Here is a 288,358-nt window from a genome sequence, read left to right as displayed (position 1 = left end):
GAATTTCCTTGAACTATTGACACTGATATTGTGAGAGGAATGAAGGAAGTGGGAGAGAGAGAAAATTGGTGTGAAGTTCTTTTGCATTTACTGAAAAGTTGAGCAGACATATAATTTCTACTAGTTATAGTTTGCCTTGCAAATAGCAAGTGAACGTTTATTGATTTGAATTCACCTGGAGTTGGTATCGTTCCTCATGCTTCAAAGTACTTTGTAATAAATAATGAACTAATCAAATAACTGTTATTGGTGGGTTTTTTGTTGTTGTTGTCGATTGCCATATAAAAAGCAAAATGGTAGCTCAAGTTTGTCAATGTGAAGAACTTTATATTGTACGTTCCGCTGAAAGAGGTGTAAGAGGATTTGTTCACTGTAGTTGGGCTTCCCAGGTGGCACTAGTGGTAAGAAACCTGCCTGCCAGTGCAGGAAACATGAGAGACACAGGTTCAGTCCCTGGGTTGGGAAGATCCCTGGAGGAGGGCATGACAATCCACTCCAGTATTCTTGCCTGAAGAATCCCATGCACAGAGGAGCCTGGCGGGCTATGGTCCATAGAATAGCAAAGAGTCAGACACCACTGAAGTGACTTAGCATGCACGCACAGACATGCACTCAGAGCCTAGAATATTTTCTGGAACATGGGCTACCTTCAATAAATGTTAAATGATATAAAAGCCCAATCATCACCTCTTCAAAGTAATGCTATATTAATTAGATATAAATTATACATAAATTTTCATTAATGGAGAAGATTAGAGCAAATCTTTCTTTTAAATCCACTAATTCCAGGATGGGACAACAAGTATTGTAATGTAAAAATTTAACCTAGTGCTTTCCTCTCCCAATGGACATGAATTGGGCAAACTCCGGGAGATAGGGAAAAGGAAGCCTGGCATGCTGCAGTCCATGGGGTTGCAAAGGGTCGGGCATGACTTAGCGACTGAACAACAACAATTCCTTCCCTATGACCCTTTAGCTTAATATTTGCAGAGTTTGCAGTTAGTAATAGTATACAATTTTGTGGCAGAGGGAAGAGAACATTACTAATAGAAAGAGTGTATTGTATTATAGATAAGGCATGTGGAGTAATAATGCCAGGCATTCTGACTTGGCTTTAATTAAGAATGTTTCATAGCAGCCATGGCTCTTGGCTTTAAAATGCCCCTTTCCCACATATAATTAAATTACCTCCTTGTAGCTTTCATTATTTTCATTTCTTTACATTAGGGTACAACCCATGAAGTTGAGTAAGCAGAAAAAAGTAGAGCACAGTCCTGGTTCTTCCATATTCTTTTTTTTTTGTCTTCCTTTTTTTTCTTCCATATCCTTAAACTTAAGTTTCTTCATTTCTGCAGGTTTTGATTTTAGGCTCTAGAGTAGGGGTTGGCAAACTATGGATCACAAGCCAAATTGAACCTATCACCTTATTTTTTTTAAGGCTTACGTAGCACTATTTTTTTTTTCTTTTGAACTTTTATTTTGCACTGGGGTATGGCCGATTAACAATGCTGTGAGAGGTTCAGGTGACCAGCCAAGGGACTCAGTCATTCATATACACGTATCCATTCTCCGTCAAACCCCCCTCCCACCCAGGCTGCCACATAACACTGAGCAGAGGTCTGTGCTATACAGTAGGTCCTGTTGGTTATCCATTTTAAATTATCACCTTATTTTTATGCAGCCCGTGAGCTAAGAGTAGTTTCTTTATGTTCTTTTTTAAAATTAATTAATTTATTTTAATTGGAGGCTAATTACTTTACAATATTGTGGTGGGTTTTGCCATACATCAACATGAATCAGCCACAGATGTGCATGTGTCCCCCCTGTCCTGAACCCCACTACCAGCTCCCTCCCCATCCCATCCCTCTGGGTTGATCCAGTGCACTGGCTTTGAGTGCCCTGTTCCATGCATTGAACTCGGACTGATCATCTGTTTCACATATGGTAATATACATGTTTTAATGCTATTCTCTCAAAGCATCCCACCCTCGCCTTCTCCCACAGAGTCCAAAAGTCTGTTCTTTACATCTGTGTCTCTTTTGCTGTCTTACATATAGGGTCATCATTACCATCTTTCTAAATTCCATACATATGTGTTCATATACTGTATTGGTGTTTTTCTTTCTGACTTACTTCCCTCTGCATAATAGGCTCCAGTTTCATCCACCTCTTTAGAACTGACTCAAATGTGTTCTTCTTAATAGCTGAGTAATATTCCATTGTGTATATGTACCACAACTTTCTTATCCATTTGTCTGCCGATGGACATCTAAATTGCTTCCATGTCCTGGCTATTGTAAACAGAGATGCAATGAACATTGGGGTACAAGTGTCTCTTTCAATTCTGATTTCCTTGTTGTGTATGCCCAGCAGTGGGATTACTGGGTCGTATGGCAGTTCTATTTCCAGTTTTTTAAGGAATCTCCACACTGTTCTCCATAGTGGCTGTACTAGTTTGCATTCCCACCAACAGTGTAAGAGGGTTCCCTTTTCTCCACACCCTCTCCAGCATTTATTATTTGTAAACTTTTTGATGGCAGCCATTCTGACCTGCATGAGATGGTACCTCATTGTGATTTTGATTTGCATTTCTCTGATAATGAGTGGTATTGAGTAGTTTTTATATTTACAAATGGTTGGAAAAAAATCAAAAGAATATTTCATGGTGTACAAAATTTTAAAATTCACATTTCAGAGTCCATAAATGCAGTGTTACTGGCACATAGCCAGGCTAATTTGTTTATGTATTTTCTCTAGCTGTTTTAACACCAACAATGGCAGAATTGAGTAGCTGTGACAGAGCTCTCAAAATCTACAACATGTAGTAACTGGCCTTTACAGAAGAGGTTTGCTAACCTCTCTTTAGGCTGTTTAATGGATAAAAGAACTTGATTAAACTATATGAAATTAAAATATATGCAGGCTTTTAAGTAAATTAAAAACAGTTTTAGATGTTTCCCACGGATTGAGGGACAATCTTTAAAATGAATTTGGTTAAGATAAAAGAATATTCTTAATGAAAAGCTAAGCCTGATTTTGCATCAAAAATGTCCTGGCTGCTTCCTTCAAGTACTTTCAGTTCATTTATGTGTGTGTGTATGTATGTATGTATTTTTCTTTCTTTCAGTTTAAACTGATGCTCTGATATGTTCTAATATTCTAGTTTTCTTAGAGCTTTAACCCCAAAATCAAGGAAAGTTGAGTCAGAGTCAGTTCCGCCTGATGGAATTCTTAAGTTGATAAGATCAGGTTTCAGTTTTGGTTCCACCACTTGTTACCCAGGAAATACTGTATTTAACATCTTGCCATCTCAGTTTTCCCATCTGTTTAAGTGACAGTAACCACATTTACCTCTAAGGCCAGACCAGGCATGAGGGCACCACACATATTAATTTAGTGCAGTGCCTTTCCTTCAAACCATATTCTTATTTACTAATCGTTAGTGGGAGTAAAGAGAAATTGATTTTCTATTGACAATAATAAGTTGCCCTATTTTTTATGTTCAAAATAAGGAATTTCATACACTAACCTATTTGCAATCACATTTCGCTTTGCAGCTGTTTTGTCACTGACAACTGTGTCTATTACTCTCAGCCACCAGGTATTAAGCTAATTTATGTGGATATATTTATTAAGTATCATTCAAAATACATTTTAAAAGTCTCTTTTTTTTTTCTGTCTTGCAAAATGTCTCCCAGCTTTTCTCCATTTGTGTATCTGTGTAGTCACACGTGTGAATTGTGTATATAATTTTTTAAAGCAGGCCATTTCTTGAGGAACATATTAAAAGTTTTATAACTTATATGATAAAGGACCAAGTGATCTTTCTCAGTAAGGAACCAATTTACATTACTTATGATTAAGGATTTGAAGCTATGGGATGGAGGTTCATGACATTGTACAGGTGGTGGTGACCAAAACCATCCCAAAGAAAAATAAATGCAAGAAGTCAAAGTGGTTGTCTGAGAAGGCCTTACAAATAGTGAGAGAAGAAGAGAAGTGAAAGGCAAAAGATAAAAGGAAAGACACACACAACTGAATGCAGAGTTTCAGAGAATAGCCAACATCCACTGGATCAGAGAAAAAGCAGGGGAATTCCCAAAAAACATCTGCTTAATTGACAATGCTAAGACTTTGACTGTGTGGATCACAACAAACTGGAAAATTCTTACAGAGTTGGGAATACCAGACCACCTTACTTGCCTCCTGAGAAACCTGTATGCAGGTCAAGAAGCAACAGTTAGAACCAGATCTTCACTACCTCTCAGAGTTTTCTCAGACTCACATCCATTGAGTCATTAAAGCCATCCAATTATCTCATCCTCTATTACTCTCTTCTCCTCCTGCCCTCAATTAGGGTCTTTTCCAATGAATTGGCTCTTTGTACCATGTGGCCAAAGTATTGGAGCTTCAGCTTCAGCCACAGTCCTTCCAATGAATATTCAGGGTTTATTTCCTTTAGGATTGATTGCTTTGATCTTCTTGCTGTCCAAGGGACTTTCAAGAGTTTTCTCCAGCACCACAATTCAAAAGCACCTATTCTTTGGTGCTCAGCCTTCTTTATGGTCCAATTCTCATAGCCATACATGACTACTGGAAAAATTTCAGCTTTGACTATATGAACCTTTGTTGGCAAAGTGATGTCTCTACTTTTTAATACCTAGTCTAGGTTTGTCATAGCTTTCCTTCCAAGAGTAAGAATCTTTTAATTTCATGGCTGCAGTCACTGTCCACAGTGATTCTGGAGCCCAAGAAAATAAAATCTGTCTCTGTTTCCACTTTTTCCCCATCTATTTGCCATGAAGATATATGGGACCAAATGCCATGATCTTAGTTTTAAGCCAGTTTTTCACTCTCCTCTTTTACCCTCATCAAGAGACTCTTTAGTTCCTCTTTGCTTTCTGCCATCAGGGTAGTATCATCTGCATATCTGAGGCCAGTAATATTTCTCCTGGCAATCTTGATTCCAGTTTGTGACTCATCCAGCCCAGCATTTCACATGATGTATGCTGCATATAAGTTAAGTAAGCAAGATGACAATATACTGCCTTGATGTACTCCTTTCCCAATTTTGAACCAGTCCATTGTTCCTTGTTGACAAGGAAGCCCAACATGCTGCAATACGTGGGGTCACAAAGAGTTAGACACAACTTAGCGACTGAACAACAGCAACAACAACAACAAGGATTTAAATATGGAAACCTGGGTTAATGGGCATCAACTTTCCAATGTATTACAGTGATATTATAAAATAGCCTCCTCGAGCTGGCTCATGGTTTTATCCTAATTAGCAATAAATAAGATTATATATCAGTTCAGTTCGTGGCTCAGTCATGTCCGACTCTTTGCGACCCCATGAATTGCAGCATGCCAGGCCTCCCTGTCCATCACCAACTCCCGGAGTTCATACATATATAATAAACACACACATACATACATATATGTATGTATAGACACATACACACACATATATATATATATATATATATATACACCACTCTACTACCACACTGCTTGGGAAAAAGTAGGCACTGAAAGTAAAGCAATAGATATATTAATAATTGTTGCCACTCTGCTACAGGTACTTCTTAGAAAGAGAAGCTATATCAAAACACTATGGAGCAAATTCCCTGGCCATCCAGTGGTTAGGATTCTGTCTTTCACTGCTTTGAGCTTAAATTCAATCCCTGGTCAGGGAACTAAGACCCCACAAGACCCACAGTGCAGCAAAAAAAAAAAAAAAAATGGATATGGGAAAGGTGGGCTCTAGAACAATGTTGTCCAGTAGAACTTTCTGTAATGATAAAAAATGTCCATTATAGTATCTGGGCTATCCAATATCATAGCCACTAACCACATGTGAACCTGGAATGGATTTTTTTTTTAATTTTAAATAACTTAAAATTTAAAGTCAAATTAAACAGCATGACTCCAGAATTTTTAAATGTATCAACAACAGCTCAGACAAAATAATATAGCATTGGTAACAAAGAAGATTGAATTCCTATTAAGATACAAAAATGGGATAATCCATAATAGATAAAGAGCTACATCATATTTGTGATAAACAACCTTTATTTGACAAGATTGTAATTGATCATGCTGCAATGATGAGGGAAGGTGAATTTGAATTATAACATCTAAGAAAGGCATTCCAAAGGGTAATCATATAATTTATTAATATCACATATATTTATTCCAAAATATATTCTGTGCTGTGCTCAGTCATGTCTGACTCTTTGTAACTCTAAGGACTGTAGCCCTTCAGGCTCCTCTGTCCATGGGATTTTTTTTTTTTCATACAAGAATACTGGAGCAGTTTGTATTTCCTACTCCAGGGGATCTTCCTGACCCAGGGATTGAACTCACATCTCTAGTGTCTTCTGCTTGGCAGGCGGATTCCCTACCACTGCACCACCTGGGAAGTCCCAAAATATTCACAGAATTTTAAATAATACTGAATGGAATTTCAGGTTGGTGAAATCTGAGCTTTCTTCCAAAATAGAAATAACTCCAAATAGTCAATTCACTGATGACTTCATTTTATGTACCACATTCAACTGATAAATTATCTAATTCAACAAATCCCTGGAGCCTTTGGACTTAAGGAATGCAAGGAAGAACCAGACATTTCAGGAAGTAGAAATGACCTGGGAGAAGGCCTTGTACTACAACGAACTGAAATAAAAGCAATGTGGCTGGAGGAAAGATACAGATGGAGGGGAGTAGTAAGAGCAAGGTGGACGAGGGCTAAATCTTACAGAACCTTTTTGGCCAGAGGATGGAATTTGAACTTTCACCTAAGAGCAAGTGGAAATCATTTGAAAGTTTTTAAGTTGGGGAATGAAAGGGGTTGATGACAAGATCAGACTATTTCTAAAAATCTGGTGATTGGAAATAAAACAAATGGATGGAAACCTGTCTAGGAAGAAGCCTAGGAACCAGTCTGGGAAATATGAGGGCACATACACAAAATCTTTCAAGAATAAAGTAGATTTTTATTGCATTTCATGACACAACCCCAAAATGTTTTCTAACACCGGAGCCAGACAGATACTTTAAAAAGTCAGATCCTGTCACTTCCCTGCTCAAAACCCTCCAATGGGCCCCCATCTTACTCAAGCCTAACACTGGCCTATAGGGCCCTGTGTGATCTGTGCCCCACAATCTGTTCAACCTCATGCCACACCAACACCACTGTTGGCATCCCCTAGCTGTTCCTCAACCATGCCAAGCTCTCTCCATAGCACAGTCTTTGTACTTGCTGTCCCTTCTGCCTGGAATTGTCTTCCCCAGATATCCCCATGGCTTCTCGTTTTCTTGAGTCTCTGTTTAATTGTCATTATCAGTGGGCAATACCTTATTAGCCCTAAACAACATACATAAGATAGTACCTCGCACCTCCCAAGAATCCTTTTTCCTCTTATCCTGTTCTCCATAGCACTTATTGGGGCTTCCCAGGGGGCACAGTGGTAACCAATCTGCCTTCTAAGCAGAATCTTACAAGAGAAGTGTAGGAAAGAAATGGCAACCCCCTCCAGTATTTCTTGCCTGGAAAATTCAATGGACAGAAGAGCCTGGTGGGCTACAGGCCATGGGGTCACAAAGAGTTAGACACAACTGAATGGCTGAGCACACATGCACAGCACTTATAACGAGCAGATATGCTATTTATTTATTTGCTTGCTATTTCTCCCCAGCTAAAATGTAAGCTCCATGAGGGCAGGGACTTTGTTTCCTGCCGTATCCTCGGCATTGTGCATACACGGGTGCTCAGTTTTGTCTGACTCTTTGCCACCCCATGGACTGTAGCCCGCCAGGCTTCTCTGTCCCTGGGATTCTCCAAGCAAGAATACTAGAGTGGGTTGCCATTTCCTCCTCCAAGGGATCTCTTCCTGACCCAGGTTTGAACTCACGTTTCCTGTGACTTCTGCATTGCAGGCGGATTCTTTACCACTTGAGCTATTGGGAAAGCCCCAGCACTGTAGGTGTTCAATAATTATTTGTTGAATGAATGAGGAATGGACTTGATGAACTCTGCAATTCTTCCCCAGCTCACTGACCATAGCTTAGAGAGCCATGACCAGCATGTCACATTCTGCTCCTTTGTGGGGAAGCTTCCTGCCACCACCCCCTACCCTTTGGGGGAAGGTCTAAAAATTGTGGCCAATCTCTCCCATCTTCTACTTCTTTCCCCAGCTCAGTTATCTATGAGGAACTGTGCCAACCCTTCACCCAGTACCAACTCTTGCCAGTGCCAACTACCATCTCCCTGACTCCTGCACTTTACCAGAGGATGAGGGAGCAGTTCAGAATGGCTGAACTGGGGGGGGACATTTGATGGCGTGGCCCAATTGCAGAGCTTTGGATCCCTCCAAGGACACACACAGGGCGGCTGCTGCTATACTATAAACTTGTTTCCCATACACCACATAGAACCCTTCCTGGCGGTACAATACCTAGACACCAGTCCTGTGGAGGAGAGACTCCATGTTGTGGACGTTCCACGTGTGTTGAACTTACCTGGTGAGCTCTTTATTGTCTTTAGATTTTACAGGAGGAACCAAACAAATGGGATTTTTAGTCTGTCTCAAAAGCACCAGTAATTTTTATTTTATAGGAGCATAAAGTAGAGAAAACAAGGTGGATGAAGCTTCAGAAGATCTGGGTTTGAATCCCAACTTGTGTCTTGGTTTGTGCTGTAGCCTTGGATGATATGATATGATAGTTGCTTAGTTGTGTCCGACTGTTTGTAACCCCACAGACTGTAGCCCTCCAGGCTCCTCTATCCATGGAATTCTCCAGGCGAGAATAGTGGAGTGGGTTGCCATTCCCTTTTCCAGGGGAATCTTCCTAACCCGAGGATTGAACTAGGGTCTCCTGCCTTGAAGACAGATTCTTTACCATCTGAGCTATAATACTTGTCTATGATCCTGTAACTAAACCTCTCCTGGCTACAGTTCCCATCTGTCAATAGGAATAACTATACCTACTCTACCCAACCTCTCAGGGATGTTGTGGGGATCGTGAGATTATAGTTGGGTGTATATTAGGTGAACTGTACAATATTCTTCATACACAGAGATTCTCATGAACAGAAATATAATGGTAGCCTCGCTCAATTGCCCAATAAAGAGAATGATCATTCTTCATCCAGTAATGAGTGGAAAGATTCCCCAGAAGGAGTCTTGATGCATTTTGGGCTTTGCATTTCCATGGAACCATCAGCACACTACCTATTGTCTCTAGAGAGATAATAAATCGTACATGTGTCTTTATGGCATAGACAAATGGACTACCTTTAGTTTTTTAAGTTCTCTTAACCAAAAAAAGATGGTTTTGCAGAGTCATGATGACTAGTTGAAATTACGGCTCTCAGAAAGAATTTACTTCTTTAAAAATAGTTGCTTTGACTGTGTGTGTGTGTGTGTGTGTGTGTGTGCGCTTAGTTTAAATAAGTCTGCATGCAGAAGTGCTTTTAAAATATACTCCACATAATTTTAACCTAAGCACAATACATTAATTAAGATTGACAGGCAAAGTACAATGTTATGAAAGAATATGTCATCATCTTTGTTAAGAGCATGAAAGCGGCTTTAACATAGTATTTACCTGTCATTTGCCAGCGTGAGGTTACTGTGTTAATCTAGAGAAGTGGCCAGACTGGTCTACTGTTTCTGGGAAAAAAAGAGTAGGTGGGCACAGGTGAAATCACAAATGAAAACTCTATAGCAAGTAGAACTAAGTGATCTATATGTCTCTTACCACACACCAGAGAAGACTTGAGACATATCAAAGAGAAAAATCTAAAATTGCCTTGGGTGGTTGATTCTGAGAATGAGGCAAGCCTCCTGTTCTGTGTAAACCTAACATGAGGTCCCAATGTTCAGTTTCCCAAGGGTCATCACCCCATAAGGGACGGGTCATGGCCCCAGCATCTATCCACAGGCATTTCCTGACTCAGTAATTTCTCTGCAGGATGAGGATGGGGAAGAGGGCATACTCCTGCCTGCAATGTAGACCTTGGTCACAGCTGTGCCATGGTGACAAGAAGAGTAAAACTAAACTGCCGAGAGAAGGGCTTGAGTTTATCTGTGAGTTTCAAGTGTCTGTGGAACTTGAACGTGTCTCTCATCTCCTGAAGCTGGCACATTTGCAAGGCTTCTGAGCAATGAGATGCACTATAGGTTTCCCCATTTTGCTGGGTAATGTTTGCTCTGGTTGGGAGGGGATTGGTGCGTATCTGGTGGTTCAGCCTGTGTTACTTGAGGTCATTCTGTCCCCTGTTGAGCTGAAAACCCCACTCTTCAAACCTTCCCCTTGATTCCAGGTTTTTCATATGTTTACAAGCCTACTGATCCCTTTGTCTTCCATGCATGTCTTAATCATGCAGTACATGAAGCTTGTGAAATGAAATATCCATATTATATAAATTGCAATAATCAGCTCTTGACAGATTTCTACAAAAATCTATGTCGGTAACTTCCTTCGTGTCCTGAGACATTTTACAAAGAATCACTGTCAGTGTTTCAGAGAGAAAGAAAAAATGAGATACTTATCTATACTATTTCTTCATTCTAGTATTGCATGTGCCTGGAAGCCAACCAGATTTCTAACAGGGTTTAAAATATCAGCCAGAATGTACTAAATATATAGTAGAGGCTAAGATTAAATTTCCTTTGGTTTACTTAGATAAACTGGGCTTGGGGTTAGTTTAGGGGGAGGGAAGGGATCACTGGTCTAATAATACTAATATAATTTATTGCCCTTTAATAAATCTTCTCTTGCTTTCCCCTTCAATTAGTGCCTTTCAATGATTTTTATCATATCCAGAGAGTTAGGCAGTATTCAAGTCAATTAAAAGTCATCTTGTTTGAAAATGTCTAAAAAAATTATCATGATAAAAAATTAGTCATCAAATCACACACATTTCTCTATACCATGAGAAAATATAAATGAAGCAGTTCAAACTATTCCCCTACATTCTCCCTAAATTGAATAAATATATGGGGTTTCCCAATGAAAATGAATTTACTTTTATCAGTCCCAAACAGCATTACTTTGTCTGAAAATCAAGTAGATGAGGATGTTTTCTGTTTGATGAAAACCAATTTCTGCTCTTAAGTTTCAAATAAATCTGCCAAGTTCCCATGTCACTCCTGGACCCATTTGAGTATTCCAGGAAGTGCTCCAGATTCAGCCCAGCGTAGCAAGAAGCACAGGCTTCTGGGACATTTCTTGGGCCTCATCTATGGCTGAAAGAGCTCTTTAGAGCTCTCTGCACCTGTCTCCCTGCTGACATTGTCAGAAGCAGAGCCATTATTGCTGAGGTGCTACAACTCTTTTTTAAAAAAAAATTACTTATTTTTAAATGAAACAAAGATGAATATTTTTTAATAATAAAAGGTACAATTCACCAAAAAGACACCTAACAACAAAGAAACAAAGATACATAAAGCAAAAATCAAAAGAAATATAAAGGAAAAGAAAAAAATATATAACCATAGTGAGACAGATTAACATATTTCTGAGAACATTTTATCAAGTGCAGAAAAAATAAGAATAGGAGCATCTTAAATGAGTTCATTAATAATTTAAATATAATAAATTTACGCATATTAATCTTATATCCTATACATGCTCAGTCATGTCCAACTCTTTGCAATCCAATGGACCATATCCCTCCAATCTCCTCTGTCCGTGGGATTCTCCAGGCAAGAATACTGGAGTGGGTTGCCATGCCCTTCTCATATCCTACACAAATATATTTGAAATTTTGTATCTCATAATGTTGTTATTAGATTTCCATAGGATATTTTAAAAAACTAGCAAAAAGGTAAACATTACTAAACTTCAAAAAGTAGAATTATTTTCTTTTTGTGATTCAGTTATACATATACACACATATTATCTTTGAAATTATTTTCCATTATAAGTTATTACAAGATATTGACTACAGTTCCCTGTGCTCTACAGTAAACCTTTGTTGCTTGTTGCATACCTATTTTTTTTAAATTAGAAATCTAGCATTCTATTCATACTAAATCAAATAAGTGGAATCAAAATGTCACAAAATTTTTAGTAGGGCAAAAATTCATAAGTTTTCTAAAATATATATTATATTCTACAACTCTTAAAAAAAAAAATAAGGCTGCTGGCAATATCCAAGCTCCTTCTCTTCTGCCACATTCCTTCTCTTTCTTTCCTAGCCTCTGCCTAGACTCCAGGATTGAAGTCCTGCCATCAAGGAGTTCATGTTTCCTTGGATCAGGGTAGAGAATCACCGTGATCCCATGCTTTAACTCCATGAATTCCAACTACCTTCTTATATACATGGCTTAATTATAGGGACGAATTTTATATGTGATTGAGGTGCCATGACTTCACCATCATACTTTGAACCTAGACGATTATAGTTTACTATTTAATTCATGAGAATAAAACTATGTAAGTTTTCCTGATTATAGACATATGGACCTGGGTGGGGTACTCAGAGTAAGTCCCCTTGCCTCAAACCAGAAATGGACATTAACTGTCTTTCAAAGATGATGTTTGTTTGTCTTGACCTCAAAAATATAAAATATAAACAAACAAAAAGCTGGACACATTTCTAAAGAAGATTGACTGTCTTATCCTTATCCCATTACTTCTCCTTGGGAAAAAGAGGAGGCCGTGACATAAATCTTATCAGCATTCCTTCTCTTGGTGGGAGACTTCCCTTAAAGATAATTTAGTCTGATTCCTCTATCCAACAGAGGAAGAAGGAAAGCCCAGAAAGTTTCAAGGAATTCTAGGTGTCTGATAAGGAACTGCGCTGGGACCTCAGACTCCCGATGTCTAATAGCACTTTCAGCATTGTGTCGCCGTGTCTCTGGGTCATTAAACCACCTTGGGAACATGGGCAACATTTTAGATGCCACGTTTTCAGCTACTCCATACAGGCCTCTGGAGTGCTGTCCTTGGGCTAAAATAACATCTGTGTTTTCTACTCTTTGCACAAGGCCAGTATGTGTAGATAGGCCACACTCCCCTAAGGCTGCAGAATATCTCTGTACTTTGAGGAAGGCTGTGGCCAGGAGAGAGGTGGGGTAGCACAATGGTTTTCAAGTCGTTTAGCCATATTAAGAAATACATTTTATATTGTGATCCAAATCCCAGGTAACTTGACTATGAAGATGCAAGTGTATGTATACAATGTAACTGAAATAAATCCCATAGAAAAACACTCACCTTTATTATTTCAATGAATTTAGCTCTATTTTATATACACACACACACACATAGTTTGTGACCCACTGAATTGATTTTATGTCCCTTTAATGAAAGGAATATCAGCCTGAGGCTTTACTCAGTGGGAATGTGTCTGGCTTTCCTCATCATGCTATTCCTGTCCCAAATACAACCAAGCATATTTATTTCTTAATGTGGATCCAGCCATACCCTATAAAACATTTCACTGGGAGCCATTTTGGTTGGTACTCAGCACAATCAAAGGGCTTTCCTGTGGGCATGGGTGTGTCCTAGGAGAGCAGATGCTCTTTGAGGACTGGGCTTGTAGCTCCTCTTTCAAGCTGCTGAACTGTCTTTTGGGTCTCCTCTCCATCTCCCTTACCAAATAGGAGTAATCAATAAATGGTTGCAGACCAACCTATTCTACTGTATGCTGTGACCTTGAGCAAGTCATTTAAACTCTTTGATCCTCAGTCCCCTGATCTATAAAATGAAAACTCTCATTCCACCTCACAAAGCTGTTATGAGAGGCAAAAAAAAAAATGTTAAATGAGAAACTGCCTTCTCAACTTTAAAGTAAATGTTACATGTAATTATAATTTTACCTATAACACTGTAGGGCATGACACATTAAATGTACAATGACAAAGAGAACTGAAGCTCTGAGAGGGTTCCTAATGCTTCTGCAGTTCTCTGGCATTTAATAAACTCACAATACATTAATATATTCTAAAAGCAGATTATTAAATCTATCAGTGTCTACATAAAGTTATAAGTTGCTGCCCTACAAACTGCCTTAAAGCGTAATGATTTAAATTCATAGAGAAGAAAGTAAAACAGTGGTTACCAGGGGCTGGAAAGAAGGAAGAGTGAGGAGTTAGTGTTTAATGGGAATAGAGTTTCAGTTTGAGATGATAAAAAAAAGTTCTAGAGAGGTACCATGGTGATGGGTGCATAATGTGAATGCCACAGAGCTCTGTACACTTAGAAAATGGTTAAAATGGTGAATTTTGTTATGCATGTTTCATAATAGAAAAGAAACACTTAATGACTTAAAACCACCACCCTTTTAGAGTCAGGATTAGGGGCAATGCTCAGCAGGTGTGGGTCACCTTTGCCCTATGTGATGTCTCAGTGGACAGTTCAGATGGCTTCACTGACCACTATGAGGCTGGCCCTTAGCTGAGGTGCCTCTGTTTTCCATGTGGCTCTCAACCTCCAAAGCTTCTCATTACCTGTGGCCTCTCTCTACAGCTGGATAGCCTGGACTTCTTTACAAGGCAGTTGGATTCTGAGAGAAAAAGCAGAAGCTCCAGATCTCTCAGGGCTTCCCAGGTGGCACTCGTGGTAAAGAACCCACCTACCAAGGCAGGAAACCTAAGAGATGCAGGTTTGATCCTTGTCAGAAAGGTCCCCCTGAAGGAGGGCATGGCAACCCACTTCAGTACTCTTGCCTGGAGAATCCCATGGACAGAGGAGCCTGCCGGGCTACAGTCCATGGGGTGGCAAAGAGTCGGACACAACTGAAGTGACTTAGTGTGCACATGTCAGATCTCTCATGGGCTTGAAGTCCCAGAAAGTTGCTTCCATCCTATGCTGTCCGCCAAGCAAGCCATTATGCTGGCACAGATTCAGTGTGGAAGGGGACTGCACAGGGCATGAATTTGGGGAAGCATGGTTCATGGAGGGCATTTTCTAACAATGTACCACAACCTCCACGCCACTTTGGTAGCATCTCTTCCCTGCTCTGCTTATCTTGAATTCTGTTCTAGTGCAGTTTCTACAGATGAGCAGGGTAGGGTGGCAGGTAAGAGGGCAGGCTTTTGCAGGAGGCTTCAAATGTTGGCTCTGCCATTTGTTGGTTGTGTGACCTTTGGCAAGTTACTCACCATCTCTGGGTCTCAGATTTTTTTGTTTGTTTTTTATCTGTAAACTGGAGATGGCAATAGTGTTTATCGCATTGTGCTGTTCTGAGTACTGAAGGAATGAATCTGAGTAGAAAACAATAACAGTGCCTGGTACAAAGGAAGAACTATATGAGCATTTGCTATTGTTGTTATTGTTGTCCTTTTTTGTTACAAAACAAATAAGGGTGATATGGTGGGAAAGGGAATATTTAGGGCGAACTAAGGCAGAAGTCTGGAAACTTACTTAAGTACACAGGACCTCCCTGCCTCAGATTTCTCACTTACATCTAAATCCCCTGCTGACATTTAAGCCTCTTCCCTTTTGTTCTGCCCACAGGAGACATGGAGAACAACTGATCAACATCTCCTCATAATAATCCCCTGAACACCTGAAGACAGCTGTGAGAGCTTAAAGATTTGCTGAGGCTAATCTGAACACAGGTAATTGATGATATGTTCAAAGGTGCATAAACCTGTATTCGGCACATGTGTTGTGTATTAATGGGCACGTCACACTTCTCTTTACCACTTAGAATCTGGAGCGCTGGGTCTTGTCTGCACACAGGGAGTGAGTCTCTTTTTTCTGAGCAGAAAGCTGAGGAGAAGGACAATACAGACAGAGCCTGAGAGACGCCATGTGCATGGCAGCCTGCTGGTTCACACAAAGAGCTAAACTCAGGAAGTGATAATGTGAGCAGTTAATTAGCACCTACTGTTTATTCCAGCAAGTTCTTGCCAAGCTCAACAGTGGCCCTCACTCCTAATCCAATTGACACTTTTCAATCCTCAGCTTCCTAGAGGGCCCTGTCACATTTGTAACCCTCTCCTGTTTTGGAGTGAGGCAGGACAGTGTGGTTTTTTGCAAGTATTGGAGCCAGAATGCCTGGATTAGAATCCTGGCTCTGCCACTTACCAACTGCATGACCTGCTGCAAGTTACCTGGCTGGTGAGTTTCATCTTCATCTATAAAACGGATTTGATAATAGTGCTAAATTATTGGGTTGCTTGCAATATTTAAAAAAAATTTTTTTTTTCTTAGCACAATGGGGAGACATAGTAAGAATTCAAAATATTTTTAAATTCTTCTCCACTGACTTTTGGGACAGTGGCTCTTCTTCTGCCTGTTAGACTACGCCTTCTGTACCTCTTTTGTCAACCCTTTCCTTTCACCCATCCATGAAAAATCAGCAGTTCCCCCCAGGTTCTACCTCAGATCCTCTACTCTTCTCATTTTGTGTTACCTCCTATATGATTTGTGTTCGCAGTCTCAATTACTATCTATACACTGATGTTTTGCAAACCTTTGTCTCTAGGCTACCTTTCCATTGTAGAATATCCCTATCTGGATAGTCCAAAGTTCCTTAAATTCAAAAGGTCTAAAATTAGGATATCTACCCTTGACTATGATGAAGTAGAAACTAGTACCAGATGAGCCATCCCACCACTTAAAAAAAAAAAATCACTAAACTGAGCAAAATATTTGAGTCAACTGTTTCAGACAGTACAAGTCTGTGGTCCCTAAGAGAAACTGAAGAGGTGAGGCCCAGAATCACTCTGGCTTTTTATATGGGGAATATATCCCAACTAAGAAATAGTGAACTGAGGAACTGGCTGAGCTGAGCAGGCAGAGATTGGAGTTTGGGGCAACTGAGCAATTAAAATTTGCAAGGTGGGGCATTGAGAGAAGGGAGCTTTGCAGAGGGAAGTCTCTAAAAATCCCATGTGAATCCCCTGTTGGTGCCTAATTAAAAGCTGGTTTGACATGTGTAAGGTGAGACTATCCTAGGATTACCAAATACCAGCTTCTGTGGGGTTGAAAGCCGAGCAGGGTTATTAGAATTCAAGCAGTGATAAGGTCATAGAAGTTTGGGTGCAGCTTAAGTGGAGAGCCCCATTAACACTATATTAATAACACCTCAGGCATCCAGCTGCGATGCCAGATGGAACACATTTTAAAAGTAAGGATCGTGGGAGCTCCCCTTGTGGTTCAGTGGTAAAGAATATGCTTGTAGTGCAGGAGACATAGGTTCAATCCCTGATCTCGGAAGATCCCACATGCCATGGAGCATCTAAGCCCATGCTCCACAACTGTTGAACCTGTGCTCTAGAGCCTGAAAACTGCAACTACTGAAGCCCACAAGGCCTAGAGCCTGTTCTCTGAGGAAAAAAAAAGAAAATAAGGATCATGTTCTAAAGCGGTATTTCTCAGTTGGTCATTCCCAACTTGAAGCATTAGCATCAAGTTCATAGGCTTGAAGCATTAGCATCACCTGGAAATTTGTTAGACATACAGTTGGAAATACTAATTCTAGAGTCCCACCTCAGATCTACTCAATCAGACTCAAGGGAAAAAGCCTAGAGATCTGTTTTTAACAAACACTTCAGATGATTCTGATACATGCTAAAGTTCGAGAACTGCCCTAAAGGAAGGCCTATGACTAGAACCGCCCTAACAACAAGCTTGGAGAAGGCAATGGCACCCCTTTCCAGAACTCTCGCCTGGAAAATCCCATGGACGGAGGAGCCTGGTGGGCTGCAGTCCATGGGGTCACTAAGAGTCGGACACGACTGAGCGACTTCACTTTCACTTTCATGCATTGGAGAAGGAAATGGCAACCACTCCATTGTTCCTGCCTGGAGAGTCCCAGGGACGGGGGAGCCTGGTGGGCTGCCGTCTATGGGGCCGCACACTACTGAAGTGACTTAGCAGCAGCAGCAACAACAAACTTGACGAGATCACAGGGGAAACTGTGAAGGCTGAGCACACTGTCAGAGGGCTTGGGAAGACAGATTGGACTTCCCAAAGTCTACTCTAAAAAAACAAAAGAAAAAAAACTCCAAAATCAAAAACTAAACAAATGCCTACACAAATTCAAAGTGGTCAAACAATAATTGAACTACCTACTAGAACAAAAATCAAAACTTTTCAGAGAAAAATAACAGACTACAGAATCCACAATTTCTACAGTGCATCATCTGTAGCCTTGAATATGACAATAAAAAATTACTACACAGACACAGGAAAACATAGAAAATAGAAATTGACCTTAAGATTACTCAGATATTTTACTTAGTAGACAGACATTAAGATAGCTATTATAAAAATATTCAAAGAATTAAAGGCAAAAATGTTCAAAATAAAGAAAAATATGATCTGGATGAGTAAATAAGTAGGAAATAGGGAATCTTGATGATGGAAACTATGAAAAAGAAGCAGTGTAAGCTCTAGAACTTTTTTAAAGTGAAATAAGTACACAGTTCAGTTCAGTCGCTCAGTCGTGTCTGACTCTGTGACCCCATGGACTGCGGCACACCAGGCCTCCCTGTCCATCACCAACTCCCAGAGTCCATTCAAACCCATGTCCATCGAGTCAGTGATGTTCATTAGCGGCTTAACAGCAGGTAGAAGATGAGTCAGTAAACCTCAAGATTAACCAATAGAAATTATCTGATTTGAAGAACAGGAAAAAAAATTGGAGAAAAATGAGTAGCTCCTCTAGACCTTTGGGACAATATCAGACATATGTATAATTGGTGTCTCAAAAAGAGACAGTGAAATTGGGACAGAAATATAATTGAAAGAAAAATTTTCCCAAAGTTGTTGAAACAGGCAACTTAAACCCCCATAGCTCAGCAAACTCCAGGCAATATAATTAGAAAGAAAAACTATACCTAGATACATCATTGTCAGATTGCCAAAAAACACAAAAATAAAAATTTGAAAGCTGCCAGAGAAGAATAATGCATTACATATAGAACAACAAGCACATGGAGAGGGCCAGCTTCTTGTCAGAAACTGAGAAAACAGAAGACAATGAATGACGGTTTCAAAGTGCTGAAAGAGTCCTTCACCAAGTTCATTATCTTCCCCACCCTTCGATTTGCTCATCATTCTCAAATCTCTATTTGAATTCCTGGTCACTGTTCATTTGACTTTCCAAGTCAGAAAACTGGGAATCATTCTAGATACCTGTTTGTCCTCTATCCTTACATAATTGCCCAGCAGATCTTTTGATCCTGCTTTTAAAATGTCACTAAACTAGTCCCACCTGTTCATCCCAATTTCCATTGCTTTAGGTCAGGCTCTTCCTACCTAATCTTCAGAAGTCAGATTGCCTGAGTTTGAATTTTGCCTTATTAGGTGTAACTTTGGGAATATTCTTAGACTTTTCTGAGTCTCAGTTTTCAGATCTATAAAATGGGTATTAATTATCATCATCATCACTATCATCATAAACCTATCTGTGATTTTAAGATTGCTCAGAAATTTTCTGTCTCCTCCATAACAATCCAGGTGAACTGGGTTATGCTACAACTACAAATATTCTTCAAATCTCAATGACTTAAAACTGTGACTAACTCCACATGCCTGCTGGAAGTCAATGGGAGCTCTGCTATCAGTTTTCACTCTGGAACTGGGGCTAAAGGAGAAGCCACTATGTGGAACATTGCCAGATGCCATGGCAGAGAGAAAGCAAGAGCCAAACAAATTTTGTTCCAGTTCTTAGTTCTTAAAGGCTCCTAGTTCTCAAAGTTTCCTCTATTTCTTTGACTGAACTGGGTTACACAGCCAGCCACATCCAACTTCAGAAAGCAGGTCAGAAAGTAGTTTTATTCTATGCTCTGAACAGGATGTGGTAGTAATTAGTGCTGGTGTCTAAGTATTTCTGGTTCTCCTTTTGGGCTCATGGTAGGGTTGTACTTCCCTGCCTTCCTGGAGTTGGTTGTGGCCATGTGAAACTGGGGCAGAAGCTTTGAGAGTCTATAGGCAATGAACCACACTCCTAGCCTACTACTGGGATGGTGACACCCACCCCCCGCCTCCCTCCTGTGAGGTATACATTGAGATGAAGTCTCCATTATTCCAGGATTCTATGTGACTATGAGAAGAATTGCTCCCTGGCCAACCTGCATGTGACATGCAGAATTATTTTGGTTGTTTTATGCCACAGAGATTTTGAGGTTATTTCTTGTCACAGCATAACCTAACCTGTCCTGACTAGTATAGTAGCTTAAAGAATAATTGTGAGGATTAAATGAGATAATTTTTGTCAAAGGCTTGGCACATGATTAGCACTCAGTGTCTGTTCATAATTACCATTCTTGCTTAAACTCTTGTACTAACCTCCTAACCACTGATGTCTGACCCTGTCCAATTTTCTCCATCCACTCCATTGTCTCCAGAGACATCTTCCTAAAACGCTAAACTAGTCGTTTACTTCCTTCAGATGAAATTGAAATCTTCAGTTTTCTCCTGACTTCGATAAACCTTAAATTCCCTTGTAGGGATCAAGACCTTCCATGGCCTGCACTCTGCCTGCCTCTCCAGTCTCATTTCTCACGCGCCCTTCAATTCCCCTGGGATCAGCCACATCGGGCAGCCAGTTCTTGTTACGCTTTTCTTATATTCATATCATTGCAAATGCTGTTCCTTCTGCCTGGAATGCTCTTCCTTCATTCCAAGGGAACTTTCCCTCAAGGCAAACCACTTATCATTCTTCAAGACAGCTCAAGGATCACCTCCTCTATGTATTTACTCTGATACACTTGGTAGGAGTTAGCTATAGTCCTCTATTATGCCCTAATTGTTTGCTTGTCTATGTTCATTATACTGTGGCCCTCAATGGCAAAGATCCTGCCCACTTCATTTCTGTACCCCCAGTGCCTAGTACTACGCCTTCCATGAGCCAAATATGTGCTTGTGTGTGAGTTGCTCAGCTGTGTCTGACTCTGACTCCATGGACTGTATGTAGCCCGCCAGGCTTCTTCTCTGTCCATGAGATTTCCCAGGCAAGACTGGATGGGGTAGCCATTTCCTTCTCCAGGGGATCTTCCTGACCCAGGGATTGAACCCACATCTCCCACATTGGCAGGCGAGTTCTTTACCACTGACCCACAAGGGAAGCCCTAAATTGAAAGAGTGAATAAATGAATATTTATTGAAATACTGTTTCTAATACAAGTCATTAATTAGGGCACGCCACTGTGGGCAAAGTTTCCAACTTTTCTTCTTAGACATGACAGAACCTAAAAATAGAAAATATTTTCAAAATAAGAGCAAAGCAAACTAAGGTAATTTGTAATTACATTTTTTTTTATTCTGAAGAGTCCAGTACTCCTCTCCAAATTCAATACCATGCTGGTCACATAAGTGGCAGGGTAATGTAATAGGTAGAGGTGGTAACTGTTACATATAATGCTTATTTTTTGACATTTTTGGCTACCTGAGATACTTTATATGATAATATTTTTGACATAGTGAAAAAACAAACCATCAATAGATAAAGCATCTCAGGAATATGTGTCTAATTAGTATTCTATGGGTGCATTTTCTTTTCAAATTGTGGTTTTAATAGCCTTGAACATCTGCAGTCACTTTTCTGGTAGGATTGCTACCCTTTCAATAGCAGATATTTACTTTGCTTTAATCTGCAACTTCCTTGAGAGTTCTTTCTTGTCTCTCTTGTTAAGAATGGTAGCCTTTTTCTGTCAAGGTTTCAGAACTTTTAAAAAATAATTTATTAACTTATGGCTGTGCTGAGTCTTCACTGCTGCTCAGGTTTTTTCTCCAGTTGAATCTAGTGGAGTCTACTCTCAAATTGCAGCGCTCAGGCTTCTCGCTATGGTGGCTTCTCTTGTGGAGCACAGGCTCTAGGAGCTCCAGCTTCAGTCGCTGCAGCATGTGGGCTCAGGAGTTGTGGCTCCTGAGCCCTATAGCCCAGGCTCAGGAGTTGTGGCTCACGGGCTTAGTTGCTCTGAGGCATATGAGATCTTCTCGGCCTAGGAATTGAACCCATGTCTCCTGCATTGGCAGGCAACTACTTTACCACTGAGCCACCAGGGAAACCCTGAGTTTCCAGAACTTTTTACCTCCACTTTCACCATAAAATTCATAACCATTACAAAGGGCATTATCTGAGATTTTTCCAACAAAACTTTCTGTTCATTGAGTCCATGACTTGATTTCTATGGACCATAATAAGCTCCAGAATGCTTATATTGCTTCCCTGGCAGCTCAGTCGGTAAAGAATCTGCCAGCAGCGCAGGAGACCCGGATTCGATCCCTGGGTTGGGAAGATGCCCTGGAGAAGGAAATGGCAAATCACTCCAGTATCCTTGTCTGGAAAATCCCATGGACAGGAGAGCCTGGTGGGCTGCAGTCCATGGGGTCACAAAGGGCTGGGCATAATGAGTGACTGACAGTTTCACTTTCCATATTGCCCATTACTATCAAATTATCTTGGTTTTGCAAGACTGAGGGAGACCAATAGCAAAATTCTTAAATAAGAGAACTCTAAAAAACCTAAGAAATATATCTCAAAGATTTATAAAGATCAGATGGAGCAGAAGTTGAGGTGAGGATGGCATGCGATAATCAGTAAGAAAAGGAATCTTGAAACCTGAGTATAAATCAACCTATGTGTGGGACTTCCCTGGTGACCCAGTGGTTAAGATTTCGAGCTTCTAATGCAGGGGACACAGGTTTAATACCTGGTCGGGAAACTAAGATCCCACATGCTGCACGGTACAGCCAAAAAATAAAATCATTAAAAAAAAAAAGAAATTATGATAGGTAAACTCTGCAGAGGAACAGGGATGCCCAGGAGAAGGGGAGGAGCAAGGATGGCCAGGAGAGGGGGCTGGGTGAGCACTGAGAGGGTGGGGACTCCTGGACAAGGAGCAATCTCAACAAATTAAGCAGCGGATTTAAATGGCAAAAGACCCTGATGCTGGGAAAGATTGAAGGCATGAGGAGAAGGGGGCAACAGAGGATGCGATGGTTGGTTGGCATCACTGACTCAATGGACATGAGTTTGAGCAAAGTCTGGGAGCTAGTGAAGGACAGGAAAGCCTGGTGTGCTGTAGTCTATGGGGTTGAAAAGAGTCGAACACGACTGAGCAACTGAACAACAGCAACAAAATCAGCCAGTGTGTGGTACAGTACAGGGACCCAGGGTGACTTGGAGAAGGTATTCATATAGGAAATTGCCTCTGCAGGTTAGATCTTCAGAGAAAAGAAAACATGGTTAATGATGAGATAAGTATAGCTCCCAGTTAAGAAAAGGCATGTTAAAAGAACTTTAACACTTCTGAGAAAAAATCGTGGTGCCACCCACATGGGCTTGTCTTTAGATTTGGAAGCTGGGGTAACTGCGCTTAGGAGAGAGGAGGAAAGAGAAGAGTAGAAACACAGTTCTGGGGCGAGAAAGGGACACCTCCAAAAATACTCATCTCTTCTCGTACACCGAGGACAGAGGTGTTTTGACCTGCCAAAGACAAAAATGACTTCAGCCGTAGTCAGTGATTTCAAAAGTAAATTCCATGAAAAGAAAGAGGAGGAGCAATGGCACAGCCATGTCAGCATTGGTGGAGAAACGTGTTATGTCATGTGACTGCACTGACGTTTTAGGTTCCGATAATCTATGGAATTATCAAAGGGACCCATCCAGCATTTAGCATATTGTGTCTGCAATAAAACATGTTCTTGATTGAAAACAAGACTGGAGTATAGGCTATTTTTCATGTGTGGCACCTTGTATCCAAGTAGCCACTTCTTTCAAGTGTATAACATCTTTAACAGAATATGACGAGTCACACAGTACAGAGGAACTGGCAAATTACACATTTAATGGTCACTGAATGGAAATATCTATTTTTATTTGTATAAAGAAACTAACTGCCTAGATATAAGGAACAATGAAAGGAACGTAGTTATGAAGTCAGTTCGTTCTTGGACTGGCTCTGAAACACTTTGAACATATGAATTGTTTATTGTTACTAATGAAATGTGTTTAGAGAGAGGTCATGTCAGATCACAAAGCAAAATTAAATCTAATTAGCCAGGAGTTCCCAACATTGATCAATCCAGATTGTGATACTGTAGGTTTTAGACTTCTATTTCCTAAACTTGCTTCAGGTATAGTTCAGTAGGGAATCTGATCATTTTTGTTATTTCAGATAAAAATCAATACATAAAAGTAGAAGTGATGGGTTCTGTGAAATTATTTGCTGGTATTAAATCAGAGTTCCAAGGATAGGAACATGTCTACTCCCTGTGTGGGGCATCTGTTGGCTCTGTGGTAGCTTGGATGGCAATTCAAATATTACTCTGATCAAGACATATATTTCCCCAAGTGAAAAGAATGTCTGAAACACCAAAGCTGGAGCCACTGAATTAGCTTGGGATTCAGGATTTACTGTGACAGAAAATTAGGCCAAGTTGAAAATTTTTTTGCAAGAAGACCAGAGATTAAGGAAGTCCATTTTCAAAATACACTTGAGAAGCCTTAAGAGCATGCCGTTGTAAGAAGTCAGCAAATTGGTGAGATTGAGGATTAACAGCTATGCATGATGATTGTTTGTAATGCCCCTAAACTCAGAGGGTGTTTACTTCTCTGACTCATGTGGGTCAACAAGAGTGCAGTGTAGGAGTGGTGGGGGAAGGGGTGATGGCATGTAGTTGATACTACCATACTCCAAAATTATTATTGATTTTATATAATTTTAATGACTGTGCATAATTTATCTTAAAATTTCAAGTAATCTTAAAGCAGGAGATGTAATCTTTATATTGATTAAATAAATATGTTGATTAGATGTACCACATGTTGCATGAGGACCACTGAGGGCCCCCTCATTAGACTCCTTTTTGCAAAGAGTTCATGGTAGATCTTTCAAATAGATCGGCCATGATTCACAATACTTATAATCATTTAAACTATAGTCTCCAGAGCAACAATAAAGTCAATATCTTTCTATCTAACCACTAGTGTCTCAAGTTTTACTCTGCAAGGATTTCTGCCCTTTCTTCAAAGTATCTATCTTTATTAAGGGTGAAAGGGACATAGCCAATGTCCCAGTGGTCCTTTTCCACAGGAAGGTGAAGTCTATCTGCTTTCAAAGTACCAGCTGCCTCCACCCACCACACACAGTATCTATGTTCAAAAGGAAGAGCATACTAGGAGCAAGCTTCCAGAATACACAGTGCCTCATAAAACATGTTCAGCTGGAGCACAGACCCTTTCAAGTACATTGCCTAACCCCACAATGACTTATCTGAATGCTCCCTCAGAGCTCTTTCTGAAGGACAGGGTCAGATTGAGGCTGTGAAGTGGTACAAGTGTGCTTCTAGGCATCTTCATCCAGAACTTCCACTGAGCCAGGCAGTCGGTCTGGTTAGATCACTAGTCTTTGGGTGGGTATCATGACTTCCTGCTCTAAATGCAAGCCCATCAACCTTCTAGGTTTCACTGCCATTACCTCACAAAAGAAGCCAGAAAACTCTAGATCAGAGGTTTCCAACCTGCTTCTTTATCAGAATCTCCTTATTAGCATCACCACATTGCTATTTTATTTGGACTTTTTTATTGAGTGAGAAAACTCCATAACTGCAAAAACAAAAAACAAACAAACAAACAAACAAAAAAAACAGTTACTATCAGCCTGAGATTGAGATTAGCTTGTTAATCAACTTCCATAGGTATTTTTAAAAATAATGGTTATATATGAAACATAGTCAATCTCCAGACGTGACTTGAAGACCCATTTTACTTAAGGTTCTTTTGGTTGCAAATAACAGAAACAAACTCTGGCCAGAATAGATTAAAAGGCTCCAAGGAAGAGATGCACACCAAGCCTTGGGAAGGGTCATGGTTGGTGGCAGTTCATGGCTTCTTTCTATTTGTCTAGTTGACAGCAAGAGTCAGCTCATTCCAAAGAGTTACATCCTTCCACATGGGAAAGATCTTCAAAAACTCACTCAAATTCTATAGTTTTATTTTTTTTCCCCTTGAAAATCACACAGAATTAGTTGGCTAGGGATGCCATAACAAAATCACACAATCTGGGTTGCTTAACAGAATTCTGGAAGATGGAAATCCAGGATCAAGGTGCCAGCAGGATTGGTTGCCCCAGCTGGCAGATCATCACCTTCTCACTGTGTCTCCACATGGCATTCTCTCTGTGGGCATAGCCCTGTGTCTCTCTCCCTTTTCATAAGAACAGTAGCCATATTAGTTTGGGGTCACCCTTATAATCTCATTTAACCTTAATTAATTCTTTAAAGGTCCAATCTCCAAATACTGTCACACTAGGGAGTAAGGCTCCAACATATGAACCTTGAAGGGACACAATTTAGTCTGTAATAGATATTGTATCTGTCTTTTTCTCTGTAGACTCTATAAACTGCTATTGGCCGAAAGCACAAGAATCCCATCAAGCTGAGCACCTTCTAAAGCAGGTATGATTATATAATTTTGATAATTCAGAATTGAAAGCCAAGTAAGCATTGACCCCGGGCTGTCACACTTTACAGGAACATCTCCTGGCAGATTTAAGTATTACTACTTCACTAGCTGCTCATTTTGAAGTCCCAGTCAGCAAGGAATTCCATGAGTTTCAAGACGTCTGTATGGAAAATTTTTTTTAATATCTGTGAATTCTTATAAAATATGTTGTTGTCCAGTTGTTAAGTCATGGCCTACTCTTTGCAACCCTGTAAATTGCAGTACACTAGGCGTCCCTGTCCTACATTATTTCCCAGAATTTGCTCAAACTCATGTCCATTGAGTCAGTGATGTCATCCAACCATCTTATTCTGTCGCCCCCTTCTCCCTTGCCCTCAACCTTTCCCAATATCAGGGTCTTTTCCAATGAGTCAGCTCTTTCATCAGGTGGCCAAAGTATTGAAGCTTCAGCTTCAGCATTAGTACTTACCAATTAATATTCAGGACTGAATCCCTTTAGGATTGAGAAGTTTGATCTCCATGCTGTCCAAGGGACTCTCAAGTCTTCTCCAGAACCACAATTTAAAAGCATCAATTGGCATCAATAGCATATAAAATATATTCAAGACCAAGTGGAGATAGTTCATTCATCTGTTTTTTGACTTACAAATTAGGGAAAAGCAAGGGAACACTACATGCATGGCTGGTTTCAACTAAACTCTCTCTTTAAATGACATAATATCAGTCCTTATAGGTTTGGATGCCACTGTCATGGGGAAAAGATGAGGGAGGTAGGGAAAAGTTATATGTTATTTAGTGAAAACTGAACAAAATCTTATCTAGGAAAGAAAGAAAAAACATTGAGACTTAGAATTTTACCAAACTTCTAACCAACTTGGACTAAGATTTTTAAAAAATACAGTTTACCTATAAATAACTCATGGATTAGGAGTGTCAAACTTCCGTTCAGGTGAAAAATGTGTGTGTAATTGGCCCTCCAGATCCCTGGTTCCTGGTTTCTCCCTATATGTCGTTCCTCCACATGTGTGATCTGGTATCTGCGGATTCAGCCAACCTCATAGTTGTGTGTGAGTGTATTACCATCATATTTACTATTGAACAAAATCTGTAAGTGGACTGCACAGTTCACCACTGTGTTGTTCAAGGGTCTGCTGTATATGAACTCCCAAGTCAAAGACAAATATTCAAAAACTGAAAAGGCTTTACCAAACGAGGCTATAAGGTATAAGAGAATCTAAACTACAGCTATATGTAATTCCAATATATAGTATCTATAATTCAAACCTTACTACTTTAGAAAGGTATAGATTTTTATCTGGTCTTACAGCTTCTGTCCACGCTAGGTATGAAAATAAAGTTTTTCACATTTTGGTACATAAAATCATTTTTAGGGTATTGCCTGCTGTTAATTACCACATGAATAATATCATAAAGTATAATATTACCAGAAATGAGTAGTTTTAAGTATTAGCTCAAAGAAGGAAACTTCTTTCACTCGCTAAATACCTTGGCACGCACTGGCTCCTCCCAGGCACAGGGACTGCTGCTTCTCAGCAAGAAATAGTCCCAGATACACCATATTGATGAATGCAAATAAAAATCGACTGCAGCATTTTCCTGATTGACTTTTCCTTGTTAATTGGCTTGAAGTTTAATGTTTTTGCTGCACTGGTTTCTGAATTCAAAGAGCTCTATCGTACCTATTGAAAGCCCATTTTCAGAATAAAACAGCCCAAAGTCCGTGTTCCAGATTAGCAAGTGCTGTGCCATTTATATGTCCCCATGGTATATAAACCTTAGGGGATCTACATTAAACAAAGTGGAATATATCTTATTTGCTTATGGAATATTGTTTTGGTTTTAGAGAAATCTCTGTCCTCATCAAGTCTTTGCAGTCTTTTTTTTTTTTTTAATTTTAAAAAATTTTATTGAGATATAGTTGATTTACAGTGTTGTATGCCAAAGTGATTCAGATATATTATATATATATGAATATATAATATATCTGAAGATATATTTATCTTCTCTTTAAAAAATATTTATTTGGCTGCACTGAATCTTAGTTGCAGCACAGGGAATCTTCGATCTTCATTGTGGCATGCGGGATGCAGGATCTTTAGTTGCGGCATGCAACTGTTAGCTGCAGCATTTGGTTCACTGAAAGGAGTTACCTGACCAGGGATCAAACTTGGGCCCCCAGCATTAAGAGCACAGTGTCTTAGACACTGGACCACCAGGGAAGTCCCTATTTATCTTCTCTTTTAGATTCTTTTTCCATTATAGGTTATTGTAGGTCCTTCTTGTTTATATGTGAGTCTTCACACTCTTGCATTGACAGTTTTCCTATATAGAATGAGATAGAAGCCACATTTAGCTAACCATGCCTTAGAGGATCCTGATTTCCAGAGGTCAATTTGTCTGCACAATCATGACTAAGAGCATTCCTATTTATTTCCACTGTCACTCTTGCTAGTATGAATGACCATATTGATATCAGAAGGTTGAAGTCAGACTTACAGCAAAGATAAAAACTTTGAAATAATCAATAATTTTGGTGAAGGGGTGGGAAAATAGGCACTATTACTTTGCCAACAAAGGTCCGTCTAGTCAAGGCTATGGTTTTTCCAGTGGTCACGTATGGATGTGAGAGTTGGACTGTGAAGAAAGCTGAGCGCCAAAGAATTGATGCTTTTGAACTGTGGTGTTGGAGAAGACTCTTGAGAGTCCCTTGGACTGCAAGGAGATCCAACCAGTCCATTCTAAAGGAGATCAGTCCTGGGTGTTCTTTGGAAGGAATGATACTAAAGCTGAAACTCCAGTACTTTGGCCACCTCATGTTAAGAGTTGATTCTTTGGAAAAGACTCTGATGCTGGGAGGGATTGGGGGCAGGAGGAGAAGGGGACGACAGAGGATGAGATGGCTGGATGGTATCACTGACTTGATAGACATTAGTTTAAGTGAACTCCGGGAGTTGGTGATGGACAGGGAGGCCTGGCGTGCTGCAATTCATGGGGTTGCAAAGAGTTGGATACGACTGAGCGACTGAACTGACTGAACTGATATGGTAGAGAGAGTGTGAATTGATACAACCTCCTTGTAAGACAACTTAGTAATAGGTGTCAATACTATACATAGTTTTTGGCTAAGCAATTCCACTTCTAGAAATTCCTGCAGATATACTCACAGACATGGAAAAGAATACATGTTCAAGGGTAATCATATTATTGATTGTAATAGAAAAACTTGAAAACTAAATATGTATCAGTAATAAATATGATAGACACATTCAGTGGAATACTCCATCGCCGTCAAAAAGAATGAGGCAGTTCTCAATGTGCTAATGCGAAAGGATCTCCAATAAACAGCAAGGTAGAGAACAGAATACCATGGCCTCATCTGTGTTAAAAACATATCTGTGAAAATGGTTTACATGATATATTATCACAGCAATATCCATGCTATTGTCTATGTACAGTCAGTCTTAGGGAGATGTACAAGAGTAATCAGTGATTACTTCTGGAAGACCAGTGTGTGGATGCCTTGGGTGGGAGAAAAGCTTAGTTTTTATTGGTCATCTTTTTGTTCCCTTTTAAATGTTGTAGGATGTTAAGTTTTGGAAAAATCCACGCCACTGTCTAATAAGAGGGTAGACTGGGCTGGGGAAGGAGAGAAGCCTTAAGTGACTCACTTTTGCTACTTCTAGTTGACTCATTCGAAAAGACTCTGATGCTAGGAGGGATTGGGGGCAGGAGGAGAAGGGGACGACAGAGGATGAGATGGCTGGATGGCATCACTGACTCGATGGATGTGATTCTGAGTGAACTTTGGGAGTTGGTGGTGGACAGGGAGGCCTGGCATGCTGCGGTTCATGGGGTCGCAAAGAGTCGGACACGACTCAGCGACTGAACTGAACTGAACTGAGCAGCTCTGCTGATAGTTGATGAAGGAAATATATTTAACAAGCACTTGTATAGTACTTCTCAATGCCAGGCCCTATTATAAACATTTTATAAATATTTGATTCAATCCTCACAACAATTCTATGAAAGAGATGCTCTACAAATGAGAAAACTAAGCACAGAGGTTAAATAACTACTTGCCCAAGACCACATTGAAAGAAAGTGGCAGGGGCAAGACTTGAACCCTAGCAGCGAGTCTAGAGTTTATGTTCTTATGGATGCTATGTTGTGTATCATGATGTCATGACATGAAAACTGCATGATCTCATGAATGTGGAAACTATGGCCTTGATCATGTTTAACACAGTCAATCCCAGTATCCTGAAATTAACTCAGAACCCTGGTTGGGGAACTAAGATCCTACAAGCTGTGCGACCAAAAAATAAAAACGTCTAGTGAGTGTGGTGAGAACAGGATTTGGCTTAGGCCTGACTTCCCAGTCAGCTCACCTTTCTCCCTCACTGCCACACCGCCCACAGTGAGGGAGCAGACAGACCTGTCCACCCACTGCTGAGTAACCTTAACCAAGCCGGAGCCAAGGGGGTAAAAGGAATAAAGTTCTCTCTCTGACTGAAAGGATGACTCAGGTTCTTATTTTTAGAAACCAACATGAAACTATCGGCTGAACAATAGCTAGGTTTTCTACTGAGACCTTGGGCTGTAGGGGTGGCCCTATCTGCTTTGTGGAAATGTATTGGTCTCCTTTTTTAGCTCCAAGCGCTAGATGACTGATTTCCAAACCAGTGGAGCTGAAAGGATTTAAACAGATTAACATTCTAACAACAAGAAATGGAAGAAAAGCGAATCCTGTGGCGTTTGTTAACATATTGAAACACATTCAATAAAACGCCCCTCCCCAAGGCCTAGCTTTGCAAATATTTGCTTTATAAAGACGTGTCAGTTTAAAAGGGAAGAGCAGTTGCCACCAGGATCTGGTCCCATGTCCCTGTGTGACCTTTCTTCCTCCTTCCGGCTTCCTCCTCTCCAACTACAGGGCCCCTGGGCATTCCCCAGAACAAGCCAAGCCCTATGCTGCCTCAGGGCCCTTGCGCTTCTGTTCCCCTTGGCCTGGGACATTCTTCCTCTAGTGTCTGCCCTGAATTCACTCAGATCACTGCTCAAGTGGCATCTTGCTGAAGTGTCTTGCCCCAACCATCTTATTTAAAGCAGCTGTGCTCCTCATCTGTCACTCTCTCCTTATTCTGCTTTATTTTTCTTGATAGCACTTTGATCACTTTGTTATCTTCTGTGGCCCACACAAAAATGTAAGCTCTAGGAGGGCAGAGGATTTCTTTGTTTTATTCTTTACTATCTATCCAGTATGCAGAACAATTCATGGTAAATAGCAGAGACTCAGATAATTGTTGAATGAATTAATAAATCAGGAACAAAAGCCTTGCAACTGTTTAAAGGCTTCCCTGGGGGCTCAGTAGTAAAGAATCCACCTGCCAATGCAGGAGATGCAGGTTTGATCCCTGGCCTGGGAAGATGCCCTGGAGAAGGAAATGGCAACCCACTCCAGTATTCTTGCCTGGGAAGTCCCACAGACAAAGAAGCCTGGAGGGCTACAGTCCATAGGGTTGCAAAAGACTCAGACATGACTTAGCAACTAAAAACACACAAAAAAACCAACTTGTCACTCCTGAGGTATCTTTGCATCCACTTTGTTTTCTCTGTTTTAAAGCATTTGTTGACCTACTCAATGCGGAAAAGATACTTGATCATGTGATTGTACAAAGTCCAGAATTAAAAAAGATATAAAACCAGAAACCAACTAAGAATGAAGTTTTTCCTTGCCTTTCAATAGCTGTATGACCTTAGAAAAGTCATTTATTTTTCTTGGCTCCAGATGTCGTATCTTTTAAATAGAGATTAGAGTCTTTTTTCATTTTTTTTTAATTGAAATATAGTTGATTACAGTTATTACTTAAGTTACAAGGTACAGCATAGTGATTCACAACTTTTAAAGGTTATATTCCAAACTAACACAACACTGTAAAGCAACTATACGCCAATAAAAATTAATTAAATAAAGGTTATATTCCATTTATTGTTACTACAGAATACTGGCTATATTCCTTGTGTTATAGCTTGCAAACTATAGAGTCTTCTTTGAAAGATCAAAGCAAATGGGATCTAGAGGTTTCTTCCTACACTGAGATCCTTTGAAATTTAAATTCATGCAGGAAATATTGGTTTTACCTTTCCCAATGTTAAATGCAAACTGAGTATGTAACCCCGGGCGAGTCCTTTAACCTCTCTAGGCCTTCAGAGAAACCAACATTTTTTTCGAGGTTCTTATGAGGTCAGGTCGTTGTCACCAGTAGGGGTGGGAATGGTGGGGAGCTAGGTCACCAAGATCTTCTGCTGTTTGTAAGACCTTGATCTCTGTCTCTACAGGGCACGGGTCCCGTTGTTGGGTTGGGGTGAGGCTCAAGACTAACATGCGGGTTCAATAAATATTTTCTGAGCACTTGCCATATGCCGTGTGCTGGAGGATACCACAGGGAACACTGCCAACAAGGTTCCTGCCCTCTTACATTCTAATGGTAGGAAATGGACGATAAATAGGTAAAATGATAAATGAATCAAGACAAATAAGTTCTAGGAAGGAAGCAAAAGAATGCTATAATAGACAATAGCAGATACGACCTGTTGAGGTAACCTGAATCAGGGAAGGCCTTTCTGGAGCTTTCAAGGATGAGAAAAATCCAGCTACAGGAAGAGCATTCCAGATCAAGGGGATCGGTTCAGTTCAGTCACTCAGTTGTGTCCGACTCTTTGCAACCCCATGAATCGCAGCACGCCAGGCCTCCCTGTCCATCACCAACTCCCAGAGTTCACTGAGACTCACGTCCATCGAGTCAGTGATGCCATCCAGCCACCTCATCCTCTGTCATCCCCTTCTCCTCTTGCCCCCAATCCCTCCCAGCATCAGTTTTTTCCAATGAGTCAACTCTTCGCATGAGGTGGCCAAAGTACTGGACTTTCAGCTTCAGCATCATTCCTTCCAAAGAAATCCCAGGGCTGACCTCCTTCAGAATGGACTGGTTGGATCTCCTTGCAGTCCAAGGGACTCTCAAGAGTCTTCTCCAACACCACAGTTCAAAAGCATCAATTCTTCGGCGCTCAGCCTTGGAAGAAGGGCCTAATTATCTAGGCCTTGAGAATGGAAAGTGACATTCTAGGACCTGACGAAGGCCAGTGTGCAAAGGGTATAGTGACTGAGGGGACAGCGCATGAGATGAGGCCCTGAGGCCGGGAGGAGCCACTCCACGTGCTTAATGTGATCAGTCACCTCTATTGTCCAGAACTGGGGAGTTTTTGAGAATGTGAGACTTTCAGTGCTTAGATCAGGAAAGTCCTGGGTAAGACGAGGGACGAGTTGGTAGAGGGTTGTACTTTATCCTGTCTGCAATAGGCAGTCATTGAACGGTTTTAAGTAGGAAAATGATATGTTTTGATCTCTCTTTTTCAAAGGTCACTCTTGGCTTTTGTGTGGCAAATGCACTGGAAAGGAGCAAAAGATGGAAAAAGAGGAGGCCAACTGGCCAATTATTGCAATGTTCCATGCAAGAGAGGATAGTGGGTTGAAGTAGATTGGTGGCATTGAAGATGGAGAGATGTGGATGGATATAAGATACATTTTGGAGGTAGAATGAATAGGACTCAGGAATGTATGTTCGTGAAGGGCAAGGAGTTAAAAATGACTTTAACTCTTGGACTTCTGATTTTAATAGCTAGGTAATTTTTTTTCAACAGAGGGAAATCTGAGAATGACTAGGGGAGCATTTGGGGTAGGAGGGGAATGGAGGTATCTAGAGTTCCATTGGGAGGATAATGTAATACTTGGAGTGAAGACACTCTTATTGTTAATGTTCAAAGTATTTTGTAAGCAGAAACTAATTAGTTCTCATAACAGTTGTTCTGGGTTGTTAATTACCCGAACCCCATTTTACAGGCTCTGGAGAAGAGCAAATGTCAGTAACGTGCCTAAGGCTAGAGTAAATTAAAGAAATAACAGCAGCATCAATTAATTCCTGGTAGTCTTATGCTCTGCCAGTCTTTTAAAAGAGCAAGTCTTTGGGGTAGGATGAGTAAATCAAATGGTATTTTGGAAGAATAGGGCATGGATTTTGAGGTTAATAGACCTGGAGTTGTCTTTTGGCTTTGCTCTTTGTTACTGATGTGATATGGACGCATATGTAATAATAATATACTGGAGCCTTCAGGTTCCTATGAAATAATACTTATAGAGTCAAATACTAGACATGTTCTTATTTTTGCTGTATCCCCTGCCTAGAAACATATTTTTCCCCAGAAAACCAACTGTCACCCTATTATAGAGAACTTCTCTGATCACCCTATAATAAATTAACAGCCCCTCACCCCCATTCAACAGCATTCTCTACCCACTTTAGTTTGGTTTGATTTTGCTATAGCATTTATTACCACATGGTCTGTTATATATCCACTTCCATAAGATCAGGGATTTTTCTCTGTTTTGTTCCCTGTTGTGTCTAGAATGATGCCTGGCACAAGAGAGGGCTCAGTCGTTGTTGAAGTGAGTGAATAAACTAAACAAAATTTTACATATAGTAAAACTCTTTGCTTGATATCTGCCATGGTAGGAACTCAATAATAGTTATCAGAATAAAAATTGAGAAACACACTCAAGTTTATATATTCCTTGTCTAAGGAATTGTTTTAGCAGTATTTTTTGTATATTATAAAAAGATAAATATTTAGATTATACTTGAAAACATATCTACCAATTTTGTGCTTCATTTGATTAATGTACAGAAAGACAGTCTTTGCTGTTCTGTGGTAATTCTCATTGTCATTTTGTGGTTTACAGTTACGTGGTCATAAGAACAACCCACTTCATGCACAGACTCACAAACAGTATAGGCATGAACAAACAAAGCTGAAGGTTCGAAAGTATGCTACCACCACCACTTTGGGGTGGAAATTGAAATGAAAATTAAGTTATAGATGCTTTGTCATCTCCCAGACCTCCCAGGGAAGAATGGGAAAGCTACAAGTTACTTTTCCTCTATAAAAGTACTCAACTACTCAGTAGTAATTTTCTTATATAACATTCACTCTTAACTTCTCTATTCTGGTAATATAGGTCTTTCTATTCTTATTGTTTTCTTTCTTTTAACCTCATCTCCTTTAAATAATTGCTCAAATGCCACACTTTAGGTAAAATCTATTCTGACCACACCCCCTCCAGCCCCGACCCCTCCTAGTCTCCCTTACACTGCTCTACAACTTTTGCCACCTTAATGCTATTATATAATTATTTATTACGTTTATTGTCTGTATCCCTCCAATTAAAACATAAGCTTCATGAGGATAGAAATTTTTATCTATTTTGTTCACTTCTATCTTCCTAAGGCCCAGAGAATAGTTTATCCCATCATAGTGAATGAAACTGAAACTCCAAGATTAAACAAAATCTAAGTTTGTTGGAGTTTAGGGAGACAGGATGGAAACTGCAATCTGTGGTCTCCAGTCACACTAGATGGATGTAGTAGCATAATCTCTGCATGAGGCCAGTGTGACTTCCAACCAAGACATCAGCCAAGGCAGTCACTGTCTTTTCTGCCTCTCCCCTGCACTCCCAGCATTCATCTCTACTTGGTCACTAACTCTCAGCTCAGTTATTTTTCTGGCCACTTCCATGTTATTAACTGTCTCTTTCTGCATATTTCTGATTTTTTTTTTATCTTCACTCCTTCATCAAAAAGCCACCAGGGTTTCCCTGGTGGCTCAGTGGTAAACAGTCCACCTGCCAAAGCAGAGACACAGGTTTGATCCCTGGTCTGAGAAGATCCCACATGCTGTGGAGCAACTAAGCTCAGGCACAACTATTGAGCCTGTGCTCTGGAGCCGAAGACCCACAGTGCTGCAACCGAGCCCATGTGCTGCAACTATTGAAGCTTGCACACCCTAGGGCCCGTGCTCTGCAACAAGTGAAGCCATCACAATGAGAAGCCTGAGCACTGCAACTAGAGAGAAGCCTCTACTCTCCACAAGTAGAGAAAAGCCAGAGCAGCAACCAAGACCCAGCATAGCCAAAAAAAAAAAAACAAAAAAAAACCAAACTAAACAAATGAAGCATCAATCAATGAATCAGTCAACAAGCATTTATTGAGTATCTGCCATGTATTTAGCACCAGCCAGCATGTAGCATATCCTAACGGTCGAGTCAGCAATTTGGGTGTTGAACATACTTTGGTTGAAATCTTGGATTTGCCCTTCACTAGCTGGCTGACTCAGAGAAGGCAATGGCAACCCACTCCAGCACTCTTGCCTGGAAAATCCCATGGGCGGAGGAGCCTGGTAGGCTGCCATCCATGGGGTTGTGAAGAGTCAGACACGACTGAGCGACTTCACTTTCACTTTTCACTTTCATGCATTGGAGAAGGAAATGGCAACCCACTCCAGTGTTCTTGCCTGGAGAATCCCAGGGACGGAGGAGCCTGGTGGGCTGCCGTCTGTGGGGTCACACAGAGTCGGACACGACTGAAGTGACTTAGCAGCAGCAGCAGCAGCAACAGCTGGCTGACTAGGGATAATCCCTTAACTTTAGTTTCCCCACATGTGAAATGAGGGTAATGATGACATGTGCCTCAGAGGCAGTTCTGAGGAATGAGAGTATGACTATGACAAACTTAGACTATTGCCAGACACACACGAGGTGGTCCATAAACGTGAGCTCTCACGATCACTCTGTCCTAGTGTCCAGTGAGGAATGGGCTGTACATCCAGGACTTGATCCTTGTCTCCATAGAACTTCCCAACTCATAAGCCAGTTAGAAAACAATCCAGGCCTGGATATATGGTGGAGGACTCATTTCTGTGGTTTAGAGTGTATAGAGATGCAGCGGTGTTGAAAGGAGTAAAAAGGGAAAAAATGCAAATGCCAGAAATATTGATTTGTCACATATTGAAGAGGCAGAATATATATATATATTTTTTTCAATTTGTGGTATATTAAAAATTTTATATACAGTATATTTAAAATATATAACTAGCTATGACCAACCTAGACAGCATATTAAAAAGCAGAGACATTAGTTTACCAACAAAAGTCCATCTAGTCAAAAGCTATGGTTTTTCCAGTAGTCATGTATGGATGTGAGAGTTGGACCATAAAGAAGCTGAACGCTGAAGAATTGATGCTTTTGAACTGTGGCGTTGGAGAAGACTCTTGAGAGTCCCTTGGACTGCAAGGAGATCAAACCAGCCAATCCTATAGGAAATCAGTCCTGAATATTCATTGGAAGGACTGATGTTGAAGCTGAAGCTCCAATACTTTGGCCACCTGATGTGAAGAACTGACTCATTTGAAAAGACCCTGATGCTGGGAAAGACTGAAGGCAAGAGAAGGGGTTGACAGAAGAAGAGATGGTTGGATGGCATCACTGACTTGATGGACATGAGTTTGAGCAAGCTCCAGAAATGGGTGATGGACAGGGAAGCCTGGTGTGCTACAGTCCATGGGGTTGCAAAGAGTTGGACATAACTGAGTGACTGAACTGAACTGATATTTTAAACACATATACTGGACTGAACTGATATTTTAAACACATATAATACTATATCATAGTATTAGAAGAAGAAAATTGTATGAATCTCAAAGGTTATTAGCCTTTTGAGGTACCATGCTTTGTGGCAGACAAGAACTTCAGTATCCTAGAGCAACCTTGCAGGTTCAAATCCCAATTTGACACTTAACTAGCTGTGTGATGTTGTTCAAGGTATCTAGGCTCTCTGTACTTGTTTCTTCATGTGTAAAGTGGAGGTGATGATTATGGTAAACATACTATAGAATTGTTATGAAAATTAGATTAATTAACACTTGCAGTTAGTGAATGTGCCTAGCATATGGCAAGCACCCAAGTGTTAGCTAGTATCACCCCACATTTATTCTTTCTTTCTCTCCTAAGTCTTCACTAGAGAACAATAGCTTAAAATACCATAATTCGATTTTTTTCATTATTTACTCCTAATATAAAATACGTGCTTACCTTAAGCTACATATAATCTGTTGGTAGAAAACAAAGCAAAGGTAATACAATTCTCCTTAAAAGTAACCTCCTGGTGGCTCAGATGGTAAAGAGTTTGTCTGCAATTCAGGAGACCCGGGTTCCATCCCTAGATTGGGAAGATCTCCTGGAGAAGGGAATGGCAACCTACTCCAGTATTATTGCCTGGGAAATCTCATGGATAGAGGAGCCTGGCAGGCTACAGTTCATGGGGTCTCATAGAGTTGGACACGACCAAGTGACTAACATTTTCACTTTCTAATGCAATGATGTCAGGTTAGCCTGCTGATGTCTTCTGAGAGGACTAGCTCTTGAATTCTGAAAATGAACTATACTGTGTGTGAAGATGATATGGGCTTGATTATGTATATTATGTTATATATTGCCACATATGCCCAGAATAGCAAGCTCTGATATTTTGCATTTACAGTATTATCATTCCTCCATATGGATTTCCAGCCTCTTTCACTGGCTTAATTTTTTTCCACCCAAAGACTTACTTACATTTAATGACTATACGTGGCACATACCTAATACATAGGCCTCACTGTTTGGTTTTTTTTTTCCCCTTTGTCTCGTGTGTTCATTACAGTGCAAAATTTCCTTTATACATGTTAAGTTTACAATATTGTTCCATTGGTCTGTTATTCCATGATAAAGCTTTTAGACCCAGTTCAAATGAGCATTGCATAGAAGTAACCAAAATGATTTTTCATTTGAGCTGTTACTCAAATTATAAGGTAGTTCTGTCTCTTTTACTTCAAATAATAAAGCACATTGAAATATTGGGTAATATGTATAAAATCTTTCATACAGCAGGATGCAAATATAAAGTTTGTTACAGAAGCTCTGGCATGCCAAAAAATTTTTTTTCCTTTATTCTAAGGTTGCTAACAATATCTTCTATTCTAGAAAACAGTGTATAACTTTGCAGTGAAGAAACCTTAACCAAGTAATCAGAGTTAATATCACCATTAATAAAGACATATTAACCTCCTCTTCCCCCTAGATGATACGGCAGTGAAAGTGAAAGTCGCTCAGTCGTGTCTGACTTTTTGCGACCCTATGAACTATATATACACTCCATGGAATTCTCCAGGCCAGAATACTGGAGTGGGTAACCATTCCTTCCTCCAGGGGATCTTCCCAACCCAGGGATCAAACCCAGGTCTCCCACATTATATGCGGCTTCTTTACCAGCTGAGCCACAAGGGAAGCCCAAGAATACTGGAGTGGGCAGCCTATCCTTTCTCCAGTGGATCTTCCTGACCCAGGAATCAAACCGGGGTTTCCTGCATTGCGGGCGGATTCTTTACCAACTGAGCTATCTGGGAAAGCCTCTACAACAAGGACACATCATTTCTGTGGGCCTTCCACCAAAAGGGCAAGCTTCAATCTAATCACAAGTAACTATCCAATGAACCCAAACTCTGATACATTATATAAAATACTTTTAGCCGATACTCATCTATAGTGTCAAGGTCAGGATAGAAATGCAAAGTCTGAGCAACTGCTATGGACTGGAGAATACTAAGAAGATACAACAATTAAATGCAATGTAAAATCTTGTGTTGGATCCTGGGCTTTGATGGAAAACTGCTGAAATTTGAATAAGATTTATAGTTTAGAGACTTCCCTGGCAGTTCAGTGGTTAAGACTCCACACTTCCACTGCAGGGGGCATGGGTTCAATCCTTGACTGTGAAACTAGGTTTTCTCTGTGCCCTCCCAAAAAGATTTACTTAATTATGTTCAATTGGTTCACAGTGCTTTTCAGATATACTATCCTTCTATTTTCTGTCCATTCTATTAATATTTGAGAGCTTGATATTCAAACTCCAACTAAAAAATCTTAATTCATCTACTTATAAAAGTAACTATGATATATAGTGGAACTATATGTAACTATGTTCTGTATTTTCCAAGTCTCCTGTAAATGTGTTATCGTACTTTCATAATTTAAAAAATAAAAAAACAAAAGAAGAGAAAAAGATTTATAATCTAGTTAACAGACTTGTTTCTACATTTGTTAACTGGCTTTAATAATTGTACTATAGTTATGAAAGATGTTAACACCAGGGTAAGCTGGATAAAGGGTAGTTGTGAATCCTATATTTTTGCAACTTTTCTGTAAGTCCACAATTATTTAAAAATAAAAAGTGAACAAAAAGCCAAAAGAATTCTCTGTGTCTGACTTTAAAGCCCTGACTCCTAACCACCAGAATGTCCTTTGAATTCCAGGCCCAGGCTACGTAAGGACCGGTTGATGATTTGCTTCTGAAACTGCACTGCAAGGCACCTGCCTAGTGTCCCAGAGTGAAATCATATGTTTAAGGTATCTGGAAGTAAATAAGAAAAAGAATAAGGAAAAATTTGCCTTCAATTAACCTATTAACAAATTTTCAATCCAAAAACGATTAGAAAGCATGTCAGTGTTCTAGTTATAACTAGCATTTATATGGCACTTACTATGTACTAAGCCCTTCTCTAAGCATGTTACAAATTTTAAGGTATTTAATCTTCACACCAACCCTATGAGGGTAGTTATTATTAATTATTCCTTTTTTACAGATGATGAAACTGAGACACAGATTTTAAGTGACTGGCCCCAGGTCACAAAACTGATAAATGGGAAAGCTGTAATTCAGACCCAAGCAGTCTGGCTCTAGTCATGGATATGTGCTTATCCAAAATTCTACATTGCCCTCCACTGTTATTGAAACACTTATTTTGAATCAGCCGTAGCTGATATAGTTTAGGGAGCACCAGTGTTGGTCAACATTTAGGGTCTTGACGCCTATACATTTTAGGCCCTAAAATAAGTTCAGGCATGGCCTGGTATGCAGCTCAAACCCATCCTGCAATGTTCTGGGTCCACAGAAAAGGAAGCACTGAAACCTCCAACAGGTCGACTCACTGATCGAATTTTGCCCCAGAAACCTGGAGAGAAAAGATTCCCTTTCTGAGCCCAGGTCTCAGTTCTCTATCTTGGGAGTGGGTTTTCTCTACACAAAAACAAAATCAAATTTATGCTATGTAATCAGTGAGTTTGCAAAGTAAGGATTTCATTTCTCAGTGACAGTATCAGAACTGAACATGTGAACCAACAGGCTTCTACAACTATCGATGAGTCAATTCAACTAGAGAAACAGAAAATATGCTAACTGGCTTGGCTGCGCCGGAGTGGGCGGAGGAAGGCTACATTTCTATTCACAAAGTCTGATTCATTTAGGAAAAGAAAAAGTCACATGCCATCAGATTGGGATTTGTGTTCACTGCACTGAGGAGAAGTACAGGGCCTTCATACTCTCAGGGGTGACTAAGCCATTATTTCACTTGGAACACAAAGCACTGTTGCTTTGCACACCCCTCACTGTAATTAGCTCTTGTAAGCAAGGGATGAAGAATCGAACACGAGAGCTCCTTGGCTGTGAGCCAGACACTCCGAATGATTTATTTTACTTTAGAGGAGAAGAGGGCCACATCTAATAGTCTGTGTCTTCATGTGTCCTGGAGTTACATGCAGTCAGATGGCAACTATGCTCTTCTGTCTGAGAGCAAAAGTTGGTCCTTTCAAGAGAGTCCAAATGTGTATGTTGGTTCAAGCCAGGGGTGCACTGGTAAATGTTTAACAACCAGCCTTGGGAGAGGTTGAAGACTGATTTGTTGTGTTTGTGGATATCTACAGTGTTACATACTCCTACCTTGACAGATTTCAGGCTACTCACCTGACATCACTGAACGAGGACTTGGGAAAAGATGAATGCACAGTAGCACAGCTGTTATTTACCCTTTCTACCATTCAAATGCAGTTGATGTACATAACTTAAAAAACAGAGATAATGGCCAAAGTAAAGAAATCATTAGGAAATGATGTGTTGAGTATTTGTCACTTCATTTTAAATGGAATTTATTGAATTGTAAGTTCACGTCATGCAATTTCCCTGGTGGCTTCCCTGTTGGCTCAGATGGGAAAGAATCCGCCTGCAGTGCAGGAGACCCAGGTTCAATCCTTGGGTCAGGAAGGTCCCTTGGAGGGGGAAATGGCCACCCACGCCAGTCTTCTTGCCTGGAGAATTCCATGGACAGAGGAGCTTGGCAGGCTACAGTCCATGGAGTCACAAAGAGTCAGACATGGCTGAGAACTGCCATAGCATACATAGCGGCCATGTAATTTTAATAGTGGCTGTTAAACAACTTGTTGTTGTTGTCTAGTCACTAAGTCGTGTCCAACTCTTTGCAACCTCATGGACAGTAGCCCACCAGGCTCCTCTGTTCATGGGATTTCCCAGGCAAGAATACTGGACTGGGTTCCCATTTCCTTCTCCAGGGGCTCTTCCTGACCCAGGGATCGAACTCATGGCTCCTGCCACATATCCTGCATCGCAGGCAGATTCTTTACCACTGAGCCACCAGGGAAGCCCTTGAAAGTTTAACAACTGGCTCAGCAGTTGTGAGAGCCAGGACAAGCCAACTCCAGCACCACTGATTATGTGGCCCCAGGCACAGAAGAACTCATAAGCCTGTTATTTCAAAACGAAGCCCACACATTGTCGCCCAGGCTTCTACTTTCTCATTCTGTGAGAACAGTCATTCTAGAATGTCCTGCCTTGCTTTACTCACCTACAGAACAGAGAAAGACCATCCCTATTCCTGTTATAGTCTGCAGATTATCTAATTCAAGCCTCTGGTTTACCTGGCTTCCCAGGTGGCTCAGTGGTAGAGAATCTGCCTGCAATGTAAGACATGAAGGTTCAGTCCCTGGGCTGGGAAGATCCCTTGGAAAAGGAAATGGTGACTCACTCCAGTATTCTTGCCTGGGAAATCCCATGGACAGAGGAGCCTGGTGGGCTACTGTCCGTGGGGTCGCATAAAGTCAGAAAAAACTTAGCAACTAAACAACAGTTTTACCAAAGAGGAAAATAAGTCTCAGAAGAGTCAAATAATAGTTAAAATAATAGCTGACATTGATTAAACTCCTACTATAGGCCAGCTGCTGGGGCTGTGTTAAGAATGTCATGGTTCAACAAAAAGCAGCTCCTTTTTTTTTTTTTTTTTTTTTTTTGTCCTTGCTATGCAGTTTGTGGATCTTAGTTCCCCAACCAGGGATTGAACCTGGGCCCTTGGCGTGAGAACACAGAGTCTTAACCCCACTGGATCGCTAAGGAATTCCCAGCTCCTTCTCTTGACTTTGTGTTTTCATTAACCAAGCTGCCTCCCAGTTATTCTTTGAGAATGAAAACTATGGCTTTATTATTTTTATATACCCTGATATAACTTGCATAGAACCTTAGATGTAACAGGTGACAATAAATGTTTACTGAGTTATAATAAGATGCTTAGGTTCCAGACCCAAATATGCTCCTTGTAGTCTTGGAAAACACTGCCCCAGTATTCTCTGTCACTGCCAAAAGGCCTTTAGAACCTTTTTTGGGGGTAAAATATATATATTATAAAATGTACCATTTTAACCATTATAAAATGTACCATTTTAACCATTTTAAAATGTACAATTCAGTGGCATCAGGTTGGGTTTTGGTTTAGTCACTCAGTCGTGTTTGACTCTTATGACTCCATGGACTGTAGCCTGCCAAGTTCCTTTGTTCATGGAATTTTCTAGGCAAGAATACTAGAGTGGGTTGCCATTTCCTTCTCCAGGGGATCTTCCCAGCCCAGGGATCGAACCCTGGTCTCCTGCATTGCGGGCGGATTCTTTATCAACTGACCTACCAGGGAAGCCATTTCCAATACTGTGCAACCATTCAGTTCAGTTCAGTAGCTCAGTCGTATAAGACTTTTTGCATGGACTGCAGCACGCCAGGCCTCCTTGTCCATCACCAACTCCCAGAGCTTGCTCAAACTCGTGTCTGTGTAGGGATAATAGTAGTAGCTACCTCCAGGGTTATTGTAAGGATTAATGCATTCATATGTATAAAGTGCATAAAGGAAGTACTGTCCACTTCCTGTGAATAACACTCTGGGATTATTATCTTCCTGGAGACCTTAGTGCCTACCTGAGTGATATTTGAGTGTGTACGTGTCGCAGGCAGTGTGGGAGCACTGAAGGATGAGGGATGGCTGAGGCAGCAGCAGATACTGGGAAAACACCGTCTGGAAAGCTGAAGATCGGTGATCTTCCGGTATTGCTGACATGCTTTGGGGCCTTCAGGTGTTACCTCTCTGAGCCTTTGTTTTCTCACCTGTGAAATGAGAATATTTGACCAGATGAAATCTAAGGTCTGCTTCACATTTAACATTCTATATCTGTCTCTAACAGGTTTGAAAGGTGCCAGGATTTTTAAAGGGAACTGAAGAAATCAAATTAGCAGGTAGGGAGGAGGGTTCCTCAGACAGACATTGACACTTGAGTGGAAACGAGACTCTTAGGTCAACCGTGCCACCTGCTTGAGTCATCTGGTTTCCCACATCCTCTTTTAAAGGAGCTATGCACTGTTCCTCTGCACTAAGGTTCAATTTCAAGCTCACATGGTCCAGTTCTAAAAGGCCAGAGAGAGTCTTTGTTGGCCTAGATGACTCATAGGGACAGTTTGCCACCTATTTTACTGATGACAGTCCGGGATTACAGCACTGATAGATAGTACTGAGTCTTTTGCTTGTTTTTTTTTAAAGGTAAAATTTACCAGCTGGTGATCTCTGGTTATTTTCTGATCTGCTTGGCCAGATGGCACTTTCAGTGATAAAACTGCACAACACAAAGAGGTTTCACTTTGCTCTGTATCTTCTCTGCTCCATTTCTCAAATAACATGTCTACTCTGCAGATTTTTTTCTGAAGCTTAGGCATTCAGTGATGAAACCTGATGAGGGAAGCTCTTAGAGTTTGATTAACTTGGAGACATCATCTAGTTGCTGTTTAATTAGACATTCAAATAAAATCATACGCATTCCTATTGGATACTCACTTTGATTACGAACATTTAAAAATTCACTGATATTATTGTTCTTACTATTGCATTATCATTGTTGTATTGATAATGAATATTGTGTAGAATACTTCTACATGACTGACTCATTGGAAAAGATACTGATGCTGGGAAAGATTGAGGGCCAGAGGAAAAGAGGGTGACAGAGGATGAGACGGTTGGATGGCATCATTGACTCAGTGGACATAAGTTTGAGCAAACTCTGAGAGAGAGTGAAGGACAGGGAAGCCTGGCATGCTGCAGTCCATTGGGGTCACAAAGAGTTGGACAGGACTGAGTGACTGACAACAACAAGAATACTTCCACATTTCCATTCACAAAGTATCTTTTAAAATAGTAATTTATTTGATATATGTTATTGTCCTTCGGGGAAGTGTAGGACTGTAGATAAGAGAATAAGCTTCAGAGTTTTACTAAATTGGGTCAGAATCCCAGCTTTGCCCTTAGATTCGGTTAGTCTTGATGTCCTTATCTATAAAATGGTGATAATAATACCCAATTTATACAGTTGTGGGTGGATTTGGAGACATAATACAAAGAGCCTAGTTCAGTACTTGATACATAAAATATTCAATAAATAGTGGCTATTACTACTATTGTTATCATTATTCTCCTTTTCTACATGAGGAAATTGAGGCTCAAAGAAATAAGAGATTTACTCAGGGTTGTTTAAGCCATAGTGATAAAGCTATGATTCAAATGTAGGGCTTTGGATTCAAAACTTGTCTGTGTTCTTTCCACAGAGTGACATTGCCAGTCCAAGAACTGCTTTAGTCTACTAAAAGTGCCTAGCTTCACTATTCAACTCGTTAAAAATGTACTTGTTGTTTTTTATTTGTTATTTTACTTTTTTCCTCTTTACCTCTTTTTTTTTCCCCCCTTGTTTTTGGCCATGGGGCTTCTGGGATCTTAGTTCCCCAACCAGGGATTGAACCCTGGCCCTCAGCAGTTAAAACACAAAGTCCTAAACACTGGGTTGCTAGGAACTCCTCCCTTTACCTCTTCATAGTTCTCCTACCCTTCTCTCTCCCCTCTATTTCTCTGTCTCTCCCTCCCTCCTTCTCTGTCTGTCTCATTTAGTAGAACCCAAATTAGGGAATTTGAAGTAAAGAGCAATAAAAATAGTCCCTGGATTTGTTTCTGACTCATAGCCAAATAGCTCAAAATTACACTCAGATGCCTACCATCTTTCAACATCTCCAAATGTTCCCTTAGATCTTTGGAGCTAGAAGCTCTCTTCCACGTCATCTAGCACAGCTCTTTGATGAAAGCAGAGAAAAGTCAGTTAGCACAGGAAGTTCAAACCAGAGAAGGAGCCAGAGCTAGAACCCACAGGTCAGGATCCCAGTCCTGGTTTCTTTCTTCTTCTCTTTGCTCTTCAATGAGTATTATCTCTCCTCTACTCTTTTACTAAAACTAATGTACATTATCTTCATAATCCTATGTACTTGGTTTGATGATCATTTAAAATATCAGCTAGTTACACAATTGTGACACTCGAGACATCACAGTCATAAGATCAGCACAGCTTTTTTGGAAATCATGCTGTCAGGACGGGAGTCTCCTCCCCGCACTTTTGTTCTGGTCTTAGGGTGGTAACAAGAGGCTTTCTCGTGACTTACCTAAGCCTTCCTGCTTTGGGCAGAATTGAAAGTAGGGCAGTACTTGCCAATCCCGTGGTATTTCAGTGTGTCCCTATGGTCATAACCAACATTAGGAAGTATGAAAATTTAAATGCTATGCTTGCAGCCTCTCTCTCTCTTTCTCCCTCCCTCCCTCCCTCCCTCCCCTCCTTTCTCCCCTCCTTCCTACCCAAGCCAAATATATTGCTAAACCCAAATTTGGAGATGTTCCAGAAGTGAGGCCTCTTTAAACTTGATCCTCTAAAGATCCTTTCCTCCTCCTTTCTCCCACAGTCAGTGCCTACCTCACAGGGCACCCAAAGGCAGTGAATGAATACATGCACAGAGGAGGAAAAAACATATGCCCAGTTTTGAATTTTGAGTCCTGAGCATATCACCTAAAGAGTGATGGTCATCTTGTGTTTTGAACTTGGTTTGAATTCTTTTCAAACTCATCTTGTCACTTGAACCTAAATTTCATCCCTTACCCCTTGGGTGAATCATTTGACCTCTCTGGAATTCTATTTTTTCCATTTGTTCATGGCTCTAAGGGCCAGTAGAAGAAATAAATAAGTGCTACTTGTCTGGCTTCCCTGGTTGCTCAGCAGTAAGGAATCCACCTGCAATGTGGGAGACTCGAGTTTGATCCCTGGGTTGGAAAGATCCCCTGGAGAAGGAAATGGCAACTCACTACAGTATTCTTGCCTAGGAAATCCCATAGACAGAGGAGCCTGGCAGGCTGCAGTCGATGGGGCCACAAATAGTCGGACACGACTGAGCTACTGAAAAGCAAACAAAACTTGCCTGGCACATTACAGCCCTTAAATAATACTCATATTCTTTCTTCCCTTGCCTCCTCAGGGCCTTACTGCCCCTCTTCAAATCCTCCTTGTTTCGCTCCTGAGTTCCACTAGCAACATGGTAGAGCTTGGGGTCATTTTCCTGTGCCAACTCCCATTTCTTACACTGCAAGCTGCTTAGTTCATTTCCATTTCTACTCAGCAGGGAAGACCAACTTTCCTTCTCATGGATCTGGAATTTGTGTTCCTCTTTGTTTGTTTGAAGTTGAACACTGTGGGGTATCAGCCCACACCTTCAATCTAATCCCTGCTAGTCCAGAGGGACAGGTCTTCCTTGGCAGTGAGATTTTAAAATAACACCGCAGGCCAAGGATTGCTGAAATTCAACTGAAACCAGCCTTCCCTAAAGACCAGCTGCCTGCTCAATCAAAAGTCTTGGATTCCTCTGCAAGATTACATCTTCTTCTGGGCTATTTACTCAGCCCACAGCTTACTACAAAGCTGGTTTTCACCCTGTGGTAAAAATTACAAAGATAGCCCGCTTGCTTAAAGATGGATGGCATCTTTGAGTTACCTCAGGCTTATCTGCAGCCATTTTCCTATGGCCATTCCACCAGCCCTCAGGTCTCTGCTCACTGGTTTTTCACACTTTTGGAATTTATTCCTTGGATTCCTAACGACTGGGTAAGTCTGCTTGGCGACTTGCCCTGAAGTGAAAGACTCTATTATTATTATTACTATTATTTTTGCAATAAGATCACAATCAGAGTCAGTCCCACAAGAAGGGCAAGGAAAGGTTTCCTAACCACCTCTCAAGATGTGGAAGAACTCCTCTTGGTCCAGAAGTACAGGTCAGGAACATGGCTTCCAGCTTCTTCCTGTGTACCCGGGAATTATAGCCAGGAAACCACAGCAGAAGGCTCACGTATTCTTCCATCAAATATGTATTGGGCATCTAGTCCATACCAGGCACTCTGCTAGGGCCTGAGTTGACAAGATGAGTGAGTCATAGTCCCTAGTGGGCAAAGGCAGATACACCTAAACGTAGTTACCACCATGTCGTGGCACATTGTAGTAGAAGTCTGTATAAAGGGCCAAGGACCTCAGGGAAGGAGGCCCTCACGCTGGATGGTGGGGTGTGGTAGATGAAAAGGGCATCACAGAGGTGACTGTCTGACAGAACTTCAAGAATGAGGAGCTCAACCAACTGGAGACATGTGGCATAAGGGCCAAAGTGGAAAAGAAAGGAGAGATTGTTTGGTTTGGATCCCTGCAGAAATAGGTTCCGAGACAGTGACTTGAATGCAATAGTTTGGGACATGACCCCAGGAAACAGCTGTAGAAGAATGGGGGATGCAGCCGGAATGGAAGGAGGGTGTGTTGTCGAGACAGTTACCATTGTGGGTAACTGGAGTTCAACTCCTTTGGACAGCCCTGGGAGTCAGTGTAACACAACGTGTGGCTCAGAATTATCTCAACTAAAGAGCAAAGAAGCTGGAGTAGGAGGAGCTGCTTCCAGGGACACTTCTACTTCTGGCTTGCCCTGCCTAGGGTGCTCCCACAGCCAAAGAAGAGCCACAGAACTAGAGGTACAGGTGTTTGCAGCAATTTTCAGTGTGGACAGGTACATGTACCCTGAGACATGAAAGGCATTGAGACATGAAAAGTCTCAGTGGTCCATGAATTATGGACCATTAGGACAGAGGCAAGAGGTAGAGTTGAAAAAGAAAGTGGGAGTCAGGACTTCTGTGCACCCTAGGGCCCACGCTCCACAAGAGAAGCCACCGCAACGGGAAGCCCTGCACTACAATGAGAGTGTAGCCCCCGGTCACTGTAACTGGAGAAAAGCCCATGCAGTGTCGAAGAGCCTATGCACCACAGTGGAGACCAAGAGCAAGCAAAAAGAAAGATAGAAGAAAAGAAAGAATGCCTTGCTAAGGGGTTGGATCTTTACTCAACTGGGGATGGGAGTCACTGAGGGATTTGGGGAGCCGAGTGCTATGGTCAGATGAGCCAAGTGCCACAGAAGCAGGAGAGGTTGTGAGATGGGAAGGCAAAGCAGCACCCAGATCCTGGACCTGCCATCAGACCGGATGGACAAGTCAGCAGCACTTACAGGGTCGAATTCATTGCTCTTGTTCCTTCTGAACTAAGGCAAGGCAGGGCCCTTGTGCTATTATAATAATTGTGCATGCTTACTTAACCAGACCATGTGTCTGTGGTCTCTGATTTCATGCACCATGCTGAGGCCAATACCTAGTGCAGGGTCTGGCACATAGCAGGTACTCAGGAAGTGTTTGATGGATGGAGGGTAGGTTGGTTTATACTCATAGCTCTACCCAGAGCTGTTAACTGCACTTACAGCCGGATTATCCTTGATTCCAAAGGGCACTAGATTATTATGTGTATGCATGTTGAACCTGGACTGCAAAGGTGGTGCTGGCAGGACACTGAAGTATTTGGGGTCTCCTCTAAAAGCCCAGAGAAGGTCCCAGATGCCCCCTCCCCCTGGGGCCTGCTCTAGCAAGGCCTTGGTGGAACTTTGCTTAATCGTCACTTGCATGGAGACATTTGCCACACTCTCTATGTCATCACCAGAGGCTGGACTTTCCCTCTGGCCTTGGCCAACTAAGTGTCCTAACCCTTTCTTTCTGCCTAAATCAGACAGCGGTTGCTTCTGGTTGCCAACCAGAGAAAGAGGCTATCATTGTCATTCAACAAGAGGATGGTTTTCTGAGGTGGCTGTGTGACCTTTTTAGAAAATCCCCATGGAAAGGGGAAATATTCTGATGGTAAACAAGAGGAAAATAGAAACAATTCAGTAGCTAAATTGTTTCTGGAAGGGGCTCCACACCCAGTAATTCTGACCCAGATCTCAAAGGAGAGGAGAGTTAATAGGATCCCACCACCCAGAATCCAAGGAGAACTCTAGAGGTTATGCAATCCATGGCTCTGCCGAGGGCGCAACCAAACTGAACCCATTAGACAGTGATACTTCAAACATTTTAGGAAGGAGATTCTTTATCCTTTTCCATTAGAGATCAAGAAATTTTATGGTTAAGAAGCCCTTCAAGGAAATAACAAAACTTATGACCTGGAAACTCATTTCATAGCTGAGGAAACTGAAGCCAAGCTTCAGTTCAAGCCAGTATTAAAACAGTGTCCCTTGACCTCCTGTTTAGAAACTTCCTTCCATCTCTCATCAAGCATTCCTTGAGTGCCCACCATGTGGACCTCTAGCTGGAATAGGGGAAAAACACAGCTCAACAAGATAGTTTCTGCACTCGCAGGAGGGGCTCATAAGCCAGTTGAACAGAGATATTTGCATTTAATTAACTATAACCAAATGTCACCAATGCTACAATAAAGGCATATTCAAATGTGTCTTGAAATCTTACCAAGAGTCTTTTTTGTTTTTTAAAAAAATAGGTGCTAATATTTACAACAGATTGCAAACATTTCTACTTCTACCTCCTCCAGTCCTCATGTCCATTAACACATGTACACATTTCATTAGGTACACACTTAATGACAATTTTGTAAATACCAGAATTTTATTATAAAATCAGAAAGCACATGCTCCCATCTCAAGTTGCAGTGTCAGGTTATTATTTGTCCAAAGAGTTAAGGAAGCTGAACTGAGGTTTGTTTACCTTCCTACTGCCCACAACCTTAGGAACATGGTCACTGTGCTGATAATAAATGGAATCAGATGCTAAAAAAAAAAGTAAATAAGAATAAAGAAAAAGGAACACTTACTACTTGTCCATGTTTACTATAACCTCCACAATGAAACACAATATATTTTTTTCATATTTTTTCACACTTTAAACCTTTTATTTTGTGTTGGGATATAGCCAATTAACAATGTTGTGGTGGTTTCAGGTGAACAGCAAAGGGACTCAGCCATACATATATGTGTATCCATTCTCTTCCTAAACCCCTATCTAATCCAGGCTGACATAAAACATTGAGTAGAGTTCCATGTGTTATACAGTAAGTGCTTGTTGGTCATCTGTTTTGTGAAACACTATTTTTGAGAGGAGGAGTCATATGACGAGTCACTAGCCCACAGACAGGTTGTCATCACGAAAGCAATAGGCTGAAGTTAAAATGTCATTTTATTTGAGCAACACTGTGTCACTTAGGGCCTGAAAGAAACATGCTGCTAGACTAGCATCTTATTCTAAGAAGGAAAAAAAACGCACTATTGTAACCAAAGTTAAAAAAAAGGAGATACTACCAGAATTATAGCTTTCTGAATAGTAAGATATGAGGGGGGAAATGTCCCTAGGAACAGACAGGTAAGTGTGTATAAATTTCACTAACTCTGCCATTGTTCGGAGAAGGCAATGGCACCCCACTCCAGTACTCTTGCCTGGAAAGCCCCATGGACTGAGGAGCCTGGTAGGCTGCCATCTATGGGGCCGCACAGAGTCGGACACGACTGAAGCGACTTAGCAGCAGCAGCAGCTGCCATTGTTATTTCATTTGACTCTTCCATTCAATAATTGAACTGGAAAGTGTAAGTCAATGATGCATCACAATAAAAACTTACTTTCTGGAACCAAATCTCCTTCTGCTCCCCTATTAGTCAGTAATGACCTAGCTTCAATTGCCTGCCCCACAGCTAGATGCTGCAGAGAACTGGTTCCTGACAACTCATGAGATGCCCCACTCTCCTATCCACAACTCTCCAGTTCTCTCTGTGAATCCCTATTTTGATGGATGGCCACAAGAAGCTAGAAACCTTGGAAGCAGTTGCCTCCTCTCTTTTTCTCACTACCACCCCCATCCTTCTTCCTTTCTGCATTCAGTTGACATCAAATTCTCTCGGTTCTATTTACTCAACAAAGCAGGGAGTGTTCAACTGCAGTAAATAGAAATCATTCTTGGCTGGTAGCCATTCCCTTCTCCAGGGTATCTTCCTGACCTAGGGATGGAACCTGGATCTCCTGCGTTGCAGGCAGATTTTCACTGTCTAAGCCACCAGGGAAGCCCTTTAATATATGCACAAGTCCTTATACAGTGATTGGAAGAGCAGGCATCCCACTGGACCTGGAGGTCAGCCTTCCACAGTAATACTGCCAGAACCAGCCTGTCAGGGGAGCTGCTGCATTGCCACAATCAGGAAGGTGAGGAGTCAGAAAACCACCATTGGAACCACTGAGTTCTGGGACACACCACTTTCTGGGATCAGAAAGCTGCTCCGCCATGTTCGCAACAAAGGCATGTTATGTCTGCTAGATCCACACCAGCAAAAAAGAGTGCCTGTGCCTGTGCCCTGTGCTCTGCCCACAAGGCTAGCAGCCCATGGGGTGATGCCGCAGGAACATGTGTTTATGACTCTGCTGGCTGGAAGAAACAGCAGAAGCAGCCAGAAACCTGCCCCTTCCTCAGTTTTAACAAATCTTCCACAAAATGGATGTTTGTCAGAACTCACATTGCATTTGGAACTTGAACTGCAAGGGGTCTGGGAAATGAGGGTTTTAGCTTTTCAGCCTTTCAAGAAGGTACACTGGAAGGAGAGTGGAATGAGATAACTCACGGTATTTACTGCATGCATCATCTCTTAAACTGCCACTGCCCTATGGACCTTGTTGTCTCTTACCTGAACGATTGCAATATCTTCACACCCCGTTTCTTTGATCCCAAATTCTTCCCTCTTCAATCCATCCTCTGTGTTGTGCTTAAAACACACCTGTAATCATGTCATTTTCCTGCTCAATATCTTGTCACCCATAAGCATAAGGACCATTTTTCCATTTAAGTCTCTGAACCATCTGGCCCCAACTCACCTCACCATCTGCAGATTTTGCTACTTCACCACCCTCTAGGCTTTGGTCACATGGGGGGTTAAATGCTTTCACCACCTCTTCCCATCTTGCTGTTGTTTGTGACCTTCTCCTGACTAGAATGCCTACTACCCTTCATTTTTTAATTTTTAATTCCACCTCTGAGAAGTTTCCTTCACTTTCCCCCTCTTTCCACACAGGCAGAATTAATGGGTTTCTCCTGGCGTTTTGCATCTCTCTCTATTGCCTTCCTCACTTTGTACTGTATATAGTTATATATGTATCTGTCTTGCCAGTGAGGAAATGGACTGTGTGTTCTATTCATCTGTGTATATCCCGTGCTTAACTCCTGGCGTGCTGCAGTCCATGGGGTCGCAAAGAGTCAGACACAACTGAGAAACTGAACAACAACAAGTCCTCAATAAATATTTGTTGAGCAAATGAATGAATGAATGACTTGTCCTGTGTGTCTAGGATACCCAGTCCCATGTGACTAGTTTTTTTCTTCAGCTTATAGATATTCTGAGGCCTTTCTCCTCTCAAAAAGCAAGTTTTCCTTTGATCCTCTGGCTATTATCCTATCCCTGTTCTTCATTTCAAGACCAGTTATCTGAGAGGGTGATCCACACCTGCTATCTACACTCCTTCACCACCCAGCTTTACCACTCCACTGAAAGCACCCTTGTCAAGATCACCAGTTATCTCCTGGTTGCCAAACAAATGATAGTTTTCCATCATTATTTCATTTAACCCTTGCCTCACTTGACTTCATGAACACGCCTTCTTTCTTGAATCTCATTTTTTCCTGGGCAAACCCTTTCTCCTTGGCCTTCTCCATGGACTCTTCTCCCTCGGTTGGGACAGAGATCCTGTCTCTTGTCCTCTCAACACTCTGGGAGGTCTCGTGGCCCCATTATACTCCTAACTCATTTCCTGTCATTTCCTCCTTCCATCTCTCCATTCCAGCTGTACCAGCCCTCCAGATGTTCTCAAATTGATCCCCATTCTGGCTCAGTTGGTAAAGAATCCGTCTGCAATGCAGGAGACCCAGGTTTGATCCTCGGGTAGGAAGATCCCCCGGAGAAGGAAACGACAACCCACTCAGTATTCTAGCCTGGAAAATCCCATGGTCAGAGGAGCCTGGAAGGCTACAGTCCAGGGGGTCACAAAGAGTTGGAGGTGTCTGAGTGACTAAACCACCACCACTGGCTCTCGCTCCGCCTGGAGTACACTGCCTCTGGGCATTTCAGTTGCTCTGTCTTCACCATCTTCATCCCTCTCAAAGTCACCTTTTCAGAGGCCTTCTCTGACCACCTTTGAAATATTGCAACCTACCTCAGCTTTATATTCCTTTCTTGCTTTACTCTTCTATTCCTTTCCCTGCTTTCGTGCTTTATTTTTCCTCGTAGCACTTACCATCATTAAACCTGCTGTATATTTTTATTTACTTTCATATTTATTTTTGTCTGTCTCTCCCGGTGAGAATGTAAACTCCATGAGGACAATATTTGGTTGTGCCTGTTTGGTTCACTGCTGCTTTCCCAAGTTCTAGAACAGTGTTTGGCACATGGTAGATGTTCAACAAATGTTTCTGGAATGAGTGAGTGTCTCTACTCCAAACCTTTTTGTGTCTCCTATTTCATCCTCACTATCTGATCAGTCACTAAGCCCCATGACTCTTACCTTCTAAATATATCCTTAATCCCCTCTTCTCCATCTACCTTGCCTCTACTATGGCCTCTCACAGGTTTGCCAATCTGATCTCTGCACCCCCTATTCAAAGCCCTTCTGGAACTCCTTAGCATATCAGATGATTCTCATGAACTGCTCTGTCTCTCAATTTCATCTTACACTACTGCCATCTAACCCTCTAGCTATAGACAGCTCCTTGTCTCACATCCCTGAATCCACCATCTCTCTTGTTCTGGGGAAACAGAAATATACCTCTCCGCCTTCTTTACCTGGCCAGCTCCTAAGCAAACTTCAGACTTCTCAGTGCTGACATCATCTCTCCTAGGTGGACTCTTTAAGGTAAAGTTAAACTGCCATGAACTTCTTGGGCTCATATACTGTAAGGCCATTGGTCTTACAGTCTCTTACCTGTTGCCATAGAACCCAAATTCCTTGAAAATAGGGACTGTATCTCATTTATTTTTCTATATTTAGCATGATGTACAGAAACTGACACATGGTAGATGCTCGATAAATATTGGTTCAGTTTAGTTCCGTTTGGTTGCTCAGTCATGTCCAACTCTTTGTGACCCCATGGATTGCAGCACACCAGGCCTCCCTGTCCATCAGCAACTCCCAGAGATTACGCAAACTAATGTCCACTGAGACTGTGATGCCATCCAACCATCTCATCCTCTGTCGACACCTCCTCCCACCTTCAGTCTTTCCCAGTATCAGGGTCTTTTCAAATGAGTCAGTTCTTCGCATCAGGTGGCCAAAGTATTGGAGCTTCAGCTTCAGCATCAGTCCTTCCAATGAATATTCAGGACTGATTTCTTTAGGATGGACTGGCTGGATCTCCTTGCAGTCCAAGGGACTCTCAAGAGTCTTTTCCAACGCCACAGTTCAAAAGCATCAATTCTTTGGTGCTCAGCTTTCTTTATAGTCCAACTCTCACATCCATACATGACTACTGGAAAAACCAGAGCTTTGACTAGATGGAGCTTTGTTGGTAAACTAATGTCTCTGCTTTTTAATATGCTGTCTAGGTTGGTCATTGCTTATTTTACAAAGAGCAAGTGTCTTTTAATTTCATGACTGCAGTCACCATCTGCAGTGATTTTGGAGCCTCCCAAAATAAAGTCAGCCACTGTTTCCACTGTTTCCCCATCTATTTGCCATACAGTGATGGGACAGGATGTCATGATCTTAGTTTTCTGAACGTTGAGTGTTAAGCCAACTTTTTTACTCCTCTTTCACTTTCATCAAGAGGCTCTTTGGTTCTTCTTTGCTTTCTGCCATAAGGGTGGTGTCATCTGCATATCTGAGGTTATTGATATTTCTCCCAGCAATCTTAATTCCAGCTTGTGCTTCATCCAGCCCGGCATTTTACATGATGTACTCATGATAAGTTAAATAAGCAGGGTGACAATATACAGCCTTGATGTACTCCTTTCCTGATTTTGAACCAGTCTGTTGTTCCATGTCCAGTTCTAACTGTTGCTTTCTGACCTGCATACGGATTTCTCAAGAGGCAGGTCAGGTGGTCTGGTATTCACATCTCTCTCAGAATTTTCCAGTTGTTGTGATCCACACAGTCAAAGTCTTTGGCATAGTCAATAAAGCAAAAATAGATGTTTTTCTGGAACTCTCTTGCTTTTTCAATGATCCAGCAGATGTTGGCAATTTGATCTCTGGTTCCTCATTGCCTTTCTTTGGGATTAGAATGAAAACTGACCTTTTCCAGTCCTGTGGCCACTGCTGCGTTTTCCAGATTTGCTGTCATATTGACTGCAGCACTTTCACAGAATCATCTTTTAGGATTTGAAATAGCTCAACTGGAATTCCATCACCTCCACTAGCTTTATTTGTAGTGATGCTTCCTAAGGCCCACTTGACTTAGCATTCCAGAACGTCTGACTCTAGGTGAGTGATCACACCATTGTGGTTATCTGGATCATGAAGATCTTTTTTATATAGTTCTTCTGTGTATTCTTGCCACCTCTTCTTAATATCTTCTGCTTCTGTTAGGTCCATACCATTTCTGTCTATTGTGCTCATCTTTGTATAAAATGTTCCCTTGGTATCTCTAATTTTCTTGAAGAGATCTCTAGTCTTTCTCATTCTATTGTTTTCCTCTATTTCTCTGCATTGATCACTGAGGAAGGCTCTCTTATCTGTCCTTGCTATTCTTTGGAACTCTGCATTCAAATGGGTATATCTATCTTTTCTTTTCTTTTCTTTTTTGCCTTTAGCTTCTCTTCTTTTCTCAGCTGTTTGTGAGGCCTCCTCAGACAACCATTTTGTCTTTTTGCATTTCTTTTTATTAAGGATGGTCTTGATCACTGCCTCCTGTACAATGTCATGAACCTCTGTCCATAGATCTTCAGGAACTTTATCAGATCTAATCCCTTGAATCTATTTTTCTCTTCTACTGTATAATCATAAGGGATTTGATTTAGGTCATACCTGAATGGTCTAGTGGTTTTCTCTACTTTCTTCAATGTAAGTCTGAATTTGGCAATAAGGAGTTCATGATCTGAGCCACAGTCAACTACCTGTCTTGTTTTTGCTGACTGTATAGAGCTTCTCCATCTTTGGCTGCAAAGAATATGATCAATCTGATTTTGGTGTTGGCCATCTGGTGACATCCATGTGTAGAGTTGTCTCTTGTGTTGTCAGAAGAGGGTGTTTGCTATGACCAGTGCGGTCTTTTGGCAAAACTCTGTTAGCCTTTGACTTACTTTATTTTGTACTCCAAGGCCAAATTTGCCTGTTACTCCAGGTATCTCTTGACTTTCTACTTTTGCATTGCAGTCCCCTGTAATGAAGAGGACATCTTTTTTGGGTGTTAATTCTAGAAGGTCTTATAGGTCTTCATAGAACCATTCAACTTCAGCTTCTTCAGCATTACTGGTCAGGGCATAGATTTGGATTACTGTGATATTGAATGATTTGCCTTGGAAACGAACAGATATCATTCTGTCATTTTTGAGACTGCATCTAAGCACTGCATTTTTAAAACAAAAAGTAGACAGTTGGATGATGAATCCTAACAGGAAATACCTACATTGGGCTTATAATGTTCTGGTGGTCTTCCCAGGACCCTATTTGTAGTAGCACATGGAAAATTCCCAATAATCCTAATGCTGAGGGTACTGGTAAGATGCCTAAAGGCCCTAGATGGTTATTTGGCCACAGTTACACAGTTGGTAAGCAGGAGAGACAAGATTCAGACTTAGGTATCTGGCTCCACATATTTGTAACTACTATGCTTAAATCAGTGTTGGATGGATAGAAGGTGTATACAAGGATATTCTAAGTAGAGAAACAATAGAGGGAAAGCACATATTATTTTATGTGCTTTTTATGATCAGTAAATTTGACTAAACCTGAAATGAATTCTGTCCTGTAAAATATTCATCTTGTACAATGTGTCAAATTAAAACCTTATTTTGTGTTCAATCTCCAATGTGACTCTAAGCTCAGATTCTCACTGAGCTAAACCCTATCTTCCTTGACATCCACTTCTACAAACTGATATCACAATATTCAAATGTATATCCACATTCACTTATTCATTTAACAAACATTTTCTGAGTGCCTACTGTATGCCGGGCCCTGTCTTTACACTGGTACTACTGCTACTAGATATATACACTTACATATAATGTAATTGTAGACAATACAGAATCTTTTTTGAGGCCGTAGAGTATAGTGGTTAGGATCACAGGCTCAGGAGCCAGACTGCCTGGGTTAAAAATCAGTTCTGGTGCCTTCTAGTTGTGGGACCTCAGCATTGTCACCTGTCCAGTGCACTGGTCTCTTCAGCTATAAAATGGGTATAACAACATTCTATCCTATCTCCTGGGGTTGTTGTGAGGATTAAATAGTTAATATGTGTGACGTGCTTAACACAGCTTCTAGCAAAAACTCTGGGAAGCACTTAATAAATGTTAGTAATTTTATGTTAACAATCATTTTTAATTAGTTATTGCTGAACAATTGAGCTTCTTATGTGAGGCTGTTTTCCACTATAAAATAAAAATAAATCTGGAGACCTTCTCTGGTGGGGCATAAGCCTTAAAGGGATATAAAGGAATTAACAGCATTTGTTGCTCTAACAAAACCATGTTTTGGTCTCGAGTGGGCCTTTAAGGGCCTGTAATTTCCATCAGGGCTCCTTCCATCCCAGCAGGCGGGTGAGTCGGGGAAAGCCTGCAGTCTAAGCAGGCGGGCTTTGGCAGAGCTATTTGTGCAGGAAGTACGGAGGTCAAGGGACTCCTTGTATTGAAGGCCTTTCTCAAAATGAAGGATTTGGCTTTTGAGATTAATGTTCGAAGTGAACCCCTGCTATACTTAATTCCCTTTTCTGTGAACTCAGTGCATTTTTAAAATTCAGTTAGGGGCCCTCCTATGGTGTGGCATGGAAACCACAAACCCAGACGCCCTTTTGACGGAGTTCACACTGCCCTCCCTCATCCCTTGACCCAATGGACTGCTGACTGCATTCTAGGATTAATCACTGTGCTGAATTCTTTGGGTTAAAGTGTGCCCAGAAATAACATGTCTTAAATTTGCACACATTAGGTCCAGTGGGGATTTAATATAAACATTTAAAAATAAAAGATTCATTAAAAAAGGCTTCTCTGAGTAGCTAGGGCTTCCCTGGTGGCTCAGACGGTAAAGAATCCGCCTGTAATGCAAGAGACCTGGGTTTGATCCCTGGGTTGGAAAGATCCCCTGGAGAAGGGCATGGCAACCCACTCCAGTATTCTTGCCTGGAGAATCCCCATGGACAGAGGAGCCTGGCAGGCTGCAATCCCAGGGGTCACAAAGAGTTGGACACAACTGAGTAGCTAGTGGCCATCATATGAGGAAATGAGAAACTGGAAATGGGGGGTGAGAGGTCTCTCTGGGTTGAGTTGCATGTTCTAAGTTACCAGGGGGTTGATAATTTAGAACCCTCCTGCATTGCAGGCAGATTCTTTACCAACTGATCTATGAGGGAAGCCACATCAGAGGGTTACTTTTTAAAATAATTTCTGTTGGGCAAAATATCCAATCAAGCTCAACAGTAAGTTTGATTGGTGATTTTATCCCATCTACTAATACATTTTCTGTTTCAGGTAAAATTAAGTGGAACAAGGGAAACTGGTAGAAAGTAAGTCCATTGAGAAGATATTTGCCTTTTTCACTTTATGATCTCAGCTCCCATAAGAAATAAACATTAGAGGCTCCCTCCCCATAAAAGTCAACTGCTTGAGGACTTCTCTGGTGGTCCAGTGACTGAGACTCCAATCTCTGTTTGGGGAACTAGATTCCACATGCCTCAGCTAAGACCTGGTGCAACAGAAAAAAAAAAAAAAAATATATATATATATATATATAGAGAGAGAGAGAGAGAGAGAGAGTCAACTGCTTATCATATAACCACTGTTACAAAGAGTTGTTATATAGGGAAATAATTATAACAGTAATAAGAGCAAACAGTTATATAGCAATTATTGGGCTATAATCTTCTGGGCATCGTTCTAAGCTCTTTGCATTTATTACATGCCTAATTTAGGCCTAACATGTGCCATTTTAGTGCATGGTCTTTGGTCTTTAAAAAAAACAACTTATGTGTTGAAAACTTTGACTGTGTCCAGCACTATGCTTTTTTTTTTTTTTTTTTTTTTAATTTTTGGACACACTTCATGGCATGTGGGATCTTAGTCCCTGACCAGGAATCGAGCCTGCACCCTCTTCAGTGGAATTTCGGAGTTATAACCCTGGACTGCTAGGGAAGTCCCGAGCACTGTGTTTATGTGTATTGCCTCTCTTAATCCTCATGATGACTCCACAGTTAGGTGTTGCCATCAACCATAAACTGAGGCTCAGAGGGTTAGGTAATTTGCTCCCCACAATTGCCAAGATGCAAAGTTTGGTCTTATTGACATCAAGCCCGAGCTCTTTATCTTGCTGCTCTTCTATCTGTCATAGAATTGGAAGCTATTGCATAGACTCAGCGTGCCTCACTCTCACAGGGGTCTTTGATGGGGTTCTTTGTGGGTTTCCATGCCTCCAAGGTGAGAAGTGTCCCGAAACTCTGGCTAGAATTTCCTGGATTTCTCCCCACAAGTGGGAGATAAAATAATTGTTTGGAACTCCTTGATCTTGTTCCTTAACTGGATATAGAAATAGAGTAATCATAGTTCTAGCTATAGGAAATAGTGAAAAGAAGTTTTAAAAAGAAACCCAAAGCAAAAAACCTTGACTCTGCTACTTACTAGCACCTGGAACAACTCTTGATAACCTCAGTTTCCTAATCTGAGCAATGGAGTGATGCAAATTATTTGTGCTTTACTTGGCACTCCACTCCAGTACTCTTGCCTGGAAAATCCCATGGATGGAGGAGCCTGGTAGGCTGCAGTCCATGGGGTCGCTAAGAGTCAGGAATGACTGAGCGACTTCACTTTCACTTTCCACTTTCACGCATTGGAGAAGGAAATGGCAACCCACTCCAGTGTTCTTGCCTGGAGAATCCCAGGGACGGGGGAGCCTGGTGGGCTGCTGTCTACGCGGTTGCACAGAGTCGGACACGACTGAAGCGACTTAGCAGCAGCAGCAGCAGCATACATACCTTATACAGTTTTCATGACCAAAGATGACATCACTGTTGGAAAGTGTATGTTAGATGCATTGTTACTATTATACTGTGATTTAAAAAAAAAAATTATTTATTTATTTTTGGTTGTGCTGGGTCTTCCTTGCTGTTTGGGCTTTCTCTAATTGCAGCTAGCAGAGGCTACTCTTTGTTGTGAGAAGGTGAGGCTACTCAGGCTTCTCATTGCAGTGGCCATCGTTGCAGAGCAAAAGCTCTAGGCATATGGGCTTCAGTAGTTGCAGCTTACAGGTTTAGTTGCTCCAAGGCAAATGGAATCTTCCTGGACCACGGATGAAACCTGTGTCCACTACACTGGCAGGTGGATTCCTATCCACTGTACCACCAGGGAAGTCCTATACTGTGGTTCTTTACAAATGTAGGAGGATTGCTCCTATTAATGAGGGTGACTTGGGAATAGTGTTATTTTATCTTAAACATATGAAAGACAATTCTTTGTGAGCCATGGAGTAGGTTTTTTCCAGGTACCAAAGGCAATACCACTTCTGGGAATATCTACTATGTGCCAGTAATCATAATGAGACTTCACCTTTCATTTAACTCTTATACAAATCCAGAGAGGGAGGTGTTATTATTTTATAAATGAAGTAACTGAAGCTCTCTCCATGGGGTTGCAGAGTCAGACATGACTTAGTGACTAAATAACCACCACAAACTGAAGCTCAAGAGCAACTAAGCAATTTACCCAGCAGCACATAACTAAGAGGTAAAATTGAGATTCAAACTTAGAACTATGGGGAAACAATTTCCATGCTATTGGCATTCATTCTAGCCCTCTGCCTTTTAGGCAGAAGGGAAAGGAGAAAACAGAAAGCAAAAGGCGAGGGTCTACAGAACTCAAATGCCCCAAGATCATGGGATTTGCCTGAGAATTAAAATAATGATGATGATAATGATAATAATAGTAAAGATAAGGAACAGACATCAAGGTCAACCACAAAGAAGTAGTAACAAACATTCATACTTCTTTTGCCATAGACTGTCACTTAAAATGTTTTATTTTCTCTATGTTCCTAGGGACAGCAGTGGGAAGTAGTTAGGAATAGGAATAATATCCACTTAATAGGTGGCAGTGTACAAAACTGAGAAAGAAGGAGCAGTGCCAGGCTTCATTTGAGAGAAAGTGAACCACTGAAGACTGTCATAAGGACTTGCTTCCAGGGAGCTGGGCTTCCTCAAGGGCCATCTTCCCTGATTCCAGCTCCAGTTCACCTGCAGTCACTGACCTCCACACTTTCAAACTTGATTTTTCCTAGCCATTATTCCCCTGGTTTGGCCCATTGCTTCCTATGGAAAAGCCTGGAAAAAGAGGTGGGAAAATCTGTGAGCCTGAGAATGTCCCCTCTTGAATTCTTTAACTCAGAAGGTCCCTGACACTGTGAGGCTCTCAAGGTAACAATCCTCGTACTTATGGAAAAGAAAAATCTGAGCTATGTGGAGTCAGAGTTTTTAAGTTGTCTTGAGGTTGTGGAACACTTGTCTGTACCTGGCATCTTAGATATGGTGAGGGAACCTTGAAGGGGTCACAGTGCCGGATCTTCATATAGTAACAAGGAATGAATCTAAAACTCAGAAAACATTTAATTGATCTGTTAAGTCTTGCACCATAGGGAAGATAAAAAATCAAAGAGATTTAAAATGTTTCAGAATTCTTGGCTGGTTGAAGGAATCATTTTTCCAAAAGGTGGCAAACTACGCTTTTAGATTTAACTGGAGCTGAGAACTATCTCGGCCTCACCACGCAGGGAAAATGTGCTCTAGCTGACTTCAGTGCTTTCAATCTGCAAAACAGGAATGAAGTGCTCCATAGGATGGTGCTGTAGGGCAAAACGAGGTTGGTTAAGGGGCACCGCAAAGTACTAAAGGCCTCATTCGGGTAAACGGGCCATGATTTCTTTAAGAGTGAAGTGGAGAAAAAAGGGCATTAGCACTGCACATCCTAACTGTCAATAATTACTTTCAAATATTCATGAAGAGCTTAAAAATTATTTCCCCCAGTTTCACACTGATATTCAAATGGTAATGACCATTATTTGTCCAGCATTGGATAGGATAAGTAACTCTCCCGGCGTCAGACAGCAAATTAGGTGCCTAAATCCGAATTCGAATGAAGCACACATTCGTGGTAGATGGCTAGATCCTGAGTTTCCTCGCTGTCAGAGAACTTCATGGAGTGTACAGGTCAACTTATTTTCATGTATCTTGTCCATCTGGCAACTTTTAAGTGAGATGGAGATCACTTAAACACTATTTTTACAGGACCTTTATTTTCATTATATTCAATGAATGTAAACTGCAGAAATTTCACTGTTAGAATCTTCCGGATAGGGACCCTGGGAGAGGTTTAAAAAAAAAAAAGAAAGAAAGAAACTGGCTCATGGCTTTACAACTCAAAAGCCCACCTCTCTGATCACGACCCCACCTCTTCAGGAAAAAAGCTATAGTACAAATAATAATAATTTAAAAAAATAGTGGCATTAGTGGCAACTAACACAGTGTACCAAGCACTGTTCTAACCTTTTTGTATGTATTAACTCATTTAACCCGCAAATAAAAAAAAAGATTTTAACTACCCCTTCACTAAAGCAGCCCAATGAGAAGCAGCACTTTTTTTTCCTCCCCTCAGTTGAATGACACTGCAACCCGAAATCACAACTCCGTTTTAGGTTCCTGGTGGTGCCTGCTTCCTCTTCTAGTTTGTTTAGTCACAGAATTCGATTCCTGTCGGCCGATTACGCGCCTACAAACAGGCTTAGCGCTCTATTGAAATGCGTGAGGCTCCTTAACTCTTGTATAAACAGGTAATGCGAAGGGGTGGGGCACAGATTGCGGATTTCTTGGGGATGGGGCTGGGATGGGGGTTAGAACCGGCTCCCCAGAGGATCGGGCCGAGGTTAAGGGAGGGGTTGGCTGCTGTTTTAAAATGCAGTGTTTTTTTTGTACCCTTTCTAGAAACCAGCTGTAACTTTAGGTCAGAGCGTATTAAAATGAGCCACTTCTGAACCAGCAGCGCCCAGGCCCCAGGCCCTGCTGTGAAGGCCCCGGCAAAGGTCAGGGCTTGGTCCGCGTGACGCTCCTTCCCGTGCCCGTCCGAGCTGCTCTGCCTCAGGTAAGGACACTCTCGGGAGGTCCCCCCCCCTTCCTCCAGGCCCGCCGCCGAGCTCGCTGTGATCCTACCTGGTTACACGACTTCTTTACTGGGCGGGGGGTGGGGTGGGGGGAGGACGGGGGTGGGGTGTACCGACCGGCTCGTGATTCAACAGCTGGTTCCTTATTCCTCAAACGTGGTTCTGCTTGGTTTCCCTCAACCGCCCAAAGCGGGGGGCCAGACGTCTGATTTCGGGCAGATGTCCTCAGGTGGAGCAGGTGCCACTGCTGGGGCTATTTCTTGGCTGTCTAAAATGGATGTGACTTTTTGAGCGGGGAGCGACAAGTCTGTGTGGTGAAGTCCCCACGTCTCTTCCCCATCAAGGCAGATTTGTTTTTTTCCCCCAACCTTCAGCAAAGGTATCTGCGCTCCTAAAACAACAGGAATGTTGCACTGGCCTTCAGCCAGCGGAGGCTCAGCGAGCAGGATAAAATTTCAGAGCAGATTTACGGGAAGTTGCCGGTGTTGGGAGTAAAAATCTGGTTTGGTGAGTTTAAGGGAAGGGAGTAGACGAGAGACAACCTTGCTACTGTGAGGCGAACGGCCTCGGATGGGGGAGGGCAGAAGCGGGAGGAGGGAACAGGGAAGAGCCGGAGCCGAGGCTCGAGCGCTCCCCGCGCGCAGCGCCGGACGCACGCAGGGCTCCCGGGGCCGCCGGTCTCCCCCGGGTGCGGGTCCGGCGCCGCTCTGCCAGGGGAACTCGCCGCGCTTTCGAATTCTCGCTCCCGCCAGGAATTTAGCCCCGAGAGAACTGCCTTCTGGTTATCGCGCCGGCTTCTCACTTTGGAATGTGCAGTTTGGGACAGTGAGAAGTTGGGGCTCGGGGAGTTGTCCTCGGAGAGAGTTTCTCTCCTGCGGGTTTCCAAGGTTAAGAGATTCTGACAAACTGGAATTCCCAGAGCCTGGGAGTGAAGCCTGAAACGATCTGTGGCTTTAAGCGGCGCGGTAGGGAGTCGCTGGACACTCCTTATTTTGGTTTTACATTAAAAAGAGGGAGGCCGAGAAGATGTTGTAGGTTACTTCCTAGCTGTGTCAGTCGCTACCGCGCTCTGAATGGTGTTAATTTCAGAAGTGGGCGACTGCAAATACATCACAAAGGTAAGGTCGTTTTTGGCAATCTTTCTAACTACTGTCCCTTAATCTTACCTGTGGGTCCAGATTTTGAAATTTTGTTTTCCTCTCTTTCGACCTTATCTCCCCTTATTCTACCGTCCCCCTTCCGACTCTGGCATATTTAATGGGAAAGAAATAGTTTATAATAAGATTTTAAAAGCGCCAGCTTCTGGAAAAGCAGAAAATTATATACAGTCAGCCCCATCGTTTCCTCTGGTGATGAAACCTTTTCCATACAATAAACAATTTTCTCCCCCGCTCTTGAAAGCATCTGACTGGGCTGTCCAGAGGCACAGGTGACTTTTTAGACTCAGATTATTAAAGTGAGATTGAGAAAACTTTTATGACAGGCATCTCACAGTGAGTGGTAAGGAGGGGAGGGTTACTGGGGGATGTGTGTTGGGGGAGGATATGAGGGGAATATCTTCTTGGAGTCATTTACCTCCCAAGGTAACACTGAGCACAGGCTTAGTTGTTTAAAGTTAAAAATTCAATCTGTATAAAAGTCTAGGGCTGATGAACTATGACAGCTGACAAATCCGCCACTGGATATTTAAGAAATCAGATAAAATAAATGAAGTGGAATTTTTCAAATAGTGATTCATTTTTTATTAAGGTAAAAGTTCATCTACTCTTGGGTACTGTCCCAAACCATTTGGGGATGTGTCTTCTTTCTTGCGGCTTATCTGAGATTGTGTCCTCGAGGTACTTTACTCATAGGCCATGCTGATTTTTGCCATACTGATTTGTACTGTTACTGATGTAGCACATTCTAATGGCTCACCCAGTGTTCTTTAGTATGAACATAGATTAGAAATCTTGTTCTTTAAAACTTGTTATGGTAGAGTCACAAGAATTTTTTAGGGCAGAGAAAAGCATAAATGTGAAGAGGTTGCCACAGATTTAAGCACAGTTGCAATTTAGATCAAGTGCATTTGAGAGTTGTAGGTGCCTATTCTAAAAGGTAAAAGGTTTTCAACAGCGTAAAACACAATCTCTAGACAAAGCCAAGTACCCAATCAAGGCGATGAGATAGCGTTTTGCAGGATTTTGTATTGCTGTTCAACATGGCTCAGATGGTAGAGTCTGTCTGCAGTGCAGGAGACCCAGGTTCAATTCCTGGGTCAGAAAGATCCCCTAGAGAAGAGAATGGCTACCCACTCCAATACTCTTGCCTGGAGAATTCAGTGGTCAGAGGAGCCTGGTGGACTATTAAACAATAATCCTTGTCAGATTGATGATCTGAAATCTTGGAGGGAAACAGAACTAACCCAGTCCAAAATGGAAACAGGAGGAAGGAAAGAAAGGAATTTGGGTTTTCATATCCTTTCTTGTCTACCTTACTCTTCACCTTGTTCTGATAAACCATTTTGGCCTCTTTGACTTAATTACTGCACAGAGGGAGAATGAGAAATCTGCCCAGTGTTCTTATTTCAATATTTGTTAAAGGAAGAAATAAACTGACAAAAACCAGGCTCCTAGTCTGACTCTGTCACGCTTCTTTACCTGACAAGGCTACACTTAAATTCATCTGCTCAAGAGTGTTTTGTGAACAGATGCCAAAAATGAATCAAGTTTTGAAGATTCTTTATCTTTTTCTTGGTTTTTGAGTTTTCAGAAGCTTATAAGATTGAAAATTTGGCATCATCACTTTACTCCAATCTCTATAGTCTTAATTGTCAGCATATTTTTGATTCCCACCTGTGCTGCTGTACACTAAATTTTGTCCAAAACAGCTGGTGACACTGAGGATGAAATCAAGATAGAAAGCAAGGAAACTATGTGCTTCAGGACATGTGTCCTCACACTTGCTCTGACTGGTGTTTAGGATGACTCTCATTTTTTTTTTTTCCCCTCACATGATAAGAGCATTCAGATTAGACTGTTCTCTGATTTACTAGTAACAGAACCTGTTCTCAGTAATTTAAACAAGGATTAGAAGACTGAAGCCGATAAAATAATTTTCTTACAAAATGAACTTGCTTTCCAAATTCTACTCTTGATCTGACGATTAAAAAATCTTATCACGTCCCAATTGATTGAGCTTTGACTGCTAGAGGGAAGTATTTGCCTATTTCAGACAGGTTTCCACCTCTACATTGCAAGTCCCTTCTGATTTTTTAGCACTGGATACAGGAGTGCAAGTGGGGGGAGGGCGATCTCCTCAAAGTTGGCCTGAGGTTCAAGTGAAACTCTGATTTGGTTTTCCCAGAGGATGCATAATCCTAGAAAAAAACTTGCTCTGAAGAGGGCTTAAGTGTGGGATTCATACGACTTAGCTAAAGGATAGATTTTGTAAGAACCTAGGGTTTGTGTGCCAAACGTTTGTGAAGTTACATTGAATACATAAATACAGTTTAAAAAAATGTTTGTCAGAATGATTCCAAGTTAAAGGTTATATTAGAATGCTTCAGCTATTGGCCCAATCAAAAGATGTATTTTTCCTCTTGGGAGCAGTCTCTGTGTCTTATGATGATGTTGATTTTCTGATTTAATATTGTGAGACGTGTGTGTTAGTCCAGACAGCCACTTGCCAGGGTCATTGCCTTAAAGAACAACTAGAAAAGGATTGTCAATAATGGCAATGCAGGGATGACTTGGGTTATGAGATAGAAGGCTTTTAGAAACTCTCGAGAAGAATAGCATAGCAATGATAATATGCAATTGTTCAACTGCCACCTCAAGCTGTTAGAAACCTCTCATACTGGGATTTAGGGGGAAATGGCACCCTGCCACTTGTGTGTGGTCCTGAATCATCTTGTCAGTAAAAGACTCCTGGAATGGTCTGAGCTTGCGTTCTGATGGTTTCTGCCTCTTTATAGCTGCATCCCCTTTTGCTCTGTCAGCATCTGTATGGGGAGAGGACTCAGAGGGAAAGGGTGTCTTTCCCTTCAAGTCAGTGTACCCCCCTCTTTCCAGAACCTCTCTTTTTGCCCTGAGAAGTGGGTGAGGAAGGAATTTTCCAGCGGAAGTAGAAGGGTACAGAGTGTCTGGAGGAATAAATGGCCAAGACACAAGTGAGCTCCAAACCCCTAAAATAATGTGGGATTTAATGCCCTCCAACTATCGCAGGTGAACTGGCATCTGGAGGAATCTGAGGCTCACCCCCACCCCCACTTTTGTAATTCAAATGCCCCTAGTGCACTGCGCTAGATGGCTCATTTGAATGAGTTCAAGATGTTGTCTCTAGGTACAGCCCAAAGTAAACTGATTACAAAAGACACAGGCCCTTCAACCACACTCCATTCTGGCTTTCATCTACTTTCTGCAGTGGTTTAAAGGACACCTGAAAAGAAAAAACAAAAACCCACAGCTTAGTTTATGTAACTTAGGTATATAATATGAGCATTCTTTTTCACTGTGAATGTGGAGATTTTGTCATCTTAGGCAGTTAGTTTATGCCAAAGTGATTTGTTGGGAGTGTTTAGATATAAACAGTTTATACATCTGTAAAATACAAAACAACAAAACTGAGACTATAGTAGAAATGCTTGACTGTAGTTTATAGTTTCTCTTTTTGGTAAACCCTACCAGGTTTTAAAGAGTGGGATCGTTTTAGAAATCAAAAGAACAATCTCTACCTTTCTGAAGGCCGCTTAAGAGAGATGACACCGGAAGACAAAGCGCTGGCATAGCCCTGGAAACGCTTTGTGATTTTGAGGAGATATCAGTCCTTTGGTCTCAGCAGATTCCCGGCAGTGCAAAAATGTATGCTTATATATTATAGCCATTTACATTAGTCAAGAAAACAATCGCTGGCCTCAAATCATGATATTTGTCTTTGGGAATATTATATGTTTGTAGCTCTTGAGAATATAACGTCCCAGTGCCAAGACCATAGTTGGTGGGTGTATGTTGATGAAAGGGGATTTGCTGACAGTATTTGCTTCCTGGTTGTGCTTTGCTTTGGCTAATAGTCAATTTTGGTCATATTCCTTGAGTTTCCATACTGGGGAAAAAAACCAACCGGATTGTAGAAGCAATGGATAATCCACACGTGGATGAGCAAGGGTTAATTATACATACCAACGGGCAATGGGTGGATGTACAATGAATGTGGGGCATTGTGTAGCTGAAACAGAAACAAGACACCTCTACCTGACCAAGGAAATGCCAACCTATACAAATTATAATAAAAAGTATTCACCTTTCAGAGCACTGAGTCTTCACTCAATCATTTTTGTAAAGCATTACATATCATGCCAAAAGAAAACAAAAGAAGTACTTAGGAAAGTGAGGAAGATTTTTTTTCAGGTGTTAATTTCTTAGATCAGTTTGATTGCCATTCTGAAAATGTGTATTTGGGCCTTTTGAGGTCAGGTAAAATATTCATGTGTCCGAAAGTGGGGTTCCATGTCCATGATGATGATAGCACTGTGCCTTTTGAAAAAACGGCTTAAATAATATTTCTCTTTGTTTGCTGTCATTTATTTTCAAAAATAATAACATGGTTCTCGGTACACCAAGCCCTTGCCAAGATTAGGCCCATCTTCTTAGTAGCTATCTCAAGACAAAGTTGCCTTTGTGTAACTACAACTAGGAGAATTTGGTGACATGGAAAACTCAGTAGGGCACTGCAGCTTATTATTAACAGAAAATTCAATGGCCTGATGGGTTTTTTGTTGTTATTGTTGTTTTTATTCTTCCAGCTAATAATCATGATATATTTCTATGTGCAGATGATCTTACTATTTTCCCAGGGAAGAATGCAGCAGTTGAGAATTTACCTTGGAATTTAGTTAGATTATAAAAGGCAAAAGCTGCAGCATGATGATGCAGAGAAGATCTCAGCTCCGTGGGCTAGTTTGTTCTCAGGGTGTGTGCTCAGTTGCTCAGTCGTGTCTGACTCTTTGTGACCCTATGGACCGTAGCCCACCAGGATCCTTTGTCCATGGGATTCTCCAGGCAAGAATACTGTAGTGAGTTGCCATGCCCTCCTCCAGGGGATATTCCTGACCCAGGGATCCAACTCAGATCTCCCTCATTGCAGGCAGATTCTTTACCATCTGAACCAAATTTGGTCATGTGTGGAGAGAAAGAAGGAGTGGTTAGCCCACATGAAAATGACAATCTGTGGGGAAAGGATGACCATTCACATTAAATTCAAACTCCATGGAGAAGTGGCTAAGAATACAGGCTACCTTGGTTCAAATCCTAGCTTGGCCACTTACGGACTACCTGATCTCTCCATGACTCAGTTTCCTCAGCTGTAAAATGCCTATCTCACAGAGTTGTTACAAGGATTAAATAAATCAATCTGTTTTATAAAGAGGGCTCAGAACAGTACTTGGCATGCAGTCAGTCTGATATGGTACATTGTTCACTTGTTATATATCACTTTAGGATTTCTTTCTGTGTTTGAATTCTTCTCATCTCACTACTCACTCCTTTTTTGACTTATTCTGGTGATGGTAATCTAGGATTCTCTTCTTAAGATCACTGCTTTTGACCAAATGCCATTGCCATTATAGGCAGGCACTATTTTTTGCAAGTTTCTTTTGGTCTTTGTAACTTAGTTGTAGAAAGAAGCTAACTTAGAATCATTAACATGCCTTTTTCTTTCCTCTTTATATATGATCATCAACTGTATGATGTTTTATCAGAAGCAAAAAGAATGATGCTATCATATCTGTTAAGTGAGAGACTGCCAGATGTTCTGCTGAAAACAGTATAGATCTGGAAATGGCTAATGCAAAGTAGAAATACTCTATGTGAAAGACCTTAATACAGCAAACTTAAGTAGTTCCTATTATGACTTCTGCTGGTTAGTGTTCACGGGTCATATTCATAATCAGAGTATGAGACTTTCTCAGAACTGCCAGTGTCTTATCTGTGCACTTCTCATGGCATTTTATATCATTTGATACTTTTTGTACATATACTGTTTTCCCCTGCCAAACAGACATTAAGTTCCTTGGAGGCAGGATTTGTGTCTAAATAATATTTGCATCCCTCAATGTCCCTAGTTATAGTTAAGTGCTCAATGAATAAGAATTTCTTTGCCCAAATTCATTACCATCTAAAATGACAGCTTTTTTTTTTTTTTTCATTTCATGGGCATGTATTATGAATCATATTTATTTGGATGACCTCTATTTTTCCATAAGTGTTTTAGCAAAAATTGTTGGATAGAGAAAATATGATGGAGAAGTAGTGAATTCAGAAAGCAACCAGGATGGAAGCTATACCCACAGCCAAGCTTCTGAAAGCATGTCTGGATGGGGAAGGAAGGGGCTGAATTGTTGCACAGCTTAGGTGCCCATCACACTGGCAAACACTTAAATGTTTGTACTTTTTTTTTTTCTGCTCTTTAACAGCCTTTAGAAGGCCCAGACTTGTTACTAGGTAACAATGAGAAGGGGAAAATGTATTTTCTCAAATTACAAGGAATTTATTAGATAATTATCAGGAAAAAGTGCATTTTCTCAAAATTAGGGAGAGTGAACAGAGATCCACCGAGGAAGAACAATATCGAGGGAGTGCACAGCTCTGTGAGCCCCGGTGGTTGGTGTTTCTGGTATGGCTGTTGGTGTACTCTGAGCTAAGCGGAAGGAGGGCAAGTGGTGAAGACTTGTGTTCAGAGAATTGCCTCCAGTGAAATCCTATTTGTAGGGCAAAGGGAGTCCAATAACAAGCTAGCTGGTGCAAACAATAGTTTGTCCCAGGTACCTCCTTTGCTCTTTGCCCTATCTTGTGGGTTCCAGGATCCACCTCAAGTTATTTGTAGATTCGCCAGTGAGTAAGCAGAAACTGCTTACTACTAAGGAGCCCTGGAATTTGTGCCTTGTATCTGCAGTGGCTCCATATTCACAGTCACTCCCAGTGGCTGAGACCAACCCTGGGAAGGCAGGAGTCTTCCCAGAGTGGGACCTAGGAGTCACTCCCCCAGTGGGAAGCGTATGAGCCACACAGACCCTGAATCGAATGGTGACACCTGCGTTCTCACACATCCTGCTAAGGTGTGAAGGGTCTTGTCCTTTCCCCATTGGCTAAAGTAATCAATGAAATTGTCAGTGGAACGGCAGAACCTGCTTTTCTCTTCTCCCTGCTTCCACCTTTGCCCTGATGCCATATGCTTCGTATTTGACACAGTATCCAGAGTGACTCATAAAACAGTCAGATCATGTTATTTCCCTACTAAAAACTTTACAGAGCTTCTCCATCTCCCTCAAAAGCCAACGAGGCACTGTATTTCTAGTCCCATTACCTTTTTTTCTTTGGCCACACTGCAGAGAATGTGGGATCTTCTTTCCCTGACCAGGGACTGAACCTGTGCCTCTTGCATTGGAAGCATGGAGTCTTAACCACTGGAATGTCAGGAAAGTCTGCATTACCTCTTAAATCTCATCTCCTATCAGTCACCCCATTATCACTTTGCTTTAGCCACAGTTTCATGCTTCCATGGCCTTTGCACTCACTACTCTCTCTCCCTGAACTGTCTTCCCCAAATACGTTCAAGCTCTACTTTTCCACCTCCTCCACGTCTTTACTCTTCCTCCCTTTGTGGAAGGGCAGCAATTCCTCCTTCCTGTTGGCACTCTCTCTCCCTACCCTGCTCTATTTTTAATACTGTACTTTTTAGCATATTTTATGATTGTGTGGCTTACAGTTTGTCTGTTCTCTAGTAGAACATCTGTATCATTTATTGATGTTTGTCAAGCATCTTAGAGCAGAGTCTGCCACAGACTGTGTGCGTGCTCAGTTACACCCGACTCTTTGCAACCGCATGGACTGTAGCCCGTCAAGTTCCTCTGGCCATGGGAGTATCCAGGCAAGAATACTAGAGTGGGTTGCCATTTCCTCCTCCAGGAGATCTTCCTGACCCAGGGATTGAACCTTTGTCTCCTGCATCTCCTGCATTGGCAGGTAGATTCTTTGCCACTGAGCCACCTGGGAAGCCCCTGCCACAGAGTAGGTAATCCATAAATATTTGTCAAATAAGTGAATAAAGCACAGACTCTTACACAGCACAAGTACAATGGAAAGTGTAGTACTTACTCGTGTGTTCTACTCAAAATATAACTACAAGCACGTCTTTCTACATAAGCATGATTTTTTCCCCCAGACCTCTCCTATTAAGCTACCATATCTTCTCTGGTTTCTCTGGTTTCATTATTTTCTGTGCCACCATGAGTCCTTGATGGAGGCAGTGACTAAGTAACAAGCAAGGCAGAGCTAAGTGTGGGAATGGCGCAATCATTTCAGCACTTCTGTTTCCAAATCAAAGCCTAGTCTTTGGCAATCTTTTTGTGATTTCCAGCTAAATCATACAGCTCTGTTTTGAACCAGTCTTGTGAATTGCTTGCCCTACAGATAATTACACTTAACTAACTCATGTTACTATATTGGTTATCACGTTTTCTATTGTCATTTAATTATAATTAATGATTGCTCTGAAAGTAACTGTCAAGACAACTTGCACTTTTTTTTTTTAGCTGTCTCTTCAGACCTTTGAGATTTTGCCAAATGTCAACTGTGCCTACAGGATTCGTCTCTATTCTTTTCTCAATTGCAGGGCTCAGTTAAGTATTTCCCCTTGACCTGGCATGAAATGAGTGCTGGTGTCATTGTCTGAGTTGTTAATATCTCTCCAGAACCTTTTACAAAATTCTGGTCTTGCGTTTACTGAGTGGCACAACACTCTCCGATCTGTCATACTGGTTTGCTAGTCCCTGCCTTATTCCCTCCCTCTGCACGATTTTCCTTGGTTAAATAAAACTGCATTTCTTGGTGCTTGGAGGTGCGACTTCCTCTGTGTGTCCTCCTGTTAGTTTTAGATCTATAACTCAGTAAAGAACTTCCCCGATGGCTGGTGGGATCCTGTGGCTACTGGGCTTGGGGACCCTAGGGTTTTTGTTGTTGTTGTTGTGCCACGTGGCATGTGGGAGCTTAGTTTCTTGATCAGGGATTGAACCCATGTCCCCTGAATTGGAAAGTCTTATCTGCTGGATCACCAGGTTAGGTGCCTAGAAGTGGTCTTGAAGGTGAGTGTAGACTCCTGGAAGGTTCTTTGCAGTTAAAAAACAGGAATTCCTTGGTGGTCTAGTGGTTAGGGTCCCAGTGCTTCCACTGCAGGGGGCCTGGATTCCATCCCTAATCAGGGAACTAAGATCCCACAAGCGGCATGGCACAGCCAAAAACAAACAAACAAAAAAATAGTATGTAAATTCTGCTGAAGGTGCGTGAAGATCGTGGATTTAGGTATTTTTGACTGTTGTTGATCATGGCTTGTGGCTGATTTACAATTATCCGGATATTTTTCATTTCTAAGTTGATTTGGAAACTGTCATCATAATTGATAGTAAAAAGGACAATGCAAGAAATTTTTAAAAACCCTGAGTATACCTAATAATCAGCTAATATTTCTAGTACTTTCTGCAAATCATTGTATTACTTATCATATGTACTGAATGGGACATTAAGAATGTAAATGTTCAGTTAGATCTGTGTTTAAGAATATACTGGGCCTCTGTGGTGGCTCACATGGTAAAGAATCTGCCTGCAATGCAGGAGACCTGGGTTTGATCCCTGAATTGGGAAGATCCCCTGGAGAAGGGAATGGCTACTCTCTCCAGTATTCTTGCTTGGAGAAATCCATGGACAGAGGAACCTAGCGGGTTACAGTCCATGGGGTCACAAAGAGTTGGACACGACTGAGCAACTTTTTTTTTTTTAAACAATATATTACGTATACAGGTGGAAGTGAAGTGAAGTGAAGTCGCTCAGTCATGCCCGACTCTTTGCAACCCCATGGACAGTAGCCTGCACCAAGCTCCTCCATCCATGGGATTTTGTAGGTGGAGCTAGTGGTAATTCTTTATGAATTAGAAAAATTTATCAAAATATAGACCTAGTTAATAGGTATACTTGAAAAAAAAAAGATGAATATGGAATACTTGGCAGGCAGATTCTTTACCACTGAGCCATCAGGGAAGCTGAATGTGGATTAAATGGGTTTAAAGCAGACTTTGAAAAAACCTATTTTCCTTATGTAGACACAGACTCAGCTGTTATTTATTGAGTAGCTGCTATGTGCCAGATGCCGGGTGCTAGGTGTGCAGCGGAGAGCAAAAGTTCTCTGTCCTCTTGGGGCTTTCTTTAGGGGTGGAGATGGGATTCAGTGCTCTGAAGGAACTGAGGGGTACTGGACAACAGAAGATGGGACTCTTAGCCGGAGTGGCCTGGGATGTGATGCCCCTGGGATGTGATGTGGTGCTGAAGGTATAGCATTCATGCAGTTCCTAAGGCTGGAGGAAGCTGGGCATGCTGAAGGACTTAAAAGGGGCCAATGTTGCCCCCGTGCTGGGGGCATGGAGCAGGGAGGCACAGGTAAGGTTGTGGGACTAACTGAGTCCTAGAGCATGTAGGCCCTTCAACCTCAGAAGAGTTTGTCACCCCCATTTCAATGGAAAGCCATGAAGAAAGGACTTACTTGTTAAATAATAACTCTTAGGTAAAGACTGAATTGGAGGGAGGCTGTCACGGCAGACAGATACGATTCCTTTTTGGAAGGGGCAGTGGAAGTGGAGTCAGGCTGGTCAGCCGGGCGCCATTTCTTCTGTGTGCTCTCCTACCTGTTTTTACAGCCTCAGTTCAGCTGCAGTAGGGGTTTCGCCAGTGATTTGAAGAAATAGCAAGACTTAACTGATGGCCTGGATGTAGGGGTGAGGAAAAGAATGAGGATTCTAGCTAAAGTTATTGGGTTCGATGTGAGGGACTGAAGGAAAACAGGTTCGAGGGGAGCTGGGGAAACCAGAAGCTCAATTTGGGGAATGTTTACTGAGATGCCTGTTATAAACACCCCAAGGAGATGTTTCCCTTTTGTATCCAGCACTTCTAGCAAGAGTGAAAGGCATTTATTTTAGACAACTATTTTGGATTTCATTATTTCTTTTTATCACTGTGTCCAAATTAGCAAATACAGATAAAGTATGTAACCTTTATATCACACATGACTAAACAGTATTCTAACAATAAATGAGCCATCCACAGTGTATAAGACACTGTAATGTGGGCATGGGTTTAGGGTGGGTTAATGTTGAAAATTTTTAAGTATAGTTTCAGCCATTAAGAATTGTCTAATTCAAATTAATCCTATATATATTTAATATTTCAGTATTATATGTTTGATATTTGCATTATATATTAACATATTGATATGCTATTGCTGCTGCTACTGCTAAGTCATTTCAGTCTTGTCCAACTCTGTGCAACCCTATGGACAGCAGCCCACCAGGCTCCTCTGTCCACGGGACAAGAATTCTCTAGGCAAGAATACTGGAGTGGGTTGCCATTTCCTCCTCCAGTTGATATGCTGCTGCTGCTGCTAGGTCGCTTCAGTCGTGTCGGACTCTGTGCGACCCCATGGACTGCAGACTACCAGGCTCCTCTGTCCATGGGATTTTCCAGGCAAGAGTACTGGAGTGGGGTGCCATTGCCTTCTCCGATTGATATGCTACTATATTATAAATATGAATATGCTAAGAATTAAATATTATATTTAATATATTTAGTGTAGAAGATATATTTAATATATATTGAATTTATATTAAATAGCACATTTAATATTGAAAAGTAAGTGTACATCATGCATGAACAAAGACTCATTCCATGTTATAAAAGATGAAAATATTACAACATGAAGTACAGTGGATTTCCTTGTGAGGTACAACCTCTTAGAGGCATGCAAATTCGTGCTGTAAATATTGGCACATACAAATGGATCCATTTAGGACATGCAAATGTATTTCTTGTCTCTTCCTTACCTAACCTGACGAGGGGTCTGTAGCACTTCTGCCTAGTAAATGAGTGAAAACTGGAAGCCAACATGGATACACTTTAAACTACATTGTGAAAGGCTGATTTGCATCTCTAGCAAATCCATTTTTTGAGCTTCTCGAGCAAGCGCTTGGGAATCCAATGACAAATAAGACATGAGGCTTTGGAGCTCGGAGGGCTGGAAGCTATATCTGTACCACCACAGCAAGCCCTCCTCCCCTACCAGTGGTTCTTCTAAAAATAAGAAGATTGAGCTTATATTTCCAAATTTGTAGAAATAAAACTATATTGTCTGAAGCAATAGAAAACTAGTCCAAAAAAGTAATGTTTTAGAAAGTCATAAACCATTACATTTGGGTGGAGGTAGGAGAGGAGGTTACAATGGATAATGTTTTGCAATCACGGCTATAGAAACTGTCAACGGCTGCAGCTTTTCATTCTGGTTTGTCAACGCCAGTGGTGCCCATGAGGTGTAATAAAATTTATTGTTGCTTAATTGGGACAAATGGTGTGGTTTTTGGTTTTGCATAAGATGGGTCACTGCTCAAAAGGATATGTAGTATCTGAAGATTTCACATTTATTTCAGTTTTGTTTTTAATAAGGAAAATACTTCGATGACAAATTATATATGTGTGTACCTACAGTAATCAATGATAGAAAAGGAGAGTCTTGTACTTGAGTAATTGCTTAACAGCTATCTGTAACTAAATATTTGAAGTTGAAAGTTAAAAACAGAAAATAATAATGGCTAACAATAATAGCTGACATTAAGGAGCGCCTACTGTAATGCCAGGCTTGACTTTATTTAATCAACAGAATCAACTGTAAGAATTAGGTCCTACTATTATCCTCATCTGGGCTTCCCTGGTGGCTCAGATGGTAAAGAATCTACCTGCAGTGTGGGAGATCTGGGTTCAATCCCTGGGTTGGGAAGATTCCCTGGAGGAGGGCATGGCAACCCACTCCAGTATTCTTGCCTGGAGACTCCCATGGACAGAGGAGCCTGGTAAGCTACAGTCCACAGGGTCACAAAGAGTTGGATATGACTGCATGACTAAGCACACATACATTATCCTCATCTAGCAGATATGGAAATGAAGGACTAACAGATAAAGCAGTGTGCTCAAGGTAAATAGTGGTCAGGATGTAGATTCTCATAAGGCTTCCTGAAGGAGGTTGGGTTTGGGAAAAATCCCTAGACCAGGACCGGTCTTCTTACCAAGATCAGCCCTTGGTTAACAGACTAGGGACTTTGGACATGGCATCTTATTTTATTGGCTTTCAACTTCCTTGCCTTTAAAATTGGATAGAAGGCAGGGGAGATTTGAGACATGTTTTGCACAGCCCCAAATTTCTCTTAAGTTTTTTTACTTTCATGGTTCAAATCTATAAAAGATCGCTATTCATAGGATTTCTAAAGAGAAGATCAAGATGGTGGGAGTAAATGAGGATGAGGGGTAGCGATGGTTTAGAAGGGCAGTCACCCTGACATTAAGTCACAGAAAGAAAACAGCTAGGTTATATGGCCTGTACAACAAATCTTACAAAGTTCTTAGAGGCTTGATTCTTCATTTCTGAATCCCATTTGAGGAATTGAATATTACTGATTTATATTCCCTGGTAGCTCAGCTGGTAAAGAATCCACCTGCAATGCAGGAGATTCCAGTTTGATTCCTGGGTCAGGAAGATCCTCTGGAGAAGGGATAGGCTACCTACTCCAGTATTCTTGGGCTCCTGGTGGTTCAGATGGTAAAGAATCCGCTTGTAATGCGGGAGACCTGGGTCCAGTCCCTGGTTTGGGAAGATCCTCTGGAGGAGGGCATGGCAACCCACTCCAGCATTCTTGCCTGGAGAATCTCCATGGACAGAGGAGCCTGGTGGTCTACAGTTCATAGGGTCACAAAGAGTCGGACACAAGTGAGCAACTAAGTGGGCAAGGTGGTTCTAGACCAGTGGTTCTCCACTGCAGGAGATTGTTGTCCAGGGGACATTTGGCAAATGTCTGGAGACATTATTGGTTGTCACAGTCTGGGAGGGGCGGAACACTACTGGCATCTCTGGAAGAGGCCAAAGATGCGTCTAAACATCCTGAAGCACACAGGAGAGCCCCTTACAATAAAAAATTATCTGACCCAAAATAGTGCCAAGATTTGGAAACCCTGTTCTAGGTGAGTCTTTACTCTCCACAACCATTACAGTCTGTACAACAAATAATGTTCTTGCCTTTATTATTATTTTTAAAAATTTTTATTTATTTATATTTATGGCTATGCTGGGTCTATGTTGCTGTGCAAGGGCTTTCTCGAGTTATGGCTTTCTCTAGTTACTCTAGTTGCAGCGTGCTGGGTTCTCCATGCAGTGGCTTCTCTTGTTGCAGAGCACAGGCTCTAGGCTCCCAGGCTTCAGTAGCTGCGGCTCTCAGGCTCTAGAGCTTGGTGCCAGTGTTTGCGGTGCAAGAGTCGCCCTGAGGCACGTGGGATTCTCTCAGACCAGGGATCGAACCCGTGTCCCCTGTATTGGCAGGCGGATTCTTTCCCTGGACCACCAGGGAAGTTCCTCATGTATTTTGCTGACATTTTCCTCTGAAGAAACTTTTTGGTTAGTATGTGATGTCCTATAGATTTAGGGGAAAAGGATAAATGCATTTAGGTTTACAGTTGTTCCTGGCCGAAGGAAGCTTAGTTTTTAACTAGTTTCCATAAGAAATTAATTACAATCAAAGAACACCTTTTTGTGTTATGCTAGGTCAGGTCATTTAAGGTCCCAAAAGCTCTACAAATACCCTGTTAGATCAGGGCCTTTGTTCCTGCCTCTAGCAGACTTCGTAGGATATATTTTGTATAGTGTAATTCGTGAATTTCTAATTACACTCTTTGAATGTCAGATTCAAACCCTAGATACCATTATCCAACACTCCACATATTATGGATTCATCATCAATGAATTCTTTCAAATTCCGGGACCTTATCTCCATTTCCCTCCTTTTACCCTTAAGATCAACTGGCTCAACCATTCCCTTCTCCAGGGGATCTTCCTGACCCAGGGATCAAACCTAGGTCTCCTGTATTGCAGGCAGATTCTTTACCATCTGAGCCACCAGGGAAGCCCCTACAATTTACTATGTCTTGTTAAAGAAGTACTTACTTTTCTTCCCTGTAAAGCTAACTTTCAGGCTTCTCAAGGTAGCGGATTTACCTGCACATGGCTCTCTTGACCCTTCATGCTTTTGACATGCGTCCTTTTCTTTCTCGGTCTTAATCTTTCTGTTCTGAAGAGGCTTGTGTCCTATCAGTTCAGTTCAGTTCAGTCTCTCAGTCGTATCCGACTCTTTGTGACCCCATGGACTGCAGCACGCCAGGCCTCCCTGTCCATCACCAACTCCCGGAGTTTACTCAAACTCATTCCATTGAGTCGGTGATGCCATCCAGCCATCTCATCCTCTGTCATCCCCTTCTACCACCTTCAATCTTTCCCAGCATCAGGGTCCTTTCAAATGAGTCAGTTCTTCACATCAGGTGGCCAGAGTATTGGAGTTTCAGCTTCAGCATCAATCCTTCCAATGAATATTCAGAACTGATTTCCTTTAGGATAGACTGGTTGGATCTCCTTGCAGTCCAAGGGACTCTCAAGAGTCTTTTCCAACACCACAGTTCAGAAGCATCAATTCTTCGGCGCTCAGCTTTCTTTGTAGTCCGACTCTCACATCCATACATGACTACTGGAAAAACCAGAGCTTTGACTAGACAGACCTTTGTTGGTACAGTAATGCTTCTTAATATGCTGTCTAGGTTGGTCATAACTTTTCTTCCAAGGAACAAGCATCTTTTAATTTCATGGCTGTAGTCAATCTGCAGCGATTTTGGAGCCCCCCAAAATAAAGTATCTCACTGTTTCCATTGTTTTGCCATCTATTTGCCATGAAGTGATGTGACTGGATGCCATGATCTTAGTTTTCTGAATGCTTGATTATTTTCATTGTTCCTCTCATGGCACTGGAAATGTAGATATATACATCTATGATATTTTTGTTATGATGAAAAGTTGTCCCGATTAACCTAAGATGATCTGTGGTTTTGCCCAAAAATCAACGCTTTCAAGTTTGCTTCCAAAACTCTTCTTCAAAATTCTATGTGATTTGCTGGCCTTTCTAGTAGTAATAACTTCAGCCATTTATTCATGGAGTAAAAGGTTCTATGTCAGGCATTGGAGATACAAAATGGATAAGAAATACTCTCAGTACTCTCAGTTCTTTTATTGTTGCTCATTTGGTTGTGCCGGATCTTAGTTGTTGCATTTGGGATCTTTCAGTCTTCACTGTGGTGTGCAGGATCTTTCAGCTGCAGCATGTGGGATCTAGTTCCCTGACCAGGGATCGAATCTGGTTCCCCCACTTTTGTGATAGAGGTATTTATTTATTCGTCCAGTGATTCACTGAAAACCATTTGTTTTGTGTACATTTATTGTGTCTATTACATTTGTGTCAAATACATTTATCTTCTAGAAATAAAAACAGATATGATTTAAAGGAGCTTATAGGCTAGTACAGACAGACTGACAACATTAAAAATGAGTGCCGTGAAATCTTCTAGATGCTGTTAGGGATCAGTAGCATCTGTTTAACCTGAGGAGGCGTATGCAGGGAAGAGGGAACCTTAGGAAACTCCTCATAAAGGTGAGACCTTTAATATACTTAACATTTACATAGCATGTGTTAAGTGCCTGCTCCTATCTTAAGCACTTTACAAAGATGAACTCATTTAATTCACATAAAAACACTATGAGGTACATACAATTATTATCTCCATTTTACACACTGGAAGACTGAGCTTCAGAGAGATCCAGTAACGTGGCTAGGGTTACATTGCTTGGTAAGGGCAGAACCAGATTTCAAAGCCAAGCAGTTTGGCTCTGGAATTAGCTGTGACTCCTTTGTTTTGTTTTGTTTTGTTTTAGTTTATTTATTTTTAATCGAAGAATAATTGCTTTACAATTTTGTGTTGGTATATACCATACTTCAACATGAATCAGCCACAGGTATACATATGTCCCCTCCCTCTTGAACCTTCCTCCCACTTCCCACCTCATTCCACCCCTCTAGGTAGATATGATTCTTGAGTCTTGAAAGAGACTCAGAGATATGAAAAACAGGTAGTTGCCAGTTAGAGGGAGAATCCCTAACCCCAGAAAGAGATGAAGCTGGAAGAAACTTTAGAAATAGAACTATATCTCATAGGCAAAACATGTAATTTATAGAAAATAAATAAAAATGGAAACTGAAAAAGAAGGAAAAATCACCTGGGTTCCTACTTGTTAAACTTTTTGTACCTTTGAATAGTGTGCTTGTGCTTTTTCACATAGTTGTCCTTGAACCATAAATGAAAGTCTGTATTACTTTCCTTCATGTTAGCTCACTTAATCCTTGCAGTGTCCCTGTAGTATTCGGGGTCTCCATTTTACAGAGGTGGACACTGAGGCTCACATGGGACAGTTCACATGGAACCCACAGTCTAACTCAGGCCTTCTAAATTGATGTTCTGATTTTTTTTTTTTCCTATTTCACACTTACCTTCTGAAACAAAGGTGGGTATAAGAAGAGGTGTGGAAATGTATCCAAACACTGCAGATAATTCACATTTTTCATGTCATCTTGTTTTTTCAACTCAGCGATGACAGTGGGATTAGCAGACTAACTCTAAGGAATGTTCATGTAAGACACTCGACTTCATCACTGCTGTCCTGCCTGCAGGGTTTCTGCTACTTGTGTTTACTTCATAACATGGATTCACCCAGAGTGTGGCTTCCTTGCCAGGATCTTAGAATTGTACCTGCCTTTACTAACAGCGGCTTTGGCAGGTCAATGGTTATCAGAGCAGAGATTGTCATTGCTCCAACAATCTCTAAGTTCAGGATTTGCATGTTTGCTGGGCACAAACAAGCCTAGTTGACAGGAGAGAAAAAGAATCCAAGTCTAAGCTAGTTTCAATCTCGATGGCAAAAGAAAGGGCTTTTTATGCTGTTTTGTACACAGTCTTAATACTCAACAGGGGTTGGGTCCCCGTGTTGGGGCATAAGATCTTTGGTCACTGGGTTGGTACTTTAGAGCCTGGACACTTGGGGACATTAAGTATTCTCCGAGTCTGCTCTTCCCGCAAATGGTAAGGTTCTACTTACTCTATCAGCAGGCATGGACTGGAGCAACTAGTGGGTACTGGTCATTCTGATAAATTCTGAGGAGTTGTAGATGAATCACCTACCCTCCCTGCCTTTCAGGCTGCTTACACTCCAGTGGGGACAGCTGATGTCTTCCAGTTCAGTTCAGTCACTCAGTTGTGTCCGACTCTTTGCAACCCCATGGACTGCAGCATGCTAGGCCTCCCTGTCCATCACCAGCTCCCACAGCTTGCTCAAACTCATGTCCATTGAGTCGGTGATGCCATCCAATCATCTCATCCTCTGTGGTCCCCTTCTCCTCCTGCCTTCAGTCTTTCCCAGCATCAGGGTCTTTTCCACGACCTCTCCCAACTTACTATAATATAACAGGGCACACGGTCTGGACAAGAGCTCCAGAGGAGGGGGTGCTCAGAAAGGAACAGGGTCTTTTACCTGAATTTTTAAAAAAATATTTTCTTTTTATTTATTTATTTGGCTGCACTGGGCCTTAGCTGCAGCAGGCAGGATCTTTAGTTGTGGCATGCAAACTCCCAGTTGTGGCATATGAGATCTAGTTCCCCAATCATGGATGGAACCCAGGCCCCATTGGGAATCTTAGTCTGTGGACCACCAGGTAGATACCTTAGCTAAATTTTGTAGTTGTTTTTGGAGATGTGATTCACATATCATAAATGTCACCATTTTTTTTTTTAAAGATATTTTTAACGCAGACCATTTTAAAAGTCTTTTGAATTTGTCACAACATTGCTTTTTTTATATATATTGGTTTTTTGGCCATGAAGCATGTAAAATCTTAGCTCCCTGCCCAGGATCAAACCTATACCCCCTGTACTGGAACGCAAAGTCTCTACCACTGGACCGCCAGGGAAGTCCCTAAATGTCACCATTTTTAAAGTGTTAAATTCAGTGGTTTTTAGTGTATTTCACAAAGTTGTGCAATCTAATCCCACCATCTAATTCCAGAACATTCTCATTATCCAAAAAAGAAATCCTGTGCCTCTCAAGTAGTCATTCCTTGTTTCCCTTCCCCCCCCCCCGCCCCCCCACTGTCAACCACTAATCTACCTTCTGTCTCCACGTATTTACCTGTTCTGGACATTTTATATAAACAGAATTATATAATATGTGACCTTTGTGTCTGGCTTGTTTCACTTAGCCTGTATGTTTTCAAGGTTCATCTATGTTATAGCATATATCAATGTTTCATTCCTTTTTATAACTGTAAATATTCCCTTGTATTAACATATTTTGTTTATCCATTCATCAGTTGATGGACATTTGGTTTCAGCTGAAGTTTGAATAAATGGACAAGGGTTTGCATGGCATAGAAAGGAGGGTGTATTTTATGGCAGATAAAACCCATCATATAAATTAACACATAAGTATGTGCTGTAGTACCTGTTGAGTGCCAGGCGCATTTCACATCCTCATTACAACCCAGTGAGGTGGCAAATAAAGCAGAAAGACAGTTTGCCCAGGTTACCAGCCTGCTGTCAGTCAGGTTACCAGATAGAGAGCTGGGGACCAAATCCAGGCAGCCAGGCTTTGGAGTTCACTGTTCAACCACCTAGATATGCTGTGAAGCTAGGGTCGTGGGACAAGACAAGCCTGTTCTGAAGAACTGTCTATGGCAAGAGGGATGCAGGAGAGTGAGATAAATGAGGCCAGAGACTGAGTATCCTGTACTCAACAATTGTCTTTGTGAAAGACACATCTGTCTGCATCATTCCCCTATTTTAAAACTGCCTCTAGTTCTATGTTAGTTTCCCAATGCCAGTCATTGCTTACTGCCTTTATAATTTTCCCCCTATATTTTACCCGAATAAGTGTTTAATTTTTTCTTTAAATCAGCTCACTTTTGTTTTTGCTTAGGTACATTTATTTAAAGTGGAACTTTATCTCCCTACATTAACCGGAAAACTAGTATTTTTCTAATGCACATTTAAATTCGCCAAACCATTAGATTGAAGTGCCTCCACTTATTAGCACCTAAAAGCAGCTTGCACACCAGTAGGATGTGTCATATTTATTGAGAAATTGAGGCTTGCAGGGTGAGGTTTGGACACTGTATGGGCCCTTCAGAACCCTGCTCCAGTCCACGCTCCAGCCGCGTGTGTGGCTTGTCACCACAGTGCCCCGTGGAGCTGTCACATCAAACATGCTTCCCCTCTTCTTGAACTCATGCTTTTTCATTACAATTTGTTGTTCTTTTGACTGTCCTTCCTTTTCTCTCTCCATTCTTTCTTATCACCAGCTCATAAAATTCCTCCCTTCTTAAGTCTTCCCATATCCTCCAGTTCTCCAGAACTTGGCTCTAAGATGTCTTACTTTGCTGTTACTTTTTTAGTGTGTCCCTGTCAGATTTGAGGTGCTTCAAGGCTGGGAACTTTACTTGTTAAATGAGTCAATGATTGATGAAGGCCAAAGAGGAAAGACCTTGATTGTGACGGTGTTATGAATGACATTTCCAAATCACAGAATGTTTTGAAACAAACATGATCGATTCTGTTTTTAACAAAACTAAGTGGGGTTTGTTGTATGAGATCAAATGAAAGAGTAAGATCCTGGAAGCAGGGAGAGGAGATATAAAATAAGCACTGATTAAAATGCCAGGTGCCTAAAAGAGGACCCACTAAACCTGAAAGTATCTATGCTTTATGAGCCAGCAGTTTCACTCCCAGGTATGTTCCCAGCAGAAATCTGTTACATATGTTCACCAGAAGGCAAGTTTCACAATGCCCTTAGAAGCATCATTAAAAATATCCCCAAACTGGAAGCAACCGAGATATCCATCAATAGTGGAATGAATTTTAAAAAATAGAATACTATATACAGTGAGAATGAGCAGCTATTACTGCATGTAAAAATGTGTTCACAGTTCACAAACCTGATTTTTAGTGAAAGAACCCTGGCTTAATAAAATATATGAGTCCCTTTTACCTTAAGTTCAAAAAGAGACATGTCTATGGAATTAGAAGTCAGGATAGCTGTCAACCTTGGCTGAATGATGACTAGAAGGGGACGTAAGAGGGACCTCTAGGGTTCTGGTGACATGTGTTCGGTTTGTGAAATTCATTGAGAAATACTCTTTTAATCTGTGCATTTTCTGTACATATGAAATGCTTCAATAAAGTTTATATTTTAAAACATACGAAGAAAATAAAAGCAATTAACAAAGGATTTTTAATTTTTTTAATAATTTTATTTTTGGCTGTGCTGGGTTTTCGTTGATGCACGGGCTTTTCTCTAGAGGCGAAGAGTGGGGACGACTCTTCATTGCAGTGTGCGGGCTTATTGCAGTAGCTTCTCTTGTCGCAGAGCACAAGCTCTACCATGTGGGTTTTGGTAGCTGTGGCTTGTGGCCTCAGTGGTTGTGGATCCTGGGCTCTAGAACGCAGGCTCAGTAGTTGTGGTGCACAGGCTTAGTTGCTCTGAGGGATGTGGGATCTTCCTAGACCAGGGATCGAACTCGTGTCTCCTGCATTGGCAGGTTGATTCTTTATCACTGAGCCACCGAGGAAGCCCCCAAAAAGAATTTTTTAAATTAAAACGTCTTGTTCCAGAAAGAAATAAACAGCAAACTATGAAAACTAAGTAGAGAAACTAATAATGGTGAATCTAAGATCCTGAGCTGCTTCTCTTCGTTTTCATTTGGCTTCATTGTCTTGGAATTTATTACCTGCCATGATTTTGCTGTAAAAGTAATAACTACTAAGAAAAAGGCATTTTGTTTTACAACATATGAACCATATGGAGTCATTATTCTATTTCATCTTTAGAACATCTCTGTGAGGGTTCATTATTATCCCTATTCTCCAGATGAGGAAGCTGAGGCCCAGAGAGATTTCTTAATGTGCCCCAAGTCACAGGACTAGTAAGTGCCTGAACTGAAACTATTCCTCTAAGTCCTGTCTGACTCAGGGCCATCTGGGAATGGCACTTGTACTTGAACTTTGGGTCTCCAGGAAGAGAGAGGAACAGAGGAAGTTGGCACTAAGGGAGGGAGAATGGTGCGCCATCTACATGATAAATCCACCATGGAGCTTTGTAACTCTTTGTGTCAAGTCAACCAACAAGTAAAGCAAAACTTTTTTGACACGTGAGTTAAATTAATTGTTCTTTTCTGCCTAAATAATTAAGGGCTTATGTACAAATTAAATGACCTCAAGTTAATAGAGAATGCCATTGACTTGATTGAGTTGTAATTGAAAATGTTTTTGGCTGCTTCCAGTTAGCTTTCAGTAAGCAAAATTGTCCATGGGTGGACATCTAGCATTTTTCAGCTGGACAGGACCACAGGGGCTTTCTGGTTCGACATTCCATCCAATGTAGGAATGCTTTTGCAGCATTAGTGATAATCATGCTCTGATAACATGTGCACTGAGAGCATGCAAGGGACCAGGTGCTCATTACAGCTGCCAGAGTTGCTATTGTTAATATTCCTATTTTACCGATGAGCAAGTAGACTTTGAGAGGTTAAGCAGCTTTCTCTAGAACACAGAGGTGATTATAGCCAAACAGATCCAGACACAGGTCTTTCTGACTCCAAACTTGCAGGGTTTTGTTGCTGTGCTTCCTGTTTCTGTCTTGGCCTTGAATTCTTACAGTGGTGGGTGCATCGTCATGATACCTCATCCATGAGACACTTCAGGCTAAGAATGGAGAGCCCTACTAGGAAGCCCTTATATCTAGCTAGAATCTTCCTTCTCTATGCAGGAATGGAAAACTGAAAATGATGTAATAGGATAAAAGAATAAATTAGCCTATTTATAAAAACTTTCATCTATATAGGGCCTAGTTTTGCTCTCAAGAGTAATACTGCTTAAGATTCCTTGTTTTGGGTGAAAGTCACCTCTCCAGAATTTTTTTTTTTTTTAAGTTAATCAATTAAGTAATTTTTGCCACACTGTGCAGCTAGTGGAATCTTAGTTCCCTGACCAGTGATCAAACCTGAGCCCTAGGCAGTGAAAGTGCAGAGTCCTAACCACTGGACCACCAGAGAATTTGGTCTCCAGAAATTTTAAGTGAGGGGTTACATTAGTCTGTAATTTTCAGAATGATGCAAGGGCTTCAATTATCTCTTTTTTTTTTTAATTAAAAAAATTTATTGAAGGATAATTATAATATCGTGTTGATTTCTGCCATACATCAACATGGATCAGCCGTAGGTTCAGTTGTCTCTTGGTGTACATTAAACTATTCTGATTTCCTAGTAGATCAAGCAACCACCAATGAATACCTGTCATCTCTTGTGATTCGGGCATTGCTCAGCAGGGAGATTCTTCATGTGGATATATACATCAAAAGGGACTTGTTGGTGTTGATCAATTTGTGGCTTGTCTGGTCCAAGAATCCAAGACGGCTTCTCTCACATGTCTGGCACCTTGGCAGGGATAATCTCAAACCTCTTCATAAGGTCTCTCCTACAGGGTAGTTGAACTTCTTCATGTCAGCCAGGCACTCCAAGGGTGAGTGTGCCCAGAGAGGACATTAGAGCTGCCAGCCTCTGCAGACCTGGGCCTGGAACCTCGCACAGGGTCACTTTCAGGTCAAAGCAGGCACAGAGCCTACCCAAATTCAAATGGAGGAAAACACACTCCTCCATTCAGTGGGAGGAGTGTAACAAAGGCTCTGTGGTAATTTTTAATCTTCTGTACTAAGGATCAGCCTAACTTAATCCCCATTTTCCTGGGTTGGAGGTGGTACTTGCTGTTTGGGTTCTGAAGTTCTCCTGCTGAATTTATTGCTTTCTCTTTTAGGGGGTATCAGAACTTTAGGAATATCTTTTTCTAATAATTATTTTAGTTATAGAGCACAATCTTTGTCAGTTCTAATTATTTGCTGAAGTTAAAGATGATGAACTTATTGGTATCAGAGCCCTATAAGGATAGATTCTCCTTCTGACTGACAGACAGAAGACATGCTGATATAATACATTTGCAGGTAAAGCACAGAACAGAAGTATGCTGGAGAGTGGGTAGAAAAAGAATATAGAAACCCTAAGTCAAAAGGTTTTTATAAATAGTTTAATTTATTGCCTTATCCTATTACATAATTTTCAGCTTTTCATTCCTGCAGAGCATTTGTGATGTTTTGATTCTTTAAAACAGCATTTTAAAAGTTCTGTAGTTTTGGTCAATGATGCTTGTTTTCCAGTATAAACTGAGGCAAAATTCAATGGTTATTCCGCTACTTATATTAGTAGAAGGAGTTAATTGAAATTATTTCTAATCTTTTGATCCCTGTCACACTACTCTGCTATGCAATAATACACAAAAGAATTTTCAGAAAGCAACTGTTGGGGACCTAGCATAGCTCCCTGCCTTAAAAATGTGCCATTTTGTGAAGTTGTATTAGCAATTTGTATACTAAATTGACCACAAGGTGCTGTTTTAGAAAACAGAAAGTGCTTTAGGCAGAAATAAAATCAAGATGTTTTGGATAAGAGATGTGAATACATTGTTGCCAGGTACCTAGTTCTTTGTGCTTGAGATCCTGAGGGAAACTCATGTAGCAGTTCAAAAGTTGAGAAAAGCTTTTCATGGGTAAATGTTGTTTGTTTATTTGTTACTGATATAGTCATTAGTGCAAACAGAAATGAACTGGAGCACACTCATTTTATATGCCTTCTCTTTTACTTCTATTGAAATATTTCAGACCTACTGAAAAGTACAAGGAATGGTACTTTTCCAAATACCCCTGTGTCCACGGGCCAACATAAGGAATAAAACATGAGAGAACTGAAGCCCTTTGCAAACTGCACCCAATCCCAATCCCCTTCCTCCCTTCACAGGAGGGGTCTCACCCAAAATGTAGGGATTATCACTCCCTGGCATGGCTTCTTGCCTTTACTATAATACATATGGTATAAACCCATATATAACCTATTGGCTTACTTAATGGTTAGGGAAAAAAATCAAAAGAAGAATAATCTTTTGTGACACCTGAAAGTCATATGAAGTTCAAATATCAGTTCCATAAATAAAGTTTTATTGGCATACAGTGTAAAAACATACTGTCCCTGGTTGCTTTTGTGTGACTTGGCAGCTCTGAGTGGCTGGAATGGAAACTGTATGGCCTGCAATGCCTAAAATATTTACTATTTGATCCTTGCAAAAAAATATTTGCCGACCCCTTGTCCGGCGCGCGCACACACACAATAAACACAGAGTACATAATTTGGCTAGAGAAAGATTGATGTGGAGGTCTGTGTGCCTTGGCTGGGAGCAGGCCCAAGTGGACAAAAAGCTTTTTTTTTTTTTTTTAAATATTTATTTGGCTGCACTAGGCTTTAGTTGCAGCTTGTGGAATCCAGGTCCCTGACTAGGGCACCCTCCTTAGCCCCTGGATCACCAGGGAATTCCCTCTCTGGTTTCTTGACAACAGCAGTGATGGACCATTCCCCTCCCATCCCCCCTCCCCCAGATGATTACATTTTGTTCCTCTGCTCTAAGCTTCTTTTCCTCTTACACTTGCTTTCCCCACCCCCATGCCTACAAAACCAGCAAATTCTGTTTGTCCTGTGACAGAAAGAACAGCTCCAAGGATCACCTCCTCCCTCCAGAAAGTTCTCGGCTTAGCAGTGTGCTAACTGTCTCTTCATTTGGCACATTGAGTTCCCTTGGACTTGCCTTGTCTTCTTTCTCCTAGAGTTCTGGCTTATTGTATCCTAAGAGATTATGTCCACACCAGCTGCAGACACAGGCAGAGGTCAGCAAAGAGTAATTGAACAAATGCCCTTTTAAACATAAATTTATAAAAAGTTGATGAGGAATTTCAGTTCCTTTTGCAAAAATAATGATACCTCTTGCTTGTTTTTTTAACAATGGATCTTTTCCTTTCCTAAGCCAGAATTAAACAGATATTTGTTCCAACTTGATGATTTCCTCTTCTAATAATAGATGAATAATGGATGGTGCTGTGCACTCCAGGGGTGTCCCATGGCAAGCTTCATGGACACTGAAGCCAGGTAGCCTGTCTGTTATTGGGGAGACTCTAGAGATCCCTTGGGATAGAAGAGGGGAATAGCAATCTGGGGTGTCTGCCACAAAAGTTAGAATACAGAGAGCAATGATACAGTCTTCGTTCTGAAGGAGCTTTTAAGTAAGTGAAATAAAAACTGAACAATAGAAAATGATAAATACTACAGGGTAAATACAAAGTAGAATGTGATAAAGACTGTAAGAGAGGTACAGAAAAGTTACTGGATTGGAAGGGATAGAGAGATGATTTCCTTCTGGGGACAATCCGAAGGACTTCCTGAAGGAGGTGGCAGGGGAAAACAACAAGGGTTTGGATCAATTTAATTTAGAGCAAGAATTTTCTCGGCCATGGGGACAGCATGAAGAAAGGCACTGAGGCAGAGATACTCAGATCAGATCAGATCAGATCAGTCGCTCAGTCGTGTCCTACTCTTTGTGACCCCATGAATCACAGCATGGGGTCGCAAAGATATTAGGTGGCAAATAGATAACAGATCAGTCTGACCTTCTGTGAAGGGAAATAGAGAGATGAGCAGGGGAATGAAGCAGACTGTCTGGTGAGGCAAGGCCTTGAATGCCAGGCAGAGGAGTTTGGTAGCCATGACCGTTTATCTACTCCTGCTTGAAATAGAAGTGCCTGTAGAATGATTAGAGTCTGAGCTCTGGCTTCTGTTCTAGAAGACTGCTGTGCCACAAGACCTTGACTTTTCCTGTCTGGGTCCATTGTCACTCCACGCAGATTTGCTGTCTCAGTACGGAAGATGTTAAAGACGCTGGAATGCGCTGTTTCACAGAATGCCTCCAAAAGAGCCAATCTGAGCAGATTGTGTAAGGGCCCCCATCGCTCCATTATCATTTCAAATCAGGAGAAATATCCCTGACTATAGCGGAATTTGCTGTCCTTTGTGTTCCTCACTTTTCCACAGTTCTGGTCAGAAAAGAGGCCAGAGTGGAAATTTTCATGTTTAAAGTGGGTGGAAGAGGGGAGGAGAGAAAAATAAGAGATTTTTCTAAACTATTTCCTTGGATTGGTAGGGACATGCATTTATGAGGGTTTCAGATACCTCTGAAGTGGTCTTCCAGGGGCTTCTTTTAGTAAGTAGTCAGGTATAAGTCAAGGTTTCCATCTATGAAGGTGATTTATTGAATACAAAAATTAAATAGTGTTTTTATAATAATGTGTATCCTAAATAGTTTCCATTGATACTAAATGGGATGGGGAGGTTAGTAAACTGAATTAAGGTTCAAAATGTCATTTCAGTGAGGAGAGGAAGGGGCAATGATTCTCAGGTATGTACAGCTTGAGTCCTGGGTCAGACTCACTCTGGGTCCAAAAGCCTGGGAATCTGCATTTTGATATCTACCTGAAATGAAAGAGTTTTTAAAATGTTTTTATTATGGTAAAATATAATAATATAAAATTTATTATTTTAACCATCTACCCTGGAAATTTTTCATCTCCCCAAACTGAAACTTATTAAACAATCATTTCCCATTTTTCCCTTCCCCAACCCCTAGCAACCACAATTTCACTTTACTCTGAATTTGACTAGTCAGATAACTCAAAAGTAGAATCACGTGATATTTGTCTTTTTGTGACTGGCGTATTTCACCTGGTGGAGTGTCCTCAAGGTTCATTTGTAACATGTCAGAATTTCATTCCTTTTTAAGACTGAATAATATTTAATCTATGTGTAGTCCCGCATTTTGTTTATCCACTCATCTTGATGAATCTTTTTATCACTCTTTTGGCTGTTGTGAATAATGCTACTATGAATACTGATGTGCAAGTACCTCTCTGAGTCCCTGCTTTCAATTCCTTTGAGACTATACCTAGGAGTAGAATTGCTGGCTCATGTAATAATTCTGTTTGATTTTCTGAGGAATCACCATGCTATTTTTAACAGTGACAATGTAATGTAACCATCATTTCTATCTACTTCCAAAACACATTTTCATCACCTCCAAAGGAGACACTATAACCATTTAAGAAATCACTGTTCACCTCACTTTCCCGTACCCACTGTGTGTGTGTTGGTCGCTCAGTCAGGGGGTCTTCCCTAACAAGGGACTGAACCTGGGTCTCCTGCACTGCAGGCAGATGCTTTACCATCTGAGCTACTAGGGAAGCCCCTACTCCTTCAGTTCAGTTCAGTTCAGTTGCACAGTCGTGTCTGACTCTTTGCGACCCCATGAATCACAGCACGCCAGGCCTCCTTATCCATCACCAACTCCCAGAGTTCACTCAAACTCATGTGCATCGAGTCGGTGATGCCATCCAGCCATCTCATCCTCTGTCGTCCCCTTCTCCTCCTGTCCCCAATCCCTCCCAGCATCAGAGACTTTTCCAATGAGTCAACTCTTCGCATGAGGTGGCCCAAGTACTGGAGTTTCAGCTTCAGCATCAGTCCTTCCAATGAACACCGAGGACTGATCTCCTACCCCTTAGTGACAACTTATCTGCTTTCTGTCTCTATGGATTTATTTATTCTGGATATTTCATATTAATGGAATCATACAGTATGTGGCCTTTTGTGTCTGGCTTTTTTCACTTAACATCATGTATTTGAGGTCCATCTATGTTCTAACATATATCAAGACTTCCTTCCTTTTCAGGTTTGGATAGTATTCTATTGCATGGCTAGACCACAGTTTGTTTGCTCATCTGTCGATGGCCATCTTAGTCATTTCCACCCTTGGGTGTTGCTTTTTAAGATAGTGCAGCCAGGTGGTGTGCATCAAGTGAGAGGCAGTGTGTCCTCAGCTTGGACACAGGGGCCGTTGCTCCAGGAGGAGGGACCTCTACCAGGACAAAGCAGTCACCCTACATAAGAGGTGGCAGATGGGCGGTTCACAGGAAAATGAAGCTCCCACGGTGTGTTGTGTTTGTGTTTGTTCTTCCATGCACTGTTGTCCTGCCCAATCTTTAAACGTTGAGTCAGTTGCACACATTTAAACTTGGAGAGAATTTTTTCTCTGTCTCTATCCCTTCCTCCCCACTCAGTGCACCTGGGTTTCTGTCTTGTTACAAAAACGATACAAAACAAAGCTTCATCAGTACCTGGCGTAGCAACTACCACCTAGTACCACCTAGCAACTACCAGCTGGAGTTGGGCATGGGCTTCCACCTTCTGCCCACTACCCCCTCCAGGTAGTCACAGCCCTCACCCCTCCTTAGTAAGGCCAAAGATTAGACCATTTGAGTTGCTGTGTTTTCTAATTAATGGAATTAGAGGAAAGTGAAAGATGGGCTCATGTCTCTATCAAAAGTAGAAAAAAAGAAATGAAACTAGCTGCTTCCTTCGAGGCCTTGCATGTCCCCACAGGCACTGAGGATTCTGTCCTCTGTTTTAGTGTTCATCGCTTTCCTAAATACTAGAAATAAGGGGAAAAAAAAGTTTTATTGAGATATGATTCATACTTTGTACACTTCAGCCATTTAGTGTACAATTCAGTGGATATTGATATACTCACTGATTGTAGCCATCCCCACAGTCAGTTTAGAACATTTACATCACCTTGAAGAGAAACCTTTAGTTATCACCTCTATCCCCCTTACTCTCTCTCAGACCTAAGTAATCTCCCATCAAATATCAGAATTTTTTTTTTGGTGTGAGGTGGGGGCGGGGCTGCACCTCGAAGCTTATGGGATCACAGACCCATGCCCTCAACAGTGACAGTGTGGAGTCCTAACCACTGGACCGCTAGGGAATTGGTAAATACCAGAATTTTTAATGGCACTGCAGAAGGGGTTGAAAGGGAAGCAATGCTAGGGACTTGCCTGTGGTCCATGGGTTGCAGAGTCGGTCACTGCTGAGCGGCTAACACTTTCACTTTCAAGCAGTTCATCACTAGAGTACTGTGGCCTCAGTCAGAAGGGGTGAGGAAGGAGATGATGGAAGCCAAAATAAATCTCCTTGACCAAAGTGTAGCTACCGCCACACCTGGGAGGCTTGTAGGTTCTCATCCCAGCCAGTACATTTCTATGTGAATTTCAGAAACAAAACCATTTGTCTCAGGAAGAGTTATAGATTTCTTCCTTCCTTTGTGCACTTTGTGTGCTTTCTTTGTATGCTTTGTCCTGTCCAACTTCTGTGACCCCACGGACGGTAACCCCCCAGGCTCCTCTGTCCATGGGATTCTCCAGGCAAGACTCCTGGAGTGGGTTGCCATTCTCTTCTCCAGTGGATCTTCTTGACCCAGGGATTGAACCCAGGTCTCCCCTATTGCAGGCAGATTCTTTACCATCTGAGCCACCAGGGAAGCCCCAATGTAACACTACTTAGCCATAAAAAAGAATGAAATTTTGCCATTTACAATAGCAGGGATGGACGTGGATGGTCTTATGATAAATGACATAAGTCAGACAGAGAAAGACAAATACTTATATGTTATTACTTATATGTGGAATCTAAAAAGTACAACAGCTAGTGAATATAACAAAAAAAGACTTATTGATGTAGAGAACAAACTAAAGGTTACCAGAGGGGAGAGAGAAAAGGGTAGGGGAAACACAGGGGTAGAGATTAAGAGGTACAAGCTGAGGTATAAAATAAGCTACCAGGATATATTGGAATATTGTACAATACGGAGAATATAGCCAGTTGTTTTATAATAACTATGAGTGGAGTATAATCTTTCAAAATTGTGAATCACTATATTGAACGCCCGTAACTGATAATATTGTCCATTAACTATACTTCAATTTAGAAAACAAAAAGACATGGTTGGTCGTCTGGGGAGGGAAAGTTCAGTTGAAAGTAGACATATGTAAAGACCTTCCATGTGTTGTCATGACTCTCGCTGAGGGTTCAGTTGTGACATTTTGAATCCCGAAAGAGAAACCACCCCGGAAATAATTACCTTATGGGAGAACCATTGAATTTTAAATGAGGAAGCCTCAGGGATCCTGGAATGTTCCCCCTCAAAACCTGCCAGACTCACCTTGCAGGCTGTCTTATGTTCCTGTTGGCTTCAGGTTGCCTTGTTTAGCAAGTGAAGATTATTGATTGTTTATCTGAAATTCAAATGTCACTGGATGTTCCGTTTTATCTGGCAGCCTTCTTTGTCCACAGCCCGATATATCTCATGGCTCCACGTCTGCTCTGTATCACTGGGCCTTTGAGTTGCAGGGTCTGGGAGGGCTCTGCATACTTCTCAAAGAAGTGCAAATTCAGTGGGGCAGGCACTAGGCTAGGGTCCCCTTATCCAGTTGACACGGCCAGACCCCTTGAACTGGCCAGGCAAAAGAGTGATTTAAAAAAAATAGATGCCAGTCAAGGTGCTGTCTGGCAGCAGCCCAAATTTTGGGCCTGGCTTCATCACTTTGACCAGAGGCAAGTCACTATAATTCCTTGGAACAGGATTTTCATCTTTTTACTTCCTTGAATTGAAAACAGTAGAAATGCCAGTAACCAGCATTTGTTTAGGGCACTACCATTTACTTGTCTAGTGTAATTAGCAACCCTAATTAGTGTGGCACTCATTCCCCTCCCTGCCCTGGGCAGCTCATTTAATTCTTACAATTAATTATCTTTGAAGAGTGTCATTATACCCCTTACGTAGACAAACCTGTGAAGGGTTAAGGAAAGAAAGCCACTCAACTCTCTCCAAGATTTTATTTAGTGAAATCAAATGAAAGTAAACCCCAAAACATGCCCAAAAGGGGAAAGAATTCATAAAAGTGGAAGGAAAAAGCAGCCCACTTATTGTTTTCATTCTTAGTGTCTGTGTTCTCCCTGCCCCCAGCATCTGGTGCCTGGCACACAGTTTTAATATAAGTTTACTGAATGGGTAAATGTTTGGAGGGCCTCTCGGGTAGCTCAGTGGTAAAGAATCCTTATGTGATGCAGGAGGCACAGGTTGGATCCCTGGGTCAGGAAGATTCTCTGCAGAAGGAAATGGCAACCCACACCAATATTCTTGCCTGGGAAATCCCATGGACGGAGGAGCCTGGCGGGCTATAGTCGATGGGGTTCCAAAAGAGTCAGACACGATTTAGCAACTAAACTCACTCAAATGTTTGGAACCACAGGGAAGTTTGAGCAGTCGGGGCCTCTGTCTCTTCCTTAGCGTGACTCCCTACTTCGCCCGCCAGCTCCTCATTCAGTCCTGCTTAAGGTCCCTGCATCTGGTCCCAACCCGTTAGTACTTCCAATCCTCAAGGATTCCCCATCTAAGGCTCTGAGTCTATTTGAGCTGTTCTTCCATTTGTCCCTTTCCCTCTGCTTGTCTCCCTAGATCACTAAATCCTCTTTATCCTCCATCCCATTGCAAGTCCTGGCTCCTCCACCAGGACCTTTCCAACTATCCCAGCACACTAGAATTCTCCATTCGTGACTCTTCAGGCAGTTAGTGTGTATCACGCATTTTAGCTCACAGCAGAGCAGGAAGTTCCCTTTGGTAATATTTGGTCCAGACTCCTCATTTTATGGATGAGGATACTGAAGACCTGGGAAGTCATGTGATATGCCCAAGGCCACACTGGGTATCTAAAATTTGTTTCATTGCTTGTGCACAGCTGTTCTGAATCTCTCCCCAACCCCCATTCACCCCATCGTGGTGCCATCTTGCACTTACCTGCTGTGTGTATATATGCACTGTCTACGACAAGGAAAACCCAGAAAACACCCTTAAAAAGGAACCCACCACTGCGCGACGAGAGTTTTTTTTTTTTTTTAACTGCAAACTTCAACAGGGTGAACCAATCGGATCACAACACAGTTATCTTCACATTCAGCATGTTCTGCAGAGAAGTGGGAGGCGGGGAGCTGGCCTTTATGGCATCTCCCTAACACATTAATTCTCTGATGAGTACCCTCTGTTCTCTTATGGATTCCTGTCCTATGTCTTTTAGCTGTAGGTGCTGAGCATTTAGTGAATCTTGGTTGAATTGAGTGGATCTGACCCATCGAGTGTACTTTAGGGAGGAAGCTTAGGGTAGGGGAAAGAGGGAGGGTGGTGTGGGAAGAGAAGAATACCACTCTGCTCACCACCTTCCAGACTGCCAAAGAATGCCCACTCCACTTTTGTTCCTGAATATATTCATTCATTCATTCAACAAATATTTCTAGAGTGCCTTCCACCTGCCAATTGTATGTGGTGCTGGGCATCAAAATGAATAAAAAATAGCCTCTGTGCCTGCCCTAAAGAGCTATGTTCTCTGTATGGCGCTTGATGGATGACCCGTTGTGACCTCATTAGTACCCGAAGGAGCCTGGTTAATAAACCATGCTCCATCATGTGCTGAGACACCTTCATCTTCTGGAGATGCCTGGGTTTACTTTGATTTGTTGTGAAGCATGAATGCTAAGATGAGTTTTGCCCTGAGAAGCCCCAGCAATGTGGTTACTCCGGTTAACCAGCACGGCCAGTGTGAGGCAAGAAAATAATAGGTGGTTATGTAATGGATGTGCTTTTCTTTACACGAGACCTTTAAAGGTCAGTTTATTAGAGCCTAATGAAACAGTTAGGGATATATATGGGGTGATTTAGTTGCTTCCTTACTTCTACAATAAATGTCATAGTTTTGGATGACTATAAACTAGTTCTGGTGCTCTGAAATGAAAAAGATACTAAGAATGAGGCTCAAAGGAGCTTGATTTATTTTCCCCTTTTCATTTTTTATTTGGCACATGAGCAACATTTCATACCAATTTTTTCCCCTGTGCATAGTAAAGTTTTAAAATAAACAGCAGCAACTCGGTTTTCCTAGTTTAACTAACATGGAAACATCTAATCCTCTTAGTTTTTTTGATTTTGCAAACAAGGATTTGTTGGGATAAAATCTTTAAGCAGTCCAGCCACATGAACTAGGTATTCATTTAATGGCTGCAAGTACAACCTGTTGGAAAAGCAAAGTAATGAATTAATAATATTCCTCACAGTCGTTTTCTCTGCCTTATTTTTCAATTACAGGATGTGCAACGTTAATGGAAGTAGTGAACGCAAAGTTAATTCACCCTGTAAATTGAGAATAGTTGCTTCACATTATTAGCCAGCATTACTTTCAGCTTTTTGACCTTTCATTCTGAGCATGTGGGGAAAAAAGCCATAATCTACAGCCGTGCTTTCCAATAGAATGGCCACCAGCTACTTGTGGCCACTGAAATGTGTGTGGCTAGTGTGACTGAGCTGAATTTAAAATTTTTAATTAAATGTAAAAATGGAAGCAGTGTATTTTGTTTGTTAAACACAACTTTATTGGGAAGCTTATGTTTGGAGCAACCCGGATGTGTGAGTCTACGTTTTCAACTGTAAATTTTATGCAATACTGATTATTTCCAATGAGAATGTAGCATCCAAATTGCAATGTGCTATCAGTGTAAAATGCACACTAGATTTTGAAGATTTCATTTAAAAAAATGTAAAATATTTCATTTAGTAGTTACTAATTTTTATATTGATTACATGTTGAAATTATGTTTTGGATATATTGGGTTAAAGAAAATATATTAAAATGAACGTCACCTGGTTTTGTACTTTTAAAAAAGTGACCACCATAAAACTTAAAATCACATAAATGTCTTGCATGAATTAATATAGAACAGCACTCCTCTGTTGGATTGGAACGAAAGGTTCCATGTCATGGTCCACAGGGTTCTCACTAGTTTACTTTGTGAGAATATCACAATGAGCTCAGTTAAAACACAAACAGGGAATTCTGTGTCATAGCAAATCATAACATATATTTAATCATTCTGTTTTTTTATTTTTTAAGCTTGTCAAACCCAGGTGATCTTGGGATATTTTTGATTCCAAACCTGCATCACATATTTAATCCCATTTATTTTAGGAGAATCTCAATCTAAACTTGGGAACTTTAAATAACCTTTAATTGGTTAAAAGAGCCAATCAACAGTATGGCTTAATGAATCTAATTATAGATAATTTATAAAGCACTTAAATAGTGTTTTATCCTGTAATCACCATAGAAATTGTGATTGGGACTTCCCTGGTGGCCCAGTAGTTAGGACTCTGCACTCCCACTGCAGGGCGCACGGGTGCCATCCCTGGTCGGGAAGGTTTCGCAGGCCTCGCCGTGTGGCCAGAAAGAAAAGAAAAAAATACCACGCACACACAAAATGAAATTGTGGTTAAAAACTCAAATTTTGGAGTCAGGCAGACCTGGGCTTGAATTACTGATCTGCCATTTTCTAGTTGTGTGACCTCAGACTAGTATTTGAAACTTGTTAAGCCTTGATTTCCTCATCCATAAAATGGGACAATAATAGACCCTATCTGATGGCATTCTTATAAAGATTAAAACAGGTAACCCATATAAAGTGCCTGGCATATGAGAAGCACTCAGTTTGTTCATAATTATTGATTATGAGGTTATTATTGTTATTGTTATTATTAAGGGCTTTATAAAGTATCCAACATTGTCTTTGGGGACCCAGTCTGCCACGTTGCTGTAGTTATCTGCAAGGCTTGGTCAGAGCTTCATTTATTTGCAAGTTGTGTTTAATGTTAAAATTACTTGTTCTCTTTGTGTCTTATTCTTGACTTTTCTTTCTTCTTCTTTTCTCCCTCCTTGTTCTTTGCCCCATTCTGCAATTAGCCTTTGGTCCTGAAGTTTCTCTTCTCTTACTCTGTACTCGGCACACTCCATAACTCTCCTAATGTTTCATTTAGGAGTATGTATTGAGCACTGCCTATGTGCCAGGCTCTTGGATAGGTGCTCGGAATACAAAGGTGAATATTATAACAAGGCTCCTGCCTTCGAGGTGCTCACTAACCAGTTAGTCCAGGGGGAGAGTTATGTCTGATTACATCCCTCAATACCAATTAGTTAGCAAAGCATACCAAGTCCTCTGGGATGGGTTCCCCGTCCCCTCTCTGTCTGATGTCTCCTCCAAACGCCACCTTGCTGAACTATGACCCAATTATTCCTTACAAACTACTGACATTTCCTGAACACATTGTTCTGGCTCCAGGCTGTGTCGTGTGTCTACACCAGACCCCCTAAGTGTTTCTTCTCCAATTTTAAGTCCTACTCTCAATACCTATTCGTTTATCAAAACAATTCAACTGTCACTTCCTCTGAGAAGTTGGTCTAATCACCACCCTAGTAGAATCCATTTTCTCATTACTGCCCCTGCCCACACTGAACTCTCCTCCACCTTAGGGACATTTAATTGTCTTTTTTAAGCTCTCCCACCACCACCATCACCATCACCACGACCTCCACCATCACAACCATCACCACAACCACCAACCCTCTTCAAACAATCACATACGTTGAATGCTCTCTAGGTTATCTTTCAAAGCGTTTTCTGTTAGTGGGTTATGTGCTTTCTTCTTCTGAAGTGCTAATTCAACCCCACTCCCCACCCCACCCCTTCTCATCCTTTCAGAAACAGATTGTACCAGGAAGAAGTCTTCCGATAGGAAAGCAAACAAACCATCTCTGTGGGATGCTTTCCAATTCTCTGTCTTCCCAAATGGTGCCCTGCAAAGCTCAGCACTCTTCAGTGACATCTCCTTGTATTTAGAATAAAACTCAAACTCCTCACCGGGGCTTCTTCATCACAGGACCTCTGGCCACTTCCCCAGCCTCAGCTCTTTCACCTCTGCCTCCATCTCCAGATTTCTGTTCCTGAATTAAAAGCAACACGAGCAAACAAACACTTCCTGGCAGATATTTGCACAGGACATTTGTACTTGTCTGTGCCTAGATTGTCCTTTCCTCAGATCTCCACTCGTGCCCCTCCGCTTCTTCCAGTTCTCAGCATGAGTGTCTCAGAGCCTTCTCCATTCTCCGTTAAGTCTCCATCCTATTGCTTCGCTTTTACTGCTGGGCAGAGCTTACTGTTGCCTGAATTTTTTCAGTTTGTATACCTGGTCCTCCCCGCTAGCAGGTAAGCTCAAGGTTCCCCCCATTTCCGGCACCTAGCACAGTGCTGACATCATAGCAAGCAGTCATTAGATTTTGGTTCTAGGAGCTTGAAATCTTGGTGAAACATCCTCAAATTAAGGTGTTCCCTGCCCCGCCCCACCAGCCGTTTCTGCTTTGTTTTGAAACAAACTAGCTCCTGGAGTGACTATCTTTTGGAGTGAGTTGGGAGCAGCTACATCAGTCAGATTTGCCCCCATAGGAGACAGATATACACTCACCAGGGTAATTGAGGAGAGATTCATAAAGGGATTATCAGGGTTTAGGGAAGCCAGCAAGGATTATGAAGTACTGCCAAGAACCCAGAGAAAACAGAGACCCTGCCAGGAGCCTTTGGTAAAGGGCCGCAGCCACCCTTCTGTCACCCAGAAGGGAGGTAACCTCGAGAATACATGCCCTGACCTTTCTCTACTGCCAGCCTCTCAGTGTAACCCTCCATAACAGCATTTCAGCAGTACCCCAGTGCTTGACACACAAGGATGATATATGGTTATTTTTGTGTTGTCAGGTTGCTTGTTTTAGTGTATCACTTATAGCCACAGTCAGAAAACTCCCATTTGCTTCCTAAATTAGAAAATATTCTCTGTAGGGAAGTGAACCCTTGATGAATCTTCCAGGGCACTTTCTGTATCTGGGCTGACTCCAGTCTGAGGTTGATAATATTATTAGAGGGTTAGTGATGCAGCATTGTCCTGTCAAGTAATATATTTTAGGAGAAGAAAAAAGTGATTAAATTTGATGGTAAAATAAAAGTTGTTCTAACATAATCTATTTTTTTTTTTTACTGTTTGTTGAAAGCTCTTGAGGTAGACCATGAGTCCCAGTGTAACAAAAATAATAGCTGACTCTTTTGTGCCTCTACTGTATACTAGCCCTGGAGTCCTTGCCATGACATCTAACGAGCTCATGGAGTTGTTATTATTGTCACAGTTTTATATATGAGATGGTCTTAAAGTTATCAGCAAGAAAGGGTGATTCAGGATTCAGAATCACATCTGTCTGAAAGCGAGGGCCAGGTTCTTGCCACATGCATAGACGCCCTTAAGCAGGACTACTGGAGTCCATGTTGGAAACCTGCGGTGGGGCAAGGGTGGGACTGTGAGCTGGTCAACTAGGAGGATGGGACCTGGGACATGTGTGACTCACTCTGGCTCTGCCACGCCATGGGAGGTCAGCACTGCAGAGAAGAATGGGGTGCGGCCGGGACCAGGGGACAGGCGACCGACGCCATTGGTGACCGCCTGTGAACCAGCCCCCAGCGGCTTGAGTCACTGGCAGGTGCTGTCAACCATAATCTCAAGCCTGTTCTCCCTTCAACGTGTAGATCAACTGTGCTCTGGTCACAGAGCCTCTGCCACACGTGGGAGGTTCCTCATCGCTTGTCCACAAGGCCCTCCTGTAATGGTCTGAGGAATTCCTGGAGCCCTGAAACCAGGAAGAGGATCTAGAGTTTTAGGTTTCAAATGAGGAACCCAGACTCATTTGTTGTGCAGTTTGATTATCTTTCACAACTGAGAGAAGGCACTATAAAGTTGGAGGAGGAGAATGAGGAAGAGGAAAGGAATTAAGCAGACAGGTAAGTCACTTGGATTCTAGTTGTGGTTTTTTTTTTTTTTTTAAGTAGAAGTAAACAAATTTAGAAAATGTCCATGAGGTGGAATTATTTGACTTTGCTAACTAAGCAAAGTTTAGTTAGAAAAAGATTTCCTAGTGGAGAGAAGCCCATGGTATTTGGCATGCTGGAGTTTAGACAGAACTAGAATTTAGGAGCACTCTAAAAAGCATTTTTGGGCTCAAAAAATTATTAGATATTGCTTAAAATTTTCTCTATCGTAATGATCAGTTTGGGAGAAGATGCTTTTTATTTCTGCTGATCAGTAACTACCCTAACATCCATTTTCTCAACATAGTAACTCCAAAATCTTTGGAGAGAAAGATCCACAGAAGAAAATGCTTCAGAAAATTTCCCCAGAGCTTGTTGTTCATGTGGATTTACCCATGTATGTGGCAGAGTTGATTTGATTTGAACGACCTCCATAAAGTGGGTCCAGTGAATTATCTAATTCTTCCTGAAGTCAGATCTTATTTTTTGTAATTACTCTAAAATGTTATCAATGCCATTTTACCTACATAGACAGTCAGAACTAGTAGATTCAGTTTAATTGAGGGCTTTTGTTCACTGACTGTAGCTATTATGTTTTGAGCACCTACTATGCACCAGGCATTCTGCCAGGCATTTTATGAGCATTGTCTTCGTCAGTCCTAAGGCATTTGAGACATTGTCCTCTCCATATCCTAAGTCATATAGTCACTTGAGAGTTTAAGGTGAAAGAAAAAAAAAATATATATATACATTTATATGTATGTATATATAAAGTTAAGAAAACTAAAAATGAATGAAAGTAGAAAATGGAGTCTGAGGGAGACCATTTAATCAACAAGTAAGTGCTAGGGAGGAAAAAAGATGATACTTGTGTATTTGTTGGTTTCTTGACCAGGGAATAACACAATGGTACTATATCTATCTAATCTCAGGATTTGTGCTGAAGTAGGAGAAAACCCGAGAGTTTGAAAGTGCTTGTTGATAAGGCAGAGATCTGGGGCTTTTGGTTTCTGATTTGACTGCGTTCCTGTCTCTCTGTAACTATAAAGTTATTCCGGACATTTTTTTTTAAAGCATGAAACACCCAAAGAGAGGATCAGGGAAGGGAACACAGGATTTTTTAAACACTGGGACAGAGGAGGTGAGAATAAATGGCAAAGAGGAACATCTTTCTTTTTTCATAAAATCTGACAGGTACCTATTATACTATCTGCACTTGTCTGGATTGTCAGACATGTGAGCTGTTTCCAGAACTGTCTTCATGTAACTGTTAACTCCCTGGTCTTTCTGAGGTTGCCTGTAAGGTGTCTAGTCTGCTAATAGGGTGTTTGTCAAGGACCCTCGTGAGCAGGCATTTCCACGTTTGAAGAAGTTCCCGTGCCCTGTGTTGGACTGGGGTCACCAGCTCAGAGAGTGGGAGTGTGGAGGCAGTTATTGGCTAGATGGGGTTTAGCCTCTTCCCAGAACTGAAACTGGTCCCCATCTGTTTGTTGGCTCAGCACTTGAAAAGGGCTGTTTCAGGAAGCAAACCCACAAGGAACTAAGAGCACAGTCATGTGTTCATGAGTGACGCACTCAGGGTGTCTGCTCCAGCACGTGGCCCCCAAGCAGCCAACTGCATGGTGTGGGCTCAAAGTTCATGATGCATTAGGGTGGGAGGGCATTTTCTCTAAGCCACTTTTCTTTCTCCTGAAATGGCTTGAGTGATAGGTAGTAGCATCCAGCATGAACTTCAGAGCCAGCCTGCCTGAATCTAATCTCCCATTACCACCAGCTCTGCGACCCTGGCAAAGTTATTTAATATTATTCTACCTCAGTGTTTTCATCTGTAAAATGGGCATCATCATAATAATACTTGATAGGATTTTTGTTAATATTATATGAGATAACACACACACAGTGTTTATAACAGTGCCTCTGTGTATGTGTGTTAGTTGCTCAGTCGTGTCTGACTCTGCGGCCCCATGGACCTAACTTGCCAGGTTCCTCTGTCCTTGGAATTCTCCAGGCAAGAATACTGGAGTGGGTTGCCATTCCCTTTTCCAGGGGATCTTCCCAACCGAGGGATCAAACCCAGGTTTTCCACATTGCAGGCAGATTCTTTATCATCTGAGCCACCAGAGAAGCCCCATAACAGTGCCTACCATATGCTAATTGTAAGTGTTTAGCAAGAAAGAGAAATAACTGTCCATTGCTAACCTCAGACAAATGATTTCTCATTGAGAGATTAGTATGCTACATTTATTTTCTATTTTCCGATTTGCGAATTGCTTTCTTATGACATTTCATGATGTCCTTTGATCAGAGGACAGACAGTAGTTAGAATGTTTCATATTTATAAGAAATAGGAGAGAGTTATAATGTAGGACTTCTCTGGTGGCTTAGAGGGTAAAGCATCTGCCTGCAATGCAAGAGACCTGGGTTCGATCCCTGGGTTGGAAAGATCCCCTGGAGAAGGAAATGGCAACCCACTCCAGTACTCTTGCCTGGAAAATCCCATGGATTGAGGAGCCTACATCCTCCTGTAGGCTACAGTCCATGGGGCCGCAAAAAGTCGGACACGACTGAGCAACTTCTCTTTCACTATAATGTAGGAAAGATAAGGGGAAAGGTTTCTACTCTCAGAAAATGCGTTCCATTGCCTGGAGTTCTTCCCCAGGGGGAGTTTAAGAAAGGTAAACCAGGAGGGTATGCTGATTACATACCCTCCCTCTTAGCAAGGTATGTGGTCCTCCAGGGCAGCAGTGTTTCCAGGGCACCTATCCAAAGAGGATTCTGGACCCCGGGCCTGGGTAGGGGTAGAACAATGAACTGTTGACAAGCCAGAGACCCAGGAGGCTCCATCCTTCCCACTAAGACTGATGCCAAGATAGTCTTCAGATACAGAGAGCATCTGAAGGATCAAACCCTGTCTTTCCCTCCTGGTGCCAGATCTTTAGGAGCTTGTTACATATGAGAAAAGGATCAGAGAAATCCATGAAGGAACCAGATTTTTTCTCTTGTGACCAAACGACACTGTGCTCTGGGTCAACAGAGTGGCTTTACTTCTCTCAGTACTAAAACCAGGACTGCTGCTGCTGCGCTGGGCTCAGTTGTGTCTGACTGTTTGCAACCCTATGGACTGTAGCCTGCCAGTATCCTGTCCATGGGGCTGTAGCCAGCCAGGTCCTCTGTCCATGGGATTTTCCTGGCAAGAATACTGTAGTAGGTTGCCATTTCCTACTCCAGGGGATCTTCCTGACCCTTGTCTCCTGCGTCTCCTGCATTGCAGGCGAATTCTTAATGGCTGAGCCATTGGGGAAGTACTGGGCAAATCCACGGGAGTTGGTTACCCTGGCACACAGCAGGCCCTGATCAAAGTGGCCTAAAGGGAGGCTGAAGACAAAGCTGTAACTCAAATTTCAGGGCCAGACACCTTGACGATGTTTTTTTTAGATACCTACTTCCTTATAGGTAGCTTTGGTAATAATACTTCATTTGTGAATTGTAATATTGGTTGAGTATTTCTGTGTGGTCAATTCACACCCTGCCCCCAACTCGCTCACCCCCTCCACCGAGGCTGGGATGTCTTAACCTTGCCTGGCAAAATTGATGTTTTGGATTGTTGTGGGATGTTGTCCAGTGCGTTGTAGAATGCTTAACGGTATCAGTAGCCCCCACCCACTAGATGCTGCTTGCACCCACCACCAAAAATGTCTTATGTGCTGTGCTATGCTGTGCTTAGTCGCTCAGTCATGTCTGACTCTTTGCAACCCTACGGGCTGTAGCCCGCCAGGCTCTTCTGTCCATGTGGATTCTCCAGGCAAGAATACTGGAGTGGGTTGTCATGCCTCCTCCAGAGGACCTTCGCAACACAGGGATCAAACCAGGTCTCCCGCATTGCAGGCGGATTCTTTACTGTCTGAGCTACCAGGTCTTTGGCCATTGCCTAGTAACTTCTGGGTTGGGGGGGCGAAAGGGCCACAGTTGAGGACCATTGCTCTGAGGTCGATAACAGTGCCTACATTTTAGAAAACTGACCTCCTGATCATCTTTGTAATCTGTATGAGTTTCTCTTAATTTATTTGTTCATTCTCTACAATTTTGCTCCTCTTCTTCGCTCCTCCTCCTATCATCTATGATCACATGGTTACTTACAAAATTCTAAAACATACCTGCAGAACACAAGTTTGCCTAACAGACTGAAAGGGTCATTGAGTTTTCTCAAATCTGTGGAAATTCTTTCTGGTCTTAACTTCTTTTGTTTCAGTAGAGTGTCCTCTGAGGTTTACTGGAATTGAGTATATAAAAGTCTTTTAAGTTTTTTTAGAAAAACCATAATTAATTTTGATCTTACTAAGAAGCTTGTTTCTTCTCATGGTGCTATTTTTGTCTGGGCCACTTCTGAAACCATAAAACTGTAATCTCTGTAAAAACTTTTGGAGGAACTTAGATTCTTGGAGAAGATTTGAAATAATCTGTAACGCCTACAGAGAGGCTTCAGAACTGAAAACTATTTGTGCAATCTAGATTTTTCTACCTATTCAGTCAGCCTCATTCTTTCTAATTATTTAACTGAAAAAGTATCCTAAACACCACTCTTCAGTTACTGTGACAGCGTTGTGACAAAAGATCATCTGATCCACCTTTTAGCATTTAACAAACGAATATTTAAATCCAAGATGTCTAATACTATTTTTATAAAGTTTTGCAGACATAGAAATTCCAAATATCTTTATTAAACTGTTCCAGTTTTTAATTACCCTCTAAATCAACATTTCTTCCTTTTCTTAAATGCTGAAGACAGTGTTTATAATATTTACTTTATTAGAATAAATTTTAATCCAGTTATAAAAATAATGCAGGCCAATAAAGAAGCTGAGAACACAAAGGAGAAAATAAAAATCATCTTAAGCCCACACCCAGAGATAATGCAGATAATGGTTTTGAAGTTATACATCTTTTAAAGATGCATATGATATATGCTTATCAGATTAAGTCTTCTGTTCCATTCTCACTTTCACAGTTTTGTGGCTAATTTTAATATATTGTACCTTTTGTTGTTCAGTGACTAAGTCATGTCTGATTCTTTTCGACCCCAGGGATAGCCGTAAGCCTGGCTACCCCGTCCTCTGCTTTTAAATGAATAAATAAAGTGTTTCACAGGAAAATTAAGTTGACAGAATGCATAATGAGGAAGACAGTACTTTTTTCATTATTAAGTTGATTGTTTTGTTCTAATAAACTAGATGGGGTATCAGTTGTCTTAATTTCTTTATCCATCCTTTGGAAATTTCTTTATGCTATACATGTACGTATAGCAGCTACTCCCCTCTCCTCTTTTCCTCAAAAGGCAGACTATTAGGTGAATTGTTTTGTAACTTGTTTTTCTTCACTTAGCAATACATTTTGGAGTTTTCAATTTCAGTACATTGAGATTTTCCACATTGACTATTATATTTATTTTTATTATTTTGGTTTCACCAGCTCTTAGTTGTGGCATCTTTCATCTTCATTGCTGCATGTGGGATCTAGTTCCCTGACCAGGGATCAAACCCAGGCCCCCTGCATTGAGAGCCCAAGTCTTAGCCACTGGACCACCAGAGAAGTCCCTCATATTGACTTAAAAAAAAAAACCAGAGATATAGTATTTCATTGTATGAATATACTGTGATATTTAACTAGAATCCTATTTGATTGGTTTCTAGTCTTTTGCTGTTAAGAACAGTGCTGAAAGAAATTGTCTGTACACGTCATTTTGCAAGTGTAAAATATATCTTTTGTAGGATAAATTCTCCAAAGTACAATTGCTAGGTTAAAAAATATATGCAATAATAATTATAATAGAGATATAATATGATAGATAAATGTCTTTCACAGGGGTAACAATATATACTCCCATGAGAAATGTATGAGACATCCAGTTTCCTCATAGCCTTGGCAACATAACATGTTAATATGTTACAGTAATATATGGAATTTAGAAAGATGGTAATGATAACCCTGTATGCGAGACAGCTAAAGAGACACAGATGTATAGAACAGTCTTTTGGACTCTGGGGGAGAGGGAGAGGGTGGGATGATTTGGGAGAATGGCATTGAAACATGTATAATACCATATATGAAACAAATCGCCAGTCCAGATTCGATGCAGGATACAGGATGCTTGGGGCTAGTGCACTGGGATGACCTAGAGGGATGGTATGGGGAGGGAGGTGGGAGGGGGGTTCAGGTTGGGGAACACATGTACACCCGTGGCGGATTCATGTTGATGTATGGCAAAACCAATACAATATTGTAAAGTAATTAGCCTCCAATTAAAATAAATAAATTTATATTAAAAAATATGTTACAGTAAATTTGTAACATATTTTTGGGGTTTTGCCAATCTGATACATGAGCAATGATATCTCAGTGTATTTTCAATTTGCATATTTTTATAAAGGTTAAAGTCATCTGTACTTGGTCAGCGCTGTCTCCTGTGCCCATTTTTTTATTGGTTTATTGATCATTTTCTCATTGCTTTGTATAAGCATTTTAGGTATTACAGAAATGAGCTCTTGGTGATACGAACTGTGAATATTTTTCCGTTGATTATTCATCTTTTGTTTTTGTTTTGTGGTTTAAATAAATTTTGTATCTAGTTGAATTTATCAGTCTTTTATTATGGCTTTGGCTTATGAGTCACAATAGAAAGGCCTTTCTCATTTCAAGGTTTTAAAAGAATTCTCCCATGTTTTCTTGCAGAACTTATAGTTGATCCATTTGGAATTTATCCTGATATGAGATATAAATCCAACTTTTCTAGATGAAATTCCAGATGTCCCAACACCTAGACTATTTGTTGAATAGTCCCTCTCTTCATTGGTGTGAGATGCACCTTTCGTTGTCTAATAAATTTCCATATAGACTTGGATATACTTCTGGATTTTCTATTCTGTTTCAGTCATTGCTGTAACTGCTTATGTGCCAGAACTTGATTTTTGTGTATAGGTGTGTATATTTTATCATTCCATTTTCCCCTCTATTAGTTTGGAATTCTGTTTTTAGTGTTCACTTTGTATGTTACGAGACAGTTTTTATTTACTTTTTTATGGCTGTGCTGAGTCTTGGTGGCTTCCCGGGCTTTTTCCTAGTTGTGCCGAGCTGGAACGACTCTTTAGTTGTGGAGTGTGCTTTCTAGGGCACATGGGCTTCAGTAGTTGCGAGCACAGGCTCAGTAGTTGTGGTGCAGGGGCTTAGTTGCTCTGTATCATTGTGGGATCTTCCCTGCCCAGGGATTGAACCCATGCCTCCTACATTGGCAGGTAAATTCCTTACCCCTGAGACACCTAGGAAACCACTAGACAGCCTTTAAATTCATTTCCCCACCTACTGACTTAGGTGCCTCTCTTGTCATGTGTTTTAATTCTCTTTATAGTATTTTTAATTTATGAAATATTTGTTTATTTGTAAAACTTAGTAAGACATGATCATGATTGTTTTATGTAGTCAGTGTTTATTTAAATTTAGCATTTTTATTGTTCCTCATTATATCCTGTATTCTCTGACTTTCCATCTTGGACCATTTTCCTGCTCTTCTAGAGCATCCTTTAGTGGCAGTCTACTTGTGACAAACTCATTATTCATTTTACAGAATATGCCATTATTTTGAGCTTCATTTTTGAAAGGTATTTTCGATAAGAATAGCATCATAAGGTTGATTTGCAGCACGCTGAAGATATTATCCTACTGTTTTCTGGCTTCCATTGTTGGTGCTGAGAAGGCCATTGTCTAACTATTAAGCTTTTTGATGATAATACTGCATTTTGCATGATAATCATAATTGTTTATAGTCTAATAATTTCAAAATTATGAATTCTAGAGTCAAATTTCAAAATAATTATTTCTAGAGTTGCATGGGTTTCGTTTTATTTCCTGTATTTCTGATGATTCTCACACATGTTGTGTTGCACCTGGTTCACTTTGACTGGATGCTGGATCCTGTATTTGAAAAAGTTTTGTAGAAATTACTTGAGGTTTAGCATTACCTTATGTTCTTCCTGGGTCAAACTATTTCTTTATTAAAGCTTTCTCCTGTGTTTCGGTGTTTGATAGTAGTGGCCCTTCTATCAGGATTCTCCTGGTTATGAAGTTTAGGATTCACTTAACTAGTTCAAAACCGCCCCTCCCTTAAAAAAAAATTCCACTGTTATCTCTTTGGAGGTGGACATGTTAAATTTATACATTAATGCAAAATAACATCTGATGTTGAGTTTTTCCATTCAAAAATATGGCAGAGACAACATTTTTAAAAAAGGAATGTTGTTGGGATTCTCAGGTGTTTTATTCATTTTGGGACTTTAGAAACATTCAACTGAGGTCATAATAGATGTCAGGGTATGGTTTAATATATACATAGTCATTTTAGATTGTCTTATTTATAAAGCATAATGACTTTATCAAGGCTATTATGATATTAGACTCATGTCCTCTTGATTCTCCAGCATTAGCTTTTATTTGTATACCTCTCTCTCTCCTGAGTCCTGCCCCACCCTGAGTCATGTCAGACAACTGAAAGCTCTTTTATCTTGATTCTATTAGGCTCGCCCTAGTAGAATTTTAGGGACGCTGGGTTGCAATCCTTTCTTCAGACGCATTTGCTGTGCCACGGCATTGTTCATGATACGCCGCAAGCATGCTTGCGCTGCTTTCACAGAATCTCAGGTCAGAGACAGCAGAGCACAGTGCTTCAGAGGGCAGGATCTGGTGTCTCACCAGACTGGCTTTGAAGTGGTGGCTGGACTTCTTCCAGCTTTGTAACTTTGGTTAGATAGTTCACCTTTTGAAGATCAAGTTTCCTCCCCTGGAAAATGGATGTAATAAGGGAATCTTCATTAAAGTATTGCGAACATTAAATGAGAGAACCACATATTAAGTGGTCGATAAATGTTAGCTATAATGTGCTTCCCTCATTTTATAGACACTTGTGCTCAGGTTCTGTCATTTACATAACTTTCCTAAAATCCCTGGGATTTGAGGAAGTGGCAGAGCTTTTCGTCTCTGAGTCCAGTGCTCTTTTTTTTCACAGCGCCACCAATGAATAGTATAAATAAAGAATAGCTATCAGCTAGGCTATCAAAACAGCTATCAGGTAGGGCCTCCCTGTTGGCTCAAACGGTAAAGAATCTGTGTGCAATGCAGGAGACCTGGGTTCAATCCCTCTGTTGGGAAGATCCCCTGGAGAAGGAATTGGCAACCTACTCCGGTATTCTTGCCTGGAGAATTCCATGGACAGAGGAGCCTGGCGGGCTACAGTACATGGGATCACAGAGTCGGACGCGACTGAGCAACTAACTTTTTTTCAGGCTATCTGGTCGGCACCGTTCTTAGTACTTTACCTGTAGCTCAGTTTATGCTTATTAACCAGAAGGTAGATGCTAAAATTATCTCTGTTGTACAAATGGAGAAACTGAGATATGGAGACATTAAATCAGGTACACACAGCTAATAATGACAAAGCAGGATTTGAATCAAGACAATCGAACTCTAACACAAAGGTCTAATTGGCCTGGGAGTCCCTTCCACTGGCAGCAGTTCTTCTCAACCCCCTCCAGGTTCCTCTTTGCTGCCTTTTTTTCCTCCCATCTCTCCCTCTGTCCTCTTATCCTTTTCATTATGTATCCTTATCATTTATCCTCTGTCATTTATCCTTGTGCCTTGAGCTTGCCCTGAAGATGGTATAACTTGAGGAGGTTTTAAGGAAACTAGCTTTTACTAAGCATCTACTAAAATCACACACTGTATTAGTTGCTTTCATATCTATGTTTTCATCTTCATTTTGCAGATGAGCAAACTCAAGCTCAGAGAATATAAGTAATAAGTTACCCACATTCACTCAGTTGGATGGTAACAAAACTGAGATTGGAGCCTAGGTATATTTCCAAAGCTTGTACTTTTCACCAGGGCTAGTAAACAGCTGTATGCACTTGATTCGGCCATGCTGGTTGTTAAAATAATGCAATATCTCTGAACCTCTTGATGGATAGCTGCCGTTCCAAGTCTCCCTTGTGACTCTACCACCACCCGCCTGGCCTGCCCAGCCCCCTCCCCAGGACATCTAGACCTTCCCATAAGCCAACAAGTAAAAGTTGACATCCAGTCCAGCAGGGGCATCAAAGACCTTGTTCCAGCCCCGAGGCTGGCTGGCAGATTTGTGTCAGTGTCTTTGCAGTCCTCTTTATCACAAGGCTATGTAGTGTCAAGTATCATGCTGAGTACTGCTTAACATCACTAGGGTAGCTCAGGATGAATGAGAAAATAACTTCACAGCTCATTACTGAAACTGCCATTTGGGATCAAATCAGAAACACTGCGGAAGCTTAGTTGAATTCATTGCTTCCCTTGATGAAGTACAAGATGAGGAATGTTGCATCTGAACAAATGAATTTTGTATTCTTACCAAGACTAAGGTTGCTAAAGAGCAAGTGTTTCTCAGCCCCTACCCAGTCTTCACTCTCACTATCCAGCCTGGCCAAGCCACCTATGCCAGAGCCCTCCTTCTATACCTCAGTCTTTGGTTAGAAGCTCTTCTGCCCCTATCCACACCCCTTTCACCCACTGAGGATTTTCAGGCCTCCGAGGCCCACAAGATGGGTATTACCTTTAGAATCATTTCTATTGCACTTGGGTGAAAAAAGCTTTTTGTAGGGCCTGGGGCTCTGAACATCATTTCTAACATTCTTTCTTTGAAAAAGGCATTTTGTGTTTCAAAAAGCTACTTACAAAGGAACGGTTCTAAAATCGAGATAGGGTTTTTTTCAAGACTTCCCTGGTGGTCCAGTGGCTGAGACTTTACGCTCCCAATGCAGGGTGCCCAGGTTTGATCCCTGAGCTGGGAACTAGATCCCATATCCGCAACTAAAGATCCCACATGCTGCAATGAAGATCAGAGATCCCATGTGTGCAACTAAGACCCAGTGCAGCCAAATAGATAAATAAAAGATTTTTGAAAGAAGATAGGGATTTTTCTTGTGTTCTGGGAAGAAACTAAGTTAGTCTGGTATGTTTTACTCTTCCGCAAGTCCCATTGATTGCTTCCTGTTGTTTTGTGGTTGATAATAAACCAACAAATCTGTTACCTGGGCTGTTTATTTTTCCTACTTTAAAGCCGTGGTTTTCCCAGTCTTTAGAGATTCCTTGTGTTTTTGTCAGGATAAGCTAAGTAGCAGTAACGTAGAGACCCCAAGATGTCAGCGGGTTGCCTGATAGAAATATAGTTCCTGAAGTCCTGGTGTGTGTGCAGGCTTGCAGAGTATCACCTCCATGAACTCATTAGGAGATTTGGACTGAAAACGTGCTGTGCTTAGTTGCTCAGTCGTGTCTGACTCTTTGCCACGCTATGGACTGCCGCCCACCAGGCTCCTCTGGCCATGGGGATTCTCCAGGCAAGAATACAGGTTGCCATGGCTTCCTCCAGGGGAATCTTCCCAACCCAGGGATTAAATCCAGGTTTCCTGCATTGCAGGTGGATTCTTTGCCATCTGAACCACCAGGGAAGCTTAAGAATACTGGAGTGGGTAGCCTGCCCGTTCTCTAGCGGATCTTCCCGACTCAGGAACTGAACCAGGGTCTCCTGCATTGCTGGCAGATTTTTTAGCCACTGAGCTATCAAGGAAGTCCTTGAATAAGACTGATAATAGCTTTGCCTTTTCCAGCATGTGATGTCCAGAGTTGCTTAGGCATTGCTTTCCCAGTCATCCAGACAAGGAAAAAACCCAAGGGAATAGATTTTTAGGGCCAGGTCCACATCAGGTCATCATGGCACACATCATTTTCTTTCTGTCCATTGGCCAGAGCTAAGTCAAATAGTCACACCCCATAGCAATGTGGGAACTGTGTTCTTACTCTGGTCTATAGAAAGGAATGACCTCTATACCTTGTATTTTTTGTAACTTTTAAATATACCAGGAAGAGTCCACCCAGGTCCTGCCTACTGGACATTACCATCTCTGAGGACCATCCCATCCCGCATGCCCTGGGAGAGTCCCCGGTTCTGGGTGGCCATGTAACCTTGGGCAAGTTACCTATCTGAATCTCAGTTTTCTTATCTAAATCAACCAGTAAATATCTAAGGTATTTAAATGTTTTAAGATGGCATGGTTCAGAAGAATTTGACTTCTGGGGATCCCGTAGGGTAATCACAACACAGCCACAAAGTTCAGAGAACATTTTACAGCTTTTAAAGCCATTTAATCATGAGAGAGAGAGAAACAAAAATTAAAAAAAGAACCACAGATCATCAAAGTGTTCATTGTTTAAATGCTGTTCATGAAGCAAAAAGGATTTATTTGGAGCCAGTCTTAGGTGAGTGGTGAAAAGTTTAGAGGTCCGAGATCATACTAAAATGTACTTTAGAATGCCAATATAATGTAGCACATGGATTCATTCACTTTGATTTTAAACTGCCAGTTTATCACTGGATTTGACCCTCTTTGAGATATTTCATTTGGAACTTCACACCCACCAACATGACTCTATCCTTGGAGTGAATTCCTCAGTGATGTCTCTTCTAAGAATAGTGTTACTTCTGAGCATCCTTGTGTATTGAACCAACACTACTTAGTATGGGAAAAATATATTATCAGTGAAACAAGTTTTTCTTTCTAGGGAGTACCATAGATAGAAAGGAAGCATCGTGTGGACAAATTATGTTGCCCATTGCAAGGAGCAGTGCACTGCGCACATGAATTCTTCCATAGGCTTTGGCAGGCTGGTGACCAAGTATTGAGTGCTCACGTGCTCAAAGCATTGGGTAAGGGCTATGTTAATTCACAGTATCACCATCAGTGTGGGCTACCTAACATTTGCTGGTCTTCTGAATATTACGTCATCTGAGATCTCAATGAGGTAGGATCCGAGTTTCTGAGACTTCGTTTGGCAGAATTTGGGCAAAGGAATGAGGAGAAAAGAGCCCTGGTTTGATCATAGAAGCTGTTATACTATTATTTCTCAAAGAATTGAAAGTTGCTCAGTCATGTCTGACTATTTGCGACCCCATGTACTATACACTCCATGGAATTCTCCAGGCCAGAATACTGGAGTGGGTAGCCTTTCCCTTCTCCAGGGGATCTTCCCAACCCAGGGATCAAACCCAGGTCTCCCACATTACATGTGGATTCTTTACCAGCTGAGCCACAAGGGAAGCCCAAGAATACTGGAGTGGGTAGCCTATCCCTTCTGCAGCAGATCTTCCCAACCCAGGAATCGAACCTGGATCTCCTGAATTGTAGGCGGATTCCTTAACAACTGAGCTATCAGGAAAGCTCATATTTCTCAAAGCAGCTTTAAATACTCTGACTCCTCAGACTTTTTTTTTTTTTTTTTAATGTGAACTATTTTTAAAAGTCTTTATTGAATATTGCTTCTGTCTTTTGTTTTGGTTTTTTGGCCGAGAGTCATGTGGGATCTTAGCTCTCCAACCAGGAATGGAGCCTGAACCTCCAGGATTGGAAGGCAAAGCCTTAACCATTGGACTACAGGGAAGTCCATCCCCAGTGTATCACATTGCATTAAATATACTGCCTCTGAGCCCACACCCACAATAGGTTAAATGAATCACTAAAGGACTGTAGTTAAAAAAGTTCCTTAATGAATAGAATTACTAGGACAGTAATTCTGAGACTGTTTAAGATGAGAGATTTCCAGACCTTTGCTTTGGTGTTGCTGATGCAGAAAGTCCAAGGCAAAATCAGGAGTCTGATTTTTAACAAGCTCTCCAGGTAATTGGATCAGCTTGAGAAACTGCTCCAGAGCAGTGGTCCTCCACCTTTCAGAAGATGGTTGCTCTATGGGGTGCCATGGGATGAGAATGCTCCTGCTCCAAGGCAGGGCAGGTCTAGAGGGACACCCAGCACGGTGATGGCTTGCAGCATGCCCCCCATAAATATTTGTTGACTATTGGAAATAAGGTTACTTTGAGGAAATGAGCACATTCTGTCTCAACCTTGAGTGGATAGGGAGAAGCAAATTATTTTGGAAGACTACTGGATGAGCATGCAACTAGAGCTGAGGAGAAGAGGGACCTAAAATCTCACTGCACCCTCTTCCTTGGCCCAGTGCAACCCCAGCCTGTTTCACAGTAGGGTGAGCTTGTTGTCTTGGCAGCCGAAAACCTTCTGATGTCCAGTGACTTCGGAAGTTCCAGTGGGCACCGTCGATTTTTTTCTGTCCAGCTTTTCCTGGGCTTCCCAGTGGGGCCCACCTCTTCTTTTGATAGTTACTAATACATTTTTTTTTCTTTATTCATTTTTATCTTATAGTCTTGGAGCCCAGTAGACCAATAGTCTATTTCTGTTGTTTTTGCATATCTTTAACTCTAGTGGATCTGGAAGATTTTCTCTTAAGGGGCTTGTTCCCTGATTTGTAATCTGACTGTACAGATTGTAAAACATGTAATTGACTTAAGTGATAGCTTAAAGATACAGATTGGTTATTTGGGAGATGTTAAAACGTAAAACATGGTGTATTGTTTCTAGTTACTGAGCATACTGTGCGCTGTGGACCTCTGATGACTGTTACTGACAAGAGATTTCTGATCTCCTAGCGGAAGAATCTATTATTTTAAGATAAGGAATAATATTAATACCAGAAAGACCAAAGTTTAAGCCTCAGCCTACTTCTTTTATTCCCCCCAGTCTACTTCATAGAAGCCTTTTCTTTTTTTAAAACGAGACACTCTCCAAGCCTCAGTTTCCTTCACTGAAAGTAGGCTTACCAGTTCCCACCTGGCTTGGTTGTTGGAGAATTAAAACCAGACACATGGTCTGTTTTAATGCAGTTTCTGGCACACAGCCAGTGTTAAAAACATGCCACTGCCCACCCCCCCACCCCCCCGCCAAAAAAAAAGAATGAAAGAAAAGAGAACAACATCAGCTTTAAAAAATCAGTAATTAATTTGGCTGTGCTGGGACTTAGTTGTGGCACTCAGGTCTTCGATCTTTGTTGCAGCACGTGGGATCTTTAGCTGTGGTGTGTGAACCCTTAGATGCAGCATGTCGGATCTAGTTCCCTGACCAGGGATCAAACCGAGGCGCGCTGCACTGGGAGCTCGGAGTCTCAGCCACAGGATTACCAGGGAAGTCCCAACAGCATCAACTTTGGACTTGTTATGGTGGTCAGCCATCAAAAAGGACATAGATCAACACAATGTAGAGAATATGTTGGAAATTGAAATGCAGGAGGATGCAGGGAAGGGGTAGGCAGGGCCACCTTCTGGCTGCTCGGCCTTTAAGTGACACATGGGCCGCACCGGGAGGAACAGGGCGAGCCATGTCACCTGTCATCCCCCCCAGGGAACTGGTTATATTGTGAGCTCTGATTAGATTTTTTAAAATGGAACCTGGCAAAAATGCTTTGAGTTCTGTGGGTCACCTGAAGGTGGGAAGGAAATGTCGGGCCATGCAGACTCTCAGTTCTAAAGCACCTGCGCCTCGGGAAAGTAGAGATAAGCATAACTCAGAAATGTATGCCCTTATATTTTAAAGGCTGACCTTAGTGAGTACTTAAAGCACTTGGGGGATTTTCTGCAATTTTCACTAAGTGGATTCAGATTCTGCAGGTGATGTTGGTGAAACCATTAACTGTCAGTGACCCTAGCCATGTTAGGAAATGCCCCCAAATTGTGAACATTCTGAGTGGTTTGGCTGTGTTTTGACAACCGCATTTTAGCTGAAGAGTTTGTTTTTTCACTGTTTTGCTTCTGTGAGGGTCGGAGCAGAAAATGAGAACAGGGTAATGCTTGAAATTGAGTGCTTGGCTAGAGATGAGTGATTCACGGGCCTGTTTGTTAATCCAGCTAACATCTATCATAAGTAATTAGACTAAAAAAAATAACCATTTAAAACTGCTTGAAATATAGATTTGAAGGCACACAGAGTTATCTATTTCATTTGTGGTTTGTTGTGCTTGAGAGTCAGGGCTAGGACATATTTTGTGCTGCCAGCAGAAATGAGGAATTGAGAAATAGGGAACAAGTGTTCTTTCTACCCTATAAAAAAGGGCCTGACTTAGCAAAATAACAAAAAAATCCTGCTTTTGCACGACTGAGAGTTTTCCTGAGCTGGGTGGGACCTAAAGGATGGTGGAAGGGATATTTCATGAAACTAAAAAGAATTCTGCTGAATTAAGATGTTCTCTGCCCTTGTGCGAGTCCCTCACATAAGCAAAGTTAGAACCATGTTTTGTATTTAAACAACACTCAAGTCTTCCTGGGCTCTCCTGATTTATTTAAAAACATTTTTTAAGACACTCTTCTGACCTTGGGGGCTTCAATATTAAGTAGTATTAGCTGCAAAAATACCTGTTTTGAGCACCAAATAAAGCAACCATTTAGAAAGAGCGCCAGTGAGGGAGCTTTGAGGACTTCAAGGCAGTATAGCTTACACTTGATGTGCTTCTAAATCTAGTTGTGAAGATAAGATCTAAACAGGCTAAAAGTTAAATAAGAGTAATAACCTAAAACTGTAGCGATAACACGTCACTGGGCGATGAATTGCCAAATAGAATTGCACAGGCAATAAGGCTTTCACAATTCAGAGGTGGGAGCAGACTTTGTGTGTGTCTGCTGGTGAAGTGCTGGCCACCTCCTGCGTGTCTGTCGTGACATTCAGGACTCCTTCAATCCTTCAGCAAATATGTATTGGTGTCAGGTGCTGGACTGCGCACGGGGCATACAGTAAGCCGAGTAAGGGTCCTGCCCTCATGGAGGTTACAGTTTGGGGTGGACAACCAGGCAGTGAGCAAACAGTAGTTCATCACACATCATGATGAGTGCTACAAGGGAAAGCTCACACCAAGATGCGAAACAATCTGGGCTGCTGAAGGGGAGAGCTACCCCGAAGAAGTAACATTGGAACTGAGAACTGAAGAATTTACCTCAAGTACTTCGTGAAGTAAGAACACTGCTGGACCCAATTAAGTAGCTTCTTTTATTTCCACAGAGAATTCGTTTGGAGGATAGTGCTTTCCTTAGTTGCTCAGTCGTGTCCGACTCTTTGCGACCCCATGGACAGGAACCCACCAGGCTCCTCTGCCCATGGAATTTTCCAGGCAAGAATACTGGAGTGGGGTGCCATTTCCTACTCCAGGGGCCAAACCCACGTCTCTTGTGTCTCCTGCATTGGTGGGCAGATTCTGTACCGCAAGTGAAAAGGCGAAACAATTTATAATTGTTGAAGTTTTTGCAATGAGCGTATGCTTCCATGCATGTACACACACACTCACACCCTTTCTTCTTACACATTGTCTTGCTCACACCCCACTGACAGCTTTCCTACCCAGCTCGGTAGAGTAATTTTGCAAACGAATGTGTAAAAGATCATTCCAGATTCCTAGCAGATCTGTCTCAATGTTTCCCAGAAGCTCTTGTGGATGCCTTCAGGGAGGTGAAATTTTGATTGCCAAAAGCTTTGTGTACCATCTTCCCAGATGGCGCTAGTGGTAAAGAATCCTCCTGCCAGTGCAGGAGATGTAAGAGACAACGGGTTCAATCTCTGGATCGGGAAGATCCCCTGGAGGAGGACATAACAATCCACTCCAGTGTTCTTGCCTGGAGAATCCCCATGGACAGAAGAGCCTGGTGGGCTGGAGTCTAGGGGGTCACAAAGAGTCAGACATGACCGAGCACCCACATACACGGACTGAGAGTAAGCTGAATCTGCAGTGTTATTTCCGTGTCTTCTTCCTCGCAACAAATAGGTTTTGATTATGTGCCAGGCACACTGCTAGGAGCTAAAGAAAACAAATATGGACCATACAGGGCTCCTGCCTTGCATTACTGCCACAGCACCCATGGTCGGAGACACTGCTAGCTTTTTGATCCCCCTCCTCTGCCCACCCACCTCCTTTTTTTTTTTTTTTCCTTTCCTATTCCACTTTTCCTAGGTATTTTCCATGCTAGACAATGTTAATTCTGTTAGAATCAGATCAGCCCCCAGATAGACAATTGTGGTGTCTGGTATGTTGTCATACATATGTACAGAGGACAGGAAATGATGATGCATGACACAAGTGACTGGAAACGGTTCTCAGATGGGAAGTTATAGGTGGGACAGTGATGAGAGGAAGTCAGTTCAGTTGAATGAGCACTTAAGAGTAGAAGTGGGGACGCTTGTTCCTTGGGCACACTTCTTGGTGGCAGGCGGCGTGTTGGCTGTTGGGACTATAGGAATGAATAAGGTGAGCACTCTGCGCCCTTGATGTGATGTGGTGTTTGCTGATAGTCACTGTTTCTGGGTGAGCCTAGAGAAACCAGTCAACCTCTCTGAGCCTGTGTCCTTATCATCAAAACTGGAGTCAGTTGTAACTAAAGGTTCCATTTCACCTTCAAAAGTCTGTGGTCCTGAAGAATTATTTAACAGCTTGCTGGTCAACCCCTGTCCATCACTCTAGGATTCAAATAAAGGATAGTGGGGGCTTTTAAATACACATATATATGTGTAGTGTATTTATTTATTTGACTTTCTTAGTTGCAGCGCTCGGGGTCTTCGATCTTTGTTGTGTGGCATGTGGGATATTTTCCTTGTAGCAAGTGGGATCTAGTTCCCTGACCAGGGATCGAACCCTGGGTCCCTGCATTGGGAGTGTAGAGTCTTAACCACTGGACCACCAGGGAAGTTCAGAATATTTGCTTTTGTTGCAGTAAGAGAGACTTGAGATAGGTCTGAGGAAGAACTTGTTGGTGATAGAGTGTTGAAACAGCGCATTAGGGTTTATTATCTTGGACTGACAAGTGTCAGGCTCTGTTTCAGGAGAGAAAGCCCCTTCTCTCAGGGAGCTCACATTTCATTGGGGCAGAGAGATAACAAAAAGTGATAAAAATGAATACACAATGTAATTCCAGATAATAAAAAGTGCATCAAAGAAAAATAAAGAACTTCCTAGAGAGATGGAAATTCCTGTATCTTGGGAAGAAGAGAGAGAGAGTACAGGGCTGGTGATTGAAGGGCTGTCTTCACAGAGTGATCTGGGAAGACTGCTTGGAGGAGGTGAGTCCAGCTGCGGGGAGAGCCAGACAAGGAAGGCTGGGAAAGGAAATTCCAGGTGGGGTCTGAGGCAGGGAACTGAGAAAGCTAGCACATTGGAGTGAGGAAGTGGTAGAGAGGCCGGGAAGGAAGTAGAGAGTAAAGAAGGCTCGAGAAAGCTTGCTGTACTAGAATATGGATTTAGCAGTCACTCTTCAGGAGTGACTGTAACCCTGGTGTAGGTTAACTTAGTCCAGCCTGATATTGCTGGATCTGGACTAGGTGCATTTTGAACATCTCAACAGTTGAAATACAGCATCTATTTCCATCTCTATCTTTGTCTTTTCTTTATGTATTTCTTTGACAAAAGGTCTTGTATTAAGATGTGTTGCTTTCTAAAGAGAAAATATCTTTTGAATTAATGCTTATGCCGTCTTTTCTTTTTTTAGTGTAACTTTTGAAAAACTATGCTACTTGTTCCTCCCTCTCTTCCTTATTTTTTTAAACAAACATTTAGTATTTCATAAGACACTTAGATTCCCTGCCTGCCTGCCTGCTAAGTTGCTTCAGTCTCGTCCAACTCTTTGTGACCCTATCGACTAACCCGCCAGGCTCCTCTGTCCTGGGATTCTCCAGGCAAGAATATTGGAGTGGGTTGCTGTGCCCTCCCCGAGGGGAATCTTCCCGACCCAGGGATCCTACCAGCATCTCTTATGTCTCTTGGATTGGCAGGCAGGTTCTTTACCACTAGCGCCACCTGGGATGCACACTAGTGTTAATAAAAACCAGTGTTTGGGTGGTATTTCCTGGCTTATTGTTATTTTCTTTCTTCGTGCAAACTTTATCTTGGGAATACTGAAAAGTATTCACAGATGGTGGAAATGAAACTTTCAGTTCTGTTTTCTTTGCACTCACCTTGAGACAGATGTTTGCTTCTGATATGCTGATAACCATATTACGAAAATGAAATTTAAATTCAGTTAAAATGTCTCTTGAATTTATTAGCCTCAAAAATATGTATTTTGTGGCAACCCTATTTTCTTAGTTATTTAAAAGTCAGCTGTGACACAAGCCCAGGATGGCCCGTGTACCTCGTGTATTCAAGCAGCCAGCATACCCACTCCCAGTCATAGAAGAGTATTTATTTACAGCCAGGCTGGGCTTGCTACCCCAATAACTTAGTAACTGCCTACTTTTGTGCTTGGGAAATATTTATCAGAGCCACAAGAGGGCAGCTTGTCCAGTGAATCTAGGGGTAAAAAGTTCTGTTCTTTAGACAGAGGATAAAGTGCTGAATTTCTCAAAATGTTTCTTGAATAAGGAAGAGTTTTTACATTCTTAGCCAGCTTCATCCATTCTAAGAGACAGTGTTTTTGGAAATTAAATGTTTTAAGGCAAGTTCTTTCACTCATATCTATTTTCCCTTTTCTTTGAAATATGAGTATCCATTTCCCCTTGAGTCCCCAGTTCCCCCGTCTTCCAGCCCTTTTATCCTTATGCAGTTTTTATTGAACTATAATTTGCATATAATAACATTCACACAGGTTTTAGTGACATGTGGGATGCATGCAGGTGTGGAACCACTGCCCCAATCAAGATATAGGAACTTTCATCTCTCTAGAAAGTTCTCTAGTGCCTCTTTGCAGTTGGTTTCCCTTTGCAGGTCCCACATCCCCTTGGATCATTAATCTTATGTATAATATATATATATACCTGAGACAAAGCATTTTATAAATTGAAGTTAATGATCATGCACTTTAGGGTCCTTTCTGAAAGGCTGTGTGAGAGCTCTGGAGAGATTAAGGAAATCGGAGGCAGCTCCTTTTCAAGGCAGTTATATACGTTTTTACTCTTTGTGGTTGTAGGGGTGGTTTTAATCTGCCTTGTATTCACTGAGTTGGGAGGATTATCCTTAACTGCACAGTCAATAATTATCCATTTGTCCTTTAAAGTTTATTTCTGCTCTCATTATAGTTGATTTAATAATAATGCGTTTCTGGCACTTTACTTACATGTATTAATGAGCTCAAGGAATCTGAAGGAGGTACCATTATTATCCATATTTAGATGAGGACACTGAGGTACAGTCACATGTAACCTTGACAGATAAAAAGGAGTAGAGTTAGTTTCTTGGTGTGAAATGTAAGATAAATGAAAATAAAAGCTTCCTAGGAAATGTATGTTCTCATCAATCAAAGTAGTACCCTTAAAAAATTAGCGCTTCTCTTGATGCACGTAATGCTCTTGGACAGTGTCACCTGTGGCCACAGTTGAACGCCATGACAGTTTCAGTTCCGCATCCCTGACCTTGACTGCCCAGATTCCCTATGTCTGTTTCCCTGGTTCCTGCCTTCATCTTCTCCTTTTGGGTCACCCTGCCTTTAGTTCCCTGCATTGTGGTCAGGGTGATCTTTCCAACAAGCAGTCCTGGTCATGCCACCTTCCTGATTAAAATTCTCCAGTGGTTCACCATGCAGTAAAATGTCAGCTCCTCGTCTTGTTCAGCCGTGAATCCTGCTGCTCCCTCCACTGCCCACCCTCAGTCCAGCTGGTCTTCATTCTCCAAAAAGCCTGTGCTTTCTCTTGCCCCACACACAGGAGCTGACTATTCCTTCTGTCTGGAAAATGTGCTCTCTTCATCTGTCATCCTGTCTGACAGTTCAGTTCAGTTCAGTCGCTCAGTCGTGTCCAACTATTTGCGACCCCATGAAATGCAGCATGCCAGGCCTCCCTGTCTATCACCAACTCCCAGAGTTTACTCAGACTCATGTCCATTGAGTCGGTGATGCCATCCAATCATCTCATCCTCTGTCGTCCCCTTCTCCTCCCACCTTCAATCTTTCCCAGCATCAGGGTCTTTTCCAGTGAGTCAGTTCTTTGCATCAGGTGGCCAAAGTATTGGAGTTTCAGCTTCAACATCAGTCCTTCCAGTGAATATTCAGGACTGATTTCCTTTAGGATGGACTGGTTGGATCTCTTTGCAGTCCAAGGGACTCTCAAGAGTCTTCTCCAGCACCACAGTTCATAAGCATCAATTCTTCGGTGCTCAGTTTTCTTTATAATCCAACTCTCACATCCATCCATGACTACTGGAAAAACCATAGCCTGTGAACAATTCTAAACGACATGGGAATACCAGACCACCTGACCTGCCTCTTGAGAAATCTGTATGCAGGCCAGGAAGCAACAGTTAGAACTGGACATGGGACAACAGACTGGTTCCAAATAGGAAAAGGAGTACGTCAAGGTTGTATAGTGTCACTCTGCTTATTTAACTTATATGCAGAGTACTTCATGAGAAACGCTGGGCTGGAGGAAGCACAAGCTGGAATCAAGATTGCCAGGAGAAATATCAATAACCTCAGATATGCAGATGACACCACCCTTATGGCAAAAAGTGAAGAAGAACAAAAAGCCTCTTGATGAAAGTGAAAGAGGAGAGTGAAAAAGTTGGCTTAAAGCTCAACATTCAGAAAACTAAGATCATGGAATCTGGTCCCATCACTTCATGGCAAATAGATGGGAAAACAGTGGAAACAGTGGCTGACTTTATTTTCTTGGGCTCCAAAATCACTGCAGATGGTGACTGCAGCCATAAAATTAAAAGACGCTTATTCCTTGGAAGGAAAGTCATGACCAACCTAGAGAGCATATTAAAAAGCAGAGACATTATTTTGCCAACAAAGGTCCGTCTCGTCAAGGCTATGGTTTTTCCAGTAGTCATGGATGGATGTGAGAGTTGGACTATAAAGAAAGGTGAGTGCCAAAGAATTGATGCTTTTGAACTGTGGTGCTGGAGAAGACTCTTGAGAGTCCCTTGCAAGGAGATCCAACCAATCCATCCTAAAGGAGATCAGTCCTGAGTGTTCATTGGGAGGACTGTTGTTGAAGCTGAAACTCCCAATACCTTGGCCACCTGATGCAAAGAGCTGACTCATTTGAAAAGACTCTGATGCTGGGAAACATTGAAGGCAGGAGGAGAAGGGGACGACAGAGGATGAGATGGTTGGATGGCATCACCGACTCAATGGACATGAGTTTGAGTAGACATGAGTTTGAGTTGGTGATGAACAGGGAGGACTGGCGTGCTGTGGTCCATGGGGTCGCAAAGAGTCGGACACAACTGAGCGATTGAACTGAACTGACTAGATGGACCTTTGTTGGCAAAATAATGTCTCTGCTTTTTAATATGCTGTCTAGGTTGGTCATAACTTTCCTTCCAAGGAGTAAGCGTCTTTTAATATCATGGCTGCAGTCACCATCTGCAGTGATTTTGGAGCCCAAGAAAATAAAGTCAGCCACTGTTTTCACTGTTTCTCCATCTATTTGCCATGAAGTGATGGGACCAGATTCCATGATCTTAGTTTTCTGAATGTTGAGCTTTAAGCCAACTTTTTCACTCTCCTCTTTCACTTTCATCAAGAGGCTTTTTGTTCTTCTTCACTTTTTGCCATAAGGGTGGTGTCATCTGCATATCTGAGGTTATTGATATTTCTCCTGGCAATCTTGATTCCAGCTTGTGCTTCCTCCAGCCCAGTGTTTCTCATGAAGTACTCTGCATATAAGTTAAATAAGCAGGGTGACAATATACAGCCTTGACGTACTCCTTTTCCTATTTGGAACCAGTCTGTTGTCCCATGTCCAGTTCTAACTGTTGCTTCCTGGCCTGCATACAGATTTCTCAAGAGGCAGGTCAGGTGGTCTAGTATACCCATCTCTTTCAGAATTTTCCACAGTTTATTGTGATCCACACAGTCAAAGGCTTTGGCATAGTTGATAAAGCAGAAATAGATGTTTTTCTGGAACTCTTTTGCTTCTTCAATGATCCAACACATGTTGGCAATATGATCTCTGGTTCCTCTGCCTTTTCTAAATCCAATTTGAACATCTGGAAATTCATGGTTCACAAACTGCTGAAGCCTGGCTTGGAGAATTTTGAGCATTATTTTACTAGCATGTGAGATGAGTGCAATTGTGCAGTTGTTTGAGCATTCTTTGGCATTGCCTTTCTTTGGGATTGGAATGAAGACTTACCTCTTCCAGTCCTGTGGCTACTGATGAGTTTTCCAAATTTGCTGGCATGTTGAGTGCAGCACTTTCACAACATCATCTTTTAGGATTTGAGATAACTCAACTGGAATTCCATCAGCTCCACTAACTTTATTCATAGTGATGCTTCCTAAGGCCCACTTGACTTAACATTCCAGGATGTCTGGCTCTAGGTGCATGATCACACCATCGTGATTATCTGGGTCATGAAGATCTTTTTTGTATAGTTCTTCTGTGTATTCTTGCCACCTCTTCTTAATATCTTCTGCTTCTATTAGGTCCATACCATTTCTGTCCTTTATTGAGTCCATCTTTGCATGAAATGTTCCCTTGGTATCTCTCATTTTCTTTAAGAGATCTCTAGTCTTTTTCATTCTATGGCTTTCCTCTATGTCTTTGCACTGATCACTGAGGTAGGTTTTCTTATCTCTCCTTGCTGTTCTTTGGAACTCTGCATTCAGATGGGTATATCTTTCCTTTTCTCCTTTGCCTTTAGCTTCTCTTCTTTTCACAGCTATTTGTAAGGCCTCCTCAGACAGCCATTTTGCTTTGTCAGACAGCCTGTCTGACAAGCAGACTGTTATTCATCCTCCAGAACTTGGCTCGTGTCTTCCTGGGTCAACTCTGACGACGTTGGCGGTCGTCTTTTCACTTTCCATTGCCCCTTGTGTTGTGCAGCCGGTGTCCCATTATTTCATGACTGTCTTGTTCCATGTCTGTGGTTTGTTAGTCTGCAGCACCCTGGAAGGCAGCAACTTTGTCTTTTCAACTTGGCATTTCTTGCCTAGCTCAGTACCTGGGCTCCCTATCCCAGACCACCGCATACCATGCAGACAAAGAAGACACCTTATATTAGTCACCACTGATATGCCTAGTGTCTGGCATAAGATCTATCCTGTAGTAGGTGTTCAATTAATATTTGTTGCAGGATGAATAGTGGGCGCTTTTAAGTATCTGATTGCATGATGTAACTAACCCAGGGGTTGCCACTGAAAGGCCCGTGACATAATCAATCCGTGGACATATTTTGTGTGGCCACCCAGAATTTTTTAAAGTTTTAAAATTTGACACCTCTCCTGTTATTTTGCTCTTGGTCAACTTCCTCATTTGTTATCTGCATGGTCCTGGGACATAGAGTTGGGGGTACAGAGAGGTGGGTAGTGGTTTAGATCACTAGGGCTACAATAAAAAAATACCATAGACTGGGCTTAAACAAGAGGAATTTATTTTCTCCCAGTTCTGGAAGCCGGAAGTCCAGGATCAAGTCGGCAGGTTTGGTTTCTGTTGAGGCTTGTGTCCTTGGCTTGCAGATGACCAGCTTCTCGTTGTGTGCTCACAGGGTCTTTCCTTGGTCTGAATGTGAATGTGTCCTAATCTCTTGTAAGGACACCAGTCATACTGGGTTATGTGTGTGTTAGTGGCTCAGTCGTGTCTGACTCTGTGTGACCCCATGGACTGTAGCCCACCAGGCTCCTCTGTCCATGGGATTCTCCAGGCAAAAATACTGGAGTGGGTTGCCATGCCCTCCTCTAGGGGATCTTTCCGACCCAGGGATCAAACCCTATGTCTCTTGTGTCTCCTGCATTAGCATGCAGGTTCTTTACCACTAGCACCACCTCAGAAGCCCTAAATAGCAGCTAAGAATGATTCTAGGTACTACACTATAACTATAATACTGTAGCAGGGCTCAGTCTGCTCTTTGCGACAGCATAAACTGTAGCGTGCTGGGCTCCTCTGTCCATGGGATTTTTCAGGCAAGAATACTGGAGTGGGTTGCCACTTCCTAGTCCAGGGTATCTTCCTGACTCAGGGATAGAACCCACATCTCCTTTGTCTCTTGCACTGTTGGCAGATTCTTTAGCCGCTGAGCCATTGGGCAACTTTAGGGCCCACCCATATGACCTCTTCTAACCTTAATTACCTTCTCAAAAGGCATCTCCAAATGCTGTCACATTCTGAGGTGCTGAGGCAGGGATGATGTCAACACTTCAACATATGAATTTGGGAAGGACACTATTCATCTTAAAATAGGCAAGAGCGTGAACGTTCAGGTGCTGTGGTCTCTGCCTTGTGGCTGATGAGTGTTGTAGAACTCTGGAACCTTCAGAGAGAGCAGTCTGCTCACTGAGGCAGAATCTGGAGACAGCATGCACCTGCCCTAACACCTAATCTCTGCTCTGATCACTGTCATCTGGGGATCATATTCATGTTTCTTAAACAACTGACATTTAGGTAACGTGCCAGGTGGAACTTAGGTGCTTTTCAGTTTGGTAATACACACCTTTTCATTCTGTTCACTCCAAAAGCCGACATGCAGGCTGCAAACTGTCTTTGCCAAGGGTTGGGTGGACAGTTGGGAAAAGCTCTGTAATGACATGGCACCACCTCCGTTTGCTGTAAGCAAACAGCCAGGTCCTTTTATTACCCTTGAAACCTGCACTCGTGACACAAGTTGGGCTCAGAAGCGAGTCAGATGCCAGCTTTCTGGGTCAAAGTTCCTTCAAGCACTGTATGTTAATCAAAAGCTCAACCTTGGTTAATGAGGCCATTGAGTTGGGAAGAACTTTGGAACAAATGATTACCTATTTCAACTAGAGGAGTTAGCAGAACTCAGTATTTTGTTTCCCAGAGGTAGGTTGCAGACTTACAGTCTTTCTTGGAAAGGGAGGGAGGGAGAGTCCTGTGCGGTTTTATTAATTCTTGGTGGACTAGTAGCATGATGAAGTCTGCTGTACAGAGCGTAGTTAATCAGTTGTGTTTACATAAAGATGAAGCTGAATACTTAAGGAATATTGTTCGTATATGGGCAGAAAAGCCAGCTGCAAAGGGCTTCCAAAGGTAAAGAAATATTTTAAAATGCTAACAGCTCACAGACTTCAAACCATTTTGAGTGTTTGGTGATTTACCCTAAAAGACCACAGCTTAATGTGCCCCTGCAGAAAGAAACTTAAAGGAGTATAATAATCATAGCTGCCCTCCATCGAGTGGTTTCTCTCACGGGGCCCTAAGGGCTTCGTAGCCTTCATAGCCCTGTTGTCTTGTTTGTTGTCACAGTGTCCCTAACAGGTGGATATCAGGCTCATATTGGATGAGAAAAAAAAGGATCAGAGAGGTTGAGTAAAATGTCCAAAGTCACTGAGCTAGCAAGCAGTAGAGCAGAGTTTGAACACCTAGGGAAATCCATGAGCTCCCCCTCCCAGTTACACCACCTCTTTATATGTTTTCCTCTTCTCTCCTTGCCAGAGTTGAGATTTTTTTCACTTGAATATCCTTTGTGCAGGCATGTGTGTCCCTTCAGTCATGCCCGCCTCTTTGCAACCCCGTGGAGAGTAACCTGCCAGGCTCCTCTGTCCATGGGATTCTCCAGGCAAGAATACTGGAGTGGGTTGCCCTGCCCTCCTCCGGGGGATCTTCCCAACCCAGGGATCGAACCTACGTCTCTTGTGTATCCTGTATTAGCAGGCAGGTTCCTTACCACTGGACCACCTGGGAAGCCCTGAATATGCTTTAGGTAATATCAACCCGAATAGCCTTGTGGAATTGGCAAGAGGACATGACCTATTTTCTCCATGTATCTGAGCCAGTGCAGATCTCTTGTACTAACTGGTTATGTAGCTTTCCCCGTAATCAATGCACACACAAAGGTGTGCCGTAATCAGAGCACCATATTTCTTCTTTTTCCCGCCTCCCCTCCGTCCACTTAGCCGTCATTAACTGCACGCTCCTCGTCAGCCATCTCTGGGTTAATAGTGTTATCTTTTCCATTTCAGAGTTCGGGTAACAGAGGCATCAGGACACCTTGTGTCAGGCACCCTAGCAGTGAGCAGCCACTCCTGGGCGCACTGACGGGGTTTGGTAAGTCATCTGACTCTGTCTTCCCTTCAAACAAACAGCATCGAGGGTTGGAGAAAAGTAGGTGAATATTACGTAGTGACACCAAATGTTAATCCTCTCTCTCTATCATTATTTATTTATTTTAAAAGTTATTTATTTAATTCATTTTTGGCTGCACTGGGTCTTCATTGCTGTGTGGGCTTTCTCTAGCTGTCGTGAGCCAGGGCTGCTCTCTAGTTGGGGTGTGTGAGTTTCTCATTGCAGTCGCTTCTCTTGTTGCGGATCATGAGCTCTAGGGCGAGTGGGCTCAGTAGTTGCGGCACCTGGGCTCTAGAGCACAGGCTCAGTAGTTGTGGTGCACGGGCTTAGTTGCCCTGTGGCATGTGGGATCTTCCTGGATCAGGGATTGAACCCACATCTCACGCATTGACAGCGGATTCTTTACCACTGAGCCACCAGGGAAGCCCTTCTCTCTCATTTTTTAACCAACACATATTGTTTTTGCTTCTGGACATTTGCTTAATTTACTAAGCCAGAGTGTCCTATATGTTTATAAGTACTGTTGGCCCCAGAGGACTCCCAGAGTTAAAAAATGACTGAGGCTATATGTGAATGACTTTGCTTGAAGTCTTTTAATACTGAGTTTTTCCCGTAGTTCACTGCATTTTATAACTCTAAAAATACATTTCCCCTCATAATTTAACGTGTCTAAAGCGGGGATGCATGTTATGGAGATTCTGATTTGGTGAAATACAGCATTCTTCTAATAACCCCCAAATGACACAAATCTCTGTGTCCTATTTTTCACAAAGCGCAAATGCCTTTAGAAACTAGTGTCTTTGTTACCCCATATGATGAGAAAGTAGCCCGTGGACCTCCCTAGCAGTGGTGCTGGCATTCAGAACAGCCCATGTGACCTCATGGAGCAGTCATTTAGATAGCAGATCCTAAAACCAGACACTGTCTTATCCAACACCTGCTTCCTCTCCAGTGCTTGGCATCGTGGCGTTTACAAGTAAGATGCTCTATTTTAGAATATTTCACCCCAGAATGATTTGTCAGGATGATGTATGTATGCATGAGTACTTGTGCTAAGTCACTTCAGTTGTGTCCGACTGTTTGCAATTGTATGGACTGTAGCCCGCCAGGCTTCTGTGTCCATAGGGATTCTCCAGGCAAGGATACTGGAATGGGTTGCCATTTCCTTCTCCAGATTTATGTATGAATGAGTCCAAATTCACATTCATGTTAAATGCATGGGTAAATAGCATCTTTGTAGAGTATAATGCCACAGTATGGATTCTCCAAATCACATGGATCTGATTTATATAGGCTTTAATATTTTCAGAACCTTTATATTATAGGGAACCACATGTGATAGTACATTAACCCTAAAGTCAGCAGGTGAATCACTTAACCAAGGTTTTCCCTAGCACAGTGCCAGGCTCTGTGCTAGATGCTGGGTAATTAAGACAGAAAAGATTGGTTTTCTGCCCTCAGGAACCTGGTCTAGTAGTGAAAAAGAAAGTGAAAGTGAAAGTCACGTCTGATTCTCCAGGCCAGAATACTGGAGTGGGTAGCCATTCCCTTCTCCAGGGGATCTTTCCAACCTAGGGATCGAACCCAGGTCTCCCACATTGCAAGCAGATTCTTTACTGTCTGAGCCACCAGGGGTAGTCAAAGCAAACATTAAATGATGAAAGAGTTGTGAGTGGGCTGAAGAAGAATTACGAGGAATTAAGAAAGGACCTACTTTGAACGTTAGTGAAAGGAGTGACCATCATGGAAGGTTTCTTGGAATTTCAGTGCTGTTTTAACTGAGACCCAAAGAAGAAGGAATGGTTTACTAGGCATGGGAGACTGCGGGCAGGCAGTAGCGACTTGTCAAATGAGGATATCTGGAGGGTTTCAAAATGGGCCAGTGAGCATCAGGTTCAAGGAATAAGCATGAACCTAATGGGGAAAGAGGTAAAGGAAAGTGGCTTCAGATGAACAGATGTCAAATTCTGGAAGAATCTTTTGACTTAGTCAAATGTCTGTAAGAATGTCTTTAAAAGACGTTTAAGAGACTTTTTTGGTTTTGTGGTTCAACATATATTCTTCCTTTCCTATTAGCATCATTTCCTAGAGCTGGATTCCAGGTTCTATTTTCCTACCAATCTTTTGAATTCTCAAATCTGTGTTCTTAATTTCCTTCATCTACCCCTCACAGAGGGTGATCAGCTTCTAGTGAGGGATTGTTTTCATGAACAAATGTGTCCACTTTTCTTTTTCTCTGTTTATTTAATGGCATCAGGGAGGGGTGATTACTGGTAATGGAATATATAATTCCTCCATCCAAAAGCCAGATTTAAGAAAAAAAAAAAAAAAAGATGGAGGACTTCCCTGGTGGTCCAGTGGTTAAGACTCTATGCTCCCACTGCAGCAGGGGGCAGGTTTGATCCTGGGTTGGGATCCCACATGTCATGTGACATGGCCTCTCTCTCTCTCTCTTTCGTTTAACTAGAATGAACAGAGGTCAGCTACTGACCCTACTTCCATTTTGGACCATTATGAGATTCTCAGATATCAAATCTTCATGCTCTATGTTGACATTTTCTATCCAGCGTACTGTTGAGCAACTGAGTAACTTAATTAACAGATTCAGAAATTCACACCTGTGCATTTAGACGTGTGCACATACCACACGCTGCATGGAACCCCAGTTCCATTGAATTGACCAAACTTGCTGGTTTCTTAGTCATGAATGAATTTGATGTCATTTTTGAGAAATCTATTGAGTGTAGGGGCCGACCAGGGTTAGATATATCTTTTTAACAGAACTTCTAATTTTATTTTTCAAGATTTTTCTACCTCAGTTTGAGATAACATTGATCTGTTTTCCCCATTCAGAAGGAAAGGGAATCACTGGCCGTGATTGATCTATAGAAATTTGAACTTTTAGTATGAACTTTTGGTGACCTCTTTGGCCAGTCCTCTTAAAAAGTTAACATCTAGGTCATTATCTGATTTTTCTCAAGTCACAGGAAGTCTGTGCACCTCCATCAAGATAAGACATCAGGTGGTGGACATTCGTAGGAAGGGCAAAGGGGGAAATCACAGAATTTCTGGTGGCCTCTAAGTAAAATAGTGAAACATTTTGAGTGCTGACCTTTCCTAGTCATCATAGCCTAGATTTCCATTCCAAGTAAGTTAATAAATTCTGGAGTGGATATTGTTTAACCTGTAAGCTGAAGATGCAAGTTACTTTTGAAAAGGAGGAAAAGGTGAACAGCTTAATGTACTGTTTTCTTTGCTAAAATGACTCTTTGTGTTCCTTTACTGTAGATTTCATTTGATGAGATCACAAATTTCTTAGAAGCAATTTTCCTCAAATTCCTAAAAATTACCAGAAGGGCTACCTTCTGGAAAATGATCTTGACATCATTTTGTTTTAAGAAAGCATGCTATAACTCAAGTAGGACTTAGGCTCCTTACAGTCACCTAACTCATGTGGTCCATATGAAGGAAACTTGCTAAAGAACAGGTACACAAAAGATCAAGCAAGTGAGTTGAAACAAATTCTCTTTCATTTGCTCAACTACAAATGGGAACCTTCACAGAATGACCCCAGGCTGCTGAAGTCACTCTCCAAAGGCAGGTTCTAATTGTGACTTTTATGCTTCTTCTGAAAATAGATGTTTTTTTCCATCACACGTTACTACTTAGTATTTACTTTGTACCATATAACTTATTACTGCAGAGAGGGGGAAAAAGGCCCATAATTTAATTTGATTCAGGTTAATAAACTTAAAAGTACTCCGTAATGAAAGATGCTGGGGCAGGAGTGTGAGGAGTACAAAGATGGGTCAGACATGATCCTTGCCCCAGAAGAGTTTCAGGATGAAAGCTAAGCCATTTAGTTACGCTGTGCTGTGCTGCCCTGTGCTGTGCTTAGTTGCATAGTCACATCCGACTCTTTGCAACTCCAGGGACTGTGGCCCGCCAGGCTCCTCAGTCAATAGGGATTCTCCAGGCAGGAATAGTGGAGTGGGTTGCCATGCCCTCCTCCAGGGGATCTTCCCAACCTAGGGATTGAACCCAGGTCTCACACATTGCAGGCAGATTCTTTATCAGCTGAGCCACCAGGGAAGCCCAAGAATATTGGAGTGGGTAGCCTATCCCTTCTTCAAGAGATCTTCCCAACCAAGGAATCAAACCGGGGTCTCCTGCATTGCAGGCAGATTCTTTACCAGCTGAGCTACCAGGGAAAACCATTTAGTTATGAGAAAATGTTAATAAAGCAGGAATGAATCAAGTAACAAGCAATGTCGTAACTCATATATTTAATGTATTTTTGAAAATGCAGTAGAAGTTAATGAGTCTCTTTCTCATCTATGTCTGGATTTACCAGAGAACAAATTTACCACTTTCTTGTCTAGACCTCTTGTCTCCTTTTGTTTTGTCTGATATTTGATCCAGTTTAATAAAAGTGCTAATTCAGGTATGGAGCTGGTTGGTATTGAGAACTTATGCAAAAGTAACTTATTGTGTAGCCAAAGTCCTTTGCTATTTATAAAGACCAATGGTGATATATGCCAAAGAAATTTCCAAGACTTGGTATCGAAGTAGTTATGCCCAACTCACATTTAGCTTGTTGTGGGTATAATCAACCAGTGACTTCATGACATGTCATTCCTGTAACTAAGATGATCCTGAAGTGTGTTTTCTGGACCCAAATCAACATACATTAGGAAAAACTGGTTTTCTTAAGGAAAAACTGGGTTTCATGGGGAGTTTGTGGCTAATCCCAAACTGATAATTTCTCTTATTAAAATTATTTCATCACCTGGACAAAAGTTTCACAGAGCCAGTAATTCCTTTGGCAACCTGCTTGATGACTTGCTATTTGCAAAACAAGGTAACCCATTTTCAAAACTGAAAAGGTGGTGAGGTGGATGTAAGCCATGCCTCAACCAATAACATCATGGCGGATGTTTGCCTACAAAAGGAGGACTGTCTTCCTAAAAGGAAGAGGTTTATTCCCATCATGGACAAAGAAAAAGAAAGCTATGGGCATCAACAGGATGTGTGTCTTTTGGCAGAATGACGATCGATGATGGCATTATTTTCTGTAGGAGGGTATTGGTATGGTGGAAAGCAAAGAGAACACTTCACGGTTGAGGCTGACATCTGTGGCTAACGTCAGCATTGGGCCTTTAGGCAAATTTCATGGGCAACACTCAAATGTCAGCCCTGAAGTTTCCAAGAACCACATCTTCACACCAGTCATTAGACAAGCATCAGAATTATGCTGAGTGGGGGGCCGACGTTCAGGCAGTTTGCCCCCAAGTGTTAGCAGTTGGTGCAGCAGGGACAGATGGAGGCAGAAGATCTCACATTCACTTCAGCCAGGTTCACAGGTGTCTGTGCTGCCCAGAAATATCAGTAACAGAAGAACTACATTGCTTTCATCAAGAAAGACCCACGTTCTGTGCCTGCAAAATAAGTGACATCATTTTGAAACTAAAACCAGCATCTGCAACATATAAGGGACAGCTTAGGCAAAGAATGAAGTAGTTACTGAAGAGTCAAGCTGGGATGAAGGGAGCTGAATCCAGTCTGGGCATTTATTTAAATCTTAACTTGTTAGTACCTGCTAATTTTTGGCGATCTCCTTCTGTGCAGTCAGTCACCAGTGATTCTTAGAACCATAAAATATTGGCGTCAGAAGGAACCCAGAGGTGGTGATGAAAATAAATGATAAATAATGGCAATAATGATAATATTTATTGAGTGCTTACTCTGTGCCAGGCACCAAAGAAGTCTTTTAATGGTATTATCTCTTTTACCTGTATGAAAATGTTAGTCACTCAGTTGTGTCCGACTCTTTGTGACCCCATGGACTATATATCCTGCTAGGCTCCTCTGTCCATGGAATTTTCCAGGCAAGAATACTGGGGTGGGCTGCCATTCCCTTCTTCAGGGGATCTTCCTGACCCAGGGATTGAACCCGGGTCCCCTGCATTGCAGGCAGATTCTTTACCATCTGAGCTACCAGGGAAGCCTTTAACCTGTATGGCCTCATTTAATTTCTACAATAATCCCATAAAGACATTAAGATTCCTATTTGGCAGCTCAGGAAACTGAGGTATGAAACAGAATGTGTAACTTGCACACAGTCACAGAGTTTTCGTGAGTGCACAGCAAAGCTGGCATGCTCACGGAGGTCCATCTGAAGCCAGCGTCTACACTGTTTAACTAGTAGCCCCTCAGAAGGCAAGGGATCCTCAGAGAAAGGCATGTTTCTTTGGTGAGAGTTCATTGAGTAGCCACAGTCCCCAGGAGTTCAATCACACTTGGTTCAGTGAAAATGATGAAAGGGTGTATTGAAAATGACAGATCGTATACTCTGAAAATAGAAGCTATGTATAGTTTAATATGCAAATTAAAAAGTTTCGTGGTGGGTTCTCTTTTGGCCTCTAGTTCCCCTTCACTAAGGAACTGGCTGTAGCTTTTCACCAGCGTGGCTAAGAACACAGTCATTCAGGTCTGGATCACTCGCTGCCCCTAGACCCTTTGAACTGTTCTAGCCCTGGGATATCTGCCAATGCTTCGGGCATCAGTCATCTTGAGAACTTAAAAAAAAAAAAAAAAAAAAACAATGCATAGGCCCTGCTTACTGAGACACTGATATCACTGGTCTGAGAAGGGACCCAACCATCAATATTTTTTGAAAACTCCAAGATTGAGTCTCGTGTAGGTCCCATGTGGAGAACCACTGGTTTACACTTGTGCTTATTAACCTGGTGAAGGACTTTTTCTGGAAAGCATAATTTGTGTTCTCTAGCAGCTGTTTTTGTTTTTTTGGTTTTTTGTGGTCTGTGAAGATGGTTTGGGCCTTAAAAACCTTTGGGTCTTAGGAAGACGCTGTCACTGCTTGGTGGCGTGTTGTCTGAGACTGGATCCCCTGTTTACACCGCCCCATGACATGTCCTGGGAACCACATCTACACATCCTCCCTGCAACACTGCTGAGAATATATACTTTAATTACTTTACACCTAAAATCTTACAGATTACAACGGACTCTGTGTTATTGACAGCATAATGATCAAGGAAACTTTATTGTCTTGACAACTCCGGCTATCTATATGTGTGTTCACTAAAATCCACAGAGCTGCTGCTGCTGCTGCTGCTAAGTCGCTTCAGTCGTTTCCGACTCTGTGTGACCCCATAGACTGCAGCCCACCAGGCTCCCCCGTCCCTGGGATTCTCCAGGCAAGAACACTGGAGTGGGTTGCCATTTTCTTCTCCAATGCATGAAAGTGAAAAGTGAAAGTGAAGTTGCTCAGTCATGTCTGACTCTTAGCAACCCCATTGACTGCAGCCTACCAGGCTCCTCCATCCATGGGATTTTCCAGGCAAGAGTACTGGAGTGGGTTGCCATTGCCTTCTCCAAAATGCACAGAGACATGCATATAAACTGTTTAGTTCCATTTTAGGTCTAGAGAAGGTCTCGAAGGCAATGGCACACTTGCTGTGTGTGTGGCAATAGGCTGCAGTCCATGGGGTTGCAAAGAGTCGGACACAACTGAGCGACTTCACTTTCACTTCACTTTCAAGGTCTCGAAAGTGTCATCTGTCCTTTAATTAGACACCAATAAGAAGAGATTATCTTTACTCATCACTCTGCTATCTCACTTAAGAATTCCTTTTGTAGCTTTTCCTCATTATTCACACTACCACCTTCCTAGTTCTAGTCCTATCTTTATTCCTGATTTATTCCAATAGCCATGGAAGGGGAAGAAAAAAAAAAGCCTAGAAGAAGCTACATCAAAATGCCAACTATGGTTGAGTGTGAAAGGTAGAGGTCTAGCTTTAATTTTTATATATGCTTTTCAGTGACTTTCTCATTTTCCTTAATAAGCAAGTGTTACTTTCCTAAAGGAAAACCAAGAACCTTCAGCAGAATAGCCTTCTTTGTTGTTGTTCAGTTGCTAATTCGTGTCGGACTTTTTGCAACCCCATGGACTGCAACACACCATGTTTCCCTGCCCTTCACTGTCTCTCAGACAATGGCACCCCACTCCAGTACTCTTGCCTGGAAAATCCCATGGACAGAGGAGCCTGGTAGGCTGCAGTCCATGGGGTCGCTAAGAGTCCCACATGACTGAGCGACTTCACTTTCACTTCTCACTTTCATGCATTGGAGAAGGAAATGGCAACCCACTCCAGTGTTCTTGCCTGGAGAATCCCAGGGACGGGGGAGCCTGGTGGGCTGCCGTCTATGGGGTCGCACAGAGTCCGACACGACTAAAGTGACTTAGCAGCATGTACATTGATTCGGCAATGCCATCCAACGATCTCATTCTCTGTCACCCCCTTCTTCTCCTGCACTCAATCTTTCCCAGTATCTTTCCTAGTCTTTTCCAGTGAGTCGGCTCTCTGCATCTGGTGGCCAAAGTATTGGAGCTTCAGCTTCAGCATGAGTCCTTCCAGTGAATATTCAGGGTTGATCTCCTTGCTGTCCAAGGGATTCTCAAGAGTCTTCTCTAGCACCTTATCAATTGTTATCTTACTAGTCTCTGAATGTATGTGTCCATTATACAATCCTATCTGTGGTTCACTATCAGATCAAATTCTCAAAACAGGTTTTTCTCCTGTCATTATCCTGTTTAAACCTTCAGAGGTGCCCATTGCTCTTGAGAAAAAGTCTAACCTTCTGGAATCCAAAGGTCTCCTTCATCTAGTCCCACCCTCTGTGTGACCCCTTATCTCCACCATACCCCCCCTTTCTGGCCAGCCCAGCATCCCCCTTGTCCTGGAACCAGGAGAACGCTATCAGTTGCTTTGCTCATACTCTTCTGCCCATGGAGAGCTGCACACAATCTGCCCCCTTCTCTGTATCTGTCTAAACCCTGCCTTGCTAAGCTTGGCCCGAGTACTTCCTTCTTCTGCTACATTTGTCACCTTCTATTTGTCTCAAGGATGGCAAATAGATTTCATTATATGCCAGATCCTAGCAATTGAAAATACGGAGAATCCTGAGAGCTCATCCCTGCTCAGAGGGAACGAGTTCTGTGAGTCACAGTGGTTTCTGCCAAAGGTGCAAGGGGGAGAAGTGACAGGATATCTGTTACATATCTTCCATCCATATCTTTAACTGCTTTTTTAGACCTGTGATGCCCAATACAGTAACCACTAGCCACATGTGGTTATTTAAACTAATTAAAATTCTGGTGGTGGGTTAGTCGCTAAGTCCTGTCTGAGTCTTGGGATTCCATGGACTGTGTAGCCCACAAGGCTCCTCTGTCCATGGGGATTTTCCAGGCAAGAATACTGGAGTGGTTTGCCATTTCCTTCTCCAGGGGATCATCCCGACCCAGGGATCGAATTCTGGTCTCCTGCACTGCAGGCAGACTTTACCCATTGAGCTACCAGGGAATTAAAAATAAATACCATTAAAAGTTCACTTCCTTAGTCATGAGACAGTCTGGGTCTTGGGTCCTGGGAACTTTTACTGCAGTGCTTGCTCCTGGACAAATGTCTCCTCGAGCAACAAAATACAAAGAAACTATGAGGAACTAAAAATAACTGTGCACATCCTCAGTTGAGGCAAATTATGAACAAAACACTAAAAGGCCAAAACCAAAAAGGCCAACTGCTGCTTCTGAGGTGCTGGGAGCCAGAGCAGGGTACTGCACATGATCCCTGCGTGCAGCACCACCACGAGGGCCCGTCCCACTGCTCCGTGCCTGCCCTCACCCCGTTTAAGGGACCAGCTCACCCCACCTCACTCTCTTGTGCTACAGCAGGAGTCTTAATAAAACCTTGCCTGAATTCCTCTTCTCGCCTCTTATAGTCCAAGAACTACCCACGTTTAAAAAAAATTAGTTTTCTTTTTGGCTGTGCTGGGTCTTCGTTGCTGCACGGGCTTTTCTCTAGCTTCGGTGAGCAGGGGCTACCCTGCAGTTTTGGTGTGCCGGCTTCTCACTGCGGTGGCTTCTCTTGTTGTGGAGCACAGGCACCCTAGAGCAGGGGCTTCAGTAGTTGGGGCACATGGACTCAATGGTTGTGGCGCACGGGCTTAGTTGCTCTGCAGCATGTGGGATCTTCCCAGATCAGGGATTGAACCCGTGTCTTCCTGCATCGACCAGCGGAGCCACCAGGGAAGCCCCACTGCCCACATTTTAAGTACTCCACCGCCACACATGGCTACTGGCCACTATGTTGAACAGCAAAAACAGAGAAATGTTCCATCATAGGAAGCTTTATCAGTTCTGCTTTAGCCCTGCAATTACATAATAATGTAAGACAGTATATTTGTTTTGTGTGTGTGTGCGCCCTGTTTTCTCAGTGAGCTCAAAAGTTTTTCTTGGGCAGGACTCTTCTCTTACACTTCTTTTGTATCCCAGAGCACAAGCCAGTGCTGGGCATATATGGAAATACTGTAAGTATTTGTTGAATAGAATTTTTAGTACCAACTTGGCAATGTGCAATGAAGTAGAGTAGTAGAAAGAGAACTAATTTGGAAATTAGGAAACCAAGTTTCTGGCCCCAGCTCTTCTGCCGGTCATTGTGTCACTGGACTATCTCGTTTAACTGCAGCACGTTATAGTTTCCCCAAATGTAAACAGTTATAGGCCAGGCTCTGTCGGAGGACTTTTCCACGTTTGGAATTCTGTGACACATATGCATGCTTCCCAGGTGGTGTAACTGGTAAAAAACCAGCCTGCCAATGTAAGAAATGCAAGTGATGCAGGTTCGATCCCTGGGTTGGGAAGATCCCCCGCAGTAGGAAATGGCAACGCAGTAAGAGTATTCCAGTATTCTTGCCTGGAAAATCCCATGGACAGAGGAACCCAGTGGGCTAAAGTCCATGGGGTCACAATAAGTCAGACACAACAGAGCACACACACAAGTGTGAGGACTACCACAGTGTGGAGTGTTCACTTTTCAGCAGAAATGCAGTCATGCACACACACACACACACACACACACAGATACACCTGAAAAAAAAAAAAGAAAAGAAAACTAGCCTGTTAAAAATATTCTAACTTATTTAAAATTCCATCCCATTTATCTAATTTCCTGACTATATAAGACTATCATTTTAAGGTTTGATTTCACCAGATCTATAGCTAAATTCTTCTTTGAAGAGGATCATACCAAAGGGAAGATGACTCCACAAGCAGAGAATGTTAGACCAGGCAAGTGCGACGGAGAATTAGTGGTCTTTGTCAGCAACAAGGCAATGTAACAGCTGCCTCATGGTTTGTTTTGTTTTAATTAGTTAATATATTTATTTTGGCTATGCTGGGTCTTCTTTGCCGTGCCGGCTTTTCTCTAATTGCGGCAGGCGAGAGCTACTCTCTTTGTATACACGGGCTTCTCATTGCAGTAACTTCTCACAGGCTCTAGGGGCTCTGGCTTCAGTAGCTGCAACTCCCTGCCTCATGGTTTTAACAACCAAACTGAAAACCCCTAGTTTATGCTGCCCACCCTTCGCTGTTGCTCTAAGTAAGGGACCAGCAAACTAAGGCCCACTCTGCTGCCAGTTTTTGTATGTAGCTCAGAATGGTTTTTACATTTTTAAGGCTTTCTCAAAAAAAGAAAAAGAAACATATATAACCATTTGGCCGGCAGAGCTGAAAATATTTACTATGTGGCTCTACACAAACAGCCAGTGAGTGACCTTCATATACAGATCCAACCACTTTTCAAGGCAGATCGCTTTCTGAAGTGTCCTAATGGCCTGTGGCTCAAGCACAGTGGATAAAACTCCCTGTTCTCCGTGTGTCAAGTCAGGGAAAGGCAGCTGCTGGGGGCGAAGGCTGGGCCATGGCTCCACCCCCTTTCTATTGGAAGCAGGCAGGGGCCTTGACTCTGAGTGCAAACCCAGTCCTTGGATCCAGTCTGTGCTCTCTGGTCTTGACGTTGGAAATTTGATGAGTCACAGTTTCTGGCTGTGTCTTTCTTGACATTCAGCATTCAGGAGAATAAATTCTGAAGGTCCCTTGAAGGGAAAAGCTGCACACTCCATGGTCATCCAAGCTTATCTGAGGCAGGAGCCGGGCTTGCATCTCAGTTTGTTATTCTTTTTCTTTTCCCCTCTCCTCCAGACACTCCTTTCAGTGCTTGAGGGATCTAGATTGCATATGCAGATAGAAAGACTGCCAGGGAGACACAGGGCCCACCAGGTAGGGCTGGGCCTATATCTGAGCTCAGACAGCAGCCCCGCCATGTAGGCCTGAGACACAGGGTGAAGTTGACTGTTTTAAAAAAATTTTTTAATTACTCTTTTTCATTCCCTTCCGACACTAGGTTCTCACCAAGATTTGGTTCCTAAAATGTACTTCTTAATTATCTAACTTCCCTGGTCAGTTCAGTTCAGTTCAGTCACTCAGTTCTGTCCGACTCTTTGTGACCCTATGGACTGCAGCACGCCAGGCTTCCCTGTCCATCACCAACTCATGTAATTTACTCAAACTCATGTCCATTGAGTCGATGATGCCATCCAACCATCTCATCCTCTGTCGTCCCCTTCTCCTCCCGCCTTCAATCTTTCCCAGCATCAGGGTCTTTTCAAATGAGTCAGCTCTTCGCATCAGGTGGCCAAAATATTGGAGTTTCAGCTTCAGCATCAGTCCTTCCATTGAATATTCAGGACTGATTTCCTTTAGGATGGACTGGTTGGATCTCCTTGCAGTCCAAGGGACTTTCAGGAGTCTTCTCCAACACCACAGTTCAAAAGCATCAATTCTTTGGCACTCAGCTTTCTTTATAATCCAACTCTCACATCAGTACATGACTACGGGAAAAAACATAGCCTTGACTAGACAGACCTTTGTTGGCAAAGTAATGTCTCTGCTTTTTAATATGCTGTCTAAGTTGGTCATAACTTTCCTTCCAAGAAGTAAGCATCTTTTAATTTCATGGCTGCAATCACTATCTGCAGTGATTTTGGAGTCCCCCAAAATAAAGTCTGTCACTGTTTCTACTGTTTCCGCATCTATTTGCCATGAAATGATGGGACCAGATGCCATGATCTTAGTTTTCTGAATGTTGAGCTTTAAGCCAACTTTTTCACTCTCTTCTTTCACTCTTATCAAGAGGCTCTTTAGTTCTTCACTTCCTGCTATAGAGTGCTGTCATCTGCATATCTGAGGTTATTGATACTTCCCCTGGTAATCTTGATTCCAGCTTATGCTTCTTCCAGCCCAGCGTTTCTCATGATATACTCTGCATATAAGTTAAATAAGCAGGGTGACAATATACAGCCTTGACGTACTCCTTTTCCTATTTGGAACCAGTCTGTTGTCCCATGTTCAGTTCTAACTGTTGCTTCCTGACCTGCATAGAGATTTCTCAAGAGGCAGGTCAGATGGTCTGGTATTCTCATCTCTTTCAGAATTTTCCACAGCTTATTGTGCTCTACACAGGCAAAGGCTTTGGCATAGTTGATAAAGCAGAAATAGATGTTTTTCTGGAACTCTCTTGCTTTTTTGATGATCCAGCAGATGTTGGCAATTTGATCTCTGGTTCCTCTGCCTTTTCTAAAACCAGCTTGAACATCTGGAAGTTCATGGTTCACATATTGCTGAAGCCTGGCTTGGAGAATTTTGAGCATTACTTTACTAGCGTGTAAGATGAGTCCAATTGTGCGGTAGTTTGAGCATTCTTTGGCATTGTTTTTCTTTGGGATTGGAATGAAAACTGACCTTTTCCAGTCCTGTGGCCAACTTCCCTGGTTGCCCAGTCAGTAAAGAGTTTGCCTGCAGTGTGAGAGACCCTGGGAGGGGAAGATCCCCTGGAGAAGGAAATGGCAAACCACTCCAGTACTTTTGCCTGGAGAATCCCATGGAGGGAGGAGCCTCGTGGGCTACAGTCCATGGGGTCGCAAAGAGCTGGACACAAATGAGCAACTTCACTTTATGCCTATTGTTTGAAAAATGGGTAGTGCACCGTCTGAGTGACTTCACTTTCACTTTCCAGTATTCTTGCCTGGAAAATCTTTCCGATCTACACTTTTTTTGTTTTTTCCTTCTCCTTTTGTCCCATTCTCTCCTCCAGGCTAATTTTCAAAGTTCTATCACCCTTCTGTATACACAACCACCTTTAATATAATCTGGTGTGCCTCACGTCTAATAAAAATCCAAATTTACAAAACAAAAGATCTGAAAGGTAAATCTTCCCTTTGTTAAAGAAGTTTTCCTGTCTGAAAAACTAGTATCCCTCTCTGTCTCGCTCTACCTCCCTTACATGTTTCTCGCTGTCTACACTTCATTATGCACAGTAGTAGTAGTTACTCACTCAGTGGTGTCCGACTCTTTGCAACCCTATGGACTGTAGTTTGCCAGGTGAATATTGCTGTCCTCATCATACAGGCAGCCCGGATAAAGTAAATACAAACACAAGGATCAAACCTGGTTCTTTTCAGTGCCTTGGGGGCCTTCCCCATTCTGTGCAGTCTAGACTTGTGTAGCCCCTCCTCCGTGTCTAGCTGACGGGAGACTGGAGAAGAAAGGTGACTAGGGCACGCATGCTAAGTCACTACGTCGTGTCTGACTCTTTTTCGACCCCATGGACTGCAGGCTTCCAGGCTCCTCTGTCTATGGGGATTCTCCAAGCAAGAATACTGGAGTGCGTTGCCTTGCCCTACTCCAGGAGTTCTTCCCGACTCAGGGATTGAACCCACATCTCTTACATAGGCAGGCGGTTCTTTACCATGGCGCCACTTGGGTGATTGGGGGCGGGGAGGAGGTCTGAGTTGCCTGCAAGCAAATTCATTTTTGTATTTGCAGATCTTGAGGTGCAGTGAGTATATACACGTGCTGTCATGCTGTATCATACAAAAAAGTTCACTTTCCCTAGTTTGTTTACTGTCAAACCTTGGCTCATTAAATATATCCAGTAGCCTGGGTCATGATCATACGAAAAATAGGACCTTGGCTCACTTAAAACAATAGTTGCATTTGCTTCAGAGAAGGCAATGGCACCCCACTCCGGTACTCTTGCCTGGAAAATCCCATGGATGGAGGAGCCTGGAAAGCTGCAGTCCATGGGATCACTGAGGGTCGGACACGACTGAGCGACTTCCCTTTCACTTTTCACTTTCATGCATTGGAGAAGGAAATGGTAACCCACTCCAGTGTCCTTGCCTGGAGAATCCCAGGGACAGGGGAGCCTGGTGGGCTGCTGTCTATGGGGTTGCACAGAGTCGGACACGACTGAAGTGACTTAGCAGCAGCAGCAGCAGCATTTGCTTCAGTTGGTACAGATTGATTTGGAGAAATTACCAATTCTCAAGGATGATTCAAGTCCAGCACCAAGCTCCCAGCAGCTTCCAATTAATAGTAACGAGCAGTGCCCGTGTACCACTGCTCCATTCTAGAATTCCCAGCCTGGAAAAAGGCAGTTGTCATGCCCAGGGAAGCATCCATTAGGAAAGTTTGCTCTCAGTCAAATACTCACAACCAGTTCTGGATAGAATTTCCTGACACACAGCCTTGGCTTCCATCATTACTGATAGAAGAACATATACACAGCTGTGAGACAGAGAAAAAAAGAAATCAATTTGCTAAAATTTGGAGATGCAAATATGTAAAAAAAACCCATCATCTTTGGGATTCTCCATTAGATTTCAGTGTAACCCTAATGGTTACAAGTTGAGATTTTGGTGTCTGAGTGAGTGGGTTCCAGTCTTGCCTTCCACCAATAACTAGTTTTACTTAACTAGGGATCTCAATAATACTTGCCGCGTAGGGTTTTGGAGATGAGTGAAGAGGTAGTCTTTGTCAAGAATTTAGTGCTGGGTATGATACACAGTGGGTGTTAAATACATGTTAGTGTGTTAGCACATGTGTGCGGGGCATGGTCTACTGCAGCTTGTCTCAAACTTTCTGGGCTCAGAACATCTTTAACAGGCAAATAAAATAAAGGACACTCAGATATAAACTTCAGATAAATAATAAAGTAATTTTTTTAGTATAAATATGTCCCAAAAGTTGCATAGATACTTAAACTATTATTTGTTGTTTATCTGAAATTCAAATTTAACTAACACAACAGTGTTAATCAACTATTCTTCAATATAAAATAAAAATTAACAGAAATTAACTCTGATCTGCATTTTTATTTGCTGAAAATATAATTTTTCATTTTTCATTTTTATTTGCTGTCTTTACATTCTTAAGAATTATTAAGGAACCCAGAGTGCTCTTGTTTATGTGGGTTGTATCTGTAACTATTTACCACATTAGAAATTCAAACTAAGAAATTAAAAATATTTATTAAGTACTTCAAAAGTGGCTCAGAGGTTAAAGCGTCTGCCTGGAATTCAGGAGACCCAGGTTCAATCCCTGGGTCGGGAAGATCCCCTGGAGAAGGAAATGGCAACCCACTCCAGTACTCTTGCCTGGAGAATCCCATGGAGGGAGGAGTCTGGTAGGCTACAGTCCATGGAGTCGCAAAGAGTCAGACACGACTGAGTGACTTCACTTTCACTTTTCTTTCACTTTCATGTTAACATAAATAACATTTTATGAAAAACTATATTTCCAAAAAAATAGATGATAGAAAGCACATTATATTTTTTGCAAATAATTACTGGCTTGATAGAAGTCAACTTTATTCTTATATCTGCTTATGCCTTCCATCTGGCGAAATACATATTTTTATTGAAGTAAATAAAGAATACTTGGCTTCACAAAGATATGTAGTTGGAAAAGAGAGGGGTATTTTGATATACTTTTCAGATAGTTGAGAACATTCTTCTTTACTATTAAAGCCAAACTCTATAAGAGATAGTTTCTTAATGATTAGTTGTAGTATGGAATCTGAAACCATATCAGTGAGGTTTTTATCAGATCAGATCAGTCGCTCAGTCGTGTCTGACTCTTTGCGACCCCATGAATCGCAGCACGCCAGGCCTCCCTGTCCATCACCAACTCCCGGAGTTCACTGAGACTCACGTCCATCGAGTCAGTGATGCCATCCAACCATCTCATCCTCTGGCGTCCCCTTCTCCTCCTGCCCCCAATCCCTCCCAGCATCAGTCTTTTCCAATGAGTCAACTCTTCGCATGAGGTGGCCAAAGTACTGGAGTTCAGCTTTAGCATCATTCCTTCCAAAGAAATTCCAGGGCTGATCTTCAGAACGGACTGGTTGGATCTCCTTGCAGTCCAAGGGACTCTCAAGAGTCTTCTCCAACACCACAGTTCAAAAGCATCAATTCTTCGGCGCTCAGCCTTCTTCCACTGGTTTACTTGTACTATGAATGGGCCTTTTACTACGTGTGATTCTGTAACATTGTGAATTGGTCATTTGGAAAAGACTGGTTTACTGAGTTGTGAAGATCATTGCAATATTGACACATTTCGTTATATAATATTTTTAAAAATCACATTTACTAATATCACAACTAATTTCATCAGAAAAGCATTTAATTATGACAAACTATTAAGCTCATGGTGGTGAATGGAAGTTCTTCAAAAATTTAACTTTTGCTTGAAAGCTCCGATTTTATCATTGGAGACAAATACCATTAGTTGTGTTCTTTGAAGAGACAGGCACATTTCATTTGTTTCTCCAGAAAGTATCTACCAAATACCCAGTATCTGGATAACCATAGTTTAGCTGCAGTTATTCTTTCAAGTAAAAATAGTGTTCTGTGACAGAAGCAGCTGTAGATGACCCTGTTCCTGTCACACACGTGACTTTTCTTGAGTCTATGGTCATGATTAAGCATGCAGCAAGAGTGTTTTGTGCATGCTTCCCATTTCATCACACAGAATATTTAAAAAGATATGTGCTCAAGAGTCAAGATGTGTTAAAATGATGGAATTAATGTTTTCCTGCTTCAAGTACATTCAAAAAAATAATAAAGACAACTTCTAGTGCCTGCTAATAGAAAAATGCTGTGATTCCTAGTGCAACTTGGTGCCACTGTCTTCTTTTGTGCTGAGGTACCAGCAGTGTAACTCTCTGCTGCCTTTTCATCATTGGTGCAAAGGTCAACACAGTGGAGAAATACAGAAATGTTATTTAAATTATTATGAAAATTGTTTTGACTTTGCAGACCTCCGAAAGGGTCTCCCAGGGGATCCAGGGACCTCACTTTGAGAACCTTCTGGTCCCAGTGAAACTGTTACTGTCCCAGTGAAAGACAGTGATGGACTTTGTGTTGATTAATCATGTGTTCCCCTCATCTGTTCCAACATCTCCTTCCTTAAGCAGTTTGGAAAAACACTAGAGACTGTGGGGACCTTTCTTAGGGTTTGATTTAGGCTGGGCTGGATGACCAGAAGTTTCTGAGGCTGCCTTCAGGATGCTCTCAGATGCCCTCTCCAGAAAACTGAAAGGGCTTGAATGAGTCAGGGGAGTAAAGACTTCTCAAGGATTCTGCGAGACTTACTCGCCTCTCTCCAAATAAAACATTCTCCTCTTGCTCTTCCTCCTTCTTATCACTGGTGTCTGAGAGAACTCAAAACCCCTTTCAGAATCTGGGACCATCTTGCAGACCAAATACATGCTAGATTCAGATATATCTAAGCTAGAGGTGGGCCTCTGGAATGACAGACACTCTGGTGAAAGAGCAGAGAGAGGTTGATTTTCTGCCCTAATAGAACTCGGCAGTTAGAAGTACCCAGGGGACATCTGCATGCTGGCATACCCAAAACAATAGCACAAAACCCAACTTAGAATTGCATGGCTGGAAGTGGGAAAATGCTACTATCAAACATTTATATTGCCTGGAAGGCACAGTTCTTTCTCAGGGACAAAGAATTTATCTTCTGAGCAGCATGAGATGAAATATTTGAATATACAATAGAACACCAAGGACTATATTTGACACGGAATTTTAACACAGCCCACAGTGTTTAAAGTCAAATACCAAATTTGTGGCCACAGGAAAAAAATGAACATAAAGGCTTACTTGAAGTGGGGAAATCCATACTATCCATATCTCAGTTGTGGTTAACTGAGATCCTCGATAGTAGAATCTGTCAATAGATTTCAAAGTGAGCAGGACAGATTGTCTCGGGGTGAAAGGTGAAAAGAAGGATTGGGGAACCCAAGGAAAAGGAGTAGAAGAACAGGGCCAAATGTGTTCTTGTAGAGCCTAGAAAGCATGCACAGGTGACTCTGGATTTGACCAACAGATCCTCCCTGGAGCCAGGGTCCTTGTGGCAGGAGAGAGTGGCTTAGATGAAGAGCAATGACTGGATTGGATCTGCTCTGATTCTCAGCTCTGCCCTTATCAGAGGAAGAGCATGCCCTGGGGCAGGTTCTCTGAACCTGTCTCCTCCTCCTCTGTTAGATTAAATTAAATGAGATTATAGATCAATTCAGTTCAGTCACTCAGTCTGTCCAACCCTTGGCGACCCCTTGGAATGCAGCACGCCAGGCTTCCCTGTCCATTACCAGGATTGTTTATCAGGTAACCGGTAATTGTGGTTCAGTTGCTAATTCGTGTCCAATTCTTTGAGACCCCGTGGACTGCAGCATGCCAGGCTTCCCTGTCTGGCATTTAATCATTGGTTCTTATTTCATGGCATGATTTGATGGTTAATTTATTTGCCACATTGTCTTTATAATCCACTTTTCTCATCCTCTTTGAATATAGAACAAAACATAGCTACTACATCAAAACCCTAAACTCTCAAGTCATATCTGGAGTCATACCTGGAGTTTACTCCATTAGGCACTACTTTGGATTCTGATATTGTCTTCACACTTTTTTTTTCTTCAGAATTCAAATATGTTCCTTAACCATAAGCACTGGACAGCATGCTAAGGATGCAGAGGCTACTCTTATGGTCTAGAAAGTGGTTGACTTGTATGTGGATATGTGGTACAACGTGGCTTGTACCCAAGAGTACCCAAGAGAGGTACTAATGAAGGGAAAGATTCCTATGAAGTGAATAATTATTCCCCAGTTGTGTCGGTTTGTCGCTTTGCAGATTTGTTCCTCTTTGGTTTGCTTAAAGAAGGGGAGGTGGGCTGTGGGGGTCAAGTGAGATAGACTCCCCTGCCCCCCAAATAGGATAAGAATTTGATGAGCCCAGAGGGAGGAAGGTGAGAATATGCCAGAATTAGCAGGGAGACTCAGTCATACTATGTGGCGAATTTGAGGCTCTGAGAAGAGGCATATCTGAGGGTGGGGAATTGGGTGGTCCTGGCCATGAAGGAGGGAAACCTTGGCCTGTCAGGAAAGTCCAGCTTCAGCCTCGTGACCTAGAGCCAGCTGTTGAATCTTTCTGGATCTCTCTTCAGTAGAATCTGGATGATAACACATCTGTTTCACTCCCTCACCAGCTTGTTTATCACCTAAAATAAAAGAAGAAAGAGGGTGATAGGAGTAATTGATATACACATCATCTCTCTGTTGAGGAGTTGGGCAAAAAAGCAAGGATAGAAAGGAGGATAGGAAAGAGAAAATGAGAAAAAAAAAAAAATAAGAGAGAAGGAAAGGGGAAGGGAGGCAGGCATGCAGGTATCTGTGTTAGAGGGCAAGATGAATTCAAGAGGAGAAATGTTGTGAAAGCGCAGGCACTGGCAGCCTGGGCTGGAGGCCCGGGAGGTCGGCTCACCACGCCTCTGGGAGGCAGATAACCGGCCTTTAGGATATCCACCCAAGGTGGATTAGTCACAGCACTAACCTGAGGCATCTGTAATACTGAGGAAACTGAAAACAAGATAGGACCTATGGAGGTAAGGGGTCGGGGAGGAAAAATGGACAACTACCTTGCAAATGCTTTGGAAATGTGTATATACCATTTTCTACGCTCTCAGATTAAGAGGGCTGGCAATTCTTTGGGTAAATCTTTCCTGGTTTTAGACATTTTTATTTTATAGGTGAGGAAAACAGGCTCAGAGAGGTTAAGTGATTTGCTCAAGGTCACACAGCTGGTGTGCCCAAAAGCCTTGATTGCAGTTCCCTGTTCAGTCTTCTTTCTACCCCACTGGATATCCTAAAGGTATGAAATGAAGAATTCTAGGTGTTCCTGGGGACTCTGGTGGGGGTGGGGACTAGAGAATGGGTTTTCTTATTTGCCTAACCTGGCTGTGTGTGATTCCAAAGCCAAAGTCAATTCCTTCTCTCTACGGCCTTGGTCTCTTTTTATGGAGTTGGCTCGACGGTCACGGGATAATTCTGTTTTCTCATTTCTCAGCTCCAAGAGCAGGTAGGTGTGAGCTGCCCACAGGAGCTCCGGACTTCATCGACATTCATGTGTGCAGTAGATGATCCCTGGGTGCTCTCTCTTTATCTTGTTAACCCTGGTGGTACCAAGAGGCACCTGACTTTTGGGTATGCTAATAATTCAGTGCCAGCCAGTTTCTGTTATCCTCCAGTTGTAATTGTTAACTTGAATGGAATGCAAAACTTCTGGTTTGGAGCAGAGTTGGTTTTTAACTGTGAATAACTTGAAGGGTTTGGAAAATGGGAAGTACGTTTTATTTTTTGTGGAAGTTGGTTTCTGTAAAGCTTTTTTGGCGTCCGCTTTGCTCTGAAAACTAGAAATACATGGTACATGTTTAGATGTGGCAGTCTCTACAGATTCACTCGTGACCTCTACCCTTTATTAACTCTTGCCTTTGACACTTTTTCATTTTAACAAGCCAAGACTTGCTTGGGGATTAGAACAATGAGCTTATCATAATGAGGCTTAAAAAAAAAAAAACCCACACAAAACTCCGAGTTTGTATCTGCTAGCCCACCCCCACCCCTTGGAAGTTTGGGATTTTCTTTTCCCCCTTAAGGGGAAGTGTGGAAATAGAGCCCGCCTGTTCATTTGCATTACTGCACATCACATCACACGATATCTTTTCGACCATTATATTGTGTTCTCTCAATGGTGTTTGCTCTGAGGGTGGGACACAAGGCTGTTTAGTGTCTCGTAAAACATTTACCAAAAGCACTGAGCCAGGGTTTTGAAGGGCATTCCGTTGCCAGAGTGTAGGAGGAGAGAGCCAGCAGGGGAAAGGGAGCTCCAGGTGTGTGGCAGGTACTCGTTTCATACTTTAGTTTTTATACATGTTTAAAATGTTAGATTACATACGCGTTCCTTCTGCTGAAGGGGCAGGACTGGTGAGGAAGGGGCCAAAGGATTGCTTTGCAAGCTGTATTTTTCTGTGGATCGGCGTCCCTGGATAATTGTAATCTTCAGTTTCGGTTGAATGTTGTTTTCGGTTTTAGTCCAGGGACGTGTATGTCACAGAGAAGGAGGTAAAATCTACCTGCGCAGGAGGTTGCCCCATGGCCTGGATCAGAACTTAGCGTTTGCTTTAGCAAAGAATTCGGAACCAGCTGCAGTGTTCCTAGGAGGCAACGTGTAGCCTTGTGATTTGCGTTTCATTATACCCCGTGACTCACTCCCTGAAAAGCTTTTGCTAAATGGTGGCTTGGGTTTTGTGAAAATACTCTTAAACTTTCTCTCTTACCCACTCCTTGCCCCGATGAAAGGTCAGCTTGAAAGACTCTTCCTATCCTCAAATTTTTGTTTTTAGAACACAGTTGCTAGGAATAACTTTATATCCTGGTCATACATAGTTTTGGAGAAACGAATGACTCAATGCTTCTTGGGAATGCTAAGTATTCTACCTTTTTTTTTTTCTTTTGTAGAAAACATGAGCGTCTATGATAAAACCAGAGCCATAATCAAATGTTTACATTTGATCAAATGTAATAATGATATCCTGGACACAGATACTTGAAACTGTGTTGTTTGTGGTTAAAACTCAAACAGTAGGTAGGAAAATCTAGAAAAAGGGTAACTCCAGAAGGTGACTGTAATGGCCAGTTCCTGGGAAAAGAAGTTGCTGGATGGTATTTGCAATGTGACAAGCATGTGGAATCTTTAGTCTGTTTTTACTTTATGGCAGGAAACCTCATCATAAAGATGGTGCTGAAGTTCAGATTAAACGGCAAGCATGTTTTTGTTCAGTTGGTCAGTCGTGTCCAGCTCTTTGTGACCCCATGGACTGTAGCACTGATTATGAAGGAACATTGTTAGCGTACTCTTTTCACCGGTGACGCTAGCAGTCAGAAGCTGAGAGTCTATCTTCTGACAAGTTCCCAGTCATTGCAAAATGGTTGAAATAAATGATGGTTTCAAAATGAGAGGAAACTTCCTTCATGGGAAAAGTTCACTGTGGCTTTGTGTATTTAGACAAATAGGACTAAATCTACAATTTCGAAGGGCCGAAGACATCAGTTCACCCGAGGGATAGCAGATTTGATTGTTTTTATATGTGTATCAGAAAACGGAATTTTACGTTGAGTCATTTCACTACCCCGACCACTGTAAGTTTATGTAACTTGCCACAAGTGTTTTACCTTTTTCTTATCTCTCTTTTAAAATTTTGAAACAGAGGTAGGAATACTTGCTGTTTACTTCTCTGTCCCATAGACGCACCATGATTGCTTAAGGGTCTGTCAGACTTTTGACCTTCAATGTTATTAATACTGCAGAAATCCAAAATAGATCCTGACCAGTGAAGAAACTCATGCATTAATTCCACTGTCTTTCAGGTAGATGGATAGACTTTTATGTGTGAAATTTCATCAGAGGAACAGGAAGACTGGAAAGAAGTCTAAAAATAAATCATTTCCAGATATTTGCCATTCCCTGTTTCCCATTATTTCATTGGGAAAATCCTACCCAGTGCAGTTCCTTTGTTTGCTTATTTAAAATCAGAAGTCCCAAAGGTCTATATGGAATTATAAGAAACTAAGATCAACAAAGTCTACATTTCCATCTCTCTTTAGGAGTTCTTGCAGTTATTGGGCAGTTTGTAAATGGATCCACTCAGATGTCAAATTAAACTCTGGATACATTGGCCCCTATCTCTGGCATTTTAAACTCTGCTGCTATTCCATGTGATATGTTAATAGTACTAGGCTGGCTTTATCAGGCATGTGTGTGTTAGTCGCTCAGTTGTGTCTGACTCTTTGCAAACCCACAGAATGTGGCCTGCCAGGTTCCTCTGTCCATGGGATTCTCCAAGCAAGAATACTGGAGTGGATTGCCATTCCCTTCACCAGAGGATCTTCCTAACCCAGGAATCGAACCCTGGTCTCCTGCATTGCAGGCGGATTCTTTACCATGTGAGCTACAGGGAAATCCTTATCAGGCATATATTTGGGTAAAGTCTCTCCACAAAGATTTTGTCATCTGCTCTTTCTCTGCTTTAGACAGCAAGCTGTTGGTTTATAATATATCGTGAAGGTGAAATCTCTAGGGACAGTAATTGGCCCCCAAAGTAGGTGGCAGTTTGCAACATGCAGGAATGCCTAAGGAGTCAGGGTTGTTTTGGCTTGCTTGAACAGAGCTGTCACGAAAAGGTGTGGATGAGTAACGCCCACCTTTCAAGATTTTTGGGTGACTGTGCCAGGAAAGTCACAGTCACGGGAACTTGGGATCAGAACTATCAGGCAGACTAGGGGAAGCATCATAAAGACATGGGCTATTTGGGGCTGGTTTTGTTTTGGTAAAAACTGAATTTGTATAGGTTAGTCGAGCAATGATTAAAAATCCTTCACTTGGGACTTCCTTGGCAGTTCAGTGGTTAAGACTTCTGCTGAATGGGACACAGATTCGATCCCTGATCGCAGAACTAAGATCCCATGTGCCCACAGTGGGGCCAAAAAAAAAAAAAAAAAGAATCCTTGTCTAGTAACACAAGGTCTTAAGTAAGGCAAAAAACAGTCCTCACAGCATTCAAAAAATTCAAGCCATTAAGTCCATCAGGGCCTCACTCTGCCTACTCGCTTTTGGTTTAAAATTCCTGTTTTCTTAATGCACAATGAATCAGAAGTCTTCTTTGTTGGCTAATGATCAATCGTCCATTCATTCAACAAATGCTTACTAAGATCTCATTCTAGGCTGGGTTCTTACCTCTCAGTTCTTAAATGTCACTTCTTCAAGGTGACCTTCCCAAACCCCCTAAATTAGGTCCTATCCTCCTATCCCTTTAAGATAGTCATCACACTGGTTTTATACTTGCCCCCTGTGCCAAAGAATAAGTCCCCCTTACGTCATGAATTGTGACTGTCTTATTCACCACTCTGTGTTCAGTGCTTAGCACATATTAGGCATTCTAAAAACAGGTACCAAATGAATGAATGAATGAAAGCAGAAGATAAGGAGCAGGATGGTTAGAGGCAGGCACAGAACAATGAAAAATTGCCCCTCATAACAGGGAAAGGGCAAAAATTACTGTTACCCAGTTTGGAAGCAATGGCTCTTGAAGCCATCCTTTGATTTCAGCCCAGCTCAACCATGTAAACTTCTAAGGGTAGCCTTGATTCACCAAGAAAAATGTGCTCAGTAACATTGGCTTAAGATGACACGGAAGACCACAAATCATTTTATAAAGCTTTTCTTCCAAGAAAGTAATAGTTTTCTAACTTAAGTGGATATATTCAATTATTTGGAAATTTTAATATATGAATAATCCTTTATTCCTACAATTATTTCCTACTGATGAAAAAATTGAGCACTTACACAAAATGCAAAAAGAGCTTGGAACAATACAATAAGGGAGAAACTTCAGTGTGATGAGGCTAAGTCAAATAAGTGCTTTGAGAAATATTATTTTAAATATTATTTATTGAAGTATAACATAAAGGCAGTCAAATGAACAACTCTTAAGTATACAGCTTGAGTTTTTACATAAGGAGATCAGCCCTGGGATTTCTTTGGAAGGAATGATGCTAAAGCTGAAACTCCAGTACTTTGGCCACCTCATGCGAAGAGTTGACTCATTGGAAAAGACTCTGATGCTGGGAGGGATTGAGGGCAGGAGGAGAAGGGGACGACAGAGGATGAGATGGCTGGATGGCATCACTGACTCGATGGACGTGAGTCTCAGTGAACTCCGGGAGTTGGTGACGGACAGGGAGGCCTGGCGTGCTGCGGTTCTTGGGGTCACAAAGAGTTGGACACGACTGAGCGACTGATCTGATCTGATCTGATGTAACCACCAATCTTAGTTCAAAGTATGGGACATTTTCAGTGTCTCAGAAAGCTCCCTGTGCTTCTCCTCCCTGTCAGCCACCCACCCTGCTCCAGGTAACCATTATTCTGACTTCCATCACCACACATTATCTGTTTTTTAAAATAATTTTTATTTATCTGTTTACGGCTGTGCTGGGTCTTTGTTGCTGCGAGGGGTTTTTTCTGGTCACGGCGAGTGCGGAGCTACTCTCTAGCTGTGGTGCACAGGCTTCTCATTGCTGTGGCTTCTCGTTGCGGAGCACCGCCTCAATAGTTGTGGCGCGTGGGCTTAGTTGCTCCACGACATGTGGGATCTTCTGGGATGAGGGATCAAACCCGTGTCTCCTTCATTGGCAGGCAGATTCTTTACCACTGAGCCACCAGGGAAGCCCCTACATTAGCTGTTCTTGAACTTCATAAAAGTGGAATCATATATCTGTGCTCTTCTGTGTCTGGCTTCTTTCATTCAACATTGATTTGTGTAGCTGTAATGTATTCCTTCACTGATGCATAGTATTTCTTTGTAAGAATACACCACAGTTTAATAAATTGGGCATGGGGAGATTAAAAACATGACTCTATGAGCTGAAAATTATTCCATGTGTGCCAGCCCTTTAAAGTTGCATGATCTCATAAAAGGTGGGTTGGAAATGTTATCACTAGAAAAGGCGGAAAAAGAGAAGAAGTCTTTCTGGGAGTGGATTTATTAAGTACTCTGCATGGGCTGTTCATTTAACTGAAACCATTACCCTAGGAGGTGACAGCCATCGTTTGCAGAAGAGGAAGCTGAGCCTGAGAAAAGTTTCCTAACTGCACAGTCGATCTTAACACCCAAGCTGTTGGTTACAGCAGCGAGCAGTGCTGCCCTGGCAATGAGCATGCCAGGCGGCTTTTGAGGCTGTGCTACCTCATTAATGAAGACTCAGCATTTACACAGTAGCACAGACCTATTTCTGGTCAGAAAGCTGGCAATTGACCTGACTTTTCTTAATTCAATTTCTCTATCTTTCCCTTCAGTGTTTTTCTTGTTTTGAAAAGAAGTCTCCCTTGTATATTTTTCATTCTGACTTTTGTTTATGAATAAATTTTTGTGGCTTATGATGTTTTTCAGATGCATATCTGAATCTAAATCTATTCAGCAAACTATTGAGGGTTTTTTTTTTCTTTTTCTCTTTTTTTAAATAAAAATCAGTTATTTTCTTTCTTTTTTTCTAAATTTTGGCCATGCCACACCCAAGCCACAGTAGTGAAAGCACTGAATCCTAACCACTAGTTCAGTTCAGTCGCTCAGTCATGTCCGACTGTTTGCAACCCCATGGATTGCAGCATGCCAGGCTTCCCTGTCCATCACCAACTTCCGGAGTATACTCAAACTCATGTCCATTGACCACTAGACCACCAGGAATTCCATAAGATCAGGTTTCAGTATCTGTGCATAAAGAAATGTTCAATCACTGTAAGAAAGATAGATGAATTTCAAGTCAGAATTGCCAAGAAATTTCCTGGGAAGCAAAAGTCACATCTTTCATTGTGGGATTTGAAGTGCTTTAAATTCAAACTCCCAGAGGGTCTACATGTCAAAGTCTCTGACTCAATTGATCATGTTGGAAATGAAATTTCCAAACAAAATTTCTAAATTTCCTCTTCCTAGTACCTTTCTTGATTTTCACCCTACAAGTATAAGCATTCACAATCCCATTCTTCAAAAGTTACCAGAAACTTGCTCAGAATGCCCTTCGGTCAGAATAACAAAAGGGAGAATATACCTTTTAGATTTTTTTTGAGTTGGGAATGAAAGAGGTTATGTTTTTAATTTTGCATTAATATTAATTTTGCATTTAATATTGCATCAGGTCACCATTTCAGTGAGGCTACAGGTAAGCAGTCCTGTATGTCTAGTGACAGATAGGAGAATACCCTGTCACCGTCAAACGTTTTGAGTCACTTCTAGAAAAAGCAAGAGATGCCTGGATTCTTTGCTTCAAAGGCATCATCATTTTCACAGTAGAAAGCCCCTTCCATATGGGATGCTTGAACATCAAAGATTTGATTTGATTCTTTTTAATTTTATGAACAATCACAGGACCAATATCTTGTGTTTTACACTTAAGAAAATACTTTCCCAAATAATTTTATACTTACCTGTAAAAAAAGTTTCTGAGATGTAACATCTACACGTTTTGTATATGAGGAAGCTGAAATAGAGAATCTGTCATACACCTAGTTAGTGAAAGAGGAGACATTCAGATTTTCTGTTTCCATGGTGCCAGCTCTTCCCACTGCCCAGGTGCTACCCAGGCAGTGTTTGGTGAACTGCAAAAGCCATTAAAATCTGCTCTCTTTCAAGACATTCTTAGGTCTGTGATGACTGCTCAAGTCATACCTTTGATCATACACATATATATGTGCCAGGCATTGCTCTGGCTGCTATATGTATATTATCCCCAATTCTTGAAATTGCAAGCTAGGAATCATTACTCCCTTTTGCAAACGGGGAAACTGAGACACTGAGCTCAAGAACCTTGAATAAAGCCACATTTTTAGTAAATGCTGGAATCTGCCTTCACACTCAGATTAGTTTGATCCCAAAGTCCATTCAGTTTCCTCATGCTATCCTGACTCTCATCAGAAAAAAAATGTCTTTCATCTTCTCAATTACAAGTGAGGCAAGTGCAGGAGCCCTAAAATTATTGACAAGTCTTAACTCATCTCAATATACCTTTCTGACAAGTGGGCATTTTCTTTAGAACTAAACAAAGACAGGTACTGGGTGGGATTCAATTTTTAAAAAGGTTGTTTTGTTTTTATTTTTGTTTTTGTTTTAACTCTTGGAGCTGTAAGAAAACTAGATTAGTTTGCCATGCAATCAAGTTTTGTGTGCAAAGTATCCTCGCTTCATCAGTGAGATTGAGAGACCCCTGGTGGGGAAGCTGGAAGAAACGTTAGTTTTTGAGAATGGAGATTGGGCCACGTGATTCTCAAGATTTCGCTAATTCTCAAGATCATTGTGTTCTAAACAACAATTCCATGATGGAAAATTGGAAAGAAGTGTTCAAAGCCACAGCTTATTTCTCTCCATCAAAGTTATTGTTTACCTTCACTAAAGAACCAAGTCTTGCAATAGAAGCATGTGGTTTCTAGCACCTAAGACAACTATAGTGTGGCTGCAGGTAGAATGGTCTCAAAGACAATGAGTCAGCCAGGAAGATACCTCAGATGCCAGTTGGGTACCAAAAAATACCGTCCTGAGGTTAACCTCCTGCTGATGTTATCCTTCGTGATAAAATAAGAGCCAGCCAGCTTCCCTAATGGCTCAGATGGTAAAGAATCCACCTGCAGAGCAGGAGTCTTGGGTTTGATCCCTGAGTTGGGAAGAGCCCCTGGAGGAAATCATGGCAACCCACTCCAGTATTCTTGCCTGGAGAATCTCCATGGACAGAGGGCTGACAGGCTACAGTCTGTGGGGTCTCAAAGAGGCGGACACAACTGAGGGACTAAGCACAGCCAGTAGCCTAGTGCTCTGCTTTTCCCAGTGCACTGGCTTTCTCTGTGCAGCATTTTTACTTTTTCAGCAAATTTACCAACCTTTAGCAGTTACTGTCGGAGAAGGCAATGGCACCCCACTCCAGTACTCTTGCCTGGAAAATCCCATGGATGGAGGAGCCTGGTGGGCTGCAGTCCACGGGGTCGCGAAGAGTCAGACACGACTGAGCGCCTTCACTTTCACTTTTTACTTTCATGCATTGGAGAAGGAAATGGCAACCCACTCCAGTGTTCTTGCCTGGAGAATCCCAGGGACGGGGGAGCCTGGTGGGCTGCTGTCTATGGGGTCGCACAGGGTCGGACACAACTGAAGCGATGCAGCAGCAGCAGCAGCAGCAGCCAGCAGTTACTGTTAGGATTAATTGAGATAACATGAAGTCTATAAAAGTATCTGGCACATCATGGGGGATCTTAGTTTGCCTTCCTCTCAAACAGGATTCCCTGGAAGGAAGTTGGCACACATGAATGGAACTGGACTCTTACTTAATAGTGAACTCAATGGATTGAACGTTGTCACGTGTGACATTTTTTCCCCCTTAAGAATTGTGAAACCTCCCCATTTAAATTTGCCATTGTTGAAGTAAGCTTGATCTCTGTGTCAATCACAAGTGCAAACTTTGAGTAGAAATGAAACAAAGGCTTTTTATTCTATTCTAATTAAATGGCTTCTTATAAGAAAGCTGTAAGATATGCCCACTCTTTCATTTTTTAATCAAGAATATTAGAGTAGTTCATAGGCACAGAGCCTGCTGTTGTTTGAATAGATATGTCAGGGAAAGTAAGATCATATAATGAAGGTGTTAATAAACACATGGGCATATGCACACACTGAAAATGATTGAATATAATCCCATTCATAATATGATCCCTGGGTGGGAAAAATCCCATGGACAGAGGAGCCTGGTGGGCTACAGTCCATGGGGTCACAAAGAGTTGGACACGACTGAACATCTGAGCATGGAAAGCATAATATGATAAGGGCTTTATTTGCTACACAGAAGAATAGATGTTTTCATTGGAATTTTAAAATGATATATTTTGTAGAAAATGTCAGGTTCTGCAGGAGTGAGGTGGTATGGAAAGAACACTGACCCAGAATCATGGAATTGATTTATTCCCGGGCCTTCTTCCATTCAGTCTGTGACTTCGAGAAACTTCTCCATCTCCTGCTATCTCACCCATGATGCTGTCACACACTGTGTGCTTCAGGACCATTCTGCTGTTTGTGTGCAGTGAAAAGCTTTGTTTTGCTTTTAATTCTAGGAAGTAGCACTGATGTGGATATATTATACTATTATTCTGCGGAAAAATATCAGAGGATCCTGATTTATGACGTTTAGTCCAACTCTTCTTCATCTTTGTCGTAATAAAAATTAAGGACTCTTCTTATTTTGAAAAATAAAAAGACAACAGTGACCTTTTTCATTTTTGTAATTTGCCTTCAGAAGTTAACAGTCCTTTGCCTTTCCCAAGTTCTTCTTTGGTAAAGAGCCTGCCATTTACAGATATTTCACAAGTGGACTATTTCTGGGTCACATAAAAGTGGTGACCAAAATAAGAAATGTGAGTGAAATGTGAACAAATTAAGTTAATGAGGATAATTTTGGGTGGGGAAGGATTTTCAACACAGAGAGGTAATTCAGTATAATTTTATTTTTTTTATTTTTATTTTTTTACTTTACAATATTGTATTGGTTTTGCCATACATCAACATGCATCCGCCACGGGTGTACACGTGTTCCCCATCCTGAACCCCCCCTCCCACCTCCCTCCCCATACCATCCCTCTGGGTCATCCCAGTGCACCAGCCCCAAGCTTCCTGTATCCTACATCGAACCTGGACTGGCGATTTGTTTCTTATATGATATTATACATGTTTATGAATTCATTATTCTATACACAAGCCCTTATCATGGAATCGGAGAAGTCAAACAACAGAAAAAAGGAACAATAGAGCAGTACTGGTGTATGCCATAAGGAAGAAAGTCAGTATCACAAATAACCTGCAAATTAAAACAGTGATGTACCATTTTCCTTCCATGAAAGAATCCAGCTTACTTAGGCATGTTTGGTGGCCACACAAAGACACATATTTGGTGACCTCATAGGAAAACAGTTTGGCAGTATGTATCAGGAACCTTAGAAATGCTTAATCTAGTTATGCTTAATCTTAATCTAATTCCATGGATGGTACTCTGGAAAAAATAATGTAGAGGAATAGAGAAGAATAACACTGAAGAATCCAAATTCCCACCCAAATTCCCACTCATGATGGATTTACAATTTTCCATTTAATTATCAATATTTCCAACTCATATCCTCTTTCTTCCCTATGGCTTTTAATAAGAAATCATCCATCCTAGACTGTGAGTAAGTGTGTGGGGCAGGGGTGGGATGGCAGGGGGTTTCTGTGTTTTCCGTGGTGAACACTGATTTTTTTGTGTAATCAGAAACAGCATTTGAAAATATTGTTTCTAAAAATCACTAAAATTCAAAGTCTCCTGCTATCAGAGACACAAGTCAAAGATAGGAAACACGGTCCAAGGTGAAGGGAGCAGAAAGCAGTGACCATGGGAAGAAGGTTTTTGATCTTCCAGTTATACACTGCTGGTAAGACTTTGAAACTCTTGAACCCTTTGAGTCTTTTCGGAATGTTCGGGACTGGTGTTACCTATGCCCACAGCTCTACTCCACTACTTCCTCCCCTAAAGTCCAGCCTGCAACTCACTTTTCATGAATGATCTGCCTCCATGATCTGGAGGAAGCCTTCTCCTTCCAATTCCTGTCACCCACTGCTGGCTACCAGCAGCCACCAAACACCTCTGCAGATGTCACCTCGCTGTAGCCTCCTCCCTCCCTGCCCAGTGCAGACTCGTCATACTTCCATTACATTTGTTCTTCCCTCTGAGATTTAGGCTCTGATTTCAAGGCTTTGTAGTTCTTATTTCAAAGACAAAGAGTGAAAAACACTAGGGAAGATATGAAGCGTGGACTTCAGTCACCAGTTCTGTGATGCAACACTGCCCTAGGTCTGTTCAGGCTTACCAAATTCAACTGTTTTCAAGTTCTATATCACTGAACAGTGACTGGTTCACACACAGTCATTAACCTCGCTCCCCGCCTTTTCTTCCCTGCCTTCCCCTCAGAGAGATGGGAAAAACATGGGCTTAGCCAGGTCTTTCATTTCATTTCTCAACAACACTTGGAGCATCCAAATCCACTTCCTCATTCATACTTCTCCTCAATTCAGACCAGTCTCATTCATCGAATGAAGTGCTGTACTCTTTTCTGAACAAAATAACAAGGACCAATCTAAAAAATATCCTGTGGAAAATAACGTCAACATGATTACAATACACCAGGCAATTTGTCCAACTTGATAGACCCACCCAGATGATCAACTTCAAGTTTAGACTATGCTCAAATTAAGACTAGGAGTGTTTCCCTGTTTTTATTTTACTCGTCATCATAAATGAAACCATCGTCTGATCTCCTATGCATATTTGGACTCCAAATTAAACCTTCAGTCACCTAGACCTCTTGTTTTATATGGCTGTTATTTTTAAAATTTATTTATATTGTTTTTGACTGTGCTGGGTCTTCGTTGCTGTGAGGGCTTTTCTCTGGTTACGGCGAGTGTGGTCTACTCTCTGGTTCCGATGTGCGGGCTTCTCATTGCCGTGGCTTCTTTTGTTTGAGAGAATGGGCTCTAGGGCACTGGGGCTTCAGCGGTTGCAGCTTGTGGGCTCTAGAGCCCAGGCTTAGTTGCTCCGCAGTATATGAGATTTTCCCAGATCAGGAATTGAACCTGTGTTTTCTGTTTGTGAGTCTTTCTGTTTTGTAAATAAGTTCATTTGTATCATTTTTGTAGATTCTGTACATAAGTGATATCACTGGGGCAGCTGTGTAATCCCATCAACAGTGGATGATGTGTACTGTACCCCTGAACCAGGGAGTGCATGGCCACAGGGATGGTGGCTTTGGCCCCCAAGCCCCAGAGAGGGCTCTGGGCCTGGTCTCACTATTGAAGAGGTGAATTAGAAGTCCTTCCCCAAGAGTGCTCATGCTTTTCTTTTTTAAGTCTAAAAGTTTTGTTTAGAGATAAATGAATACTGCCATCTTTTGTCAATTTCCCTTTTTTGTAATACTCAAAGTACAGTTTAGTTCAGTTGCTCAGTCACGTCCAACTCTTTTCGACCCCATGAACCGCAGCACGCCAGGCCTTCCTGTCCATCACCAACTCCCGGAATCTACCCAAACCCATATGCATTGAGTCGGTGATGCCATCCAACCATCTCATCTTCTGTCATCCCCTTCTCCTGTTGCCCTCAATCTTTCCCAGCATCAGGGCCTTTTCAGATGAGTCAGCTCTTCACATCACGTGGCCAAAGTACTGGAGTTTCAGGTTCAACATCAGTCCTTCCAATGAACACCCAGGACTGATCTCCTTTAGAATGGACCGGTTGGATCTCCTTGCAGTCCAAGGGACTCTCAAGAGTCTTCTCCAACACCACAGTTCAAAAGCGTGAATTCTTTGGCGCTCAGCTTTCTTTATAGTCCAACTCTCACATCCATCCATGACTACTGGAAAAAACATAGCCTTGACTAGACGGACCTTTGTTGACAAAGTTATGTCTTTGCTTTTTAATATGCTGTCTAGGTTGGTCATAACTTTCCTTCCAAGGAGTAAGCGTCTTTTAATTTCATGGCTGCAATCACCATCTGCAGTGATTTTGGAGCCCCCAAAATAAAGTCAGCCACTGTTCACACTGTTTCCCCATCTATTTCCCATGAAGTGATGGGACCAGATGCCATGATCTTCGTTTTCTGAATGTTGAGCTTTAAGCCAACTTTTTCACTCTCCCCTTTCACTTTCATCAAGAGGCTCTTTAGTTCCTCTTCACTTTCTGCCATAAGGGTGGTGTCATCTGCATATCTGAGGGTATTGATATTTCTCCTGGCAATCTTGATTCCAGCTTGTGTTTCTTCCAGCCCAGCGTTTCTCATGATGTACTCTGCATACAAGTTAAATAAGCAGGGTGACACTATACAGCCTTGATGTACCCCTTTTCCTATTTGGAAGCAGTCTGTTGTTCCATGTCCAGTTCTAACTGTTGCTTCCTGACCTGCATACAGGTTTCTCAAGAGGCAGGTCAGGTGGTCTGGTATTCCCATCTCTTTCAGAATTTTCCAGTTTATTGTGATCCACACAGTCAAAGGCAGGGCATAGTCAATAAAGCAGAAATAGATGTTTTTCTGGAACTCTCTTGCTAATACTCAAAAGTAAATAAACTCAATTCAAAAAACTATGTGTACTAGTTGTCTTGATAATTTCTTTTTACAGTTGATTTCTTCATTAAGGCTTTGAACAGGGCCTTCAGAGAATGCTTGTTTTAAGTCTCTTTTTTAAAGCCAACATTTTATTATTCTATTTTTATAATTTCAAACATATGGCACATTTGGATCTTACAATGAACACCCGCATACCCAAAACTTAAATTCTGCCATTAGCATTTACTGTACTTGTTTTGTCATTATCTACCCCTCAATCCATTCCTCCATCCATATATTCTTTGTAGTTTTTGATGGTCTTCAAAACTAAAGTGCTAAACATCAGAATACTTAACCTGAGTCACTTCATTAACTAAAATTCAATACTTGTTTTCAGTTTTTTAAGATAAAACTTGCATATAATGAAATACAACAATCTTAGGTGTATATTTACTGAGCTTTAACAAAAGCATACCCTGGTATAACCCAAACCCCTATCATGATAAAGACATACCATCACCCCAGAAAGTTCTCTTCATGACCCCTCCAAGTTGCTGGCCCTACCTCTACCACCCAGAGTCAACCACTGATGTGATATTTTTCTTACCATATATTAGTTTTGCCTATTTTAGAGTTTCATATAAATAGAATTTACTTGGCATGTATTCTTCTGTGTAAGACTCTTTTTAAACAGCATGTTTTGTGCTAATGATCTATGCTTATGAGCTAGTGAGCCATGTTGTTGCATGTATCTGATGTAGCTAAGCAGTATTCATTGTATGACTGTATCAGTTTATCTACTCTCTTATTGATAAATAACAGATGTTTTAGGCTATTTTAAATGACACTGCTATAAGCATTCTTGTACAAGACTTTGTGGACATACATTGTTATTTCTCTTGGATAAATACCTCGGAGTACCAAATAATACTAAATAGTAGTAATAATAAAATTTGTAACAGGATACTAACATATAGCACAACTTATTATTAATCTTCATTATTATGCTGTTAAGGACTTCACCTAAGTAGAAGAACTCACAGTGTTCAATTGTGAACAGCATTCCCATGAAAACAGAGTTTTGCCAGTAAATTGGAGCTTTGAAGGACTGTGGTTGTAAGGACACTAGCGAGCTCTTGAGCTAAAGGGAAATAAGTATCACAGTGCCACTTGAGTTGTGAGTTGGTTTTGCATGAACTTTGGGTAGGAGAAAGGAAATCTGACCTTTGGTTGTAGCCTTACCACTAACTAGTAGTCGCTTTGTCACTTTGAGAAATAATGCAGTCACCAAGAGGAAATGAAGGGTTGAGCTAGATGTTCTGTAAGGTGTGGTTCAAGTCATTCAGCATTTCTCAAATATGTGCTAAGCTTTGAAGGCACTGTTAGGAAGAAGACATATCTTTTGGACTTCAAGCCGTTCACAATGTAGGAGCACTAGATGGTGTTCTCTAGCTGGAAAGTGTCTGTGGTATCACTGATTAATTGTGTACCTCCTCTTGGGCAAAGCACAATATAGTCAATGGATGAATGAATGAATGAATAGAAGCAAAACCCCCAACCTTAAGAACATTGTAATGTTGCTAAAATTGTTATGGTTATCTCTGTGTCTACAACCAGCTGTAATATAAAGCAGAATATGCTGTCTGCTGTAATAAAGACTCTGTTCTTGGGGAACAGTGGAGGAATGACTAATAAAGATGTGATTCTGAAGTAGTAACTGCTTCCTCATAGTCTTTTTTTTTTATTTATTTATTCATTTGGTTACATTGGGCCTGCAGGCTCCAAAGGGCTCGGGCTCAGTAGTTGTGGCACACAGGCTTAGTTGTCCCTTGACACATGGGATCTTAGTTCCCCAACCAGGGATGGAACCTGCATCCTCTGAATTGCAAGGTGAATTCTTAACCATTGGACCACCAGGGAAGTCCCCCTCAGAGTCTTTAGGAAGAAGAGAGTCTAAACAGCAGTCACATTTCTGATTTAGGAAAACTTCTCTATTTCCATGTACCTGAAGATGTAAATAAATGATACATTTTGGAATCTAAAAGCCCTCTTGGTAGTGTATAAGATCCATATGCTGTGGATCTTGGCCTTCCCTGGTGGCTCAGATGGTAAAGAATCTGCCTGCAATGCGGGCAACCTGGGTTCGATCCCTGTATTGGGAAGATCCCCTGGAGGAGGGCATGGCAACCTACTCCAGTATTCTTGCCAGGAGAATCCCCATGGAAAGAGGAGCCTGGCGGGCTACAGTCCATGGGGTTGCAAAGAGTCAGACACGACTGAGCGACTAAGCATGGCACAGCACAGCTGTGGATTTTCAATTTCACCCTTTTTGATTTATTTTTGAATGAGTGTATGGGGTTTTGTTTTCTGTTTGAGGTAACCTTTCTCCCTGAATTTTGCATTTCAGTCCTCCCCTCCCCATTTATGTATTCATTCAAAACAAGTATTTATTGAGTACCAATTATTAACATGAGATATGAGGTAGTCATGCCATAGAGAGGTAACTGAACAGCACTTATCTGAAACTGACTGTTAAGACCTGCTCCAGTTTGTAAAGGTACCAAATTGCAGTCACATTTATATGTTGTGTTAGAAATAAAAACCTCTGTGTGTGTGTGCCTTATGTTTCCTAGCAATTAGGAGCTATTATGTCAATACTTTTAATAGAACACTATGCTATAGTTTGCTTTCCAAGGATCCATAAGGGGAATTTCCAGATTTACCAGTAATTTAAGCATTTTTCAGGAAAAGGAATTTAAAGAAGCATCAATTTTAAGTAACTATGATTTTTAGGGATATGTATTGCTAGAAGGTTTGTTACTTGTATATGGCCCAAATCAATTGTGCATTCACCAAACTAAGCAAAACCAGCTTGCACAACAAAGTTGGTTCACATTGCAAATGGACATTAGAGTTTAGAAGGTAAGCTGGTAACAGATCTTGACATTTTTCTCTTTCTAGAATTAGAGAATTTTTTTCTTTAAAAAAATTTTTTTTATGGCTGCACTGGGTCTTCACTGCAGTGCTGCTCTTTGTTGCAGCACATGGGGCTTTCTCTAGTTGTCGCAAAAAGGAGCTACTCTCTAGTTTCGGTGAGCTGGCTTCTCATTGCGGTGGCCTTTCTTACTGCTGAGCATGGGCTCTAGAGCATATGGGCTTCAGTAGCAGCTGCACAAGGACTTAGTTGCTCTCGGCATGTGCGATCTTATTTCCCAGACCAGGGATCAAATCCATGTCCCCTGCATTGGCATGTGGATTATGTCCCTATCTATCTATCATCTATCTATTTATTTGGATGTGCCAGGTCTTAGTTGTGGCACCCAAGATCTTTAGTTAAGGCATGTGGGATCTTAGTTCCCTGATCAGGGATTCAACCTGGACTCCATGCATTGGCAGGTGTATTCTTAACCACTGGATCACCAGGGAAGTCCCAAGAATTACAGAAATTTTTTTTTAAATAATAAGCATTAACAATTTATAAAATGAAGAAAACTTGTTTTGTATATATATATATATATTTCAAATATTTATTTCTCTGAGTTTTCACCAGTTTTTAAATAGTCATATTTGCACATGTGGTAGAATATTAGAAGAATACCAATTGTGGATTAAAGACATGAAGACAAGGGGCTATCCTTATAGTGGAGAGAGGGCAAGCTTGGATTGGGGTCTCTGTGCTACTTATTTGCTGTATAGTAAATTCCTTTACCACTATATTTCTCCATTTCTTGTGCTGAAATTGGGAATGTACTGTGTACTTTCCAAGGTGGTTGCAAATGTTAGAGATGATGGCTGTAATGTGCTGGGTACAAACTGATATGCAGTAAAGACGCTAGAACTGATAGCTTTAATTATCTGCTTGTGCAGAAGCATTGTTACTGGTCATTTTGGTTATAGCCCAAGCTGCCCAGCATAATTGCAACTGTTGGATAAAGAGTTTGTTTGGATGTCTGTAGAGATGATTGGTTTTGACTTTGGCTACATATTTAAATCACCAAGAACAGGTTTTAAAAATGACCAAGGGCTAGGACCCTCCACAAATTCTAGTTTTGTTTTGTTTTGTTTTTTAAAGATCTCCAGCTGAGGGTGTTCATCAAGGTTGATGTATAATAGTTTAGACCAAATGATAGTTTAGAAGCCATAGTTTCTGCTGATAGCCCTACTTTGCACTATAAATAAACAGATACATTTAGTGAGCCACTGTTTAGTCCATGCAAGTGCTGATCTGGTTCAACCCTTGTTGAAAATTCTCTTATAGATTCTCCATAGTTTGCTGTAAAAGTTACTTCCCACTAGGTTTTGTTCTTTATTCTTATCTGTCCTCTCTGACTTTATTTCTAAGAGGGAAGCAGGAGAAGGAAGATAAAATAAAAGGAAATAGAAAATGAGGATGATTGTTTCTGTTCTTTTTTTTTTTTTTTTTTGATAGATAAAAAGTAGATTTGTTGAGAGAGATACACACTCCACAATGTGGGCCATCTTGGAAGGTGAGAGGCCTGTTTCTGTTTCTTTGAGCAATTCCAGTTAACACTGCTCAGGACAGCAGCCACAGAACTGGAGCTGACAGGCAACAGAGCCTTTAAGGGACTACACATCAGTAGCATTTGAGTGTAATAACTGGAAAAGAATTCTCTGCAGGAATATGAGAATTTTCTATTAGGAGAGAGAGAGAAGCCTCGAGACCTGACCACTTTTCACAAAGGAAATTGCAGAAGGCGCCTTCTTTATTGGAATTCAGTTCAGTTCAGTTCAGTCGCTCAGTTGTGTCTGACTCTTTGCGACCCCATTAACCGCAGCATGCCAGGCCTCCCTGTCCATCACCAACTCTCGGAGTTCACCCAAACTCACGTCCATTGAGTCGGTGATGCCATCCAACCATCTCATCCTCTGTCATCCCCTTCTCCTCCTGCCCTCAATCTTTCCCAGCATCAGGGTCTTTTCAAATGAGTCAGCTCTTCGCATCAGGTGGCCAAAGTATTGGTGTTTCAGCTTTAACATCAGTCCTTCCAATGAACACACAGGACTGATCTCCTTTAGGATAGACTGGTTGGATCTCCTTGCCGTCCAAGGGACTCTCAAGAGTTTTCTCCAATACTATAGTTCAAAAGCATCAATTCTTTGGCATTCAGCTTTCTTTATAGTCCAACTTTCACATCCATACGTGACTACTGGAAAAACCATAGCCTTGACTAGACGGACCTTTATTGACAAAGTTATGTCTCTGGTTTTTAATATGCTGTCTAGGTTGGTCATAACTTTCCTTCCAAAGAGTAAGTGTCTTTTAATTTCATGGCCTCAATCACCATCTGCAGTGATTTTGGAGCCCCCCGAAATAAAGTCAGCCTCTGTTCCCACTGTTTCCCCATCTATTTGCCATGAAGTGATGGGACCAGATGCCATGATTTTAGTTTTCTGAATGTTGAGCTTTAAGCCAACTTTTTCACTCTCCTCTTTCACTTTCATCAAGAGGCTCTTTAGGTCTTCACTTTCTGCCATAAGGGTGGTGTCATCTGCATATCTGAGGTTATTGATATTTCTCCCGGCAATCTTGATTCCAGCTTGTGCTTCCTCCAGCCCAGTGTTTCTATGATGTACTCTGCATACAAGTTAAATTAGCAGGGTGACAATATACAGCCTTGATGTACTCCTTTTCCTATTTGGAAGCAATCTGTTGTTCCATGTCCAGTTCTAACTGTTGCTTCCTGACCTGCATACAGGTTTCTCAAGAGACAGGTCAGGTGGTCTGGCATTTCCATCTCTTTCAGAATTTTCCACAGTTTATTGTGATCCACACAGTCAAAGGCTTTGGCATAATCAATAAAGCAGAAATAGATGTTTTTCTGGAAGTCTCTTGCTTTTTCGATGATCCAGCTAATGTTGGCAATTTGATCTTTGGTTCCTCTGCCTTTTCTAAATCCAGCTTGAACATCTGGAAGTTCACAGTTCACATATTGCTGAAGCCTGGCCTGGAGAATTTTGACTATTACTTTACTAGCATGTGAGATGAGTGCAATTGTGCAGTAGTTTGAACATTCTTTGGCATTGCCTTTCTTTGGGATTGGAATGAAATCCTATCCTTGGTTAATTTTCTGTTTGAATGTCAGCATTTCTCTTCAAAGATACATTAACACCACTCTTCTGTTATACAAAACAATGAAATGCCCTTTTCAATAAGGGCAAAAAGGCATAGAGTAAAATTTTACTAAAGAAATTGAGAAAGGAAAAATGAAAGCTTTTTACAACACCTGGAGAGTACATTTGTTGAACTGTAAAAATGAGTGAGAAGAGTGAATTGGCGTTAGGTGAGATTACTATGTGACCTTGGTTACCCCATCGCATAATAATACATACTGAGGAGGAGAGCTGCAGTGACACCCTTTGCCACTTAAGGATTCATTTGGTTGCAAGTGCCAGAAATCCAATCCCAAATAGTTTAAGGAATCAACCAACGAATATACCAAATTAAAATCACGTAAAATTACATATATCCATATATATTTACTTAGCTGGAAATTCTAAGGAGGTAGAACATGACTGGATCAAAGGAATCAAAAGAGGTCATCAGGATTGATTTTCTCCCTCACTCTCTCAGTCTGTCGTCCTGTGTGTTGGTTTTTTAGTTTCAGCTTCCTCATATCCAAAAGGACTCCAGTTCACCAGCACAGTGACACACCTGGATCTGTCCCTGAGCTGTGGGACATGGAGGGGTCCGTTGCCAGGAGGCGTGGGAGGGTGGATGAGCAGAGAAAGTAGGTGTCTGTTGCACTTGTGGGCTCCCTTTCCTCTGTGCTGGTGCTTCGCTGATTCCCACATCTTATGCCTCAGACTCCAGAGTTGGATTGCACCACCTTCCTTGCGCTAGCATGGATTTACTGATTATTGGGGTTGTTTATCTATATAGCTGAGACTCTTGATAACTGCTGGAGGTTTTATCATTTCCACAAGATTTACTCTGAGAACACTGAGTACTTGACTTGTCCATATTGAGAAATTTTTATCATTTCTTTTCTTTTTTTTTCCCACCAAGTGAAAGCCCATTCGCAAATGTCTAGTTCTAGAAGTTGGTATAAGAGTACAGATCTGATTGGGAAGGAACCAGTATTATGAGCATTATCTCTCTGCTTTGTTTCAAGAGCAAAAAACCCTCCTGAATAAGCCTTGTCAGGGAATAGGTACAACATGCTATTCTGTCAGCATTGCAATTATTAAGGATTTGTTTTCTCTTTCTTAGTCATTTGTAAGCTTGTGGTAGTTTTAATTTTATATCTCTCTTTCCTGGTACCACATAGTAGGGAATCAAAAAATATGTATTGAATGATTGAAGAGTCTGGAATTTTTGAATGATTTTCCTGAATTTGGCCAAATTAGAATTAGGTTAAAATTCGTAATATTACCCCAAAACACCCACATTTATTTGTTATAACTTTGATTTATTATAATAATATCTTTCTAGTTATATTTATAAGCAAGAAGAAATAAAACATTGATGCCCACCTTTTTCAGTTAAATTAAGCCCCTGGAAAAGGAAATAGCAACCCACTCCAGTACTCCTGCCTGGGAAGTCTCATGGACAGGGGAGCCTGGCAGCCTATAGTCCAGGGGTCGCAAAAGAGTCAGACATGACTTAGTGACTAAAACAAGAACAATAACAGGCTGGAACAGTGAACAGCCCTTTCCAGCTTCTTATCTCTCTTAACAAAACTTAAAATTTTTTTCTTGTACGTTCCTAGCGCCCTTTGTGGAGAAAAAACTTCTCACATTTTGAGCACTTGCTATGTACCAAGTGTTCTGTGGACACATTGTCTAATTGAAATCCCACAGCCATACCATAAAGCCTTCCTCTTTCTCAACTCCCTCCTTCATGATGTCATCTGTCATGGCATTTATCACACTGTATTGCAATATTTGCTTCTTTTCTTCGTCTCCTACTAAACTATGAGTTTTTCAGCTGCAGAGTCTGTCTTATTCAGGTATGTATTCTCGGTACCCAGCTCACAGTGGGAACTCTGGAAATATTTTTTAACAATTTGGGTATTGTGTAATCTTTATTTTACAAATTGACATCCAAGGTTACTAAGTAGAAAGCGATTAAGGTTAGTTTTTGAGAAAGAATCTGCCTGCCAGTGCAGGAGATACAGAGATATGGGTTTGATCCCTGGGTCAGGAAGATTCCCTGGAGGAGGTTATGGCCACCCACTCCAGTGTTCTTGCCTGGGAAATCCCATGGACAGAGGAGTTTGACAGGCCACAGTTCATGGGGTCATAAACAGTCGGACATGACTGAGCATGCACACACATACCGGACTCGAAGGCTTGTTTTCTTTCTGCTAAACCACTCTGGGTTGTTAGGAAGGTTGGCTGGAGTGATGAAACTGATTGAGGAGGGGAAGTATAAGGGGATGATGAAGAAAGTATTCATTTCTCTTGGGTATATACTATGGAGTGGAATTGCTGGGTTATGGTATCACTGTACTCCACCTTTTAAGGACCTGCCAGACAGCTTTCCGTCCAAAGTGACTGTACCATTTTACATTCCCATTAGCAGTATGAGGATTGCAATGTCTGCACATCCTTCCAACACTTGTTTGGATCAGCTTTTTTGGTTACAGTCATCCTGGTGGTTGTGTAAAACTGGCATTCGTTGCAGTTTTAATTTATATTTTGCTGGTGGCTAATTATGTTGAGCATTTTCCATGTGCTTTTTGGCCATTTGTATATCTTCTTTGAAGTAAGTCCATTCAGATCATTTGCCTGCTTTTCAATTGGGTTGTCTTTTTAAGTTGTAAGAGTTCTTTATATACTTTAGATACAAGTCTCTTATTAGACATATAATTTGCAAATATTTTCTCCCATTTTGTGGGTTATCTTTTTACTTTAGCAATGATGAGCTGTGAGGCACAAAAATGTTTCATTTGGCCAAGTCCAATTTAATGATTTTTTTCTTGTTGTTTATACTTTTGATATTATATCTAAAATGCCATTGCCTGATCTAAGGTCATGAAGATTTACATCTATCTTTTCTTCTAAGAGTTTTATAGTTTTAGCTCTTATAGTTGGGTGACTCATATTATTCAATTTTTATATATGGTATGAGTTACAGGTCCAGCTTCATTCTCTTGCATTTGGATAGTTGTTCTAGCATCATTTCTTAAAAAGACTATTCTTTTCCCATTGAGTGAACTTCATACCCTTGTCAAAAGTCAGTTGACTGTAGATGTATGGTTCATGTTTTAGTCTGTTTTCTTGTCTCTCAGTTCTATTCCACTGATCAGTATGTCTGTCCTTATGCTAGTACTATACTGTCTTAATTACCATCAAGTGCTTGGTCGCTCAGTCGTGTCTGACTCTCTGCAACCCCACAGACTGTAGGCCTCCAGGCTCCTCTGTCCTTCAGATTTCCCAGGCAAGAATACTGGAGCAGGTTGCCATTTCCTTCTCCAGGGGATCTTCCCAACCCAGGGATCAAACCAGCATCTCCTGTGGCCCCTACATTGGCAGGCAGAGTCTTTACCACCAGTCTAGTACCACTTGGGAAGCTCATATAGCTTTATACTAAGTTTTGCTGTTCTTTTTCAAGATCATTTTGCCTTCTGGGCCCCTTTAATTCTCAAAAAAATTTTAAGACCAGCTTATCAATTTCTTCAAAGAAGTTAGCTGGAATATTGATAAAGATTGTGTTGACTATATAGACCAGTTTGAGGAGGACTGCCATCTTAACAACATTACACCTTTGATCCATGAACATAGATGTTTTTCTATTTATGTCGATCTTCTCATTTCTTTCAACAGTGTTTTGAAGCTTTCATGTTACTATGATATTTTTGAAGCTATTTTAAATGAAATTTTTTTATTAATATCATTTTTTGGACCATTCATTGATAGTTTATAGAAATACAATTGTATTTTAATTTAAATTATAATTTAATTTAAACACAGTTGTATTACTTTTGTATATGGGTCCTGCAACCTTGTTAAACTTACTGAATATTTAGTAGTTCTACTAGTATTTTAGTGGATTCTTTAGGATAGTCTACATGTAAGATCATGTCAGCTGTGAGTATATGTAGGTTTTTGTTGTTATTTTTGGCAGAGTTGTGTAGCTTGCAGGATCTTAGTTCCCCAACCAGGGATTGAACCCAGGCCACAGCAGTGAAAGTGCCAATTCTTAACCACTGGACTGCCAGGGAATTCCTAAATATGCTCAGTTGCTCAATTGTGTCAGACTCTTTGCATCTCCATGAACTGTAGCCCGCCAGGGCGTCTCTGTCCATAGAATTTTCCAGGCAAGAATGCTGGAGTGGAGTGCCATTTACTTCTCCAATTCAGGAATATATGTATTTTTCTTTTCTTTTTTTTTTTTTTTACAATAGGATTGTCCTTTATTTCTTTCTCTTACCTAGTTGCCCTGGCTAAAATCTCCAGCACAATTTTTAGTAAATGTGACAAAGAATGGGCATATTCATCTTGTCACAGATTTTAGGGAGAAAGCATTCACTCTTTTACCAAGATGTATGATGTTGAAGATCATGGCATCTGGTCCCATCACTTCACGGAAAATAGATGGGGAAACAGTGTCAGACTTTATTTTTCTGGGCTCCAAAATCACTACAGATGGTGACTGCAGCCATGAAAGTAAAAGACGCTTACTCCTTGGAAGGAAAGTTATGACCAACCTAGATAGCATATTCAAAAGCAGAGACATTACTTTGCCAACAAAGGTTCGTCTAGTCAAGGCTATGGTTTTTCCTGTGGTCATGTATGGATGTGAGAGTTGGACTGTGAAGAAGGCTGAGCGCTGAAGAATTGATGCTTTTGAACTGTGGCGTTGGAGAAGACTCTTGAGAGTCCCTTGGTCTGCAAGGAGATCCAACCAGTCCATTCTGAAGGAGATCAGCCCTGGGATTTCTTTGGAAGGACTGATGCTAAAGCTGAAACTCCAGTACTTTGGCTACCTCATGCAAAGAGTTGACTCATTGGAAAAGACTCTGATGCTGGGAGGGATTGGGGGCAAGAGGAGGAGGGGACGACAGAGGATGAGATGGCTGGATGGCATCACTGACTTGATGGATGTGAGTCTCAGTGAACTCCGGGAGTTGGTGATGGACAGGGAGGCCTGGCGTGCTGCGATTCATGGGGTCGCAAAGAGTCGGACATGACTGAGCGACTGATCTGATCTGATCTGATCTGATGATGTTAGTTGTAGGCTTTTGTAGTTGCTTTTTTTTTTTTTTAAACCAGATTGAAGAAATTCCCTTGGTTCCTAGTATGTTGAGAGTTTTAATCGTTAAAGGTTGTTGCATAATGTCAGATTTTTTTATGTGTGTCTGTTAAAATGATTGTATTGTTTTTGTGCTTTATTGGTAAGGTATAATGTATTGCATTAGGGCTTCCCTGGTTGCTCAGTGGTAAAGTGTCCACCTGCCAATGCAGGAGACAAGGGTTCAATCTCTGTGTCGGGAAAACAAAAGAGCAACCCATTCCAGTATTCTTGCCTGGGAAATTCCATGGACAGAGGAGCCTGGCAGGCCATAGTCCACAGGGTAACAGAAGAGTCGATACAACTTAGTGACTAAACAACAGTGTATTTCATTGATTGATTTTCTTATGTTAAAGTCTTGCATTCCTGGGATATATCATTCTTGGTCATGGTATATAATCTTTTATATGTTGTTGTGTTCAATCTGGGTTTTATTGAGGATTTTTGCATCTGTATTCATAAGAGATGTTGATTTGTAGTTTTCTTATGATATCTTTGTCAGGATTCTATAGTAGGGTAACACTGGCCACATTGAATTGAGAAGTGTTCTGTCCTTTTCTATTTTTTTGGCAGAGTTTGTGGAGGATTAGTGATTATCATACTTTAAACATTTGGCAGAATTCACAAGCAAAGTTCCTGGGCTCTTCATGAAAAAAAAATTATTACTAATTCAAATTTTTTACTTTGTTGTTGTTGTACTTAGATTTATTATAGTCTCTTCAGATTTTCTATTTCTTCTTGAATCTGTTTTGATAGAAATATCTTTTTAGGAATTTGTCCATTACATCTCGGTCGTAGATTTGCTGCCAGGCAGTTGTTCATAGTATTCCTTTATAATTTTTTATTTCTGAGAGGTCAGTTGTGACATCCCTCTTTTATTCCTAAGTTTAGTAAGTTGAGTCATCTCTCTTATTTCTCGGTCATTCTAACTAAAGGTTTGTCTATTTTTTTCTTTTAAAGAACCAACTTTCAGTTTCATTGATTGTCTTTATTGTTTTTCTAGTCTCCGTTTCCTTTATTTCCATTTATTCTTTTTTATTTCTATTCCTTCTTTGTGTTGTTTCAGGTTTAGTTTGCTCTTCTTTTTGCAGTTTTTTAAAGTGGAAGGATAGATTGCTTACTGCATTTTAATTGGTGTCTTCATTTTCTATCTCACAAGACAGTTGGCGAGTGTGGGTGAGCAATGCCAAATCTGAGCCAGTGCATTCAGACCCTCCTCTGGGGACAGAATCACAAGGCAGCTGGATTCATGAGGCAGGTACACAGAGACTAATTGATGAAATACTGGCTTCTCACTATCATGGAGTCTATGTGGCATTGTGGTTCTGGGGCTGAAACATGGACTCTGGAGTCTGGCTGCCTCGGTGTGAGTTCTTTCTCTCACTTAGTAGCTGTGAGACTTTGGGCAACTTAAGTTCTCTAAGCCTCAGTTTCCACATTTGTAAAATATGCATAAAGATAGTTACTTCCTCATAGTGTTGTTGTAAGGATTAAATGAGCTAACATGTGAAGTCTTGGCCAGAGTTGCTGTGCTTAGTTGCTCAGTCATGCCTGACTCTTTGTGACCCATGGACTGTAACCTGCCAGGCTCCTCTGTCCATGGGGATTCTCCATGCAAGAATACTGGAGTGGGTTGCCACGTCCTCCTCCAGGAGATCTTCCCAACCCAGGGATGAAACCCAGGTCTCCCACATCACAGGCAGATTGTTTACCATCTGGGCCACCAAGGAAGCCCAGAGTCGGCACATAGCAAATGCTCAATCAGGGTTAGCTATTCTGTTGCTGTTGTTGTTGTCAGGTCAGATGGGTCTATGTTGAGCTACTTCCATGTAAAGTAACTACAGAACTTGGAGTTCTGTTTCCATTAGTTTGTGCTTCTTTGCCAACCATCCATGACCTCACCTGAATGCGCTACCAGAATGAACCTCACCTGCGTTTACTACCAAGACACATTTCTTACTGAAGTGTGACCAACTTGTCTGTTACTTCCAAACAGGAGATCGTCTTTTCTCCAAAAGATTGCAGATTTAACTTATTTGATCATCCATCTATCTATATTGTAATGGTACTATGAGAACAATTGCAAGAAATTTCATTTCTCTTTAAAATTGATTTATTTCTGGCCATGTTGGGTTTTTGTTGCTGCACTCAGGCTTTCTCCAGTTGTGGTGTGGGGGTTTCTCACTGAGGTGGCTTCTCTTGTTGCAGAGCGCAGGCTCTAGGCACACGGGTTTCAGTAGTTGCAGCATTCAGGCTCAGTAGTTGTGACTTGCTGGCTCTGGGTGCACAGGCTTCAGGAGTTGCATTTCAGGGGCTCAGCAGTTGCAGCTCCAGGCTCTAAGGCATGGGCTCAGTAGTTGTGGCGCAGGGGTTTAGTTGCTCGGAGGCATGTGGAAACTTAACAGACCAGAGATCAAAGATGTGTCCCCTGCATTGACAGGTGGACTCCTATCCACTGCACCACCAGGAAAGTCCCAAGAAATGTATTTTCCTAAACAAATTTGAGACAAGGTCAGGATGGGAGTACCATAAATTATGAAAATCGTGTCACTAAAAAATTCTAATTTAAGTTTTATAGTACGTCAAGTTCTCCTCTTGAAGTGGGGATAGAAATGCCCTCTCTGAACTCGACAGAGGAGCTAACATTAAGATTCTGGTGCCTTAGGCTCCATGAGAGTAGCACATTCTCCCATTGCAGCTTCAAGACATGGGCTGCTATTTATGTGCCTAAATGGAATTTTTAAAAAACACATACAGGTTATTCCCATCCTTCAGCCAAAGGATGGCTATTACTTTCAGAGAAAGAAAAAAAGATATAGATCAATCCTCATCAAGAAACCATCAGTTAGCTTCCTTTAAAATGAAAATATAGCCAATCTCTAGTTATTTATGAATGATAATAGTTAAGATAATCCTAAAACCTTCAAGCAAAGTTATGTTTTAATAAAAAATATTTTATTGACTATAACTAGATACCAAGTTTTATGTTTTTACCATTTGAATATAAGTATTTACTACTAAAACAATAGGTGAGCATTATTTTAATAATAATACATTGCTTCTTTTCCTGAACACTCAGAACATTTTCATGCATATCATATATTTTTCTCCCTCACATCTCTTGGGTTGTTATAGGGAAATAATTATTACCATTTTACCTGTGAGAAGAATAAAGTATTTTTAAAACATTTTCCCCCAATATTTTCTAGTTAGAAGGCAATGGCACCCCACTCCACTACTCTTGCCTGGAAAATCCCATGGATGGAGGAGCCTGGTGGGCTGCAGTCCATGGGGTCACTAAGAGTTGGACACGACTGACCGACTTCACTTTCACTTTTCACTTTCATACATTGGAGAAGGAAATGGCAACCCACTCCAGTGTTCTTGCCTTGAGAATCCCAGGGATGGGGGAGCCTGGTGGGCTGCCGTCTATGGGGTCACGCAGAGTCGGACACGACTGAAGCGACTTAGCAGCAGCAGCAGCAGAGTAAGTACAACCAGTATTCAATTACTCAATTAGTCTTTCTCCCTCCCCTTTATTTTTTTTTTCTCATTAAAATTTTTTATTAGAAGCATCACTAAGTATTAGAAAGGATGTGGATATCCCCCTATTTGCCTCTGGCCTTGTAGATACAGAGAAATTTGAGAATACTAGATTATACATAGGGAAAAAGTGAAGAAAAGAACTGATTAGTCTATATATTGACAATCAACTTTCTTTGTGATATATAAAATTAAATGAATTTTATCCAAGGACAGGTAAAAAGTAGATTTATTTTTTGGAAGACTGAATTTAGTGTGAATTAGTCAAAGATGCAGTTATATTAATAACAATTAAATTTTGTCTGTCTCTTTATACATGGGGTCAAGCCACTCTTGTTCTTTGTGTAGCATGATTACAAATAGAAGGGTGTGAAAGATGGGGCAGAAGATGTGCTGAGGATCATGAGTAATGGGCCATGAGTTCTAAATTAGGCAGTCAGAGTGGCCTGGGATCAGCACCACAGATACCTACCTCTCCAGGCCTGAGCTCCTTAAACACTTAAATATCCAATAGAATTTTCTATGATATGCTGAGAATATATTATTAAAAGCTTTAGGTTCAATATACTTTGTAGCTCTGTATTACCAACCTGTAAGTGTTATTGGCTGTCTACTATTTTCCAAAAACTTTAGGCCAGCCAGAATAAGAGACCACTAACCCTCGAGATGATCATTTCAAAGAGTGCCAAGACATCAAGTTAAACCACACACCCTGAAGCAGCTGTTAAGGTGTGTGTGTGTATTTACTATACATTATATCTAGATACTAATTTTTAATAGGAAAGAAATGCATGATGTACAGGTAAAATCACTAACATCATCAGATAATAGGGACCACAAGGACCATGTCAGTTCCTGAGACTCTGACCCATTCTGTTGTTTTTTTTTTTGCCACATTGAATTCTATCTGCCAATTCTCAATAAAGGTTTCTAAAAGAAATTTCTGGTGTAAAAGAGCTAATAAACTTTGGCTATCCTATGGTTGCTCCCTCCTGGGGGAGCACAAGGAGTAATTTTTGGTGACTACTGAAATCTTAAGACACGTCCACTCCAGTATGAATAAATAAGTATTGGCGTTAAAAAAAAAAAAAAAAAATATATATATATATATATATATATATATACATTTTAATTTTATTACTTATTTTTATGTTTGGCTTAGCTGGGTCTTTGTTGCTGAACCCATGATTTCTTGAGCTGTAGCTAGCAAGCTCAGTCGTCGTGGCACACAAGCTTAGTTGTCCTGCGGCGTATGGGATCTTTCTGGACCAGGGCTCGAACCCATGTCCCTGCAATGACAGGCAGACCCCCAACCACTGGACCACCAGGGACCACTCTAAGTACCGGCATTGACTTTGGGATCCAAAGTAAATGTGAATCCTTGTGAGTAGACTAGGGGTGACTTACAGAAAACAGTAACAATCAGGGATCACCCAACAGATAACAGTTGATTAAACTTTATGTTTAATTATCTAAATTACCCAGAGACTAGCCACATAAATGCTAGGTGAGTGCCTTTACAGTTAAACAGGGCACACGTGTGCTCCGTTGAATCCTAGTCATATGGGGAGTTGGACCTACCAGAACTTCTAAATTCACAAGCCAGTGTTTCTCAACCCATTTCTCTTCTACTCAGCACTCATTTTCACCACCCTCCGACACCTTTCCTCCGAGGATTATACAGCTTCCGTTTAAGTCTGTTGCCCATTCCAGGGTGTGACATTATCACAAATATTCCTTATATGTAGTCCATTTCTAAAAGTTAATGAGAACTTTAATTACTCCACTACAATCTGAGATTAAGTATGGACAAGAACGAATTCTGTAAGTTATACAACACTATACAGATTAGTAATTATCCTTACTACTGAATATATAAACATTTCTTCATTTTGATAGGACAGGAGCTAGATTGTTTTCTTATGCAAGTGAAAAAATTAATGTATTTTTGTTATTTAACAGGTTTTGAATTGAGGGTCTATAGTGTATGAGTAAGCCAGTAGGTCAGGCAGCGCAAAGAATATGCACATGAAAGAATTTACTCTGGGGACTTCCTTGGTCAGGGAGCTGAGATCCCACATACCTCAGACCAACAAAAGAAGAAAACCAAAAACATAAAGCAGAAGCAGTATTGTAACAAATTCAGTAAAGACTTAAAAAAAGGTCCACACCAAAAAAAAAAATCTTTAAAAAGAAAAAAAGAATTTACTCTGTATCCTTAGGCATCTTAAAATGCTTGATCAAGTTCTTATACCTGTTTATATTCCCACTAGAGTATATGTGAATCCCTGTTTTTCCCACCTTTCACCACCAGTGGGTGTTATAAATTTCCAAATTTTTGCTGATTTGATAGGACTTTTAAAATTTATATTTACATTTATTTAATGGAACAGAATTCAGTGTGAATAAAGTGGAACATATTTTTATGTGTATTGACCATTGAATTTTTCTGCACATTGCCTATTCATATTTTTGCTCATATTTATTGAATTACATTTGCTTTATTGGTTTGTAAGAACTCTTGCACAGTAAGGAAACTGACTTTTCATTATATGTCTTGTAGCCCATCCCATGTGTAGTTTGTCTTTGACTTTGTTTTAATGCTATGAAAGTGAAAGTCGCTCGGTCGTGTCCGACTCTTTGTGACCCCATGGACTATATACAGTTAATGGAATTCTCCAGGCCAGAATACTGGAGTGGGTAGCCTTTCCCTTAATAAATATTTCTAAATTCCATTTAATTCTTGGTTGAAAGAAAAACTAGTGATTGGGACCAGTTTTTAGTTTGATTTGAAAATTAGTTTCAATCTTAACTACTGCATTTAGTTATTTAATTCTCCAACCTAAGTTCAGTTATTAACTGATATGTCTCCATCCTAAGTTTAATTATTAACTGAATCTAAAATGGAGATTTCTTTATCATAATTTTCCTTTCATTTTTGAAAGAGAACTAAGTACTATAAATGGTATTCTGTCACTTCAATTAATTATTATTATCATTATTATTTTGTAGTTTTACTTCCAATAAATGCATTAGAGACAGCCACTCAAAAGAAATCTAATAAGCAGTTTTTGTTAATCACATGCTTGTAAGTTTGAGGGCTGTGTCTACTTCCTCTTTATAAAAGTACGTTTTCATAGTAATGTGTTTTTCCAATTAAAAAAATTGTCCGTTTGAGTAATTATAAGAAGTCATGACTGACACTATTATTTTCATTAACATCAGATCAAAGTGATTTTCATATATATATCTATATATATCCTTTCATAGTTTCACTTGGAACTGACTCTGGGGCTGATAATTTCAGCATTGGTGTTTCTAAAAACACATTGTGTTAATAAGTTGCTCCATTGCCATTTTGTTTTGTTTCCTTTTCTATAAAACAATGCCAGAGAAGTGAGGTGCTTCTCAATGCACTGCAGTGTCAGGGACACATGGATTTCCGATTGGAAGCCTGAAACAAATATGGTAGGAGAACAGAAGAGGCACACACATGCAGGCTCTTACTACACAGAGGTGGCATCTGTTACTGTGACTTTCCTTCTTCCTAATTGTTTTCATAGTTGTTCACCAGAGTGCTAAAGATTTAGCTTTGAGGTCTTTGTTTCACAAGGATTCTTCCTAAGCTGAATTTTCTAACTATGATTTATGGCTCCATATGGTAATGGCACCCCACTCCAGTACTCTTGCCTGGAAAATCCCATGGACAGAGGAGCCTGGTAGGCTGCAGTCCATGGGGTTGCTAAGAGTCAGACAAGACTGAGCGACTTCACTTTCACTTTTCACTTTCATGCATTGGAGAAGGAAATGGCAACCCACTCCAGTGTTCCTGCCTGGAGAATCCCAGGGATGGGGGAGCCTGGTGGGCTGTCATCTCTGGGGTCACACAGAGTCGGACATGACTGAAGCGACTTAGCAGCAGCAGCATGGTAAGTCAAAATATTTTACCAGTAGTTTGGAATTTTATCAAGAGCATTGAGCACCCAGGTTAGTGAATTTCTGTGTATGCCCTTGGCAGGGAGACACGTTGAAAGCAGATGGCTTGTATATGATGTATTTTGTAAGGTATTAATACTATCAGCTTGTCATGCAAATGAATGGCAACCATGTAAATCAACAACCAAAAAAAAAAAAATCAAGAGAAAGTCTTAAGCTTTGTGTATAAATTTTAATTTTCAAATGTGGAATTATAGTTTATGCAATGCTGTGATAACAGAAATTCCAAACCATTTTGCAAATGACCCACAGTTGTCAAATAGTCATACACGCGCACACACACACACACACACACATATATATGTATGTCTATGTATATGTGTATACATATATAAGCAGAAATGCTGAAGCAGTGTGGCAAGAAAGCCATGTAGAGAAAGGCAGATACCTGCATAAGAAGCCTTTCTGAGAAGATGATTCCAGAGAAGAATTGTGAAAGAAAACAGATCTGTTCAGACATAGAAAATAGAAAGAGAGTCGGGGATTTTGTATGTGGGTGTGTGTCTGTCGAGGCTGAGAGGAACAAAGGGAAATTATGCAGTGGTTTGTAGTCAGAAGTTAAGATTTGCAGTTCATGATCAAAAAGCTCATAATGTTATGCATGATCAGGATCACATCAGATTCCTTTCATTGGAGTAATATGATCCCAGCCACACTTAAGGTAGATAGTTCTTACTGCTTTCTGGATGGTTAGCAGGAAAAGTGGCTATCAAATGGGAAGGAAAGAGGTTATATGTGGTTAGTGTTAGCTAAATTGATAAGAGAAACGGAAATAACTGGCATTAAGAACTTAAAATGATGGGTTGAAAAGGAGAGAAAGGGGCTAAAACAAGAAATTATTTTATCAAATCATTTAAATTTTTCTGATAACCAAATGTAATGTTAAAATATAGACTACAAAGAGGAAAAACTTAAATCACCATATTTAATATTCTTACTATTCAAAGACAACCACTATCAATATTTTATTATATTTTTCTAGTTTTTACATCTATAGTATCAGTTGAGATCATGCTATACATACAGTTTTCTGTACTATTTTCTTAATCTCACATATCATAAACTTTTATTCATAACATTAAAATTCTATGTAAATGTAATTTTTAGTGGCTGAAGAACTAATACAGTTTTTAGTAGCTTCTGTACCATCATTTATTCAACCATTCCCTCAAGGTGAAGTGTTTGGATAGTTTCTAAATGTATTATAAGTATCTCTGAGATAAGCATCTTTGTATGTAAACTTCATTTTAATTATTTCTTTAGATAGATCTTAATGATTTAATTGCCAAGAGAATAAATATTTTCAATGCTTTTCATATATATTACAATTTTTTTAAGGAATGGTTTTGATCAATTTATATTTGTCTTACTAAAGAGGGACATTTTAGCACTATTCATTAAAAATATTTGCTAATTTTATTGGCTAAAAGTGATATTCTAAGCATGTATCTTGTCTGAATTTACATTTATTTGCTTACCAATGAGGCTGAACAGTTTCGGTCATTTGTAATTCTTGAAGTGAGAGATTAAAATACATATACCATGCATATATGATAAGTATATTAGCTGGTATATTTCATATTATTAGCTAACAGGACATCTAAAGAGACTGTATACTGTTGTTTCAAGTGGAGGAATAGAAAGTAAAGGCCAAGTGGTGTAACCGAAAAGTGGACATAGAGGATGAGGGAGGAAGATCCTAGACTATAGTCAGTGTTGGGGGGCAGAAGGGGAGTCAATAATAAAGGTCTTCCAAATCGGATCATAGTCATGAGGGGAATTAAGTAGGATGGGTCATGAAGTCCAAGATGGAAAGAGTATGGGAATAGACAAAGAGCAGCAAACTCAAAGGGCCCGGTGGAGATGAAGGCCAGACAGTGAATGAGGGAGGCACCCACTTACTACAGTCCTCCACCTTCACCTCCAGGAGGCCTTGGGAGCTTCCCAGGTTTTCCAGGGAGGCTCTTGTTTATACAAGTCTGTGTTTCCCTCAAATCTGGAAGTTTTCAATAATATGGATCTTTTGTATATCCCCTCTCCCACTCAGCCAGCATGTCTCCTTTAATCACGAAGGTCGATGAGACTGTATTTTGTGTATTTATTGTTTCTTGGCCCTGAAGTCAGCTTTCCATAGCATGCACATTTTTTTTGAATTAAAGAGCCATAAACGTACCAAAGAAAACTAAAAATGGAGAGGACTGCAGAGTTTATGCACAATACATTTGGCAGTGAGTTAAGGACCGAGTTGACTGACTTAAACCTAGATTTTAAAAATAATATTCCGAGATGCTGCCTGATGGTTAACATCACTGATACTATACATTTGCACTTTTACTGCTTATGAATGAATGCCATGCCATGCAAAATGTTTTACCCCATATTACTGACATGTTATGGAACCACCCTGATCCTAGCTGCTCAGGCTGCAGTGTAAGGATCCTGGACACTGCCGTCCTACAGGTCATCCATTAGTCAGCTCTGCCCATTCTGCCTTTATGATGTAATTCAAAGGCAACTTCTCTTCTCATGACCCCAGGGTTACCAGGCCTGAACAGCCTCCAGTCCACCTCTCTGCAACCTTATCTGCATGCCTGGGATCTCGTTTTCAGCCCAGAGTTATCTTAAGAAAAAGAAAATCAGATCTCATCACTTCTCTACTAAAAATCCTCCAGTAAGCCCAGTAGAACCAAAGTCCTTGCCTGTCAGCCCCACATTTGACCCCTGCCTCTTCTGCTCACTCTACTTCAGCTTCACCATCTTTGTCTTCAGATACCCCTGCAGTCTTTCCTTGAGAGAAAAAGGACTTCCCTGACCACCCTACTCGAAATAGCTCCTCCTTTTCCCTCCTAACTCTGCTTTATTCTTCCTCATAGTATTTGTCACTATGCTCCCTCCCCAAAACGTATATATTTTCTTTTTGATTATGTTTCTCTAGCATAACAGGAAGGACCATGTCTGTCTTCAGTTCAGTTCAGTCGCTCAGTCGTGTCTGACTCTTTGCGACCCCATGAATTGCAGCACGCCAGGCCTCCCTTGTCCACCACAAACTCCCGGAGTTCACTCAGACTCAAGTCCATCGAGTCAGTGATGCCATCCAGCCATCTCATCCTCTGTTGTCCCCTTCTCCTCCTGCCCCCAATCCCTCCCAGCATCAGAGTCTTTTCTAATGAGTCAACTCTTGGCATGAGGTGGCCAAAGTACTGGAGTTTCAGCTTCAGCATCATTCCCTCCAAAGAAATCCCAGGGCTGATCTCCTTCAGAATGGACTGGTTGGATCTCCTTGCAGTCCAAGGGACTCTCAAGAGTCTTCTCCAACGCCACAGTTCAAAAGCATCAATTCTTCAGCGCTCAGCCTTCTTCACAGTCCAACTCTCACATCCATACATGACCACAGGAAAAACCATAGCCTTGACTGGATGGACTTTTGTTGGCAAAGTAATGTCTCTGCTTTTGAATATGCTATCTAGGTTGGTCATAACTTTCCTTCCAAGGAGTAAGCGTCTTTTAATTTCATGGCTGCAGTCACCATCTGCAGTGATTTTGGAGCCCCCAAAAATAAAGTCTGCCACTGTTTCCACTGTTTCCCCATCTATTTGCCATGAAGTGATGGGACCAGATGCCACAATCTTAGTTTTCTGAATGTTGAGCTTTAAGCCAACTTTTTCACTCTCCACTTTCACTTTCATCAAGAGGCTTTTGAGTTCCTCTTCACTTTCTGCCATAAGGGTGGTGTCATCTGAATATCTGAGGTTATTGATATTTCTCCTGGCAATCTTGATTCCAGCTTGTGTTTCTTCCAGTCCAGCATTTCTCATGATGTACTCTTAGTCACCACTTTATCTTCAAGGTCTAGAACAAAGACAGTCAATGGCAGTAACCATTTGTTGAATGATTGAATGACTCATCTAACCAATTTAAATTGAGTATCTTGAGAAGTTACCGTGCGCTCATAGAAACTTAGGTTCATTATGTCTAAACTATTTGCTTCAGTACTATTTTATGTTGTTCTTTTTCTTGAACATACACTGCTTGCTAATTTTAGCATTATCTAAACTGACCAGCCTTGCAATTGATCTATTAAAGGTATCCTCATGTTTCTAATTAGTGACTTAACCGATGTTTATAGATGCACAGCAGTTAAAGTTTTAATCTGCTAGATTCTTTTTTACATGATTTCTATTGTTTCCATATTAAATTTTTTCTTTAGAATATCTGCTTCTATGTTGTCAAAAAGTAAGAGCTTCTTTTAGAAAATGGCAAAAGTATATTGATCAGATAATTAAGCTTAAACAAGAACTGAACCCAAGAGTTTTAAAGAAAAAAAAATGTTCACAGTCTTTTAAAGACAACATGACTTATTTAGGACCTTGCCAGCCATTCAAGCCCCAGATAAGATTAAATTTCTTGGTTGATTAAGGTATTATACTTATGAAATACATTATGTTTAAAATTAACACCAATATTATTTATTCCTAATTCTTGGAATAAATTAGGTATAATATAAAAAAATTCTTCAGCAAAGAGGTTTTGGTTTTTTTTAAATCACAAAGCAAACAGAGAAGTGTATTTTTATTTTGAAAATTTTATTTTTAGCTGTCCTGGGTCTTTGTTGCTGTGCGGGCTTTTCTCTAGTTGCAGTGAGCAGGGGTTAGGCTCCGGTTGCTGTGCACAGGCTTCTCATCGCGGTAGCTTCTCTTGTTGCAGAGTACGGGCTCCAGGGTACTCAGGCTTTAGTAGTTTCGGCTCATGAGCTCAGTAGATTCGGCTCTCCAGCTGCAGAGCACAGGGTCAATTGTTGAATTGCATGGGTTTAGTCACTCTGAGGTATGTGGGATCCTTCCAGATCAGGTATCAAACCTGTGTCTCCTGCTTTGGCAGGTGGATTCTTTACCACTGAGGCACCAGGGAAGCCCCAAGAAGTGCATGTTTTCAAGTTGTGAGGTGCGTGATTGCCAGAAGGCAGCCTGCAGGCACCCCCGATGCCAGCTTTCCCCATGGACTCTGGTCAACTTGATAAGGCTCCTACCTGACTGTGCAGTGCTTGGTGTCTGCACAGCATGTGGTGCTTGGTTCGCCTGTATTTTATGTGTTTTGGTTGTTTGATATTTAATTGTCTCCAAAAAGATTATTAGTTATTAGCTCCCAGTTCATAGAGCCCACATCAGGGTCCAGGTCTTTGACTGCTTTTTCCCTCTGTGCTTGAATATATCCCAGAGCATTATTGAAAATAAACACATCTGGACAGAAGAGCACAGTGCTTGGTAAATCCAGAATGGTAGGGGATTTCTGTGGTAATTTAGAGGAAATTAAAATACCATTTAACTATTAAAGAGTAAAGCCTACATATTACTTTGCAAAATCACACACTTCCTGAGCTCTTGTTAACCAGATTGCTCATGTGGGGAGGGGGTTCTCCTTTTTATATGGCTTTTGTGTTTAAAAGTGGAACACAGGGCTTGGATTTTACACATTATTTATGACTTTGTAATAGATGTCTCCTCTCCACCTACATTCAGTATTTCTTCTCAACTTCTTCTTTTAAAAAATAAAAAGTGTGTTAAAACTACCACAGGATATGTAAGGTAAAGACTGGTAATTAGGTGATTACGAGGTGCTCCAGTTTGCTGTAGTTCCTGGAATGTGAAGTCAAGTGGGCCTTGGAAAGCATCAGTACAAACAAAGCTAGTGCAGGTGATGGAATTCCGGTTGAGCTATTTCAAATTCTGAAAGATGATGCTGTGAAAGTGCTGCACTCAATATGCCAGCAAATTTGGAAAACGCAGCAGTGGCCACAGGACTGGAAAAGGTCAGTTTTCATTCCAATCCCAAAGAAAGGCAAAGCCAAAGAATGCGAAAACTACAGCACAATTGCACTCATCTCACATGCTAGTAGAGTAATGCTCAAAATTCTCCAAGCCAGGCTTCAGCAATACGTGAACCATGAACTTCCAGATGTTCAAGCTGATTTTAGAAAAGGCAGAGGAACCAGAGATCAAATTGCCAATATCCACTGGATCATGGAAAAAGCAAGAGAGTTCCAGATAAACATCTATTTCTGCTTTATTCACTATGCCAAAGCCTTTGCCTGTGTGAATCACAATAAACTGTGGAAAATTCTGAAAGAGATGGGAATACCAGACCACCTGACCTGCCTCTTGAGAAACCTGTATGCAGGTCAGGAAGCAACAGTTAGAACTGGACATGGAACAACAGACTGCTTCCAAATAGGAAAAGGAGTACATCAAGGCTGTATATTGTCACCCTGCTTATTTAACTTATATGCAGAGTACCTCATGAGAAACTCTGGGCTGGAGGAAGCACAAGCTGGAATCAAGATTGCTGGGAGAAATATCAATAACCTCAGATATGCAGATGACACCACCCTTATGGCAGAAAGTGAAGAGGAACTAAAGAGCCTCTTGATGAAAGTGAAAGAGGAGAGTGAAAAAGTTGGCTTAAAGCTCAACATTCAGAAAACTAAGATCATGGATGGGGAAACAGTAGAAACAGTGTCAGACTTCATTTTGGGGGGCTCCAAAATCAATGCAGGTGGTGATTGCAGCCATGAAATTAAAAGACACTTACTCCTTGGAAGGAAAGTTATGACCAACCTAGATAGCATATTCAAAAGCAGAGACATTACTTTGCCAACAAAGGTCCATCTAGTCAAGGCTATGGTTTTTCCTGTGGTCATGTATGGATGTGAGAGTTGGATTGTGAAGAAAGCTGAGCACTGAAAAACTGATGCTTTTGAACTGTGGTGTTGGAGAAGGCTCTTGAGAGTCTTTTGGACTGCAAGGAGATCCAACCAGTCCATCCTAAAGGAGATCAGTCCTGAGTGTTCATTGGAAGGACTGATGCTAAAGCTGAAACTCCAGTACTTTGGCCACCTCATGCAAAGAGTTGACTCACTGGAAAAGACTCTGATGCTGGGAGGGATTGGGGGCAGGAGGAGAAGGGGACGACAGAGGATGAGATGGCTGGATGGCATCACCAACTCGATGGACATGAGTTTGAGTAAACTCCGGGAGTTTGTGATGGACAGGGAGGCCTGGCGTGCTGCGATTCATGGGGTTGCAAAGAGTCAGACAAGACTGAGCGACTGAATTGAACTGACTGACAGTTTGCTGTGGTAGAGCAGCGGAAAGTGATCACTGTCAAACCTAGCAGGTTTCTAAGAGTTAGTGAAGATTACTGTAGGTAAAGGGATGTTAACAGTGCATGCAGCTGAGGCCAAGGTGTGTGTATGTTGGGTGTATGTGGAAACCAAAAGATGTTTGGAGGTGTTAATCCTTTTATAATGTTGCCATTGTTTTGGTGGGTTCCATGTTTATCCTTCTTTAGGAGGACTCTCATACCTGCATGCCTTCAACTCTTTGAACTCACCTTCCCAATGTTGATTAGTTACTGGTCATGACCAACTATTTTTGCTGACATCACGCATACAGGTAATATGGCTTCAGTGCTGATAATTGACACTTTTTCATACGAAGGCTAGTACCTTGGTGTGTGGGGGGGTGTGTGTGGGGGGGTGTGTTTGTACCATTTCTTCCTCTTCTGCTTTAGTCATGCATTAATACAGTAACCGATTTCAGCAAAAGTTTTGAAATTCTAAATACTTAGTGTAAAGTGGGCTGCCATCTTTGGGGTTGCACAGAGTCGGACACGACTGAAGTGACTTAGCAGCAGCAGCAGCAGTGTCAAGTTTACTTCTGGAAACCTATATACTACTATTAAATATAGAGCAACACACGTTCACTTGATCTTCACACTGGCTAGATCTTTAAGTTTTTAGGTGAGATAAAATAAAAAATAATGTTCTCCTAATAGGATGTAAAAGGGACTTTAATAAATGTTGTTGGTCAGTCACAAAATCATGTCCAACTCTTTGTGACCCCATGGACTACAGCCCGCCAGGCTCCTCTGTCCATGGGGATCTTCAAGCAAGAATACTGAAGTGGGTTGCCATGTCATTCTCCAGGGGATCTTCCCAACCCAGAGATCAAACCTTGAGTCTCCTGCACTTGCAGGCAGATCCTTTACTGCTGAGCCACCAGGGAAGCTCTGGTAGATATTACCTATATTTAAAATAACCCACATGACAATTTCCTGGCTTATTACCAGGTCCCCATCCATATTACAACATCTCTTTTCCATGACCTGTCTGAATCATATTTCTTTTTTTTTTGAATCTTATTTCTTACTCCTTTTTCCAGATCTACCTTAGAGCTCATCTGGTCTCAAGCTTCTGTTTTGCACCAGTAGGGGTTTTTTTGCCACAGTCTCAGATCTCATATTTGCCTGCTGTCAGTCCACTCTAAAAACAAAGTGGCCTTGTTAAGACAAAGGATGCTCCTCCAGGGATGACGTACGCACGCCAGAGCTGTCAGAAGTTAGGCAGCAAGTGTAGCATGTGTGTACTGTGATGCCACACAGTGTTTATACGTCTGCCTCCACCAAGGCTTATGTAATAGGAATCGGTGTCCCTACCAGTAGAACGGCTGACTTTTACTTTTCTTGTGAACTTGTCTATATTGTGTGCATTTATGATAACTTGTGTGCCTTGTTTTTTGCCAAGACCATAGATAGTGGTAGGCCATGTGTATTTTTAAAATTAACTCTGTTCAAAGCAAAAGCAGGCAGAAGTTGCTCATTTTTGTTTAGGGTAGGCTGTAATTGTAATTATGCCTTTAGATATTCAGTGAAAAGCTGCCCTGCCCTTACTCTAGAAATTTATCATCTTGAGATGGTTTGTTTCCTATGTTTTTGTATTCTTGGTAATGTTTAAGAATTCACACACACACATTTTCTCTTTTTCTCTCATGTATATTCACACACTTGACTAACAGGCATTCATAAACCAAACCTTTAAGCCAAAAATATTCTTCCTAATGCTTAAAGCATGTCACACATCCAGAATTTATTAAATATTATATAATATTCTTACATAATATATTCAATTACACTTATATAAAAAGGCAGATTTTCTGGGTTCCTTTTGTCAAAAGGAATTCATTGTAAATTTAGTAGTTTTTTGGAAACACTGCCTTAGTATCATTGCAAGATTGCTTCCATTTTCCTTTAATCAGAACTTAGCAATTTAGTTTTATATAATATTTAATGTGATTATAATCTTAGATTTGTTCTGGATTTTGACCCTTTACTAAGTAACCTGTTGATAATTTTCTTGTCACTATTGATAGCTTTAGATTATTTCATTTGGGAGTAATAAAACTGTCTCTCTTAAAAAATATAAGTAGATGAGTAGATTTAAAACTTGTCACTCTGGCCTTTTTACTTCCCATCCTGGCTACTTCAAATTGCTAAAGTTATGGAATTTACAAAATAACAACTAAGGGAAAATTCAAGACCACAAGTTTGAAATGTTTGTTTCAGGAAAAGTTATAGATTTGTTCCTTTCTTTGTACTCTGTGGGGTGCTTTCTTTGTTTGCTAAGGCCTGTCCAACTTTTGTGATCCCCGCCAGGCTCCTCTGTCCATGGGATTCCCCAGGCAAGAAGTGGGTTGCCATTTCCTTCTCCGGGGGATCTTCCCAACCCAGGAATCAAACCCTCGTCTCCTGCATTGGCAGGTGGATTCCTTACCCCTGAGCAGTAGAGCTCCTGTTAATTCTGGCCCAGGTGGTCCCAGATGTCACTTTCAGGAAGCCTCCTGTAGTCCATCTCCTGGTCCGTTCTCCCCTGATCTGCCGGCTGCCTGAAGTGACAGTCTCACCCCCCAGAGCGGTTCCATCTCTTCACTGCTTAAAGAGGAATATATTTACTCTGCTTAAGTGCTTCTGGTCCTCCGAACCCGTTGTTATGTACGGACTGTTTTTATTATCCATGAATCATGTTTTACTGCTCCTTTTTCTTTCTACCCCTTCTATTTGCCCCTGCCTCTTACCAATAAATCCATTGCCAGCTCCAAATGGATAAAGTAAAATAAATGAGGGTTTAGTTCTTGTGTAATTTTTGCCTCTCTCTTTTTTCTACCAGGCTTATCTAAACCCTATTACTGGTAGTGATTAGGAGAAAAGATAAAGGGTACTCACTCCCAGTTACCTACCCCAGATACAATGAGAAGGAAAAAAAAAAAAAAATATATATATATATATATATATATATATATAAATACTAAAAAATAGAACATTTCTAGGAAATCACGGTAACATTTTTTGAGTACTTTCTATTTTGGAAATTTTCTAAGTACTTCATGAAATGCTTAAAACTCAACAACTCAGGGGAAGTAAGAATTTTGTAGCAAGCAGAACAATGTAATCGGCACCCACCTTATTTCTAGGAAGGTGAATTTAAAAAAAAATTTGTTTCCTTTTAGTTAGTTTTGGTGTTAGAATAAAATACTTCAGGTACATTTCCTTCTCTATGAAATGTCAGAACTTTTGTCTTCTTGGGTCTCCCCAGATCCATTTGCTACCGTAAGTTTGCTATTAAATTGTCAGGCTGCTGTGGAGCATTTTGTATCTGGTGATTTAAACACCTCCCTTCTTTCTGTACCACCCACTCAAGTTCATTCCAGGTGCCCTTAGCAAATGACTCCCAAGGCATTTAAGTGGCCAAAGCTCATTGACCAATGAGGAGAAGAGTGTCATGTATAATAGAGTTACGCAGTTCCTGGATCAGGAGCAAAGTTTGCTTAAGCAAAGCTTTTGTTCCCATTAGCCTGTCGCATCCAGATTTCAAGACTGGAAAGGTAGGGGACACCTTATTTGTTGTAATTGGAAGAGAGGAGGAGATGGTTTTGTTTAGTTAAAGTAATTTAGATCAAGTTGAATAAACAAGTGATCCATTTTGTTTTTAACTGAGGGCAAAAAAAAATTTAGAAGTTTGTGAGAATTTCAAATGCTGCACAGTTTGCCTTACCAGCAGCAAAGCCAAACTTCTTAAGAACATTTAAAAAACAAAAAACAAAACAGTTCATCTAGCATCTCTTCACTTTATCACACTTGAAAAAACTAGGTGGAAAAAAAAGTCATGTTTTCATAGATTGCTGCTATTTTCATTCTGGGATTAAAAGCAGGAATTTATCAGTAATATCCACATTTGTTTTCCAAAGTCATTTCAGACTCAGTCGTTATAGAAGAATTTTGTGTGATTATTTAAATGAGATAAGGAAAAATATAAAATTAATAGAATTAGCTCTTAAGAGCTACTACATAAAGGTTACTGATAATGACTGAGTAAAGTTCAGGTGTAAAAAGACTCTCATATCAATCATAACTGCTTTTTTCAAGCCAACAGTAAAGTTTATGAAATGGAATTAGTTGAGTGTAGGTTTATATACTTTAACCACTATATAAATTAGTTTCACTTTTATTAGAAGGAATAATTTAGTTATATTTTATATGCTGTTTAGATGTTCTAATATTAAAGAAGCCAGAGATAAAGAATCTTTATTTGCTTTTTTCTACCTGGAAATGGAGTGATCTGGATAGCATTTGAAGCTAATCCTCAAAAGAAAAACCCTGGTCATTATGAATAAAATATGATGAATCAATGTTATAACAAAATGTATACATAAAAACATTTATTACTGATATTATACTTATTCCTTAGCCTACATCTAATGTTTAGTATCAGAAGGTAAGCTCAGGTTCAAAGAAAAGTAAAACTGGTTTCCCAAGATTGCTTTTTCATAGAGCTGACTTAATATGAGTTTGTATTTTATACAGAAATTAAGTAATTGTTTAAAAATACAACATGAGAGATTGTATCATTTGATTAAAATTTTTAAAGTTTTAATGTATAGTCAAAACTCTATTTTTGCCTAATTTATAAAGAAAATTGTTTAGCACACATTCTCACTGGGTCTAAATGTCCAATAATTTCAGTTATCTCAGATTCTCTCCTTTGTAAAAATTATTTTTATATGCTCCTTTAAAAAAGTTACACCCTGAAACTTTCTACTTTTATTAGATTTTTTTCATAATGCCACTTTATGAGAAGTTTACCCTCCAGATCTCCCTCTTGACTCTTGAGGGCAGGTGGAGATAGATGGAGCACCAGGCACACGGGGTTAACTATTCACAGCAGCCATCTTCTTGGGTACAAGTAAATACTATTTCTCAACTCCAAGCTGAGGTTCAAAGGTTTAGACTTAACTTCACAGATCAGAGGTCAGGCACGAATTGCTGCAATTTGTAGTTCAATTCTGCCGATATGACAGAATTTCACAGCTATGATGATTGCTTTTTCCACTTCTGCACACAGGCCAGGCCGGGCAGTTAACAGCATAATTTGTACAAGTCAGCCCTTGGCACCCAGGTTTAATGAGTAACTAGCTGGTGCCTTAGGTTTCACTGGTACAAGGTGCACATTATAAAAAGGGTCAAATGTCACACACAAGAAATGGAGGGAGTGGGTAGTGAGATTGCAGTAACCACCATTTATGAATCATACATAAAGAATTGGTAATTTGCGTTCATTTTAAAAATAATTTCTGTGATGTTAGTGTTACTTTGTTCATTTTCTTTGCTATGAAAAGACAAAAAGACATAGATAATTTTGTTAAATGTTAGCAAGAAAGAACGATCTGATTAGAGATTATTGACACCCACAGACAGTGAAATTGCAGGCTCTGATTATGCCTTTCATAGGGTTTCTTGAAAACTTCCCCAAGCATGCCAGTTTTTCAAGAATCTAGGGAACAAGTTGGGTAACCAGGTATTTCTGAGCCCATAATATTTATGAGTATCTCACATTTTCTACTCTTCATCTAAAAAGTTACACTCCTGGCTTTATTTCTAACCCAAGCCAAGAATATCTTTTACTGTTTGAAGGTGGATATTGAGATTCTTCAGGAAACCCTTAGATGGTGGGCCTTGACAATCCATGGGTTTGCTGTTCACAGTTTTGACTTCTCATAAATGACTCTGAAACTGCCATATAAATACATACAGAGTGATTTGTCATTTCTGTCGTAACACAAATTTTCATTTTCTACTCCCAAACTGGGGTATGGAAGCAATTGGATTCTTCCATAGAGCACAATAATTAAGAGCACAGACTCTGGTCTCAGACCTCTTGGGTTTCAATCCCCGCTTCATCACTTACAATTAAGGAACCTGAACAAATGAGCAGTCTCCCTCTATTTAATTCCCTCATGTTCAGGATGAGTATAAACAGAATTTGCTTCGTGGAGTTGTAGTAACAATTAAATAAGTATACATGAAATGCTTAGCACAATGCCTGGTACCTATTAAGCACTCCGTGAATATTTGTTGTAATTAGTACTATTGGGACTAGCCTCCTCTACCCTGCAAATCATCCCAATTTGTTTATTATTTTTTCAATATTTATTTATTTATTTGGCTGTGCCAGGTCTTAGTTGGGGCATGTGGTACATAGTTCCCTGACCAGGGATTGAACCCAGGCCCCCTACATTGGGAGTCTTAACCACTGGACCACCAGGGAAGTCCATCCCAGCTTGTTTGGACGTGGTCTTTGCTCTGTTCATTTCAGGAGAGACATAAGATAAGGTATACTTGGCAAGGTGATCTGGGGATGTTTTAGGTGTATTTTTTTTTTTTTTAGGTGTATTTTTTAATATCATGAGGAAGTGTGTTTTAAAGTCCTCAGTTTCAAGTCCAGCATTCTTTTGTATGCTAGTTTTCCCCCAACTGCTTTGCTGTCATGTGGCAAAAGCTGTAAAAAAAAAAAAGAAAAAAGATAAATCCAAATCATCTGGTTTCCTTTGAGAGTTGTTTTCGTTCTGCCCTTTGGTAAGAAACATTTGAGTTGAAAAAGAAAATAATCCACCTTATCAGTGGGCTAAATTCTATTCCTGATGAGATGTGTTATACTTACTAAAAGTCATGGTTTCCAGAAATGTCAGGAAAGTCTTAAAAGGTGATTTTTTGGTGGGGGGTGGGGGGGGGGCTATATTTTATTCCTATGGAACAGTAGCATTTGGACAAAAACATGATACTACCAATGACAATATATCAATTATGTGCTTAGTATTGAAAAGGTAGTAACAATCCCTCTCACTAATTAAACAGTGAAGCACCTACTGTGTGCTAGGATTGTGTGTGGGACACTGGGACTATAGCTGTGATCAGATCTGGACCCTGCCCTGGTCAAGTCTATAACTGATTGGAGAAGACTGCCATTATACCAACTACTGTAAGATTAAACCAAGTAAAATTGCCAGTATTCTACTGTTTTTGTCCCCTCAGGGGGCAATTTCATTAGATTCAAGCCAGTGTTATGAGAGGGGCTCCAGAGATGACCTCTGAGGAGTGAAGTGTAATGGTGAGAACAAGCTAGCTAGACAGGGCATTGGTGAAGATTTAAAGTTCTAGGAGTAGCAAGTGTTGGGGAAAAGTGACACAAGATGAGGCTGGGGAAGGAACCAAAGTCTTCCTTACGTCCCTTACTAAGGACATTGACTTTCTTCTAAGGGTAGTGGAAGAGAGGGTAGAGATTTGAGCAGGAGGGTGACATGATCAAATTGTGTGGGTTTTAATTAATTAATTAATTTTTTGCTGCTCTCGATCTTCGTTGCTGTGCACAGGCTTTTTTTCTAGTTGCAGAGAGCAGGAGCTATTCTCCAGTTGCGGTGCGCGGACTTCTCATTGCAGTGGCTTCTCTTGTAGAGCATGGTCTCTAGGTGCAAGGGCTTCAGTTGCGGTGCTTGGGCTCAGTTGCCCCAAGCCGTGTGGGGTCTTCCCAGACCAGGGATTGAACCCATGTCTCCATCATTGGCAGTTGGATTCTTAACCACTGGACCACCAGGGAAGTCCAAATTGTGTGTTTTTAAAAGGTCACTTTGCCTGTCTTGAGAGCCAGATTGATTGCAGCAGGCAAGAATGGATGGGATGAAGTCAGCTGGGAGGCTGTGCAGCTGTCCAGGCAGGAGCCGATGGCTGGCAATATGCTTTCAAAATGTAGTGTCTCATGTTATCCTTGTAACGACTCTCACCTGTGGCGTTAATATCAGCTTCAGTATGCTGGTGAGGATGCTAAGGCCAGAAAGTTAAGTGGTGTGCCTGTACAGGATCTCAGGCCGCTGGCAGAGCTCGAACCAGCACTCTGTTACCAGACTCTTGCTCCGGTAGACTCCTGGTAGCTTTAGTGAAAAGTGAAAGTGAAAGTCGCTCAGTCATGTCTGACTCTTCACGACCCCATGGACTATACAATCCATGGAATTCTCTAGGCCAGAATACTGGAGTGGGTAGCTGTTCCGTTCAGACTTGTATACTATTGTCCTGGGGTGTGGACAGTTGGTTAATGTTTAGAACCAGTTTGTTTTTAAGAAACAGAATTCTCATTCCTTGGTGGAGGACTGGGGTTGAAAAAGTTATTTTTAGCCTCAGTTTATGCTTGAGAGTTGAAAGAAGCAGAATGTGACATGGAACTTGATATTAGACTGGAGCCTCCTTTTGGAAAAAAAAAACAGTTATTAATTTCACATATTTATTTATACCTTGCCTCATTCCAAAAATAGATTTGAACAGTTTTCAAAAATACCTATGGTAGACAAAATAGAGAGGGAGGAAATCAGGGCAGGCAAATGAAGATGATGCCATAGGTGTCGTAAGCCCAACAGAAGATTGCCCTCGGATCCTACCAACTCTCTGTAACCGTATGGACCACAGCCCGCCAGACTCCTCTGTCCATGGGATTCTCCAGGCAAGAACACTGGAGTGGGTTGCCATGCCCTCCTCCAGGGGGTCTTCCCGAACTCAGGAACAAACCCACGTCTCTTGGTCTCCTGCATCGGCAGGTGGGTTATTTACCACCAGTACCACCCAGGAAGCCTATAATGGACCCTATCTGTAGCTTTTTTCATAGAACAAGGAGTGAAGGGTGGGAGTGAATGCGTTAACCCAGTTTCTGTCTGGAAACTATTTTGTTTCTCTATGAACTTCCCCACAAATCTTATGTGACCTTCAGTAAGACAGTTTCCTCCATAGTAAAATGGAGGATTTATACTAGAGATGGACTTCTTAAATGGGGTGCCCCAGGACACCCAATATTGTGTCAGGATGAGTGTGGAGTGACAGGAAAAAAAGTGGCATCTTGAAGATTTTCATGATAAAATAGTATTAAAATATTTATGAAATGACTTGTGTTTAGAGTCATTCTGGAAAATCAGGTTTTTTGGTAAATAAATAGTCCTAAGTATTTTTTCCCCCCGGGAAATTTTCTGTTACTTAAATTGCCATGAGAGGCACTTCAGTAATCCATTAAGATTCAGCACAAAACTATGTAAAATCTATAATTTCATTTATATACTAATAATTTGCTTCTACTTCATAGAGTTTACATCTCCATTACCATGATATTATTTTTCAAAGGGAAACATTTGCCATTATAGAGAGAAAGCTTACAATTTTGCACCAATATTATGTGCCAGGAATAGTGTTTTATAAGTATTTTCTCTGTTCTCCATACAGTCCCACAAGAAATTAGCTCCACGTATGGATATGGAGATGAGGCCCAGAAAAGTTTAGTAAGTTTGTCAGGGTTCACTTAAATAGTAAATGAATAGTGCAGGAGTTTACATTTTATTCTGTTGTCTTGACAGGGCAGAATTAATTTCAGGACACACCTTGTAATTTCCACATTTATTGTTCTTTATCAAACATGTGATGGTGATCATTAGGAATTATCTAGAATGCAGCATTTAAGAAAGGTGAGGGTTATATGCTTTGAGATGTACAGAGTTTAGCAACAATTATTCTATGATTTATTTGAGGGTGTAGCTTTATTTTTAGTAGATCATTAATAATTAGGATTAAACCCAGTTCATGGCTTAGTTTTATTGCTTGTGTTGCTATAATGTTATGGATCCCATTGAATGCCTTGCCAGTCACTGCAATATAAAGATAGTTACGGTGGAATAATTTTGGAGCTGTAACTGACTATGTACGTACATGTTAAGTCACTTCAGTCGTGTCCAACTCTTTGTGACCCCATGGACTGCAGCACAGCAGGCTCCTCTATCCATAGATTCTCCAGGCAAGAATACTGGAGTGGGTTGCCATGCCCTCCTCCAGGGGATCTTCCCAACCTAGGGATTGAACCCATGTCTCTTATGTCTCCTGCATTGGCAGGTGGGTTCTTCGCCACCTGGGAAGCCTGTAACTAACTGACTTAAAAGGCTGTTTCATTGGCAGGTTCTAAATTGTGCTCTGTGGTTCTAAAGAACCTATGTGTTCCCACACAGCCTGGATGGACGATGGAGCAGAATGGGTGGAGATGTTTCCCCATATCATCCCCTACTTCAGCTTAGCCAGCTCCTGTTTTATCAGTTTGTTTCTGTATCTAGGTAAATTTTTGGTGGAAGAAAGGATGCTACACCTTTAAAAAAAAAAAAAAAGAAGCAAAACAAATATTAAAAAACCAGTTTGAAAACTCCTGGTAATCCAGCTTTTTTATTTTTCTTCAGGGGAGCAAACTTTAGCTCAGCCAGGTAAAACGATTTGCCTAAGAACATAGAACAAAGCATGGCAGAGCTAGAATTAAAATCCCAGTCTTCTAGGTGCTCCAAGTCTGGTGTTGCAGCCACTGCACCGTATTGGATTGTGGCAGTCATCCTGGTCTTCTGATGGCTTCATGAGGGCCCTCTGTATTTAGGTGAAACTATTCCTGAAGTTTGGCAGATTATATTAATATTTCCAGGTGTGAAATAAAGGTAAAAGTTTCGTGCTCAGGATATGTATTTTTCACATACCCTTTTAAAATAACCTTTCTCTTGAACTTAAGTTTCTTTTGAATGTTTTCTATATTATGACTTTCAAGATTATCCTAGGACTCTAAATCCTACTTTTTATAGTACTTCATGCAAACAACATCCTCCAAAGTGTCTTACACATTTTAGGGCAGAATAACAAGTTTATTTTATACCAGCTCTGATCGGTTGGTGGTGGTTGGCCGAAGTGCTTGTTTCACTGGTTTTTAAGACCCTCTGGATTTAGCAGGAAAGAATGTGATGATCCATAGTGATGTGTGACATAAGCCCCCAAATGGGGATGGGGGGAGTCCATGAGCTAGATAGTATCATCTCTTTAAAGGGGTACCGCCGCTTCTTCTTGTGGATTTAGAAGCATAAAATATAAGCTACATCTGTATTCATTCCTAAACGCTGTGTTGTTCATCTTGGAGTCAGGGGTGGGGAGGCAGGGTTCTAAATAAGACAGAGGGGAAAATACAACAAATGGAAGAAATTGGTCATTTTCTTATGGCTGTTCCCTGTTTCTTCAAGGATAGGAGGAGAAACAAAAGGTTGTGTTTCTTGATCTGAAGAGAATATGATAATTAGAGTAATAGTAGTTTAGTTTTTTGAAGAAAATGGCCCCAAATTGCATGTATGAAAATTTTATTGAAGTAGAAAACATTCCTAGCAGGTTTTTTTTTTTAACTCCTTAGGATTTGTCTCACGGGGCACTCCAAAAACTGAACTGAGAAATCCCAAGAAAGCTGCCTGAATCTTCCTGTGTACATCGTGTAGAGGATCACACAAATCAAACTGGTGGTTTTTGGTAAGTACACCTTGCCCAAGTTTGATAAGTTTTCATTCTTATCAACCAGTATATCTGCTGTATAGAGAGTGTGTACCAGATGTATGTTTATTGACAACATTAGTACATACGACATGATAAGTCATTTGGTAAGTCATTTTGAACCAACAATATAAATCCTTATTTCTTTGCTCAGTTTACATCTTTGAGGCCCAAGACGAGACGCTACTGCTGCTGCTATGTGAGCATCTTAGGAATTAAGGGAAATTGTTTACTGCTTCTACAACTGTCTCCCTCACCTCCCCCAACCGCCCCCAAATGAGTTCAAGCGATTTCACTCAGAGTTGTCTTTTGAAATTTTTTTTGCAAGGAAGGTCCTTTGTAAAAGTCAGAGAGCTACTGGTATGTCCTTGAACAATCTGTATGCCTCCTCTAATTTCTGTTTCCTCACCTGTCATATAAGGTAAAAATAACTATGTTAGACTCTCCAAATCATGGTAATCCTGTGAACTACAATATATATAAATGCACTTTGACAACTATATAATTCTCCACAGACAGACGGTATTATTCTGTGGGTGATAATCCTAGGTATGCTATGGCAGGGATAGGGGGCATAGAAGAAAGAGGTTACTTGCATCAGCTTCACCCCGAATCTTGGACGGCCAGCCCTCACTTAGCTCTGAGGGGTAGAGACAGCAGATCCCTGTACGTGAGGGAGGAACTCCTGGTGACACTGGTTGCCTGACTGTCTCCCTCCCGCTCCTACCCCAGCCCACCCGCCTCACCACGCCCGTTTTTCATATCCTCTCGGCTGGGTTCTGAACATGCCCACTAATTTCAGGGACACAGAGAGCTAAAATTGTTTTTAATTAAATATTTTTTCTTTTTATCAGAGCATATTCATTAAAGGAAACTTGGAAATTAAAGAATAATATCAAATTACTTCCGAAAATCCAAAGATAACCACAATTAACACAGTAGTATATTCCTTTTTAGTTTTTAAAAATTGTTGTTGTTGCTTAGTCACTAAGTCATGTCTGAGTCTTTTGAGACCCCGTGGACTGTAGTCTGCTGGGCTCCTCTGTCCATGGGATTTACCAGGCAAGAATACTGGAATAGGTTGCCATATGCTTCTCCAAGGGATCTTCCTGACTCAGGGGTGGAACCCACATCTCCTGCGTTGGCAGGTGGATTCTTTACCACCTAGCTACTTGGGAAGCCCTTATAAAAATTTTCGTATATATTCTAAAATATAATTTAACAAAATTAACATAGTTGAGAACATGAAATAAATATTCTAGCCTACAACTATGCTGTAATTGTTATAGCCATTTTCATATTTTTGAAGGTTTGTTACATCACATATATATACATACTATTATGTTCATTACATTGTGCTATGAATATCACAGTAGTGAACATACCTGACTATAAATTTTACCATGTCTCTGATTATTTTCTTGGGTTAAATTTCTATAAATGGAATTAATGAGAATGAACCTTTTTTTGGAGGATGAACTGTTAATTTAATGACTACTGTAATTGAGGTTGTCAAACTATCCTCCAGAAATGTACTAAAGTATACTTGCCATCCCCATCCCCAGACATGACATATGACAATGTTCATATGTACACGTACATATGACCACTGTACACGTGTACAGATTGCATTCTTTCACATTAAGATTTAAAATCATAAATGAATCCAAGAAGGTCAGGATATATGAGCCTGTTCCCTCCCCTGGCCCAGCCCAGCCCTAACACACACCAGGCCTCTGAAGTAGACAGTATCATCCAGTTGATGCTGTGTCCACCTCGATGCTTCTGACCTGTTCATGGGGGAATGCGCCCGTGAGGCTTGCAGTCACTCACTCGGCATTTATGCCACCACTTGTGTTCATCTCTGTTCCACCCGCTTCCAGGGAACAAAAGGTCTTTTCATTGTCTACAAGAAGCTAATTCAGTTGGTGAGTCCAGACAAACAACAAACAAAAATACTTAAACTTGGATGGGTCACAGCTTATCAAGACCTGTTTCTTCTTTTTTAAAGTGAGGAGTTCAATTTGTCTATATCTAGAGTGTCTGCTTGGGTTTGATCCCTGTGTGGGGAAGATCCCCTGGAGAAATGGCAACCCACTCCAGTATTCTTGCCTGGGAAATCCCATGGACAGAGGAGCCTGGCGGGCTACAGTCCATGGGGTCGCAAAGAGTCGACACAACTGAGCACGCACACACATACAAAGAATGAGGTAGTTTTTAGTAAAAGTATGTTAGTACACAGGTAGTGAAAACAATAAAAAAGCTATCTAAACTTAACTGTGAACAGCATGATGTGTTGTTTAACTTCCGTTTTCTGACAATGCAGCAGTTCTGTAGGAGAAAAAAGTTTCCCTGCATCAAGTATTAGGAAAAAATTTCAAGTTAATCATATTTTTATTTACTTAGTTTTATTATTGTTGCTTTTTTAGCCATATCACGTGGCATGTGGGATCTTAGTTTCCCCACCAGAAATCAAACCTTCACCCCTTGCATTGGAACAGTGGAGTCTTAACCACTGAACTGCCAGGGGAGTCACAAGTTAATCTTATTTTTAAATGTAAAAGTAAAGAAATAGGAAAATCCTTCAAGATAGCCTCTAAGGTTTCTTTTAACTCTAACATCTTTAATTCATAAGTAATAGATAATATAGCAAAGGCCAAGGACCTTCGCCTTCCCCATCCCCAAACATTACATATGACAATGTTCATACCACCGCACACATGGACAGATTGCATTCTTTCACATTAAGATTTAAAATCATAAATATATCTCAAAAGAATGGTCAGTGGGCTTCACAGAGATTTGTAGAGGTGGTACTAGTGGTGAAAAACCCACCTGCCAATACAGAAGACATAAGAGACCAGGTTCAGTTCCTGGGTCAGGAAGATCCCCTGGAGGAGGGCATGGCAACCCACTCCAGTATTCTTGCCTGGAGAATCCCATGGACAGAGGAACCTGGTGGGCTTCTCAGAAAGACTTGGGCATGACTGAAGCAACTTAGCATACATTCACATGGCTAGAATTTTAAAGTGATAGTTTCTACAGACTAGTTCTGTCTAATCAGCATCCCCACCAATTGCCACCCATCTCAACAAAGACACACTGAAAGTCTATACTAATACTATTCATAAATTTAATCAGATTCTCAAACATTGGAAGACATCCAACAGGTTTAAGGAGTAAATAAGCTCATGAATATTTAGTTATGCTTCACCATTACCACTTATATCTACCAAAAATGTTAAAATGGTTTGACTCAACTACTGAGCAATGTCAGGAAGACTGGACCAAACTTTGGAAGAAAGTATGCCACTGGCCATTGAGCCCTCTCTTTGGAGTAGACTGTCACTTCCATTTTAACACACAGTAGATAGAAATATTTGCTGGCTTCCTTTCTACTAAGATTTTGTGTCACCTTGTAGTATCGGTTTGTCCTGTACTTAGAAAAAAGAATTACACATATGTTGGAACAGCTCCCAATATCTAAAAGCATGAAGGAATTGTAGTAGTACCTCAGACTAACTCTAATCTTAATCTTAGAACAAAAACACTTTTAGACTAGATTTCACACACTTGAAAAGTCTCAGTTGATAAGCCAATACATTGATCAGTTTTCTCTTTGCCATTTGAATCATAAACATGAAGAAAAAGCTACATAATCTAAACGTCATTTTTTCTAATAATTTTCCCATCTTCTCTTAAAGACCTGCATCTCTTCCTCCTTTTTATTCCACGTACTAACTCTGCTGGGTTTCCATGACTCTTTTTTTTTTTTTTTCTTTTTACTGTGGCCAAATATCCATGACATAAAATTTACCACTTGTAATCATTTTTAGCTGTACAGTTCAGGGACATTAAATGCATTTCCGTTGTTGTGCAAATATCACATCATCTATCTATCTCCATAGCTATCTCATTTTCCTGTCCTAAAACTTTGTACCTGTTGAACAATAACACTCCATTACTCCCTCTCCCCAGCTCCTGGCAACCATTCTATTTTATGTCTCCATAAATTTGACTACTCCAGGTAGTCTCATATAAGAGGAATTATACAACTGCCGTCTATGGGGTTGCACAGAGTCGGACACGACTGACGCGACTTAGCGGCAGCAGCAGCATACAACATTTATCCTTTGGGTCTAGTATGTTTCACTTAGTGTTAAGTTTTTATGGTTCATCCACATTGTAGTATGTTTCAGAATTTCTTTCCCTTTTAAGGCTGAATAATACTGTATTTTGTATATGTGCCACATTTTGTTTATCCATTCATGCACTGATGAACATATGAGATAATTCCACCTTTGGGCTATGTGAATAAAACTGCTATGATCATGGGTGTACTAATATCTGTTTGAATGCCTATTTTCAATTCTTTTGGAACTACTTCCACCAGCTCAGTGGTAGAACTAGTAGATCATGTGATAAAGTTTTTGAGGAACTTTTCCATAGCAGCTGCACCATTTTGTATTCTTACCAGCAATGCATGAGAGTTCTAATTTCCTCACACTCCTGTCAACTCTAATTTCTGTTTTGTTTTGTCTTAAATAATAGACATCTTTACAAGTATGAAGTGATATGTTATTGTGGCTATATGTTACTGTGGGTTTGATTTGCATGCTCCTAATGGTTAGTGATGTTGAGCATCTTATGCTTGTTACCTATTTGTGTATCATCTTTGGTGAATCGCCTGTTTATTCCTTTGCCCATTTTTAAGTTGGTTGCTTTGCTTTGTTATTGTTGCATTTTAGGAGTTCTTTATATACACTGGCTATTAATTCCTTCATATTTTCAGAAATTATTTTCTCCTGTTCCGTGGGTTGCCTTTTCACTCTGTGGATGGTATCCTTTGGTTCACAAAAGTTTTCATTTTGCGAGAGCCTAGTCTACCCATTTTTTCCTTGTTTTGCCTGTGCTTTTAGTGTTATGTCCAAGAAATCAGTGCCAAATCCAGTGTGATAAAGCTTTTCCTCCATATTTTCTTCTAAGAGTTTTATCATTTTAGCTTTTTACATTTAGATCTTTGATCCATTGTGAGTCAGTTTTTGTATATGGTGTATGGTAAGAGTCAGGGTTCGTCAAGGTTCTTCCTGTAAACAGGTACTTTCCAATCCCACCATGTCTCACTGATGACATGTGTCATTTAAGCTACTGACATACATATTCCCGCATATGCTCATCCTCACTCACTTTGCCTTCCAGTCTAGGCTTCGGTGGTTTCCCAGTAGACAAGTGAGAGAAAGCTGAAGTGGTTGGAAAACTAAGAGCTCAGCTGGCTTACCTCCCGTAACTAGGATACAGCGGTGAGAGCAGTGAGGCAGTGGCCAGGATCAGCAAGCATTTTGATGATTTCATCCCCAACAAAAGAACAGCAGAAGTAGGTAGAGTTTCAGGATAAGAAGGAAAAAGGGAGCGTGTGTTATGTGTGTGTTATATATGTACACATATATGGCAGCAGAGGGCAAGAAGTGAGGTCACTCCACACTGGATACTGGATGTGGCTGTGAACTGTAGGTTAAGCAAATTTTTATTTATGTTCATACAAAAATAAATTTCTCTCTGTGCTGCTTTAGAAAAATCAAACTAGATTAACCACGGTTATGTGGGCAAACTGTGTTTTCTAAACAATCCTCCTAGTTCTGTTTTACAGTGGACAGAACCTAAAAGTGCTTACAGTGTAAAATGTGAAGGTCTGCTTAGCCTTCACTTGCAGAATCTTGAGAAGTAAGAAGAAACTACCAGGCCATGTAAACTGCCTCACCCAGTATCACCAGGACCAAAGGTCTTCGCTGGGCGGGCTGCTCTGATGGGCTTGGAGATAACAGCACCCCACTCACATAACTCATGCAGGAATCTACAGATGAATTGGGCTTCCCAGGCAGCTCAGTGGGTAAAGAATCTGCCTGCAATGCAGGAGATGAGGGTTCAGTTCCCGGGTCAGGAAGATTCCCTGGAGAAGAGCATGGAAACCCATTCCTGTATTCTTGCTGGAGAATTCCATGGGCAGGGGAACCTGGTGGACTACAGTCCATAGGGTTGCAAAGAGTCAGACATGACTGAAGCGACTGAGCACACACGCGCACACACACATTAATTAGAAACTCTACATCAGAACCCAGGATTGGCAATAGGGCATCCAAATCTCAAATACATTAGTGTTAAGTCTACTAAGGCTGACGTCAGCACCTATGAGAAACACACTGACCCAGTCTGTCCCCTCTTGTTCTCCGTGGCGACTGGTTTACAGGATAAACTGTTAGCTGTAGGTCCTCACCTTCTCTATGCCATAAAAGCCTATTTGGAGAAAGAAGAAATAACTAAGCCTATTAAATTTTCTGGTTTGACTAAGCCGTGCTTTCTAAAAACAGTTTGCAAGACTGATATAGTATATTTCCCCTGAAGCATTAAAGTCGTTTCACACTTTATTAACTCAGAGAATATCCAGTCTTTTCCTCTGAGACTGGGAATAAACGACTAGCTTAAATCAGAGACATTTTTGCTGGTATGCTAGTTTTTCAATTGAAGTATAAACTCCGAGTACACACAAGGAAAGTACAGACTGTGTGAGGCGTGAACAGCAATTATGTCTCAAACAACAGTCCCAGAAGTTTATTATGCCTGAAAAATCATAAACTTCCTGACACTTGACCATTTCATTCTAAACACCCTAAGTTCAGGAAAACTCTGGATATAATTTCTTTCTTAAATTTCAGTCTGTATTTCATGCGTTTAACTAATATAGTTTTGATTTCTGTGCAGCATTTATAGTCTTTGTAACTTTTATGTAAATTTCCAACTAACTTTAACTGCCTAGTTAAATTATAGACACTGGGAAAACTGGTTCTCCTCCATCCTCCCCCAACTTTCCCTTCTTCTAAAATATATCTTTCCTCAGAATAGAACAACTTTCCTCTCCTCCCCCAAACCCGCAAATTCTACCTTGGAAAAAAAATTAGACATTTAGCATTTAAATAATTCATAAATGACAAACTCTTCTCCTTTCCCTAGTTTAAAACCATATGTTACCGCATTTTGTTCAAATGGTGAATTCTCAGTAAAAAGGTGTGTGTGTGTGTGTGTGTGTGTGTGTGTGTTATTTAAACAAGGATTAAAGCAAACAGCTACTAATCAGACAGTAGCATCAGTCTAGTGCTATACGATCATCTGGAGTACTTATTAACCATGTATTTACATTTGAAAACCAGGAATATAAAGTGACAATTTAAGATGAGAAAGAAAAAATTAAGAAAAAGAAAAGATGAAAGAAGTATGAATAAACAGGAAAAATGGCAGCAGTGCTTTTTTTTTTTCCCCTCCCCAAAGACCAGAGATCCAGTGCTGCTTCCCCATTTCTTACCCCCTGAACAAGAGGCTGTGCTTGCCTGTGTGGCAAGATAAGTGGCACTACTGGACCGTGGAGGTTTCCTGTGTGGACATTTATAGAACTTCTGTATTATATGCAGTATCAGATTAGTTTGTGATTTCTCTTCCAAGTCATCAGGACTCACTACTGCATTGGAGAACTGCCCAGGAGCAGAGAAATGCCAGGGGGAAAAGGACCCTACAACAGTGTGTGAGCTCAAGCGCTGTAACACCCAACCTTTCAGGATACCCACACATAAAAGAGCGTTTGGAAACTGCCCTCGTGGTCAGGCCCTGGCTTTGTGTCTACTTCCTTGTGGCAGCATAAAATCTCTACCAAAACTCTGAGACAATATAGTAGAAGCTAAGCATATCAGCTCAGGAAAAAAAAAAAAAAAAAGTCATGGAAGTTCTCCAGCTGCCTGACTGACCAGTGCCTGCTTTCCAAGAAGACTCTTGGGAGCCTTGGCTATCGTCCATCAATCAGTGATTGGTGGGGCTTTTCCCCTTGACCTTGCTGATGCCTGAGCTGTGTATTAGAAATGCCAGCTCCTGTGCCAAAGCTGGGGCTTCCCTAGTGGCTCAGTTTTAGAGAATCCACCTGCTAATGCAGGAGATGTTGATTCAATCCCTGGGTTGGAAAGATCCCTTGGAGAAGGAAATGGCAACCCAATCTAATATTCTTGCCTAGGAAATCCCATGGACAGAGGAGCCTGGCAGACTACAGTCCACGTGGGTCTCAAAAGAGTTGGACACGACTTAGCAACTAAATAACAGAAACAACAATGCCAAAACGGACCTATCCATTCTTTGTGTGTGTGTGTGTGTGGCTCGTGGGATGTGGGATCTTAATTCCTCAACCAGAGATTGATCCCAGACCCTCAATAGTGAGAGTGTGGAGTCCTAGCCATTGGACTGCCAGGGAATTTCCCCTATCTATTCCCTGGACAATACTCTGTATGGCTATTTGTGCTTAGTTCTAAATGCAGGTAAAACACAAAAGTTAAATATAAATAGGATTCCAAAGCAATTTATTGGCAGTTATATATAATATTACAATTCTTTTTCGAGCTTTATCTTACTACATTTCTTATAAAGACAGTGCTCATTCATTGGTTCTTTCATTAATTTTTTTCCTTTACTGAAACATTTCTTCATTTTGTGCTAGGCACTGGGGATACCAATTAAGGTCTCTGCCTTTTAAAAGCTTCAGTTATAGATAATGAAATAAACTATGTTTCTTTACTTTTTCTAATACATTTCAGACAGTGTAGAATAAAGTGGAAATAGGCTAAACTGTCTACAATCACTTCACAATAGGAAGTAAATTTTACTTTTTCTGTTACAAAGGGCCCTTTCTCAAATGGCCCCATTTCTAATAGAGTCCAAGTTTTTATAACAAGAATTAAGCTACTGAGTAGTAGGGTTTAACTTTAAGCATACTTTTGCTAGAAGCACATGTTCTTTAAACTATCATTTTCATTTTTCACTATATGAAAAAATAATAATAATAGCAATAATAATAAACCAAGTATCACCAGAGGAAGAACAAAGCTAGAAAGTTAGTTAAGGGAGAATAACATTTAAATGTTCAGTGGATAAAAAGAAAATGTAATTTGGGGGTTAGTTTAAAGTTGCATTTTAATGCATATTGTCTCTGCCTCCCACTAGAAAGTTTACTTCCTTTTATATGTTTTCTCACAAAGAGTCTATTATAGTCACATTGCTGTGGTATTTGAAAATATTTTTAACTTCAAAAATACCCCACATTCAACTTAAATATTTGTAGAAGAAAGTAACCCATGGCTTAATCAATGTTGAGAGTATTTCTGGCCCACTTCTATTTCACTGTAACTAGTGCCTTGGGATACTTGTCTAGGAAATACAAGAACATCAACATTAAACAGGATCTGATTTTTTTCTGTGCTGGCAAATACTGTTCCCTGGTCAGAACTGAGATGACTAATGTTAACCAAACAAAATCAGAAGGTCACACCTAAAACTGAAACTAATGTTTGTCTGTGTCACCCCATCATAGAGTCTTTGTTTCAGAACAGGCAATTTGTCATTTTTCTTATAAGGAGACCTATGATATTCTTGTATACTACAATTTGACATACCACCAGAAGGTAATAAAAGAACATAATCCATAGAGCATGTACTCATGTATAATATGGCACAATAATAATAGCCATACTATTACCATATAACTACCACTTGCTAATATACTTTGAAACTGGGGGAAAGGAAAAGCATTTACATACCATCATAAAGCTATATATGCTTATGTTTGGGAAAGTTCACCTTCTAAATCTATTTTGGTATAAATTCAAGAAACTAAATGAATGAAAAATACTCTTTATACACAAATTTTAGAATATATATATGTTATATATATATTCTAAAACATATATATTCTAAAATATGTGTATGTGTATATACTCTAAAATATGTGTGTGTGTGTATATATATATATATCTCCTATATTTGGACTGTCCAGATTTGTCTTGAAGATAAATGGACCATTTATCAAACAATTTAAACTAAAGACTGTACTCCCAAAGATGAAGCCCCTTTATTAAATTGTGATTCCCATTTTATCACTGTGTAATTGGTGTAATTGTGATTTTGAGCTTAAGTGCATGATTATCCAGCTTCTCCATCAAGAAAATGGGACCGATACTTTGGCATAGTGTTTTAGGTCTATATCGATATAGGGAAGGTATATTCAGGAAAGATATATACAGAGAGAGATCAATTTTTCAATAACTTGAATCATATTCTAGATGACACAGAGGATTTCCTAGCTAAAGGAACTCTATGATAAATCCCTTTCCAAATTAAAGAATATTTTTATGATAAAAATTACCATCCATCAAACCACCAGTTCATATATTCCAGTGCTGGCACATGAAACTTTTCTATGAATATTACTCCCAGGTAACTTTCTTAAACTTGTAGTGGTAATTTGAATATATCATAGTTAATAAACAGTATTTACAACTACATTCCATGGGAAGACACAAAGCATTAGTGTAGGTATACTAAGTAATAAAAAGGTAATACACAACTGAACAAATATCAGAAAGAACATAGTATTTGCTCTTTTGCATAATCATTAGCTTTGAAAAAGGCATCATTATAACCACATGTGAAATGTGTGGTTATAATGATGCATTTCCTATAGCAATATATAATAGCTATTGAAGTTCCCTTTCAGTTTGTCCACAAAAATCTGGGAGTAAATTCCTTCAGATTCTTTAGCTTTTAAAATTATACTGTCAAGCAGAAAATTTGTGATTCTTAGGTGTGACTTACACACGGGGCTGTGCTCCCAAGAGTACATCCTTGAAAAACATCTATTTTGCTCAACTGAAATAATAATTATTTAAAAATCATATAGTATATAAAATACAAAATAATAAATTTGAGCACTTAACATAGCCAAGTACTTTTCTAAGTATTTTCTATGCATTGTCTCACTTAACCTTCACAACATCGTGAGGTGTATTATCACCATCTGACAGATGGTGAAACTGAGGCTTAGGGAGATTAAATGGCTGGTGTGACGACACTTGATTCTCAAGTGGTGGAGCCAGGCTACGAAGCTAGGTCTGATTCCAGAGCCTGGGTGAGTAGCCCCCATTCCCACTGCTATGTCATAGTCCCATATTCTCACTTGAACGTTTGGATTATGTGAATTCTAGTCCTTCAACATTTCCATTTAAGAAGTTAATAGTGCTTTTTTAAGTCTAAAAAGTCAAATTTGAACCTATTTACTACTTTATAAAGGGCCAGAAATAGGCTATGGAACAGTTTGCAGCACTCTCTGAAGGGTGGGGGAAGTGGGGCGGTGTAATGAGGCATTTGGTATTATAGAAAGGTATGGTTTTCCAACAGTTTTACTGTGGATCTGTGCTTGAGTTTCCTTCAATCTGTGAACTGAGGTCCATCTCTCACTGATAGTAGTTTTACCCTGTGAACACTGGCTGCAGTTAACTCTGCTATTACTAAGAACATAGCAAAGAGAGTTACCACGCAGAAAGGACCCTGGGCTTTGTCATCAGCTAAATTTCAATTCTGAGTGGTCTTGGGTAAGTCATTTGATCACTCTGAGCCTAAAGTTCCTGATCTTGAAAAAGGAGGCAATAACAGCTAACATTTATCAAATTCTTACTGTATACTCGGTTCTCTTCTAAGGACTTGGTATTATCATCTAATTTATTCCTCACAGTGATGCCTTGAGATAGTGATTGTTGTTCCCACCAGTCCAGTCTCATTCTGCAGATGAGGGTGGTGAGGAACAAAGACTTTAAATAAATAAGTACATCACTGTCACACGGCTTCACAGTTAAAGAGCTGGGGCTCAAACCCAGGACATCTAACCCAAGAGAGCAGGCCTTTTGCTAGAAAGGACCAGTCAATATTTCAGGTTTTGTGGGCCATACTGTCTCTGCTGCAGCAGAGGTGTCTTTTGCAAACTAAGTGCTCAACACGAGCGTTTTTAAACCATACGTTACAGAAATTTCATAAGAGATTATTTCTAGTCCATCTCCTTCCCTCCAGGGAATTTATGTCATCTATTGCATTTAAGTTGCATTTAAGTCATCTATTCTCTTTTATGACACTCTCTTCTTAGCATATGAAGGAAATAACACTCTCCAACCACTTTCCCAGGAATGCTGGAGATGCTGTGGAATACAGTCCTCCTCTGAAATTATCCCACTGCAGTAAATTGATAATAATATGATAGCAGTGAGCAAAGCGTCTGGCTTATAAAGATGCTCGATAAAATTGATTTTTATCTTAATGATTTTAATTAATTCATTCTATTACAACATCATTGGGTATTATATTTGTAGTCATGCAATCAATATAAGATAATGTAGTTTTAGGTATAGGTGGAAAAGGTGGATTACCCTTGCAGAATTTCCATGTGTCTCTAAATATAATTAGCCAGATGTGCAGATTTTCAGTCCTCACCCACCTGTTAAAGCTGGATCACTCTTTGGGTTCTGTTTTGACCCACAGTCCATTGTTGCTTGTAAACTTTACAAAGCTATGATCATGCCTTTGGCACTCAATGTTTGTTGAAAGACCATATGTGATCTCCTGTGCGTGTGTGCATGCACTCAGTCATGTCCAATTTTGCAACCCCATGGACTGTAACCCGCCAGGTTCCTCTGCCCATGGAATCTTCCAGGCAAGACTACTGGAGTGGGTTGCCATTTCCTCTTCCAGGGGATCTTCCCAAGCCAGAGGTCAAACCAGCATCTCTTGCATCTCCTGCATTGGCAGGCGAATTCTTTATCAACTGCACCACCTGGGAAGTCCTAGGGTTAAATAACCTTATGTGGCTGCCCGTCTTTGCTCATGGTCTTTGCTCAGCCTTCTCTTTTCTCCCTCCTTCTTCATCTACCCTTGTTTGGCTGGGAACCCCAAGGACTATGCTGCATTCATGACTGCATCACCAAGCACCCAGCACGGCCTGGCAATCAGCAAGTGTTCGAATGAATGAATAAATGAGTGATTGAATGAATGCATGCACAAACATTGTTTGAGCATCTATTTTATCAGGTCATTGCCTTCTGCCTAAGGGGTGCAGAGGTTGGTTCTAATATCAGTGAATTGACTTGTGTTCCGGGGGCAATAGTTGTTCATAGCGTGTCAAAAAATAAAATTCTGAATCCTAAGTGAAGCTTTTGATATAATTAGAAACCAGCAGTGACACCAGAAAAAGATCTAAGTCTTAAAAACCAGATTGTCAGCAGTTTTCACATGTCCATGAAGCCAAGGGGTCTGACTTTAATAAGGCATTTCTATAGCGTGGCAGATCCTTAGCCTGACTGCAAAAGTGCTATTTGTGTGACGTAGGCCTGTCAGTTTGCCGGATGGCAAGTCAGTCTAACAACAGAATCAGTGTGATAGGGCTTTATGGTGGTAGTTCTTTGCTTTGAAAAATTAAATTAATAGATTTCCAACCAAATTAATTTGAGTAGTTTTGTATCAAAGAGACATTGCTTTGGATCTTTGAAATCTCCTGCACATGTCTCAGTTTTGATAGCCTTGACAGGAAGAGCCAGGTCAAGACACCAGGCCCATGCTGAGTGTGGAGATACTACTATTTCATTAGTACCTCTCATGTGTAAGTGTACGGGCTTCCCTGGTGGCTCAGGTAAAGAATCCACCTACAATGCAGGAGCCTTGGGTTCGATCCCTGGGTTCGAAGATCTCCCGGAGGAGGGCATGGCAACCCAGTCCAGTATTCTTGCCTGGAGAATCCATGGACAGAGGAGCCTGGTGGGCTACAGTCCTTAGGGTCACAAAGAGTCGGACACAATGAAAGCAACTTAGCACACACACATGTGTAAGTGTATAATCTGTTTATAACTCCAAGGTAGACTCCATCAGTAATTCTCAACAGGGAGCGGTTTTGCCTCTCTGGAGACGTTTTTGGTTGTCACATGTAGAGGGGATTAGGAATGTAGAGGGCAGAGATCCTATGAGACATGCTACAGTCTACAGGAGACCCCTCCACCCAAACCCAGAATTATCACACCCACAATGGCAGTAGGGAATCCAGTTCAGAAACTTTGGGTTAAATGGCACTCAAGGTTCCTTTGCAGCTCAAATTCTAGATTTTAGGAAATTAACTTACATACATCAAAGAATTTTCTAAATTGCCAAACACTATATATATTCAAGCTACTATTATAATACAAGCCATCACTGCTTTTCCTTCTCCTCTCTGGTATTTGTGGGCCTGTCAACCTTTCTGTTCTGAGCCAGATCCCTCAAATATTTAGGTCAGAAGAGCCAAGATAGGGGTGAGACTAGAAGTCCCTTCTACTGCTTGTTCACGGCTTGGGAGAACAGTAATTCAGGAAGCAGATGTGTCCGAATTTGCCGGTTTCATTTTTTTTTTTCAGCATTACCCATCAACCTGTTGAGAAAGAAGTGTATGTGTATAATGCTTATTTAACCAGATAGCATATTCTTTTTAACTTTTTATTTTGTATTGGGGTATAGCCAATTAACAATGTGACAGTTTTAAGTGAACAGCAGAGCATGAAGGGACTCAGCCATACATATACATGTGTCCATTCTCCCCAAACTCCCCTCCCATCCAGGCTGCCACATAACATCAAGCACAGACAGTTCCATGTGCTATACAGTAGGTCCTTGTTGGTTATCCATTTAAAATATAGCGGTGTATACATGTCTGTCCCAAACTCTTTAACTATCCCTTCCCCTGCCCCCAGGCAGCCATAAGCTAGTTCTCTACCTCTGAGTCTCTTTCTGTTTTGTTAAGTTTATTTGTATCAATTTTTTTTTTTTTTTAGATTCCACGTATAAGGGATGTCAAATGATATTTCTCCTTCTCTGTCTGACTTGCTTTACTCAGTAAGACAATTTCCAGGTCCATCCATGTTGCTGCAAATGGCATTATTTCATTCTTTTTAATGGCTGAGTACAGATAGCAGATTCTTAACTGGTATTTATGTGCTGCCAAAACCCCACAGAAAGCTCCCCCACGCCACCCCTCTGGGGCAGGTGGTTCTACCCCTCCCCTGGTACCCAGCCAATGTCCCTGGGAACCCACAGCCAAGTGCCTCATTTCAGGGATATGTTGATAGAAACGCCTGGGAAAAATGAACCTCTCGGCTTTCACCTGTTCATCAGTCATTCACCAAATGATGTGCTTTACCGTAACAAAATCCGTACCAGCGTCAGTGCAGTTGAAGACCCATTACGAATTAACTCTTCTCAGAACTAGCCAAGAGCTGACAGAAGGTATGGCCCAGAGTGCCTCTATTCTAGGGCCCCTTTATCCTTCCAGGATTTTCCCTAAATAAAAGAGAATCATGGGAGGATTTTTGTGTGTCCCAAGGGCCATGCCTTCAAATAGCACAAGGTTACTGGCCAAGGTAGAAAAGGTTGCTGTGCTTCAGCTTTCTGTTTGGGCCCCCAGGTAGTTTCCAAGTATCCTGCCTCCATTTTGAGCAGAACTGCTTTAAACGTTCAAGCTCTGGGGTAACAGAAATGTCCCTATCCCCAGAGGCCTGCCCACCTGTCCTCAAGCCCAGAGGCCTGCCTGGTGGTGGGAGTGTCTGCTCTGCTGTTGACTCTAATGGGTGGTGGTAACTTGGCACAGAGCAGTAAGATAACCACTCAGCATGAGGCCAAATCTTGGAAACTTTTTGTAGAAGTTGGTCTTCAGTTCTTTTCCCCCTCATGTGTGATATTAAGTATCATTTAATCTTGGACCCAGTCCTCTTGAGATGGGTGCTATTACTAGAACCACCTTAGAGACGTAGACAGGGAGCCTCATATGACATGGCAGGTAAGTGGCGCAGTCATGACCTGAACTCATGTTTCTTCAGCTCCAAAGTCCTTGCTGTCACCAGAATGGTATGTATTTTATTGTATCTATACATTGTGTATGCTGAGTCATGCCTAAGAAGTGACTATTAGTAAAGACACATTTTATGTTATAAATAAGGGGACATAAAAATAGAACTCTTAACTGCAAACAGAGCCAGAATTACCTCTTGAATAAATTCTAAAACCTTCTACTGGATTAAATTCCAGTTAGTGCTGGAAGATACTGCTCACCACTGAATATTACATTCAAGGTACAGTGTGTCTATTAGTAAGCAAATAAAGCTCCCTCAAGAATTCCAATTCCAAATTGCATAGTAATCACACACACACACACACACACATGGCTGTGAACCAAAGTTAACTGGTGGTTTGTGCTACCATGAGTGTAAACTCATGCCCGCTTTTGATCCCAGGTAAAGACTGGTTGGTAAACATTGGAAATATTTCCCAGTACAGTGTTATCCCTTGCCCTCTAAAATGTCCCACTTCAGAGAATTCCCTAGTAGTCCAGTGGTTAGGATTCCATGCTTCCACTGCTGGGGGACCTAGATTCGATACCCAGCCAGGGAACTAAGATCCCACAAGCCATGCATCAGGGCCAAAAGAAAAATGTCCCACTTCAGACTTAAAATCCCACTGAAAGGTACTCTAAACCATTTCTGCTTTAAGCTTGAGTTAACCCCAAGATGTTATTTTACACTAACAAGCCCAAACTCAACCTAAAACAAAAACAACAAAAATTCTAGCTAATAGCTCAAAATAATAATAGCTTGATTTTGATAGTATATTCTCCTGTTTTACATGCCAAACTGTGAATAAATGAGTAGTTTTGAATATAATGCCATGTTTGTTTAATGAGAGCAGCCTTCAGTGAAGACTAATGCGTTTTCAGTGTGTGAGAGCATGGCTCTGTGTGGGGAAGGTCCTGCTGCCAGGGATCTGGCGTCCCTGTGGGCTGCGGGACCATCTGAGCCCAGTGCAGCAAGTCTCTGCAGGTTCTTTCTGGAAGAGCCTCTTGCAAACTACTATAGCCAAAGGTTAAGTGAGAAACAGGCTTACACTCGGATGGCTGAGCAACGTCACCAGTAGAAAATCACACTGCCAGACAACTTACCTGCTATGAACGGAATCTGGGAGGCTCTGATATGCCAGTCTACACCAGAATTCACAGGCTAGGCTTCTCATTCTGACTAGTGTAGGGTTGGCTGGGGTAGCCTCTTGTTTCTCTGTAAACACAAGGAAGATTCTTAACTCAGTCTTAAGACTGAGTAAGATTTTTAAGTTCAAATTTCTTATGCTAACATTTCTTGAGCACTTGGCCCGAGGTTCTGCATTGGGAGGTTTGCATGGATCATTTCAGTTCAATGGTAGGAGTCACTCCGGGCAGCTGTGGTACAGACTCTTAAGACACACTGTCAGGGTTCAAGGTAAGCTCCAGGAGGACGAGGTCCACTGGTATTTGGCACATAGTAGGTGCTCAATTTGGAGAAGGCAATGGCAACCCTCTCCAGTACTCTTGCCTGGAGAATCCCATGGACGGAGGAGCCTGCATAGGCTGCGGTCCTTGGGGTCGCTAAGAGTCGGACATGACTGAGCAACTTCACTTTCACTTTTCACTTTCATGCATTGGAGAAGGAAATGGCAACCCACTCCAGTGTTCTTGCCTGGAGAATCCCAGGGATGGGGGAGCCCAGTGGACTGCCATCTATGGGGTTGCACAGAGTCGGACATGACTGAATCAACTTAGCAGCAGCAGCAGGTGCTCAATTAATATGTGCAGAATGAATGAATTTAAAATCTTAAGAAATTTTGTTTACATATAAGTGTTAGGAGCTGAGCCAGCATTCTTCAGCAGGTGTCTCTTCTTCTGGTCTCATAAATTTGACTGTGTAGTTAAATGGAAGACATCCTAGAATTGCAGGGGTGGGGGGCAAGCAGTTTGAGAAGACTCTTTAAAACTGGTCCTGAAATTAAGTAATTGCTCAGCATAGGAAACAGGGAAAAGTGACTGTAATACCTTAGCAAGAAGAATCTTTGTTATTTAGTCTCATTGATGTTCTCCATGAACGAAGGTTGGCAAACTTCTTCTGTACCTGGCCAGAGAGTAAATATTTCAGCCTTTATGGCCCATGCAATCTCTGTCTGAACTAGTCAAGTCTGCCACTGAAATGGAAAAAGAGCCATCTTTCTTTCTTTCTTTCTTTCTTTTTTTTTTTTTAAAAAAAGAGGATGACTGTTCCAATAAAACTTTATTTAAAAAAACAAATGGCAGGCTATATTTGGACCATGGTGTAATTTGCCAAGCTCTGGTCTAAAGCATGTCTAGTTGTAATAAGGTTTCTGTTTCATCTCTGAAAGAAGGGTCATATAGCTAATGTTATATAGCTCCCCTGCTTTTAAGACATTAAATAAGCCATATATCTTTTACATATCTAAGCCTTTGGCCTTGAAAACTCATTAAACAGCATGGTAATTTATTTAACTATGGCATCTTAGACATAAAGATAAGAAGAATGGAGTTTGCAGACCATAAGATTTTCTTCAATGTGTTAAACTAATGCAATATACCATTTGTAATGGCCTCTAATGAAATCCTAACTTTACAGAATCTTATTTTTATCCTTTTTGCATCTCTGATCCTTCTGACTATGTTTGTTAACCTTTACATAGTAAACCACCATTTTAACTGTTTTTACATGTACAGTTCAGTGGCATTAAGTACATTACACTGATGTGCAACCATCACCACCACCCCTCTCCAGAACTTTCTTATCATCTCTCACTGGAACGCCATAAACCATAGTTCCCCATTCTCCCTTCCCCACAGTTCTTGGCAACCACTATTCTGCTTTCTATGAATTTGACTCTTTAGGTACTTCATGAAAGTAGAAACATACAATATTTGTCCTTTTGTACCTGGCGTATTTCACTTAGGGTATCTTCATGGTTCATCCATGCTGCAGCATGTTTGAGAATTTCCTCTTCTTTAAGGCTGAATAATACTCCATTGAGTACACATGCCACATTTTGTTTGCCCATTCATGTGTCAGTGGACTTCGGGGTTGTTTCTACCTTTTGGCTACTGTGAATAATACTGTTATGACCAATGGTGTGCAAATATCTGTGTTGAGTCCCAATTTTCAGTTCTTTTGAGTATATACCCAGTAGTGGAATTGGTGGATCATATGATAACTGTTATGTTCTTGAGGAACCGCTATACAGTTCTCCGCAGTAGCTGCACCATTTTACATTCCCACCAGCAATGAGCAAAGATTGCAGGTTTTCTACATTCTTGTCAACACTTATTTTACTTCATTAGTTTGTATGTTTGGTTGGTTATAATAGCATGCTAGGACTTCCCAAGTGGCTCAGTGGTGAAGAATCTGCAGTGCAGGAGACCCACGTTCAATACCTGGGCCAGGAACGTACCTTGGAGGAAGAAATGGAAACCCACTCCAGTATTCTTGCCTGGAGAATCCCATGGACAGAGGAGCCTGGCAGGCTACAGTCAGTGGGGTCACAAAGAGTCCGATATGACTGAGCACTCACATGTGCGTGCACACACACACACACACACACACACACACACACAATAGCATGCTAATGGATGCAGAGTGGTATCTTATTGTGGTTCTCAGTTGCTTTTATGTATCTGTAGTGTAAAAATAGTTCATTTAAATACTACACTAATTTATATTTCATGCAAATTATATATATATTTTTTTCATGGGTATATGCATTTATTCCTCTCCTAACTCCAGAATTATATGAGATGGCTTCCAAGGACATGAAAACAGTAAGATGAATAATATACATAGCTAAATTCATGGCATTGGGGATATAGGAGACTAAAAAAATGGAACTATAGCCAAGATCAGATGAACCTGAGAGCGTGCTGTAATGTCTTACATAATTAAAAACTAGAGTGACAAATTCAGTTCCAAACCTCCTAGGGGTCAAAGTAAAAAGGGAAGGGGGACCAGTAACATGATTCATTTGTCCCAGATGATGAAAGCTCAGGAAAAAAAGGCTTTTCTTGGCTTGCAGGTGCAAGAGAATAAGCTATAACTACTTACTGAAAGCAACAAATTTTCTGGTGAAATTAATAGGGCTGGAATTGAAAATGACTCCCTTAGCCTGGCATTATACAGCTTTTTGTGAGAGTTAAAGAGTAGTTTCAAAGTACAATTATGAAAGTATTAAGAAAAAGTCAATTCTACATCTCTCAGAAGAGATAGAAGGACTTTTCCTTTGGACTTTAGTCACTGTTTTATGTAGTTAAACCATGTTAAGATCTTGAATTCCCTCATACATGTTTATATATATATATATATATATATATATATATATATATATATACACATACACCTGGCATTTCCTTCCCAGGTCACAGATTATAAAAGCATATGTGTTTGTACAAAGAATCTTCTTATCTTCTTAAGAATATATCCTTATCTTCCTTTTGGAAGGAGGGAAAGATCTTCATGTTCAAATCTGATACTGAAATTTCTGCTTCAACACAAAACTCCAGGAACTATATTATTTTCAAATTTAAACCAGAAAAAAAGGCTTCATAATAATTGGATATGTTGCCAAAACAGCTTTCAAGCAACTGAAGAGCAAAGAAAATTAAAAATAAGAATAGCAGCCATATCAAACAGATGTTTTTAAAGAACTGAGAAAGTGTCAAAATTACTCTAAAACTAAATTGGTCTGAAGTTTTACCCAGAAGTTTGGATGAACTGTAATAACTGACATTTCTTGAGCATTTACAATTTCCCAAGCACAGTTCAAAATGCTTGTACGTATTAACTCACTTTTGTAAACTTAACAAAGTTAATACTGTTATCATCGTTTCCATTTTATAGACAGGGAAACTGAGGCATGAAGGAGCTGAATATCCTTGCTTCAGGTCATACAACTAGGAAGTGTTCAAGCTAGGATTCACACATAGTCATGCACTCTGGTTCCAGTTCAGTTCAGTTCAGTCTCTCAGTCGTGTCCAACTCTTTGCGACTCCATGAACCGCAGCATGCCAGGCCTCCCTGTCCATTACCAACTCCCGGAGTTCACTCAAACTCATCTCCAGTGAGTCGGTGATGCCATCCCACCATCTCATCCTCTGTCATCCCCTTCTCCTCCTGCCCTCAATCTTTCCCAGCATCAGGGTCTTTTCACATGATTCAGCTGTTTGCATCAGGTGGCCAAAGCATTGGAGTTTCAGCTTCAACATCAGTCCAGTGGCCACTCACTAACCCATGAACCTGTACTGCTGCTTGATGTTTCAGCAGATGAACCAAAGTAGTACTGGTTGGCCAACAGGCAAAAATATACATTCTGTTGTGTCCCTATCATTCCTTTTTTTTTTTCTTTAGATGAGCAAATGTACCTTAATTAACCTTGAAATTTCCCTTAATATCCTTGTGTAGAATTCCCAGTAGTAAATTTTAAACAATGAAAAAAAAATTTAGTTGAATGATGAAACCATATTCCTATTATAAATCATATTTTTACAGTTTTAAGAATGTGGAGGAATGCTTATAAAATGAAGTAAAGCAGCAGATGTAAATTTGTTGGAAGCCTAGCTCCACCTCTCCCGTTCCCCCCAAAGAAACTATCAAAAGAAAGATGGAAAAGTTTATGTGGCTATCACTGGGTAGGAGAATTAGGAATAACTTCTTTTCCTACTTTTTCTTAATTTCCATAAAATTTACTTGAATACTTTCATAGTCCAAAAAAATGAAATAAACTTCATTTTTAAAAAAAAAAGCTAATCAGAGCTATTCTTTACAAAGGCACAATAAGAAGCGCCTAGTGATAATCTCACTGTATAATTTTAAATCATTTCTAAGGGCCTTGTTCTGAAGGAGTGAAGGTGGCATGGTTTAGACTTGCACTTATGTGGCTATTTAATTTTAGAAAAAAATGAAAAACTGTGCAGTTGTCCCATTTCAAGTATTAAGTAGCCACCTGTGGCTACTGACAGCTTTTTCATCATCACAGAGAGTTCTTATTGCCCAGCACTGGTTTAGAAGAAAGAACACAAGATGGCATGAAATCAAGTCCCGATAGGAGTGGATACCTACTGTGTGAAATGAGTAATTTATTCAACCTCTCTATTTCCCCATAGACAAATTGGGACTAATGATACTGTCACTTACCATGAAAGGAGATTAAGATCAAATAAGATAATGGATGTGACAGTTCTCTGAAAACTATCCTGCAGTTTACCAGATAGTTGTTTTCAAAAATCCCCAGCCTGAACCTAATCTAGCTTTTTGTGCACTGATTCCAAATCCATGAATGGTTCATAATTGCTGACAAGGAGTGACAGCGTAAAAGTCAGACTTACCAGCTCTTCGCACAGTTCTTCGCCCAAGTCCTTCGTTATTGTGGATATTCCATTTCTTCCCTGTAAAAAGCTTCAGCACACAGTTCTATATCTTCTACAACACCTCCTCAGTTTTTTCCTTAACAATATAAATACACTGCTCTCTTTCCATTCCTAAACGAAAAACCCTCTTTAAAAAGAAAGCAAAGAAAGCAGGCTTTGTCTGCCAAAGAAATAAAGGGGGTAAAATACTATAACTAAAAGGAAATCAATCTGAGTTGACAGTGCAGGAATTAAGCAAAAGATGTTGCCAACTGCCTCAAGAACGTGAGATGTGCACCCACAATGACAGCAGGTTCTCTATGCTTCAAAGCTGTTGGGGGTACTGATTAGGCGGAAGTACCTGCTGCTTCTGATTTTTTTTTTCCTGAGTCACTTCTGGTTTTTCCTGCAAAACAACTTGCCTAATTTAGACTATTTTAGAGCTGCCGCTCATCCAGAGAAGTCCCCATCTTATTTCTCATTTAACCACCCGATAGTTAAGCGTGAGTCTTGGATGGCTTTAAGAAAAAAAAAGAGGAGAAAAAGAAGAAAAAAATTGTAGTCAAGTTGTGGCTCAACTTGGTGTAGATTCCAGGCTCACCCTCTCTCTCCTGCCTTCCCCAGGTCTCCACCGGCCGTGGATGCCTTTGACATTATGACCGCAGAGGATTCCACTGCAGCCATGAGCAGCGACTCCGCCACCGGGTCCTCTGCCAAGGTGCCCGAGGGCGTGGCGGGCGCGCCCAATGAGGCGGCGCTGCTGGCGCTGATGGAGCGCACGGGCTACAGCATGGTGCAGGAGAATGGGCAGCGCAAGTACGGTGGCCCACCGCCCGGCTGGGAGGGCCCACACCCGCAACGTGGCTGCGAGGTCTTCGTGGGCAAGATCCCCCGCGATGTGTACGAGGACGAGCTGGTGCCAGTGTTCGAGACGGTGGGCCGCATCTACGAGCTGCGCCTCATGATGGACTTTGACGGCAAGAACCGCGGCTACGCCTTCGTCATGTACTGCCACAAGAACGAGGCCAAGCGCGCTGTGCGCGAGCTCAACAACTACGAGATCCGCCCCGGACGCCTGCTGGGCGTGTGCTGCAGCGTCGACAACTGCCGCCTCTTCATCGGGGGCATCCCCAAGATGAAGAAGCGTGAGGAGATCCTGGAGGAGATCGCCAAGGTCACAGAGGGCGTGCTTGACGTGATCGTCTACGCCAGCGCGGCAGACAAGATGAAGAATCGCGGCTTCGCCTTCGTGGAGTACGAGAGCCACCGCGCCGCCGCCATGGCGCGCCGCAAGCTCATGCCCGGCCGCATCCAGCTGTGGGGCCACCAGATCGCTGTGGACTGGGCCGAGCCTGAGATCGACGTGGACGAGGATGTGATGGAGACCGTGAAGATCCTCTACGTGCGGAACCTCATGATCGAGACCACCGAGGACACCATCAAGAAGAGCTTCGGCCAGTTCAACCCGGGCTGCGTGGAGCGCGTCAAGAAGATCCGCGACTACGCCTTCGTGCACTTCGCCAGCCGCGAGGACGCCGTGCACGCCATGAACAACCTCAACGGCACCGAGCTGGAGGGCTCGTGCCTCGAGGTGACGCTGGCCAAGCCCGTGGACAAGGAGCAGTACTCCCGCTACCAGAAGGCAGCCAAGGGTGGCGGCGCAGCCGAGGCAGCCGTGGTGCAGCAGCCCAGCTACGTGTATTCCTGTGACCCCTACACGCTAGCCTACTATGGCTACCCCTACAACGCGCTCATCGGGCCCAACAGGGACTACTTTGTGAAAGGTTAGTGGGGGTTCCTCGCCTGCGTGGGCGGGAGTGGGGGAGATACATCTGCCAGATGGATGCCATTTGGGAGCTGGTGGACGGCGACCCCTCCTACTCACCCTCGTTGGGGCAGTCAGTCACTTCCACAGCATCGAGGAAAATGTAGATGGTTCATATATACAGCGTGAGGTAACATTACCCATCATGTGAAGCATGCAAGCTCTTCTTGCGTTTTCTTGCGTTTTCCCAGGGCCTATATCCAACGTGGGGCTAGACGGCAAGCCACTGGGTTCTTAGGTTAAAGCCTGCTTGTGAAATTAAACCTTTACAATGTTGGGGAGTAGGGGGCACAGTATTGTTGGGTTTATTTGTGTTGTTTTGTTGTTCTTAGTCACTGACTAGCCTGTACTGAAAGCAAGCATTACACTGGAAAGCAAAAAAAAAAAACCCATTACACTGGGTTCTGGGTCCTGCCGTCTGATTAACTGGCTCTGTGACTTTAGTCAGCCCCTTTAAGCTCCCGAAGCCTGTTTTCTCACGCCGAAAATGAGGAAGACGAACTAGCAGTTCCCCTTCTACATCTAGTTTTGTGACCGTCTTAGAAAATTTTTATTTATTGGAGTGGCAGTTACAATCCTAGGAACTCACCGTTCAAGTTCATCTTGTGTACTAAGCAGACATCTTAGGATGCATCTAGGCTGGAGCCAGAAAGTCTGAAGCATCTTCCGAGCTCACTAAAGAGCAGAGGTGTAGCCACCTGCAGCTTAGAGCCAGGACAGATACCGAAGTGCCAAGAACCTTGGGTTAAGATCCACCTCCTGTACTGTCGCTGTTGGTAGCTCATCATTTTTTGTGTTGTTATTATAAGCAGGCAGCATAAGAGGCCGGGGTCGAGGTGCAGCTGGCAACAGAGCCCCGGGCCCCAGGGGTTCCTACCTTGGGGGATATTCTGCTGGCCGTGGTATATATAGCCGATATCATGAAGGAAAAGGAAAACAGCAAGAAAAAGGATATGAACTTGTACCGAATTTGGAAATCTCTGCCGTCAATCCAGTTGCCATTAAGCCTGGTACAGGTCAGTATAAACCAGAGTGAGAATGCATTTATTCAGCCTGAACCCCAACTCTCTCTCTTTGAGATGACTTCCTCGGCACTTTCATCTGTACATGGGTTCCTCTTCTCAAAGGCAGGCGGAGATTAGGCAAGGATTGTGGCCTCCTGGGCCTTCTTATCTAGAACTTGGGGGATGGTCTAATCTTCACCAAGTTCAAGTCACACTTTCTTACAGTGGGTTTCTCAAATGGCTGTCACCAGTTGTTAGACTTTTTCTCAATTAGGCAGGTTCTCAATTAGGGAGGTTGGGGCGAGGGGTGTGGGGGTAGAAAAATGTGAGGCTCTTCTGTATCTTCTACCAGCTAACAGCTTTCTATTCCTTACTCAAGCCTATTTTGACCCTAGTCATCAGAAGCCAGAAGGTGCAACTCTTTGCCAGTTCTGAGAGTTGTTGGGAAATTCCCCTTCAGGAGCAAATAACGCTGCTGTGCCTTGTCGTGGTCTTAACCAACCAGAACACCTGGGAGTAAGGCAGCAGAGAAACTTTCTGCAGCTAATTCCCAGCTCTCATTTCCGCCTCTTGCTGGATCAGTAGATTGAGGGTAGGGGCACTCAAGTAGTTGAAGCCAAGGACCTTGAACTTTGCTTCCACCCTCCAGGCCCTACAAACCAGTTTTCCAACGTTGTTAATGCTCGTCAGTCATCTGAGACAGGTCTTCTTTCTAATCCTAAGCTGCAGGGAGCTTTATTGAACTGCACAGTGTGAGCACGGCACAAACTCCCTATGTGTGCACACCACACAAGCACCCAAACACATGGGAAGTTCCATCATGATACTCCTCCAGACCTTCTCCCAGTCTCATGGAGGGTAGGTTGAAGAGCTCTTTGAGAGCATCCACACTTCGAAGCTCAGCTCCTCTGACTTCGTGTTGGCTGAGGACTATACTCCTTCCCCTGGCTAAAACGGTTTCAAGGGAGCTATGTATAAGGGGTGTAGGTTGGCATTGGCCACATAGGGGCTTACAAGGCCTTTTCTCAGTAGAGCTTCCTTTTGAAGTAATCCAGTGGTTTTTGTTTTTTTTTTTTAAATGCCTGTGAAAAAAATTCTGCCACTTCTGCAGTTAAGGGACTCCTTAGACTGGATTTCCTTGGAAATGTCATTGATGCATCAAATAATATAAACCTGATCCTGTTTCTCTCTAATTCCATAAAGCAGAGCCTGGATACAGGAGTTGTCACTTCTACTTGTTGGGAAAGGTATTCCCATTAGCAGTAGTTTAAGATTTAACTAGAGAAAAGAAAAGTTGCTCAGTCATGTCCAACTCTTTGAAAACCCATGGACTGTCCATGGAATTCTCCAGGCCAGAATACTGGAGTGAGTAACCTTTCCCTTCTCCAGGGACTCTTCCCAACCCAGGTTTCCTGCATTGCAGGCAAATTCTTTACCAGCTGAGCCACCAGGGAAGCCCAGAGAAAAGAACTCAAAGATCTTTAAGCGTGTAATTGTGTTCTGAGGCATAGGGTAGAAATTCCTGTGGCTGGTAGCCAGAACAATCCAAGTTGCTTAGTACAACTCAGATGTAGCTCAAACTTATAGCCCTTTCAGGACCCTGTCCCCTTGACCTCTATTTCTGATTCATTCAGAAAATTAGAACTCTGTATTTTAGGAGGAACACCAGGCAATAGTGAAGTATCTAGGCACAAGATCATATAAATAGAAAGGCAGGTAAAAGATCTGGTTTAGATTTTAGATACATTTTATTGAATGACTGTATCATTGTTTAGCCTACAGTCATTTCTCTTTGGGCTTCCCCAGTGGTTCATTGGTAAAGGATCTACCTGCAAAGCAGGAGACATGGATTTGATCCCTGAGTCGGGAAGATTCTCTGAAGGAGGGCAACCCACTCCAGTATTCTTGCCCGGAGAATCTCATGGACAGAGAAGCTGGGTGGGTTACAGTCCATAGAGTCACAAAGAGTTAGACACGAATGAAGCGACTGAGCACACAGCATGCAAGCATTTCTCTTTAACTTATATCAAATCAGCTTTTATTCGAAGAAATTACCTACAGTTGGAGAATAAAAATAAGTGAAAGTATACTTTGTTGTATGCATTTCAATATTCTTACCATCCTCAAAACATGCAACACACACACAAACTCCCCCAAATCAGGGCTAATTTTTTTTTTTTTTTTTTTTTTTGTCTTTTTACCTCTCCTTATCATACATTGGAGAAGGGCATGGCAACCCACTCCAGTATTCTTGCCTGGAGAATCCCATGGACAGAGGAGCCTGGCGGGCTGTACAGTCCATAGGGTTACAAAGAGCCAGACATGACTGAAGCAACTTAGCAGCAGCATACATTGACATTCGAAAACTGTGATCTGTCTGATCCTCTGGTTGAAATGAGTCCTTTGAACTTTATTCACAGAAACATGTCTTTGCATTGGCAGTTCGGGGAGGATATACACTGACCTCTGAGTTCTCAGAATGAAACTCTCAATAGCACCTGCTCTTTAAAACGTGGTGAAAGTGAAAAAGGGCAGTGGGGCAGGTACTGAGTAAGATAGGTGATAAGGAACTGGCAGGCTGTTCTCACACTCTTGGGCCTCAACCCTCTGCTCTCACTTCTTATTCTGAGCCTGTTTTCTCAAAATTGCAAGGCCCTTTCTTGCTTTGTAGGACCTCAAGAATACGAGTCTAAACGCTATTCTGTTCTAAATTCTGTTAGCAGCAGTAGAAAATGTGGGCAAAACTTAACTGTAGGCTTGCGTACCCTGAGGATCCGTGGGGCGATCCCACCCATTGCCCACATGGTTCCTTTTGAAAGTCCAGCAGGATATAGGGTACCTCCACCTCCCCTCTCTTCCTCTTGGGTAGCACCTGTAGTGAGAGAGCATTCGTTTGCAGGCAGAGCCCCTGGCAGCAAAACTTGTTTTTAAAAGTATTGAGGAAGTGATGGCGCTTCCCTCAGTGACTGGAAGTGACTGACCTGTGTTTCCCTTTTCCTTCTTTTGCAGTGGCCATCCCTACCATCGGCGCCCAATATTCCATGTTTCAGGCAGCTCCGGCCCCTAAAATGATTGAAGATGGTAAGATCCACACAATGGAGCACATGATCAGCCCCATCGCTGTGCAGCCCGACCCAGCCAGTGCTGCTGCGGCCGCCGCAGCCGCTGCGGCCGTCATCCCTGCCGTGTCCACGCCGCCGCCTTTCCAGGTAGGCTTCTTGCTGCGGTGTTTGTGTGAGGTCTCATGTATCATGGATTCACTTAATACTCCGCAGGAGCACTGACACTGTGCCTGGCTTTCTGCTAGAACTATGGGTCTGAGTGATAGAAATATTTTTGTAAGATAAATCATGACAGGACAGGAAAATGTTAGATAAGAATTGTACTATCCTAAAATTGCCAGTGTATTAAAGATAGGAAGCAATATGCAAAAATGACATATGTAATTTCTCACAGTGTTGTTATACATCCTATTTGTTTCTAATGACATAGGATAATTTTTAACTCATGTACTTATTGTTACAGAGGTGACACACGGAGTCCCAGGGTGCATGCCAGATTGTAGTTTTGCATTCCAGATTATAGTTCAGTAAAGGTTTTTTAAAGTTCTGCCCCTCTTCTTCCCCTCCATCTCTCTCTATGAGTGTATCCATAGGTATATACGTATGCATATATATATGTGAGTGCCTGTGGAGAGACAGAAATGTCTATAAAGATTTATGAAACTGTACAAAACTCTCCCAACCATATCCAGCTATTCCCATTTCTCCTCCCAATCCAGTTTTACTGTTCCGTCCTCCTTCCCCACCTTTACTCATAGTGTTCTCCTCTATCTGGTTTTTTTCTCTAGAACTTTTTCCATCTACCTCGTCTTGGAAACCACCTGTCCTATACGTCTCCGTATTGGCTGCTTGACTACCAGTCAATTTCTATGTTCTGTCTCCCCAATTAAAGTATTTCCAGACCAAGAGCCACATCTTATATATATTTCTTTGTTTCTGCAATATGTAGCACACAAGGAATACCTATACCATATATCATTTTCCTAGACAGAAAAATAATCTTGTTGAAGCTATCCTTTGTGAAGCAGTGACTATCAAACACCTCATCAATCCATAAGCATAAAAACTCAGGCCAGGGATGTCTTGTATCTAACTGGATAAGAATTATCGAGGAGACATGTTTATAAAACAGAGATTCTTAGATTCAAACCCCAGAAGACTCCAGTTCAGCAGAACTGGGCTGGGGTTCTAGAATCCATATTTTGTCCCACCTCCTCAGTAATGCTGAAACAGCTAGGCCTGTGAACCCCAGCAGTCGTCTTGGGTTGGAAATGACTCACAAGGTAGTTATTACTGTGTCCTGACTATAAATACATACAGTAACCTACAAGCCTTACCTAGTGGAATTCTGCTAATTCTCATTGCTCTTTACTAGGAAACTTGTGAACTTCGGTCTTTGCTGAGCGGTCACAGCTGCGGCTGGGCCCACATTTCAGGCTTCATGATTACGTTCTGGGCTGCGGGCCGCTTCGGCCTTGTATCGGCCGCACGGCGCTGGCGTCGGGGCCCTGCGTTCGGGCTTTGTTCGCGTGCTGTCGTCATCAGTAGAGCCCTATGGCGGCTGTTCCCTCCTCCAGTATATTCTGCAGAACGCCTGGAGCCACTTCCTCTGTAATGTGGGGAAGGCTTCTTTGAGTGTGTGGCCCCGCTGCTGTCCCTCAAAGCTGAGTACTGTCTGTCCTGCCTTGAGCTCTTTGACCTGGGTTCTCTGGTACGTTCCGTCCTCCGCCTCCTCTGTGTTCTCTGCCAAACTGCAGCAGAGGAAGGAGCATTTTAAGCTCCACGGATTGGTAAAAAGAACACTGTTCAGAGTGAAACCACACATCGGTTCCCAGTGACCTTCCTGGGGAACACCTTCGATCTTCCTCCTCTGTTTTGCAGGAGCTCAGTGATGTTCCTTTGGAGCCATTTAAATCCAAAATTTCATATAGCCTTCGCAGGCAATTAGAACAAGAAGCTTGCATGTGTAGACAGTCCTTTTTTCACGTTTATTTCTCAAAATGTCTCAATCTTCACAGCAAGTCGGTGGTATAGGTAGAGCAAGAACCATCCCTTTTTTGAGAGGAGGGGAAATTGAGGCCTTTTTCTGTCCTCCTCCCCAACTCCCCACACTCAGCTCAACCTCATCACACTGCCCTGAGCTCAGCTGTTGGGCTGCACTGTTGTACATGGAGTGGTTTCTCTCTGATGTCCCCTTCCTGGTGATCCTTTCCTTTGTGCATTCGTCACTAAAGAGATGTCCACAGATTTGGAGACGATAGCTTGTGTCCTGCTATGAACCACAGTCTTCCCAGTTCCAAAGTTTCTCTCCTTGGTTGTAAAGTGTTACTAACGTTCATTGTGGCTGCCTTGTAGCAGGCAGGATAATGCAAGGCTAAATGCACAGGTGCCAGACTCACACATCCCATTGCTTAAAAGCTGTGTCACCTTGTGCAAGTCATTTAAAACATCTAAGCTTCTCCGTATAACCCACCAGCTTCATTGGTGGTTGTGATGATGTTTCAATAGTGTCACTTAATAAGGCACTTAGAATAGTGCCTGCTGCTGCTGCTGCTGCTAAGTCGCTGCAGTCGTGTCCGACTCTGTGCGACCCCAGAGACGGCAGCCCACCAGGCTCCCCCATCCCTGGGATTCTCCAGGCAAGAACACTGGAGTGGGTTGCCATTTCCTTCAACGCGTGAAAGCAAAAAGTGAAAGTGAAGTTGCTCAGTCGTGTCCAACTCCTAGCGACCCCATGGACTGCAGCCTACCAGGCCCCTTCGTCCATGGGATTTCCCAGGCGAGAATACCAGAGTGGGTTGCCATTGCCTTCTCCAGAATAGTGCCTAGCAGACTGTAATCTCTGTTATTGTTATCATTTGGATATTATTTGTAATTATTATTTGGATTACAGTTGAAAAAAATGACTCTTCAATTCTGAGGTTCTTTGAACGTAATTTTGTGACTCTAATTTGGAGATTTTTGTAAAGGAATGATAAGTAATTCCTTTACAAAACCCAGGAAGAAATAATTTCTTTAAATCTAATTCTCCCTTTTGCATATCCTGAACTATTTGTACCACAGGGCATTCTATGAAACATAAGGTACACAAGATGTTTTGTTAAATAAATGTATGTTTTGTTTTACCAAAAATCTCCTTTTCCCTTAAGCAGTCCACAGAATGAGCTCCATAGCAAACATTTTGGAAAATACTGAACCACAGTCTTCCTTGTCTACTTGTTCTGAAAATGTAGTATGTTTCACTCTCAAGTGGAGGGAAGGAAGCATCTGGACTTTCAGAGCCAGCGTGGCATCTACAGTAAGGCAGCTTCAGATAGCGCCTCTTTCCCCACTTCCTCCTCATGTGGAAATCACACCTTATCCAAGTGAAAGTGAAAGTGTTAGCTGCTCAGTCGTGTCCAACTCTTTGTGACCCCACAGACTCTAGCCCACAAGGCTCCTCTATCCACAGAATTCTCCAGGCAAGAACACTGGGTTGGGTAGCCATTCTGTTCTCCAAGGGATCTGACTGACCCAGGGATTGAACCCAGGTCTCTGGCATTGCAGGCAGATTCTTTACCATCTGAGCCACCAGGGAAGCCCCACTTATCCTTCAAAACCCAGCTCAAAATTTTCCACTTCAGAGACACTTCCTCTTGCTCCTCAAGTTAGTTGGCTTCTTCTCTAAGCTTCCACAGCAACTGTATATTTAGTGGTGTCATATCTTAGGTTGGCGATGGCTGAAGCAAATGCATTTGTTGAAGATCCTGTATGATCACAGTCTTTTTAGGTCACAGCTTAAGATGCTGGCCCTTGGGAGAGCTGTGTACTTTGTTCCATAAAGTCATATACTGTGCTTCTCTCCATTCTTGATACACCATGTTCCTTCAGTTAGGTATGAGTTGAGACAGCTGGCATGTATTTTAGGGAAAATACTTACTCATAATTACAGTGAGCTCAACTGAGTAAAGGGTAGACCTCAACTCCCATCTCTAGCTCGCTCTGGTACATAGGCTGATTGAGTAGAATGGTGGGCAGAAAATTCCAGAGTATTTGAACTTTCCCTAAACACTGCAGTTCTGTCATGGTCACCAGTTGAATTTGAATGTGCCTTGAGGATGCAACTCCACTTCAGTGGCTCCTATCTCAGTCCCTTACGATTATTGCTTGTCTGTCCGTCTGCCCTGAGAATGGAAACTTTTGTTTCTCTGTCATTCCCTCACCCCTGGGAGTTGAATGAATGAATGGGGTTGTTGAATGAATGGATAGGTGGTTGTTGTTCTGTTGCTCAATAATGTCCAACTCTTTGCAACCCCATGGGCTGCAGCATACCAGGCTTCCCTATTCTTTACCATCTCCCTGAATTTGCTAAAACTCATACCCATTGAGTCAATGATGCCATCCAACCATCTCATCCTCTGTCGCCCCTTCTCCTCCTGCCCTCAATCTTTCCCAGCATCAGGGTCTTTTCCAGTGAGTTGGCTTTTCACATCAGGGAGGCTATAAGTGTTGGAGCTTCCACTTCAGCATCAGTCCTTCCAGTGACTATTCAAGGCTGATTTCCTTTACGATTGGCTGGTTTGATCTTGTTATCCAAGGGACTCTAAAGAGTTTTCTCCAGCACCAGTTTGAAAGCATCAATTCTTCAATGCTCAGCCTTCTTTATAGTCCAGCACTCACATCCATACATGACTACTGGAAAAACCAAAGCTGTGACTATACAGACCTTTGTTGGCCAAGTCTCTGCTTTTTAATATGCTGTCTAGGTTTGCCATAGCTTTTCTTCCAAGGAGCAAGCATCTTTTAACTTCTTGGCTGCAGTCACCATCTGCAGTGATTTTGGAGCCCAAGAAAATAAAGTCTCTCACTGTTTGCATTGTTTCTCCATCTATTTGCCATGAAGTGATAGGACCTGATGCCATGATCTTAGTTTTCTGAATGTTGAGTTTTAAGCCAGTTTTTTCACTCCTCTTTCACTTTCATCAAGAGGCTCTTCAGTTCCTCTTTGCTTTCTGCCATTAGGGTGGTGTCCTCCGCCTATCTGGTTAGATACCTACAGGTGATCAATAAGGATGCTCTCTCTCCCCTCAGGGCCGCCCAATAACTCCAGTGTACACGGTGGCTCCAAATGTTCAGAGAATTCCCACTGCCGGGATCTACGGAGCCAGTTACGTGCCATTTGCTGCTCCAGCCACAGCTACGATCGCCACACTACAGAAGAATGCAGCGGCCGCCGCTGCCGTGTACGGCGGATACGCAGGCTACATACCTCAGGCCTTCCCCGCCGCTGCTATCCAGGTGCCCATCCACGACGTGTACCAGACCTACTGAGACCCGCCGCCGCCACTGAAGGAACACTTTACTATTTATGAAGAAAGACCGTGTTCGGTTAGCACACACGAAACCTGAACGCGAAGAATGTTATCAAATACCATACTGGAATATTTTATATTACATGAAGTTTTCACTAGTTTTTTAAGACTGTTTTCAATTTAGCAGACCTGTGTTCATACATTTCTAAGAGACTTGCAATGGTTTGTGCCTTAAACACCATCTCTTAAAAATTTGTATGTGGTAGTACATTTGTATAGAGGTTTTTGTTTTTGTATTTTTAGGGATATATTTTCAGTTATGAAGGTTATTTTCTTAACTTCTGCACTCCAGAGATTTCTATTTTGTAGTACCTTCAATAATATATCAAGTATATATTAAAAAAGCACACTTGAGCAGCTAGGGAACTATTTTGAAAAATATATTCAATATTTAAAGATACAAACAATAGTGCTTTAAAAATACTACAGAAAACATTATTTTAAAAGTTATACTGGAAAGTGCAATTATAAAATGAGTGAAACCTCTATTTCTGCTGGAATTAAGGGTTGACGGGTGTTAACCATGTGTTATTCATGATGGTTCTGTTCTTTAAACGCTCGACCTCTCCTTAAGCCAATATTGAAAAGACTTGTCACACTTCTGAGTCCAAACACTGGAAGGCGCTGTCACCTGCTGCCCTCGTCCCGGGCCCCTACTCATTGTCCATGTGCCTTTGCTCTTAGATGTGTCCCCTCCGCCGCCCACCGCTACCCTCCACTCACCCTCCACCCCCCCCCCCCACCTTCCCCAGACCCACCTTCATATTTGGCAAGTCAAGGACAAATTAATTACTCTGACAGAGAACATTGATGGCTTTTATACTTCTTTTTGTTAGGGTTTTTTGTTTTGTATGGGTTTTTGTTTAGGGAGGGTTGTGGTTTGGTTGGGGAGCTATTTTCAATAGCAGAGTATGTGTAAGCACAAGATTTTAATAGTTTGCATAAGGCATCTTTGCATAGCTATTTAATTGTCCAATATGAAACCTTCACTCCTTTCTTAATGCTTTTATTATATTTGTTTTGAAGTCTAAGTTTGTAGAGACAGAGAATGTTATTATAGACAAGACCCCAAAGGCTCTTGTTAGCAGACGGTTATGGTTCTAGTTGCCTTATCATGTTTCATGCACAATGTCTGTGGTTGTCAGGGGTGTTGGAAATATGTTTATTGAACAGGGCCTCCCTCTGTTGTTGCTGTGCATGTGGCAAGTGAACTGAATTGGGGCGTGCACAGCCAGGAGGAGGAGGAGAGACCTGTAGGAGTAAAAGATAGTTTGTAAATATCTCCTAATGCTCATTTTTAGTTGTTTTATGTTGCAGAAATTCATGGTATATAGTTGAATGCAAAACAAAACCGTTTTATTTCAATGTTATTAAACAGTTTTGTTTTATTAGGAAGTAAATGTATTGTTGCAGTGTTTTGTGCCTGTTTAAAGGCTTTTGTTTAGCAGAGTGAATGTAAAATACAGTAAAATGTTAAGATTGTCATCTACGTTATGAAATACATCAACTTGGAATTTTTTTTTTTAAGGTTCTAACAAGGAAGTGAGGTGTGCAATAGATGGCAAGGACATAGTTGTGTTTTTACGTCATATTAGAGATTCCATCAAATGTTTCCACTCACTGAATTTTGCTGATGGCTGAATTCTTATTGTGGATTAATAATAGGATCATGCCCTTAGCAGATGTTTTAGTTCTGTTTTACATTTTAAATTAAGAGATTCCCAGATGCTCTCTTTTCCCTCATCTTAGGGTGGGATGAATTTTTTATATATAAGCAATATTTATTTAACTATTCTATAAGATTATTGAGTGCCTGCAAAGGCCTTTAAACATTCCTAGCCTTCCTTTCCATCATTGTTAAATGACAGAAAGTAATTGTGCAATGTTTTCTGATGATGTACCCAGCGAGCTGCATCCAAACCCAAATCCGTTGTAATGAGTAATCCAACAAAATGCAGTTTGCATTCAGCCCCCATCCCTTGACTTTGTATGAAAGAAGTGCTCTCTTACTCTCCTTCCAGTGAAGGGTTAATTAGCACAGAGGTTCACTGGATGAGACTGACCCAGGGATCTTACTGTATTTTACATGTGCCTGTAAGTTATTTGCAAAAATGGAAAAAAAAAAAAAAAAAGAAAACAATGGTGTCTTAACATGGCAACTACCAAACTACCTTAAAATAAATGTTGGTGACATAGCCAGTTAAGTGTCAGTGAGCCTCCCACCTACCTATGGTCTGCCTGTTCCTGTTGTTTCAAAACCATTTCACATATATACACTACTGAGGTAAGTTTGTAACTTGAAATGTGAACTTTTTTTTAGGGTTAAGAACAAAGTATAAAAATGTTTAAAAAAAAAAAAGCTTTCGAGTTCTCTGTTTTCAAACGTGCTGGCAGTTTAGTTGTTATCTTTAGTTGCTTTGTATTTGAAAAGCTGTTAAGTTTATTTAGATCTTGCTTCATTTACAGTACATTCTTAGGATGTATGCAGTAAATAAAACTTTCTTCAAGCAATTTCAATACCTTATTTTAAATTGTGTTTTCTTTATACACTTTTTTTTCCTCCCCTAACAAAATTAGAAAAAAATCCTATAGCATAGAAGGAATTGACTGTTTCTGGCTGGAGAAAATCATATCTTTGATTTGGAATTAGTAATGAAGTTGAGGTACATAGTAAAAATTGTGAATTATCAGTGTTTTCAGCCTTGGGTCCAGGTGGTAGAAAGTTGAGCATTCAACTACTACTTAGCGTTTGGATTAGAGTAGGATGTGGCAAAGCCTGTCACTCTTCTCAGTGCTGAAGTTTGTTTATGATCCCAAGGGCTTTACACTTAGCTATCTACATGGACTCAGTTGATGTGACACTGAGTTGTTCGATGGGCTCATGAAAGTACTGGTGTGACCTGTATGTTGGTCACCGCACTGGAAACCAAAGTCTTCCGTTTCACCTTTTTTGACAGCACGCAGCAAGATTAGCAAGACACTGCCTTTTTCTCTATACATCATCACTAACTTCAGGTGGGATCCATCAGCAAAGCCAATTAACAATTCAAGGGAAAGTGGTAGCTTGTCAGTGGAATTACCTCTAAAAACTGTCCCACGCAGCTTTGCCATTGATTAAGAATTTTACCTAGTTAGTCTTGAGTAGCATGGGTTATGGGCCTTCCCAACCCACAATTCTTGGCATTCTAACTTCCTGCTTCCTCTTAAAAGGGTAAAGTCTTTTTCACAGACAGGAAAGGCCAGAGAACTTCCCAAAGTGAGAGAGCAACGAGATTTGCTGATAACCATCTAGTTCTAGAAGATGAGCACAGATGCCCTTTTAAGTTGCAGAATCAGAGTTTGATTGCTCTTGTCAGAAAATGAATTAAAAGAATTAATCTTACAGAATATTTCTTACACCTCTACTAAATGCCCTGCTTTGTTCTAGGTGCTGTGGTGAGTACAGCATGAACAAAACCAACAAAACTTTGTACACATAGAGCTTACATTAAAGTGGGAGAACACAGACCCAATAAGCACGTAAACAGTGTGTTGGGTGGGGTTAAATGCTATGATTGTGTGATTCATTAGGCTCTAAGGCTGTTTGGTTTCCATCACCTCGGGACCTCACAAGCACTTAGTGAAGTAGGCAGAACAGATATGTGACTGGCCAGGGTCCCACAGCTGGTAGGAACCAGGGCAGAAATTCAGACTACAAGTCTCAGCACGCTGACCCTGGAAATAGATTTAGTAGTACCAACAGCCTGCTACACAGCCTACAAAAAGAAAAGCTTTTCTCCAAAAGTAGTTTCTGTTGACTTTTAATGTGTTTTCACATGCAGCCTCTTTCCTCGGGGATAGGAACTGAAGGTAGAATGGCCGAAATGCCTACGTTCAGCTCGGAAGACATAGCACTAGGTGAGCTGCTAAAACTGTCTGGTAGGTGGAAGGAATTCAACTTACGATGCTGTGTCAAGGATTATGGATGGGACTAAAAAACTACTGTAAAGTCAACTATACCCTTCTGATTCTAAACTAGACTAGATCCCCAATTTTTAAATTCCAAAAATATCTGTCAAGACAACATGCATAAGCACTTATTTAGGTGGAAGAAAAAACAGCTAGAACACAAAAGTTCTAATTTTTCTTTCCTAATGAAGGATAACCTGTGAACAGTCCCAACATTGTACTGGGTGCTGTGACATGGCATGCCCCATGCTGAGTGGATTTTGTCAACTATAATTGACCTTACTGGCTTACCAGACCCTGTTTTAAGGGCATTAGGGTACTTGACTATTTTAAAGAGATGTATATAGTATATTACATGTTATCTTTATTATAAAGTGTTCTGGGAAGAGTTGAGTTTTAAAAAAAAAAAACACACACATGAAATGTGACATTTCGGCATGGCTGTTTTGAAAAAAATCACATTTGACACAACGACCCTAAAGAAAAAAAAAAGCATCTTCAACTTTAAAAAATAAATTAGTGGTAGGATAACACAGTTGTACTCATTTTATCCTTGTCCTGCCACTTCCTTGACACACTCCTCCTCTCTGACCATTCAAGGTCAAGGGCATGATTAGGCTTAAACACAGAATGAGACTTAGGAGACATGTTTTGCTTCAGTTCCAAGTTCTAGGCTATCAGATTAGACATGGCCTTCCTTCTCCTTCCCCTCATTAGTCTTCCCTGTCTAGGTGCCTGGTGTCCCTCAGTGATTGCCCAAACCCTTGGCAAGCGCTGTGGCCTGGTGAAACAGGCTGGGCTTGCAGTCCGGATGCCTAGAGAGTGAACCCCCAGCTTTGCTATTTACCAGCCGTGTGACCTTGGAAAAGACACCTTGCCTCTCTGAGCACCAGTTTCTTAATTGGTAAAAGAGATGATACCCTCATAAGGTTACTGTGAAAATCAGCTAGGTTAATGAATCTTTAAAATGCCTGGATAAATAAATTTTTAAATAAGCTGGGTACATCATAGACAAGAAAGTTATTTCCTTTCTCTTCCTCTTTATAAACTGTAGTGTGAATGCATTCCACTGTCTTAACTGCATTAAGCCTTTCCATTTTACACCTTCCTATGCTTTTGTTCACTTATTTATTCAGTAAACGTTTGTCGAGTGTCAGCTCTCTACCAGAACTGGATGATGCACTGGAGAGACGATTATCAACAAAATCAACCCCCCTCTGCCCTCCAGAAGCTCCCAGGCATGATAAGACAGTGATGAAAAGGCTATGAAATGGGAGGGGGCATCCACCCTGGCCTGGGCAAGGGGTTAAGAAGACTTTGGAGAGGAAGTGGCATCTAAGCAAAGAACAACAGGATGAGTTGAGGGGGAGGAGGGAGGGCAGATGAGCAGGAAGAAGAGGAAACAGGAAATGCCCAGGCCCAGAAGAAAAAGCAAGTACCTGAACAACATTCAGTGTGGCAGCCTCAAAAAAGAGGAGAAAGGGTGTGGGGACAACCTTTGTCCCCACGAATGCTAAACGTGGTTGATAGGCCCGTGTTAACTCTGGAAGGAAGAGATTTGGCCCGGATAACAAGGAAGTAGGAAGAACCCTAAATCATTCCAATTTAGGACTTTGAGTTTCTTTTAGAAAATGGTGGCAACTGCCTTATCTAAACTGAAGGGCTGAAGGATTGTCTAGCGATCAATAGCGTGATGCATCTGAGCGCTCCCCCTAGTGGCTAACTGCCTCTCTTCGGCCTTCCTGGCACCAGGTGATGCCCACCTACGCTGAGTTTTTCCATGGGACTTTGTAGGGCCCGCTGAGGCTCTGAGAGTTCTCACCCCTTCTTTCTTTAGAGGCAGGTTCCACCCTCTGGGACCTTCCATCCTTCCTGTCTGGAGTCACATAGCAGCTGCAAGGATTGGCCAAACTCCCCACTCTCTTGGGAAGCCCTACAGGAATGCAGCCTTCTTGGGAAAGGTGATGGAGGCCCATAGTCCTGCAGATCAATGTGAGGATGGAGGAAAGTCCTAAGTAAAATTTCCTAAAGACACACTGACTTCCTCAGCAGGGTTATATATCCTTGTGACTCCATTCCACACAATTATACTCACAATCAAAAACACCACCAAACCTTTCATTTGCAAGAAATATGACCTTTTCTAAGCTAATTTTTAGCCACCCTTCTTTCTTGGCTTGTCCTACTTTGTTTGTCAAAAATCTTCATTAATGATTAACCAACCATGAGGCTTAAATAGGCCTTAGTCATTCTGAGGCAGCTGAGACAAGTTGCTGAAGCCCAGTTGTTTCTGAGATGACCTTGCTGGGGGCGCTGGGTCAAGACATTTTGAGCTCATGGTGTCATGATAGCATTGGGCCTTGCCAGTTCCCTCTGCTGGGACTCTTCCTCTCCTTTTTCAGAATTTGTATTCTAAGAAGTGGTGGCACCAGAGAACAGTATTTCTATCAGCTTCACCAGCTTCACACCCACCCCAATTCAAATATGCCCATTTGACATTTTCTCAATCATACAAAATGATATGCAAACTCAGCTTCCCAAAAGGCACCTTCTCTCCTCTTTCCAAATAAGATGCTGTCATAAGAGGAGAAATTCTGGAAGTGTAACTATTTCTAAATGTGCTCTAACATCTATAGAAGGAAGCATTCTGAGCATGAGGTAATAGCAAAAATAACCTATTTTGCATAATTTCCCAACCCCTAAGTACAAATACCTAATTAAACCATTGAGTGCCCAGTCAAGGCCTGCTCTCTGTACTTCTTTTTATTGTTTGTCAATTTCCTTGTGTTTGTGTGCATGCCTGCTCAGTCACTTCAGTTGAGTCCAACTCTTTGTGACCATCTGGACTGTAGCCTTCCAGGCTCCGCTGTCCATGGAATTCTCCAGGCAAGAATACTGGAGTGGGTTTCCATTTCCTATACCAGGGGATCTTCCAGACCCAGGGATTGGACCCTCATTACCTGTGTCCCCTGCATTGCGGACAGATTCTTTTCCCCTGGGGACTTCCCTAGTCGCTCAGATGGTAAAGAAACTGCCTGCAATGCAGGAGACCCAGGGTCAATCCCAGGGTCTGGAAGATCCCCTGGAGAAGGAAATGGCGACCCACTCCAGTATTCTTGCCTGGAGAATCCCATGGACAGAGGAGCTGGTGACTACAGTCCATGAGGTCACAAAGAGTCAGACACAACTGAGTGACTAACACTTTCACTTTCTTTACCACTGAGCCACTGGGGAAGCCCTTCCTTGTGTTTGGGAATAATGTTAAAGCTTCGACAGTGATCACTGAGCAGGAGATCAAAATAATGGCTGATAGTAACTTATGATATGTCAAGTAGTTTACATGGATTTTAAAAAACTTTATTAAAAAATAATACAAATGCAGAATTATGCAAATATCATATACAGCATGATGAGTTCTCACAAACTGAGCACATCCATGTAACCAGCATCCAGATGAAAAATATGACCAGCATGACAGAAGCTTCCCTATGGCCCTTTCCAGTCACACTCCTCCTCATAGAGAAGTCACCACTTTGACTTCTCACAGTATAGATTAGTTTTGCATAGGTTATTTTTCCATACTTGAGATAGCTGCTAGTATTACCCCATTTTACAGATAAATACCAAGGATGCAAAGAGAGGTTCGATAACTTCACCAAGATTGCATGCGTGAGTGCTCAGTTGTTCAGTTGTGTCCAAGTCTTTGTGACCCCATGGACTGTAGCACACCAGGCTCCTCTGTCCATGAGTTTATCCTGGCAATAAAACTGGTTACTCCAGTGGATTGCCATTTCCTATTCCAGGGCATCTTCCCAACCCAGGGACTGAACCCACATCTCCAGCAGCTCCTGCATTGGCAGGCAAGTTCTTTACCACTAAGCAACCTGGAAAGCCCGACCCCACAAGACCTCATAGCTGGTAACTAATAGAGTTGGAATTTGAACATGGATTGTCTAACTCTGACCTGGGGATGGGGTGGGGAAGTATAATTATAATTCACTCATTTTGTGAGGACCTAAAGTCATTGGTTTCTTCTAGAAGTTATACTGGTCTCCTCACAGAGTCACTTGACCACGAAGGTCATTGGAAAAAAGAGATGAAAAATCAGCCCGTATGGCAGAACATGGAGTACAAAACCTGGAGTTTCCAGGACCTGAAGGATTACCTTCCCAAGTCCATTTTTCCCTGGGGGCTTCCAAATCTCTTGCCCATGGACATTCCCATTATCAAACTTCCCTCTCAGTAAGGGAAGTAATGAACTAATTCACACTGAGGTGAGTAATGCATTTTCACCAAGGACAGATCCCTTGTTCAATAAACTGAAGAACAAAGTTCTAATTTTGGAATGTAAGGCCTTACCTAGTTAAATAAAGATATTAACTTCAAGGGTTAAGAGGTTCTCCGCTTGCTCATGACATGGTGGCAGGCATGTCACCACGAAAGCAGCCCAATCTAGGGAGCTTGGGCTACGAATTCTGAGTTGCTAGGGGCCAAAGGTGCCAAAGAATGTTCAACTACTGGACGATTGCACGCATTTCACATACTAGTAAGATAATGCTCAAAATCCTTCAAGCTAGACTTCAGCAGTATGTGACCTGAAAACTTCCAGGTATACAAGCTGGGTTTAGAAAAGGCAGAGGAACCAGAGGTCAAACTGTCAACATTTGTTGGATTATAGAGAAATCAAGGGAATTCCAGAAAATGTCTACTTCTTCTTCACTGACTACTCAAAAGCCTTTGACTATGTTGCTGCTGCTATGTCGCTTCAGTCGTGTCCGACTCTGTGCGGCCCCATAGACAGCAGCCCACCAGGCTCCGTTGTCCCTGGGATTCTCCAGGCAAGAACACCGGAGTGGGTTGCCATTTCCTTCTCCAATGTATGAGAGTGAAAAGTGAAAGTGAAGTCTCTCAGTCGTGTCTGACTCTTAGCGACCCCGTGGACTGTAGCCTACCAGGCTCCTCCATCCATGGGATTTTCCAGGCAAGAGTACTGGAGTGGGGTGCCATTGCCTTCTCCATTTGACTGTGTGGGTCACAACAAATATGGAAAATTCTTAAAAGGATGGAAATACCAAACCATCTTACCTGTCTCCTGAGAAACCTACATGTGGGTTAAGAAGGAACACTTAGAACCTTACATGGAAGAATGGACTGATTCAAAATTGGGAAATGAGTAAGACAGGGCTATATATTGTCACCCTGTTTATTTAACTTATATGCAGAGTACATATAAGTACTGATACCGCTCTAATGGCAGAAAATGAAGAGGAACTAAAGAGCCTCTTGAGGGTAAAAGAGGAGATTGAAAAAACTGGCTTAAAACTCAACATTCAAAAAAACTAAGATGATGGCATTCAGTCCCATCACTTCATGGCAAGTAGATGGGGAAAAAGTAGAAGTGGCAGATTTTATATTCTTAGGCTCCAATCACTCTAGACAGTGACTGCAGCCACAAAATTAAAAGACACTTGCTCCTTGAAAGAAAATCTATGACAAACCTAGACAGCATATTAAAAAGCAAAGATATCACTTTGCCAACAAATATCTGAATAGTCAACGCTATGATTTTTCCAGTAATGATGTATGGATATGAGAGTTGAATCATAAAGAAGGCAGAGCACCAAAGAACTGTGGTGTTGAAGAAGACTCCTGAGAGTCCCTTGGACAGCAAGGAGATAAAAGCAGTTAATCCAAAAGGAAATCAACCCTGAATATTCATTGGAAGGACTGATGCTGAAGCTGAAGCTCCAATATTTTGATCACCTGATGCAAAGAGCTGACTCATTGGAAAAGATCCTGATTCTGGGAAAGATTGAGGGCAGGAGGAAAAGAGAGTGACAGAGGATGAGATGGTTGGATGGCATCACTGACTCAATGGACGTGAGTTTGAGCAAACTCTGGAAGATTGAAGGACAGGGAAGCCAGGCGTGCTACAGTTCACGGGATTGCAAAGAGTGGGACATGACTTAGTGACTGAACAACAACAGGGACCAAATAATTAGACTCCTGGAGAATTCACTGAACAAGGCTAAGAGCAGTGTCCTATGTATGAGAGGAACTGAATAAAATTCCAGAAAGCCACTCTAGTTAAGGAACTTCCTTTACCCTAAAACACTCCTCGTAATTTTAGCTTATTTTTGAATAGCATTCACTGTCCACAGAAGAATTTCTTCAGCCACATGTCACCTAAGCCTTATGAGAATCTGTAAAATAGTTACAGATGACATTCTTCTTTCTCTCCTCCCCGTCATTCAACCATTTGTTTATTAAGAAATGTTTTTGAGCATCTACTGTGCCAGACTTTGTGGTAGAACCTAAAAGCACAATGGTGAGCATTATCTCCATTTTATCAAGGAAGAAATTGAGGCTTAAAGAGGATAAATAACTTTCCCAAGATCATATCAATACTCTAAATTAAATAACGTGGTGCAAGTGTTTACCCTGCACCAAAGACTTTAAATGCAGTGTCTCATTAAATCCTTACAACAACTTTATGAGGCAGTTATTTTACCTCCCATTTTACAAATGAAGTAACTAAAGGTCAGAAAGTTTACATGACTGCCTGAGGTCTCACAGCTGGTGTGGGTAGAAGAGCCAGCATTTGGATCCTTGTTCGTCTGACTCCAGAATGAGAGCTTAAGTATTACCTTGTAGACTCAACTGCTGATGATGTCACTGGCCCATCTGGGCCCTAAATAGAACTCATGAGAGTTTTGACTCCGTTGTGAACAATAGGATAAGAGCTCTTTGGTTCTGTGGGAAGCTGTACAATGACTTAGTTGGCTCGATGTAAGTCCTGCCTCTTAGGTTAAACAGACATTTCTGTGCATCTCTTACAGAATAGCATTTTCACTCATATGTTAAAAATATCCATTCAAACAGAACTAGAAATAAAGTCCTTTAAATCCAAAGTTTTAAAAAAACATGACACAAATTAATAAGAACATACTGTATAGCACAGGGGAACACTCTACTCCATACTCTATAATGGCTTATATGAGAAAAGAATGGGATATAGCCCCTCTAAAAAAGAGGGAATGTATATGTATACATGTATATATGTATATGTATAACTGATTCACTCTGCTATACACATCAAACTAACACAATATTGTAAATCAACTATACTCCAATAAAATTGTTTAAAAAAAGAATAGAAAACATGCCACAATAGCTTAATGCCCTAATTTAAACACTATCCTGAATAGAGCTGGATAAGCCAAATGAAGTCACTCAGTCATGTCCAGCTCTTTACAACCCCATGGACTATAGCCTACCAGGCTCCTCCCTCCATGGGATTCTCCAGGCAAGAGTACTGGAGTGGGTTGCCATTTCCTTCTCCAGGGGATCTTCCCGACCCAGGGATCGAACCCCGGTCTCCCACATCCAGGCAGACGCTTTAACCTCTGAGCCACAAGGGAAGCCTGGATAAGCCAAGGTGGGGAGAAAGATTAACCACTGAAGGCTTTGCTTCCACTTTTCAGAATGCTCCCCCTAGTAACCTGGGACATACCAAGCTTAAGATGCCTGTAGAGAACTCAGACAAAGTTCAGAAGGTATCTGGATATATGAAAATGGGATAAAACTATGAGTTTATAAAGCGTGATACTTTATAACAATACTACATTCAGAAATCTTGAATGGATGTCTTTTTCATTTACCTTTAATCAGGTGTTTGGGGACTCTTGATGGGATCAGTGTGATTCAATGGTTCAGGGAGGGGAGAGGAGGATGCCAGGCAGGTGTCCAAGTCATCGCTCAGCTTTGACTCTCAGTTTCTTTTCTGTCCATAGTGAGACAATCGTTTTGAAAGGCCATATCAAAATAGGAGCAAAATTTCTGAACTGTGGCACTCCCTTTTCAAAGATCCAATCCCATCAAGTCAGACCATTGAGCATTGTCAAGATGGCTCAGCTGACAGCACCTGAGTAACAGCCAGTGTTCACTCTGATCAGCATCCATTCTGTTTGGTGGATTCTGTGTCATATCAACTGGAAAGGAGAAAAAGGGAAGCTAAGTTTAGGAGAAAGGACAGGAGGTTAGTGGCAAAAGTCCCACATCAGAGTAAAAAACAAACCAGGCAATTATTTTAAAAATATTTTTGTACAGAGGAGCAAGAAGAGATACTGCAAAATCAAGTGGGGCCCCAGACTTGTTCAACGAGAGTCATAGAATACTGCAGCCAGTGTTGTTTCCCTATCACATCCCACATGGCAGGGAGAGGCAGAATGATGTGTCGAAGGCAGGGACATACATGCATTAGGGCTACTAGTTCTGGGTTCTCCATTGTCTTATTGTGATGTGTTCCCACATCTTCCCACCGCCCCACTGCCGCCATGTTCCACTTGCCCAGCAGAGAAGGAAATGAAACCAGGGTTACCCACAGAAAACATTGCTGAGGCAGGGCTTTGGCAGAGGATGTGACTGCGACTCCAAGGGTCTGCAGGTCCAGCACCATCAAATGCTCTCATGAGCTATATAGAGCTCAACTCCCTGTGCATGGCCAAGAAAACCAGGCCCTCCATTGACTGGCACCCGGACCAAACACTCAGAGATCAGATTAAATCACCTCACTGCATCAGGAACCACACCTTGGCCAGCATGAAGATCCAGAACTTCCTACCTCTTGCCGTGACATTGTATGAGCTTCTTTAAACATAGAGTCATTTTGAAGGAAAAAGAGCAAGAGGGGAAAAAGAGTTCAGGCACAGAGATGAACTTTAAATTAACTGAATATTTACTTAAAAGAGACTTTTAATCGCAAAGAGATTATTGTAAACCAAAAGAGCCCAAGATGCCTTTAATTGCTCAGATCAGATCAGATCAGTTGCTCAGTCGTGTCCGACTCTTTGCGACCCCATGAATCGCAGCACGCCAGGCCTTCCTGTCCATCACCAACTCCCGGAGTTCACTGAGACTCAAGTCCATCCAGTCAGCAATGCCATCCAGCCATCTCATCCTCTGTCGTCCCCTTCTCCTCTTGCCCCCAATCCTTCCCAGCATCAGAGTCTTTAATCGCTAGACCAAGTATTTTTTAAAAGTTGATTTCATTGTACTTGATTTACAGTGTTGTGTTTAATTTCCGCTGTACAGCAAAGGGATGCAGTTTTATATATATATATATATGTTATTTTTCATATTCTTTTCCATTATGGTTTATCACAGGATATTGAGTATAGTTCCTTGTGTTATATATAATAGTTTGCATTTGCTAATCCCAAATTCCGAATCTAGCCTTTCCCCACCCCCTTCCCCTTGGCAACCGCAAGTCTGTTCTCTCTGTGAGTCTGTTTGCTTCATGGATAAGTTCATTTGTAAGGCTAAGTATCACTGTTATTCTGGCTCCCCAAGAAAACAAACTACAAACTATTATGTAAAACAAAGAAACCCTATTTCTTTTCTACATCTGAATGTGTATTACTAACGAGGAAGTTATCACCATCACTTCTCCTGATGCTTCCCTTCATGGATAGTGAGTTAGTGAATGTGGCCTCTCTCTGCCTCTGTTTTCTTTGCGCTTCTGGAGCGGTAGTTTCACCTCTGATAACTTTGGGAATGATTGGGCTTTAGTGGCTATGCAATTTCCTCTTCCTCTTGAAAGGGAGCCTAACAGTAGACAAGCTTCCCTCTGTTCTTTCCTCTCCGAAATCCTCCCAGATCCATTGTCGCCTGGGAGGATTGCTTACCAGATTGGGTAAACCTGCTGAATTTGGGGGCTCAGTTCGCAGGCCCATTTGGCTTTTATGCTAAGCTAAGATCCCCAATGTCCTCCAGTATCCTCCACCAGGAATAAACATGACATTTTCATCTCATTGTAAAAACAGACGGTAAAAGTAACATAATATAATATTCACCAATACTTTTAAAGTGGACAGTTCAGTGGCTTTTATTACCTTCACAATGTTGGATAACTGTCATCACTATATAATTCCAGAGCATTTTCATCACTGCCCCCGCCCCCTGCAAAAAAAACCCTTACCCAGTAAGAAGTCACTCTCCATACCCTCTCACTCCAGTCCCTGGCAATCACTGATCTGCCTTCAGTCTCTACAGAATTGCCTATTCTGCTCATTTCCTATAAGTAGAATCAAATAATATGTGGCTGTTTATGACTGGCGTTTTTTCTCTTTAGCTTATTTCCAAGATTCACCCATGCTATCACATGTATCAGTACTTCATTTCTTTTTTATGCCATTGTTTGGACATATCACATTTGTTTATCCATTCAGCATCTGATGAACACTTGTGTTGTTTCCAGTGTTTTGGGTATTATGAATAATTCTGCCAGGAATATTCATGTACAAGTTTTTGTTTGAACACTTGTTTTTAGTTCTTTGGGGTATGCACCTACCTAGGAGTGGAATTGCTAGGTTGTATGATAATTCCATTATTCTATGTTTAACTTTTAAGGAACTGCCAAACTGTTTTGCATAGCAGTGACACATTTTACGTTCCCACCAGCGCTGTATGTGGGTTCTAATTTCTCCATATTATTGCCAACACAGGGCTTTGTTTTCCTTTTTTCCCCTTTTTTCTCTCTCTTTTTTAAAAAATTATAGCCATCCTAGTGGGTGTGAAGGGGTATATGTTGTGGTTTTGATTTGCATTTTCCTAGTGACTGCTGTGTGCTTGCTAAGTAGCTTCAGTTGTGTCTGACTCTGCGAACCTATAGACTGTAGCCCACCAGATCTCTCTGTCCATGGGATTGATTCTCCAGGCAAGAATACTGGAGTGGGTCGCCATGCCCTCCTCCAGGGAAATTCCTGACCCAGGAATCAAACCTGCGTCTCATATCTCCTGCATTGGCAGGTGAGTTCTTTACCACTAGCCACCACCTGGGAAGCCCCTCCCTAGTGACTAACGATGTTAATAATGTTTTTGCATGCTTATTGGCCACTCCTATGTATATATTCTTTGTACAAACATCTATTCAAGTCTTTTACCCATTTTTAATTGGGTTGCCTTTTTGGTTTTGAGTTATAAAAGTTCTTTATATATTCTGGATACCAGGCCCATATCAGATATATGATTTGAAAATAGTTACTCCCATTATATGGGTTACCTTTTCATATTCTTTTTTTATATAATCCAAAAAAATTGGGGGCCACACCACGTGGCTTGCAGGATCTCAGTTTCCTGACCTGAGGTTGAACCCAGGCCTCGGCAGTGAAAGCACCAAATCCTAACCACCAGATCACCAGGGAACTCCCATCCTTTTCATATTCTTGATAGTGTCCTTTGGTGACAAAAGGTTTTCACTTTGATTAAAGCCAAATTTATGTTTTTTTCTTTTGTGCTTGTGCTTTTTGTGTCATATCTAAGAATTCATTGCCAATAAAAAGTCATGCAGATTTTACCCTATTTTTTTTCCCTATGTTTTCTAGTTTGGCTGTTACATCTTTGATCCATGTTGAGTTAATTTATGCCTGTGGTGTGAGGTAGGGGTCCAACTTCAGTCTTTGGGTATTTTGTTGTCCCACTACAATTTATTGGAAAAACTATTATGTCCCTATTGAATTGTCTTGGCATCCTTGTCAAAAATCGATGTCAAAAAATTCACTGCTGAGGTATGGGTTTGTTTCTAAACTCTCAGTTCTATTTCATTGATCTATGTCTACCCTTATGTCAGCATCAGTCTTAATTACCTTTGTCTTGTAGTAAGTTTTGAAATTGGAAAGAATGAATCCTCCAGCTTTGCACTACTTTTTCAAGAATGTTTTGACTATTTTGGATCCCTTGAATTCCATATGGATATTCAGGTCAGCTTCTTCACTTTTGCCCTCCCCTCACAAAAAAAAAGTTGATACTTTTTTTTTGCAAGGACAATTCCATTGGATAGATCGCTTTGCAGAGTATTGCCAAATTGGCAAAATTAGGGCTCCCAGTTCATGAACACAGAGTGTGCTTCCATTTACTTAAGTCTTCTTTAATATATTTCAGCAATGTTTCATTGTTTTCAGTATACAAATCTGGGTTAAATTTATTCATAAGTAGTTCATTCTTTTTGATGCTATTGTAAATGGAATTATTTCCTTTTTTATTGTTAATGTGTTGAAATATAATTGATTTTCTGTATGTTTTCAGTATCTTTTTTATTGAAGTATAGTTTATTTACAATATTATATTAGCTTCAAGTGTGCATCATAATGATTTGGTATTTTTACAGTTTATACTCCATTAAAAGTTACTACAAGATAATGGCTATAATTTCCTGTGCAATACAACATATCCTTGTTCCTGATTTTTAGCATCTGTTTTAACTCCATGTTCATTTAGAACATGGAAGAGAAAAAGTTCTATTTTTGGGGATCTTTCAGAAACCAACACTTGATACATATGAATTTGGTAGCCGAGGACACAGAATGAAGATCAGATAGAGTATACACATTGCAAAGGAGGGATCAAGAACGGGACTTCAGTGAATATCAATGATTAGGGGGCAGATAGAACAGTCATTCATGTAGGGGTGTGGCTTCATAGAAATGACTTCTTAGACCAAAGAAGCTTCTTTCTCAAGCCGGAGAAGGCTTGACAAAGATCTTTCATCATTTATTGCTATGTTATATGTAGAAGTCCACCACAAAGCTTAAAGCCTTGAAATGACAACTAGTTGAGCTTTGCTTTTCTTGATGCATGGTATTTGACAAAATAGTTTTGCCCAATATAAAATAAGTCTGGAGAATACTAAATTAGATTTATGTGTTCTTTTAGCCCCAGGATATAAAGATTTGTTGTCTGTGATGAGGAGGTAATGAGCTAGAGCATTGGCTTGCTAGTAAATGTTTAACAACTGGCTCTCTAGAAAGAAAAAGCCCTGAGCCTTTGCCAATTTCCATGGTATGAATAATCCCACCATGGTTGATTTCAAGATACCAAGGTGCTATCACCAAACACCTGCTTAGGAAGACAGTGCAATAGTTCAGCATTATTTAGCATTTCCACCGTACAGATAAAACAGGCTTGAATAACAGCATTGATAATAGTGGTCAGTTTTTATTATTTATTACCTTTGTTTTTGCTATAATTTATTTTCTTATAAGTTATAGCATTTCTTGTTTTAATAATGGCTGTGTTTAACAGTTGGCTCACAAAAATTCCTCAAAGTCAAATGATCAGCTCTCACGGGCTAGTACAAGTCACTTCAACCTGAGCTACAGCTGCACTTTGAGCTGACAGACCTGTGCCCTTGCACAGACACAAGAGCATGCTATGAGGTCACACGGACCTCTCACACACTTCCTCCTTATAAGAATTTGGTAAGTCACCAAATCTCAATTTCTTCACCAGTAAAATGGGATGATGGTGAGGGACAGGGAGGCCTGGAATGCTGCAGTCCATGTGGTCGCAAAGAGTTGGACACGACTGAGAGACTAAGCATACACACACACACACACACACACACTAGGTATAGCATTTGTGTGAGGACACAAATACAGATAAGTGTCACTTACTATGTACTTGGCATGGGCAGAGCCTTGGAAATCTTGCCCCCCAGAGTTTGGGAGGAAGGAACCAGAGTATCAGGCTCATGGAAACCCTAGAAATTGGGAAATCAGATTGTGATCATATGTGCCCCCTACAAAGCCTTCCTGGCTCCCCAAATATATTCCTGACAGACTGCTCAGAAACTTAATTGTTCTACCCTTTAAATTTCAGATGTGTTGCCTAAAAGGAGGGAGGTTTTGCCTTGAGCACAGGGATCAGGGATCACAGCCTAGGGCAGGCAGAGAGCAAGATCCCAGAGAGATGTCACCTGAGGCAGGTATGTTGTTGTGGGGCAAAGCTCCTGGCTTGGAGGAGGGCTTTGCAGGGGGCTGTTGGGACATAAAGGAAGGAAAGACACCTCTCAGTGCTGAGAGGGAAGGGTCAAGAAGAGGCACAAACCAGTTCTGCCCCACCTCCCAGACCTGCACAGAGACTCTGATTTCACACCACCTTGTGAGAAAGCTAACATCCTCTTTGCTTTTCTGTGTCTTCAGCAGCAAACGCCAGGGTTACACGTCATCAGGAAGTAAATGCACAGTGGCTGGCACTTGATCTCGTTTGTCAACATTTCGCAGCCTCTTTGGAGAGGCCTGAGGAAAGATGAACGGAGAGGTATAATCCTTTCACCCTGGGAAGGCCAGTTTTGTTTTTTTTTTCACCCTGGTATATAGTGGTCACTTATGAAACCACAATAGCAACCTGTCCATCATATATTAGGTATGGAAAATCCAGCATTCTGACAATTCCACCAAAACAGGATATTACTTCAGAGAGCAGTAGCCAAGTATGTGCTGGGAACCTGGCTTTGTGCTCAACTGGGAGTCCCTAGGCAAGGCACTTGGCTGCTCTTGGCTTCCATATCCTTTCTGTAAATCAGAGATAATAGTACCTACCTTGGAAAGTTGTTTTAGGGAGACCTCATATGAGTAAAATGCTAATGTAGTAGGTGCTCAGTAAATGGGACCAGCTGGTGTTGTTACTACTGCCCATGTGACCTCGGCAAGGTTATTTCTTCTTTCTGGGTCTTAGTTTTCTTATTTGTGTCTTGTGGCCCAGATGACCTGGGAGGTATCTCTGGTTCTAGCATTTTGTTATTCCATGACGAACAAGATTCTTTGTCTTAACTCTGGCCCTGCTTATCTAAAGGAAGAGATCAGACCATTTGCTGTTGCAATACTCAGATAGCAAAGACCTCTGACAGCCCAGAAGGCTTGTTCATCCATCCCCTTAAAAGGAGTTCCAAGGCTCTGGGGGCAAGGAGAGAACTGGGGTGTTTCTCTAACCACAGGATTAGAAGAGAGTGCAAGGTGCCAGGCAGGAGTACCTGGGAGTATTGAAAACTGTTGTCCTTGAAATGCTGCCTGGTTGCTGCTGTTCAGTCGCTGTCGTGTCTGACTCTTTGTGACCCCATGGCCTACAGCACACCAGGCTTCCCTGTTCTTCACCATCTCCCGGAGTTTGCTCAAACTCAAGTCCATTGAGTCAGTGATGCCATCCAACCATCTCGTCCTCTATTGTCCCCTTCTCCTCCTGCCTTCAGTCTTTCCCAGCTTAGAGAAGGAAGTAAACGTGCTCTTGGGCCAAAGTCAAAACAGACATGTCAACATTTTCTCAGGACCATCTTCTGGTATTCTACCCCCCAAATAAGTGGTGGCTGAGTGGGAAAGACAGTTCTCCACTTTCAGAAAAAAACTCCCCTCTGGACTCCAGGTGAATGGGAGAAAGTCTTTTCGTTTTGAATAAGACCCTGTGAATGATTATCAGAGAGAGTTGGGTAGATGAAGTATACTCTGGGCTGGAGGGAACACAAAGATAGATTGAAGGCAGGTGACACCCTATTGATGCTCTTAGACCTGTCTGGTGTTTCAAGTCTTACTAATGTCCTTAGCTCAGACACAGAATGTGACAAGAATTGAGTACCTTGGACACAGTAGAGGGCAAGACTTCTTTTCTTCAGCCCCAGATCCCTAGGGCAGGATGCTGAGGGCTTCAGGCTGACTTATTCCCAGAATATCTTGGGTCAACCCCATTTCCATAACAAAAAACAGAAAAGAAAAAAAAAAAAAGCCTATGACTATGTACAGGGTGCATTTTCTACAAATGGCTTTCTCAGAGCCTCATTTGTAGCCTCTTTCTCAGAGCTGTGTTTTCTCAGAGCCTCATTTCTAGGAGGGGCCCCCTGATTTCCATGAGTGATTTCCAGATGTCAGTTAAGGAGCCGGTTTCCAGCTGGTTGGAAGCATTGCTCATTAAGAATACTCACAAGACCCCAGGACTTCGGATGATAAGTCAACGGGTTTCTGTCACCCTCCCAGCTGGAAGGTTTCTGCTAAAGGACAAACTTCCTGAAGTTTTTCCCTACACATCTTGTACTGTTCAAGATTACATTTCAGTTTTTTATTTTGTCTCTCATTGTGTGCTACTAATTCCATGCCTCCCCATCAGTATAAAAGAGCATCTGTCACAGAAAAATGGCTCAGATGGGTAAGGAGAGCACCCAGCTGCCGTCCTCGTGTGCCTCTGTCACTCCATCTCCTGCCTGCACACAGAAGGGTGAGAGCTGCAAGGACCCTCAGATCATATGTTCCCAGTTAATACCATCACTAATCCATCATGCCCTGGCTGCACTTTTATGCTAAATAATGGGAATATACTTAGCAATATCCTTAGAACTCTGCTACTGTAAAAAATGTGCCAGTAATGGACTCCAGGTGGAGCTCTCTTAAACCATGGGACACTCACTTGCACAATTCTGTTATCCAGGCAAAAACAAAGAAAGGTAAGTATATTCATTTGCTAGGGCTGCCATAACAAAAGACCACCAACTGAGTGGCTAAACCAACAGAATTTATTTCTCACAGTTCTGGAGGCTGGAAGTTGATGATCACTGTGTTGGCAGGATTCTGCTGAGGGCTCTCTCCTTGGCTTGCAGACGGCTGCCTTCTCACCGTGTCCTCATATGGTCTTTCTGCTCTATGTGTACATCCCTGGTTTTATTGCTGCTGCTACTGCTAAGTTGCTTCAGTCGTGTCCGACTCTGTGCGACCCCATAGACAGCAGCCCACCAGGCTCCCCGTCTCTGGGATTCTCCAGGCAAGAACACTGGAGTGGGTTGCCATTTCCTTCTCCAATGCATGAAAGTGAAAAGTGAAAGGGAAGTCGCTGAGTCATATCTGACTCTTTGCGACCCCATGGACTGCAGCCTACCAGGCTCCTCCGCCCATGGAATTTTCCAGGCAAGAGTACTGGAGTGGGGTGCCATTGCCTTCTCCACTGGTGTTTCTTAGTGTGTAGTAATTTTGCCTTCTTATAACGACACCAGTCAGATCAGCTTAGAGTCCTCCCTCAGTTCAGTTCAGTTCAGTCATTCAGTCGTGTCCAACTCTTTGCGACCCCATGAATCACAGCATGCCAGGCCTCCCTGTCCATCACCATCTCCCGGAGATCACTCAAACTCATGTCCATCGAGTCAGTGATGCCATCCAGCCATCTCATCCTCTGCCGTCCCCTTTTCCTCTTGTCCCCAATCCCTCCCAGCATCCGAGTCTTTTCCAATGAGTCAACTCTTCACATGAAGTGGCCAAAGTACTGGAGTTTCAGCTTCAGCATCATTCCTTCCAAAGAACACCCAGGGCTGATCTCCTTTAGAATGGACTGGTTGAATCTCCTTGCAGTCCAAGGGACTCTCAAGAGTCTTCTCCAACACCACAGTTCAAAAGCATCAATTCTGAAGACATACAGATGGCTAACAAACACATGAAAAGATGCTCAACATCACTCATTATCAGAGAAATGCAAATCAAAACCACTATGAGGTACCATTTCACACCCGTCAGAATGGCTGCGATCCAAAAGTCTACAAGTAATAAATGCTGGAGAAGGTGTGGAGAAAAGGGAACCCTCTTACACTCTTGGTGGGAATGCAAACTAGTACAGCCACTATGGAGAACAGTGTGGAGATTCCTTAAAAAACTGGAAATAGAACTGCCTTATGATCCAGCAATCCCACTCCTGGGCATACACACTGAGGAAACCAGAAGGGAAAGAGACACATGTACCCCAATGTTCATCGCAGCACTGTTTATAATAGCCAGGACAGGGAAGCAACCTAGATGTCCATCAGCAGATGAATGGATAAGAAAGCAGTGGTACATATACACAATGGAGTATTACTCAGCCATTAAAAAGAATACATTTGAATCAGTTCTAATGAGGTGGATGAAACTGGAGCCTATTATACAGAGTGAAGTAAGCCAGAAAGAAAAACACCAATACAGTATACTAATGCATATATATGGAATTTAGAAAGATGGTAACAATAACCCTGTGTACGAGACAGCAAAAGAGACACTGATGTATAGAACAGTCTTATGGACTCTGTGGGAGAGGGAGAGGGTGGGAAGATTTGGGAGAATGGCATTGAAACATGTAAAATATCATATATGAAACGAGTCGCCAGTCCAGGTTCAATGCATGATACTGGATGGTTGGGGCTGGTGCACTGGGACGACCCAGAGGGGTGGTATGGGGATGGAGGAGGGAGGAGGGTTCAGGATGGGGAACACATGTATACCTGTGGCGGATTCATTTTGATATTTGGCAAAACTAATACAATTATGTAAAGTTTAAAAATAAAATAAAATCAAAAACAAACAAACAAACAAAAAAGCATCAATTCTTCGGCGCTCAGCTTTCTTCACAGTCCAACTCTCACATCCATACATGACTACTGGAAAAACCATAGCCTTGACTAGATGGACCTTTGTTGGCAAAGTAATGTCTATGCTTTTCAATATGCCTCCCATTAACTTAATTACCTCTTTAGGGCCCTCTCTCCAAATGCAGTCTAATGAACTAGGGGCTAGGACTTCAACATATGTATTTGTGGGGACACATTTCAGCTCATAACAGTAAACTTTCCTACTTTCTGTTGTCACTGATGTTGATGAGGAGGAAAAGAAGAACATACTCTATAATTTCAGAGGATATAAACACTCAGGAACTTTCCAGAGGTTAGCCATCAGGACCAAGGAAGTATTAAAAAATGAAATCACTGGCATGAAATAGAAAAAGCTGATTTTCTTCCACTGAAATATTGGATAATAGACTTAAATAAAATCACTGCAAATGGTGACTGCCGCCATGAAATTAAAAGACGCTTGCTCCTTGGAAGAAAAGCTATGACCAACCTAGGCAGCATATTAAAAAAGCAGAGACATTACTTTACCAACAAAGGTCCATCTAGTCAAAGCTGTGGTTTTTCCAGTAGTCATGTATAGATATGAGAGTTGGACTATAAAGAAGGCTGAGAACGAAAGAATTGATGCTTTGGAATTGTGGTGTTGGAGAAGACTCTTGAGAGTCCCTTGGACTGCAAGGAGATCCAACCAGTCCATTCTAAAGGAAATCAGTCCTGAATATTCATTGGAAGGACTGATGCTGAAGCTGAAACTCCAATACTTTGGCCACCTGATGCGAAGAACTGACTCATTGGAAGAGACCCTGATGCTGGGAAAGATTGAAGGCAGGAAAAGGGGATGACAGAGGAGGAGATGGTTGGATGGCATCACCGATTCAATGGACAAGAGTTTGAGTAGACTCCGGGAGTTGGTGATGGACAGGGAAGCCTGGTGTGCTGCAGTTCATGGGGTCACAAAGAGTCGGAAATGACTGAGCGACTGAACTGAACTGAACTGAACTGAGACTTAAATATCTTCACCATACAACTTGGATGTGTAAAGAAAGTGTTTTCTTTGTATTCTCATCTTATTTGTTGCTACTTGCTAGGTAAAGAGGAGAAAGACAACTGAATGCCCAAACCAACTTAAACCTTAGTCAATTGAATGTTTATTCAATTGGTCCCTTTTGGGTTCTGGCAATGATGCTGGGAAGAAGGCACCTTGAATTTACGCAGGTCCTTAGTAGGTGTTTGGCCCCATTACAGATGTCTGCAACTGGCACAGCTCTTGGTCTACCCCTCCACCCCCACCCTGCCACCCACATGTCCCCTGGCACCCTGCCTCATCTAAGCTCCTTCTTAAGCTGTGGGCCCTTCAGAGCTCTGCCCTAGGCTCCTTCTGCCATGTGGGTCCTGTGGGCATCAGGGCTGGCTCACTGGCTCTCCAGTGGGAATGGAGGGAGACTTGGGACTGTGGAGCTCCTCCTCTCTCTCTGCCTGACACACAGCCTGCTTTTCATACCACACTGGACTGCCCACCCTGCCACTGGCCCAGAGCAGAGTCTGCTACCAGAGGTCTCTTCTCAGCTTATCCAATATGCCTTTCATCAGAACATGGATCTCACCACTTTCCCTCCTAACTTAGCTCTTCTTCATGGCCTCTTCTTCCCACGATGCCCCAGATGAGAAGAGACAACTGATTTATTTCCTCTGCTTTATAGTTTCCTGGCTCTAACCCAGATATAACCTACGGACTCCTGGCTAAACCTAAATCAAAAACAGAGATATCTTCTCTGCCCTATGGGAGAAACTCTATGCTGTAGACCACATGAGAGTTTAAATTATTTAGAAATATCTTTTCCCTCATCCCAGACCTAGCATTCAAGTTATCGTCTTGGTGTGAAATCCCATTTTTGATGTCGGAAACTGAGTATTAACTTTCTTTCTCTCTGAATTTCTTCAGGAACCATTTTAATCACTTCTCTGGATAAAATTATTCCTCCAACCAGTAGGGAGAAAGCAAAAGAAAAGCACATTAATCACCCCCAATTATAACTCCCATAACAATAGTTTGTGTATTTTTTAACAGGCAAGGGCAACTCCCCAAAGCACTTGCTTAATATTTTTTAAGGAAAGGAAGGAAAAAGAGGGAAATAAATTAATATTTTGAAGGTCACAACTAATTATTGCTGGTCTATGATAGGGTAGAACAAGGCAATTTGGTTTCAATCAAAATGGAAACTATTTTGAACAGTTTGAGAGAAGCTGAGCCTATCACCAAACTTGAGAAGTGGACTAAAAAAGGGTCAGCGTGGTAAAGATGAAGAGATGAACTAAATGACCTCTGCAAAAAAACTTCTAGATCCCACTCCTGCTCTAACCCCAAAAAGGCCCAGAGATGATGCCAGAGCCATGTTTCCTGGAGCCCAGTGTATACTTGCAGCCAGGGCCCACCCCCAGCATGGCAGCCTCTGTGAGAACAGGAACTTGGTAGGACTGAGGAGTCTTTGGCCCCACAGAGTCTGTGGCACCCTTCCCAGCAAGGCAGCTGAAGCTGGGCACACTTCAGGAGACGTGGAGTCTTCTGGGAAGAAGAGAGTCAGAAAGGCAGCAGACATTCCTCCACCCCTGGAGGTGGGGAAGCTGAGAGGACCTTGGGGAGAGCAAACCAAGCCCACTTGAGGGGCTGATTGGTGACCGTCTGGTAGAGAGGGTCCCGAGAATAAGGTCATATGGCTTCTCGAAGCCTCAGTTTCCTCAAGTGTAGGTGGAGAGTATCGGTGCCAAACAGCTGCATTCACTGAGAGGGTTACGTGGGGTAACGTAGATCCAGCATCTAGAACAGGCTTGTTACCAAGCAAGTTGTTGGCTCATGGTGGCTGTGTTTATGACAGCCATTATTTTTTTATGAAACCTGGAAAGAAATAATACAGGGACAGCAGAGTGGAAAAACCTGCAAGGCAATCTTCTGGTATATAAAATAAACAAAAGATCTCTTTGTATGGCCCTTTTTCCTCCTTCTGGGTAAAACCAAGGAGCAGAGATCTGATTCTAAAGTTGCAGTCCATACTGTCTAAAAGGAACATACTGTAACCAGGATCCTCTGTGTGTTTACTGAGAAAATGAGGATATTTAACCCCATGCTGCAGGGTGAGGGTCACGTGCTGAGAGCCCAGCCCCTCTACTGTTCTCTTGTGATCCCGGAAGTCAGAGTCCTCAGGCTGAGTGATTTGGGGCAATGTATACACGATACTGAGTGGGAGGACTCTGGTTTGAGTGAAGAATGGAAAATTCCCCTTTTTACTGTGACTCCATAACTGATGTGTTAAAAAGGAACAAAAGGGATAGAAATAATGCAGACCAGAATTAAGAGTAGGAGAACCAGGAAACGCAGACACCCAGGAAGTGGAGTTGAGAAAAATAAGACACTGAAGTTAGAACTACTATCACTGTGATTCAGCTGCTTGAGTAATCTTTACAGTCACACTCCCTGGGTTTTCCAGAAAAGGAAACTGAGGCTCATAAAGTCAGATTACTTGTCCAAGTCCATGGTTAGCCAATTTGAGTCTCTCTTCAATCTAGCACTCTTGCCTCATCCAGGGATTAAAGCAAAGACCCTCAGAGGGAAGAGTCAAGAAGGAAGGAAAAGGTCATTCAATCCAAGTCTCAAGATCTATGATTAGCTGGCAATGTGCAGCCTCATGAAAGGTAACTTGACCCCAAGACTTCAGCCAGAAGAAGGCGCTGGGGATGGAGGCCCAATGTTAAAACAACAAGCAGTTGGAGTTGAGCAATGGATGGCAGGAATCCAGGCGCTGAAAGGGAGCAAATCCACCTGCTCAGGTACTGAAGCATAACAGGACTTGGCCAGGCTCAAGCTCAATAGGAAAGAAGGTGGAGGAGGGCAGAACAAAGGGCTTGGTTGAAAAACAAAAAACCCTGACTTTACAACATTAAGATTCTGGCACATCAGTGGACATTCTTTTTTTCCCCCTTGCTCTTAAGCATCTAAATCCTCCTTCCAAATTTTGAGGAATTCCCTCCCCTATTATAAGCCAGAGCCTTCTTCTGGCACTAGCATCTCAAGAGTTAACCAGAGGACGTGAACCCAGTGTAGCTGCACCGTATCTTCTGAGGATTAGCCAACATACACATATTGTAGACGTGAAAAGATGGAAAATCTTGCACTTCTTGTCTAGGATACCATCACCTAGGACTCTGAATTGTGCAAAGTCATAGGAGCAATCGTGTTGGATCCACGGTGGTGGTGGAGGCAGGCTTGTGTTACGATTGATGTCCAAGGATGGTGGCCATGGTTGGTAAGGATGGTGGCATCCTGGCCGCTCTGTGTCTGCTGCCTAGCCTCCTTGATTTCCAAGCCTGTTTCTCCTACCTTCTTACAAATTTTGTGAGCAAATTTTCATTAATTCATTTTCCATCATTGTCGGCAAGCCTCCAACCACAGATACCTGGCTGTTATAGGCCCATGCCTCACCTGCAGCAGGCGGAGCCACGGAGTTTTAAAAGGCTTTGACTCAGATCAGTTGTGAATCTTACAAAGGCAAAGGATGTGAGAATAGGATGGAAGACTGAAAAGTTCACGGGGGAACACACACAGTGGAAACATATTCACAAAATCATCTGTTACACTTGCTAAAACCACTAATCTGGTGCTGGGAGAGAGATCTGGCTGAATGGTCCTCCCACAGCTGGTCTCCACTGGGGACAGACCTGTGTTCAGGCTGGAGGCTTAAAAACGTGCCCAGTATCACACAGGTAGCCAAGGGGCAGAATTCTTGGAAGCTGTTGGGTTCAGCTGGACCTTGAAATGTCAGGAAGAAAAGAGGCTTTGGTTTCTTTTTAAAAGAGGCATTAGATGCTAAAGGTCTGGACTGGATTATACAATCTGCACCAAGGACTTCCTCAGCTTCATAAACAATGAAGCATTGATTGCTGGACAGGGGGAGTCAAGAGCTATTTCCTGATGGGAACAAAGAAGACAACCCCTAGGATTCTTAAGCCACGCTGAGAAAAATCCATAGCGTGTTCTCTCCTAGCTTTCCATTCTAAAACAGGAAGAAGGGAGAAAATTTTGAAATAAAATAAAAGAGGAAGAAGGGAGAAATTCATAGTGGATATGGAAATAACCTCCTATCTTCTATCAGGCTACCATCCTCTAGTCCAGACTCCGGACTCTCTCTTCTTTCTTTGCAATAAGCCCCGAAATCTTAACCTGTTTCTATTTCCTCTCTAAAGCTCCTTTCACTCTCTCTATCCCTTAGAGTTCTTAGCACTCTTTCGTCCTACACCAAAATGGCTACAGAGTAAGAACATCTCATTCCTGCTGTCCTCAAAGACAAATATAAACCTATTCTCTTAAGGATTTTCCTCCTAAGAATGTAGGACAAACAAACAGGGGAACAGAAACAAACAAACAAAGGGGTAGTTACAAAGCTTAAGAATCTTACAAGATTCACATAATCCTGGGTCTTTCCTGCTGAGCCAAGATGTTATTAACTATAGCTAACATTTACCAATCATTTATTATTTATAAACACTGGACTAAGTACTCCATTGCTGTTATTTTACTTTATATTCCCAGCTACCCCTTGCATTTTATCAATGGGACTAGAGCCAAGAGAGATTAAATAGTTTTTGAAGGTCAATCAGTAGTTAGTTCAGTTCAGTTCAGTCCAGTCACTCATTCATGTCCGACTCTTTGCAACCCCATGAACCGCAGCACACCAGGCCTCCCTGTCCATCACCAACTCCCAGAACCCACCCAAACCCATGTCCATTGAATCGGTGATGCCATCCAACCATCTCATTCTCTGTCGTCCCCTTCTCCTCCTGCCCTCAGTCTTTCCCAGCATCAGGGTCTTTTCCAATGAGTCAGCTCTTCACATCAGGTGGCCAAAGTATTGGAGTTTCAGCCTCAACATGAGTCCTTCCAATGAACACCCAGGACTGATCTCCTTTAGGATGGACTGGTTGGATCTCCTTGCAGTCCAAGGGACTCTCAAGGTAGTTAGTTGCAGGATTGGAATTCAAACTCAAGTCTCTCTGACTTTAGATCTAGTGCTCTTCTTTTAAATTTTATTTTTATAATACTCACTTCCATCCTTGTCTCTTATCCCCATCCCTTCTTCGCCTAACAGATAATTTTCCCCTTATAGACAATTTCTATTAATTTCTGATGCACCTTGCTAGTGGTTTGTTTTTTTGTTTTTTGAGAACATACATAGACACATACATACACGGGGTTTCCCAGGTAGCTCAGTGGTAAAGAATCCACCTGCCAAGCAGGAAACTCGGGTTCGATCCCTGGGTCAGGAAGATCCCCTGGAGGAGGAGAGGGCCACCCACTCCAGTCTTCTTGCCTGGGAAATCTCATGGACAGAAGAGCCTGGCAGACTAGTCCGTGGGCTCACAAAGAGTCAGACACGACTTGGGGCCTAAACAACAACAACATGCATACACAACAAGAGATTAAAGCTGGTGTTGTTTATACTTGAACAGTAAGTTCTTGAAAAATAAGTTGAATCCTTATTCTATCTTTTTAAAAATGAAACAAAAAATCAATTTAGTCAGAAGGAAGGACTTTTCCAGAGCCAAATAAGAGGGGATTTGTAGGAAATGAATTCTTCTTTAGATGGATGAAAACAAATATGTAAGAATTCTCCAACACTGCCTAAAACTTCCTAGATAGCTTTTTAAAGTGTCTACAGTACTAACACTAGTGTTTGGATATCAGAAACAGAAGTGTGAAAGAAATCGTCAAGTTTCCCTAACATAAAAAGCAATCAAGTATAAACCTAATTTGGTGGGGTGGGCAGGTAGCATGCTAAGCATTTTATTTTACTTAAATACAACAGTCATGCTATGAGATGGTTAGATAGCATCCCTGACTCAATGGGCATGAATCTGAGCAAACTCTGGGAGACAGTGAAGGACGGGGGAGCCTGGCCTGCTGCAGTCCATGGGGTTGCAAAGAGTCAAACATGACTTTGCGAATGAACGAAAACAACAACATAACCCTAAGAAAAGCCATGTGACCAAGTCTCTGCATACAGTCACAGATAAGGAAGCATATTACTGTACTCAAAATTAATAAAAACTAAATTTCAGTCTTTATTCATATCTCTCAAAGAATATCAACAAAAATCCAATTCATAAGCCTTAGCAAATTTCCCAAATCCAAATTCTCCCCAATACTCAGCCTATATTTTTTCTTCTTCCTTCCACCTTTCCTCTCTCCGCTAGCTCTTCAGTATGTAAATTAGCTTAGCTTCTTGTGCTAAGTCTTCTGTGATTTCTTCCCACTTCTCAGATCCTATTTCTTCTTATCTTCCTTTGTTGTTGTTATTTAGTTGCTAAGTCATGCCTGACTCTTTTGTAACTCCATGGACTGTAGCTCACCAGGCTCCTCTGTCCATGGGATTTTCCAGGCAAGAATACTGGAGTGGGTTGCCATTTACTTCTTCAGGGGATCTTCCCAAACCTAGGATCTAACCCACATCTCTTGCATCTCTTGCTTGGCAAGCAGATTCTTTACCACTAGTGCCCCCTGGGAAGGCCTTCATATTCTCCTAGGATCTGGGAAACTGAACCGGCAATGATTCTTTAGAGGAGGGCTAGTTTAAGGAATTGGCTCAGATGGTCCTTAGGTTCCTCTGGAACCTGAGTCCACTGCAAGGCAGACTCTTAACCACCAGGCCACTAGGGAAGTCCCAGGCACCTATTCTTAAAATGAGGAGTAGAAGTTTAGAGTCTGGTCATGAGGGCACAAGCAAAGTTTGCATTATTAGAGCTGGGGTTAAGTCAAAGTCCTTGGACAGCAAGGAAATCAAACCAGTCAATCCTAAAGGAAATCAACCCTGATTATTCATTGGAAGGACTAACGCTGAAGCTGAAGCTCCAATACTTTGGCCACCTGATGTGAAGAGCCAACTAACTGGAAAAGACTTTGACACTGGGAAAGATTGAGGGCAAGAGGAGAAGGGGGCAATAGAGGATGAGATAATTGGATGGCATTACAGAATCAATGAACATGAGTTTGAGCAGATTCTGGGAGATAGTGAAGGACAGGGAAGCCTTGCCGTGCTGCAGTTCATGGGATCACAAAGAGTTGGACACAACTTAGTGACTGAACAACAACAACAAGTCAAAGGAAGTAAAGAAAATGAAAGAATATGGTACTTACAAATATTAAAATACTTATGATTCTGCATCCCTCTATCACAGGGCCTGCTTTAGCAGGTGTGCAAAATGGCTTTTCTCAGCAATGCCTTCCAAAACAAGCACTTCCTTCTTCCAGCGTTTGTGTCTTTTCCATCTTTGTTGTCCTAATGTTTGTGCGTGCGTGCTAAATCACTTCAGTTGTGTCTGACTCTTTGTGACCCTATGAACCATAGCCTGCCAGGCTCTTCTGTCCATGGGATTCTGAGGCAAGAATACTGGAGTGGGTTAGCTATGCTCTCCTTCAGGGGATCTTCCCGGCCCAGGGATTGAACCCTTGTCTCCTGTAGCTCCTGCGTTACAGGCAGATTCTTTACCACTGAGCCACTGTTTCATTTGAGGGTAAATCAAATTCCTTTAAAACAACTGAACAAAGCAGCTTATTGCAATTATTCTTTGACTGGAAGGTTGAATTACCTAACCACCTTTCTCCTCCTAGTTCTCGTGCCTACTCCCTGCCCTCAAAGCCATGCCTCTCACCTGCAAAAAGATTTTAAGTCATTAGACACCATACATCTAGAACTATTCATCACAGAAAAAGAACTGGAAAGACTGTCAACAGGACAGTCCCAAAGAGTCATCCATTTGACTGATTTATTATTTTCCTTTGGTAGTCACTCAGATGATTCAGTGTCCCAGAAACGGAAAGTCTGGAGTTCTATTGATTCTTGTTTTGGTTCACTAACTATGGAAAAGTTATCTTGCATCATTCGGCAAGTGGATACAATCCCTAACATACAGAGAGCATTTTCCTGGTTTTGAAATACTGTCACATATATTAATACCATTTAAAACTTCCCACTGCTCACTGAAGTGGAATTTTACAGTCAGGGAAATGAAGGCTGAGAATGGTAGAATAACTTTTTCAAGATTACAGCTAGTCAGTAACTAAGCTGTGACTCAGACTCAAGATTCCTGACCCAAGTTCAGCCCTCTATTCATTTTCATTGTTTCCTCCCCTCCTTCAATAATTTTGTCCTCCATCCTACCTCAACCACGGCCATGGTCCTACCTTAGACTCTGTCTAACAATCTACTTACAGTGTTAATATTAAGCATCTCAACTACTGCCCACTTTTATTTTTTCCAGTTTACTCTCTCTTGACTCTCACTCCAACATTTCTTTGATCCCACCAGGACCTACAGTAGTCCTATCTCTTGACCTCCTGTTCTGACCTTCCGATTTTCCCAGATCATATTCTACAGGAGGAAACTGTCATCGTTCCCATACATGCATCTTCAGCTCCCTTTGCCCCGCCCCCCATCTCTTTCCTCATAAAGTTCCAACCCTGAAGAAATCTAATTTGACGCCAGTTTTGCTATTCAGCAGCTGGCCACTGAACATAGGTGAGAAACACACACCCATAAATACACATACCCCATCCTGCTCTACCTCTGTTACTCTGCTGAATTTTTCTTCATTGCACTGTTGACGGTCGTTGACTCTCACCCCAACTAGAACAGAAGCTCCATCAAGGCAGAGATTTTTTTCCTGATTTGTTCACAGCTATATTCTTAGAACCTAGAACAATGCTTGACCCAGAAGAGGAATTCAACAAATAGTTGCAAATGGATGAATGAATTCGTGAAAGAGCCTCTCTTCTGCTAATTGTCAGCTCAACCATGCTGTCTTCTTCTTGATCTAGGAAGCTCAAAAAGCAGGTTATCAACAGCCAAGATACACCCAACTGAGAATATCAGGTATGACTTTTAATCTCCTAAAGAGAAATATTAGTGAATAGGAAAATGATTCTCTCTCCCTCCTTCTTCCCTAGCCCTTCCCAGTTCCTCTGAAACAAGATGAACTCTAAGTAGCATATGCTGAATGAAACCTGAGCATGCCACTGGCAAGTTGCCCTGCCCAGTTTGGCTTTGATGAGAAGCAATGTGGCAGAGTTTTTGTGGATCAGTGACACTGAGAATATATCCGGCAGGGGTCCATCCACATTGGAGAAAGACCATACAATCCCAGTCCACAGCAAAATCAACAAAAGAAGAGAGGATCAAGGACAGAATCCACAATGTATCATTCTGTGCCTGATATTACCAGAATAACTAGGTCCTGAGTTTGCAGAGGGAGGGAGGCAGAGGAGGAACTGAAAGGAGGAAGTGGATTTTTGTTTAATGAATTTATTTTTCTTAAAAGCAACGTATTGGAAAAATTTAGGACAATCTTAAAAGTAAACTGAAACAACAATTTTTCATAATCAAAATACCCATATATAACCACTACTGAGATTTTTATGTTTCTTTATAGTTTTTGTCGTATTAGCTTTTTGCTAGTCATATAAACAACACACTGGCCTTCCTTGGCAAAACTTCTGATCATTTCTGTAAAATACTACTCCAAAGGTTTCGCTCAAATGAATGACCATTTTAAGGCATTTTGAGATGCCTCATTGCGTTACAGAGAGGTCATACTAATTTCCACTCTCTCCTACATGGTAGGAGAATACATACCTCACTTGGTTTCACCTGGCCTCACTTTTCTCAACTCACTTCACCTTACTTGACCTGCCCTCACCTCATCAGTGCCAACCAAAATCACCTTGAAAGTATTTGAATCAAAACATTGTGTAAAAATATGGAATTAACTAGCATTACTTCCTGACTACCTTAATATTCCCAGAGGGGCAATGAAAAGGCAAGGGATAAAGTCTGACAGATTGAGATGCCCTCCTAAATCTAAAAAAAAAAAAAAAAAAAAAAAGTGCTTCTCATTACCTGCCTTGTCTTCTATAACCACCATTAACCACTTCCTCTCTTGTCAGATTGTGGCCAAACCCTTGTACCAAAGGCTTCTTGCCTAAAGCCAAATTAAGCTGTCTCCTTTTTTTTTTTTTTTTTTGTAATTTCCTTGCATGAACTCCTTAGGAATCTCCTGAGCTCGGAGCTCACTACCCTGCCCACGGCAACTTTCTCAACAGCTCTCAAATTTGGCCTCTCGCATGCCTGATTTGCCGTATTGCTTTCTCTTCCTCGGCCATTTGGAGATTAGGTGGAAATATGCACGCATTCCTACCTTGGGTTTTTCTTCTGTGCATGTGTGTGTGTGTTTAAGGACTCAAAATACTTCAGAGTGTGGTAATGACGAAGGTGATGATATCACTGCTCTCTGCAGTGATGCCTGGCATTGCCTGAACATTCCAGTCACTGTGCTCAACAACTGGAAACACATATCCTTTTAACCCTCACAGCTGCCCTGGGAGTTAGGCACTGCTATTACATCTATATTATAGACTAAGGAGTGGCCTCCCAGGTGGGTTAGATCCCCTTGGCAACCCACTCCAGTATTCTTGCCTGGGACATCCCACAGACAGAGGAGCCTGGAGGGCTACAGTTCTGCTGCAGAGTAAGACAGGACTCAGCAACTAGCACACACACACACACACACACACGATTCAGGAGCTTTACACAGGGAGGTTTGATTTAGGTCACTTTATCTGTAAATGTCAGTGCCATGCCTAGAGTTCTATCCGACTCCAAAGATGATGCTCTTAAACCTTGCCCTGGGTTCTCCTCATGTCCATGCCAAGCATTCCCGATGTTTCCACCCACCAGTTCCTTTAATAACAGCATCATCGTATTTTGAAATCACATCTTCTATATTTGCAGGAAATGTATTTTCCTTCCAAAAATTTCTCAAGATCCTGGGGAAGGGAGAATGCTGTTACTCCTCACTGTGGACAGCTGCTCCAGGCTATTTCATGGATTGTCCCCCCGCTTCACGTAACTTTTCTTCAGGCGGCGGTTCACCCCAAACACCCCAACACTAGTGTACACATATCTGTTCTAGTGTACACATAGCTTCACTCTGTCCTCTCCCTTCATGACATTGCTATATCCAGACTTGGATACAGATTGCTGCTGAAGGCTTAGGAGGAACAGAAGGAGGGCTTGAAACCGGCAATCAGATTTCACTGCTGGAAAGTCTGGTGCTGAGCCAGTATAGTGGCGTATATACAAGAGCAGAGACTCGAGCCCAAGTCCTGGCCCTACTGTAAAAGAGCCTTTTCCTGGTGGTGAGGGCGGGGCATCCTGGTTGTTTACAGTGGCCTCTGTTCTGATTGGTTAGAAGTCAGGCCCTATCTATTCTGATTGGTCAGCTTCTGCTAGTGTCTATTTTATGCTTGCTAACAGCACCATAGGGCTTCCCTCATAGCTCAGTCGGTAAAGAATCTGCCTGCGATGCAGGAGACGCAGGTTCGATTCCTGGGTCGGGAAGATCCCCTGATGAAGGAAATGGCAATCCATTCCAGTATTCTTGCCTGGAAAATCCCATGGACAGAGGAGCCTGGCGGGCTACACTCCATGGAGAAGCAAGAGTCGGACACGACTTAGTGATTAAATCACCACCATCAGCACCCTGGGGCTTCCCCAGTGGTTCAGCAGTAAAGAATCTGCCTCTAACACAGGAGAGGAGGGTTCGATGCCTGGACCAGGAAAATCCCCTGGAGGAAGTCATGGCAACCCACTCCAGTATTCTTGCCTGGGAAATCCCACAGACAGAGGAGTCTGGTGGGCTATAGTCAGTGGGGTTACAAAGAGTCCAACATGACTTAGCAACTAAACAACAACAATCAGCACCATGCTGATTATTAAACGTTTTGACTATCACCTTCTTAGGAAGTATTTAAATTGTAGCATGTTACTTAAGCATTTTTGTACCTCCATTTCCTCATCTTTTTGCCAAAGGCCACAAAGCCCTCTGGGATCACAGTAGGGGAGGCTACTTATTGCAGTGACTGGCATTTGAAGATGGGTAAGAGGAAGCTAAAAAAATGAAATTACCTTGCACAAGTAGGTGCTCAAAGAGACCACCAGCCATATACCCAAGGCCTGTCTGGTGAGACTGGGCCCTGAATACACCTTTAAAAAACGCTAAAATCGAATGACCGTTGGCTGACAATTAAACTATCGTGAGGGCAAAACCATTTGCAGTCAATACTATAAAACCTCTTTACAGTCACTCCTTGAAGGAAAACAGCTTAAGGTCACCTGCCCAAGGTGAGTGAATTTCAGATGAATGAGTCTCTGGAAATAAAGAGAGATTTTCTGAGAAACTGACAGAATTATAAAAAGCTGCCACTTTAAACTTGCCTCAGAGGAAGAACTCACAATAGATTTAACTATAAATTATTTTGTTTAAAAAATTATAAAAAGGCTAACTACAAACCAAAGTATATATGTTATAAACTATGGCAGACAAAAAACTTGGTTTCTTTAATGTATAACTTATACCAGTTAGCAATGTTTTGGGGAGAAAACACAATATTATATGCCAGCTTAGATGGGAGGAGGGTTTGTGGGAGAATGGATGCATGTATATGTATGCCTGAGCCCCTTGGGCTGTTCCAAATTTGTTAATCAGCTATACTCCAATACAAAGTAAAAAATTTAGACTGAAAAAAAAATCAATATAGAGAAAAAATTCTTTGGACCATAATTTTTTAAATGGCCAGAGAACACGAGTAGACAAAACAGACAGAGTAAATGTAAATAACTTAAAAAACTTTTGAAAGAAATATTCTGCCTCACTGATAACTAAATAAATTTATATTTTAAAAAAGTTTCTTTGGTTGTCAAATACTTTATTCATATTTATTGTATATTTAAAAGTTGCTAAGAAAGATCTTAAAAGTTCTCATCACATAAAAAAATTGTAGCACGTGAGATGATAGATGTTAATTAGACTTATTGTGATGATCATTTTGCAATATATATAAATATCAAATCATTATGCTGCATGCCTGAAACTAATATCATGTTATATGTCAATTATATCACACTAATAAATAATTTACTCATTCAAAAAATAAATATTGACCGTACTACATACAAGACACTGTTCAGGCCCTGGAGCTTCAGCAGTGAACAAGGTAAACACAAAACCCAGCCTCTAGGAGATTTCATGCTAGTGTGGGAGGTGAAAAATTTAAAAATCACATAAAATGTATGTTAGATAGTGATAAGTACTAAAAAGAAAAGGAAATCCAGAGAGGGGAGGGCCTTAAAGATGGGGAAGAACAACTGCTCCTTTTGACAGGGTGGCCAGGGATGAGTAAGAATCTGAATGAGACGAAGGAGTGAGTCATGCAGGTATCTGGGGCATGGGTTTCTCCGTAGAGATGCCAGAAAGTAAAAGGCCCTGAGGCCAAAATGTGCTGTTTTGAAGGATCAGTGGAAAGGCTGAGTGGCTAGAACAGAATGAACAAGGGAGACAGGAAGAGGAGTAAAATAACAGAAAGGACATGAAGGCTGGATGATAAAGGCCCTGTAGATCTTTGTAAGGACTTCAGCTTTAACTTGTAATGCAGTGGGAAGCCATGGCAGGGTCTGAGGAGAGGAAGAGTATAAACTGATGTATCAGTTTGCTGCGGCTGCCATAACAAAATACCAGAGACAGAGTGGCTTACACGACAGAAATTTATTTTCTCACATTATTTTCTGGAGGCTGGTAGTCCAAGATCAAGGTGTGGGAAGGCAGGTTTCTTCTGAAGCCCTTTCCTTAGGCTTGCTGTGTCCTCACCTGGCCTTTCCTGTGTTCATGCCCATCTCAGGGGTGTCTCTCTCTGTGCCCAAGTTCCTTCTTCTCATAAGGACATCAGTCAAATTGGATGAGGGACCACCTGGATGCATTGTTTTCGCTGAAATCATTTCTTGTAAGACTCTATCTCCAAGTATAGTTATATTCTAAGGTACGAGGAGTTAGATCTTCAACATATAAATTTGGGGAGGCACAATTCAGCCCCCAGCAACTGATTTACATTTCAACAGCATTGTTCTCATTGTTGGGCTGAGAAAAGATTCAAGCACAGAAACCAGAAGACCAGTTAAAGGTTATCACAACAATCCAGACAAGAGATAATAGTGGCTGGGGCCAGGTAATAGTAGGACATGCGTACGTACATGCTCAGTCCCTCAGTCATGCCTGACTCTTGGCAACCCCATGGGCTGTAAGCCCGCCAGGCTCCTCTCTGTCCATGGAACTTTCCAGGCAAGAATACTGGAGTTGATTGCCATTTCTTACTCCAGGGGATCTTCCTGACCCAGGGATCTAACCCACATCTCCTGCATCTCCGGCATCAGCAAGCAAATTCTTCACTACTGAGCCACCTGGGAAGTCCCCAGGTAATAGTAGAGGTAGTTAAAAGGGATTGCATTCTGATCATTTTGAGGATAGCTAGAGATGACTGCAGAGAAGGCGATGGCACCCCACTCCAATACTCTTGCCTGGAAAATCCCATGGACGGAGGAGCCTGGTAGGCTGCAGTCCATGCGGTTGCTAAGAGTCGGACACGACTAAGCAACTTCACTTTCACTTTTCACTTTCATGCATTGGAGAAGGCAATGGCAACCCCTTCCAGTGTTCTTGCCTGGAGAATCCCAGGGACAGGGGAGCCTAGTGGGCTGCCATCTATGGGGTCACACAGAGTCAGACATGACTGAAGCGACTTAGCAGCAGCAGCAGCAGAGCTGACTGGATGGGATGAATCTTGAGTAGGAGAAGAAAGACAGGAGTCAGGATGACTTCAAGGATTTTAACTTGACCAACCAGGGGAACAGTTCCTGGTTACTGATGGGGGGGGGGAAGACTAAAGTTTGTAGTGAGGGGTGGGGTTGGGGGGGTGATATCAGAATCTCTGTTTGGTATTTGAACATGTTAAGTGTGAAATCCCTATTAGACATCCAAAAGGTAGCTGTATCTATGAGTGTGAAGTTCAGGGGAGAGATCACGATGGACAGAAAAAATGTTTAGCCTGGAAATCATTTCAACCCAGCCCAGTTCTCAGGGGTGGGGAAGAGCCTTGTTTCAAATCTTCTAGATCTTGAAATGAGGCAATTTACTTGCTTTGGGTTTATATATCAACCTTCTAAACTTGAGACCTGAAAATGGAGTTATTAGCCTGTAAATGTCTAAAGTAATTAGGCTCCAATGACAGTCTTCAAACCAAAGAAGGCAAAGAAAATTTTTCTTTGGTTTATAACCAGAAAGGAGACTTTGTAGCCAGTGTTTGGCAAAATGCTGTTCTCCCCAGAACACCTAGAGGTATTCAAGTGGAGTCATACAGTATTCGTTCTTCAATGAACTACTTCTTTCTTTTCTCAGAATATTTTAATAACTTTATTGAGGTGTAATTAATTTAGGTACAGTAATGAATTGCTTCTTAAATTTAAAAAGACCAGGGGCCTCCCTGGTGGCTTAGTGGTAAAGAATCTGCCTGCCAGTGCAGGAGACACGTGTTCGATCCCTGATCTGGGAAGATCCCGCATGCCACAGAGCAACTAAAAGCCATGTGCTGCAAGTATTGAGCCTGTGCTGCAGAGCCTGGGAGCAGCAACTACTGAAGCCCGATGCCCTAGAACCCATGCTCCAAACAAGAGAAGCCACTGAAAGGAGAAGGCTATGCACTGCAACTAGAGAGTAGCCCCACTCACCGCAGCTAGAGAAAATCTCACACAGCAACAAAGACCCAGCACGTGAAAAATAAAATAAATAAAACTATTAAAAAATAAAATGACTGAACTCAGAAGAACCAGTTCAACCTGATTGAACCTACATGATCACAGCAATTAACAGTTCAGACATGATTCACTCTGTTCTCTCCATATCTAAATAGGGTAAGATTTACTGATTTCTTGGAAAAGACACATTTTTTGTATACTCCTATCATTTCCAAGTTCCTTCCCAGGGTTGGCCAACCAGGTATCAGTCTGTGGCTTATTAGGAACCGGGCTGCCCAGCAGGAGGTAAGCAGCCAGTGAGCGAGTGAAGCTTCATCTGCTGTTCCCCATTGTTCCCCATTGCTCACCTCCACCCCAACCCCGCCCGTGGAATAATCAGTGTCCCTGAAACTGGGGGACAAAAAGATTGGGGACTGCTGCCTCAAACCACTGTGGATAGGAGTAGAGCAGAAGTTCCACAACAGGGTGAAGGTTTGGAGATACTAAAACTCTATCACAGTGGGCCTATCACCTCATCTCAAATGACCTTGGGCTGAGAATATTCGTAACAGAACAAGAACTATAATAGGACTATTAGGAATTAATTTTACCAGCTGTCATCTGTTTAACACTGTGGGCTATTTAAGCACTTCGTATGTATTAACTCATTCAATCTTCACAGCAGCATTATGTGACAGATATAACCATTGTCCTCATTTTGCAGATGAGGAAATTGAGGTGGAGGGAAACTGGGTAACTTGCTCAAGATCACACAGTAAGACATCAAACAAGCAGTGTGGCTCGTTGCCCTTCCTTCACTAGTGCTTCTCAAACATGAGTGCATTCCAGGAGAGCCTGTTTAAACAGATTGCTGGGCCCACTTCAGAATTTCTGATTCAGTAGCTCTTAGAAGGAACCTCAGGATTTACATTTCTAGCACATTCCTAAATATGCTATGCTGCTGGTCTGGGGATCACATACTGAAAATCCTGTCTCTAATAAGAAGTTAAAAGTGACTATATCTGCTAGACTTCATCAGGCACTTGACAAGAACAGCAGCACTGAGAGCGGTTGTTCCCATTTTACAACTCAGGATTTGAGAGTCAAGAATTAAGGCTTCCCAGGGGGCGCTAGTGGTAAAGAACCTGCCTACCAATGTAGGAGACATAAGAGACATATGAGATCTGTGGTTCGGGAAAATTCCCTGGAGAAGGAAATGGCAACCCACTCCAGTATTCTTGCCTGGAGAATCCCATGGACAGAGGAGCCTGGTGGGCTACAGTCCATAGGGTCGCACAGAGTCAGACACGACTGAAGCAACTTAGTACGCACACATGGCAAGATTAAGGACCTGCTCAAGTTCACAGAAGTAGAAGTAAGCACCCTGTGTTCAAGACCAGCTTGCTGAATGCCAAAGCCCTTTTATACCCACTGCCTCACTGGGTGCACTAGACAGGGTAAAAATTGAGCACCTCTTCAAAGCACTGTTTAGTAAATATTTGTCTTTCATTTTAGTGGAGACAGGTGAGACAGATTTTCTATTAATAGAATTATACATATCTGGTACACTTATCTTTATGTTAAAGAAGAGAATGAATCCCCTACATTGAATAGCACCTAGCATTTTAACCTCTGTGGCAGTGTCTTTCATTTTATATTATTTCTGTCACTCACGCTGCTCAGTCCTTCAGTCATGTCCAACTCTGTGACCCCATGGACTGTAGCCTGCCAGGCTCTCCTGTCCATGGAATTCTCCAGGCAAGAATACTGGAGTGGGTTGCCCATGCCCTTCTCCAGGGAATCTTCCCAATCCAGAGATTGAACCCGCGTCTCCTGCGTCTCCTGCATTGCAGGCGGATCCTTTACCACTTAGCCACCAGGAAGCTCTCTGTCACCGATAACTTGGTAGTATTTGGCCATTCACAGTCACTAAGGATGACTTAATGAATGTAGTTTTGAAGTCTTATTCAATGTTTATGTTCAGTTCTTTTTTCTTTTCTGATTTTCATGTTGGTATATTTCCTTCATTTTTAAAGTTTTTTTTTTTCTTTCAATTTATCAAGCCAGGTGAATTTTGAGAAAAATTAGTAAAGGGTTTAAGTTTCAGAATTTTAACTGGCTCTAGGAGCCAACTTTGTGTTTCTATCAGCTGGTCTCAGAATTGGTAGGGTGTTCAGTTGGGCCACTTGCAACATGCAAGGACCCGGATAAGAGTTTATGTTTCTCATTCAAGACTGATGTCTACGTTGACAAGATAGGGACAAATTTTAATTTGTCCTTATTACATAAAGAATGGTATGCAGGTACCTGGATTAATTGGTGCCCTATTTTCTATTTTTTCCCCAGGGTTGTTATGGTCCACACTGATGACTACCAACCAAAATCTTCCTTGGCAACAGAACCCTGCCATTGTTCAGTATTGGGAGTGCAACAATGTGGTGAAGGAAAGTGGACCAACACCCCGCACCACCTCTGCCCAGCCCAGGGAAAAAAATCTGATTGTTTTAAAACCAGTTATACAAAGGTGTGGTCTAAGCTCTCCCAGTGATTGGCCTAGGGGTGTGCATGTAACCAAGTTCTGGCCAATGAGATGTAATACAAAGAACACTGCCAGGGCTTCTGGGAAAGATTTTGCTCCCTGATACAAGTAAGGAAAGCTATTCTTCTTTTTATTTCTCATTGCAAAAAATTTTATAATACTTGTTCCATTTGCAGAGCATTTTTAAAAACAGTGTAAGGTACTGCCTAATTCTCTAGTAAGCATTGAGTCAGTGGTAAGACTGATCTCCCTGAAGAAACAGAGAATCTTGAGTTCTGTAGCTTTGACCCTACAAGGGGGAGCAGGGACTGGAATGCCTGGAGTCTACTCCTAGGGACAAAGAACACCTGGATGGCGGTCAGCTCTCTGCCTAGCAGCTAGTCTCTGAACATTGGTCCAGTTATCTGATGTGAGAATCTCAATTGCTACATGTAATTCTACAGCTAAATTACATATGAAGGCCCAGATAGGCCTAAATAACTTTTCCCAGTATCAACCATTAAGAATTCAATGTGACTGGTGCAGAACAAGACAAATCTCTATCTATAGGTAGGTTTTCTGGATTACAGGGACTCCTCTGGGCTACATTTAGGCCCTTGCAACTAAATTTAATTGCTACTACAGTTATTATTGAATTATCAAGAAGATAAGTACCATAGCATCAACTTTGGCCTGGAATTCATTTTATCTCAACCCAAGACTCTCAAGGGTGGGGGAGGAGGCCTGATTCAAATCTCCAAGGTCTGGAAAGTTCACTGGCTTTGGGTTTATATGTCAACATTCTAAATCTGGTACCTGCAACTGGAATTATCAGTTGATAAATGACTAAAGTAATCAGGGTGCAGTGACAGTCTGCAGGCCAGACACAGGGCAAATAAGACTTTTCTTTGGTTTATAGCCAGAAAGGAGACCTCACAGCCAGAGTTTGTCAAAATGCTGTTGCCATCAGACTCAAAGAAGAACCAGACTTTCATTGTCTCTGTGAAGATGCTGAACTCTTTTGTAGTTTATGATTTTCTGAATTATTCTTGCCTGATATTTCTCAACTTTTTACAAAGTTAACTCAGACCCCCTTCGGAATCTTTCTAAATTCCTTATATCCCTACCAGCCAAGACTTAGTTAGTTTTGTTTCCTATGGTTTGATGAATGAAAACAATAACTGTGTGGAATTATCTTTTTTGAATCAAAGGCACGTCTCCATTCTGCAGTGTCCCCTGGAGACAGTGCACCATCCCCGATTTGAGAATGTGTGCTCTAGTTTTAATCCTTGCACTTTCAATCTGTGGTGAGTCATTTACTTCTAAATATGAGTAAGGTACACTCTGTGTAAAGAGAAATTTTATTATATTTGGATTTCTGTGACCTGGAAAGAAAACCTGTACAAAAGAAAAAGATCTTTAATAATCTCCATCCTTGCTTTTCTCATATCTACTTATTTTAATTACTTCACCCTCTCCATTGGCATGAATTACTGGCTACAAATCATCACACGTTTTGCTTTTACTACACTTTCCCTTAGATCACTAGAACTTTATTGCTTGTTCTATGACTATTTCTTTTAATATGAAGAACCCGTGACTTCAATTAAATTAAAACATTATTCTATCAAGTATTGACTACATGACTATTATAGGTTGAATTGTGTCCTCAAAAAAAGTGTTGAAGTCATAATCCCCATACCCATGAGTGTGACTTTACTTGGATGTAGGGTCTTTGCAGATGTCATTAAGTTAAGGTGGCTTTACCACTGAGCCACCTGGGAAACCCATATCAATTGTACCTCCAATTAAGAGAAAACCTGTGCCATTTACATGTAGCCCCCTAAATTTTCTTTTTTTCCCAGTTTTATTAGAGTATAGTTTAAAAATGAAAATTATATGTATTTAGGTAGTACAATGTGATATTTTAAAAGTGTACTGGGTGCTAATTTAATATATACACACATTGTGAAATGATCACCACCTTCAAGTTAATTTACAAGTGCTACATAGTTACTGTTTTTCTCACATGTGTGACTAGAACACTTAAGATGAAGATTTTAATCCTTCATTCTGTTGAGGTGGTGTATCATGTTTATTGATTTGTATCCCAGGAATAAATCCCACCTGGTCATAGTGCATGATCCTTTTAACACATGGCTGACTGGAGTTTGCCAGTATTTTGTTGAGGATTTTTGCTTTCATGTTCGTCAGGGATATTGGCCTATAACTTTATTGTCTTGTAGGGTCCTTACCTGGCTTTGGTTTGAAAGTAATGCTGGTCTCATAAAATGAGTTTGGAAGTGTTTCTTCCTCTTCAATTTTTGGGAAGAATTTGAAGAGAATTGGTATTAATTCTTCTTTAAATGTTAGGTAAAATTCAGCAGTGAAGTCATTTGTTCCCGTGGGCTTTCTTAGTTGGAAGTATTTTGAGTACCTGAAAATCAAATCCCCTTTACTTGTTATTGGTCATTTCAGATTATTTTTTCAGGATTCAGACTTGGTAGGTCATATGTTTCTAGGATATTTTTCTATTTCTTCTAGACTATCTAATTTGTTGGGATATAATTGTTCATAGTGGGCTCATGATTCTTTGTATTTCTGTGGTATCAGTTGTAATGTCTTTTCCTTCATCTATCATTTTATTTATTTGAGTCCTTTGCCCTTTTTTCTTGATTAATGTAAAAATTAAAAGTCTGTCAATTTTGTTTATCTTTTCAAAAAGCCAGTCCTGAGTTTCATTGAGTTTTATCAATAAAAACTATAGAGACAAGCTTTTCTTGTCTCTATTTCACTTATTTCTGCTCTAATCTTTATTACTGCCTTCCTCCTGCTAACTTTGGGCTTAGTTTCTTCTTTTTCTAGTTCCTTGAGGTATAAAGTCCCTGGCAGGACAGGGTCAGTCCCAGACCACAGCTGAGAGGAGCTGAATCAAGTCACAGGGCTGCTTTAGAATCGCAGTTGGATCAAGTGGTGGGCCTGCCTTTGGGGATGTGGAGAAGCGTGTCTCCCACTGGGTCCCTGGGTGGATAGGACTGCTCCTGACTGATGGCAGCTGAAAGGGGCTAGAACCAAGTCATAGGGCTGCTTCAGGATCATGGTGGGACTGAAGTCATCAGGCCTCAGGAGACACAGACGGGCGTGTCTCCTTGCAGGCCCCTGAGCAAACAGGAGTTTCCTGCCCATGGCTGAGAGGAACTGCCACCCAGACACAGGCCGTTTCAGCATCTGTGGTCCAACTCAGGTGGGCAAGCCTACCTACAGGCACACAGATGGCCATATCTCTGGCCAAGGCCCTTGTCAGATGGTGCTGATGTCAGGGCCAAGGCCACGTGGGGCTGCGGCTGAGGCCACAGGTTGTTTCCACGTCTATAACGAGGACCACAGTTGGTGGATCTGCCACCTGGATACGTGCCTGCCTTCTCAAATGGCTCTCTTCAGCCTTCGGCTCCACCAGGGTCTCACAGTCTCCTGTCTGGGTCCCACAGTGCTCCAACAAAGGCAATTTCATCTGTGAAAAGCTGTCAAATTATTGTTGAGTGGGGATATGAGTGGGCAACATCCTATTTCACCATTTTCTTACAGAATTTATATGTCCTTCCAGATTTTCTTACAGAATTTGTATGTTTTGATTTTGTTTTTACATGTAAATCTTTAATCCATTTTGAGTTAATATTAAGATAAAGCCCCAATTTTTTTTTAATAGATAGCCTTTCCCCACTGATTTGAACTACCCTCATTATCATATATTATAGTCACACACATGGATACATTTCTGGATTCTCAGCTCATTCTACTGATTTTGTTTGTTTGTTTGTTGTTTTTGTCTGTTCCTAGCTAAGAGTCTGACACGACTGAGCGACTTGACTTTCACTTTTCACTTTCATGCATTGGAGAAGGAAATGGCAACCCACTCCAGTGTTCTTACCTGGAGAATCCCAGGGACGGGGGAGCCTGGTGGGCTGCCATCTATGGGGTCGCACAGAGTCAGACACGACTTAGCAGCAGCAGCAGCAGCCTAATCCCAATTTTATTTGCCGTCAATATCTTCTCAGGTCACCATTCTCCAGTCTCCTTTTGCATATTTTTCTTGGCTATTGGTATTTAGTATTCATTCTTCCAGATAAACTTTTAAGAATCAAGGTCTCAGGTGGGAGTACATGTCTAACTCACTCTAAATCATATGCCCAGGATAGGAAGTCAGTCTGCTTGTTTCTTTTCTAACCATCAAACACTAAAGATCTTATTTTGATTGCTCCCAGAAGGTCTCAGACTGTCACAACTCTCTTGTAAGAGATAGTGGTTACTTTCCAGGCCAAGAAGATAATTTATACTCCTGGGGTGAACAAAAGAACATATATTACTAGAGCAGTGGAAAAGAAAAAAACACACATTTTTAATCTCTGCTGTATCACATTAAGGAAGTTGGACTTTATTCAACTTGTAGGTGTTTAGTTAGCCATTTGAAAGTTTTAGGTACAAGAGTCACAAGATTAGTTTGGCAGCAGTGAAGAAGAGTGAATAGAAGGAAAATAAACAGGAGGCCCAATTAAAGTACTACTGCAAAAGTCCAGGCAAAGATGACAAAGACCCGAAATAGGCAATTGCCAGGGGCATAGAGAGAGAAGGGCAGATCTGAAGGCCTTTTAGCAGGTAGAATCAACAGGATGAGTGGTTGGATGGATGTTATCCAGAATGACTGCCTGATTTCTAGCCTAGATGGTAGAGTTAATGATGGTACAGATAAATGCCATAGAACAGAGGAGGAGGAGTAGACTTCGATGACCGTGTAGATAATGAGCTCATTTGGGGGCATATTGAGTTTGAAAGTCTGTGAGACATTCAAGTTGCAATACTTGGTTGACATGAAGAGTATATTGAATTTAGAGCTGAAGGGAGAGCAAGATGGACAAGCGATCTTGAGAATAATCAGCATATATGTGGTAGTAAAAACCATGAGGAGGAAAGCTGAGGATGGAACAGTGAAGGGCACCAACATTTACCACAAGAGAGGGGATTGGAGCCAGCAAAGGTTTTTGAGAACAATCCACTTAAGAAGCAGAAAGTGGTAGCCCAGAAGACCAGAGAGAAGAGCTTCAAGAAGGAGGAAGTGGTCAGTTGTGCCGACAGCAGCATGGAGGTCTCAGAAGCATCCAGCAGATTTGATAATTCCCAAATGATGAACTTGGCAAAAGTAGTTTCAGTTGGGTGCAGTGAAAGAAAGTCAGTTTGTAATTGTAGAGTGAAGTCAAAGAGTGGGAGAATGCCCCAGATGTCTTCCCTTTGTTCAGGTCCATGCTCTACCCTTCACCGCTCTGCCGTCTGTCCCAGATATATGCTAACATCAATAAGTTTCCATGACTGTGTTGAGTTTGGCCAATGATGAGCCTTGGGAGGAGATTGAAGGGAAGGAGAGTGAGGTGGAGATAAGTCCACCTCCCTGGACTCCCTGCTGCTGCTGCTGCTGCTGCTAAGTTGCTTCAGTCGTGTCCGACTCTGTGCGACCCCATAGATGGCAGCCCACCAGGCTCCCCTGTCCCTGGGATTCTCCAGGCAAGAACATTGGAGTGGGTTGCCCATGGGGTCTGCTGCATTCACTCAACCAAAGTTCACAATCTTCTCCAGCTGGGTTCAGGTAACCACTTCTCCTGCCTCCTCTCGGGCCCCAGAGTGGTAATAGCTCTGCTTTGCTAGTCTTAGTGTTTCCTACCACCTTTTGTGTTTCTTTACATCCTGCCCACACCTTTGTAAATAGTCCTATATTAAACCTTCCTTGGATTATCCAAATTTGAGAACGTCATTTGTGTCCTGGTGGAACCTTGAAAGATGCAAGAGGGCGGGGGACCTTGGCTGGAAAGAGTAGAGAGATAGAAATACACAAAGACAAGTGAAGTTTTGTTGCAGAGTTTATTTTTTTCAGTTAGAGAACCTTGGGTATACTGACAAGCTCATGGAGTTTTAACAGCCAGGTCCTATTTCAAAGGTGTAATCTGATAGGAAGGAAGAAGTAGGCAGAGAGCTCTTTGCTTGCCTCTGGAGTTGATGATAAGTGGCCCCACCAGTGTTGCTCAAAATATTCTGGAACCTGTGCTTCCAGTTTGACCAAGACAGTCCATTTGCCAGGTTTGCTCATGGTTGTGTTGGCAAGTATTGGTCAGAGCAATGAACTGATGGGAAAGTAGACACAAAGGCTGAAAAAGGAGAAAGAACAAAGGTTGGGACCTCAACAAACCCAGGCACCCCTCACTGCACCAAGACAGTCAGACAGTAGAGCCATTGGTATTTCTGAACTTTGCCAGGCCCTGTGTGACCCAGCCTTGCTCACTTCGCTCTTTGCAGTCTCCTCTTTTGCAGGTCGCTGATTCCATCTCTGCCCTGAGGGCCTCCTTTCTCTTTCTCAAATAATAATAAGCTCTGTTCTGCCCTTGAGCTTGAATTCTGACCTTTCCACTGCCTGCAACCTGGCACTCTCTCCAAGTCTTATCCTGGTTAACTCCCTCTTACGATCAGAGCTCATCTTCAAAGTCACTTCCTCAGCAGGATGACCACCCCAGTCCCTTTGGTCCCTACCCCTCACCCATTGCAGGGAATCCTCTAGACTCCTCTTTCAAAGCAGTAACCATGTCTTAAAGTTTATGGAGGAGGAGAATTGTATTCAAAAAGTCAAGTAGGTTTTCTTACATGCCTTTTGCTTTTGTTTATTTTAACATCTATGTCTTGAGTCATCTGGAATTTATTTTTGTGCATTGCATAGGATGGGGGCTCGTTAACAGTCTAAACATTTTGGCACTTTGTGGGAACCTTTTAAGTCTTCCTTTTACTCTCTCATTCTTTCAATAAGCGTTTAATGGCTAGTGACCTCATATTACACCCTTTATTGCCACAAAAAATAAAAAGAGAATATCCTTATCACAAAGGATACAAAGAGAATAATGACAGAGTTTCTGGGCCCTAGACCTGGAGAGGACCTCAGTGTGCTTGGAGAAGTAGATTTGTGAACGGAGCAATGACAGCACAGCAGGGAATGGCTTTAGTGATGCAGGGCAGTTATAAGCTTCTGCAACCCTGGTGAATAATGCATTTCTGTTCATTTGAGTCTTTTACTGTTTGTAACATGTGTCTTACCCACTGAAATCGTTTAATGAATACTTTAACAACTCACCTGAGTGAAGTTTTCACTTTTCTCCAAAGTTCTAAATGCATCTTCAGTTACTTCCTGAATTTCTCCACCAGGATGCCCCACAAGCATTTCCAACTCAAGACATCCTAAATAGAATTCTTTCCTCCAAAGCCTGGTCCTTCTTTACTCTTCACCTCAGTTGTTTGAGATGGAAAGCTCGGATCATTCTCAATGTCACCCTCTCCCCAAACCCACATCCAACAGGTCACCAAGTCCTGTCCAGTCTGGGTCATAAATACTTCGTGATTCATTCTCTTATTCCCACCGTCTAGGGTTAAGCCTTCACTATCAATTCCCTGAACTGGTTTTTAAAAAATTTCAGTAGATCTCTCTTTTCTCTACAATCTTCTGACTTCCACCCCAATCTCATTTCTGAAACACAAGTCTGACTCGATCACTCCGTGATTGCAATTCTTGCATGTTCTCAGATGTTTTTAGGATAAGTGCTACATTTTTGGACACATGGTTCAATAGGGCTGCTTCAATCTGGCTATAGACATATCTATATAAGACAAATGATCTAAAATACAGAAAAAGTTATACACATAAAATTGCTCATTGGGTCCTGTACTAGTCTTCTATTGCTGTTATAATAAATTACTGCAAACTTAGAATTTTGTGCCTTAAAACAACACAAAGGGAAGATGGTTAGATCCCTGGACTTTGTAACTTCGGATTTATTTTTGTGTAGATAAATAACCTCTATCTGCTTAAGTCACGGTCCATTGGGTTTTCTATTATTTATTGCCAAACGCAGTTGTAACTTACAAAGTAATTTTATAGTTAAAGAAAAAAAAATCTGATTCTAAACTATATTTCCCCAAATCTTCCTAACCCCAAGTCACTCCTTTCTCTGTTTAGCAAATGCCTATGCAATCTTCAAAACCCAGCTCAAATGGTATACCCCTACAAAGTCTTTCCCAAGCTTTCCCTCAAACAGATTAATCTTCGTTGATCCATGGCATATTGTCCATGCTGCTATGATAGCACTTTTACGCTACGTTGTATTTGTCTGCCTTCTTAACTATCCCCTCTACTGAACTACAAGCACCGTATGAGAAACCAAAGGGTTGAAATCACATTTTGTATTTGTTCGCTTCAAAGCTGACATAGCACTCAGTATACAGTAGGCACACAATAAATATTTTACAAATAAGTAAACACAAGATTAAGAAACAATGTATATGTTTACAATGGATTAAAGACAATCTCTTTAACAAGTGGTGCTGGGAACTCTGGTCAACCACTTGTAAAAGAATGAAACTAGAACACTTTCTAACACCATACACAAAAATAAACTCAAAATGGATTAAAGATCTAAACGTAAGACCAGAAACTATAAAACTCCTAGAGGAGAACATAGGCAAAACACTCTCCGACATACATCACAGCAGGATCCTCTATGACCCACCTCCCAGAATATTGGAAATAAAAGCAAAAATAAACAAATGGGACCTAATTAAACTTAAAAGCTTCTGCACAACAAAGGAAATTATAAGCAAGGTGAAAAGATAGCCTTCAGAATGGGAGAAAATAATAGCAAATGAAGCAACTGACAAACAACTAATCTCAAAAATATATAAGCAACTCCTACAGCTCAATTCCAGAAAAATAAATGACCCAATCAAAAAATGGGCCAAAGAACTAAATAGACATTTCTCCAAAGAAGACATATAGATGGCTAACAAACACATGAAAAGATGCTCAACATCACTCATTATCAGAGAAATGCAAATCAAAACCACTATGAGGTACCATTTCACGCCAGTCAGAATGGCTGCGATCCAAAAATCTACAAGCAATAAATGCTGGAGAGGGTGTGGAGAAAAGGGAACCCTCTTACACTGTTGGTGGGAATGCAAACTAGTACAGCCACTGTGGAGAACAGTGTGGAGATTCCTTAAAAAACTGGAAATAGAACTGCCTTATGA

The 288,358-nt window shown here is 41.5% G+C and overlaps 1 protein-coding gene, 2 long non-coding RNA genes and 1 other non-coding gene across 12 annotated transcripts; 2 read left to right on the top strand and 2 right to left on the bottom strand.

Moving 5' to 3' along the window:
• The first annotated feature begins 15,684 nt into the window (after positions 1-15,684).
• On the top strand, positions 15,685-44,928 carry LOC129657222 (uncharacterized). Its single transcript, XR_008716617.1, has 4 exons — positions 15,685-16,083; positions 26,312-26,376; positions 40,644-40,737; positions 44,680-44,928. It is a non-coding gene; the product is annotated as an uncharacterized LOC129657222 (long non-coding RNA).
• Positions 44,929-64,620: 19,692 nt separating this feature from the next.
• On the top strand, positions 64,621-240,453 carry RBM47 (RNA binding motif protein 47). 9 transcript variants are annotated; one of them, XM_055588349.1, is made up of 8 exons: positions 64,621-64,700; positions 64,852-65,008; positions 132,392-132,476; positions 204,444-204,556; positions 227,319-228,478; positions 229,329-229,535; positions 232,533-232,732; positions 237,656-240,453. In XM_055588349.1, exons 5-8 carry the CDS (start codon positions 227,350-227,352, stop codon positions 237,893-237,895), a joined length of 1,776 nt encoding a protein of 591 aa, XP_055444324.1. In that variant the 5' UTR covers positions 64,621-64,700; positions 64,852-65,008; positions 132,392-132,476; positions 204,444-204,556; positions 227,319-227,349; the 3' UTR covers positions 237,896-240,453. The 9 variants fall into 9 exon arrangements, with proteins under 9 accessions (XP_055444324.1, XP_055444332.1, XP_055444323.1 ...); XM_055588357.1 differs by lacking the exon at positions 64,621-64,700 and having other exon boundaries at positions 64,777-65,008; positions 229,332-229,535; XM_055588348.1 differs by lacking the exon at positions 64,621-64,700 and having other exon boundaries at positions 64,781-65,008.
• Positions 93,277-102,399, bottom strand: LOC129657793 (uncharacterized). The gene is made up of 3 exons (XR_008717110.1): positions 102,334-102,399; positions 95,870-96,075; positions 93,277-93,452 (listed from the first exon to the last, which is right to left on the bottom strand). It is a non-coding gene; the product is annotated as an uncharacterized LOC129657793 (long non-coding RNA).
• On the bottom strand, positions 123,151-123,223 carry TRNAG-CCC (transfer RNA glycine (anticodon CCC)). The gene has a single exon. It is a non-coding gene; the product is annotated as a tRNA-Gly (tRNA).
• Positions 240,454-288,358: the final 47,905 nt, after the last annotated feature.

Source organism: Bubalus kerabau, chromosome 7 (assembly GCF_029407905.1).
Source record: "Bubalus kerabau isolate K-KA32 ecotype Philippines breed swamp buffalo chromosome 7, PCC_UOA_SB_1v2, whole genome shotgun sequence".
NCBI lineage: Eukaryota > Metazoa > Chordata > Mammalia > Artiodactyla > Bovidae > Bubalus > Bubalus kerabau.
The sequence above is the reverse complement of the archived record's forward strand: the minus strand, read 5'-3'. Positions and strand labels throughout refer to the sequence as shown.

Bases quoted from the DNA above. Each gene is read 5' to 3' on its own strand.
- RBM47 (XM_055588349.1), top strand. From the start codon at position 227,350: ATGACCGCAGAGGATTCCACTGCAGCCATGAGCAGCGACTCCGCCACC. The intron at 229,536-232,532 runs GTCAGTATAAAC...CTTCTTTTGCAG, and splicing joins TGCCATTAAGCCTGGTACAG to TGGCCATCCCTACCATCGGC. The intron at 232,733-237,655 runs GTAGGCTTCTTG...CTCTCCCCTCAG, and splicing joins CCACGCCGCCGCCTTTCCAG to GGCCGCCCAATAACTCCAGT.